Source organism: Apis florea, unplaced genomic scaffold, assembly GCF_048593485.1.
Source record: "Apis florea isolate Af1SG1 unplaced genomic scaffold, ASM4859348v1 contig_3078_pilon, whole genome shotgun sequence".
NCBI classification, from domain to species: Eukaryota; Metazoa; Arthropoda; class Insecta; order Hymenoptera; family Apidae; genus Apis; species Apis florea.
This window is the reverse complement of record NW_028256702.1, coordinates 497,825-786,182: the sequence shown is the minus strand read 5'-3', so window position 1 is coordinate 786,182 and position 288,358 is coordinate 497,825. Positions and strand designations below refer to the sequence as shown.

Genomic DNA, 288,358 nt, shown 5'->3' with positions numbered 1-288,358 from the left:
TGCAAGATTTGTTTCTTTAGCTTTATTATATAGTGATGTATTCGATAAAGTTGATTAGTGTTTTCATGATTAATTTTTTTGTGTAATAATTATAAGTTGTTAATTAAAAATAAGAGTACAGTTTAAATATAAAATGTGTTACAAAATACACGTTTAAAAGCATATTATTTCGTTTAGATTAAATTATATTCCAGAGTTGTAAAAGTGCATGACGCACGCAGCAATAAAAGAATATGGAGTTTCCCGAATATCGATATATTATTGTCGTTTTGCTTTAATCCTAGCACAGGTCAATAATCCAAACAATTATACGGAGATTCAGTTAGAAAGTTGTTATATTACCTAGCAGTATTAAGAGTATTAACCTTGCTCATGTTTTCGTGTGCTTATATTGATAAATATAAAATATATGGCACCCTAAATATTAATGGTATAGATCATTAATATTACAGTTATTTTAAATATAAATCATATACAAATAAAAATCTTTCACTTTTAAATAACATGTTTGTAAATTTACATATATAAGAATATTAGAAATTAAAAGAAATCTGTGCAAATTAAAAATGATCATATGTTTACTTTTGAAAAAATTCAATTTCAATTTGACAAAATCGCTTTTTTTAATTCATTGAATTTTTCTCATACGTTTCTTTGATGTTTTCTAAGATCCAGAGATCATGTTCGTAAAAATTTCATATATATTTTTGTTTATATATTAACAATAATTCTTTTATAATTTTAGTTGTATCTTTTTTGTTTGAATTGAAAATTTCTTACATGATATTTCTTTAATTTATAAAAATATTGAAGTTGAAAATAAATGATTTTTATTTCTATATAACACAGTTTACAATAATTATATAATAATTAAATTATCCTACAGTAATTTTCAAGAATTCATAATTTTGTCCACGTTACTAGTATATGTGAACAGATGTCTAAGTGTACTTATAATAGGAAAAGAAACAAATAAACTTTTATTGTTATTAATACAATGTTAACGTGATGAAATATTTTAAGTGTAGTTAGTATTTCAATTATTATATTCTCATAATAACTAAATGTTAGAAGTAAATGTATAAACGATATTTAAAATGTATTTTAGTTTCACGAATTTAGAAATATATTTGTATTTTTGTATCGTAAACACAAATTTTCAGCTTTTAATTCTTTATCAAAATTCGATCGAAATTTCTCATATTTTTACGACAATGATATCAATTAATTATAATTTACTTTTATTATAATAATATGAAATAATTTGAATACGAGTTCAAAGTTTCGAATACATACGCATCTATTTGTTTCAATATAGAAATCTATTCTAAAAATTTAAGTAATTCCTCTTATTTATTTATTTATTTTTTTTTTTCACTAAAAATAACTTTGAATCGAATGTTTCCTAAAATTACAATATGAAATATGAATATGAAATATGAAATATTCGTTTATTGATTTCTTTATGATTAAATAATACTTTTATTATTTTCTTGTTGTACTTTCTTATTACACTATAAATTTTGCGTTATAAAGAAACCATGATAAAATATTTAAATAAGACAATATTTCTTAAGCGATCCCAATCCGACGGTATTTAATAATTCAGTTTCGATGTGAAATATTAAGAAAAGAAAGCAATAAATTATGAAATTAGGATAATTAATAATTTCACAATTTATTTACGAATATACATCAGTTGTTCGCCTCGAACAACTTTACACGAAGCGTTCAAATCACAAAATTCATTGGAACGATTTTCTATACCTAACACGTTATATCTTATCATAAATTGTATTCTTTTCACAATTTTTTTTACTAAAAAATTATATACCGTAAACCGAATTTATCGTAAATATTTATTAGAACAATATACTCAGAACAATATTCTCTTAGATGGATAGATTATCGTCCATTTTGAGAAATTCGAAATTTTTTAATTCAATATTATTTTCAGAATAAAATAAAGTCCAACAGAGATTAAACATTTATTTATATTTCTGTATTAAAATGGATACGAGATTTGTAAAATATAATACTTTTACATATCTTATTCTTTCAGTGATTTTGCAAGTTCGATCAGATATTGTATCATAATTATTTAACTTGTTAAATGTTTATGTATATGTGAAATTATTTCGCGAAGAATATTTCGTTATTTAACAGGTATGAAAAGCGGAATAATTTACATATGCTCAACGTGTAATTTCTTACGTATCTATAATTCACTTGAAATTGAAAGATATTGGATCCGGTTTAATATGGAAACCTTTTAACATGAAAGTCGAACGTTCTTGATTTTGATCCAACCAATTTAGACATTAAATAAATTATATAACCGATATCAAAACTTTCATGATCGAGAAAATTTAATAATTCTACTAAGAAAATTTATACAATTTGGAGAACATTGGCAAATTTTTTAACATTATCCTACGCAATGCTTATATAAATTAGAATGTTTACATTCGCTTTAAATATTTTGTTTCCTTATTTAATTACAAAAATGTATTATAAAATTATTGTTCTTTCTTTAGTTACGTTTAATATATTTTCTTTTTATTTTTATAAATTAATTTATCGGTACGGATTAAAAACGCAAGATGATTAATTATTGTAATCCAAGCTTTTATTTATGTATTTCTAGCTAAAAATTTACATTCCAGTTTGAATCAATATCATCTAGAGTCATCATTATTAATTTAATTATCTTTCTTTCGAGATAACGAATATCATATAGAAATCTTTTGTACGAACGTGTTATACACGTACGATATTTCGAAGAAATGTTGAATTATTTTAGTAATTTAAATATGCACGAGGCTGAATACGTTTCTGTAAATAAATTAATATCGATATCAATATAATAAAGATTTTATTATACAAAACAAATTTTATTTGGCATAATATCTTTTATAAATTTTGAAAACTTTGTCTTTATATAGATATCTTATATTATTAATACACCGGGAAAATAAATTTGGAAAAAAACAAAGCACTCAATGCATTCTAAAAATTATTATTATTATTATTTGTCTTATTTAGACTGATGTAAATATTTATCAACGTATTAAGAGTATTAACAACACGCAACAACATGTCAAGATTTTTTTTGGGAGGGGGAGCTGAAATATTAAAAAGATGATAAATAATACGTTTATGAATGAGTTCTTGTATAGAATCAAGTTTTCGTGAAATGTTTGGATATAAAGGATATTTCATTTTATAAAAAATATGAAATATCATATTTTATTAAATATGAAATGAAAGTAACAAATAAGATAAGATAATTTTTTTCAAATTTTTAATATATTTTTCTCATAATATGTTTATACAAATTTATTCTCTATTGTTACGATTTATGTACAGTATCACTTGAGAACAGAAATGAAGCTTTCTTACATTATTGGTTGATATTGATTAATCAATATTCCTTCAAAAAAATAAACATCTCGTTTAATCGTGTTAACTAATCGAAGAAATAATTTAACTTTTTTCCGAAGAAGAACTATCGTAATTTACTTGTCTGTATATACGTTCAATTCATCAATCACTTAGATCAACTTTTCCCTTATTTCCATAGCTCACAACATATTTGTTTTGAACATGCAGATATTTATCCAAAAAAACAAGCCTACCTAACATATCAATATAAAATCAATTTCTTCAAATTTCCTAGACACAGAGATATACAAATTCCTCGCCTTATCAGAAGAATAGAAATACACCTATACTAATCCTTCAAGAAACAAAGGAGTCCAAAATATTCTCAGATCGTCCACTTCGAAATAATAATAAAAAAAAAAAAAAAGAAAAAAAAAACCTTAACCCCTCCCCGAAAACTTCGATCGTCGAACCTGTTCTCCACAAATTAATTAGTATCGCGTTGATAATCGTGCTAATTGAAAAACTCGAGGGGAAAAAAGCTCGATACGCAAGTTTCGAAGCCTCGTGTGGAAAAAAAAACCAAAAAACCCCCCCAAAAAAATATATATATATATATATACACACACGTATATAGGTACAGGTGATTATTCCCTGGAAAGGGGGGCACCGAGGTAAGGTGGGGCAACACTCGAAGAAGAAGGAGGAAGGGGCGCTCGAGGTGGTCGGAGGAAGTACCTACTTCCCGTACCCATCCACTCGTCCTTGTGTCCCTGTTTAAGGGTCTCGCCAGTGCAGCCTGGTACCACTACACCCTCCTCCCTTCTCCCGCCCCCCCTCCTCCCCGCGAGCCAAGCTCAGTCACCCCCTGCCAGCACCGCCGCCGCCTCCCCAAACCCCCTTAGTCAACCCCCGTGCCACCCCATCACCACCACCCGCGAGGAAACGGCCCCCAGCGGTTCTCAGCCTCGCCGGTTGCCGCGTACAACGCTTATATACGTGTACAGATATATAGGGAGCGGCGGCGAGGCTGGTGGGGCGGGTGGTGCCGAGCACGCGTCACGAGGCGCTAGAAAAGCGAAGGTGGCCACGGATGTATTTTTTAATTATTGATTTTAATGACGAGGGGAGCCGCTGCCAACGCCATCTTGGATGCTGGGCGGAGTAAGAAGCGTCTCTCCCCCTCCCCGTCCCTCCCTGCCGGGCCTCTGTGCCGGGTACAATCTTTCCGTCTTTCTTCCAACCGCTGCTTTCCCGTCCGTCCGTCCGCCGCTTCTTCTAACGAGCGGGAGGGGGGAGGGGGACATGAGGGGAGGAGGGGGACACGACTCTTCCTTCCCTCTTTCGCTTCTTTCCTTCGCTCGCGCTCTCTGCACGCGTTCGCTCGCGCGCCTCCACCAGCCACCCCCTTCCTTCTTCTGTCTTTTCATCCTTTCTCTCGTCCACTACGTCATCCTTGTCCCTCTCTTCTGTTTCTCTCTCCTTCTTTCGCCTCCTTCTAACCCACCCACCCATCTACGTTTCCTTGCTCTTTGTACCCCGAACGAAGCCTCCTTGCCTTTCCTCCTGCCCGATGTCCCTCTATCTGTCCCTCCGTCTCCCTCGCACCCTCTACTACCCTTCTCTCTCTCTCTCTCTCTCTCTCTCTCTCTCTCTCTCTCTTTCGTCGGATCCTTCGCAGGTTACCAAGCATCGCTGCCCTCCTCCTCCTCCTCCTCCTCCTCCTCTTCTTCTTCTTCTTCTTCTTCTCCTCTCCTTCCTTTTCTTCTCCGACTAATGCCGAGAGATAGACAGATGATGATTAAGAAAGCGCCGCTACGTGTGAGGACAACGACGACGCTCCTCCACCCTCCTCCTCCACCACCCACAGCGCCCCCTGCCTCGAGTTTTCTACTACTCTCGATCTTCTTCCACACGCTTCCTCCGCGTCCGCATCCTACCCTTCCCTTTTTTTCCTTCCCTCGTCGCTTGATTTCCCTTCTAATTCCTTTGTCCCCTCCCCCCTTTCTTACTTTTTTCTTACGTTGTTTTTTTTTTCTCCTTCCCCTTCTTTCTTACGGGGGCGGCTTCATCCTTCCTGCTGCTGCGTTGCGGGTCGACGACTCCTGATGACGGTTTTGCTGCTGTAAAATATGCAAGGGGGATCGATGACGAGTGGCCGCAGCGCGACACGCGTTGCTGTACGTGTTATCGATAATGACTGTTTAGGTTGAAAGTGAATTACGCTGTTGGTAAGTATAATTATTATATTTGATTATCGATTGGTATCGATCGCGGTTGCACAGATCGCGGTTCGTAATAGTTGGTGAGACCTGAGGAAAATTGTTATCACGTTATTTTCGAGAGAAAGAAAATAATTTTGTGATGTAATATACGGAGGAAGTCTTTCTTCGATACGTTTCTCGATTTTTTGAGATTCGTCTAGATTCAACGGACAGTTATAACGGTGGGTATCTAGATGTAATAATTCGAAAGAAGAGAGAGGATGAAGAAAGAGTAAGAAGTAATGATCCATTATCCAATCTTTTTATATTTCAAATCATTTTATTGTTTATTTATAAAGCAGCATTACATAGATGGATCTTATTTATTTCATTGCATCTTTGTATCTTTCTTATTATAAAAGGATAATTAATTGTTCTCAATAATATTCTTGGATTTATTTGGATAGGGAAAAAAAATTTTGCTTCTAAATCCTTTCCTTTCCTTTCCTTGTTATTAAAAAGAATTTCTAAGAATTACAATATTCATTGAATAGAGATATTAGTATAAATACAACAGGAAAAACAGGAAAGAATTAGTGTTGTTAAAATCATATTATATAATATTACGTGTTAATCTATTTCAAATCTAATTCAATTTCTTGCGATGACGTGTCAATTCAAGATTTATAAATATACCGAAATATATTAATGAATTTTTCTTTCCTTCATCTAAATATTTATATTTTATATAAAATGTATAAGAATTAAAGTAAATAAAATTTACTGAATTTAATTTTAAAAAGTGATAATATATATCTTAATTAATGCTTGTTTTTAATATACGTAATATAATTTATTAACATTTTATTTGTCAATCGATATATCGGGAAAAAATATAAAATGACAAAAGATAAAAGAAACGTTCTTTTGAAAACATTTAAATACATCTATTAAAAAGTCTTATTCGAAACTTGTTATAGTGAAGTCTAACGATGAAACCTAAATCATGCTTTTGAAACTCGTGTATCTGCATAGCTGCTAAATGTACGAGTTCACTGCATGTGTATATCACGGCTGAAAATGGAGCCTAACACGTGATGAATATCATAAATTCCTCCTAAATACTTCATATAGATATTGTTATGAATATAATGATTTTATAACATTTTATTTATTGAAATAATATGATTTTAAAATTACTTTTATATATTTATTTATATAAGTATATATATATAATTATGCAAATGTAATAGAGTAATTGAACTTCTTTTTAGGAAAATAAATTCCAACTAGATATTACTAGATATTACTACTAGTTTCAGAAATACCAACTCTTTGACATCTTACAGTGAAAAATCATTGTTTCTTTCAATTTCAATTGAAAGTAAATAGTAAAATAAAAATTATACTGAATATTTATATATTTTATAATATTTTTAACGTAATTTTATAAATGTAACAATTTTAAATAAAATTTTTTATTATTTTTCATACTTTTTACGAGATTTTTTATTATATTCTATATTCGATATTGCTTTTGTTTGGATAGTGCTGATTTTAGCACTTTCAACATTGATATTTTATATAATTGTAAAATTCAATAATAACACGTATACCATAAATACATCTCGATGAATAAATATCGATATAATAACCTATCGATTCTAAAATACAAATGGATAACAATTTTTATATTTTATGTTTGAAACGATTTCTCATTTTCAAAGTACAAGATCATTTACCCTGAATAACTATGAATCATCTCGCCTTTCAATAGTTTCAATAATAATCCATTTGTGAAGTGTCCATTCATTATATGTAGAATGAATCATGGAATATTTTTTGCCAACCATAGTGTAAATATATTTAATAACTGTAAACGAAAATAATAATATAAAGATGGCGTTTCATGATTATTCAATTATTGTTTACCACGTTAATGCAATTTTTATTCATATTTATATAATTATATAAAATAAGTTTATTCTGTCTAAGAACACAAGAAAAAGAATTATAAAAATCATAATTTTGAGCTTCTTCTCTATTTCAAGTTTTAAAGATAATTCTAACAGAATAATTCAAGAAGAAGAATCTCATACCAGCATAAAAACTATGCAACAAATTTTCATTTATGAATATTATAGTATATTTTGAAGAAATGAATATAAACAAAAACACATAATTCTAGCTATACATCACGATGACACGTTCCAAGTCTCAATAATCGTCAACACGTATCACGAAAGAAACAACAAATTAATACCGAATAATCAAAGTTTAATTTTATACTTATTTTCTAATAGATATAATACTTTACACTTTTATCATATTTTATTTTATGGTCGTATAACTCAGACAGACTTCCATAAAAATATCGATCGAAGAATATATTTTCTTGAAAATGTTCTCAGACCAAGAGTCTCTTCCTTGCAGTAATTCTTTTCTGTTTACGCGTACACCGAACACAGGTATGCCTACCTGCGCGTACACCTGACCACACAACGTCCTCGTGTGCAACATATACATACACCAAGTTTTCTCGGAACGTGATCATTGAAAAGGTATTTTCGATCAGGTTGGATGCTCTTACGGATCGTAAATTACTTTTCTGGAAATCCATGGCACTTTCCCGCTGAGTGTAATTAGTCGCAGTGTCGAGATTTCTTCGAGGACGAGGACTATTGTTAACATAAACTGTTATTAAAATAATTGTTCAACATGAAATTTATATATCCTATCTTTTTTTCATTTTGTCGTTTTAATTTCATTCGGTTAACAATATTACATTTTGAAAGACGAATTATTTTAACGCTTGCCGTTACGTTTGTTATATAAAGAATAAATAATTTGTTATTGTTAAACGATATAGAAAATAATTTTTCCTACTTTGGAGAATTTGGAAAATAACACTTGGATATTTATTATTTGATTTTTCGGTTCTTTTTTCGTATGCATAAAATTTTATTTTTTTATGAAATAATCGAATATTTGTTGAATAAATCACTCGAAATTAATTAATGTTGGAACTATCAATTGTAATGTATAGATTAAATATGTATGATGCATTAAAATCATAATCATAAAAATAATTAGAATTAGCAATTAGTTTTCTGCGAGAATAAAGAGTAACTTTTTCAAATAAAGTTATATACAATTCATTTGCAAACATCTTTGTTAATTTGTTCTTGTTGAAAAAAATTTATCGAAACATATTGGCTCCAATCTCATCGATCGTCGAGTTTTGCCTGGTGAAATTTCCACTGTGAAATTTAATGTCACATCTTCCGGTGAAAAGAATGCGTTTTACGACTCCACGCGTGCATTTCCTGATGTTTTTGCACGGTCCAACACCGTCCCGGAGGAACGTTCTAAGGAAACGGTGAAATGTTGTGAAAATAATGCGCTCAAAAACGATTGTAACGTGTTTAACGTCCTCCTCCATTGCTTCGATCGCTCGAAATTTCTTAACTTCCGCGGAGGTATTAAATTAATATATTAATTTTATGTAAATTAAAACACCTCTTTCCACGTGATTATATATATTTAAGTAGACTATAAAAGATTTTGAATGAATTGGTTACGACGAATGAGGAAAATTTCTGTTACAATTGTTGAAATTATTATTATTTCTTAAAAATTAAAAGTATTTAAGTAATTTTTAGCTTTGTACTTGATTCAGTAATACTTTTATTTCTTTATAGGAATGACAGAAAATTATTAGAAAGTTGTTATTTTTATATTGAACGATAATTTAATTTTTTTTTTTTGATTTTCTTATAACATATTAAAAATTATTATTTTTATATTAAATTCGGATAATTAAGAATACATGGATTATTTTGTTTTGCATTGTTGTTAAGCAATTTGAAATTTGAAATTTGTTAAATCAAGAATTATTTAAATCAATGTATGAATAAAAATATCCTCCTGTCACATGTCATATAAATAAAGTTGTAACATCTTTCATTACGTTTTGAAACATGCGATTTAAAGAAAATATTTGTTTTATAACAATGAAATTTTTTTTTTTTAATAATATTTTAATCAATCAATCGACTAACATTTGAATATTTAAAATACACGTTCAACGAGAGAGATAAATAGAATGGTTTTAAATTTACATTAGTTAATTTGCATATCGGTTTTGTTCTAGATAGAAATATTAATTTGCAAAATATTAAGCTAACTAATCCAACGCCTTAACGCACAAAGCTGAGACTATAGAATTGGTATGATATCCTAACGGAAGTGTGACATTAAACGGCAAGATGTATGCAACGATACTTGCGATCGATAATGTTAATTAGAATGGAAAGCAGAAGTTTGCGGAGATCGTAGAAAATCATGGGAATACATGTAGTCGAAAACAGAAAATCTTATTATAAATTAATTACCCAAACTAAAACAGTAGTAGGTATGTTGCAATTTTTTATCACATTTTTTTGATTTATTAAAAATCAAATTTTAATTATAATTTTGTACAATTTTAATAAATTTTTAACAAGTTTTATTCAATTAAATAATTATATTTTAATTTCTCGTTGTTAATGTAAAAAAACATTATTAATAATAATAGAGAAAACTTGAAAGAGGTTGAAAAAAATTAATTTAAAAATATCATACTTGATGAGATTAAAAAGGATAATGTGATATTAAAATTTAATTTTTTATATTTTATTTTTCGTCAAATAAAAATTTAAAATTTCCTTTTCTAATTTATATATATATATATATTCCAATCTTTAAAATATATTTTTCTTTTACAATTAACAAGCATAACAATATTAATTTAATATTAAAAAAAATATCGTAATCTAATAATGCATTATCGAAATTTTATTGCAAAATTGTGCAAACGAAGATTATCATAAAGAATTATCAATCTCACTCATCGATTTGGTGGCGCAACCCCCGATACTCGTAATTTCGACTCGTATTCGAATTAAAAAACGCTGTTCCATCGCGATTTGCATGAAATTTCGCATAAAATTCGCGGTAGTGATCCTTCAATCCACTAAAACCTATTATGTATACGAATTGGCGGAGGAAAGTACTTAAACATATGCAGGATCGATAGTGGGGTGAAGACGAAGATTCATACGCTAGGTATGTGGAGAAAGCATGAGAATACAAGTTGGAGCGGTCGAACCCCATTGTGAATTAATTAACTAGAATTTGTAGGGGATGGTTTACTATATTCAGTTTATGCGTCAACATCGAGTCACCATTTTATTAATTTCAATTTGTTTTCATCACGAGTGACGTGTCGTGTTTAACGTTATTATTTTCTAATCATTTAATATCAAATGTAACGTTTCGTTTTTTTCGGAAAAGAAATATAATAAAAATTATGTTTTCCATTATATAAAAATGAAATGAAATGATTCGTAGGTAAAGATAAATTTGAATAAATTAGGATAAAGGAAATTAGGTTTTTGCTTTATATGATTTAGAAATTTGATTCAAACGTTTTAAAAGAAAAGTTAGAAAAATGTTGAAAGTGCTTGTGTGATATTTTAAACAGATATCTGTATATACCTATTTATATAGATTAAAAATCAGTTAAAAAGTTATAATATGCTAATATTATGTTAAATATTAGGTGAGATGTAATAGGTTTATGTATCAAGTACATTATGAAATATATTTTTATATATATTATGATAAAATATATGTATTTTTTATTTATAATGAATATAAAATATATTTTTTAATGCATAGAGCATATTTAATTAGCTTTGAAATTTTTTCTGAAATTTTTAATCTCATTTAAATATTTTTTAAGCTCAAAAAGAAAGAGTAGCACAGGTCGTTGAAATCTCCTTCACTCGGCATCAGATTATGATGGCAAAACCAAATTTATTTTATTATATTTAGAAAAAGGATTAATTTAATTTATAAATTTATGAACGATTGGAAACTAATCGTTCTTATTATTTGTTCTAAAAATTTCTTAATTTTTTTTTTTTTTTTTTTGATATTAAACAGTTCTTTTAAACAAAATATTTGTTTTACGCTTTTCTGTATTTACTCTTCTCTTTTCATCCAACTTGTTTCTTAAACAAATTGAAAAACTAAAAAGGAAAAAGAATTTTCATTAATTATTAGATTTAAAATTACTAAGGACAAAATTATCTTTTCACTGAAAATTCCAAATGGATATTAATTTAAAAAATATCATATATGTATTAAACAATATAACTTTTATATACATAATGATTTATATATTGCATATTTTTATGTACTTATAATAACTTTATACATATATATAACATATAAATTAAAAAAACTTCTATTTTTATTTGTCAATAAATTTGTCAAATATTAGAAATAAACCATCATATCTCAAATCTAGATACGAGCAGATATGTATCAAGAATTATTGCTATAAAAATTTAGAGATGGTCAAAATGTGATTTTTAAATGATTTTTCACAATGATTTCATCCTTTGGTTAATTGAAGTATATCATTGAGAGAGAAAGAGAGAGAGAGAGAGAAAGAGATTATCTCCACTGAGAAAGTTTGAGAGTTTGATAGCAACTTAACAGATGTCCAGCTCATAGCGCATTAATAATTCGCGAAGCGTTAAACAGAAAATTTGAAGGGTTAAACAGCAAGTTTCTTGGACATTGGATCGTGTTATGAAGAGAGATTAGATCAGAGGTCCAAGCATTTATCTGATCAAGTATCAAATTGTTGAAAAAAGTAAAGCGACACTTTTAGAATTTTATATGAAATATACCGGTATTGCATTACAATTCTACATTGATTTAAAAAAAAAAGATTGAATTAAAGATTTAAAGAAATTGGATTATTACATATGAAATTTTCAAATGAATTTTAATTCCTTTAAAAAATCCAGAAAAATAGCAGTTTTCCTTGAACACTAAAAAAATTCTATGTATCAACCTTTTACTAATTTACGTGGAAATCTTAGAAGACAGGAAACAAATTAATTGCATAATATTTAAAAAGTAAAAAAGTGTCTATGATAACGCGAAAGTGAGTGGAAGTGATGCCAGTTGCGGAAATTAATCAGAAGTTGAACATGGAAACTTAATCAAAACTCGTTTAAGAAGTGTCAATTGATTGGTCCTCCTTTAAGCAACTTATTCAGCAAAGTGTTCAGTGTATTATTTCAGAATATATACAGATTCATCATTTCCGTAAGATCCAAGTTCGTAATAAATTACAATTGAAACGTATAATTGCACGTAGAAAATTCATAAGAATTCTATAAATTCGTTCAGAGAACATTTTCAACTCAACGTGGAATGTTAAATCTCGATTTATTTTGACAAGATAAAATGCTCCAAAGCTTGATCTTTGGAAATTCGATTTTTCACAAATGTCTACAATTCATTCGTTCATTCGTATAAGAATGTAGAATTAATTCAACTATTTGTATTGCACTGGAAGATACAAATTTCTGTTCTTAAATTTGATTACCTAAAATTTTAACACAAAAAACATTGTACAGAAACAACTTCTTCTCTAAGAAAGAGGATAAAAAAATTGTTTCTCATCAAATTGATACATTAGATATATCCCAAAATTTCAAACATCCCATACAATTTCACATTTCACACTTAAGTGTACGCCTACTACTCCCCTTCGAATCGACACACGTTTTCATGGGGAGTGAATTTTTAAAAAGTCGCGAGAAAAACATACCGATCCGATTGAGCGTTACCTCCGGAATCGGGAAATCAAAGGGTCTCATCCTTTCGACCGGCTAAACGTTTTATTTTCTCGCTCGTTCCCCAACGATACAAGATAGAGAACTCATCGAGCGGAAAAAAAAAGAAGAGGAGGAGGAGGAGGAGGAGGAGGAGGAAGAAGAAGAAGAAGAAAAAGGGGGAAAAAAAGAAGCAGTCGTCGCGTGATGTGGTAAAGTAACGGGAAGTATGTCCGTGGGTGGCGTGGAGGGGGTCGGGGAGGCGGGGGTAGAGATTGCGCGGGGGGGAGAAAGAGATACAGGGGGATAAGAGAAGAAATAAGACGAAATCGGATCGCGGCGTGGGACTTCTCTCTCTCCAGTGTCCGAGGGAATTTCTAAGCAGTGTCAAGAAACTGATCGGCCGGCTTTCGGCCTCCCCCCCCTCCCCCCCTCCTTCTCACCTGTAGTATTTCGCTCGCGTACCAAACTTTCCGGGAAAATAACATCTCTCCGCTCACGCGGGCAGATTTACAGCGTAGGAGGAAGATGATAGGCGTTTTATTGCTGTGGGATTTTTCCCCCTCCCCCTCCTCCCCCCTTCCGATTATTATTGCAGTATAGTGATACAGCGTTGTACACATTTGTGTGTATATAATGGCGATGTGTGATGATTATGTGTAAAATTTTAAGATGAGGCTACGTGTTATTAAAAAAAGAAAAGAAAAAGGAAAGAAGAATTCTAGTGATTCTGAGTGTAGTATTCAATCAAGATGTTTGAAATATTGGAAGATGAGGATTTCAGGATTTCATTGGCTTATTTCTGACTCACAATTCTGTATTATCGTTTAACATGTTTGTTCTTTCCCTGAGAGATCATAAAGAGATATTACTCTTTATTGTAGGAAGGCAGTATATCAGCATGCATAGTTTCGGTTAAACTTTTAGTTTAATTTTGAAAAGGATTAGATCCATGTTAATATAATACTTTTGCAACATGATTTCGTTCTAATAAAAAAGATAAGGATGAAAAAAAAATTATTAATCCATATATTCGTTGATATATTAAATATATCAATATGATGATAGTATTATTGGATATAAAATAGTTTATTATGCGTTCAATATTTGTAGTCAAAAGAACAGTATGGTAATTTTTTGAAGATGATTTCAAAAAATAAGGAAGGAAGAATATAGTAATAGTGTATTAATTAGGCTGCAATTAGAATCTTTTTTAAAATCAAAAAATGGAGATCTGAATGAGTCATATAGGTATAATATTTTGCGAATGTACTTAATAATTTAAACGCTTATTAATCAGATGTTCAAAATTTACTCGACAATAAGAAAGATCATATAATAATGAAAATAATAAAGAACGGATGATTATGAATATTTTTATTTATAATCGTATCTATATCTATTTCCTGGAATCCACTATTTGAAGATTGTAGTTCGTTACTGTTATCATTCGACATTTTTTTTTTTGGAAAAATTCAAATCAGTTACAATTATTTTTAAATACTTGTCTAAAATATTCCATTATTAAGCTCGATTACTCCTCTTCTCAATCTAAAACTTTTCTTAAAAGTTGAATTTCAACTTTTCAACTTGAAATCATCCGAATATGCGTACGTGTACAACATTTGTACACAGCAAATTTCTTAGGTGAAAGATATTTTATTATCTACCTTAATAACTGTTTCCAGGCAAAGTATGTACTTAATAGAAAGGAAAACGTGTTAATTATCAAATGAATTATACTGCGGGGAATAATGTCCTCTTGATCTACCTGCACCCTTCTCGTTTCTATTAGCACGGTACGTAGTAGCTTGGCGAGTGTCCAGCAGGAAGATCCTCCCACTCCTAAGAGAAGCCAGTAAGAGCTGCGAAGATATTGGTAGTATAAGATTATAAATTGGGTGAACAAACGTTTATTACTTATTACAGTCAATTTCTTTCTTAAAATAATCCACTTAATACAATAAAACAATGGTTTTATTATCACTTGTTTAAACTAATCATTATGTTATAAATTATAATTACATAATTGTAAAACCAAGTGCATTTGTTCAAAAATTCAAATTATTATTCAAAACAATTACATTAGTAGTTTATTCATAAAAGTTTGTAGATATAAATACACTTGTTAAATTTATAATATTGCAACGATAATACGTAATTCATAAAATTATAAATTTTACGAAAGAACAATTTTGACTTGCTATCACGAATTGAAAGTAGACAACTTTAGAAGCTCACTTTCAGACTTTCTGTTTTTGAGAAATATAAGCAACGATTATTTTTCTTTTTATCTACACAGGCACTCCTAATATCACTGTCCCCCTAATATTGTTCCTGACAATTCAATTCTAACGTGTCTAATTACAACGAAAGCATTGCGTGAAGTATTTTCTCTCGAAAGCACAATATTGCTCAATGAATTGATTTTTTGCTTGTTTTATCGCGGATACAATACAAAGAAGTTTATTTAAATGAAGTGATTCTCTATAGTAGGCCAAATAATAAAAGCTAAGGAGGCTCACAGTTAGAGAGATAATCATGCGAGATTTCGTTCGTATAAACTGAATTCCACTTGCAGTATTCGATCATTGCGTATTATTAAATTAATAATAATTAATTTATTATTACACTGCGCGAAGATATTTGAAGCGCGTACAAAATAATCTTTTCCTCCCTTGTTATTATAAAAAAATGCGAAACGATCAACAAAACGTCGTCGAGTTGTTCTTCACCGTTGCCTCTCCGTTTCTATTCGATTTTCGATCGAAAACTCGGAGCAACTTAAACACCGGGAATACTTCGAATTGCTCTCTCCTCTTGCGAATCTACACCTATATCTTTACATCGTAAACGAACTATAAACGTTGCCACGGGGCAACGAAGGTGAGGAGACGAAGGAAGGAATCGAGGGAGGCCGACACGACGAGGGGAAGAAAACAGAAGTCGTGAGAAAACAGTGGAGGAGGTGGTCGAAGATAATTGTAAATCGCTCTTGTGCCCTGTCTGTTGATACTGTGCTGTGCCCTCGCAAGGTTAGATAAAGAGGATCCACGTTGACACGGATTACTGACTGAGAGAAGACGCAAACACGTGAAAAGAGCATGGGGAAAGAGGGGATGTGGCTAAGGCGGGATAAAATAACAGGGTAAACGAGGAAGCAGAAAATAGTGGAGGATTGTAGGGGAAACAACGAGTTCAAGAAGTTGAATTGATATGGAACGTTTAAAAGTGTGCAATATCTGCTTCTCAATTTTTTTTTTTTTTTTTTTTTTTTCGAATGCGATATTAGACAGAGGATGAGATTTTTTAATAATTTTCTTCTATTTACACAGGAATTAGTTATTTGCAAAAAATACTGTAATTGTTGTTATTGCGTACAAGTATGACCTGATTAAAAAATTATTTGAATTGTGATTTGAAATCTATTAATCTTCCAACTCTAATCCAATTTTTGTTGATGAAAAAGAAATTTTTGGCAATTTAGAAATAACTTATGCAATATTTATTTTTTTATTTTACTTCAGCAAACAATAATTATTGCTTTACCAACAGGAATTAAAGTTTTCAAATGACTTAGCATCTTATCATGAAACAATAATTAATCAATTAAATATCTGTTTTTTTTTTTACGATCATTTGCAATTAACTTTGATTAAATTTGACACATTTTGTAAAAGTTTGCTCCTATTCTTAAAAAAAAAAACGTAAATAATCTTACGTAATAATCGATAATTTGATTCGATTGTCTGTATTATTATTACCCCCGTATCTATACTTCTCTAATAACAAATACATATATATAAGAAATACTTTCGGCGACGCAACACAGCGGAGCAGACATCCGTCTTTTTCAGCTAAGGGGATATGGAGAATCAAAGCTTTACGACGAAACAGGACCCACGACGGACGGGTTTCGGGATGAGGCGGGCGAGGAAGGAGGGGGCGGGCGCGTCAGGTTTTCTTAAAACGCGCGTCCTCCGCCAGACCACGACGACGAAGAAGAAGAAGAAGACACCCTCGCGGGTAGCTAGAGGGTAGAGAAGAGGCACGCCAGATCGCCGAACTCTTCTCGTACCCTTCGTCGTATCCGGGGCTGCGTGCTGCTGCTCTCCTTCTCATAGGCGGCGAGCGTTGATGAGTCGAGGCAGGAAGACGCGCGGAGAGGGCGTGTAGGATAGAAAGAAGAAGGGGGAGAGGGGGAGGGGGGAAGGGAAGGGGGGAAGAAGAGGTGGATGTGGAGGAGTTGGAAACGAGGCTGGAAAAGAGAATGAGCCAGGGCTAAGGACACCACCAGGGTTCAGGAACGGAGCGAGACGGAAGAGACGAGGAGGAGGAGAGAGAGAGAGAGAGAGAGGGAGAGGGAGAGGGAGAGAGAGAGGAGGTGGCGGAGGTGGAATTAATGCACGCACCGGGCCACGCACCCAAACCCCTTACAGTCAGCCAGCCTACTTCGTTATACGACAAGTATAAGAGGAGAGCACAGAGACTTTTATTGATCGCCTGGCAAAAACTCAGGAACCCTCATTTCGTGCTCCGTACCCCCGACTCTTACCAACCGAGCTTCCTCCAACCATCCAGCCCCCCCCCTCCCCCCTCGTCCTCCTTCTTTCTCACACTCCTCCTCTAACCTAGAGGTTCCCCTTTTGAGGAAAAAGTGGGCTGCTGCTGCTGCTGTTGCCTACCACCGTCGTAGTCCTCCTCCTCGTCGTTGCTGCTGATACCAGGGTTCTCTCGATAATCTTTTACACTTAAGGCCTCCGTAACCCTTTCCCTTTCTAAGAATTCCAGCAACCCTCCTCCCTGTTTCGCCGTTCACTGCCCTCGTCGTCCACCCCTTTCTCTTTCTCCCGCCACGAAGGAACACCACAATCTTCAATCGGCCTCGACCTCGTCCTCTTTTCTCGCCTTTCATCCCTGATCTCCGTCGTCGCGCCTCCCTCGTGGCGCTTCCATTATCTATCCACCACCACCTGCGAGAAGAGGTGGTGAAGAAATCTCGGCCCCAAGGTGTAAATGCAAGGTATAAATGCATGTGGCGGAATTACTGTCCTCGGGACAGGCTGGAGGCCGAGAACACGAAAGATTTCTAGATTTCTCTCGTCGAGCAGATGCTATGCAAAGCTTCTTCTTCTTTTTCTCGACGCGATTCTTCTAGTAATTCTGTTTTGTTTCTTGTTGGGATCGGGGGATGGAACTTATGGAACGGCACGAGGATGATAATGCGAGGAGGGGATGGAAAGTTTTCGGATGGTCGGGCGGAGTTTGAAGTTTTATCGTGACCGATTTAGAGAGAAGCCTCGTAAAAGCGTCGAAGTTGTATTGAACGGATCGTAATTCGACAAATTTTCGGCTTGGTCATGATTGGTGATCAGAAAGAGTGATAATATGGATAATTTGATGGATTTTATTTTTTTTTTTTTCGAATCGAATTTTTAACGGGAGAACTCACGGTCACTTGCGTCTCTTTCTCGTTTGAAAGTGTATATAGATACTTGTCGAATGGTATTGAAAGCGTTTAAATGAAAAAATCAACAAGGAATTTTTAATTTGTATCTTTCATTAATATGCATACAATTATAATCGAGATATTTGTTTCTCTTGAACTTTTGTAACTTTTGTCTGAAATATTTCCATATCATATTTTGTCATAAGAGATGTTTGCTTTAGAAAATAAAAATAAGATACTTTGTATAATGCATTTGGCATTTCAATGATCTTCAAAACACTTTTTTTAATTCGTTACTTTTCAAAAGACCGCGAGACATTTCTCACTTGTGTGACGATGATAGTTGTTGCTCTAGTCCACGAATTTATCGTATAATCATGAAGATTCAACTAATAGAGAAACAATAGATTATCATTATTATCAATATTCTTTTTCGTTTACACTTTAACCCATGTGTTGCATAAACTGTCGTTTTTCCACCCTTTTTTTTTTTACTTTATCTCTTGATAATACGAATAAATATCTAAATATAAAATTTTGTCAGCAGTAAATTATGTGAAAAATCTCCTATTTCAAGATTTTTATTAAAAAAAAAAAAAAAAAAAAAAAAATACATTCCATGGGCTGCATTCGTTTCACGTTCAATTTCATTTAAAATTTTTACTGTAAATGGAAATCTTTGAAAAAAATTTTGTCCTAAAGTGTTTTTAATTAATATAAACAAATTTTTTTCTTTTTAAATTTTTCTCGATTTTGATTTTGATTTTTGCAATATTCTAAATATCATAATAGTTCAGAAGAATAGAAAAATCGAGAAAGTGTTAATACAAGTGCGAAATTGGAAAGACGATTATTAAAAATCTAGTAACCCCTAGACGTTAAGTTAATCTAGTAATCCCTAAACAATGTATGAAGAAACAATACATAAAGAGCGATGATTTAAAAAAAAAAATCACATATTCTATACGACGTATGGAGAATTCTATTGTTTAAAAAAAAGAAAAATCAAAAAATTAAAAAATTCAAAAAACGCCGAATACAGATCTAGTAATAACAAACAATGATGATATCTCCTATTTTAAAACGATTCATTCACGAGACTCGTTATTCCGTACGTGCGATATCGCGACAATTATAACATCTATCTTGAGCCCTCCATTTGTAATATCGATGAAGGTGCTCTGATTGTGTCGATCCGCTCGAAGAGAAAGAAAATGAGAATCGTTTCGCTGGTCTCGGCGATTTGAAGTAACCTCGTTGCCAAGCATCCCGATGGAAGGATATAATGTCAGATGTGCTTTCGATTTATGCTTCATCGGGGCCCTTTGTCGGCCGATGGATGTCGAACGATATTGTTCGTATCGCGATTTAAATTTCCAATGCATGTGCTTGCGCGTGCTTTCACGGCTCAATTATACGGAAATTTCCGTAATTTTCGATGAGATGAGATACGAGGTGTGGATTGGTGTACAGAGGATACATTGTTTAGAATAAAATTTCGTAAATGTGTATTGATGATACTAATATACATAATAATAATAATAATAAATATTCCAATAATAGATTAAAATTTAAATAATTTTTAAATATATCAAATTCGACGAAAGAAAACTTTTATTATCGTTTATCGTTTCAATAGCATTAAAATGGCTGAAGCTCTGTTTTGTTCGAAATTTGTATTTCATGAAGCGTCTTGTTTAATTAAGTCTTTTATCAAAGTAATCAGAGTCCTTTGTCTTCTTTTTTTCAAAGACAAGAAATCTATTGTTCTAATTGAAATTTCTATTTTCTTGAATTTACGTTAAGTTTTATCGTTTACCTATTCGATAATTTATTCCTCCTATTTTTATTTAAAATTTTTACTTCCTCTTATTAAAGATTGTTATTTTCCAATACTTTTGTACAAGTTCTCTCAATCTACCCAAAAGAAATAGCTATGACATTGCCAATTCAACGCTCGTTCTACTTAACGATCAAAAATATCTCTCACGATATTGCTATATATTCTTTAACCGTATCGTTCAAAAATAAAAGCACATTACATTTCTAATTTCACCTATCAAATTATTATTCACGCAATTTCAATATTTCTCGAATAGCTTGCTTATCTCGTATCGAATGTTAACAATTTCAAATTATCAAAATTCTATCACGTCGTTCGATAAAAATCCGTGCGAACTCGCGTCGCGTATCTTTAAAAAAAAAAAAAAAAAAAAAAAAGAAAGAAAGAAAGAAAGAAAAAGGTAAAAAAACGAACAATTATCGTTGAAGGCTCACGCAACCGCAAATCCCAGCCAAGGAATTCACGCATCTCTGGTTCAGATAGAAAAAATTATGGCGGATCATTGTCGTGAATACGGCAGAGCTCCTGTCCACCCTATTGTCCCTCGCTCGGTATATAGGAGAAGCAATAGAGCTTTTAAAGCTTAAAAACGTAAGTATGTGAAGGAGCTTCGAAACGATGGTTTGGCTTGTGCGCGAGGGGGACATCGGGTTGGGAGGGGGAGGAGGAGGGGAGGAGGGGGAGGATAAGAAACAGCGAGATGTGTTTGTTCCACACGAGCTATTGTCTGCCAAGACTACCTTTCCATTGTTTGTTACTGTCTCGCCCCTCTCTCTTTCAACAACACGTTCTCCCCTATCATTCGGTATCTTACATCACGCCAAGCTCTATACAACCGCCGCCTTCCGTGGCAAATATTTCGAGAATTTTCTGCTTCCTAAAAGTTCATGGTTTCGTTTAACGAACTTTCTGTTTTCTCTTTCTTGCTTTTCTCTCTTTTTCTCTCAGTCGTGGAGATTTATTATTATATATAGAGATCGATAAAACGCGGGAGTCGAACAACCAAGTTCGCGCGCTTTTTAAATTTCAATTAGTGGTTCCAGAATGTGCGGATTCTTAAATATAATCGTCACGGTAAAATCGAAATATCATACGATTCAAATATCGTTTCTCGGCGAATTTTGTTTGGAGTGTAAAGATTTTCGCATATGCTTTCACAATTTCAAAACACATATTCGTCTTGTACTTGGATTCGAGTAATTATGCTTCGACGATGAAATTTTTAGATATCGAAATAACAAGTGAAGATCTCGCGTTACATTACAATAACAAATTTTAATTTAAGGATTGTGAAATGTTTTAACATCGTCCAAAATTTTACTCATATTTGTACGAAAATATGGGTGTGTTTCGAAAATAGAAGATAGAATGCGATAAATTAATTAATATTCTTCTTAGCAATTCGACAGATTTAAATCTGTATTCAAAATTTTATAGATTCTGATATTTAAGACTTATTTTAAATATTATATTAAATAAGATAAAAAGATTAGACAAAATAGTTATCTGATCGAAAAAACTATACCTTCACTCTGTTGAATGTTAATTACGAAAAATTATATTATTTACTTGTTTAATTAAGTAAATTTGAGAAATAAATGTCAACCGTTCTATCATTAGAATATCAACAAGTGTCGAGACTCTAATCGCAAATTAAATACTGATTTATTATTCGATATATAACATAAATTATTTACTTTGTATCCAATGAATCCAATTAAATTCGTTCGTTTCACCATCAAAAAAGATTCATTTATTATTCAAACTTTCCGAATGATATTAAATATATACGTGGGCCAATAATTTAAAAAACGAGGTGATAACACAAACATCGATCAAACATCGGAAAGGAAACGGAGAGAATTTGCCGCGAGAAAGGAAGAGGAGGGGAGGGGAAAAAAATTCAATTTAACCCGCGACAAAAACTTTTCCTCCCCCCTCCCCATACTCTCTTTGTCCTCTCCGCGCGGCAAATGATCTAAGCCCGAACGCGTGGGGCGTGACGTCATCGCATGATCGCGGCGCGGGAAACTTTGAAAACGGCCACGCTCCTCCTTCGCGACCATCCAACTCGATCAATTTAACTCAATTTAAAATCGCGAATCTCAAAAAAAAAAAAAAAAAAAAAAAAAAAGAAAAGAGGAAAAAAAAAACGAATTTTACGTTTATTATCCGCGTAACGGATTTCCAGCGCGGAGGAAACGAAAACAGGTAAGCGGAAGAGGGAAGGAAAGCACAAAAGATTTCATCAATCCTTTCGTTCCTTTGCGTTACTTTCACGAGCGAGCACGCGTCGTCGTCGCAACTTGTAGCAAGCACCGGGCAAGCAAACCCCCCCTCCTCCTCCTCCTCCTTATTGTCGTACACACTCGGCCCCCTCAGCTATAATAATAATAATTAAATTCCGTGCACACAATCATAGTAATGGCCACCACCACCGAGCAGGCAGGTGAGCGGGCGGGCAGACGAGCGCGAGTAACCCGCTCCCCACGTCACACTCGAGTGCACGGGCTCGCTTTTGCCGCTACCGCACCCCTGCCCGGACGAGAAGCAGAATGAAACGACGAGGAAAGAACGGAAGAAGCGAGTCGAACCCGCGCGATAAAGAGGGAGTAGTGACGGACGGCGGACATGGACGGGGCGGGGGAGGATGTAGCGAGGAGGGGGAGGACACCTCCTGGAAATATTCTAATAAGCAAAATTTTCGCTTTTGTGTTTAAGAAAAGAGAAAGAAGTGGCGGGCAGGCTACCCTCCTCCACCCTCCCCTGAGTCGAGGCGGCGATAAGGAGGGAAGGCAGGCAGGGAGGGAGGGAGGGAGGGAGGGAGGGAGGGAGAAAGAAGGCTACGAAGGAATCCGACGAAGGCTCGGTGGTACACTCTTCTGGTAGTCGCGATGCTGATGGTAGGTGGGGGTGGCGATATACCGGTCTTCAAGGGGTTAGCAGCGAGGGAAAGGGGAGAGAAGAGAGGAGGGGGACGCGGATGTACGCGTAAGAGTTCGACGGATGAAGAGGTGGAGGAGGAGGAGGAGGAAGAAGAAGGCGAAGAAGACGGACCGAGGGTGGGGGAGGGGTGAGTTGGTCGTATTGTCTCAGCGGGGTGGTTGCTCGCGGGTTGCGCGGATCGAGGGGACATCGCGCGGAGAGAAGAAGGCGAGGGGGAGGGGGGAGGTGGTTGGTCGGGTTACCGTCGTCGTAGTCGTAGTCGTCGTCGGTGGGAGGGGGCAGAAGGTTAGGCAGCCGAAGGAACGAAGTGGGCGGAAGAAGAAGAAGAAGAAGAGGCGAGGAGGGCGGAAGAAAGAGAAAAGAAGAGGGCGTGCGGAGGGGGTGCGGCGGCGAAGGGGGTAAGACGTTGCATGAAGGGTTGGAAATGTAGATAGAATTTCTTCATTTCGCGTCCTTCGCCCCACACCTCCTCCCCCTCCCTCCCTCAGTCGACCGCCACCGCGATCTCCACCGTCCTCCCCGCCCTCCCTCCTCCTCCTCCTCCTCCACCTCCTCCTCCTTCTCCGTCTTTTCCTACGCTCCCTTTTCTCTTCTTTCCGCGCCATCCCTCTCTACCCACACCACCCTCGACACCCTCGCCAACCCCCGACCCTCTCCTCTCATTTCACCCATCCCCGCCATTCTTTCTCTTAAGACTCCGCGGCAGAGGAATCGTTAAAATCTGGCCGTACCCTCGGTACCCACCCTACCTACCTACTCTACCTACCTACCTATCTACCCTCTCTCTCTCTCTCTCTCTCTCTCTCTCTTCTTTCTCTCTCTCTCGCGCGCGCCCTCGTCGCTCCTTCCGATCCTTTCTTCTTTTCTCCTACCGCTGGAGCTACTGCCATCCCCCTGCCTCCCCCCTCGCAGTCACCAACCCTTGAATGCCGCTCACTCACTACTTACTTTCGCGGGTGGCTCAGAGGGGTGGCTCATGGGGGTGGTAGGAAGACCGGTGGGTCTCTCCTGGAGGATAGTGTTCCGGTATTAATCGGATGGGGAGGCTTGTATGGGGAGGGAGGATGGAATAATTTAGTTTGTAATTAATCGATGGCGATCAATTATTTGTTTCGAATTATTCTACGTATAATATTTTGTCTCATGTGATACGTGATAATGCCACGACGACTTTTTTTTTTTTATTTAGATTGGATTTCGATTTATTTTTTGGTTGGTTTTTCGACGGTTGTGCGACGGAATTCTTGGATAATTGCGACCCGATCCTGTTCGAATTGCATCCCTAAGAAATTAATCTCGAGCAAAATGCTTCGGTCGAGTAACTAACGAAGATCGAGATAGATATTCAAGATTATTAATAATAATAAAATGTCGTTAGAAGAAGGAAATTTTTTTTTTTTTTTTTTTTAATCACAAATTTTTACGATCGATCAAATTACGAATTTAATATCTTACCTGTGAAGCGACAAATCGGGGCGAATAGATCGAAAAGTTTACGTTACAATTAATAAAAATTACCCCCTTAAAAACCCCCTTCCTTCAGATCTTCAAATTTAACCGAGAAAAATATTGCCCCGCGTTCCCAACATTCGCACACGCAATTTTAAAAGCGCGATCAATTATTAAGCAAAGTTGCAAAGTTAGTTTAGATCGGGGACGAGTTTTCGAAAACTGTCAGCCGAGCTTCGACAAACGATGCAATACCATAATTTTAATTAAGCTGTTTGCCCGGTGAGGGCCTGCTGGCTTCGAGTTCAACGCGCTGCCTCCCGAAGTAGTAAATCAGTCTCTGAAGTTCACGAGGTAGCGCACGGATTTAGGGTCAAAGACGATCGCGACGTCGGCTCTTCTTCCTCTTTTGCTTCCCTCCCCGGAGCAAGCAAGGGGGTAACCGGAGTGTTTTCGAGCGACGCTCAAGGGTTATTGTTTCGGGCACTGGGAATTTACATTATTTCCTCCGACCGGTCTCATTGTTCGTCCATTTTTGAACATTGCATTCTCAGTCACGAATTCGTCGTTGTTCTCGCATCTCGCGATACATTTGTACAAGGGTAATTACCGGTGCGATGGTGCACCGCGTTTTTCATTATTAAAATCAGTCATCAGCCTCCCCCCCCCCCCCTCCCACTCTTCTCTTGTTCTTGTTCTTTTCTGCTGCGATGCATTATTACGAGGAGTGGAGCGTATCTTTATTCATTCGTGTTCGTTTATATTCTATAATCGAACCCTACGGATGTCGAGTTTCTTTCCCCATCTTTTTTTTTTTCCAAAACTAGGGATTTTTTCGAGAATTTGGAGAATGTTATTCCGAATACAACGTTGGAAATGATCGAAATGAGATTTTTTTCTCGATTGGTAGTGTAAGATGTCACACAGTTTCGAACGAAATTTTAGTTGTTATTATTTCAAATCTATAATATTCGTGCTACCAAATGTTTTGTTTTGCTAAATTCGGTATCGAGGATAGGAATATAATATTAATAACAGAAAAGGAGAGAAAAATGAATTTAAATCGAGTACTTAGCAGTTACTCCTTTAGTGATCTTTAAAAATGATCGACGAATTGTCTATACAGTATATGTAGAAAAAAATTTAGAAATTACTTTACTTCGTTCAAAAATTAATTTCCAAGAATTTTAAAATTATATACATATTCTTCCTTTCCTTTCCTTCTCACGCAAGAACATTCCACAACACGCGCGTGGATTATTCGATCGAATCTTATGCGCAAAATTATTATCAAACCGGTCTCGCCTGCCTAAATCGTTATCGAACAATTCCGCTAAAAAAATATCCGCGATAATAATCGAAACGTAAATTGCATTCAACCGACCCTCGTCGTTGCAAGAGTGGAGGCTCACGTTGGAACCGCCGTTGGATGACAAGATGTTTCGTATATACACGTTCAATTCTCACGCGTCTCGGCGGCCTTTGTTTAAACTTTAACAAAGTCAATTCGCGAGTAAAAAGCCCCCGGCGCCTGTAATTATTTGCATCCACGTGTTACACTCGACGTCTGCCGTATGAAAAGGGAAGAGAGGGAGGAGGGAGGGAGGAAGGAGGCCGGCCGGAAACTTGTACGGGATCCAGGGAAAACAACATCCCCCACCATCACGGCTCCACGTGAAAAATATGTAAAGTATTGATTGCATTTTATAATTACTTGGGAGCTCGGTCGTCTTAGCTACCCTATCCACTCTAGCTCTCCCTCTTCTCGCACCCTCCAAGCCACCATCCAACCCAGCCCTTCCTCTCCGCCTTCTTCGCGCTCTCTCTCATTTCCTTCGGCGTTCCTCCCTATCAGAACGTTTCCTTCTCCTGCGAGAAGGCAAGAAACACACGCGTCCATGTTTGTATTCTTATGCGTTTACACTCGAATAAGCGAGGAGGAGATAGTGGTGGGCACAGCCCCTCTTCTCCCTTTCCTCGCTTTCTTGCGCCGTTTCACGGTGCGTGCGTGTAGAATGGAAGTAAAATATCTTGCTTCGAAGAAAGTTTTTTTTTTTTTTAGAAAAGAATCTTGATTAGAATCGTGTAAAACGTATGGATTTTTGGTAATTAATATTTCGTGTGAACGAAAGATCTTAAGATAATTTAATTTTACATTTTCTGTGATTTGAATTTGAATTTTGAATAACCTGCTTGTACGTAAAACTTTCGAATATAGAAACTGATAAAATTTCCGTTGATTATATTACTTTTAAATAAGGATCTTATGTACAATTTTGTTATTCCATATAATCTAATAAAATCTCAAAAAGGTTATATTTCTCGAGTGGAATATTATTTTTTCTATGAACGATATTAATCATGACGCGTTTGGTCGTGGAATTGGTTCCTCTCGCAACGAGAGTTTGAAGCAGAAATTCGATCGAGTACTATCCTCGACGTGTTTTGTTTAAAACAAGAGACTTTCGTTCGTGCCGTTCGTGAAAGAGGCGGTGGGGCAGAGATGGGGAGGGCAGAGATTTCAGCACGAAGCAATTCGAAAGATACAATTAAGATTTATCTAACAGTGCAAAGCGGATTGATTAAAAGTTGGAATGGAGCTTTACAAACAATTTGTTAATAAACACGGTTTTAGAAGGATTGGCCGAGCAATTTGCGATTTGTTTTTCAAATTCGATTGTTTTGCTATCCACGCGTCAATCGTTCGCATCTCGTTCAATTATTTTCTCATTGAAATTTTAACGATGAACGCGATTATTTTGATAAGAGATGTTTTTGGCGAAACGAAAATATATATATATATTTGTGTAACGCACGTAAAATATACATCGTTCAATATTTTAATTGAACTGTTTCGACGTAAATAAAAAATAAATATTAATTTCATAATAACAATTATGAATATAATTTTTCACTGCTTAATTTCTATCGCGACAAATATAACATTTATATAGCATGAATTGACAAGATTATTTCAATGCATATTCGAAACAAACGGTATTAATCTTACTTAAATTCAGTAATGTATAATATATATATATAAAAGACAATATCGTTATTGTCCTCAAAACGTACTATAATATTCATTCGCTATCACTGATCAAACTTTCTGCCTGCTCCATTACCATCCAATTAAACTTATCCGAAGAACTGGAAGATCCAATGAAACGACATGGCGAACGACAGAGAATCAAAAATCATCGAATGTAATACAGTTAACACGTTCATTGCGCGTACATCGAATTCCACAGTAATCGAAGAAATTTTGAAAAAAGAAAATTCGTAAATAATTTGTGTAAAGCAAACAAATATAGAGTTTTTATATTGATAATTTATACTTATCTATAATTAATGATTAATAAAATTATTCCAATTGTCGTATAAAGTTCACGATGCTTCGTTGTTATTACTTAAAAATCCTCCTTATTGCGAAGGATCACAAGCCACACCATCATGCTCGATGGATATGCTCCCCCTATTTTCCATTCACCCATAGAAGGAAGCAATATCTATTAGAGAACCCATTCGTGACAAATCCACATAATCTCTGGCCACTTTACCCATTAACGTTTCAAGAAACAATACTTCATAACGCAATTACCTTTCTCGTATTCCTATTCGTTAATTTTTCCCACGACACGATAAGTACAGATCTTCTTAATAAACGAAACATTGCATTTTCACGACCAATCTACGAGAAAAAAAAAAAAAAAAAAAAAAAAAAAAGAATCATTTCCTTCCTCCATAATTGGACCAGCAATTCCCCCGATTCCAAGAATATCGAATATCGCGCGAAGCAAGCAGAAACCTATAACGCGCAATAACTCGTCTCCTTCTCCTCTCCTCTCTGGATTTAAGACGAATGAATCTTACGTTTACGCGCGAGACTGGCAGCAGGAATGGAAAATATCGGAAAGGTAAGGAAAAGAGGAGGCAGAATAAGAGAAACGGAGAAAAAGATAGACTGTAGTAGTAGTAGTACGGCGAGGGTCGGTGGAGAGAAACGGAGAGCAGCGAGGCGGGGGAAAGAATTGGAGGCGAGAGAGAGAGAGAGAAGCACAGAGAGTGGGAACGAAGGAAAGGGTAGGTAAAGAGGGCCACTGTTTTTACCAACCAGCCTGCGACTGCCGCGCACTCATTTACTCTCGGTAAACTAACACCGTCTCACTCGGCCGACGCACACTCGCCTCTATTCACTCCCATCCGCTCGCCACCACTCGTGCATACATACATACATACATAGGTACATATACACGCACAGTTACACTACGAGAGCGAGCCTCGCCGCTTCACGGGAGGAGAGGGACAAACGCACGCGCCAACACAAGGCAACAACGAGTGTAAGCGAGTATTATACGCGTAACGTATATATATATATATATACAAACGTGCGGGGTATAAAATTGAAAACGAAACTAAAGAACGAAAAAACGAAAACGAGCCGAGGCAAAGACTCGCGCTAAAGCCGACCACCACCACCACCACCACTCTTCCTCGCAGGCACGATGCATCCCGTGCAAAAAAGCAACGTACGACGACGAGGTCGAGGAGCAGAATATATATCGTATCATCATCATCCTCTCTCGTTAACGTTTTCTCGCTACGTGCTACGGCTACTACGCGTGATTACGCGTCGTGGACAGGAAAGGCAGAGGGGCAGTTTCAGACCCGCGATGCGCACACACACACACACACACACACTGCATGCCGAGCAACGGCGAGTGGCATCGCGACTGGGAGGCGGTTGGCAGGAGGAGGAGGAGGAGGAGGAGGAAGAAGGCAACGGGAACGCACGTAAGTAAGGGTTTTCTCGGTTTCTTACAGGAGGAAGGAGAGGGGGCTCGAGGTTGGAGCGCGTGGGGCCAACGGGTGAGTGGGAGGGGGGGGGGGGAGAGCAGCAGCTCTGCCTAGAAGTTGCGCCCAGCATTTTAATCGATTTCATTTGCGCGCATGTGAGTGAGAGTGAGCGGCACGCGGCCCGTTGGACGGAGAGGAATAGTCCGGGGAGGTTGCTTTCGAGGGAAAACGCGGGCGAGCGAGCGAGCGAGAAAGAATGGAGTAGGAGGGGGAGGGGGACGGATGGATGGATGGATGGAGCGCGGCGAAGAAAAGAGAAAGGGGGAGAGGGAATAACGGAAAGAGAGAGAGGAAGAGGAAACGAAGAGCGAATCGAAAGAGCGCGAGTATGGGCGGACGACGGCGACGACGACGACGACGACGACGACGACGGCGGCGACGGTGCCTGGGTGGGAGAGAGATGGGTAGAGCGCGCGCGCCTCTCCGGTGTATAAACCTTTCTTTGTTTTGCTTTGCTTGCGTCATTAGGGGGGTTGGGGATGGATGAGGCGAAGGCGGCAGCGGCGGTCGGGTGGCGGATGCATGGGAGGGGGAGGAGGGGGGGGGGAGGGAAGGCCTCGGCGGGAGAGGGCGTGGTTCTTCTGCAATCTACATATAGGCATCCGTGCAGACGACTTTGCTACGTGTGTAGTTACGTATGTGTATGTTTGCGGGGATGCACGTGTGTTTTCCACTGGTGGATGGGTGCACACGCTACGGAATTCCCTGTCCGTGAGAGTTGTCGTCGCCGCCGTCGTCGTCGTCGTCGTCGTCGTCGTCGTCGTCGTCGTCGTGTCTCTACTTATAATTCGCATGATGGGTCGACACACGCTCGAGTTAAAACTTTGCCATGTATCTCGTGGCAGGCAGGGGTGCGCCAAGCTCCCCTCCCCCCTTTGCTATTCCTTCTTAAAGGGCGGCAGCCATACGAGGGACCCGCTTTATATTCGCATTTCGCGTCGAAAAAGACTGCGAAAATACGGCCGGCGAAATAATATCTGTGATAGGGAGGGGGGGCATTTGGAATTTTATGCCAACTTTTTAATACCATCCTTCAGATCTTCGGGGATTCTGTGATTTTTATTTTTCTTCCTTTCATTCGCTTATTCTCTTTCTCTCGGAGATCGGTGACAATCGAAAGGGAAGAATTGATTCGAGTGACAAAGTTGTCGGGTAGTGTATCCTTCTTCCTCGAGGATCGAAGATTTTTTTCGCTTCGTTTTTCGAAACACGGTGTGAAAAGAAACGTTATCTCGTTGGCCTCGCATAAATAGATCGACATTCGGGGTGGGGGGTGTTGGTAATATTGGCGAGATCCAATTGCGCGGGAAGATTGTAGGTAAGTTGGAGCAACTTGTTCCGTATTGGATGTCGAGGTCGATAGTCCTGGTAAATAGACTTTAAACATTAACCTTAATGCCTGGAGGATGATAGTCGCGTCTCGTAACTTACGTAACATGCGTGTCGGCGAGCAATTTAAAATCTCTAAATTCTTCGAAATTACCCGAGCTTCGTTGGCATCTCGTCGAATTTTTTTTTCGATCGAAAATTCTATAATTGTGATTTTCGTCGAACAAACGTAATGCGTGAAAAATGTTTCAACGTTTCCACGTTTTACATCGTATAATTTTATCGAGAGTAAGAAATTGTTTGGAAATTTACGAGAATCTAAGATTTCGTTAAAACTTTGCCGCGTTTTTTCTCTTGCCCTCGAGAGCAGAGGCTCCAACTTTTTCCGTGCCACCACCTCCTTCGTGTATTTCCCTCGCAACACACGCCCAACAATCACGTTCGTCGAATGATAGTGTGGGTAAAGACTTACGTTACCTCTGTGTAAATCCGATATCGAAGGTCAACGGCACGGGGACTTAAGACGGAAGCAAAATACTTATGTAGGTGAGTTGTACTCTTACTCCGATCGATAACGATTTCTGCACTCGAGAATGTAGAGCAAAGTCAATTGCTTCTTGTTTCTTTGAATCTGGTAACACCTACGTACACGGAAAATTTGATCTTTGCATTTTTCGAGTTTAACAAACGTAATAAGTTAATTATACAGAAATCGTGTTGGTTGAAAATAATTGGATATTAAAGATGGGAACACGGAATTGCAATTATATTTCATCGTACATATCATTAGAAAAATGTTATACAAAAAAAAAATGATAAGATAGCAATGTTGTACAAACAGAAAAACCTTTCGATCACTTATTGCATCATAAGAAAAGTTTCATTCCATTTCTTCACATAACTGTTATACAACCTGTTAACCCACTGTTAGCTACTGTTGTGTGACAAGTACACCCAGTCAGAGATCTTTCCCAATACGAATCAATACATTCGAGTTTAAGAAATCAACTATATCCTACTTTCGCAAAACTACTATTTTCCCTCTATTCGCACGATACAATTAATCCATTCACATACTCGTCTTCATTTAACACTAAACCTATCGACATTTCATGCATATTCCTATTCCTATTCCATTTGTATCTTAACATGGAAAGAGATTTTAGCTAATTGGATATTAAACAAAATATTTTTCTGATGCTACAATAATGTGTGATCTACACCGAATTTTGTGCTATTGTAAAGTCACATCGCGATACAATAACTTTGTATATACAAGAAATTCTAAAGGAAATTTCAAAAACGGTCGTTTGACCGCGCGTGGTAGGTTTAGTGTTAAAAAAAAAAAAAAAAAAAAAAAAAAGAAGAAAAAACTCTACTCTTACATCCTCCTCGATCCACCGCACCAAATCCTATCTATCCTAACGACAATCATTCCCCTTCGATCGGCGGCAATAGCCGGAAGGCGGGAGAAAAAGAAAGACGACAAAGTAAAAAAAAAAAAAAAAAAAAGAAAGAAGGAGGAGGAAGTCGGGCAAACAGGTAGATAGCGGTCAGCTGATGGGGTGGCACGGGCCAGTAGTCACGTGTCGTGTGGCCGGCCGGCCGACTGGCCTGCCCACGTGGCGGCGGCAAAAACGAGGAAAAGGAAGAAAGGCTTTCGAAGCGGGCGTGTGGCGTGGCAGGTTGTCGAGGGGGTGGGAGCGAGGCGGGAGAGTAACGCAGAGATTTTATTGGCGTCGGTACGCGGATGGTCCACTGCGTGGTCAGCTGGCGTCGGCGCGGCTTTACGCGCGCGAGTCTCCTCTGACAGAGGTGGAGTGGCCGTGAGAGGGGGTGGGTTGAGAGGGTGCGAGCAGCCGAAGGGTGGGGCTCGGTCACCACGTGGCTGAGCACGTGGTCTTTACCCTCCTATTCCTCTCTCTCTCTCTCTCCCTCCTCCTTCTCTCGCGCTTCCTTCCCCATCCACCGATGTCACTCTTTGATACCGCGCTTCTTTGTCGGATCAACCACACCGTGTACATACACCTGCTCAGTACCTATGTATCCCACGCACGTTTCCCTGCTCGGCTGCTCCTTTGTGCGCTTTCTTTCGCCGCTGCTCGTGATTGAGAGGCGCGGAGAACCTCACCCTCCTCCACTATACACACGCGTGTTCTTCTTTCGAAGCCACGCGACGGTACAAAGAGGCGATCTCGTTTAAAGAGCTCGCGTATATAATTGCGAGATCGAGATACGCGCGATTTGATGATGAATCAAGCCTTATACTCGAATACTCAACGGTGAGAGTTGCGAGGGAAGGTAAAGAGAGGTGGAGGAAGAAGCGTTGAAAAAACTTGGAACGCAGATCGGGGATGCGGATAAACCAGCGATCCATCCATTGATGATGATCCATCATCGTGGAAAATTGGAAAACGCGATCGTGAATTGAATCGTGATCGCGGGGTAACACGGGAACGATCCCAGATGCCGGCGGTAACCGAGGAGGCTTGTTCGTTCATTAACCATGAGGAAAGCTGCGCGTCTGCCAAAATTTTCCCTAAAACCTGGCGACTCCCCAGTGTCGACTTCGCGGATACGACGCGCTCACACACACACACACCTCGATACCTAAGAGTCTGGCGAATAAGCGCGGCGCGCGTCAGCTTATTAGGAGGAGCGGGGGGGGGGAGGAGGAGGAGGGAGAAGGGTGTATATTTCACGCGTGTACGTATTTCACACATGCACCTCGCGTGAGACACGTGTGAGCAGAAGCAAGAGAGCAGGCAAGAGTACGAAGAAAGAGGGTGACGAAGGGGAAGGAGGGGGAGGGGGGCGGCGTACATGACATGTCACGCCGTGCCTGGCTCGCCTCCACCTTCTTCCCAAGCCACCTCCGCTCAGCCCAAGCGTTCGCCAGCGTTTCACCCACCCTTCCAACCCCCTTAGGAGGCAGCCTCATCCCCTTGGCGCCGCATCCACTGCCACATCGATCCGCCTTAATGAGTGGAAAGAATAAGACAGCCTCCCCTACTGCGAGAACGGAGTTTCACCCTCCCCTACTACGACGACGACGTGGTGTATAGGAAAGAAGGGGTCGCGGGAATCGGAGACGGGTGAAGGAAAACGGGCGTCGAGGAAGTAAGGGGCGGCGAGGAGGGAAAAAGAAGGAGAAAGAGAGGAGTTGGGGAAAAAGGGAAGGAGAGAGAGAGAGAGGGAGAAGGTTGAGTTTCAAGAGGTGAGGAGGTGATGGAGTTGGTTGGAGGGGTGGTGGTGGTGGTAATGCTCCCGTTGTTTCGCGAGCGAGGGAGGCACGCACGAGGAGCACCCCCTTTTCGTCCGACCGACCCCTTCCTTCCTTCCTTCCTTCGCAGGCCCCCTCACGGCTCCGAGGAATGTTAATTCCCGCCGCTTTAATTCTTACGAATATTTCCCCCTTGCCTGGGGACGATGGCGGAAAAGACTGGAAAGTGAAGAAGAAGAAGAAGAAGAAGAAGAAGGAGGAGGAGGAAGGAAAGACGAGTAATCTCTGGCGTTGGCGAGAGGAGGAGAAAGGATGTATAGAGGTGGAGAATCCGCGCGAAGAAGAAGACGAAGGAGCACAGAACCCCTGAAGGCTCGTCGTTCTCCTCACCACCTTGGCGTCAGCTTCGTCTCTCCTCGTTGTCCCTCTTTCTCCCTTTGTTCTCCCGCTTCTCCTCCCCCTACTTTCCTCTTTCCACACTCTCTGCAGTTCGTATACAACGAACGGCCTCGCGGATTTTAAGCCTCACGGTAGTTTTCGGGCGCCTCGTGGGATTGTAAGCTTGAACGTTTTTCAGAGGGGAGGGGGTTGAACTCGTGTGACTCGCGATGGAGAAACGGCGATACGTTTCGCGTATTAGATGAGATTCGTTGATTCGTTCTTCTGTTCATAGTGGGTCAGGAAGTGGATCAGGAATTTTTACGCGTTCGTTCGATTCGAAAAAGATTCCGTATTTTTTTCCAGGCTCGTTGGCAGAATGATCGAAAAAATGATGAGCCTCGCGAAGGTCTTCTACAATTAAAAAGCTAGATAGGCAGTTGGTAGTATGGCCTCCTCTTTCGAAATTAACTTGGACAACTTTTTTCATTTTCTGTTTTCTCTCGTGAACTAAATGAATCTTGGGATGGTAATTTGATCAGAAATTATTTTGTACGGAATAAAGTAAATGAAATCTCGAGTCTGTCTTAATTGCTGTCAATGTTATTGTATTCCTCTTAAAACGTGGACAAAAACACGGATACTAAATTTATTATTAGTGTGGAAATTATTATATATAGCGTGATGATCGGTATCGTCCCTTGTTTTTCTATGATCTTAATTCTACCCTATGTTGCCAAAATTGTTAAGGGAAAAATAAAGTAAGGCTGGTATTCTTGGAATAACAATTCGTATCAAATGTCATCTTTACGTTATATTTGTATACTTGATAAATTTTATTTCGTTAAATTTATTAAAAAATCATTGGAAAATAAAACGCCATAATTTCTTTGATTGGAATATTTTGATTCTCTCATAAATTATCAATTAATAAATTATCAAATAAAAATTAGTAAAGATCATTTATTTTGCTCATAATTTTAACATAATTTTATTCTATTTGATACATAATGATTAATTGAGCATCGCTGTTACATTTTGTTAGAATAAGAAAACAAGATGAATTATCGATCAACAATTTTAAACAATGCAAATAAAACTATAAAAGTCACAATTTTTGGAAAATGAATAATAAAAATTAATAATAATTTTTATTTTAAAATTTAATATTTTTAAACAACAATTTGATTATTGAAATTTTGACATTTATCTCGTTACTTTTTATTCGCGATTTTTTTTATTATAGCGTATGAAAAATATATTCTATTATAAAATTTTGTACGTTATCTTTAGATTTTATGGCCTGTCGATTTTCATTACGATATCAAAATTCGTTTTTATTTTTATCATTAGTTTACACAGTGTTTTAATAATGATGAAAGAAAAAATAAAATGAAAATGGTACGTTAAAGATATTTTCTCTTAAACTTTGTCCATAAAAATCAAATAGACTCTGATTTAACGTTTCAATTTTTATGGAAATGACTCTTTATTAAAAAAAAAAAAAAAGATTTTTCGAAAGTATCGAAATGTCTCATAGAACAAAATAAAGTTTATACTTAAAATTAGAAGATATTGTTTGCATTTTTTAAATTCGCACATATGAAAAGTGACGTGTAAAGTTTTATAACTTTGTTATAAAACTAATACGAGAAAAATGAAATTAAATTTCTTTAATTCCTTAAGTTGATTTTCTTTCGATCAACAGATCAACAGATTTTAACAGAGCTACGAAACTTTGAGTTTCAACAATTTTTCACTATTATTCGACGATCAGAGATTATAATGTTGGCATATTGGACCGCATATCGCACTTTTTAAGTTGATTAAAAAAAAAAAAAATGATTTCCCTCTTTATCTGCCTACTTTCACCCTACTTTCCCTATCTATATAAAATCACTGTGTTTATATTCACTGTAGAGTAAGAATGATTGTTGACGACCATCAACGAGATAAATAATAAAAATTTAGATTTGATAATCAATTGATCATTAAAAAAGAAAAAATTGTGAATATATCCCAATTTGCACGTGAAAAACTATTACTAAATAAAATATTACTAAAGAAAAGCTCAAATTGTATTGTTACAATAAATATAAAACTATATTTTTGTTAATAAAGTTTTTATAATTGAATTCAAAAAAAAAAAAAAAAAAAATTAATTCTTTGCCTAAATTCTTATTAATTCCAAAATTAGATTAGATATTAAATAATTAAATAATTACGTACAAAATATTCAATTCACGTTATAACATTACTGTTCGTACAAGTCAATCAAACAAAAACCATAATTATATATATTTATATATCTATATATAATCCCATCTCATAAAATAGTTCATCGCTCTCACAGCTCGTCACTTTAATAAAAATTCTATTTCGATAACATTATATTCATTGCAATATAATTAAACGAAATAATTGACTTCGGTTTTAAATGAAAACGACGGAGCACGGAATTATTATCAATTTCCAAGAATGTGACGCGGATAACAACGCGTAGGCGGCTACGTAACTCAAGATGAATGCATACAGCGCTTTTTTCTCAACAGCACGAAGAAACGATGAAAGATCGAACTGGATTAATGGGAAAGAGAGAGACAGAGAGAGAGGGGGCAAAAACGAGGGAGGGAGAGAGAGGGTGAGGGAGAGAGAGGGGACATTCGCAAATTATCGAGTGTAACGGAGAAGGCTGCGACGAGCGAACAAAGATGAATTTGCCCAGGAAGAAGCAAATGGAGAGTCAAAGAGAAAAGCGTAACTACTGCGGTTTTTGCGAGGCCGTCATATCCGGTCATCTGTCTATTGTAGCACTTATCCCCCTGGCTGAGAGTCATGGCTGAGAGAGTGTTTATTCGAATAAATCATCGATATACTTCGATGCTTTTATATTACCTCTAATTTTCTTCTCTTCGGATTATCGTTGGAACGTTAAAATGTATTAAAACGTGGATGGGAAAACACGTTTGGCGCACAATATTTATATAAAACGATTTTATTTTTCGAAATTTTTTTAAACGAATCGTTTTCCCACGAGATTATTAAATTAATTCCATTGAAACGTTTTGTTCCATTTTCTATTCGTCTGATCTAAATTTTTGTTTATCTATTTCGCGAAGTGGAATCTTTCATTTGCGTGAAAAATCGTGGTATATTATAAGAATATGAAAAAAATAACGGTGATTTAAATGAAATGTTCACGAGCGTATGAAAAATATTAAACAAAAATTATTCGGATCAAATAATACGTGGCGCAAGTACGGGAGAAAGGGTCTACTACTCCATTTGGAGTATGCAAACCTATTAAATTAGGTTGAAGCATTTCACCAGGAATTTCTTCATATTAACATGATTTCCAATGTGTCTTGTTTCTGCTCGGTTTCCCTTACGGCCGACATTCTCTCGTTCCCCTTTATCTTACTCAATTCCACGTCTCGATACATATACTCTTACCAGACGAACCAGGCCCGCAGTTTTGTGCGATATTAAATTATCAAGGGAAAGCATCCCCGCCTATTTCACCCTCCAGGCTTGAATCACATATTACATAATCCTTAGTTCGTAATTTCCGTAGGAAAGAATTCGAAATCAAAATATACATCGTCCCGTCATATTTTCGTGCTAATTTCAAGATTTTCATCCGTGTGTGTAATCTAATCTCACATAATATTTTCGAACTACGTCGAATTTGAAAATATTTCTCGATTTATTATGCGATTCTAACAATTGTTGTTGTTGCTTGAACTTTTGGTATTTAAATTTTTCTTAATGAGAATGCGTGGATGGAAATGTGAAATGAATGAATAAATGAAATGAATTACGTTTCGTTAGGAAAAATTATTACCTGTACAGAGAATAGTTGAATTTAATTTTATTTTCTTACATGTGTTCTGCACAAGATTCGTGTATATTTGAATTATAATTTCTTAAGAAATATAGATGTGACTGTGAAATTTTGCACGTGTAACACCTCAACAACTACTTACATAAGAAGTTATTGAACGTGGAAGAAGTTTTGGAACTGCAAGTAAGTGTTGGTATCAAAATAATGGAGAAGTAAAATATTTTAGTATATATTCTGTCACATTTGACACTATTTAAGATATAAGTATTACTGTGTTTACCAAATTTTAATATTTAACAGATTATTAAAAGTTTTTAAAAATTACATAAGTGCCAATTTCCCCATCCTGAAATTACTCTATTTACATTCTATTTACATTCGTTATAAAATTTTACATATTAAATTTTAAAAATTAATAAATGTATTATTAACTTACACAAAGAAATATTAAGCTAAATATTAATACTTTGAAAAATCATTTTTGTTTAAAGCTACAATATGTCTCCTGTTAACCCACTTATTAAAAATCTTCATTTACTTCTGACTTGCACAAGAATAAAAAAGACCTTATTATACAAAAAAAAAAAATAACACTTAATCCTTCCCAACATTAAATAAAATAAAGAGTAGATATCAAGTTTTTAATCAAACAACATCATTAACAAATCAAGAATAACATAATGCCTCCATTCCTGCAAAAATTTAATCTCAACTTTTATGCCTGAACGGTCAACAACAGCTCAACTGTGCCACCGACCCTGTTACAATCCATATACCATTATAACACACACTGCCAAGACAAAAATTCCTGTGAAAAGCATTAAAACGGAACTTGGTGCACGACGTTGCATTAAGCGCGACAATATGAACGTCGTTCTGGCACTCCACCAACCTCGAGCCGTGTGTATCCCGCTGACAAACTGGCGTAAAATACCGGGCAACGATTCGCGTCAGTGTTGAACAGCATCTTAATCTCCACAGTGCAATCTGTACTATAAACAACGTGGCTCGATAGTTGCGCCGCGTGTATACTATATATATATATACACGGACACACGTATATCGAGGCATGCCGTGGCTTGATCTAAACTCACCACGGACGATAAATTCAGCCGTGGAATAAAATAGATCTCGGCTAATTGTGAGAGATGCACGACTCACTTACTTGCACGCTCGAACCGCTCGCCCCATCCTTGTCCGTCCCACGGCCACCCACCTTGTCGCCGTCCTCCTCTCGCCACTTCGGCTCGCTCCGTCTCCTTCTTTCGTTCACACGTCCTAAGAATATACCCTCCCCACCCCGGTCTCTTCATGATCCGAGGAGGCTTTACGTGCACTCCTTTAAACTACGGTTGTCCTGTGTGTGGGGGTGATAGTGGAGGGGAAATAGGTGGAGAGGCAAGGCTTCGATGCCTGGTTAAACTGCTTCTAGGAGATCGGGTTATGCACACGGGCAAGTTCGTCCGCGGATTTAACGAGTGATGGCTACGAGTGATGGATTAACTGTTTTACATACCGCGGGTAATGATTTTATTGGGGGATAAATTGTTGTTCGGGGTGAAATTTGAAAAGTAGTTGAGACGAACGAGCAAAATAATTCTATTGTTTAATTAAAATAGTGAAGATAAATTGAATTTTTTACTTGTATATATATACAATTCGATATATGTTGTATCACACGTTATTATAATTAATAACCTCTTTCCTCCAATGAAAATTCGAAGCATAATTTAATACGTTAAATATCTTGTAAATAATGTCTTGCAAATATTCGATGCAAATACTCTTTGCAGTTTATCGAGGCATCGAGAGAGAGAGAGAGAGAGAGAGAGAGAGAGAGAGAGAGAGAGAGAGAGAGAGAGAGAGAGAGAGAGAGAGAGAGAGTTCTGACAGGCTGAAGGGAAAGCGGATGCTCCAGGAACTGACCATTCTCACTTCTCTTCGACTTGTTCCTCCCCTAAAGCGCGACAGAAACTGGAGGAAGACACTACTTAGAGCGAGCGAGGCTACATTTAGACGCTCGATTCAATGTTAGAAAGAGATAGAAATAAAATCGGAAACGAAGATAAAGGAAGAATTTGAATAACGTAATGTTCGTATTATTTTTTAATAATCTTTCAATATATAAGAAAGTGATTTATAATCTATTATTTAATTAAATCTCGAAACACTTATGATCGATCCATTTGAAACAACATTATTGAATTTATATGTAATATTATATCTTCGATATTTGTAACGATAATACAATGTAATTTGATATAATTTATTAAAATTTGTTTTATTAAAACTTGATAAGTAAAAGTGCATAATCAAATCATTAACAATTAACCTCTTCTTCATCTTTTTTCACGATATAATAATATATTTAATCCTTTCGCTTGCGGTAAACACTCTTGAACGAACGATAAAAGCATCAATCATCCTATATGCACGTTCGAATACGATTCTTCTTCGTATATATTCTTTCATCGAGGCAAAAATCGAACCGAGTCGAGGAACGAAAGAAACGTGTGTCGAGCACGAACAAGACCGTAATCGGGGCGACGTTCGTAGCCCTCGGTAGGTCTCGTGAGGAACGAGAGATCGCACGAGCGCAAAGATCAAGCAGGATCGTGCGACCCGGACCCCTTCGACCTGTGCGCCTCGAACCGAACAGGAACGAAAGAAACGGGAGAAAGAGCGAGAGAGCAGCCCCCTTCTTCTGTCCATGGCGATACCCGCGCCATCTCCTCTTCCTCCACACGATCCGCGCCAACTCTCTTTGGCCACCTCCTCCCCCACCCTCCTCCTCCTCCTCCTCACGTGGCAGAGATGTGATCCACGCCTGTGATGCAACAACTTGGATTGTGTTACTTCACCGTGGAGTCGAATTATGTCGGATACGGTCGCGGCCTCGTATATACATTTGTTGTACGATCACGTGTCCGCCGAACAGGCGAATCCCCGTTACGGGATTGGACGGACGGATCGTGGGGGATCGTCGATAGCGAATCTCGTAAGTAACCGGGGCGGCCAACCGCGGTTTCCCTCCGCTTTTATTATTGCGCCGGGTTTATTAATCATGCCTTGACATTTTTCCTCACCGGTGTGTCCGGGATATCGGCGACCGGGCGCGCAGCACGGGTCAGGAGAGCAGCAGCACCATCATCCGATCGTTTTCTTTTCTCCCCTCGAGGATTCGATAGCCTCTCTTTCGCGCTTCGAGTCGGATTCTAATCGTTTTCGATCGCATTTCGGATCGGAGAATCGGTGGGAGGAATTAGGGGGAAAGTTGTTATGGTGGAATTATCTATCTATTTTGGATTGTATTTTTTAAAATTCCGGTTAGAATACGAAGTATTGTTACCTCGGTTTTTCTTGTGTGTATATAGCTGCTTTCTTGATTCGGTCAAATATCGTATCTCTTTTTTATTGAATACGTATTCGAGCATACGTATGGAGGGTTCAGGGAAAGTTCGAGCTTTGTATAAAGTGCTAGTTATTTATTTATTTTTTTGAGATTGAGATGGAATTATTTATCTGGATTCTATTTTGGATTGTACTTTTTAATATTAAACTAGTAGTCGACAAAATAACTCGTAGCCAATAATTCGTTCGAATCGATTTGTTCGAATTGAAACTTGAACAAGAAATCTCGTTTCATTTTATTATCCGATATGTTATGAATAACAGAAAGTTCGATATGAAATTTTACGAGGTCTTGTAATTAAAGTTGAAAGAATTTTTATTATCGTTCAACTTTGGCAAGTTTCGTAGAAATAATGGTAGTTACGTGGAATATCTCTTAAGATATTTATAGAAAGATTTATAAATTGTAACAAGAGTATTGAAATATTCATCAGTTCTTTACCGCTCTTCAAATACCTACATACTTACCTACCTAGCACAGGCAGGATTCTTATCATCTTACCTAATGCGGACCATATTATTCGAGACAGATACGAGAAAGAATTCTTTATTGATCTTTATGGTAACGTATTCATTCTTTTTAAAGATTTTTTTTTTTTTTTTTTTTGAAACTCAACAGAGATTTATTCCATATAAATAATATTAGAGCGTCCTTCGATCAATCATTGCTTTCTTTTTTTTTTTTTTAACTATAATTATAATTTATGCAAGTAAATGCCAAATAACAATATGATTGGAAAAATAGTAACGATACTTGATACTCCATTTCTAAAATTGTACATTGACAAGCGTTAGTTCCCAATAGTTTAAAAGTAGTTTTAATAATAAAACAGCTTTACCATCGAGCCATAAAAAAAACTGCCCAAATGTCGGCCACACTCATCGGCCGACCCGTCCAACCACCAACCACCACCACCCCCCTCCCCCTCCCCACTAGGAAACCGATAGAGAGAGGGAGAGACCAATAATGCAATTCATTTTCATCGAATTGGCCGGCGACGGGATGGTTAAGTTAAAAACAGAGTAGCACGAAGGAAGAGAGAGAGAGAGAGATAGAAAAAAGCGAACTCGGTCATGCAATCTTGGGGCCGGTGTTTCAATTCCACGGTTGGAAACTTGAGTCGTCGTGCAAGTCGTAGCCCGGGGGCCGTCGCCCACCATCTCGCGAATGGCATTAATGCGCTGCAAATATAATCGCTTTTGCAATCTCTCGAGGAAGAGGAGGATGGTTGAAGGAGGGAGAGGGAGGGAGGGAAAAAAAGCGCGGTTCGCGCCTCGCAACCCCCTATTTGGAGAGCCAGGTATATCTTACCAATGGCGACAGTCGACACGAAGGGAACGACGACGACGACGATGTCGAGGACGTGGGTGAAGGCGAAGAGGAGGGGGTGGAATGCCGGTAGTAGCGGAAGCTAAGATGGCGTCGTGTTTACTTCGTTAAGGAGTTAATTACTCCTGGAGTCCCGGGTCCTGCCGGCACGGAGGAGGACGACGATGGACGTGGGAGTGGCGGATGGTGGAATTTGATGTAGATGCAGCAGAGAGAACGTAGGTAGGAAGGAGGAGAAATCTTTCTCTCTTATTCCTCATCCTCCTCTCGGCGGCGTCGCGGCTTAAGTGCCCCGCCGCCGCTCGGCAAATCCGATCGAGGCTTTTCCACGGAATCTATTTATCTATTTATCCCGGCCTAGAGGTAATAAGCTGATATTAAAATGAGTAGATAGGGCGTTCGGGTTAACTTAGCTAGCCGCCACGATTTGCGGACGTACGGTGCCAATGAGATTTACGAGGGGGAAATGGTCGATCGCGACAGCTCCTTCGACACGTCTCTTTAACCATAATTTGAAAGGGGAGAGCTAAAAGAAACGTACGTATTAATTTATCTTTCCAAACGGAATCCAAAACGCGGAAAATTGCACCTACTCCGTTCGAATGATTTTTTCTTTTTTTTTTTTTTTTTTTTGAGGCAGTACTATTGAAAGAAATATTCAAGGAACAAGAGGATTCCTCCTAATCGATATGACATTGAACGAAATACCTATTTGAAAGTATTTTGAAATAAGGAGGCGAAATGCAGCGCCTCGTTCACGGACGGGGTGAATGCGGAGAGGGAGCAAAAGCAGGAGGGAGTCTAGAGGAGGGGGGGGGGAGGGGTGTGGAGCGCGCAGCACTAGGCACTTCTAGCTTCCATCAGCAAAGTAATTAATTTTTAATGTACTTTGCCTGCTTATTTCTTTCGTATCATGGGTTTTTTCCCTGTGCCTCGGGGAAGGGCGGAGGGGGCGACAGTGGCACGGGGCGGGGGAGGCGACGGTTATGAATTTCTAATGAGATTCCGTGGGAGATCTGCGAGAGATTAGCGTAGCTGGAAGGTGGCGGGTAAAAGTGTGTACCTTGCATGTCTAAGACTTGCGGCGGCCAAGACTAAAGGGAGTGTTTCGCGAGCGAAAACAAGATACCGATGATAACGAGAAGGTATCGAGGGGTGGTAATATCGTCTAATCGTAACGAGTCGTTACGAACGTTGTAGGAGGAGAAGGGATGATATTATTTGTGGATCTTCTCGAGGCGATCGATTCGTTTTATCGTTAAGGAGATCGATTTTAAGGAGGCTTTGTTATTAAATTGAATATAGGGAAGAATTATAATTATTAGAATTAACGAGAAAAAGGGAATTTTAAAAAATTCTGAAATTTAATCGAGGAGAAAACTTTTGGGCCAAATGAAGATGCAGAGGTTTCTTATTCTTATACATTCGTTATTTTCTAAAGTCAAGAGTCTGTATATTATAATTAATATTTTTGAAATTTTAATTCTCTTAATAAATAATACAAAGATCACTGAGAGGAGAATCGTTTATCGAGTTTCGAAAAAAATCGCCACCTTTTGCTTGTTTTTCCTTTTTTTCTTTCATTTTAAATGACTTTGTAATTTTAATTTTTATTACTTCTGCTGTCAATGGAATGTCGATGGAGAAAGTTGTGTGCTCCATAAAAAAAGAAGAAAATTAAATATTATTTAGATCATCATTTATCTTGAGCATATTTTTTACTTTCTAAAAGTGTTTTTTTTTCTTTTTAAAGACGATTCCGATACCTAAAACGGAACACGACACTTCTTCAAGGGAAGATAAAAGGAACTTACAGGATACTTCGACGGAATTTTTATGAAAGTTTGCAAGTTTGTGGAGTAGTCGAAGATATGAGGCATGTATTTTCCTTTTTTAACGACAGAGATTGAAGTTTAAAGGATGAAATCGTGTCTCGAAAATTAACACCTTTCGAACAACAAAACTTAACAGGTTTCCAGATAAAAACAGAGTGCAAATTTTTCTCAAAGATAATTAATAATAATGACACTTTGACCTCAATGATTCGGAAAATTATACACCGAAACGAAGCAAATATTTTTCGTAAAGAAAACTATTCTTTCTATGCTTTTACAACATTAATTTTTCACGTAACAATCGACTTAATAAACATATATCCGGCAGTATGAAATGTCTCGTGATCATAATAACCACTTCATTATATTACACAATCGTTGTATTCAAGTCGTGGCTCAAAGTATTGGGCTCAGGATACAAAAATCGAGACAACTGTCGGCAAGCGTACAACCAATACCAGAGAACAACGGTGGAAAGAAAGGAAAATACCTAATAATCTTCGACCAATTACTTTCAGTTGTGGAAGAATTGACGACATACCTGCGAAGATAAATTTCCACTTGCGGGGAATCTCGTGGAAACGGAAGAAAATTATCGATATATTCGTTTCTATCCTAGCACAAAATGCACACAACAAGAAGAAACGAAACGAAACGGTTTTCGAGGCAAGTTGAAACCAAGACGAGTAGAATTCTCGAAGGGCAAATTAGTTCCTAATAGACGAGTCATTCTAACGATGTTGCGCTAACAACATCGTGTCAGGTAGTGGAAGAGAAAAAGTGCTGGACAAGGATCCTGTCGAGGGAGCGCCCGTCAGGGTGCCTTCACACACACCTGACCAACGGTGGTAATCCTCAAAGCATCGTTATTCGAATACCCGGCGAGGCTAACTCTCGCCTCTTATCCCGGGCGCAAATGTGCGTGCGGATGGACGTGCGAGTACATGCGTTATTTCGAAGGACGGAGTACCGTAAATGCACGCCTGCCTCTACCTGTTTCCCTTAGAAACGAACCGGGACCGTACCTGGCCCTCACTTCAATGAGCAAATTTATGAAAATACCAAACTCTCTGCGTCTCGTCGTATTTCTAACACACAGTGGACACACAGTTATTTACACACTCGGGTAACGATGTGCACGGGACGAAGAGATAATCATACGGTTGCTGGAGAAAAAAAAAAAGAAAAAAAAGAAATAACCGGTTAAAAATCTCGAATAAAGATTACTCTCAAGTTAATCGCTTACGAGTAAAATGCTTGAATGGCATTTATACTCGTGGCTTCGAATCGTAAATTATCGAGAATTAATAAAAAAAACTTCTATATATCCTGTATACTCTTTCCATCTTCCCCGTAACCTCTTACTCTTGATATAATTAATACGATTAATTAGAAGGAATTATTTCGAACTCGATTCCAATTCCAGTTCTTTAAAACAATTAAAGAAGATCGATATCAGGCCTATACCAATTTTTGTAATTCCACTTATGGTTCACCATTAACGAGGAATCTGTCCCGCCACGGGAAGAAGAAGCTGTGTTGTCTCAGCTCAATGTCTCCGCTTGTCAAGCGTAGGCGACGGGGAGCAGCACAGGTGATCAGGTGTATACAAGTACAAACAATCCGAATAGGTGCACTCGACCTTTCGTGAGCGCTATTGAGAGGCTGCTTCGTCCCTTTACCTGTCCCATTGTTAACGCCGTTACTACGACTCATGCATTAGGCACTAATTTTATAATCCCTGTGTACCGTCCAGGCGTCCCTCTTGTCCTCTCATTGTACGAGGTATGTACACACACACACACACACGCACGCACGCACGCACGCACGCACGCACGCACACACACATATATATATATATATATATATATCGGGTTCGAAAGCCAGTCGAAGGTCTCTTTAATGCCTGGCATTATTTAAAGTCTCCATTATCCTCATCCTCCCCCCGCCCCTGGCTTTCTTTTCAAACTCGTGGACCATCTCCACGCACGAATAAGTCATCCGTGAGCTGTCTCCATGCAAATTGTACATCGAAGTGTGCACACGCGTATTATAATTACACGCGTGTCTGTACGAATAAAAATCTCTCGAGGCGAATTACGAGATAACGAAGCTAGGCCAGGTGGGTGGTCGACACGTGATGCGGGAGAGTTGTTCGCTTCGCGAGAACGTAGCATCGAAAGTGTACGCTGCAAGAGGTCAATTTGTATCGTGTATTGTACGACGATCGTGGTTTGTTGTTATCGTAAGTTTATCGAACACGTTGAGATCGTAAACGCACGATTTCGGTTGTTCACAGGGCGAGGAATAAGGGAGAGATGTGATTAATAAACGAAATGTTTCTTGGCGAAAAACAGTTTGGTCGAGAAAGAAGATGTCGAAGGAATTTTTTTTTTTTTTACGGACAGTTTCCATTGCTTTGATTACTAAGAGATTACTTTAATCAAATTATCTCGGTGTTAATTATAGTTGATTATAGTAATGGATAGTATAATAGTTGTTGCAGTTGTTTGTCTAAATCCGTTTAATTTAAGAAAGAATAAATTTTTACACGATCTCTCATCCCGATTCAAAAAATGTATCAAACTTGCGATATATATTTTTACACTCATTTGTATCAATTATGATATAAATGAAAAATTGTAGGGAGAGCTGAGAATACATAACCGTGTCCAATCAATAAAGAATGAAAAGCATCGCTCTAATTTCACATTTTATTTTAAGAACACTTGGCTATCCCTCAACGTATCAGTTTACGAATTAATTTATAAATTCCCGCCGTACTTGTTAAACATCGTGAAACAACAAATTCAAAAAATAATAGGCATCTTTCTTGAAACTTCAATACCCCTTCGAAGCAGACGCGACAAACTATCTAAAAAGGAGAATCATTTATTTCGTTCGGACAGACGAACGAATTTCCACAATATTCGTCATTCAAATATTTACCAAATACTTGTCCGTATTACCGGATGCAATTATCCGGCGAAGATCTGGAAGAAAAGCGCGTATCACGGTTCTTGTTCATCGAACACGGCTCATCCTCCTCCTCCACCCTCCTCCGTTGTTTTCCACGATTCAGCAGTTCCAATCTTGGCCTTGCCGATCGGTCAGTCTTCGGGGAACACGTAAACCCTTTCTTTCGTGAGCATTATGTGTTTATCCTTTATCCACTTTCCTTTTATTCTCCACCCTTGGCTTCGCCTTCGAGCGCGTTTCTTTCTCTCCGGACGTTCCATCACCGGCGAGCAGGTAGTAAACGCGGTTCGTAAGTAGGCACAGGTGCAAGGTGCACCCACACATTGTACCCTGCCCCCCCATGGAAGTAGCGTAACCGGGGTTTTGTTCGATTTTTTCTTTTTTCTCTCTCTCTCTCTTTCCTCGCGAGGGACACGAATCGCCGCCGTTTTACGAGCGAACGATGTTCTTCTGGCTTGTTGGCAGTTTGCAAGGGTACCTGCCTGCCTGGCCTGCCAGCCGTGAATCGAGGAATGACAGTGCAAGTGCGAGTGCAATTGACGCATGGTGGATAAATGGCACGTTGTTGCTCGAGAGTTTTTTTTTTTTTTTTTTTAAAGGGGGGAGAGAAAGAAAGATTCTTTCGATGTGAATTAGAAGATTTTTGGATTCGTATTTTTTTTTTTTTTTTTCACGAAGGAATGGTTAATTTTCAATTTCTATGGATAAGTAATTTTGTATCGTTATATAGGAAATTAAATTATTAAGAGTTAACGTTAGTTTTAAAAAGAATTATTATATAGAATATTTATCGTTTCCTGTTTACTGATTGAATTATTGAGGGTGAAATGGATTAATGTAATTTATCAATTCAAATTAGAATATATAAGATAATAATAGGTTAAAAATATTAATACGTATAAGTATTTATCCCGTAAATTAAAGTTATTTGGAACATTTTTATAATTGACACGATTGATTATTCGATTTTATATTTGTTTCTCCTTTTTCATCCATACTTCCTTCGATATATATTTGAATTTTTATTATTAGCGTATATATAACCTTTATAAAATATTTAAACAATATATGCTGTATTTAATTAAACTCAATGATCAATTTGTGCAAAAGAAGTTTCTCCAATTTCATTTTATTTATCACAGCTCATCAAATGATATCCCGTTATTCAAATCTTTCTTCAATCATAATCATTCAAAAAGATTCAGTCAAAGTTTGTTAATTTACAAATAATAACATTGTCTTTTTCAAATATTATCTTTCACTATCCGAAAATAATTTTGAACAAAGAAATTCGGACTAAATAAATTGATTAATTAAAAGCAATGAAATTACAGATTAAAAAAAATCAAGAATCACTTGTTAAGAAACACTCTTTAAAATCCGAATCTCAAAGTCTACATCTGGAAGATTAGAAGAAGCGAATCGATTAGAAAATAATCGTGGCAATTTTGATACGTTCGTTCCACACTAAGATAAATATCTTAGCTCCAGAGAAGAGACAAATAGATCCAAAATAAGACCAACAAATATGCAATAATATAATTAAAAAAAAAGTCAAGAAATATTATTCACAAAAGTGAAAAACAACTTTCCCAACTCTGATTAATTCCAACTCAACGTCTAGAAGATTAGAAAAAGTCGCTTCCACGATCGGGAAACGATCGACCAATTTTGATACGTTCGTTCCACTCTCCAAGATAAATATCTCAACTCCAGGAAAGATGAAGAAATTCAAACTAGATTCGAAATAAAACCAACAAATGTGCAATAACATAATTAAAAAAACTCAAAGAAATATTATTTACAGAAATTTCATCCCACAAAATTAGTGAAGAAAAACAACTTTCCCAACGATTTTAGCAACGATCGATTCCAACGCTAAATCCAAAAAAATTAGAAGATTAGAAAAACGATAGGAAAACAATCGGCAACAATTTTGATATACGTTCGTTCCGCTCTGCAAGATAAATATCTCAGCTCTGGACAGGGTGGAGAGAGAGAGAGAGAGAGAGAGAGAGAGAGAGAGAGAGAGAGAGAGAGAGAGAGAGGGAGGGAGGGAGCGCGCCGCGGAGGGGGTATAGGGCAAAATAGGTGGAAGGGAGGAGAAGGCGGGCAATAATTATGAGACATAAAGTGACGAGCGCGAGCGGATCGTTCAGGGAATAAGGCTGGGCCGCGAGAACGGTGGAAAGATGGAGGACGTACACGCAGAAATTCCGGGAAAAGAGGGGCTGCTGCTTGGCCAAGACAATGTTGCGCGCTTCTCTGAAGGTCCAAGAGAGGCCGAGCCATTAGCGCGAGAGTTCCATACCGGTGGCCGAATGCCAAGTGCCCTTCGTTTCAGTAAGCCCCGCGTGGAGAGACACGTAGCGAGTCGAGTTGGGTAAAAACCGAGTCGTTGGACGAAAGGAGACGGCACAACTGGCGAGAAGGAACGGAAGAAGCTGGCAGAAGACACGGTGGTATCGGCGGTGAGGGGTGGTGAACAGGGAGAGGGAGGGAGAGAGACGGAAAGTGCTTAAGGATGGCCCCAAGGCCTCTCGCCTTAACCTTACTCGTCGGAGGTGCAATGCCTCGCTTCTTCTTTCTCCCTCCTTGCTTCTTTCCTCCCCCCTCCTTTCCCTTTCGAACCGGAGGACTTAAGGTTGTGCGCGCAAGGCTTTGAACCCTTTCACGCACTGTTCCGCCACGGAAGTCGAGTGGACCGTTCCGATTCCCCAGAGTTTTTCGAATTCAGATCGTGGGTACGTTAAGTGGAGGAGAAGTTAATTGTGTATTTAAGTATGCATAATTGCCGAGCTTGCACAGTGAATGGGGATGGCTAATTACCAGCCCTTTCCACTCTTCAAGAATTATATGCATATTATATAATGCCTTTAAAAGCCGACCGTGTAGTATCCGTGTGCAACTTTTCTGCCCCTCTTAATCACTTTTTATTTACATCTTTCGCGGATTGAATCGACATCATTCAGGTGCCCCGTGTTAAATAATTATAATTATGATTATGGAGGCGAATGAATAGAAAAATTGAACGTCGCGCATCCGATTTTTGGGAAGAGATTTGTTGAGATAATTTAAAAATTTCACCATCACTTAACTATTGTTGTATTACGATACGTAGATTCGAGTAATTTTAAAAACGGAAAGTAATAAAAAATGTTTCATTTTATCTTTCAAGTTTGACATCGGTAAATTATTTCTACGACAAAATTACGTAACACTAAAATCGTAGATTATTGATCGAGATATATCTTCGTTTAAATTTTTTTTTATTAACAACTTATGTTATGTTATGGTAAATAAAACGTTGAAAATATTCTACAATTAATAACGAATATTTTTCAGATTTAGCATATGCAAATAGTCAAGCAATAATTAATACAAATGTCAATACTAATTTTACCGGTGACTACTACTACTACTACTACTACTCTACTACTGGATTATCAGTTGGTTTAATAACCCAGCATAAAATCAATACAATGCCTCGATTCTCATAATGTTCCTACTTCTCTCTTTCTCCCTTTCTATCTCTGTCTCTCTCATCGGCAATAAGATTTCGCCAAAATCACGAGAAATTTTGAATGTAACTGATCGGATTACAGGCAAATTGTATAAAATATCATTTACAAGAATATAAGAATGTATTCTTAAAACACAAGTAGAGGTGATACTCAATACGCTTTCAAGCTCTATGGTTTATTTTGGCATTCACAAGGTACTTCTCGAAACAGGTAACGCTGTAAACCAATATACCGTTTCTTAGACAGCTGCCTGTCGCGTGAAAGAATTATATTTTCGTAGGTATATGACTGGCAGCTTGGTGGAATATTCACGAAAGAGCGAAAGTGAAAATTTTATGCTTGGTAATATTTTCGGTGATTCAAGGTTTTACGTGTCTATCTTGTCAGTGATACGCCATAAAGTAAACCTAAGCTTTATTGTTTACAGACGCTTATTCTTATCCCTTCTTCGGAAAATATTATTTACGATGCCCCCATATTTATTACGCCAAACCGATATCTCTATCTTATCCATATCTATTGAGCTCTCTACCGTGTTCTCAAGCGTTCACAAGCGTTGCACTATCCCGCATATTACGGAACAAAAATGTTCTTCGATCGAACCTCAACATCAAACTTTTCCACCGTTTAAATTCTATTCGACGAAAATATCATTGTTCAATATGCGTTTTCAATATTCATCTTGATGAGGAAATAATTAATTAACTTTTGATATCGTGAACGTCAAAATATGACAGATAATCAGAGCGGGATAAGTTTAATTTTTTAAAGAATTTCGTTAATAAAACAGGAGCGGAAGTATAAAATTTAAAGCGAAATATAATTTTTTAAACGTTTTCGTTTAATCAATCGTATCTATTTTTCAAATTTTATTCAACTACTAAATACTTTTTTTCTTTTTTATGGTATACTTGAGTAAAAATTATTGTTTACAAGATGTAATTTAAAATGATCAAATAATATTGAGAAATTAAAAGTGTTAATTAATACATATCATTGTACAAGAAATATATTACATTTTAAGAAATTCATCTAATTGTCTAGAGCATAATGGGTTGTACTTACAATTTGGAATGGAAGGGAGTGAAATCAATCAACCTTCAAGTTTCATATATTTGAATACAATTTTTCTCACAACAGGATAATTGGAGCACTAAAATCTGAACATTTTGTAAATTAGAGTTTTGTTTTATCTCACAAAAAAAAAAAAGAAAAATATTTGAAACTTTAATAATATTGATTTCAAATCGTTCTTAAAGTGATATTTTGCTGCATATATCATCCATTGTGCTCTAGACATTCGTATTAAAAAATCTCTTTGAAGATATATACAATTTTTTTTTTTACTTTTTATGAAAATTTTTAATCATAAAATGTTCAGATTTTAGAGTTCCATTATCTCGTTTTAAAAAAAATTCTTAGCTAAAATTCAAAATATGGAAACTGAAACTTTGGGAGTTGATTTCACCCTCTCAAAAAAAATTTCGTTCGCAAAAAATTGCTTCATCTACAAACCTTTATATTTTACACAAACTTTCATTAAAGTTAAAAATTTTCGAATTAGAATTTTAATATAACATTTATAGCATTTAATATTTCTGAGGACCAATTACACGTAGCATCATATATATATATATATAACATACAAATAATTAAAATTTTTCCTTTCTATTTTTTTGAAACGCAATCTCATCTCTACAGATAATTGAACAATGAAATCGCATTTGTAAAACTTATCCAAATATATATTTTCACATATATTGCATCTCATATAGAGACAAGGGGAAACATGCGAATTAACATTCTCGTTAACACACTGTCACACTTCTCCCGTTGTTTATCTCCGTAGCTAGAGATACGTACGTAACTGCTAGGCGACTAAGTAGAAGAGGTTTGAGGGAAAATATAGGTAGATCATGAATGAACCTTGACACGACTTCGCGAACTCGACGCCAATCCTTGAATGAATCCAACTATTCCTACGCAGCGTTTCACAGGAGGCGGAGGAGAATCTCCTAGCCTTCCTATGTATGAATGAGCGCAGAAATAGCTGCGCCAGGAAGTGGTGCCATAATAAATACTTCGTTTACCGACTTCCCGATTCGACTGCTCGCCTTCCTCTCGCTCTTGTCTCTCACCGTGAATTAGGGATCCTTAATAATGATAATGAGGACACCCGTTTCACCTTTCTACCTAACCTAATCGCCCGATTATCCACAGACGGATCTCATCCTTCACCGTTCTTCCGATATATTTCTGTATGCACATTTACGACACGGCCCATTCCCATGGTTCGAGTTGGAAATAGTGTTCGCGGCTCCAGATATAACCTAGCTAACGGATGCTCGTACATCGAAATAGATTCCAAACGACGAGTTCCTCCTTCCCAGGAAATGCGGTTTTTAAGTATTCATGGACCGCTGTCACTTCGCCTACATGAATGCGTTTAACGCGTGAACTATTATTTATCTCGTCCATCCTCGCGTACGATGAACTTTCTTTTTCTCAGATTTTGATATCATCGTTTTTCCTTTTTTTTTTTTCTAGATCTTGTATTGGTATTACGCAGTTACGTAGTTATTTGTTAGCGGAATATTATTCGTATAATACATTGTATTGGGATGTAATTTTGGAAGGAATTAATTTTTGCAGGTGTTGAAAAATTGCATCGCATAGTTGTAATTAAATACAATTGTACGATTAAATTTTCTTGCATCGAAATTAAGTGCCACTTAATTTCTCGTAATATTTTTACGCGTCTGATTGCAACTATATATTCTTATTTCATTAATTTAATCAATATATGGATTTTTTCTCAAAAATAAAATGAAAATTGAATATTATACGTCTTATTAATTTCAAGTATTTTGTTACATGCATTTAAATTATAAGTTGAAAAAATTAATAGAATGAATATATTTATAAATTCTGAATTTATGTAATAATTCAGAAATTATTACATTTGTAATAAAATTTGTATATAACAATCTTGCGTATCTATTTATTTATAGATTTTAGATTTATTATCGAGTTATCGAAACTAAGTACTTCCCTTTATAATAAGGGGAAGCATAATAAAATTAACCCAGGTAACGTAATTTTTATCAAATCATGAAGTTATATTTTAATAATCACGATTACGAGAAACATAAATTACTTTTTTTTTTTTCTAATTCATGCCCACATTTCATTATAATTTTAATTCTCTTTTATATTCAAAATGATTGGTATAATACTTTACTTTATATTCATTTTTTTCTTACTTTCTTATAATTTGCGAGCGTTTATGTCCTTTGTTTTCTGTTCGATCATAGACTAGTAACATTTCTGATAAATTTTTTCCAATTTAATGAAATTATTATAGATTGATATTATGATGCACACATGTAAATCTTCTTTTCTTCTTCTGTATAAGATCACGTAGAATTATCTATTAACAGAGAAACCCAATTACTTTAAACATCCGTCTCATTAAATATACCAAGAAATCTTTCTCTTTCTCTATTATTCTCATCCCATATCACAAATCAAAACCTAGCAAAATTCTCGAAATCTTTTCGAAACGATACATCTCAATTAATAATTCATCCAAACTTATATGTTTACTCAATTTTATAATAATATTTAATAATTTACACAATTTTATAATTGTGCACGTTCAAAACATTCGCCTCAACCCAATTACCACTCTTCGTTAGCTTCTCGAATTCAATCGTTGAATAATTTATCCTTCAATACTCTCCTCCTCCGCTCCGTTTCTCCTTCTCCTCTCCATGAGAAGAAAAAAAAAAAAGAAAAAAAAAAAAGAAAAAAAAGAAAAAAAAAAAAGAAAAAAAAAATTCTTCGCCCCCAAATCTTTCACCACCTCGTCGGACCTGCTCTCTCCTCTCGTCACCTCGAACGGTTCCGCTCGGAAAGGTGTTCGATGACTCGAGTCAGCACAGCCCCCGCCCCCAGTTGCCAAGCGAATTTATATCGTTCGCAGGACGCGGCGCGCGGCGGAAGGTCGGCGGGTTTCTGGGGTATAGTTCCATCGTTAAGGAGTCGGAGTGGCTGTGGGCTAGGGGGAGAAGAGATGGTTTAGGGTCCATACATAGAAGGAGCAGCAGCACCAACCAGCACGTATAAGGAAGGAACGTGTGGGGTATTGACTAGCCGGCTGGTCCCGGCAAGGGTTGCGGCTAAGACGGAGCAGAAGAGGGACGAAGAGAAGGAGCCACCTGAACGGAGAGGCGATGGAAGGAGGTGGATGGAAAGCAAGATAGGAATGGACGCGAAAGTGAGAAAGGAGGAGGAGCGGATAGGAGGGGGATGATACCCCGGGTGGAAATAAGGAGAGAGAGACGTGTAAGGGGGTTGAAGTGTGAGCGAGAGGGAGAGGTCTCTCATTGCTGAAGGTGGTTGTGTGGGAGGAGGGGGACGCGTAGGGTGGACTACTACCTAAGACTGATATGGATTGTAGATTATTCTGGACCTCGGGGTGCGGCTTGGCCAAGGGTTAGTATCTCAGAACCCTTGGCGTTCACCTCCACCTCCTCCCGCTTCTTCTGCCTCTGCCTCGACCCGCGTTACCAAACCTCTCTCGGTGTCCACCCACACCCCCCTCGCCATCCACCGATCTCTTCCTGCCAACCCACCACCGCGCGCGTTGCCGCCACCGCCACCACCCATCTCGCGGCTCCTTCTCTTCGAGAAGAGAAGTTCGTCTGTTCCGACGTGGCTAGGCCTGCGGCCGATTACATGCCTTCCCCGTAATCCGATGTTGCGCGAATCTCGCGTTTCAGGTCAATTCCCTGTGTTCTCAAAACCTATGGAATTCCACTCCCGATATCATCCTCCAACGGTCTATCGCCCTTTTCAACGAATTTCGCGCAACATCTGGCCAAAACGCTCGTTTCGTTGTTCTACTTTCGTTATTTGATATTTCTAAATAAGATTCGAGAGTGAGGATCCTTTCGATTCGGATTGCAATCATTCAAATGAGGGGATTGGATGATTTCGATTGTTGTTGTTATCATTCGATTAAGAGACGATATGTATATGTTTAATTTGTTGAGGCAAGTTTTTCTAGTCTCGTCTTAATTTTCTCCTTCCAAGTCCCCCTCCTGTTGGCACAAGTTTATCCAGTTCGAGGGACCGGCAAACTGCAACCGTTTATGCGTTCTTCCCTTTAATCCTATGTTGCGAGAGTACTCTCCGTTTCAGGCTATTCCCCCCCCTAGTCTCGCCTCACCTCGCCTCGCGCTAAACGCTTCCACCGCAATTTCCACCTTCTATTCCCCATCGAACTTATTCTATTATTTTAATCTTCGATTTCGTCCAATTCGTTCCCAAACTATATGATATATATAACTTAAAGATAGTGCAAGATCAATTTCATTATTTATAATAAAAAGTGTATAAGTTTGTTCTTACATCGAACGATACTCTTCTATTTTCGTTCGAACTTCTTCTTCTTACGAAAAGAGTAATAATAACAATGTACAATGGAACGTCGATTATCCAAACGAGGATGCTTTAATTTGAATTAATTATACGCTCTTTTTTACACGCATAATATTCATATCATTGAAAATTGACTTCGTCGTTCTTCGATTGGCAAGCGAATTATTGTCATTCGTATTCAGAGATCCCACGTTGAAACTCGAACAATCATCGAGGCGATAATAATCATGCGAATTTCCTACACGTATCCCGTCCCCCCTCTCCTATTTTTATCTTTTTTTTTTTTTTTTTTTTCTTTTTTACGACAGGTTCGCGAAGTAGCGGTGCGTTGTTAATGACGGTTAATGACAGTTGTTACAGCTTAGTTGGCGACTATTAGTTTCTCGTGTACCTGGCACACCGCGGCACACGCTCGGTAATTACCTGTACGTTCAAGCACCGTTCTGGAACGTAAGGTTGCCACGCTGGGAGCGCTGTGTGTTCGGGATAAGGCAAGCGCGTTTATGTGTGTCAAACGGGATTTAAAAACCGTTTACGCAACTTTCGTGTATTTTTAATATCGTGAAACACTGTTCGATTCTCCCTTCCTTCCTTCCTTTTCCAATGTTGCTGGAACAACAAATGTTATCAGATCGATATCGTGCAACGGTTTCCTTCGATCAGCATACGAGGATCATTAACCCGTCCCGATCTCGCACGAGTCACGCCTTTTCTTTCCTTAGTTAAGTGAAATCCATTCTCCTGGGAGGCACGCGCCTATATGCGCCGGAAGAAATTCCGTTGCTACATGCATGCGTTACAGTTTCAATCTTCTTTCGAAAAATTGAATTTTTACGGAGAACTGGTGAAATTTGTAATTAGCTACCGTTGACTGGTTGTGGCTTGATTTCTAATGGAAGGATACAGATATATCTGAAGTGATCGGATATTGAATTGTTTAAGAATCCTGGATATAAATGGGATTTGTATGTGTATTCGATATTATGATAAAAGTAAATTGCTATAATTTATATAAATGATTTTGTATTAAAGTAATATCTATCTTCTGTCTTTGATCGTAGCTTTACTTAAACTGATACGTGACAAATATTAATAGAACGTTATAAATATAACGTGACAAAAATTGATTCTTTTCCGATTTCATTTCTCGCGTGAATTTGTTCAAACAATTACAGAGGGAACAAATCAATTTTATGTGTAATTTCTTATACTTATCGGTATGTTATCAGTCAACGAACAAACCGTTCCATAAACGTGGTATTAAAAACAATTGGTACCGAAAAATGTTCGACGTACGTACTTTCGTTTACGTTATCGCTCGATCGATCTCGTTTCTCGTGGAATGAATTAACGTAATCGCCACATCATACGATCGTTATTGGCTCGCACAGTTATGCACATCGAGTATAATTGAGCATTACATGGTAATCGCGAGCCTGAATCGGCGCACAAGCGTATCAGTTGGAAGCACTTAAATCCATAAAAATCGTTATTACTTATCGTGAAATCGTTTACCTTAAATGATTCGTTCCGCCAATATAATCCTCCCTCCATCTGCCATCACCGAATAACAATTACGTGGAAACAAAATGACTCATCGAGTCTATGCGAGTTGATTGTGCAAGTGTACACTGAGAAACGAAAGAAACGGCTATTCTTTTCTCGTGTCTTACGAGATATTATGTGCCAATTTCACGTAATAATAACAAGAAATCGCCAGCTTTTGAAAATATTTTCCTCTCTTTGTATCTCGAGAGAGAGAGGGAGAGAGAGAGAGAGCATTGCTGAATTAGTTGAAAACAAGAATTTTCTCAAGAACAGTACTCATTTCCATGAAGATAAGCTCTTGGTTTTTTTTTTATCATCGATTTGAGAATAAAAATTTTTGAAAAATTGTTATGAAACGCACGCATTCTTGGATTAGATCACGAATTTAATTAGGGTTTCTGATTAAAAGTATTATCTGTTCGTATTTAATACAATAACGCGTTACAATAAATTATCTTTTCATCTTAGATGATAATAATTAACGGTAAGATGAAATGCATTGAATAGCATTGGTCTGTTAAATTTGTACTTTGATATTTCGTATGCGTCGACACAATAGTTGTTGCTCTCATTGTTTGAAAAATTGCAGATTTTATTTTTTCTGATATAGATACATACCATTTTTTACATTTTGTATTATTTTTCTTTACTTATGATTTATTATGACTGATGAGCAAAAAATAATTACGTCAAGTTCGAATTGTATCATTTCAATGGAAACGTAGGCTGGAATATATAATTCCATTTAAATAAAATTTACTATTTTTCTGTCTTTAAAAAGTCTTCGCGAGATTGATTTATTTATTACGAAGAATTTATAAATTTATCGATTTCATATTTTGCGAACAATGGATCGAAAAATCGAATGCCTTGCATTTCAACATTTTTCCACGTTTATTGACAATCGTATTATTATAGACATGTCTAAAATTGGCAACGCCAACACGAATCATCATACATGTGAAATTCAACAAGTATCTACTATCCAAATTTCTCAATCGTACGACTGGACGTGGTTCAATGAAAACTTCATTGCTAATTCATTCACCACATCTGTGATATTTCCTCTGAAGATGTTAAATAGTGAAAACGTTTATATCGTAAATAAACGATGAAATTCTCAATAAATATTGGGGATATTTTTAAATATTTTTATTATTTTGAAATTTATATTATTGAAATTCCTTCCTTTTAATTTTCGTCGTCGAAGAATACATAAAAACAAATGGATAAATTTAAAATCTCTGTTAACCGACTGATCACCAAAAGAACGAAATTTGTCACGAAATTAACAACACCCTAATTATTACCTATCTATTCTTGTATATCATTATCGTCAATTCTTTTTTCACTAGCCTTAACCTGTTCAACCGTGTTTATTCTATCTTATTTAAACAAACGAATTAATCAATAAAAATCCATCAACTCCATCCTAAAAAACAAATTTACCATCCCTCCACCTGCAGAAATCGTCGAAAATATCTTGAACCCACCTAACTAACGTCGCCTCGATGAGTCGTCACGTGACGTCACGAGCACCAATCCCCCCCTCCCCTCCCCTCCCCTCCCCCACCCACCCGCCCAAATCGGAGTCGAAAAAGGTGTGGTTGTGGCGCAAGGAGGGATCGTCGCTTAAAAACGTGCTCGATCCATTGTCGAGCACGTTTCTCACTCTCACGGGGCAATCTTTCACATTCTACGCATACTTTGCGCCCACCCAAGCCTATTCTGGCAGATAGGTGGTATAACCTCCACACAGTGCCGAGTCGGTACGCCTGGCCTTAGGAGCCTTGGCAGTTTCGCGGAAGCAACAAGCTGTTTATGGCTGCTCCTCTCTCGTATCCCACCCCCCTCCTGCTCCTCCTCCTCCCCGCCCCTTTATCCCTCCTCCTTGCTCTCCTCCACGCTCGGCTCGGCACGAGGTTGTTGCTGCTGTTGCTTCTCGCGCGTTACGTCTCGTCGGTATCGGTACCCTTCACTCTCTCTCTCTCTCTCTCTCCCTCTCTCTCCTCTTCCTACAAAAGGATAGGTTATGGAGAAAGAGAGCGAGGGAGAAAGTAACCGTAAGGAGGAATAGAGAGAGAGAGAGAGAGAGAGAGAGAGAAGTAGAGCATGGGGGAACCCTCGAGGGAGTAACCTTCGGCGCGAACAGCGTGCCAAGTGGCTGTTTACATCAATTTTATCGCCGATTTCTGAACCCCGATGTCGGGACAGATTTCACGCGATCGCGTCTCTCCTTGCATCGAGTGGAATATCTTTGGCGCACGAGTTAAGAAACGGTGTGGGCAGGGTAAACGTGTCGGTTCGGAATCGAAGGAATTCGTATATTATTCTCGCGTTATTTTTTCGTGAAACGAATCCGATGGAGTTCAAGTGTGGTACAAGTGTGTAACGTTTCAGTGCAAGGATTTGCACTGAATGGTACGATATTGGAAAAGTGATAAGGGATCATAAAATTAATCGAATTTTCAAACGTATATAATAATTACGACGAGGTTGAATAAATATGAATGAAAAATAATTCACGATGAAATCAATTTATAATCAAACGCCTCGACAGCATGAAATATTCTATTGCGAACAATCGTCGATAAATTTTTCGTTCCAATTTGCCAAACTGTCGAAATAAAACGAAATAAATTTATCGATTCATCGCTGTTCGGGAAAAAGCGAGAAACGGAATTTAGAATCTCTTCGTAGACGCGAACAACAACAATTCCCTCCCGGTGCAAAGTTCTCAATCGTGGACGAGAAAGAAACACGTGTTCAACGGGGGATGGAATGATAATTGTAATTAAATGCAACGTTCTAAATCCTCCTCCTTTTTTTCGGCCGCGTCTTAATTAAAGCTTTTGTTCTAAACTCGGGCCGAGTAGCCGGGGAAACGTCCGTTTCGCCTGTGGTAACTGGAGCAAGGTGTAATAAATACTTGGCCGGCGTGCTAGCCGGGTTAGCCCAACTCGACTGTATAAAGAACACTCGAGGCTCGAGCGTGTGATGCGCATTAATTAAAATCTTCTTCGTCGCGCGAGACGAATTCTTTTTCCTTCTTCCTTTCTCTCTCTCTCTCTCTCTCTCTCTCCTTTCTCCACCCTAAGAGTCTATTTGTCAAAGGAAGGGAAAGAGAGAGAGAGAGGGAGAAACTAGTCGGTCGGTCGGTCGGTCGGAAGAAGGAAAAACGAGGGATTATCGGGGGTTGTATCTTCCCTTTGGAGGAATTTATCCTCGCAAAGCCGCGGGAGACACGACAATCAAAATCCTTGGCTGAAACTTTATCGATCGCCGCGCGCCTCGCGTGATTCATGTACTCGACATGCAATTCCTGATCACCCTACGGAGTGTCCAGATAACAGAGGGGGGGGGAAGGAGGAGGAGGACGTGTCCACGGCCGGAGAAGCGTGCACAGATGACCGGGAAGGAAAGGCGATAAAGGGAGACGAAGGAGAAGAGAAACGAAGAGAGAGAGAGAGAGAGTCGTGTGTACACGCTCGCTCGCAACCCGTTGCATCCATCCCACTATCCAACGCTCTCTTCTCTCCCTCTCTCATCCCCCTGTGTGCCCCTCCCCCCCCTCCCCCCGCTGTACACACCAGCGTACGGATAGAGGGTTGCTCGGCAGCCGATCTGGGACGTGTGCTGGGCAGAGGCGAATACGAAGGTGGCCGGGGGTAAGTCGTAAGACGGCGAGCGAGAGCCACCACCTTTTCTCTCTCTCTCTCTCTCCTTCCCTCCCTGGAGAAAGACGGAAAGATACACGTACGTATATATATATATATATATATATATATGCGCGCACACACACGCGTAACAGAGAGACGGAGAAACGGCGAGAAACGGGATAGTAATAAGTGAGTCTCTCTCTTCCCCCCGAGCGGGACAGAGATACAGGGGGATACAGAAAGACGAAGGTTGGGAGGGGAGGGGTTCAGCGAGGAAGAAGGGCAAGGAGGAATACGAGGAGGCGGAAGGAAGAAGGAGGGGGGGGGGGTGGTAGGTAGGAGGCGGTGGAAGGAGGAGGTGAGGGAGCGAGAGGAGGGGGAGTACCGTTAATTCCCCGATACAATGCTCATATCACCTTCCCCTCTCCCTGACCACCCACCGCCGCCACCTTCGAATCGTCCCTCCCACCTTGCACAGGTTCGCCTCGCGGACGTTCCTTGTCTTACTGGCAAACTTAATCGATATTTCACAGTTTCTTACCCCCTCCGCTACCCTACCCTCGCCCCGTCCCTTTCTTTCTCCCCGTCCTCAAGGCCTTCTCTCCTTCCATCTCCTCGTGTCCGGCCGCAGAACAAGAGCGAGAGGGAGAGGCGGCGCGGTCGGTGGCCCGTTGATCGGACAGAGAGGAGGAGAGGCATCTTCCTTCCCTCCAATCGCACTTCCGAGAGCAGCAGCAGCAGCAGCAGCATGGGGCAGCGCCGGAGCGCGCCGCGCCGCTCTGCCTGCCTGCGGGAACTCTGTGTGCGAGTTGCAAATATCTATCTGCATATTGTATTACACGTCACGATAATGTACGCCCCCGGCTAAGACTTTCTCTCCCTGCCGCCCCTCCCCCTCCTCCTCCTCTTTATCGCGGGTAAAATCTCTCTGTCTCTCTCTCTCTCCTCTTCAATTTTTCCTCCTTCCTCGTTCGAGCAATTACTTTTATCCCACGGAAATAATGTCCTCATCGAGTAGATTCTTGGTACGGGCTGAGTGTCTTCCTTCTTCTCCGCTTTCGGTCACTTTCGTAGCTTCGTAGGTTGTAGGTTCGTTTCTTGACACTTGTTGGTGGTGACGAGTGACCAGTTGTTGGTCATCGAGCGATACGAATGTGAAAATTATTTAAGAATGTTGTTTGATGCATTTATTATTGGTCTCTCTTTATTACTTATCGGTTTCATTTCTTGGATGATGTTTTAATTATCTTTCTTTCTTTTTCTTTTCTTTGGTGCTTATGGAAATCGATCCTCCTCCGTAAGGATAATTAAATTAAATATTCTTATGCACTTAAAATACCAAATATTTTATAAATCAACTGAATTTGGCCTCTATCTTTCAAATAATTTCTACCATTAATTTCAATTTCATTTTTGTACGTGACGAAAATTCAATAAATCTTTTCAATAAAAAATTTCCATTATTATATCGTTTATCATAAAAATTATTCGCATCTTGGCTTTCTAAAAATCTATCATTCTATTTAAAACTGCACGAGATCGATATTCAAACAAATGATTTGTTCTCTGTTGTATTGAAATCGTGTTAAACGAAACCGAGAGGAATGTCAACAGAAAAACACTGTGATGGAAACATTCGAGGGTTATCTAATTGTAAGTTTATTAACACATTCGCTGCCACTGTTTCAAGCATCGTCGATTTAACATGTGATACATCCCATCCGTCCGTCGATAGTTTTTCGACAGTACGTCGATAAGGATCGACGAATTACATTACTCACTCACTGCTTTGTCGACAATTGCAACGAATGTTGTAATTCAATATCACGTTACACTCTGATTATTAATCGAATAATTTATCTTACTAAAAAATTAGGAATAAATGACAGGGCAACAACGTCTCGTTCTACCGAAACTTAGACCTGACGTAAGTCAGAGAAATGAAGAAAAAGCGTAATGGAAACATTCGTAATGATAAATCCATATTATACACGGAATCGATACACTTCGAACAAAAAACTTACTTCCCTTCGCCCTGCTTCTTCCACTTCCGGCACACTCTCCTATATTTGGCCATCGTGGAATACGACGATCGCAACGTTGCATCCGTTGTTCATCCAAGCGTCAAGGACGATCCGCTTCATTCTTTACCGTGAAACGACACGACGACGATGCCTCATTATCGTAATTGGACAACGCGCCTCCATCGAGAATCGGTATAGCGGGGTGCCGATTGCCCGCTCCTCCACCTGCTGCTACGTGCCATCTGTTAACAAAAAGATGGGATTACGCGTTCTCTAAAGTAGGAGCAGGGGGAGGATGAAGCATTTCGAAACTTGGCCCTCGCGAGATGAATTCTTCGGATGAGGAGGGAAACGATGGTACCACGGTCGCATGTATATTATCGCGTGCACCACCGATGATGATTTAAGAAAGCAAGCAAGCAAGCAAGCGCTGGTTTCCGTTCCGTTCTTTATTATCCTTGATACGTATCGTGCGCGCCCAACAACACGAACTTGCGAAACTGCAGTTTTCTTTATTTTCGTTCGTATAATAAGATGGAACGAATCGTGAGGTGGTGAGCTCTCTTTTATTATCGCTTATTCCGTAACTGCTAATAAGCTGGAAGCTATATGTAATTATCTTCTTCTAATATTTTATGACGTTAAGGTTGGAATTCGATAAAGTGTCGTGTAATTGTGTTTAAATGTTATTATCATTATTTATAGAATATAAATGTAATTTTGTTTGTCACAAATAAATTTGAAGGAGATTATCATTAATCAACAAATTGTTCATCGATAGTGAATATAGTATTTCAAAATTATTATGTGTAATAAAAAAGTTGCAAGCAGAATAATCTGTTGGAACGATAAAGATATAATTAGAAATAAGGAAAAGGTCAAAACTTTGCTGTGTGTCAAAAATCAATCTCTACTTCGAACTATTTCTTCCTCTATCGGATCTAAAAGATTTGAAGAGCAAAATTACGATCGAACAATAACATATCGTGCAATTTCTCGTGCAACTTCTTCACTCCGTGTATATCGTGGAAGCGAACAAACTTCCGGGAAGATTATTTTTAAGAAAATTGAATTTGCGAATCGTGTCACACTTTCCTTACGCGATGAACCTACAATCAAATTATATTATTCCCGATGTGTATCTATATCCCACCTTTCCTATCTTCGAATAACCAATTCACAGGCAGGGATAATTCCATGAAATCGATGAATTATTTTATCGAGATCGTTCCACATCCGACACGATGTATCATCGGCGCACAAATGGAGATAAATTATTTTTCTATAAATACACGTGTATATTAACTTGGCTGGATTGTTAACGGGGGACAGTTATTTGACATCTTCGAGGATCGATAAAAATGTAATCCCAATCCAAGTAGGTAGCGGCCAAGAGCGAACGAGAAGTAAGATGTTTCGCTCGGCCCGCGATTCAAGAGTACCAAAATGGGGTGATGACTTCGAGGGGTTGAACGGCCGATATTCGCGCCACGCATTTAATGCACCATTTATGGTATTAGCGTATCTTTCCTCGACGCAACTCGACGCCACTTTAAAGTTGATCCATCCAAGAATGTTTGAAAGGAAATTTATTTCTTTCGTACATCCCTAGAGAACTCGAATTTGAAATTTGAAATAAGTTGAAATAAATAAATATTGGAAACAGTATTTTTACAAGTATAAAACATAGAAGGATATAGGAGTTTTTTGCTTCATATTATTATTGTTTCATATTGAATAGTTATTAGATCAGATTTTGTTGAATCGATATCAACATTTTATATAATGTAATGTTTTAAATAAAAGTAAACTATATCTAAATTTTTTATTGATTCGATTCTTTTTGCTAATATTTAAATCAGCATCGTCGAGCATCGTTGCGTTAATTGTTTGATCGATTCTAATTAAAAAAAAAAAAATTCAACTTGATATATATGGACAACGAATTTTTTTCAACAATCTCATCTTTACTTAGCTAGTTTACCTTGTTATAAATCAAATAGAATAAACTTTTATTACTTCGATAATGCAACTAATTTCTGTGTGCACGTAGGCATGCAACGAAGAGAGAGCGATTCATTGGTTGAAATGCTGGAGACGTCATTGCCATTTATGTTCAAATATCATGCGCATATAGATCAATAACATAAACTATCCACGTTCGCGTGTTTCTAAGTCGCTATATGGAAATATTTGTGCGATTTTATATGTAATACGTTAACGTCGATTGCTAAAATTTAAGACCGGCTGAAGCGTTGAAATCGCGATGTAATACACATTTTTTCAACATCATTCCTCCATTTGGTAATTAAATATCGATTAAAAATATCATTTTTCAACCTAATCTAAAGTGATACTTTAGTATCTTATTTTATATCATTATTAACATAAATGTGTAAATAACACAGCGACGCTAAAAATCATCAGATGAGAATAAGTTTAAAAATATCCTCAAAAATTGAATAATGAATAAAAGCATTCACATCGTCCCGTTTCAATCCCCTTCAAATTTCACGTGTGTCTGACATCCACGATCCGCTTCTACTTCGAACTCTCGATTCATCCTAATTCGTTCGCCTAATTTTATCCAGATTGCCATCCGATATATTATATCAAATTACACATGAAACACGGGTCGATAGATGAAAATTAAATTTTGCAAATATCACAGAAACACGTTCCAAACAAATCTGTCACCCGAATATACATACAATCCGTATCGATCCCCGAGAGAGCCAATGGCTCTGTGTATCGGCAAAGAAGGGCGGAAAGTTTTCGGGGCCTCGGCTCGAAAAGTCAAAGTGTCGGCGGCCCCGATTCGAATTCCTCGCGAACACTTAACTGCGGTTCCTGTCCATCCCTATACTTTTCGAGAAAGTCCTCGATTCGAGGGACGCAAAGTACAAGGGGCTCGATACTTGCATTCGTCTATGTACACCGTGTCTTGGCTGGCTGCGCGAGAGGAAGGAAAGATAACCGATGACAGAGAGAGAGAGAGAGAGAGAAGAGGGAGGGAGAAAGCGACAAGAGAGGAGATCCGTTACTGTCAAACAGTGGCTGCTGCCGTCGGTGCCGCTTCTACCCAAGCACCTTGTGCACGTGAATCAATAGCATTAACCCATTCCATCGTATCAAAGGGGGTGGGGTGGGTGGGCCGAGGGAGAGGGAGGGGGAGGGGGAGGCGAAAAGGGGTGGCAATAGTAACAATCCTGAGGTATTTAGCCGCTCGCCCCCAGGACAGCGAGGGAGCCAAGATACCGCTAAGACCGTCCGCGTACTGTGTTGTAGCATCCATCCCATCGCGCAGACCCCTTTCCTCCTCCTTCTTCCTTTATCCCTCTATCGGTATCTGCCTCTATCTGCTCGTTCCTCCTTTCATCCTCCTCCCCCTCTCGTATCGTGGTGGTGTATTCTCATACGAACTACCGCTCGCTTGCCTCTCCACCATCCTCTCTCCTCCTCCTCCTCCTCCTCCTCCTCCTCCTCCTTGTGCCTCTTGAACTCGTGTGTTGGATGCACGTAAGTGTGTCCATACACCGGGTGATCAGCCGGAAAGCCTCGCCCCGGGGTGGGTGGTACGGGACGCTCTCCATATTCGTAAGCGTAAGACAGAGGGAGGAGAAGCTCTCTCTCTCTCTCTGTCTCTCTATTATCAAAATCCTGGACAAGACTTACAAGGATTGTTTCGCGTAATTTTCTGGAACCGGAGAAGCTCGAGACGTTCCGCACGATGAAAATCTGCCGGACCCTGGCCTGGCTAGGCTATGCTAACAATGGGAAGAGGGAGGGATCCTTGTTCGGATGGAATGGAATTGGAGGACGGGGCTTTGGTAATTCGGTAGTTGGATTATCGATGGGGATGGAGGGAGGATGCAAGCTTTGTCGCGTTTCGTTTTTGACGCGTTGTTGATATAGCAAGTGAGTGGCGATACGTTGTCGGGTGTGGTTGAGATTTGGCGTTAAAATGGATACGGATTAAGAAGATTTTAGGAAGATGGAAAAAAAGAAAATGGAGAGAATGGGTTTAGGAGGAAATTGAAAGGAAGATAGATAATATGTAGCGTGAAGTATTCGTAATTGTATAAGCTATACTTGATGATTGTTTTGTATATTAGTACAAAAGTGTATGGTAACACAATTAAAAGAAATATATAAATCATTTAAAATTAGATAAAGGAATGAGAATTATAGTTAAGAATAATTTAATAAAAATTTTCAACGTTAGTTTTTTATTATAATAAAGATATAAAAATGAAATTATTACTTTGAGTAATCTTGGTTTTGTTATTACACATTTAATTTGTTCGATGAATTTTATTAAGAATCGTGGGGATTGTAGATTCTATAAATATCCTCTTCGTTCACCCGCTAACGTAAAGTCAGAGAATTTAGGTCAGAAGAGGATCGTACAACTGGACTTCTTATGTTGTTTTTTTTTCTGCTAAAAGTTGATTTGACAATGAATGAGTAAGAAAGTTGATACAATGTATAAATAAAAAATGGTATTAAATATGTTTATGTAATTACAAATTTCTCTTATAAAATTCAATAAAGATTTTATTTTTTTAATCTAACTATGTATAAACAGATATTTATAAGAGGAATATAAATATATCTTTTTTTCAAAATAGTATATATATATATATATAATATTGTTATATCATAAATAAATAATACAAGTTCATTTGAAAACTTTTATATAGAAACATATGAAATATCATTACCAAACAATTACAAACTTAATATTCTCTCAGTAAATTAAATTTCCTGTATGTTTAACTATACTTCTATGCATCTTTTCTTCGTTTTATTTCAAATACGAAATCTAACGAATCATTCTAAGATATCGAAAAGTATAGATAGAAACCGATTAATGCGCGCCACTTTCTACTTTCATAATCGAATAAAAAATTTAAGAAATTTTAATCTATTTATTTGTACACTTTCTATGATAAATTTAATAGGACTTTATTTACATATTCGATTTATTTCGATTAAGAGAACTTTAGCTATGTTCTTATTAAATAAATGAATTCGTTTAAGAACGAATATGTACGAATGTAAGTAAGCTAACGCATTATATAATTTGAAAAACAAACTATTGAATTCATTTATAAGACATCGAATTATAGACATCGACGTACGAACGAGAATGATTCTTTATAAAGAAATAAGGAAAAAGAAATATAATAATATTTTTCGTTTTTGACAAAAAGTAATTTGAGTTTGATGAAAACAAATGATTTTTGTTGAAAGTTCATTCGTATCCAATGGAAAATTAGCCAATTTCAATTGTATAATAAAATATTTTCTAACTTCTCTTCTTCTCAGACGAAAAAATTTTATTCTATTTTTAATTCACTCTTCATATTCGCTTCTACATGTTACTTCATATCCAAACGATTGATTTGAACAGAAAAATTGAAAGTGATATATCACATATCGTCCATGTAAATGCATTTACATTTATATCCGTATTTTGTAAATAATTGCATATTTACGTACATTCCAAAACAAGATAAGAAGAAACCTAAATTATTTCCAAGAACGAGAAGAATACATTTACACGTGCACGCATTTCATGGTAAATCGAATTCTCGTCCGACGAAACGAGCGCAAACGAAACGATCGTTCAGAGCCAATGAACGAAAAACACAAAATCCTGAAAAATCAAGGCGATCGTGCAGAAACCCCGTCGATAATCCCTCTGATCTTTTCATTAGCACAACGTCGTATCGCCCTTTCATTATCGTATCGATATTGCGCGTAATTTTTCGTATTATCTTCGATTCGCAATAAAAAAAAAACCAAAAAAAAAAAAAAAAAAAAGAAGAGAAGTAAAAAGAAAGAAAGAAAGAAAGACACGAGCAGAGAGAGAGAGAGAGAGAGAGAGGGAAACGAAGAGAAATGGGAAACAAAACGAAAAATGGAAGAAAGAAAGGAAGCAAGGAAAAATATGAACAAGGCTCGAAAGAATGGCATTAATGCAGCGATCTGTGCAGTCTGGCAGAGCGGCGTTTCTGACTGTTGGTGGCGCAATACGCTCGCTTTGGTGCGGCCAGTAGAAGCGTGCTAGTCGCTTTTGGATTTAACCAAGACCTTCCTTGTTCTGGCGAAGTGGAGCCAACCGGAGCCCAGTAGAGCGCGGTAAAACGCGCCGAGCATTCGGCTCGAGCAAACCACTCGAGTATGACATGAATTTTTTTGGCCCTCCTCCCCCTCCACCTCCGCCGCGCTGCACCGAAAGTATCGCCTGGGCCAACGTTTTCCTTCCTTCCTTCCTTCCTTCCTTCCTTTCTTTCTCTCCCTTCCTCGAAACAACTTCTCACCCTCTCTACGCGTAACTAAACGGTGAAAATTAGTGCAATCGTAGAAAGAAATCGTACTCGAATTAGCTTCTATCGTTTTCGTATAGTTTTGACAGCGATCGAAATTTAATTTATACCAGCTTCCTATATACATTCCTTTCGTACAATTTCTTGTGGAAAGAAAAAAATCGATTTTGAAACGGAATGACACAGCCATAACATATTTTTAATATGTTTAATAAAAATGCAATAAAATTCCAGCATATAAATAATTGATATATTCGATTACAGTTTAATAAAAAAGGAAACTGCCGATTAAAAATAAATAAAAAAAAAAAGAAAAAAAAGGAATAACAACAAAATAAGTTCGAAAGGATTCAGGAGTTATGTATCCGGGGGAATCAAAACATCCTTGGCTGGGGCAACGTTCGAAAACTGTACGGGTTGATAATCCAAGGAAGCTGGGAAGGCAGACGATCTGAATTTGCAGGAGTCGGTCGATGATGCCGGATGTGGACTGCGGTCTGTGTCATGCATCAGCAATTCACATCTCTTTCACAGCTTCGTTGTTTGTGTCAAGGATTGCGATCCTGGAATCCCACGTCTACGAGATCCATCGCCGCTAGACAAAGAATACCTCTCTCTCTCTCTCTCGACATTCGTCCCATTCCGGAAACGCGTTTTTACGCGATTCTGCACGTGAACCATCGTTTTTTCATCGTTTCCCGTAACACTTTGTACCCTTCATCATCTCTTCCTCCGCGAGTTTTATCGTCCAACACAGTTTTTTTGCCACCTCGCCTGTAATCAGCCGATCGAACGAACGATCGAAATTCACGCACAGCTGGGAACGGTAACTCACACTCCAGATATATAAAGCAGCGATTTTCAATCCATCTCAAGCGATTCGCCACGATTGGTTTATTGTTAAAATTTTACCGAGGAATATATATCCGTTCGCCTGTTTGGCGAAAAAAGGTAATAATAATGTATATTATTTTTCAATTCAATATATGTGCAATATTCAATCAAATGCGAATTTTTCTCGTCCAATTTCTTTCTTTGAACAATCTTTTTAAAATTTTATTTGATATATTTTGTAGATAAAATAACATTATTTTAAGTGTTTAGAAGTGTTCTTTTTATTTTTCCAAAAATTATTTGTGTTTCTTATATGTATAATCTTTATCTATAATTTATAAACATTAGAAGTAATTGAAATTTGTTTATCCAAATTCTTGATGATTATTGAAGTTTTTGAAGTTATAGAACAGCCTGGTTGATAATATTTAATTTAATTATCATCAACTTTTTTTCGTTTCTAATCGTTTGTAAAATGTGTTTCACAATTGAGACCGATATAAGTATCATACACATCGCTATAAAGAAATTAAAGTTGAACCAGTTATCCGCCATACTTCGTTTCATTTTACTATAAACAATTTTGAATTCAAAATCGATCGATATTTTAGTAAACAAGAATAAAGAGACATGCGTGGAGAGAAATTTATATTTCTAAATATAAACTATGTTGAAAAACAAACAATTCTAATGAATTTTACTTTCATTTCTACTTTCTAATCGATTCTCGCGTGTATTCGTGCAATAAAACAAAATCTATTCGAAAGATCAGATTTATATCCAAGAAATTTGTTTAATTCGATTAATTCGTTCGAATCGCGGGACACGAAACAAATAAAAAAAATTCAACAATGCATTAAATTTAACAAAAAAAATCAATCCGAAATAAATTAACTTTTCATTCCACCGATCATCGAAATAAGAATAACGAGATGCGAGGAAATCACGGCGGGCTAAACGGGGCTGAGCAGTGAAATCGAAGTCGACTCGAGGAGGTCGAGAAGGTTAATGGCGTACGCATACGTTAAATGTGTAATGGTTAGCACGTAACCCTACGGGCTGCCAGCATTGAGTCCACGCCGGGGGTGAAATTACACGCGAGGCGTCGGGTCAGGCACGCGAGGAAACGCTTCATTCTTCGCACATGTACGAATTAAAAAATCCAGGCCACTCTTTTTTAACATCCTTAGAAGTCCTTTTCACGTTGTCCAACTCTTTCCTCGTCCGATTGAAAATGATCATCGATCGATATAATTGCTTCGTTCTTCGCTTTATTACTATTCTACTTTTCTTTTTTTTTTTTTTTAATATAATAATATCTCTGATAATTCTGACCATTTCTGATGAAAGAAGAGCATTGTATAGGTCGATCGATTAGACGAAAATTGATCAATTCGAAAAGTTTTTAAAAAGTGTAATAATAATTCGAAGAAAATTTTATTCTTTCACCTGCGGTGAAATAATAAAATAATGGTGTGTGGATGGATCAATATATTCTGAACAAATATAATCATGAAAATTTTAGAAAAATACGAAAGATTTGTATAATTAAAAAAAAAAAGGGGGAGGGGGGAAAAGAGAAATTTAATATCTTCTTCTCTATGTAATGAAAAGACAGTGCTTCTAATTATAATTAACGTCGATGAGTGTCATCGAAGTGTAGATCCAAGATGTATATTGCAAAATATCTCGCAATAAATGAGGAAAGGTATTATTACATTTGCCTCCTGTTCCGAGATTTACTTTACTTTGCAAACCGAATCCAGTGTTACGTGGACAACTCGAACGCGTGTAGAGGACAGGTAAGACTCGTTACATGCTCAGGCAAGAAGGTTACCTAAGAGATAGCTCTGACGAGCGTGTAAAACGATGGAACAAAATCTCGATTATCTCGCGAATAAAATTTTGCATTCTTTAATAGATATATCGTTGAAAAATAAAGTTTAAAAAATAAATAGTTCGAGGGATCTGAGAAAAAGATAACGTGAGTGTATAATTTTTGTAATTTTGTTGATGTGTATAACGAAGGAAATCTGTACAAAACCGTGTAGCATGCTTATTTTTTAATTAAACTAATTCGAAAAATCTCACCAATGTTGTTTTCCAATTGTTTTGTGCTACATTTATCATACAGTATTTTGTTATAAATTTTACTATATCAATAAGATTTAGTAAATCTTCATATATCATATGTATTTTATTATGGGATATCGTGTGATAAAGAAATTTGAAATTTAGAAAAAGTTCAAAATGAGATTAAATATTATTATTTGGTATTTTAAGTTTATAAAGAATTTCGTTAAATAAATCGCAAATTTACTGTAATTCAATATGTATTATATAAACATTCTTCAATGAAGAAAAAAAAATAGCTAATTTAATACTCATATCGATAATCTGTCACGATATTTATATATTTGTGTTCCTATTTTAATAAAATCAATCATTATCTTTCATATATTCGAACAGATTTTAAACAAAGATTGATGCTATGGCACAAATATTTATAGTCATTATAAATTCCACAAGATTAAAAAAAGCATGAAATTTAATTTAAATTTTCACACGTGTAAAGTAAATATTGAGAATTATTTTGAACAACAAATACGCATGATCGTTGTATTCTTCATACGTGTTATTCAAAATCATTCACAGATTGCTGTGTTCATTTTTCATTGGAAAAAAGAAAACAATGTATTCGTGCACATATGAAGTCACTCGTGTGTTCAATTCATCGTCTAAATTCACGAAAGTGTTTCACGTGTATGCCGTTAGCAAAAGTGTTAGGTTTTTGTCATCCGCTTGCTTTCAATTAGAGAATATATACATACACTTCCACAAGTATATGATCACCTCTTTATAAAAATCTAAAACAAATTTTATAAAATCACTAATGAATTTATTTTATATTACTTTAAAGCCTAAATATATTTTATCAATAATAAATTTTGAATACCTGATTAATAGTAATGAAAAATAATTAAATTTTCTTTTCATCGATACATCTATCTTTCAGTAATTATTTCTCAAAACTAATCGTAGCATACAAAATATTAAATATTGCACGTATTATTTGAATAATTAGATGTTACAAATTAATGATGCAACCCTTCTCGATTATACAATAAAGTAATTATAGAAAAAAAATAAAAGTAATAATAATTTATTAATCTGGTATTAATATTAATAATTATATCCTCACATCCCAACATCAATAAATTACATCATCAATTTTATTTATTTCGAAACTTTGTACTCAAATAACAAAGTTTGAAAATTTCGAAAGTTCATATTAACATTTAAAACATTCGATATCTCGAAAGATGGAAAAGGGATTATTAAATAGCTGCATCAAAGAAACAGAAAACAAGATTTAAACCTAACTTAACTAACACCTAACTTTACTACTAATAATAATCATTCAATAAAATCGATAATTGTTCGCACATTTATGGCCAAGATTACACAAAGATACACACCTAACTCAACCTAACCCATATAAAACTAACAAACACCAACAACTATATTGCATTACGTCAACAATAATTTGCGTTAATAGTCCGTTAAAATCTATCACACTTATGTACCAAGATTGCACAAGGCTACATGTACCCTACGTATGTATGTATCGACCAGGAAATTAAGACGGAAGATACGAAAGGCTCGACGCATTTTCTATCCTCTATTTACGCAATACTCACGTGTAAGCGCCATAAGTGTTCGTAACAAGCATTGTACAACCGGCCCATATTGCGATGCGAGAAAAGGTAAATGGCGAAAGAGAGAGCGCAAACCTGCACGTGATGCGTCGCACACTTATGAAATAACCCGCTACTTTTGTCACCCCTCACCCCGCCCCGCCAACGTTTCGACCCATCTCGCAACAAGAAAACGCGAAGGGTGAACCGGCTCACGTGCACGCAGTTGGCTACGTATGCGTGCGTGAGTTTCAACCGGGGGTTGAAGAGGCGCCGCGAAGGGGGGCAGGGGTTGGAATCGGGTTGGAGGAGGGAGAGCCGGTGGGAGGACTGGAGAGGAGGCAGGCTGCTTGGCATGAGAAGCGTTCATCAGCCCCGAGGTTTTAAATACGAAGCGAGGAAGGGAACTAAGGAAGAAACCACCCCCCGCCCGTCTCTCTACCCTACCAGTGACGGATTGATTAAAAATCTAAGGGGCGAAAATAACATCGGGCGCCTCTCCCCACGCTCTCTTTCCTTCTTACCGATCTTTGAATCTTGTCTTTGCCAAATGTTTTCCCCTTTCTTTCTTTCTTTCTTTCTTTCTTTCTTTTTTTTTTCGAGCACGCGTCGCGGCCATTTCGATTAAAGGGGGAGAAGAGAGAGAAAGAGTTTCTTGCTTATTATTATTAGAGACAGCGAATTAAAGATTCGTGGCATCGAGCGATTTCAAGATAAAGAATACGAATATGGTTATATCTGATATCTCGATCCCGATATCCCAAGGTTTCATTAAAATTTCCCGAAACAACGAGGAGAAGATTTAATCGCGATGAGGAATATTGAATTTCGACGAATCGATGATGTTTTTAATCTTTCCTCCTTTAACCGCGGTTAATAACGCGCCCGATACGAAGATTATCGTATCTTATCGTCCTCGCAGAAAGACGAGGAAATCTTCAATCATCCTCGCGATTCGAATCTCTCGAAGAATGATCGCATATTTGGAACACTGGAGACCATTAACTCTCTCTCTCTCTGTCTTGTGTCACAACGTGACACAACAGACTCGAGGAAAATAATTATACCGTGATATCAAGGAAGGGAAGAAGTTATTACGACTTCCTAAATTGCGAACTCTCGAAATGCGTAGATTTTAATCGAAATGCATAAAAAAAAAAAAAGAAAAAGAAAAAGAAAAAAAAAAAAAAAAAAAAAGATCGGCCCTCCGGGCAACTCATTGGCTTACGTACGCTGCTACGTGCAGTTTTAAATAGTCCGCGAAGGGTGGGTGGACCGGCCAAGGTGGTGGTGCACCCCACGCTTTCTGGGAATAGGGGTTGATGTGGGTAAGTTGGATGAGGTGGGCGAAGACTAGCAAAGGAACGGGTCTGGCGCACGAGGGAAATAGGGAGAAAAAGGGCGAAAGAGATAGAGAGGCCGAGGAGAGTAGACGACGAGGGCTGTCGGAGATAAGACGCAAACGAACCTCCCTTTCGCGTGTCTCGATCGATAGCTCCACGCGGAAAATTCGAAAGTAAGATGCAATTAAACAGCGAGCGAGGGTAAGCAAGAAAAGGGGTGAGTTTTCCAGCCCCGTAGGCCCTGTCCTCCCCCCTCCCTCTCCCACCCACCCACCACCCCAGCCTTGCCAGCCGCCTTCCTCCGGTGGTTCTCTCTCTCTCTGTCTCTCTCTCCCTGCCAGCCCTCCGACTACTACTACTACTACTACTCCTTCGCCACCCCCCCCTGTACACCCTTGACACTCCCCCTCCCCCCCCGCAAATCCACCACCTATCCTGCCAAGCTTTCCATCCTTCTTACCTTTCTTCTTCCACGATCCACACCGCCGTCCCACTCTGTTCGATGGTCCTTGCACCACTTGCCGTCTCTCTTTCGTGCTCTCCTTGAGCGTACACGCTCCGGCCGGCGTCGTCGGCCCGAAGGGAAGCAACCCTTTTTCTCAACCCCCTCTAGTATTTATATTGAGCGTCTTAAAGCATCTCTCCCTGTCCCCCCCCCTCCCCCTCTCCTTCGCCCGCTTTTTCTCTCTTTCCCTCTTCCTTGTTGCCCCCGAACAACCCCTCCCTCCTCCTCCTCCTCCTCCTCCTCCTCCTGCTGTTCTTCTTCTTCTTCCTCTTCTTCCTCTTCTTCCTTCCTCCCATGACGTCACTTTAAATACTCTTTTCGAGGGTGGTGGGTTGGCGGGTATAAGGGAATTGGTAGTCGTTGCCTCTCCCGAGTAGAGGGAAATCATTCTGTCTCATTTCTCTCCTCCGTGCTCTTCTCTCTGCCCGCTCTCTACACGATGTCTTCTACCACCAATTCTTTTTTCTCCTCTCGCGTACGCCATCCGGCTCTCTCTCTCTCTTTTTTGTATCTTACTGTTTTCTGTATATATATATATATATATATATATATATATATCGTTGTTTCATCTCTTTCCCTTCTTCTTTTCTCTTCCATTTCTTTCTGGACCTGTTCCTTTCTGGCCATCTCCTTTCTTCCAGCCCGTCCTACGAATCTTCTTCTTCTTCTTCTTCTTCTTTCTCCTCCTCCTCCTCCTTCAACGTTATCTCACTACGCAACGGGAATTAGTAAATATTCTTGAGGTCGGTCGCAATGTAATGCAGGCAGTACGTGGTGCATCCCTTTTACCACAGGAAGCCCGTCTTTCCTTGCTTGTCGGAGTGCATGTCGTTAGAGGCACACGGCTTCATTTAGGTGCTTGGTCCTATCGCGAGTTCCTCTGACTGAATTGCGGGAAATTATGGACGGAGAGCGTTCAAGTTGATGTGACCAGTCCCGGACGTGGTTTGCACGCTTGTGTCTTATTGATTGGTTTCTTGTTGGTCGAAATCGAAACTGAGTTATTTTTATTTCTTGGATAATTCAATTCGTAATAATTCATTGGATTAATGGCAGTTTACGATTACTTAAGATTATACTTGAGATTTCAATTTTATAATTCGATCAGTATGATTTATTGGATTATTGGATTATTGTAATAATAACGATTTGTTGATAAAAATATTTATAATGTAGAATATAAAAAGAGTAATATATCTATATGTAAAAAAAAAAAAATATGGCAAATGATGAAATTTGTGAGATATCTTCATAATCATGGCAGATTTTTTCGTATGTTAGACTATTAGATGTAATTTTTTTATAGATATATTTATTCTATCAATATTTGTGTATTTATTTGTTTGTATATTATATATATATTTTTTGTATAAATCTTATTAATAATTTATTTATAAATAAAATATTATAATAATTAAATTAATCAATATTAATAAATATGTATTAGTAAAATTATATTTCATATTTTCTTTACTACTTTTCTAAATGCATTTGATACTATATTCTTGATGGTAATATATTATTAATAATAATCTAAAATAAAATTTGAACATGATATAATATGGCCTCGAACATTTTTGTGTTCCAGAAATTGGAATAATTGCATTCATTCCTTTTGATTTGCATTATGTGAAATATTCTTCCTTCTTAACATTCTCTCAAAATTAATATTTTTTAGGTTATATGACTGTAATACATGAAAAATGGTATATTCTTTTTAGCAATAAATTTTTTGCAAAATAATGCACATTACTGTTCAATATACTTTATTTTGGTCCTTGATAAAGATTATTCTTTAACTTAAACTTTTATAATATTTTTCTTTGAAAGTTAATAACATCTAAACTCTTCAATATCTATCTTGATCTTAAATAAACTTTTAAAAATAAAAGTATCATATTTTTTTAATTATTATTTTTTTCGTTTCTGTATTTTCTATTATTTTTCATTCAATTAATAATACAATCTATCATTCATGGCATTTAGAATGACAAAATTTGATATTTTTGAAGTGCATTTAAATTTTTTATATCGTATTATAAAAAATCACAATGTCCTCAAAAGTTACTCGTTAAATTAATTTTTATTTTAAAAAAGTTCTTTTACTTTTTTAAAAAGTTAATAATGTTTAATTACCTCATTTAATAGTGTACAATATAAACTTTTTTCAATTTTTGTGAGTTCTCTGACATACATAAGTTTTACTATTTTAATTTTTTACTTAATATTTAGTAAGTATTTGCAGATTGCAATGTAATTTCTGATATTATTTCTTATTACTAACTTTTTTATTTATACTTTTCAATTATTACTTACTTATACGTATAAATTAAATTACTTAAATTCTCAAAAAGAAATAGAAATTTAAATAAAAAAATCACTTCACGAAAACCAAAATACATCTATATGTCATTTGATCTTATTTCCATTAAAAATAAATTTATAAAAGATAAAAAAGACAACGATATGATCTAATATTATAAATTATTATTTTTCTTCTTTTTTAAATTATACGAATTGAAAATGAAAATACCATTTTCTTTTACAAACATCTAAAAATTATTTACAATATAAGGAAAAGTATTTTGAATATTTTGAATGAAAAGGATATAACAGATTTTGTCTAATCTAATCACAAAATTCATAATTGAAACAAAACGATTACGAAAAGAATAGAAAGAAAATATTTTTATCGTTAAAATCTTGGCCACTGGTGGCTAGTGGCGACAGAGAATGTGCGCTTTATACTTCTATTACAAGTGGAAGTCTAGGAGACTTTGCTCGGCGAACTGCATGTCGTTAAAGACACACGGTTTCATTTAAATACCTAACTCTATTCAGTCTTGATTTCTCTTCCTTAAATTGCTGCATAAAAGCTCCTTTCTTTAGAAAGCTCATAATAACTTATATTATTGTCTATATAAAGTTTATATTTATTTTTATATTTATGCCACTTGGATACTATTAATATTTAAATTTAAAGAAAATAAATTACTCATTTTGTTTCATCATTTTTATATATATATATCAATTGTTCAAGATGATTCAAATAAATGTTGATCTAGAAATGATTCTAGTAAATGATTTATTTATTTATTGGTTTTTAGTATTTTGGTATAAAGTATTTAAATATTAAGAATAAAGTAAAAATTTATTACACTTTAATTAATTAATAATAATTAATGATAGAAATAATAAACTTGCGAAAACTGTGTGTATTTTTCATTAATTGAAAAAATATTACAATTGTTAATATGCATGTACAATAAATTTAGTAAAATAATATGATTTCTATACTCGTTATATTATAAGTAAAGTACGAATCTTCAGAATAAATTACACATAACTTTGAAGATGTGAAATATACAGAAGTAGTTCTGTAGTTTCACTAAGTGTAAACACCATTTACATAACTTACAGAAATTATTCCTTTAAACACTATTTTACACTATAAAACTATCGATTCAATCGTATCAATATAACTTCATATTAAGTTCAAATATTTTCTTACATTACATATTATTTTATTTATGTAACTAATATCATAAGATTCGAAAGTGATCATCTTTTCATCTTTTATTAATGAAATGACAAATCGTGTTTTATCATTTCTCTTGAATTTTTATTTCATAAAAATTGAAATAAAGATCGACACAATAATCAACAATCAATATACATCTTTTCCATCGATCTTCTTTTCTCAAAACAGTTAACTTCTTGCTCCACCAATTACGAAGTAAAACTATATATACCAACGAATTACAATAGCGATAATCATTGTTCGCGGCCAAGAATAGAATTATTTCATACAATCGAAATACTTACCCCCTTCTTTCTGATGGTTACAAATTTAATGAAATACGAATACCCTTATGACTTATTCATCATTTGCCAGCGACACGACAAACAAAACGTGATAAGATTGCCGTGGCTCTGTTCAGTTCATAAAGTTTGATATATAAAAGCGGTTTCTTCATTTTCCGTTGCCATTCGTAAAACTTCTCACGTAAGAGCGTCTCTCTCTCTCTCTCTCTCTCTCTCTCTCTCTCTCCTCTCTCTCTCTCTCTCTCTCTTCAAGGATGTTACGAAAGTTTCGCGATGCCATGGATAGAAAGATACTGGTCGGCTTTTGGACCGACAATCCACAATGTTTGTTCCACTTTTGGTTCGATAACACGTTCGGTATGCGCTCGCCTCCACCAGAGTCGAGAGGTAAGGTATATCGATACACGAGAAAGAAACAAAGTATGACAATGAATCATACATCAGGAGAGAGATTTATCATGCGAATATTCCTTGTTCTTGTCTCACATTTGTCATTTAAAGTGATTCGCAATGTTTCGTCGCTGTAACGTGCTTCTTCATGTCATTAATCTTCGTGGCTAAGAGCGAATCGTTGTTACTATACGTATTTGTTTAAATTGATACGAGTCTGTAATCGTCGTTTTCAATTATATAATTTCACGCTCGATGTTGTACGTGACATTTTAATTGTAGTTATTAAGCGATTATAGTAGTAAATACATCTCTCCTCGAAACAGGTTTCGAATTTTTAATGATTCTGATCACAAAAACGTACACCATTTCTTTCAGATTTCTCTTAAGAGAGTTATAATAATTGCAACGCGGAGGAACGAAGATACCAGTTAAGGCATGATATTCAATTGCACACATTCTATCTATCACTCAATGTATATATATATAGAGACACTCGAATAATCTCGAATATTAATTAATTTATAGGAAAAAATTCTTAATAAACGAATTAAAATCGTCGAAAGGAATCGAAATCCCCTTAAATAAATTTCCAAATCGAATTGTCGTCGTTGAAAATTAACGCAAACTCCGTCTCCACGAGGACGAATTGGGCCGAGACGACGCTTTCTAAAGAAGAGGAGGAAAGTATCGACGAGGGATCGAGACAATGCGATGGATCGTTGGCCGAGGGATCGACAGGTTCTCCTTGATCCGTGAAAGTGAGCACAAAAGGCAGGGCCGTAAAGGCCCCGCGAGCACACGTATGATTGATGTAGGAAGCGAGGGGAACGAGCGAATTTTACGATCTGGGGAATTTTTGATCGGTTGCACGAACACGATGATTCCTCGCTACACGTGCTACCAGCGTGGAATTCCTCCATACCCGGTAAAGTGACCACCAATGCTCTCCTCTTTCCGGAAGACAGCGTGGTATGCGCGAACGTGGCAGCCGCTACTCGTGATTTATTCATTCCACATACATAATCGTTCACCCATAAACCAAAGATACTCTCTTCTCTTCCTTGGCTGCGTACATCCAACGGCCAATATCTTCGGCGAATCTCCATTTTCTCGGCCGTTTATCTTCGCTATATATATAGGAAACGATTTTCTCATTTTTAACATACGCTTGCTTCTCCTTTCTTCTTCTCTTTTTCATTTTCTTCCCGTTTCATGAACGAGGCTGATATTTTCATCCTCGGATAAAATCGTTTAACCAACGTTTATCGTACGAAACGAATATTTTTTAACAGTCAATTTCACGTTTCGAAACACGAGGTATAATTTCAAGTCCAAACACATGACGAATCAAACTTCGTTTCATCGATGTATCCAGGGAGGGAGAGTGGTACCGACCCCCTTGGAATCGGCGCGAAGAGAAACGAGACGAAACGAAAGAGAACCGCTCCCACATCAATCATCTTTCGCAGTTTCGTGGTAGAAAGGATCGGTTGCGGAGCAAATCGTTCCATTGGGGGTCAGTCGTGGGTTGCGCAACGAGTCAACTTCGGGTTCTGTGTTCTGTGAGACGGGAGATCTCCGTGGTACCAAGACAAGGAATACACCTCGATATAACTGGTCTTGTTGACTTAACGGATCAATTTGATGCAAATCACTCGTTTGCGATATACTAGGCTGGATTACAGTGCCCTCGGATTTCTCTATTCGATGCCGGCGTAAGCGGCGCGCTCTCCTCGTCCTTTTTCCTATCCCTAACACGCTTTACGTCGACGTGGTTTTATCGTGGTATGCTGGGGAGCATTTGGAAATTAGCGAATGGGCCAATTATCGGATCGTGGGGACTGAGGTGGTGGGGAGGAGGATTGCGCGATTCGACTGATCGTCTCGTGGAACGCGAGAGGACTGCGGGTCACGGGGTGACTGTGGGAATCCTCGTGACGAGTCATTATCATTTAACCTACGTGTCTTATCGTTTCTTTTCAGAGAGAGAGAGAGAGAGTTGGAATTCGTGTGAATTTTGTATCACGCGAATTTGTTGTGTATCGTTAAACGATAATGTAAGACAATCTGATATATTTAGATTTTAATTATCCGTTGAGATAATTCAAAAAAAAGGAAAAATGATTGAGTTATGTTAATGGTGTCGTGAACGTTACTGTGAAAGTTGGTATGGAATATTTAGTTGATAATGAATATTATTCGAGATATATTTGAGATTTTATGTATGAATATTGCTACTCACAGTAATTATTTGCGAAACTTGTGATATTTTCACCGTTTAATAATTCAATAGCTGGTTGTTCTGTTGATATCTTAGCTATATTAAAGCATTGTATGTTATATATTTAGCCATGCTCAGTTTTCAAGCAACGAAATCTAAACTTATAATCGTAATAAATTTATCGTAATATCGGTGATTTATTGTGGATATATTGTATATCTATTTTTTGAAATTTGAGTTTTTACTCGCAATAAATAATTCTCGACTATTTCTTTATGAGGATCAATAAATATTATTTATATATAAATTTGTGTCTGCGAATCCCTATTTATTTTTAATTACATAAATGTTTTATGTGCATGCACGAAAAGAAGACTTTTTATTGGAATGAAAAAAGATTTTTCATATCTTCTAAATAATAACGTATAATTAATTATTTTTGCAAATTTCTTTTTATTTATACTTTGTTAATTTCAAGAGATTTTTCTTCCCTTTTTGTAGAAATATGTTTAAATTTCATATTGTTACATTATATTATTTCACAAATAGAATTAAATTATTAAATAATTTAATCGTACAAATACGTAGTTAGAAATTATTATATTTCAGATAATAAGCGAAACGGTTACCAATTTATCGCTTTAAATTATTCCACTTTGGGATGTTTTTAATGATTATTTTCTATTTTTTATAAATATATAATAACGTTGATGTAATTTCATCGTCTAACAACGATTCAAATCTTTCCATAAATCATTTTCGAAGAAGAAAATATAAAGTTTCGAAAAATTGAAAAAAATAGTAAAAAATAAATCTACGTTTGAAATTTCGTTATATACATAAATTCCTAGATATCTGATTATGAAACCAATTTAAAAATTCATCAATTCGTGTTCACAAAGAATAACATCACGACAAACTCGTTACAAAACTCGTATTATACAAGATATCTCATTTAAAGTATTACACATCACTATCTGTTAAAGATATCTGTTATAGATTTCTTAAGCAAATATATTACAATTCGCGATTTTTTACACGATTTATAAAAAATATTTGATCTCAGACATAGAAATAATAAACGTTTCAACTTTCAACCGAAGGATATTAACGATACCGATAATATAAAAATGAAACGTTTATTCCTCTTCTTATTACTTATTCATTAATACAGATACTCTATGATTAGAAAGACATGTATAAATAAATTCTTCCTTCTTCATAAAATCATCGAGCTACATCTTCAAGTCAAGAGATTATTAGTAACCAATCACAATTCAATATCACGTCCCATCGATTTCTTTCCGAAGGAAACCGGCATGCAACACTGAACAGGTCTCGCATTGATCTTTGATCCCTTTCATGTTTATTAATTAATCGTTACCCGACCAACTTACTTAACCCATTCTCCGTTCACAATCGTTATCCTTCCTTAAAAAACCTCTCTCTTTCTCTCTCTCTCTCTCTCGTTGAAAACACCACGATTGCTCGATACATCGATATAATGACCGGTATAACGTGCCAAACGGCGAAAAACTCGATGTTGCGGAAAACGAACGAACGAAGGGGCAGAACGCGGTTGTGAAGAAGAATGGGGGAGGCATAAAAGATGGTCGAAAAGTCGGTCGCGTGTGATACGAATCCAAAGGCAGGCAGAAGAGGTCTTCTACGAGCCGATCTCGAGTGGCCGTGGCGCGGAACAGCGCTCGATGGAGCGGAACTACCAGTCACCTGCTCGCTTCCGGCACGTCGCTGCGGTCGTCCTCTCCCCCTCTCCCGCCCCTCTGCTGCTGCCTCGCCCGCGAAACACTCGTCGGACAGTCCGCTGAATGTCTCCTGCTATTTCCCTTCTTGCCCACCCCTCCTCTTCCATCCGTCTATTCTCCTTAATCCTGTCCCATCTTTTATGCGTTCCCCGCGAGGTGGCACGCAACCACGAGAGCGTGTAACGTATTCGTGGATGAGGATAAAGTTGGAGCGCGATAATTGTATTGTGTTGATATTCGAAATTTGAATCTCAATGAAAATGAAAAATTTTGAAGGGAGTCGAAGTTTTTTCCAAATGATTCGAAGAAAATATTCAATTATAGATTTAGTATTTCTTTTCGTGCTCAATCTATCGCATTATTAAACTTGCTTTTTCATACTCCTCGATAAACAATTCTTGTTTGTTGCAATTACTCCTAATGTTTTTCAATTTGAATCACAAATTTTCTCGAATAAAACGCATATAAATATTAAAATTACGTTAAAGGAAGGATCAGATACTCAGGTACGGAATAATAAATCTAACGCTATGAAAAGTTGAAATGTAAGTCTTCGATTCGTATCGTCACAGTAAAAATACATATTGATACAGTTTACGAAAAAATTATTTCAACAAGATATCAAATATCAAATGAAATATCTCAATATTACTTTATCATCCTTTCCTAAATTTCTAATATCATCTAAGTACATGCTTGATTCCATCTTAACGACACGACATCGAAGGAGTAAACGATAAACCTATTTGCAACAATTACAGAGAAAGAAAAATTTCACGTGTATAAATTCCTTTATGGTCCTCTGTGGCCTTATACAAGTTCTTACGTGACTACAAAGCTTTACAAGCTATAGGTATATATATATATTTATATATACATATACATGTACTATGTATAGAAGTCTCGGCCACACCGCTTGAAGCGTTCCACGCCTGGGAACGTCGAGCATGACTAAGCGTTCCGGTTGCTTCGGATCTGGACTGGACAAGCAGATCGAACGATCGACCGATGGCCGCTCGTTTAATCGGGGCACATTCAAACTCGAGGCACTGGAACTTGTAGTAGGCGACGAATACCATGATTTCGGGAGGGTCCGTTTATTGTATTCATTGTTCCCCTTCCCCCGCCAACGTGTTCTATATATGTTCTTGGGGAATACTCGTTAAATTAACTGAACTTTAACGCAATTAAGAACGTATTGTTGGGTGTTAATTGGAAAGTAGATGATCGAGTGTTATTATTACGGTTATTTAAATTAATCTGTCTCCAATCGGTGGTTTCTTCCGTTGATTAGTTTTTTTTTTTTTTTGAAATAGAAGTAGTTAAGCATTTTGGTATAAACGATTTTTGATTTTTACTGTACGTATGTAAGGATGGGAATAATTTTTTATTATTCTTCAAATTACGAAGTGAAATGGTATGATGCAAAATCGAATTACTTGAATTTTTGCGTTTGTCTTAAAATCGAATCTTAAGTTTTCTTTCTATTTCATGCAAACATATAAATGTGCACGTATAATAAAGACTTTCATATATTATATATTATATAAGAATAAGAATAGTTATATATATATATATATATATATTAATACGATTAGAGGAATGAAGTATGAAAATTGCTTTATTTTATGTATATTATTAGTATTAATATTTTATAAATTATATTCATTTTTATTCTTCGATATACAGTTAAAAATATGATATGAAGATTATTTAAACAGTGAAAACAATTGCTTTTTATTTTTATTAAGCAATTGAATTCCAAGAATTATGTAAATAACGATAAAAAAAAATAGTTATTCCAAAATTTAACATCATTATTATGCTTGCGTGTTTGAAATTACGAATTATATTTCTTTTTATAAATTATTACTTAAAACTGAAATTGAAACAGAAATAGAATCTTGATTTGTAATCGTACCGTCGGAAGAATATTTTATCGATTAATATTAAAATACACGGATAAGTGAATGGTATTATTAAAAATCAAATAATTCGAATAATTCGATTCAATTCACCTTTTAATCGAATAATCAATCCTTATTATACGCTTATATTTATAGTATGGAAATCTCGTTATTCCATTTATTAAACGATATGCAAAAAATAATTCCACGTATCGAACGTGTTATGCATTTATCACATTATCGTCATATTTCAATTCTTCTCAGAAATTTTCTTCGTTCAAATATACCGCATCGTCGGCTATCATCGTCACGCGATTTAAATGAAATTTTCTATTGGACCTCGTCTCGTTTCTACATCGCGTTCGTTCACGTTCGTGTCAAATTATCATAGTACAATAAGAATCCGCGGTGTTTCGGCCGACCTTCAATTAGCGGATTTAAATCGAGGATTTAAGAGGATTTGCGCTAAGAAATGATCTCGTTTAAAGTTTCGGCCTCGACGACACTAATCTTTAACTAAGGCTTAACGGCTAACCTCCGACTTCCTCTCGCCATCCGTCCATGATTATGTTCATAAGCGGACGCAAATATCGGTCGTCGGGACAGTTATTTTCGTTGTACACGCGTTGCCAGATATCGATTGTTAGAATTGGAAATAGTCTTCACTTACTTCTTCACAGATGTTAAAGAAACTACTCGTTTATATTTCTCATTCTATTCTGAAATGAATTAATCTATGCGAGAGATAAAGATAAGATTTTTTCGAATATTCTTTTGCGTAAAGACAAAAAGAATTGAGTTACGATTATTTTGAAAAAGGATGAGTAGCAGTTTCCAAGTTGTAAGTTACTTCAATGTACTTACGATTAATTACGGCGTAACTTCGAATAATCGAATAAGAAAACTTTTGGACGATAAAACTAGTTACTTTCTCGATATTCATAGTAATGAGAAACGTGTATATAATGGAATAAAGTACGATTTGAGTTATGTGAATTTAAAAGTAGCAAATCTTCTCGATTATTTAATTCAGAGAAATTGTTAAATTTGATTCGATAAAGTTGCACGTAATTCATTCGAATATCAAATTCACAACTTTCATTTATATTTAAATTAGCAAATGTTATATTAATTATTTCACTTATACTTGATCCATAACATAGCAAGAAAGCAACTCAATATATCTCTTGTTACAAATTCTATCGATACTAATATTAGAACGCACAACTTTACCTATCAATAGACTTACTATACTTAAAAATTTATATTAAATATCAATTAAAACAAGATGAACACTGATTACAATAAACTACAATTTTCAATCACCAACTAATTGCAAATCTTAAACGCGCATCGAAGCAATCGTTTGCGAGAAAATTGTTGTTCCAAACTCAGCATATAATATTCTCTTAGGGCGACATTAGCCGATGACGACTGGAAATCGAATTCGATCATCGAATTGGGTAATAAGATCGAACTTTCGAACCTTCTGTTTCTCCCATTCACCGCGGAATGCTTCGAAACTCTTAAGATTATTATTATTCCAGGAAACTGATCTAGCGAATATGCGCTTTCACGACGACTACTATTACCACCTCGCATGGGTGGCTAATTTTTAGAACACGGCGTGGAGAAACTCATGCAGGCTCACTAACAATAATGGTTGCAGTTGTATAACAGCGAAGATGTAATAATTAATATGGAAAATGTCGGTCGAGGTCGCTTTATCCATTAAATGATTTTCCTGTATCAACTTTTATTTTTTGGAATTGACTCTTTGGAAGATATTCACACGAACAATAGCACAACGTTGATTGATTATTTGAATGAGAAATAGCACATGTTTAAATAATCTTCTAACAATTCGTACATCAAACTAAACTGGATATCGTTCTCGTATATAAAATAATAATTTCCTCCCATCTATTCACAAATCTTTCAACTATGAAAAGCAACTTTTCAGGACCAACGAAAGACAGGAAAAAGAAAAAAAGGAAAAACTTTCACCGTTCGACCGAAATAGGGAATAACTTTGCTCGCTCAATAACCCGTATGTGTAGAAACGTAGAAAACCGCGGAGGATATCGGGCCCGTATTTCTGCTGGAGGAGAGAGGCTAAGGGGCCCATTACGCGGTCATAAAACCGTAGGCTAGGCCTCATGCGCTGTTATACGCATCCTGGTGCAACCTTCGCGAAAAAGAAGGAACGAAAAGAAGAGGGGAGAAAAAAAAGAAGAAAAGAAAAGAAAAACCACATTGTTTTACCCACGACACTCGCGTATACTCGGAACACGGGGCTATTCGGCAAGGTATATTAAGTATAAAAAAATAAAAAAAAGAAAAAAAAAAAAAAAAAAGGCCGTTACAGGCATCCATCCGCGGGAGAGCCGCCTCGAGCGTGGTTGATAACTTGGAGGATTTCTGGAAATCGTGAATCGCTTTGCTTTGTATCCGTTCGCGTGCTCCGGAAGAATTATTTCGGATGTAAAAAAAAAAAAAAAAAAAAAAAAAAACAAGAAGAAAAAAAAAGAGAGGCCTATACCTAGCAGGCTCGTTCCGCGTACTAACGTAGAAGGCCCGTGAAAGAGCGAATTCCCGCGAAATATTGCTTCTGAAGTATTTACCGTTTTGGTAAAAACGAGGAGGAGAAAAAAAAAAAAAGAAAAAATATTAAACGAGACGAGGAGCGGAACAAGAAGAACGGTTTGGGGAATTTTTTGGAAAATCGTTATTATTATTATTATTATTATTATTATTATTATTGTTGTTGTTGTTGTTGTTGTTGTTGTAGAGACGAGCAGCAACGGTGTTTTTATCGTGGCTTATTGTAAAACGTCGTCTGTCTCGTCGTCTGCGGCGGGTTATCCCCCGAAAATCGCGTTCTTGTTCACCTGTCGTCATTATCAAACGGTTCCAGAAGGGGAGAGAGTGACACGCGTGTGCTGTGGCCGCGATGCGCCATTTTTTCGGCAAACGTGCCGTGTATGAGCTCTTCCCGTATGAATGACGGGAAGAATGCATGGCAGTTTGGAAAGTCAAGCGAGCTTGGGGAAGGCTAAATGCGAAGAATGCTTCTTTTTTCTTTTTTGAAAACAATATCATAGATTCGAGACTCGTGATGATTACTTTAGGAGATATTATTTCTCGTAAATGGGATATTAATATCCCATTACGAGTAATTGAAAAATTATTTAGATTAGGAGAAAAGGAATGAAAAAGAAAAGATTTGTACATGTTTTGAAATACAATATGTGGAAAGGAAACATTGTTATAGAAATTACATTGATTCTATCCTAAGTTAATAAACGTAACTAATGACGTTAAGAATTGTCTATCAGACATTCCAACGAATACCATCATGCGTGATAACGTAGGCTCATCAACCGACACTGAACCATAAATGCGCAGCCATAAAGAGCTCTTGAAGCGAATCAAAGACACGTGCCCTCCATACCCTCTCGCCAGCGTAATCGAAACTAATTGTAATATCAAAGTAACATCGAAGAGAAATCGCAAGATCAGATAGCAAATGATCAGATAATAAAGGGAAGAAAATATATAAAATATAAACCACACAAATATACATTCGTGGAAACATATTAATAACATCACATCTCGAAGTACAATCGAACGAGAACAAGACGTACATCAACGAGTGTTTAGATAGTATCAAGTATCGCCGGTTTCTTTTTCCATTACGATAAATCCAACGCGAGGAAACAATGCGTAGAGAGAGCGACGATCGCAAGCTTGGATTAACAGGAAAAAAATTATTTTCGTTCTCCTCTCCTAACGTTGGCCGAGTTGAAAAAAATTATGCACCGCTCCTCAAAAACAAAGGGAGGGAATGCCTTAACATCCGAAACCTACGACGTTATGCCACGTTAACTCGGGCTATCTCTCGAATAAAATGATTCCCCTCCCCGCCTCTCCTCGACGAGAGAAGGGCAGAGGGTGGGGAATGGCGAGGAGGGGAAGAAGGGGAGGCGAAGCAGGCGCGAGAAAATCGCGGTGCCAGGTATCGCGTTACTAATTCACCAACCCCTGAAATACATCCATTCATCGGCGCACACCAGGTACGCGGATGTATACAGGAGAGAAACCGAGGCCTCCTACTCGGATCTCTATTCTATCTCATCGTCGTCAGCCATGGGGTTCTGGAAACAGAACCGACTCGGTGTGCAACCGGGATTCACGGGGGAAAAAAAAGGAAGGAAGGAAAGGAAAAAAAAAAAAAAAAGAAAGAAAAAAGAGAAAGGAGAGTTCAGTTCGTAACGTTGGTCGAAGGCAAGACGGAGACAAAGTTTAGCGCGGAGCGAAGGAAGAAGAGAGACGAGAAAGCGAGGGAAAGCTAGGGAGGAAAGGAAGAGAGAAAGGGGAAAAAATGGGGAAAAGAGGAATGAGAAGAAAAAAAAATTATACATACGTATATATACATCTATACGTATAATACAGTTAATTCCAAAAGTATTCTCTGTCCCTCCAGAGTATCCTCTCTCTACTTCTCTAATTCTTAATCCTGTAATTTTTCATCCTTCATTTCCTTTTCTCTCTCACAAAATTAAACTATACATCTTTTAACGAGTGCAATATAAATATAACGTGTTAACACGTGTATGAAACACAAGAAAATAGAAGAATAGACGTACAAATGAAATTTATTAATTGTAGGTATACAAATACGTGTCGAATGTTCAGAGTGAGTGGATAGTTTTGCAACTAACTGTAGATTTATGAAAAAAGAGAGAAAGAGATGAGAAACGAAGGGATGAATAGAAGAGCGGAGGAGAAAGACAGACGAACTTGAAAGAAGAGGTTGGGACGAGGAAGGTGAATCGTCAGAGATAATACAATGCGAGCAACAGAGAATCGAACCGGAAACAGAGTCTCAATGACTGGAGCTTCGAGGTGATAAGATGGTACGTGCGTAGGTTGGACGTGAGAGGTTCACGCACAAATTTCACCCAATTAGCCACGAGAATGGATTGTTCTAAGTTTGAAAAGGCAGGAAATTTAATAAGTTGTAATTCGTAAGTTGTTGCCTGTATATAATATGTATCTTTGAGGGAAAGTTGCGCCAGATTTATAATTTTTTAATAATTAAAACACGATATGATGGAAATATGATTCGAAAATCCGCTTGTTTCGATAATATTTGTTTTCTATATCTTTTGGAAAATTCTTTTACCTGAAGTTGTACACATTTACGTTGTTATCAGGTAATCAGGTGAAATAAGCTGAAACTCTTTCTCTTTGTTATAATTACATATTTTTATTATTAATTTGATTATTTGAATTTATCATAAACAAGAATGTGTTTTAATATATTATATAAATTAAAAAATATATAATATTCAAATAATAGATTAAAATTTTCCCAAAAATACAAAATTTTCAAAGATTTTCAAATGGAATTATATAAATGTGATAAAAAAAAAAGAAAAATAAAATTAAATATCGATTGATTAAATAAGTGAATTAACGATTAAGAATAAATAAATATCGAGTTAATAAAGTTTGAGGAAAGAACGAGCAAGTTATATTCGATGTGAATCTGGTACGTGTTGATAAAATATTCTGTCATGAATGAAATCGCGAATACAAGGTCGTGAACGTGAATCAATTTTCTTCTTCGGCAAGAAAATCCACGTTCAGGCCCGCAATCGTTTTTGCTGGTAAAAAACGCGACGCAAATTGTGAGACGTGAATGCAAAAAGGATAGCATGCTTCGAAAACGAAAAAAATCACAAAATTATACGCATTAACGGTACCATAATTCGTAGATAATTTGGATAAAAAGAAGAAAAGAATACGATTTCTATTTCGCAAAACATTTAAATGAAATAAAAATGAAAATAAATTAATGCCTATTGTTATTTCTGTTAATTAATTAATTGACAAAATTTCATATTGATGAAAATAGGATGAAGTTACTTAAAAAATTCTTGTGAAGACAACTTTTCTTGAAAAATACTCATCATTTTTTATCCAAATATTAATTTAATAATTTAATTTAGCATATATTTTTTATCACGTAAAAATAATTTTGGATAAAGAAATTTAATTCTAAATTAGAAATTAGAGACTGAAGAAAATTATAATTTAAATTCATTTTCATATTCAAGAAAGCAAAATATAACACGTACGTTTTGAAAACACCAATTAATAAATTTATAATCATACAAAACTAAATAGAAAAAAAATACTAACAATATAAAACCTCCTTAAAAGAATCGAAACTTAAACTATCTTCTACGATACCTTCTAAAAAATTAATTTAGAATACAAAATCTATCTCACCGATTATAATAATAATAATAATATAAATCTGATTAGAAACAAAATCCATCCAAAATAATCGTATTCTCTCGTTCCATCCTGATGGACACATCAGATTTCTCTGATCGCAATTTAACACGTTCGCACAAAGCAATCTTTCGGTAACATCAAAGCTCCTATATTTCATCCTCGAGAAGGGAAAGAAAGAAAGAAAGAAAGAAAAAAAAAAAAACCGTCCGACGACGACCGTCGAACGTGTATCGCAACAATAAAACACCTTCCACACGTACGTCGCGCGATGACTATCGCTTTATTCCGCCACGGTTTTTCGGCGAGTACATTTTTTTTTTCCACGATCTCAGTCGATCAAACAGAAGCACGGCTGTATCGGTATAGTTAGCTTCCCACACTTGACTCGCACGACCCCACATTAAACTTCATTCGTACCTCGATCCTGGCAAAGATGCGAGACTGATGCATGTCCGACAGTTGCAGAAGAAAGAGAGAGGAGAGAAGAGTTAACTATACCGGAGTGTATTACGAGAATCGATCGGCATCCTTCTTCTTGCTCTTGTTCTTCCCCTTCCACCTCCCTCCTCCCTCCCCCATTCTGTTCCACGACCGAACGCGGTGGTAGTTACTTCTTCTGACCGACGACGTCTCCTGAATGAATGCTGCTGCTTCTTCTCATCGAAACTTTTTGTCCCGTTTGTTTTCTCTTAGCCGTCGACGCTTTGTGCAAATTTTTCCTTCGATCGGCAACTATATATATATATATATAACATATACTATCTTATTCTCTCTTTTCCCGGTATCGAAATATTGGAAAGAACTGTGATTAATTAATTCCGTGGGACACGTTTGTCAATTTTTGATTTTACAGCTAAGACGAGAGTCGAGTTCGAAATACGTTATATTTTTTGCATATTCTTTCGTATTTTTCTCGAATATTTTACTATTGATTATTTCATCAAGTTAGAATTATTATCAAATATCTATATATCATGTGATTACATTTATATAACGATTCCACAAATGCTTGTAATCACAGATGATTTATTGAACGTGACAAATGTCAATGCACGATATTCACGTAACATCGATGTAATTATATTAATTTTAATTTATAGAAATTTTTTCGCAGACTAACGAAATTCCACTCTAATGGTGTCAGATATCGTCGATAAAACGAGAAAACGGACTTCTCATCCGTGTCTTGGATCGCTTCGCTCCTTTGGTGAGGGAAACAACGCGAACCGTTCTTCCCCACCCCGCTTTTGACCAACTTCGGAAACGCGGGTTCTTTCCACGACTTGTGGACGGCACGAGACTCGAATTTTCTGAGCCTTTAACTCCATAATGTGGAAAGCTCTGATTTCCTTATTCCTTTGATCTTAAGCCAGCCACTTACCTAACCCGTGAATCCAACTCGAACATTTTACATCAATAACCTCCGGCGACCGATAGTCCCGAGGTTTTGAATTCAATCTATGGAAAGAGATCTTATCAGAGGATCCTGTGTATCGTGATGACTGGTGAGAAAAACAGAATTAAAGAAATCCAAGGAACGTCCTCGTTTTTTTTTTTTTTTCCTTTTATCGTAGTTCCAATTTAAATAAGATTAGATTTATATTACTTTAATGCAATTCTCGATTCAACCTTTTTGGATGTTGCAACAGATTTTGAAAATAAGCGAGGCTAGTTACAACTAGTTAGAATTTTTGTTTAATTGAAATTAGAGATTGTTATGGCTTGTCTCGTTTATTTGGAAAGAAATAAATATTCGAAAACAGGGAAATCTTTAACAATGATTAATTTTGTTCTTTTAATAATAGGAATTTAATACATAATAATTTGTATTATTTTGTCCATGGATAGGCAAGATATTTTTTTGCCCCTTTAATAAGATTGTTCACTTTAAAATTGCACGATTTACAATTAGTTGCGAAAAAAATATTAAAAAAAAATACATATTATAACTGGAATGTTAAAACAAAATACAATTAACGTATAATTATCCCGATTATAGTTTAAGTTTCAAGTTTAAAATCAGCAACTTATTTTTATATCCGTTCAAGCGGTTTATTACACAACAAAATGTACAAGAAGTTTAATATTTTCAATAACGCTCGACGTTTGCTCAATCGTTAACCAAAAATATTATTCTCACTTCAAAGTACTTCAATCTCCAACATTCTTATCCCAAACTATTCCAAATTTTCCCCGCCCCTATTTTCGACCACCTATAATTCTCTATCAATAGAATTCGAGAGATCTTCCTCTCGATCGAGAAACACGACAAAACTATTCCATCCTCGTGATCCGTTGGAAGTTCACATATCCACAGGTGTGAAATTACCCGCTTTCGACTCGCTCCTCCTTTTTCTTCCCCACCCCTTCTTCCCCACGATTTCACAGTTCGGCGTTTGTGCGTGTCCTGCACGGGTGTGTAAGTAACGTAATCGTGACGGATAAAATCCACGGATTCGGCTCGCCATTGCTGCCTGTTAGCTCGTGAGAATGAGGGGGTAAAAAAAACTGGCGCGTATGGAGGACAGGGGATGCGGGGGGAGGACCGGACAATCTGTTTCTTGTCTTTCGTTCGACGAATCCGCCTACGTTTCACCGGCCGTGCACCTGTTTCGCTGTGCACATACCGGAACAGACCGCATCGTTTCGTGTTACACGAAATATGTGAGCTAATTACGCGTCGCGGACGTTTAATCGCATCGATGCCCTCCCTCCTCTCGACAACATTCTTGGAACTAATGAGAAGATGGACGGCCGTATGATACGAATCCTGTTCGTATGGATATTAATTCACAAGTGAAGCGAGAAATACACGGTCGAACCGTACAAAGATTTTTTAGATATTTATTTTTTGATCGATCGAATTGTATGTAAAGTAAAAAAAGTATGGAAAGATGTTTTGCTTTCATTCTTTGTATTTAGTTATTTTTTGGTGTATGGCGGCATCGAGTTATATGAGTTTCCAAATTATAAAAAAAATGACACTAGTAACGTCAAGTATTAAACTATGAATTATGAATGAAAATTTACGAATATTTGTCATATAATTCGATTAAAGAAATGTCACATTTAATGGAATTAGGATATTTATTTATTCGAAAATTTTCAATTGAAGAAACATTTATCTTTCCTCAAAAATGTTTCGAAATAAAAAATTTATTTAAATTTCATTTTCAAGTTTATAACTTTTTTATAAGTTGTTTTACTATTAAATGTTATATTTTACATAAAATATTTGTTAACAATACCCTTTTCGGTAATTCCAATATTTTCTTTTCAAAATTCTCGAACGTTCTGTTCGACTGAGTTTAAATTACGTCTTGCGACGCAGGTCCTAAAATTTTTTGATCAGTTTAGTGACTCTTTTAGATTTTGTGCCAACGAGTTTTCCACGGTTGACCGATCGGTTTCTCTCTGTCGATTGTTCGATATAAATGGTACGTGGTACTCGTCGACACGATAAATGATCGTGTTAAAAGAAAGTGGTCTAAATGCTAAGTATAATAAGATCTCTTCGATATTTAAATCGATATAAAATTTAAAAAAAAAAAAAAAAGAAAGGGTATAAAAGAAGACAAAAATATTCGACATGTATTAGTTATTTTTATCTATTATTATATCTATTATTATATTATACTATCTAAAAATTTCTTTGAATTTTTATATGAAAATACCTACTATTCGATTGAAATCATATATAAATCATATACATCAATTTTTTAATTTCTTCCTTTTCTAAGATGGAAGATCTTATCTTATGCAAAAAATGTTTCTTTTTGCCCGATAGAAGAAGTACGAAGAATCGATTCAAGCAGCACTTTCACTTCTGTTCCAATTTACTTCACGTTATCTTATCTATTATTCTTCATTTTACTTTAGTAATTAGTATATTTACGAATAAGCTTTTAATGCATATAATATATCATATAATATTATAAAGAAGACATGCTTCTGATAATTCGAAAAAAGTTTGGATGGAGAAAAATGGAGAATACGTATTATATGAAATATTATATGAAAACTTCATAGATAATTGCAATGTATTACGCTTTCTACCAATTCAATTATAAATCCAACACTTTCGATTTGAGTTTGCGCTATTTAAATAGAATAAAAAAGATGTTAATACAATTTCCATTTTACTTCGAGTTAACGGTCATTAACTCTTTCTCTCAATTTCCATTACTCGACACAACTTTTTCTTATTCAATTTTTTTTTTTTTATTTTCTTCTTGAAATCAATAGTTATCATCTGGAGATGTGTACAGATTATATTTGATGCATAGATAAAATTGAATAGCGTACCCTTTTCTGCAATTAAATTAAAACAGTAAATATATATGCTATATATATATATAGCAAACAATTGTTAGAAAATGTTCAAAAAATCTTTTAATACAAATGATTTCTATTACTTTGCAACCACAAGTGCTTGTCTAAATAAAGATCATCCAACTCGTCTCGCCTAACCAACTATATTGCCGATTGTCAAGAATATTAATGATAGTATAGCATATAATCAGATAAATGACAAAAGTGTGAAATAATCGCGTATATTCCTTGACATCGATAAATCTTTTTATTAATCAACATTATTAATTAAAATTAATAAATTTTGATCATTTTTTCGTAAATCGATATAATGATGTACGAATTTGCGTCTTTCGATCATCTTATTATCGCTTCGTGATCAATCATCAGATCCAATGTAAACGCCTGTTTCCATTCAACTCGAAAAAGACACGCGAAAAACTGTACGTACTCGACATATCAATCCAATTACAATATCATAATTGACCGACCTATAAATTGAAAACTTGCTACAAACACCGGATCCCTGTTTCTAATTGGACGTCTCCGTCGAAAAATCAACAATCCAAGTACGTCTCTCTCGCCAGGGTCGAAGGGATCGACCTCGAAGGAGGGAATGAAATACGGCCGCTTCGAAATTTACGAAGGATACTCTCGATCCGCGTTCCAAGAAGTCGCGATTGCAAAGCTCGATGCGGGTAAGTTCGAGGCGTTCATAGCTCGATCTGCACGACCCGTCATCGGCGCAGAAAATTGCGCTCACGTGACGTGGGTTGGATAGCGTAACTGCACCGTGGCGGAAGAGGGAACGAGACGAGGATACGCGGGAGTTGCGGTGGAGAGAATGGAAAAGAAACGGGGGAACGAAACAAAGCCAGGGGGCCGAGCTCTGAGAAAAGTCTTAAATCCCTGAATGAACTGGTCAAATGGTAACCACGGCCGAGCCGAGGAATGAATGGTTTCCACAGCCAGGTTCAACTCGATCCCCGAGTTGTTCGACTTTTACCCTCCTTCTTTCACCCCCCCCCCCTCCTCCTCCTCCCTGGTCCTCCCCCTATCGACCCTAATTATGTCATAACAATTTAACTGTACGGCTCTCGTCCCTTCTGCCTCTCTCCCAATGCCTCCATGTCAGGGAATCTTCGGGTGACTGCTTGGCTACGAACTTCTTCATTTTTGTGGTTTCTTTCAATGATGGAGCGCGAGAGGCGATGATTCCGCTTCGTTGTCTCTGAGAATGTTATTCTTGTACAAAGGAGGCAGAGAGTTTTGCCAGGCAACGATGCATTTGGTGAAAGCTAATCGGAGATTGTTTGACAAAATGAATTTGTATTTGGAGAGTAATGAGCGGTTAAGCATGATGAAGAGAGAAAAGCGAGTTTATAAATCGAATTTAATTCCTCCTGGTTGTTTGTCAATGTTTATATTTATATTTTTTATTACCTTTTTTGAGAAATTGCTTCTAATCGAGGCTCGAGAAGTTTTTATAGGAAAGTTCTCTCTATGCGAATTTCATGTTGATACAAGTTTATTAAGATTTGGAATACCGTGTTGTTGTTCAATATGTTTAATATCTGATAAAAATGAATTTACAGGAAAACGATCATTTCTCGTTTTGTACATCATGGATAGTAGACGTATAGAAAATAATAGAACAAGATGGAACTGTTATCTACCTGTTTAAATTTTTAACGTGTTGAACTCTTGATTAACAAAAAAAAATTGCAGACAAATCTGTTAAAGCGATATAATGTATCCTACAGATATATTAGAATCGTCTCTTTCTCTTTATTCAGAATTCAATTTAGAATTCAATTTACCATGAAGTACTATTAAATATTATAAATACTAAGATATTATTCATTACAGACGTCGAGAGAGAGATTGGAGACTGCATCAACAACATAATGATCTTAAATATCGATCAATTTTGATACTCGTTGACAATAATACAGTTTAAGCAGTTCATTTAATTCAGAATCCTTGAAAGTTGTGCAAATTTTAAACTGACCACTTCCTCGACATAAACCTCGTCAAATATTCGTGAGATGAATTAGAGCATCGAGTGGGGAGGACTCGATGTATTTAAATAAGGGCCAATTATTTCCACGTTTTAAAAATAAATGTAATCGTATTCCAAATGACCTGATTAATCGATCGATCGATCGATCGAGTCTGTGCTTTCGATACGCGAAATATGCTACTCTTACCACAAGAAAGAAACTTATAAGAAACTTATATTAACGTAAGAAATTCTATTGGATTTCTGTATTATATACAATTGTTTATTCCTCTATTTTAATATTTTAAATGAACACGATCTCGTTATTCGTAGTGCAACTCGAATAAAGTACGATTCGAAAAAAAGAAAGAATAAAATTTTCTAAACATGAATGAAAAAAGAATCGAAACTCGAATCGAATGAAAAAGTTTTATTTCTTCTTTTCGTATTTTAGCATATTGCACATATTAATTGCGACAATATTTCCTCGCTTCCATTTTCGTAAACCGTTGAACGAGCACGTATGAATAGAATTTTTAAAATTTGTTTTTTACGGATTCTGAAAACGATTCCATAAATCTCGATTGCCTACTAATAAATCAAATTAGAAGTCGACAGCTTGATTTCATCGAACTCGAAACTTCTTTCGAGTTAATATTGCATTTATGTAACATTTAATGCTACATAATATTCTTCGATTCGAAAGAGATGACTTGCGCAATACTAAATCCCCTCGATGACTCGTAATATGATCGATTGATCGATTGCTGTCATCGTGCATATGTTATAGCGCAATTGTCAAATCTCTTTTCATTTCATTCTCGTTTCACACACGTATAAAAATTCGATCGAAAAGTGAAACGTCGAGTAGTAATCGAGTTTTTAATTGAAATAATGCTACTCGACGCGATCAACAATTTTCTCCCTAGTCACGATCGTGCCATCTTCCTCTCCTGAGATCGAACACACGTTCTCACACGAGCCAGACGAATTAAGATCAGAATATGATAATAGTTACAGTCTTGTTGCTCAGTCATTGACTTCATCTCGGAAGCGACGTTTGTGGACTAGCCTCGTGTAACACAGTACTGTATACAATAAATATCGTTTGCTCGTTTCATCTCACGGTTCATGTATGTAACATGATTCTACGAATCTGTGGACGCCAGGAAAAACTATGTTTTTCCATCACAAATTTTAAATATTAATTTTTATTTCGTTCCACTTGGTATAAATTTCTTAGAACTTATATTTTCCAATAAAGTTTCTGCGACAACTTTCCCTTTTTTATATAAATCACTATTCATTTTTATGGAAAAGCTCGATAAAATAATAAAAAATGAGTTAATACACAACGTGAAATTTATTTCTATATTACTTTCGTTATTCCCAAGTAGCAAATATTATTTATTCTGCTCAAATATCATTAATCGCAAAAAAAAAAAAAAAAAAGATCACACAATTGTGAAAAATATTTCGACGTTTCTCATCTTCAACTTCATTAAAATTAGAATTCAATGTATCCTATTCATTATTCAATTTAAAGGCAATGCGCTTCGAATATCCGATCGTGCGTTCCATTAATTATGGGATATCCCACTCCAAAGTTTCGCCTCAACAATCGAATTTAATTCCAACGTCGTTCGAAAGTTCCGCCATACTTCTTTTTTCTCGTTTCATTCCCTAAACCCATGCATTCGCCCTTCGTAAACGGGCGAATCAACATCATACGAGAGTCAGTTTCGAGGGTGGAAAGTCAGCGTTTTCAGTGTCGACGGAGCAGCCTAACAGCGTGGTACTTTGTAAACTTACACGCTGCCTAAGCTCTGCCATCGCTAAGCCATCTGCAGGGACCTCTGGCATGTAATCACATCGTGAACAGCATTGTACGACAAATCGAATCAGATCCAAGGAGAGGGAGGGAGAGACAAGGAGAGAGAGAGAAATACTTCATGGTTGGAGAGGGTTGGCTCGATGAATGGATAGAGGAGGAGGAATGGGAGAAAAAGAGGAGGTAGAAAGAGATCGATGGAAGGAGATAGAGCAGAGTTCTATTTATTATATATCGATGGATTAAACTATCTGAATTCTGTGTGTTAAAAATGATGAAGGGAATCAGGCTCGTTTTTATGGAAATGTAGGAAACGTAACTCGAATTGAACAATTTTTATAAATATGAGATAATAAAGCCAATCAATTTTTTAGAAAATAATGGACAGAATTATGTGAAACTTTGATTAACTATTTTGTGCATCCAATGTTTCGAAGAGAGATTAAATGAATCACGTATAATTAATTTGTAAATAGATAAATAAGCACGATATTTATCAAAAATAGATAAGATTAGATAAGATGGAATTTTGCATCGAATTTCAAAGATTAGTCAAATATTCAATGATAGATGGATTTTCCTATAATATAACGACAAGTTAGTTTCTATCTGTCATTTCAATTATTTTATTTTAACTTGTTTCAATTATTTTAAGCTACGAAAAATCCCCGAATTTCATTTTCATCCCGGTTTACAGTATATTTTCTGATGTATTCTGTGTTTTTTGAACTCTTGAATATATTTAACTCCTAAATCAAAATATATTAGATTTGCATTATCCAGAAATAAATAAATCTTATAATTCAGATCGATAAAATATTCACGATGACATATTAAAGATGAAGCGGTTCGTTTCAAACAAGAGTGACAATAGGCTCTAATAATAAGGAAATATTACTTCAAAGTTAATCCAAACTTATCAATAGCAACTTATAATCCGGTAAACGAATTGGATTGCCGTCTATTCTTGGGAGGAATTGGAAGAAAATAAATTTGTTCTTCTATCAGCACAGATTCTAAGCACCCGCTAAGAATCATTTTGAGGCATTTCGTAGATCTTGTTTATCGTTTTAAAATATCATGAATATTTATACAAATATCTTCAATATCTTTCGTCTATTTCATTCTATTTATATCTTTTGCATTTAAACATACAGAGAATCAATTTAATGATACACAACCAAGATAAAATTGAAACTAAATTTATTCCTCTCCATTCTCGTAATGTTACATTCTTACATTCCTCTTCAACATAATTCAACATAATTACATAATGTTCCTCTCTTACATTCTCGTTTGTAATGTATCTCATTTCAAATTCACACTCATATCGATCATATCGATATAATCTTTTCCATTGTAACGAAATAAGAAACACGCTATGATATTATCTTCTGTATGTAGACAATTTCATCCAGAAATTGAACACTAAATAAATCTGAATAAATCTTTTAAAATTTTCTTCAAAAAAAAAAAAAGAAAAAACTAATTACAAAAACTTCAAGAATTGGTCACACGCCTTCGATATTCCACCAATGAGAAAATAATTCGTGTTATACCTAATCAACACGTTTCGCGTAACCGAGTGTGATACCTTAAAAAAATGTATCATTACAACTACTTTTCCAATCATTTAACATGTTACTTTCGGCTGTGCCTCGCAATACAATCAGTAGTACACGACTTTAATATTGTGTACACCGAGGGGGACCGTGGAATCTGAATACATGCACATACACAGAGGGGCCCCTCCGTGGGGGTCTTTATCGCTATAATTCGTTTAAAAGGAACTACACGGGCGGGCCGTGAATGCCCTCCTAAGTCACGGTACGCGAGTGAATGTGGTTTACCTGTGCGCGATACTCACACGCGGCCGAGTATAATTGTACGGCTCACGAGCGGTTCGTGACGAGGTTAAATACATTTTTCGGGCCGGATGATCGATGAAGCCCGATAACCGTGTTCAATTAGCGTAGCGCCTTTGTACACGAGGGCGACTCACCGAATTTATTTATCACGATGATGCACCACCGCCGATCGGAACAGTTGTACGGATACGTTTGATACGTCTGTTTAACGATTATTAGGCCGCCATTGTTTCTTTTCTTATCCTTTTCCTTCTTCCTCGATTCCCTCCTTTTTTCTCTCATTCTCAGTTATTTCGTTCGTCTCCAACAAGAGTTACCGATCGAGCAACTTAGACTTCTTTTGAAGGGAGAATTTAATTTAATTTATAAAGTTGGTGAGGCCAATTGTTTGGAAAAATTTTCCCGTACACTTTTTTTCTTCTTACTTAAAATTAAAGGAAGAAATGGCCAGCAATTTCGTGAATTACGATATTCAGAGAAATGTAAACGCTTTTAATTATTTCAATTAGAACATTCAATAAACGTCGTCTTTGCAGCTAGCCTTTTTTTCTATAGAATTCAAACGTGTCTGACCTTGAAGGATAATTATTTAAATGTACACACGCGTCGACTCGAGGAATCGTAAATTCGATTCGTCTAACTTACAGTTCCCCGATTTTTATTTGACTCGTCGCCGGATTTCATTTACTTTCTCTCTCCCTGGTCAACGGATCGCAACACAAGTTGCGCGGGCCGAAGAAAAACTTTTCCTTGGATTTTTCCCTGCGAAAATAAATATTCGCCGCTTCCCCCAAACTGATTTATTCCGTTGCAGAATGCGTACGGACTACCAACGAAAACGGGCAGGCGTTAACCTACTTTCCCGACTTTCCGCCCCCTCCACCCTTGCAACGTAAATTCCGCTATCCTCCTCGGTTAACACTTGTTAAATCTATCAAAAACGGGAACAAGTGGGGCCAGTAATTTTTGAAATTGATCACCCGTGTTGGATCGTCAAGAAGCAAGAAACTTTTCAAACATGTCTAGCGTGTATTTTATAGAAATATGAGGATTTTTTGATAAAAAATATTGTGTCAATTAATAGAGGAGTATACTTAATTTTGAAAGTTTATACATAAATTTGTATTGATTACTGTTTGTACACACATTCTTCGTATTATTATAAATTAAAAGTATATATGCACTAGTAACTTTTATCACATTGTACATATTCCATACATAAGTTAACATGTATTTTACATAATTTCGATATTATCTATATGTTGATTGAATATTTGAACACGTTTTAATGTTATAAAAATCTTTTATATTTCTTTGCACTCTCTTATTATTCCTCCTCTAACTTATCAGAATTTAAGATAACGTAATTGACTACAGATTGAATGGTAACTAACCGAAGTATAATATTATTATCGTAACATTGAAACAGATCTCTCAATTAAACTGTTTTTCCCTTAAATTATCTTCTTCTAAATTCTCTCGTAAGTATCTCTCGATCCTTTCCTAATCGCGAAAGAAAACGATTTAACGATCGAACAAATCGGCTGTCAAGTAAATCATTTCTTAATAGATGTTCAAAGCGCCGTTAAAAACATTGCTCAACGATAGGACTTTCGAAATCCCGGATTGAGTTGTCTTCGAGCATCGTTGCACGAGCAACAGTTTTGATCACTCGTTAATCATTATGGACAGCAGGTGTTATTAACCGTGGTAATCGGTGCGTAGGCGCGATCCATGCAGTTAAACATGTTTTGCTCAGGCTTACATATCGATGTGATAGATACTCTTTCGATCCTCCATGTATTTCGCTTTTAATAAGGCGATCGTACCTTTTCACTTGAAAAGTCGGGTTAATTGGAGTGCAATTTGAATTTTATGAACTTTTCATTCATAATGATCCATAAATGAGAAATAATTTGGTTTGGTAACTAGTGGCAAACGTCAATTTCGTTCTGACAATTTCGTTGTTATCGTGAGAACAAGAGATACGTGTTATTTTCGTTTTCGCCAAACTTTTATAATTATCATTGATGATACACAAATCAGCGTTATAATAAACGAAACAGCGTACAAATACTACTACAACCATGATACGCTTGATATAAAACAGAAATACATCGATATATATATTTACGTAACTAAATTGTAGAAATAAATTATAGAAACATGTTAAAACTAGATAGACACACGCAACATTAAATAGACAATATTCTCGAGCGTCGCCTGTAAAAAGATTCGTCCTGAAAAAACATTCAAAATGGACGGTCATCTTGGATGAAAGCACACGATGGTATCGATGACTCTTCTCTCTCTTTCAAATATCGTTTTTCTTTTTTTCTTTTTTTCTTTTTTCACTTTTCAGTAGATCCACTAGGACGACGAGCAAAGGGCAGAGAGCGTGGCAGAGAAGGAGAAACAGGAGCTCGGCTGTTTCTGATGCGTTAAATTAAAGTTTAACTCTGAAGCAGCTGATGGCGGGGCTGCCGATGGGTTTAGAGATGAAATTCGTGACCTCCACCTCTCTCCTCCATCCGCGCACACGGGTTTTCAAACGAATTCGTTTGACGAGGCGGGGGAGGCAGGCCTCCTGCCAACAGTGGCAGATGCAAGTATTTCATGTTTAACTTCGTTCATTTTTCTTCGCTCTTCGTTCGACCGCGAAACTTCCACCGCGAAAACGTTTATTTTAATTATTGTTCCAAACGAAGGAACTTTTCGAATTGTTATTGTTCTGAAATTGTTGTTTCCTCCGTGGGGAGGGGAGGGTTTTTTTTTTTTCTTTTTTCACGAGCCTGGACATCGAGGAAATCGTTTCTGTTCCGAGCGTTGCTCTTCTAGGTTTATCTAGCAGATTTCACCGCGCTCCAACGGTCACGGAACTTTTTTTCCCCTCCCCCTCCCCCTCCATCGTATACACGCCGTGTCATACCTCTTTTTGATACGGTGAAACGGGGGAATCGCGAATTAAGAGAGTTTCTCAAGTTTTGCTTGTTTGCGGAACGGAATATCTATTCCGATTTAATATCGCGCGTTCGAGCCTGAATATTCATCCGTTTACACGAGATTAAATTGCGACGAATTGAAAGTTGCAACTTTTAGAAATCGTCGAATTATCGATCGAGCCTTTATCATCAATCTCTTCGATTAGAGAGAGAGAGAGAGAGAGAGAGAGAGTTTTAAACGAATTAATTGTTGATAAATGTGATATTTTGGAAAGTCGAGTCCAAGGATGGCCTTGGACGAGAAGGAACAAGTGAGAATTGTAATATTTTATTTCGAATTTACAGTTGAATTACGCTGTGATTATTAACGATCACCGAAGTCGAAAACGAAATAATAATATTCACTTTTATTCTATCAAAAATTAACTTGTAAAGTTATTATAATTTTTTGAATTAATTGTTCAAACATAAAACCTATCTTTATTAAATCTATATTAATATTAGCAGAGTGTTTCAGTATGAAAAATATTTAATTCATCGAAATAATAAAAAGTTTCAAGTATCATTAGTTTCCAAGTTTTTTTAGCAAGTCCTTCATATCAACGAACCATTATATAAACACGTAATACTACTTTCTTATTCCACCAGATAAATCGTAAATGAACACAATAATAATAAAGCCTCTAAAAACTTTTCATCAATCTCTTCGACACATCCTGTACATCACAAGTGTAAATCAATATTAGAGGATAAAGGATAAATTTTTCACGCGCGTTTCTCCTCCGATTAATTACCAACTATCTATTCCAAAGAATAAAGAATAACAGATAAATACACCCGGACTTTTCATCGAATATCTTTCAAAATAAACGTGGCCGGATATTTTTGGCGGATCGGGTGTATCTCCTAGAATCGGTGAATATTTCGAAGGACGTCTACGTCCTCTGAAGGCGCCTCTGCTTAAATGAAAAGTATTAAAACCGGCAGGATCGTCGACAACCACAAACGGACATCGTTGCTGGTAACCGCAGAGGAGCATCGCTTCCGTATTAATCCGCTACTTTGATCATAAAATTTACATTCACGTAGCTCGGGCTGGCCTCTTCGGTATGCGCCACGCCATCGTGAAATCTCCCTTCCCCCACAGTTGGCCCCGAATCCGACACATCTTACAACCCTTTTCCTTACTTAAATCCAAATAAAGGTTCAGATTCTCACAGTCTCTCCCTCTCCATATCTTCTCCCCTCTCGATCCAACGTAGGCGGCGTTCCACGAACCCTTCTGGATCGGAACTACATCTCTGTCTCCGTTCGTCGCGTTTGCTTTATAGCCCTTTTCCTCTCTCCCCTTCCCTCAACAATTCTTCTCCTCGTCTTACACCCACTGCCCACCTTCTTCTTCCCTCCGCCTTCCCCTCTCTCTCTCGCGCCAACCTCCTCCTCCTCGAGTCCTGTATCCATCTTCCTTCGACTTTCGACCCCGTCCTTTTCCCCATCTTTCATCCCTGTCCCGCACAGCCCCTCGCGTTTTCTCGCTCTCCGGTAACGAGAGGAGAAACACCCTCGCTACTTTTAATCGACCCGCGCTTTCTTCTGCTTATACATACCTACCTAGCCAGCCAGCCAGCCCTGCCTCCCCCCCCATACTCATCTCCATCCCCCTCGTTCCACCTTCGAGCACCACCCCTCGCTTCTTACGTCTCATCTTTATACCACCAACATCGTATATAAGTACCTAAGGGCGTTGTCTTTGGTCTTTCGCGTATTTTGCGCTCCGCTCCACTACGAAACACGCGGGGGTAGTTTCCAGGATTAAATGCGAAATGAAGGCCGCCGGGAGAGGGGCGTTTTTCGAAGGACTCGATTTTATCCTCGTCTTTTATCGGGCTTCTGCATAATTTGTACGCAGAGAGAGAGAGAGAGAGAGCGGTGATTTTCGTAGCGAAATTGAAAAATAGGATTTTAAAGCAGCGGATCGTTTTAATGGATCGATTATACAGCGAGAAGTCCAAGCTCGAATTATCGAAGTGAAATTTTGAAATTTAATTTTGATGAGGGTCGAACACGATCCCTTCTTCGTTCTTGAATCTGTTTCCTCGAGGGTTCGAATATTTCAATATGTTGAAATACTTACGTATCGTCGAACATTATATTCGCGTTTCGATTTATTATTTGAATAGTATTGTGATTAATCGAAGAGATTTCATCGCATCGGAGCTAATCTATCTAACGTATTTATATTTTCATCATTTTCTCAATTATTTCGTGTTTCGTCGTTCGTTCAAATGAATAATTATTATCGTATCATATTTGGATTAAAAAACAATTATTAATAAAATTAAGAATAACTTTGGATCACATGATTTGAACTGTGAAGCAAAGTTCCTATGAAAAATTTAATTTTAAGTTCGCGTTTATTTAAATTGTTAAATTTGCGGTTAATCAACGGGCAAAGTATCGAATGGATACCTTCTTTCCAGCCACTCTCTTAAATAAACAAACATTTCTTCTGCGCAATTGTGCGATTCGAGCCGTTATTTCTTTCAAATTATACGGTTTCCCCGCCCACAAACGCTTAGATTCCTAAGAATTTCAACTCCCACCGAATAGAAAACGAGCGGAACGACGGTAGCAATCAAAATTTCTAACCCGCGAATCCGACTTTCAATTTCAACAATCCTCGACTTGAAAAACAAATTTAGACTTATTCGTCATCACGGTGAAAAGACTTCCTTCCATCTCCGCATTTCATCCAAAATGAACACAACAGAGTTTTCATTTTTGACGAATAGCAGCAGGTGACGAGTCCAATAAAACTTGTCCAATAAACATCTGTTCAAGAAAAGGATAAGAAAGAAACCAGAAAATTGTCACCAAACAAAGAAGAATATAAAAACAAAAAATAATATAAAAATCAAAACAGAAACATTTTGAGAATTTCGGGTCGAAAGGAAAGTGTATAAGAGTGCAAAATTTAACACGAGAGACAATGGAACGTCTTCTTTCTGTTCCAGGAAGCGGCGCGACTCCTTTCTCGCTCGTTTCTCCGCTTCCTTTCTAGCAGAGAAAACACAACGATTCCAATAAACAAAGATTGAGTGCAGGTGCAGGACGGGGTGGAAGCATCTCGACGCGTGTGTAAGGATAGTTTCGCGGTTTATGGACGATTACCATGGTGGTCGTAACCCTCGTATGTACATAGGTACGTACACTCCCGTTCATAAGTTTTGGAACTTACGCTAAGTATGCGGTGTAAAACGTATACAATCGATCCGGATTATAAGAGGAATTATTAACATCTTGATACATCGTGTACTTCGCAATATAGTTACAGCGTGAAATTAAATTTTATTCTTTGAAAAGACAAGTGCATTTATTAACATGACGATTTGTATATTTAATAATAAAAAAAAAAAGGGAAAATATTCCATGATACACGAATAATTTGTTATTGCAATTAACAATTCACCTTTCCTTGAAATCAATTAAAGAAGACCCAAGTAACAAAAATAAGTAAATTGATATATCTATACAAAAACAATAATAATTTAAAATAAATTTTCATAATCCTCATAATAGTTATCCTAATTTCTTCGAATCAAATTCCACTATGAAAAATCTCAAGTTCAGAGAAATTCAAGGAAACCAGGGATAACGAAAAAAAGAAGAAAAAAAAAAATATCCAGGATAAAAAGAAACGCACTAATTTTAAACAGCCTTCTTCACAATTTAGAAGAAGGTTCGAATGTTCTTCCACTACACAAAACAGTTGTTCATCTACACAAAAACAATAATAATTTAAAATAAATTTTCATAATCCTCATAATAGTTATCCTAATTTCTTCGAATCAAATTCCACTATGAAAAATCTCAAGTTCAGAGAAATTCAAGGAAACCAGGGATAACGAAAAAAAGAAAGAAAAAAAAAAGAATCCAGGATAAAAAGAAACGCACTAATTTTAAACAGCCTCCTTCACAATTTAGAAGGAGGTTCGAATGTTCTTCCACTTGTGGAGCGGAGTGTATGTAACGAGTGCATGTAAAATGCACGCTGGAATGGGACCAAGGCGCAAAGTTTTCGAGACGTGTGTGCGTGTGCGTGCGTTGCGCTCGCCCTGCAAGAGAGTCGGTTAGAGATACATCACCTTGCGCGGGCAAGCTACACTTCAAATACACTGCAAGTCAGTCAGTTAACTCCAAGTCAGACCTTTCACTTCGTGGTCCAGAGAGCACGGCATGGTGCACGATGGTTCCCACAAGTGGGAGCCTTCACTGTCCGATGCTACAGTTTGTTCCTTGTTTCCAAGGAGGGGGCAGGGATGGGAATCGGGCAGAAGTCCATGGACACCCATGGACCCATCCCCGATACGGAAGATCTACGCGGCTCTTTATTTATTTTTAATATCGACAACTTGGATCACGCGGTGAGATATTCGATGTAACGCGTTATCGATATAGCGTATCTCTTATACAAGCTGTACTTACGAATCAATCAGGCGATACAACGATATCGAACAGTTTGCTCGAACTTGTTTTGTACGTAGAAATATGCAATTATATTATTATATCTTTTAAACCTTGTGGATTAAGAGAATTAATTATTTAGAAGAAGAAGAAGAAGAAGAAGAAGAAGGAAGTGTGTTATGATGAATTGGAAAGTTCTAAAAATCCATAAAATGAATTGAAATGTAACTTAAAAATCGCAGAGGGGAGGGGGAAAGAGAGAGAATAAAAATAAAAATTATTGACAAGCACATAATAGAACGGATAGATAGATATTCATTTTCCTTAATTATATTTCTTCGAATATCGTTCTCGATCTAAAAATCGTAAAGAACGACGCGTTGAACGACGATGACTCGACGTCGCAAATTACAATCGCGCTAATCATCGCGAACAGAGTAGTTCAGCGCAACGTTAAGCGCAATTAATTTCTCTCCCGGCTTCCTTATTTTCTTCTTCCCGAGAAGCAGAGTCCTAGTTACATTTCTGGAATGTCGATTGGTCGTCGAACGTTTTTATATGGGTCGAGATATATATAATGTGTGTGTGTGTGTGTGTGTGTGTATAGACACACACGTCCAATCTCTCGTTATGTACGTACATTGTTATTTACCGTCGAGTACGTAATGAGGCCGTGGAATGGAATTTAAAAAATGATATTTGCATGAATAAGGATCGCATGGCGATGGGCTGTCTATGAAAGGGGCGCATTCCAATCGATTATTAGTCTCATAATTCAGTCCATAGAGTAAGATATGGCTAAGCCTTTTGTTTCGAATATTTTAAAGGAATCGAATATTTCGATTGTTCGCCGATATTCTCGATGTAAATGTTCGAGAACTGAAAGAGAATAAAGGCGTCTCTTATACTTTGTTTTTATATCCAATCAAACGGAAGTACGCCGATACATGTTTGTATCAAAGATGAAGTATCGCCTTTGTGGTCACTTCGATATCTCTTCGATACAGTGGTTACACGTAATAAATGAGAGAAAAAAAAAAAAGAAAGAAAAGAAAAGAAGCGAGAAGGAAGAGAAAAAGATGAAAAAGAGAAAAAAAGAAGTATCGTTCGAAATTATTACCTTTGATGAAAAATTCCAGCGTCAATTATACGGACGAACGTGATAGGCAAGATAAAGAAGAAGAATTGTTGTCTTGTTCTCTGATACTGATATTACACCAACGACAAACATCGTCGGTCTATTAATTAGTAAAGTTAACTCGTTTCGTTTGACACTTGATCTAAGAAATTAATTCATTTTTTTTTTTTCGAGACATAAAAATTATTATTTTGTATTTATTTTTAATCCTTTGAAAATTACATATTTTTATTTATACCGATGAAAATATTATTAATCAGCGTAAAAATAATAAGTTTATACATTATAAAAAATTAAAAAAGATACCTCGATTAATTTTTCAAAAAATCTGTTCGCAAAAATAACGAGCTAATACGCAAATCTCAATGTAAAGATACGATTGAATATTGTTATAAAATTTAATGGCATCAAATATAATATTATATTTAATTATATTTCAGGTAAAATTGAATAAAAAGATTTTCATTAGAAAAAGATCTCTATAATAATTATCAGACATCCATAATGAAAGTAACTTTTTCCCCAACCACTTTTTCCCCAAAGCTAAACGAAAGCGTGTAAATCCTGATCAAGATTGAACAGCGTGTCAAAGAAGAATCAAGAACTGTGGACGGCGATGATTGCATCGGTCCGGCAAAGAACAAACATCCACCGATACTTTGTACTTACACGACTTTATGAGCAATCAGCTGGTGCTGCCCAGCGCAAATTGTTTGTTCCTCAAACCCATTTAGCTCCATTCCGTGAAATTCTACTCGAATAATCACAGCTTCACTGCCTACCAATTACGTTTTTGCGAGCCACGCCGTATACGCGTTGTTGCTCGTTTCAAAGAAGCCTATGCCCCGGATGTGAATACAATACAGTTCGTGCTCCAATTCGTCGAACTTTACTACCTAACATTCCGCCGTTGTATTATCTTAGACGTTATTGTTCTTCTCCACGTTATCTCGTCGATATGTCATTCATAATACGCGTCACACGGTTTCATCTGTCAAAGAAGCATTGCACAACCTTGCTCTTTCTCGCAATCAATAAAATGTCTCTCTCGTGTAATTGTCGATACAAATTTTATTTCAAGTACAAGAGTACAAATTATTTTATTCCGTTGTTGCAATTTGATCATGAATACGATCGTGTTTTGAAATTGTTTCTCTAGTTTTACGTATGTAAAAAAATATAATTATTCTAATGCTATATATTTTTGTTTCTCTGAGAAATGTATAATAACTTCTGAGAAATTAATTCAGAATATTATTAAATGCCAATATGACGAGTAAGATATGATTTGATGATTTTCAAGCGTTGTAATAAGGATTAATATTCGATAAGAAGATATGTATATTTTATATAACCATAGAACCATTCGAGGAAGAAGGAAGAAATAAAGAATCGTTCGTACTAAACGTTCGAGCGTAGTGGGAGAGCCACAAAGTGCCTCCAATTAGACATTAGCCGAGCTATAAAAACCATCGTTCATTCGATGGAAATAATTGAGACATCAACAAAGTAAATCGTAGCATCTTGTTCCGTGCACGTCCATCTTCAACGAAATCGTTAACTTCGTATATAATTCGGTATATAACGAAACAGCCATTAAATACGATCTCAAATATCTCGAAATCAATTTACTCAATTTTACATATTGCGTTTTATCTTTAAACGCTAAAACTTAAATTTGTTATCTTCTCTTCGAAAATAAAAAAAAAACAAATTAAAACTATCGTAATGTATCATCTTATTTACAATCACCAAAAATACAAAAATATCCATTATTTGAAACCGAACATTAATCCAAACAATAATTTTTCATTTCCTTCTCTCAAACTTGACGAAAGGAAACAACCATTATCATCGCAATAATATCAAACAGAAATTATTATATCTTTATTTTTCCAGACTAAATGATTTCAAGGATTTTCAGATCGTACAAATCAAGAATATTCGAACATTTGCCACGGAATCTTTCCATTCTCGATCGAGCAACACATCACTTTCGACATTCTTACGCGCGCATCCGCACGATATCACTGGGGCAAGGCATTGTACGCGCACGCGGCAGCCACGTCATATATACATACGTATATACGGGAAGAAAAGCGGCGGAAAAATACCTGTTGGCCAGGGAAATACGTGGCCGAGGAAAAGGGGAAGGCACGAGCTCGGCGAAAGAGTAGGCAGGAGGTGATCTGGTGGGGAGGAGGAATGGGGAAGCGAAGAGGTGCCAGAGAGGAGAGAGAGGAGAGTCGAGAAAAGAGGAACTGTCGCGCATTGAAGTCTCCGAAACGGCAGGGTGCTCTCGCCGAGAGTAACACGAACGAACGAACAAACGAACGAACGAACGAACGAACGAGTTACAGCCAAGGCATCGTGTGTGGAGGAGGAGACGATGCTCTGTGGAGGAGGGTACAAAGGATGAAGGAAAAGAGGTGGTACGAAGCAGAGCGGAGCGAAGCAGATCGAGGCATTGACCCGTGGAACGAGGGGGTAAGCTGTGGATACACTGGGAATCCATGCAAGGATATATAACACCAACACACGGACGGTGTCCATGCGTGTAAGATGCACACGTATGTAAAGGACGTGTACCGATATTACAGATAGATCGGCAACGATTAAGAAATCCGGGCGACGGCCATTGTGTTTGTTCGTAACGCCTGTGTGCATATAACGCGTGTACACGTTGCTCGACTTACACCACGTTCACCACATCGTGTCTTCGAGAGGTCGATCGAGGGGATTACTCGACGTGCTCTCGAGGATACGCATGGGCCCACGTGTTGGCCATTGGCATAGTGGCTATTAGCTGCACGAAAGAACAGCTTAGTTTCGTCATCTTGACATTTGCGTCTATTTTCTGAGAGTCGAACTCTTACGATAGAAGATCTGCACTTTGCGCATATTGATTTCGGTAATTCTTTTGGTAGAGATTTAATAGGGTATTTAGTAGATGTGATAAATAATCCATTTGAACGTGTTTTGTTGAAATAATTAAATTTAAATAAAAAAAGCTGGTTGAGTATTAACGTGTTCAGGTTTTCTACAATCGATCAAAATGAAGCGTTTGTAAATTTTGTTTGTTTCTAAGTTAATACTTTCTTTGTTTGATAATACAACTAGCGTTAAAATTGTATCGTAAATTAAATTTTTCGAATTTCGATAAAGTTTTTAACGCAATAAATGTAATAAGCTAATATATTATGCAATTCGGGAAAGGAATTAAATTCAATCCGCTTTTAATTGTTTAAATGATAAATATCGAATAAAATAATAAAAGAAATCAGTAAAAAAAAAAAAATATGATCAAAATATAATATTTGATGGATGAATATTTCTTGGTTATCAAAATTCGTCTTTAAATAGAAAATACCCCTTTTAAATAAGTTAACCCATAAATGTCGATTAAAACGAAAGGAAATAATTTTCAATTAGACACAAGATGATTGATTTTCTTAAGATATCTCGAGATTGATAGAAACGTGATTGATTTGATCCATGTTTTTTGAATGATTCGCGTCAAGATTAGTTTAAAAGAAGAAGATTTTCAAGAATAATGATTATCAATCATTATTCAACGAGTCTCAATTTCGACTGCAATTGATGCTACGATAGATTTAAATCTCTTTATTTAATTTGTTATGTATAATTACGTCTCAATTTACAGAGATATCGATATAATTTTATAGAGATACGAACGAATTCGTGTTACTCGTCTACTGCAATAAATTAAATAATTTAAAATTTGCACTTTGTCGACATATAAACTTTTCAACATAAAATTTCTATCCTCCCCCCTCCCCCTCCAATTTTCATATCGATATCTTAAATTAGTCACAGATACCGACGACGAAAATCAAAGCGAAGCAAAACCGTTTGTAAAACCTATTCAAATTCTCTAAATTCGAAAGATATATAATTCACAAAAATAAAATCTTCGACCAGACAAAAATGCCGAAACAAAAATTCAAAACTTTCCAACTTTCCACGCCATTGCGTGGAAAATATCCCCCAATTTCACCCTATAAAAATCTCCGTCTAAGGAATACAAGCGAAAGAGGAAAGGGCATATCGAGGCGAGCAAGCAGGTGGGGAGGAAGGCAGGAAGAGAGCGAAGAAGAAGAAGAAGAAGAGGAACGATAGAAGGACAAGCGCACGGCCGATCACGGGACCTCTGCGAAAGGGCAGAGGGGCTGACGGGTAGAAAAAGCGAAGCGCCCACGGAGAGATACCAGAGCACACACGGCGAGCAAGATTATTGTGTAGCGCGAGAGGGTAGGGCATGACCCTGGGCGGCCACGAAGATCGGTACCACGGCAGCCTCGCCATCCACGCTCGTCTACACACGTGCAACGCACACGTGCTCAACAACCGCCGATCCTCGAAACACAGCGTAAACCGAGCACACTCGTGAGAGCACAATGCGCCGTCACGGTTTTCTTAATCGTTTTCGATCTACGCTACGTCCGTCAATGGTCCACTTCAACTTTGACAGCTTTCACGAATGCGCGAGAATTTTGATTATTTATGATTTTGATTTGTTTAATTTTAATTTAGTTAGTTGAAAGTTTCTTGTTTGGAAACACTTGATAAGACGGAATTTCTGTAGATTGAGGATCTTCTGGTTTTCTCTTCTAAGATTACAATTATCGAAATGCAGCTATATGATTCAAACTTATTCTTAAGAATTATCATCTTTCTTCTTTTTCATATTGTTTCCATATCTTTTATCAGCTCATCTCGACAACGTGGAAACTTTTTCTTTTTAAAAGAGATTGTAATAAATTTGTATAATATTGAATATAATTATAATTATATAGTTCTATGTAAAAAGCATCTACGTGTGATGTATCTTTTAACGGGTCATATATTTTTGCACGTAATTAATGCAATTAATGCAAGAGATATTTTAGAATTTTGTAAATAAAAAATTCCTTGTGTTTTTTTTTTAGGAAATTTTTTTAAAATTCAAATTATAAGCATCTTTCAAAATAATGACTTTTCACTATACTATATTTTAATATACAAGGAGGAACGATGCATCAATTATTGCATCAAAAAATATAATTCCGATTGAAAAATACTTCGCATACACTGTTCACAGAGCTGGCCATACAAGTTATTTTCGTTTATTTCTTTTATCCTATTCTTCTTTTTTCAACGAAGAACGATGAAATGAATTTCTCATTGTATTATACACGAAACATCGCAAGCTGGTTCACAACACGTTTCAATAATTTTCTCGCGGACAAATTAGATCGTGTTTAAACAGTTTTGTTTTTTGTTCCACGTGTAGAAAGATCTACGTTGCAACTTTATGACTTCGATCGATAATGCATGCCGAGATTTGCAACATGACATTATAAATAACTTCACGCGTGTTGCGGTCTCTCCTTTTGCAAATCTCGCTCGATGATCGACATTGCGGCGGTACACTTGCCCTCTTTTCATCCTTTCCATTTGCTCCATTTCTTTCTTCTCTCCCGTCCTTCTTGTTTTACAGCCTTGTCTCGATTTTTTGTCCGTACCGGCAATTTTGTACGGCAATTCGAACAGTACGTGAGGACGCAATCAGTGGTAAGACGAGTGGCTCGATTTTTTCAATCCGCCTGTATCAATGTGTTAATTTAACTTTCGCTCTTTTTTCCGCCCATTTATATCTCACAATAGTGGATGTGCATCGAGTTTCACATTTTCCTTTCACAATTCGAGCATGAATCATATTTTTGTACAACATTATTATTATCGATTTAACGCTGTAAATGATTTGTTTACATGTCCTGATTCCTTCACGCAAAATAACGGAGAATTGTGATTTATTTAAAAGAAGTTTGGGAAACAATAAATGTGCATGTACCAGGTGAAACGTGTATAATAAGGCAAGGATATAATTACCATTGTTTTTGTTTGATCGAATTCATTTCTTTAATCCTTACCTTTCCTTCTTTCTTTCTATTTAAAAACTTAATTACGATTATCACGCGATTTTATAATTACAAGATCAAATAAATAATAGAATAATCCGTCATTTTTGATATATAATAATTTTTGAAAACGTTTAAAATCAAGAATACTACCAATAGATGTTTATTATGTTAAAAGTATACTATTGTCTGTTTTCGTTAAGAATTCAATTTTAAAAACTCTTGGAAATATCATCGTGTATTTTTCAAGCTTTCAATTCACTTTTTCACGATAAAAAGAACACACACAAAAAAAAAATATGTCTGCAGATTTAATTGAATGGAATGGGAAAGATATATATTCTTCTACTTTTTTTATCGGAGCCTCGTTATAGCAAAGGTTCTTCTTTGTTATAACAATACAAGAAAAACTGCTCACGGTATACGCCTTTACTTCGTAAGTTTTCCTCCTCATCTAATTTCTCCTTTTTTGAAACAATCGGACGAAACGTTTGAAAACCATCTACTTACGAAATATCTCTCTTCTTTCTCTGCTTTGGCAACTTTTCTTTTGTTGCATCTTTAATGTTTTTCTTCACAAATATCTTGCAGCACAGGACGATGCTTCTAAATATTCTTTAATTGTTATTCATTTTTCTCCTCTTTCTTCCTTCCCTTCTTTCACATGTATTCTTACTTCTTTACTTTATTTTACTTTACTCCCTACTTTATCCTCGTTTAATACTTACAATGGAGCATATCGCAGACAGTAACAGTCGGTATTATGACTTACGTTTTCTTCGGGAAGGCGCCTCATTGATCAACCAGTTCATTAGTAGAATAGCACCGCTTATAACTTATACATTGAAGCTATATCTTCACGTTAAATCTTAACCTTTTGGTATTCCTCCAGCTTCTTATTACACCAGCATAAATCAGTAAAGTAAGTAAAGCAAACATCGTGTAAAAATATTACTATACTTTATACTGCAACAAATCTTAGTGGATACATAAAAGTAATGGCTATTTAGCATTTACTTCGAAAAATCTTTATTCATACTTATTGCTGTTTGAGATTGACACGATATCGATAAGCCAAAGTAGTTTTTATAGATTCTGTTTTTTCGAAACAATAAACAAGCTATCCTTTTCACACTTTGATATTACAAAACGAATAGAATAAAAGAATACCTCTCTAAACGATGATCGAACATTTTCTTTCTATCCTATCTGATTTATCGTACGAAATTCTAAAAAAACCATATATATCCAAAAGCAAGAAAAAAAAAAAGGGAAGATATCCAGGAAGAAAAGAAGAAATCTCGAACGAAACGTGAAAAACGAATCGTGTATCGTTTTCGAGAAATCGCGGCTGCTGCTGCCAGAAGGGAGAGGAAAGAGCTCCGTAGACACCCGTAGGAGAGCTCACCGGTTAACTTTGAGGTCTCAAACGAAAAGCAGTTAGGTCGTCACGCGTTGCGGTTTTGCAGATTCGCCGGCGTTGTCGCGGAAATTGAGCGGATTCAAGCTTGAACCCGGTGATGGAATGGAGTTGACAGAGGCTAAGGACAGTGGGGAGGGGGTAGGAGGCCCCACGGTGGCGGAAAAGGAGGGGGGGGAAGCGAAGAAAAAGAGAAAAGAGAGGACGAGCGAGGACGGATAGTCGAGAGACGGAGAGAGAGAGAGAGAGAGAGAGAGAGAGGAGCGAGGGCGGTGAACGGATTGTTTGGTCGGCGCAAAGGAAAAAAGAGAGAGAGAGAGATAGGCAGCAAACGGCAGAAGCTACAAGAACCGTCGGTGAAGCGAAAGGAGACACGACGGGCGCCAGCCCAAGAGACACACAGGTGGGCGTGGCGCCTATCCCTACGCGGGTCGCCACGATATGAAATTATATACGTTGGCTAAGGGTATATCTCCTTCTCTTTGTTCCCTTTCCTTCTCCTTTCCACGAGCGCTGTGTTGCGCCGTCCCGCTCCTTCGCAGCTCCCTGCGTCCGCATTTGGTTGCGGGCCCCGTATCCCGGTTGCAGTCGCAAAAGCGAAGCGCGGCCGCGAAGCACAACACGAATAAATAAGAAAAGCCTTGTGCGCGCTTGTTCCGTCACGAGCTGTGGTCGACAGCACGGACGCCGCCGTCTCATCTCGCGGCGGCCAATCAGCCTCGTAATCACTGAGCTCTCTGAACGTTCGTTGTTGCCGGTGACTTAGGCTCTACCTACTGGCTTAACGCCGCTGCGACCACGCTGGCTCTCCTCCTCTCTCTTGTATTTATCCTCCGTGACTTTGCTCCGCGGATTCCTTGTGCACTAGGGCGATCATTTTTTTTTTTTTTTTTTTTTTTACGTATCGCGACAGGCGTTGTTAATTCGTTCCTTTTTCGAAAAATCAAGAGTGTCTTGGTTTATTATGGAAAATAATTGCAAATAATTTGAACTGAAGGGAACGTTATGATATGATAGGATAGGAAATATTGGTGTAGTTTAATGAATTCAATCGAAGGTTTTATATTCATAAATATATTCGTATAAATACGAACGAGGTTTATATCGAGAGACGATCTTCTAAATATTTTTATGAGGATAAAATTAATATTAATTACGAATGGAGAAGAGTTTATTCTTGTATGAAAGAAGGAGATGTTTCAGAAATGGTTTAGGAAACGTAACTGGGCTATGTCTTGTACGTAATACTTGACTCTACTCTTCTGTGAGTACTCACGTGCACGTTCGTTGCTCACAATCGAGCTCCACCCTCTTTTCCTGTTCAACGATCGAGGAAATGAAAGGAACACCTTGTAATTCTCTGACATAGCTTTTATGGTAGCCATGGATCGACGAAAGAACGACGTGTTTTCTATATATAAATAAATAAGTATATATAAATAATTGTAGCAATTCTTTGAAATTCACATCGCACGATTTACAGGTTGAGAAACACTATTTCAGCGACTTAGAAATTTTATCGCTTTTAATGGAATAGGTATGTATGTATGTTGAAAGAAGTCGCAAGTAGGATGCTTCAAACTACACGCATGTGATCCGAAGAACGAGATGAAAATGCTTGCCAAACATGGGACGGTAAATCAGCTTTGCAAAAGCAAACAACAATTTTTCATTTGAACTGCTTACTTGTTTATGTACTTCTCTTGATGAAAGAAATATGTATACAACTTCAGCTTCAGCACAGGTATATTATATCCTTCTTTCAAGAAAAATTAATTATAAATCTGTTTTCTAGAATCATAGATTAATATCATTATTTTTCTCTTTACCATGAAGGAAGAACAGATATTAATTATATATAATATTTTACAAAGAAACAAGAATGTCGAATATTTATTAATATTTATAAGTAATATTGAGAAATGCGATTATATATGATATATGGTAAATATATTCTCCCTTTTTAAATAAATAATAATTAATAATTATTTATAACAAATTATATAATAAGAGACGACATATACTGTTGTTATTTTTAATTTATTTTTTTGAATAAAAATTTTACGAGAGTCTAAATGATCTTTAAAAATCACTTAGAAATAACTTAAGGATTGATCTAAATAGCATCAGCAATTTGAACATCGAGTTATATGTAATTAATTATGTAAATAAAAATAATATAACACACTTGATATCATAATATAATATTATACTATTTTTATTTATAATTAATTAATTTAAAGAAATCTCAACAAATTCTCATTACTTACTTACTTGTCTGACATACACAATCCACTTCCACTTTGAATTCACATATTTATCATACGGAATGAGTAATAGTTTTTCTCAATCACGTTTAAACAATTATTCGTATATAGTTTGTAAAAGACGCGCGGATTATTTAATAAATTGTTTGTTATATAAATATGATAAATAAAAAAAAAATTCTTTTATAATAGAATTTTTTCCCTTAAACTATTTCTTGGATTTTACTTATAAACAGATTACATCGGAAGTCTATATCGTTCTAATTAATCCGAAATAACAACGTTGATGGAAATTTTCAATCACTGATCGCATTTTCTTATGTCGGATTACATCTTTTCTACTCGATACTCTTTCTTTCATCTTTACTTAAATTAATAAATTATTAAAAGCTCCTTAAAGCCTTCTAATTTGATCGTACTTTCCTTCCATCGTTGTTGGAAGCTGACATTATTTATATAACACAAAGTTTATAGATAAGTTTTTATACGCTGGAAATATGTTAGAAAATATAGGGACAAATTGTATTACGGTTCATAAAAATAAGATTTTCAAACTTTTTCCTCGATTTTACGTCAATAATTATTTTAATCATTAAATTGTCTCTAAAGTTATCAGAAGCCGCGTCTTTTGTCCTTTGGGAGGAGAACGATCATTTCTTCAATCGACAGGCAACTTCTATGTCAGAAAGGAAAATAAAAATTCAATATTCAAGAGAACGATATACACAACGTTATCTAATACAATCTTTCAAAGAAGACAACAAACAAAGTTTCTTAATAAATAATCAATTTCATTATATAAATTAAATAAAACACACCAAAATTGCTTGTTTATTACACACGTTATAAAATTAAATAGAAAATTCTCTATTATCCTTGATTTTTTAATTTAAAAAACACGTGTAAACACATATGTATATATAGATTAATACGTGGAATATATAATCAACCAACAAATTATTTTTTATAAAAATATTTTGTTTTTCTTATTGACTACATAGCTTTTAACATTTTTAAAATTTCTCGAATTATATACTTCAATTATACACGCATATAACAGCAAATCAAAAGAAATAATAAATCGTAATACAATTAAAATTTTAAAAATCGAAATATTTATCGAACTAAACGTCCCCTCCGTCCAATAGTTTTCCTCGAATTAACATTTAAATAAGAATAAACAAAAAGAAAAGCGTAGAGATTATAACATCTTGTTACGAAAAAAAAAAAATATTAATTGCACATCGTCACTATAGACGCAAGCGTTTCACGTTACTTAGGTAGTTTTCATACGAGCAAGCATTGCTTCATGCTTGGTATGCCGTACAATCTCGAAGAGGAAGGCGACAATTAAGGCACTGCGCCCGTTCTGCCTGCCTGTTTCGCTGCTACGAATGTTTACCGCGTCCCCAATTAACGGTGTTACCTTTTGAAAGGTGCACCTATTGTACCGTATATGCATGTGACACAGGAAGAAAGAGCACGAGTTCTGCACGATGATAGGCTGTGGGTGGGTGCGGAGGGGAAAAAAAACAATGGACGAAGAAGAAGACGAGTCGCGGGTTCCAGGTGTAATCTCTCTGCGTGTGCGTGTGCGTGTGGACGCAGCCCAACCCTTGCTCCACGAACCGAAGCACACCTGCTAAATAGTCTGAATGCAATCTCGATGACCAACCCGTGTGCAGAAATTCGCAGCTGCGCCTGCGGATGAATTCCAGTTTTTGCTGGTTCGAGTCGATAGACAGGTTAAATTACATTTCCATTCTGTCGACGGAGACGACGACTCTATTTCGCTTTTGATTCTCTCAATCCCTCTTTCCTCTTTTATTTATTATGTGTTACAAATCGCATTACGAGTGACGCATTTTCTATCGTCGTTTTGCGATCATCGCGTTTCCCATGGAATAGATAATTTATTCTGTTTGCGAAAATACAATGGCGAGATGTATTTCATATTCGATGAATCCCGGGGATTGGTGTCTACGTAGAACCGCAGGCGGACTGATATTGAAATAGAATCACGCCCTCGACAGATCGGACTACCTTCCATCCCAACGATCTTGCACGCTTCAAGGTAGCTCTGCGTGGTACATATTACGTACCTCAACCATCAACGGATTCTTCTATCCGTTATCTTGCGCGACATTTATTATTTAATCCAAGCTTTACGTAATGATGTTTGTAGAACGGTCGTAGTGACGATGAAAATTCACCGTATTTTTGCGTTAGAATATGTAGAAGATTTGGAGGACACTTTGTTTGATCTTTTCTAATGTTTCGCGACGCGATAAAAAATCATTTAAAAGAATAAACACACATACCACGTTACGTTCAGTTTAACATAATTCGATTTAATCATAATATCCAATGTTTATCCAATCGTGATGATGGAATTATTCGTTTGACTAAGTTGAAATAACGAGTGCAAATCTTGTGGGAGAAAATCGAATGCAACTTAAATATGAGTTTTCAATACGAGTTTGACGATTAACCCCCCGAATTATATTTTTAAATCATTAATTGTAGTATCGTTAATTACATTCGTCAATTGTTTTCGATGACAAGTGAACCGTGACATTTATATCGTTCACTGTACGTAAAAGACACAAGTGAATATCGTATCCCGCTTGCAAACTTTCACTTTCGCAAACCTGTTGTAGTAATATTTAGATTCTCCATTTAACGATGGAACAATTGTTTTGCAAGGGTTTATATAAACTCCACAGGCGTCCACAGTTATTTACATAGACGTTGGTATAGCGGGGAATACTTTGGCGGGGCGACTTGTAAATTGCAGAAAGCCCGCCAGTTCCGAGTAATTTAAATCAGGGGATACGTGTATTACCATCGATACCGCGCAGATGTGCACCGAGATATGCATTCATTTGCGGTGGAAGCTCGTGGTCGCAGCAAATCCTCGTTCAATTTGCGATGTTACAGATGAAGATCTTCTGTTACCCTTACCCCCATATTGCTACCATCCCCCCCTTCCCTTCCTCTTCCGCCTATTATCTACAACCTTTCCAATCCCTCGCCTCGCTTCATTCTCCCGGCCGCGTGAGAAAACGCATCGAAGGTAATACGTGACACGTGATTTCGAATCGGTTCTAGCGCCAAGAATGCAATTCGATCAAGAGTTACAAGGGGGAGCATTGTCATGGTCGTGGAGGATACAATTTCGAGAGTTTCAACTCGTCACGTCCACCGGCTGGGATTCTTACGAATATTTAGAGAAAAAATGTAGGAGAAAGACTTTGCTCTTTCTTTCGTGAGGATTATTATCATTTTGACAAGAAGAGTCTCATTGATTTTTTTATTCAAGTTATTTTAAGAAAGAAATTTCAATCTCAAATAATTTTTACATACCTTTCTTTACGCCGAGGCGTTTAAGAATCGATTAAATTTTTATAGTACCTGTTTTGCCAGAATATTACAGAGCGAACGACGACGATAACAAATCTTTCGCAATCAAGGCAACGTTAGTATTATGGAGAGCAAAAAATTGTAACATTATATTTAAGACCACCAACAAAAGTAACCGCGAGATTCACGTAATAAAATTTATACAAGTGTAATGTATATGAATGTATGTTTATATCACAAAGAATAAATATTCACTCGTAACATGTACAAAAATTCTTCTACTAAAACAGGCACAACTACCCGATATTTATCTAATCTTTATAACAAAACTACTATAAAAAGAATTCGAAAAATTCTCGATCACAGCGTGAAGTGAAAGATGCCACGGTTAAGCAACAGTTAAAATTACATTGAAATCATATCCCCGGATATCAATCACGAAACGCGCAATTTCTCAAGGTAACACCTTCCCATCACGATCGATAATTTGCGAAACGAAACCGGTACGAAGCACGAGGAGAGTTTACCTAACATCCACGGTTATCGAAGAGGCGATAACTTTTTTTTGTAACAAGCCGCAGACGCATGCACACACTTGTTGAACACGCGAAAAGACGGCGATGAGGGGGGCCGATAATAATTTTTATCGTCACCGTCGCGGCTAAATTTGTTTGCTCGGCTGGCGTGGATGATGATCGCTGGTAGTGTGATCATCGGGGTAACCGAATGCCGCGCGGAAAGTCTTATGGCAGGCCCCGGGGAGAGATGTATGCATAACGTGAGCGTGTATGTCACGGCCAGTCACGACCGCAGACACGGCCTCATCTTTCCTCTCCGTGCATCTCTTTTCTTCTCCGATTCACCAACGTTCGGATGTATCTCGCGAGATGGCTCCCCTCTCTCTCCCGCTTTGGTCAGTTTCGCCGCATCCTGCACACGGTGAATCCCTTATACGCACATATACGAACGGTTTGAAGTGTTAGGTTACACGTGCCGGGCCCCTTGATAACCTTTATGGCGGGTGAAAAAGGTTTTGCTCCTTATACAGCCAATGTACATCTGTGGATAAGGGTTTTGCCTGACTTTTTAACCCTCGCCTCTGAACCGAGGTACATCTTTTTACGAAGTGGTTTTGTTCATTTGAATGAAAAAGTAAATGGAAGAGATCGACGAATTTTGTACGATTGGTGTATTTTGGAAAATAATCCGTGGTTTATTGGATTATCAGATGGAAAATTCTGAGGTTTTAGTTAGATTTTAAAGAATGATCATTTATCTATTCGATTATAAATGTTGCACGAATAAAATTGTTAGTAGAAATCAAATATCAAATAAATAATAATTATTATTAATAATTTATCTATAGTATCTAAAAAATTTGATTTTGGCGATAGAGAAAAATAATATCAAAAAAACGTCTACGATGAATATAATACAACGAATAATATAAACATAATCAAGTAAAGATTACGATTATTTCATGAAAATGATTTGGATTATTGAAATTTCACCTTATATAGTCATAAATACTATATTTAATTTATCATTTTTCAAATATTTTACTTAAATACCCAATAAAATTATTTAAGGTACTTGAACAATGTTAATTGTGCGATTAATTGTGTCCATACGTAATGTTCATACGCGTAACATGATGGTATAATCCAGACGTATCTTATTCGTACGAGCATATGAGTTTAAGGTGTTACGTTACACGTGCCAGAGTCCGTTTTATCGTAGATAAAATGTTTTAGCGTTGCTGCTGTTTGCCGTGATGAATGCTCCCGGAGCTACAACTCATTATTTACACATGTGATATGCCCACACAACCACTCTGAATTCATTTCTTCCAAAATGTACATATACCGGTCGTATACAAATTAATATAATATATTCTCATAAAATTTCATAAGTACAACAAGAACATCTAGTTTCATTCGTTCCTGTTCGTTAAAAACGAAAACAAAGCATTCCTCTATTACTTTTTCTTTTTATTACCAGCAAATATTATTAAAATTTGTAAATATATTATCAAAGTTTGTTTATGAAGTAAAGTGAAATTTCAGTGTTAAATTTTTAATTGATTTCTCTCTGATATATACCTAAATCTCATAAATTCTTTATATCAATTCAATAATATTTCGCTTCGGTAAATAAACATCCGGTGATGTAATATTTAATTAAAAAGTACAAAAGTTTCTTTAAAAATATTCCTCATTTTCCACAAAAGTTTGCGCGCGTAGAGTATAACGAATTATTTATAAAAAAAACGTTCAGAATTTAATCAAAAAAATTCTCAAAATTATATAAAAACATACTGAAATTTTAATCATTCATTTCAAAAAGAATTATCCCCCTCCACCCTTTCGTTCAAATTTTCTACGTAACTAAATTTCGAGCAGGGAGGCCAAGTTGATCCCAATTTCCAAACGATTGATTTCGAATTCGAGTCCCGGCAAGATGACCAGCGAGACGATTTGTACGATGAATTAACATCGAGTAAATGCTATACGCGTAAGGGAGCACGCACCCATCCTCAGGTGTTAAGTTACCCCTGCTGGGTCCGGCTCGGTATCGCAGATAAAAGGCCCGTGGCTGCCGCGGCGATCCCCGACGCGTAAACGTGCGTAACGGCTCGATGAGATACGCCGACCGTTAAACGCGCACACGATATCCAAATAAAATCAGAGGCGAGCCTATCCGAAATAAATATTAGGTAGACGATCGTTGGGGATAAGAGTGGCACGAAGGAGAGGCGGGCTGGGTGCGAGAGGGCTTCAGGTCGTGGCCGCGGGAGATACAAATGATATCAGCTCGAAAACCTGCTCGGAGCCACCTTGCCTCCTGGATAGATATACGCGATTCGTGCCTCCTTTTGATTCGTCGGTGCTCGTTCGTGCAAACGGATTATTGGGGTGTTTGAAAAATCGCGGGAAAATTGGTGGTCGATTTTCGACGCTTCGACAATAATCTTCGAGGAGTATTGTTATATGCGTGACAGAGGGAACGATTCTTTGAAATTTCTTTACGGATCGAATTCCGGGTCACGAATTAATCTCTTTCTCTTTCTCTTTCTCGATGACAAGCTTCGTTGGGTAAATAATATTGCCGAGTAAACTTTAAATTCTGAATGTTTGATTGTAGTAGAAAGAGTAGATTCGTTTAATCGGTTTGTTTAAGTTGTTTTTAGAGAAACTTTTTCTTCGATATACTTTTTTGTGTATTTAATTAAACCAAGATGGAAAAATAATCTTTCTGTTTGAAATGAAAATAACAAGTCGAATAATTAATGGAACGAGAGATATGTTTGTTGGAGAAACAATAATGTAAATTTTTAAATATTATTTTATAATAAATTATTTTCAATTATTAAATTATCCCAATTGTTCTATTTAATAATTAGTGTATTCCTATGAAATCAGATCTCAACGTGATCTCCTATCATACTTATCTACTTCTAATCTTTTCAAACCCTTAAAACTTGATATTTTCCATAACCATATTCTATTTCCATTTTTAAAAATCAATTTATATAACATTTAATATACTTTCTAAAGAAGGAATATTCTAATATTAAAAAAAAAAAAAAAAAAGTCGAAAAAGCCAATTCCAAATTGCTTACCTCACACTGTATCAGAAATATTACGTTGATAAAACGAGCAAATACCTATGATTAAATTTAATGCGGCCGATGTTATCGCATCCTGTCCACCCGTCATTACGTATCAAAAATGTAATTGAAGTAATTTAAACGTCGTCAAGTATCATTAAACCGGCCACGTATCGTCGCCACTATCATTGATGACCATCATTAACTTGGTAACCCATATGTTCAATTAGCACGTGAAACGTTAATTACGACTGATGGAGGATGGATCCGCTTTAACGACTCTAATTAATAATTTCTGCAACACACAGATTGTTTATGCACGCGCGAGTGCTTGGTTAAATCCAAAGTGTCCGGGTTCCTCTGAAGCGTGCATAAGCCCGGACCCCACGCTGGCCTGGCATCAACATTTTTTACCCCGTCCCGGGGAATAGGTACGGCGCTCCACAGTAATGATGGATTCGAACCAGCGTTCATTTCGTTCGATCAAACTGTTCGTCTTCGATCGATTTCATTTATCCCGAAATCGGGGAAAATAAAATTGTAAAATGTCCTCTTCTTCTTGGTTATTATATAACTCGTCGATTATTTAATTTAAAGAGTCGCGAAATTATTTAAGATCGAGAAAAATTAAGAAAACAAATTAGTCGTATGCAAATTTCGTATACTTTTTTTTTATATACGTTTTCGATTTTTATACAAATATAGTATAAATATATATCGATGATATTTGAGAAATGGCACGCGTCTCCATTTTTTTAATCATTTCCAATCTATTTATATACAATTTATTCACATTAAAAGATGAGAAATATAAATAAATTCGCAAACGATTATTTCGTTTCTCAACTCTCAATAACGATAAGAAAAATGAAGTTTACGTGGAGATTTGCTTCGTTTCAGTAATTAAAAGAAATAAAATTTCAATAATTAATTTTAATCGTAAAAAAAATACGTTTTCACGTCTCGAAGAAACAACGCTTTCGAATTGTTGAACATAGCTCGATAATGGTTTTTTCGTCGAATCTGATTTCAAGCTTGAGAGCGTTAAAACCAAAGTTTATCGATCCCGTTACGATGAAAAAGGTGGTACGTGTGCCGGGTGTAATATACACGATATACCTTTCGGTCGCGATCGTGTGACGGTACGTGCACACAGAGGGAAGGGTATACACCAGAGATCGATGTAACAGAAGAGTATATACCTAGCGGCGAGTAGATATATACCTGCAGCCTCCAAATACACTTTATGAAATTCCATTTTATGGTATCTTGTCGGGTGCCGGGGCCTTCGATTTGGTGCTAAGAACTTGAAGCAACAGGTGTGACGCTCTAGCCTTTGCGCCGTTGCCCCCAGAAGCTCAGGTAATACGTACGTTGTCGAGGCAAATCATTTTAAGAAATCTTTTATTCACCTTGCTCCCTCCGATCTATAGAACGTGTATCTATTCTATATACGTATATACGTGTCCCGTGCAATGATCGTATTTATATGTAACAATCCCCGGCGTGCATAGAATTTCAAATCATCAAGGGAATCATCTCTTCTAAAGAATCTACGAATGTCTAAATTAATGTATATTACGAAAAATTATATGATATTTCATCATTTAAATTAATCGTGATTTATTCCTCTATCGATTTGAAATAATTAATCTCGAAAATACAATTCAACTTGTTGCGCCGTGTGGTTATTGCATTTGGTTAAAATATCGAATAAAGTGTGGAATGAAGCGGATTGAAGAGTTGAAGCGAAGTTTGTTATGGATCGTATTGTTTGGATATGCGCGATGCCATGGAGCCATCGCTATTGGCCACGTCTCGGGTCTTTTAAGCGGCGGGCAAACCACTCACGCGGCGCAGCGGACCGCGAAATCGACGCTCACATATGAACTGGGAACGAGAGAGTTTCCTCTTCTTCTTCTCTTTTGCTTCTTTATCCCCACGTGGAAACGAAAGAAGAACGAAAGGATCGTGCGGTCTTTACTGCCAGCTTTCCGTGACCTTTTCTGCGCCTTTTCACCATTCCTCCCGCGTGTCTTTCTAAAAACTGTTTCTCTTCCTCTTGCCTTTCGTAAATGCAATTTCTTTTCCTTTTCTTTTTTTTTTTTTTTCGAATATAGTGCTTGTTTTATTATTTTTATCGTTTCTTTCTCAAAGAAAGAAGCAATTTATGGAAAGTTTCAATCTTAATTGACGATTCTCGAGACGTTTAAAAGTAAATCGTTTAATTTTATCGATAATTAAGACTTAAGATTTATTTTGCTATTTATATCTTCCAATTATTATTAACGTATAAGAAATATATTGTTTTTATTTAAAAAAATCTGTATATAAGTAGTTGATAGATTAGATATGACAATAACAGGGAACATCCCAGTATGTTTGAAGAGGTGAAAAATTCATTGGGGGAGAAATTTTATCTGATCGCAACACGCCACAGTACTCGTGACACCCTTCTGGGGTTGTTCCGAACAAATTGCTTTCCCTCGGACCAATATGATTAATTAACATGGAAACTAAATCGATATAGAGGCGTATATCGTGAAAGTAATCCAAGGAGGAACGTCGAAATTGAACATTCGTTTAATTTTCTTCGTTCGAAGATCATGTGGAAAAAAAATTAGCGATATCCTTTACTCAAATATTCTTTACTTTGATAATCTGTGATATTTTATTTTATTTTACTTAAACTAAATATATTTTGTATTCAATTTATATTTTATATTATTGGGTTGGGTTGTAATATTTCTTCCAAATTTTTATTTATTATCTACGTCATTATTTTTAATGGATCAGATACGTATGTAAAATTGTTGCACAAAATTTTTTGTTATAAACGTTATAGGTTTTCATGTATTACACTCCAGTTCAAATATCATGTTAGTCTATCATCTCTCTATATAAACACTTATGCTTTATTCGAATTAATAAATACAAAGTTCTCTTTTATCCATTTTTTAATTTTCATTTCCTTTCATTTCCAATTCATTTCAATCTCAAATTTCTAATACAAAATTAAAATGCATCGCATATATACTTATTACCTTTCAATAAAGATAACCGATTTAAATATTCATCGCTACATACCGTTCATTTCTTACAATAACAACACAACACAAACAAAAAAAGACCTCCTACATAAAATTAAATATCAAGAATTTAAAAACTCGCTTGAAAAAAACGACCTCACCACTCCAAGATCCGGTCAAGAATTTACCTTGATTATCGAACGAAATGGTCGAATCGATCCCACGTATAAAAAAAAAAAAAAAAAAAAAAGTATTATCCACGCGAAAACACGAGCTCGTGATCGAAGAGGAGCAGCCCCGTACCAAAGACACGTATGCGAACGTTTCGTTCGAGAAAGGTAGGGGAAGATAGATTTATGCTGGATCGCCAGGCACCGCCGTGTTCGTGTCACCCCTGCAGGGAAGGGTGACTAAGAAGAAGGGGTGGAAAGCGAGCCCGGGGAGGGAGACAAAGGGAGGGAGTTTTAATGTATGCCTACCGAGAGAGGCTATAAAAATCAATACCTCAAATTACCAGGCAGTACTTAATTTTCTTGGAGCAACCAAGCCCCGGCACGCTGCCTCCTCTGTGACTCCCTTCCCCCTCCACCGCCATCCTCCTCCTCCTCCTCCTCCTCCTCCTCTTTTCGCGAAACTCCGTTCCGTCGGCGGCGGATCGACCAACGAGACGGATTTCCCTGCATTCACGTGCATTTTACTTCCAGCAGGTCCTGCAATTACGCGACGCGGAAGTATTTTTAAATTTTAAAGGGGAGAATGCGGTATTAAAAATGCAGCAACGACGACAAGAGAAGGGAGCCACACTCTCTCTCTCTCTCTCCTCTCTCGTTCTTCTTCTTCTTCTTCTTCTTCTTCTTCTTCTTCTTTTCTTTTTTCTCCCTTCTACCTATCCTCGTCTTAATCGTTAAACCACAGGGAAGGAGAGAGGGGCAGGGCAGAGACGGATCTGAATTACTTACAAATAAGTGGCGATCTCGGATGTTCTTAAACTGGTATTGAAAGCCGGAGAGTTATCGGGGGGATACGAAGAGTGGAGAGCGCTCTCGTGGCTTATTGAATTACAGAAATTAAAGTTCATTTGCGCCGGAGGAATGATATAACTTTTGATACTCGTTGGGAACCGATTCATGTATAAACCACCTGAAAACCGTTTCCGTAGTACTTTCTATATAACCAGCCACCACAACCAGCCCATCGCTCGTTTCCCCTCGATCGATAGAATCTTGGTCGTAATTCAACACCCTCCTCCTCCCCCCGCGGATAGAAAATTTTGGTGGAACGACGCGGTGTATAAGAAGACAAAAAAAAAAAAAAAAAAAGAAAAGAAAAGAAGGGAAAAATGTAAATTAAAGTACAAAGGGCACAGAGCGTGTATCGCGATTGGCCGTCGTTTAATCGTGTATAGGACACGCGACACGTACGTCGCGTGATTTAACAGTGTAATGCTAATTAATTACCCTGGCGGAAAAGAAAATGGGATCTCGTAGTAGGCCTCGACCCTCGAGCGATTACGACTCAACTCCAGCGGAAGGGTTGGAACCCTTGATTTTATTGTCCGCCCACCACTCTCTCTCTCTCTCTCTCTCCCCCCCTTAACTACTCTGCCCGCCGTCGTCCTCCATTCCTTCCTCTCCTCGAGCCGTCGTGGCCTCTCGTCGTTTCTTTTTCTCCTTCCTTTCCCTTTCGTCGAGTGTTACCGGTTGTTACCCGCCGCTAGAAAAGTTTCTTCCTTCGTATATATTCGGTTATGTCTCTTCGTGTGTGTGTGTGTGTGGCGCGCGCGCTCGCGCGATCGACTGACCCGCGCAACAACACTGACCAGAAGAAGAAAGAAAGTGTTTCCGTGGGCCGGAGGTCAAGGCATCAGGTCAACCCACTTGAAAGTTGATGCTAAGCTGCTTTCTCTTGTCGAGCCTTGTTTAATACACGTTTATGCATATTATTCGTAGTCGTATAATGGAAGCTAATTGGAGATCCACAGACGAATATTATAATTGTATTATGACTAATTAATCATTTGTGGATTATAGGAATGTATCACGTTGCGCCTAGCAATAAGAATAAAATCGTAAAATCATAATTGGAAAATGTATCAAAAGTAGAAGATGAATCAAAGTAATAAATAGTTTTTTTTACAATTGAACGGAAATCGAAAAAGGTATTAAAGAAAAAATTCACAAATTAATGCTAATCATTAGTAGGTTAATAAACATATGTTCAAATATTGTATTGTAACAATTATGAGATTATTATCATTTAATCACTAACGAAACTCTTTCCTTTATCGAATATGTTATTGTAAAATTCTCACGAATGCTTTCAATCTCAAATAACAAAATATCAATGTTAAATATAATTTGTTCTAAATTGTAATTTAAAATCGAAACACGATTATACGATCCTCACTGTCGACAATATTCTCAGATCGTAGATAGATTTCGAATCATTTGTATTCAATTATCTATATTATCTCGAAAGAAAGAAAACGAAAAACTTTCTTATCTCCCTTCAATTATTCGCATACCTCAGAACAGATTTGCTTTATGCATAATACAAACAGTTCTTTTCCCCGTCAAACGCGCGTGTAAATGCACGTGTCCCGATAACAGAGGGTCCTCCTCTCGTTGCGCAACGAGTCGAAAAGCAAACGGATGAGTAATACATACACAAGCCGTGAACTGACCACCGCTAGATTGTGCTGGTCATGGTTGTTTCGACTCCTCCCCCTCACACTCTCTCCTTCTTTCTTACTTGCTATCCTGCCTTCTTTCTCTTATTTTATCACGACCTTCCCTCGCTCTCACTCTCTCTCTTTCTCTCTCTCTCTCTCTCTCCTTGACAGAGTGTAACCCCCTTTGTCCCCCCTCCTTTCAGAGAACGGTCCTTCCTTTCGTGGATCGAAAAAGGAGGAAAGAAAGAGAGATGGGGGAGAGAGATAGCGAGCGAGGGGTCAAGGGAGAGGGTGGACGACCCGAGAAAAGAGGGAAAACGAGAACGAAGAGTCCGAGAGGGAAAGTTGCGAGGGTGGGTGATAAATTGATAGTGGACGTGCGCCACGCGCCCCTTCTCCCCAGGCCAACAGACCGACAGACCAGCAGACCGAATGACACCCTCACCCCGATCAACTGCCCCCGACTGTTGATACTCTTCCTCGACTGGAATTAAATGATCAACGCGGTCGTTCGGTCGCATAAGTTATCGCGTCGTTACACAACCGTGTATGCATTTGACGAATCTGAGAATTATATTCTTCCGCTTAGTTAGCGATCTCGATACACTTGAGTGGAATTTTAGACACGTTTGTTGACAATTTTTCTCTCTCTGTCTCGTTCATACCACGAGTGTAATAATACACTCGTGCATAGAACGTGTACAGAGTGGAAGAAGGTATAAGATATATCGTTTATCGTCAAGCTGTTGCGCGATCTGACTTTTTAAAGACTTCAACTAATTTGTGTGTTGAAAATAATTAATCGAACGAGCAGTTCTTCCTATGCAGTAGTACTAAATGCGATACAATGAAAATAGACATATCAATTGCGTTGCTGGAGATATCATATGATCTGTTCAAGAGGTACACTTTGACATCAGTTAAAAAGACTAAATGGATAGTCTATCTGATTTCTGGGAATTTAACTTGAAAGAAAGGGAGAAATGAATGTAAATTAGATAAGGGATTGAACAAATTTCTTTCAACAATTTATCTGATTATATTGAGGTTTCAAAGATTGGTGGAGATAATGGGTATATATATATATATATGCATATAATTTTAATGAGATTATGATTACGAAGAATATAGATCATTATTTCTCACACGAGATTTTCGCAATGATCAAGATATAATCGAGATGTAATATTCTATTACATTGTACAATAAATTGAACAAGATAATTACAAGAATTTTTTCCAATCTATGGATAACAAATTTCATTACTGGTTAAAATATTAAGAATCATTAACAATTTTCTGACAAAAGTCATACCTAAAAGTTGCGTTATACCTAAAAGCTAAAGTTTATAAGAGGAAAGGATGAGGTTGAACGGGACCAGAGAGAGAGAGAGAAAGAGAGAGAAAGTGGTTGGCAAATCTGAAACCCAAGTTTCTGACCTTCTTTGACTTATTTACATAATGTATCCCCGAATATAAACGTATCATACATAAGAAAATCATTATATGTCTAAACACGTTTCACACCTCGTTAATTTAATGAAAATTCCAATTATTATATTATAACATTGAAATATTGAATGATTCTTCTAACAGAGGAATTAGAAAATAGAATCGAACAATCGTTATAAAGTTATCTCTAACTATCCCTCTATAATTATTATTTCCTTTTAAAATTTAAATATTTCCTCGACGTAATCTAAAATTCTCTTACTTTTTCTTTTTTTTATTCAATCCCTTCGATCGTATTCTACTTTATTACAACAACAAGTATTAAATCTTTCATCCTGCAAACACAAAGATATCAGAGTTAATATCACCGAACAAGATTGCACAGGATTCCATACGATTTCATATACACAATCAACGACTAGCCTCCTACCTAGGGAAGGCTAATTAATCTCAAATAATTGCATAACTAAATAAATTTCAACCACGTATTTCACTTTTCTCCCATCTTTTCCCAATCTGGCCGCCCCCTCCCTTCAAAAGGAAAAGGAATACGGATTAAAAAGGAATAAATACACAGAGGCAAAATATTGGACTTACCCGCCAAGTAGTAACCAGAGACTGGTCGGTGAAATGTCGGATGCGACCTCCGTTTTAATCAGTACGAATCCGAGTTATTAAAATTCCTGCAGAATTTTCGCGGTTGAATAGAACGGGCGCAGTCGAGGAGCGGCGCGAAGGATCGCTTCGAAGCAGCCAGGAAGCAGCGATGTCTGAAAGAAAAAGAAGTTCATTCATTCCAGTGGACGAAATATATATATATATATAAAGTGAAAGATCGGCCACGTCGAACAAGAATATCGAAAAACTAAAAAAAGAGAGAGAGAAAAAAAGAAAACGTTAATTTATTCAATAGCAAAGAAGCATGAAGACACGAGGAGAAGAAGAGTACTGCACCCTAAGAGATGAGGCCGTGAAACGAGGAAGAACAGAGAGTGGAACTCCGACTCGAGGAAGGCCGACTGAGCAAGGACTTTCGTTAGGGTCTGCTCGAGCAGGGGGCGGGGAGGGTGGTGGTTTCAACCGAGAGGAGAGAGGATACCGATGATGAAGGGGGTGAAGGGACTTTGGAGTCAAACGAAAGCCTCCGGCAGTTTTTCCACCGGTTCTCCAACTCTTGAGTTTCTCGCAAGTTTTTTCTTTCTGATTTTTCTAATTAATTATCGGTATTGATTGGTTCTCGATTTGACTGAGGAACGCCTTTGGCTACACAGAGAGGAGATGGAAATGACCGCATAGAATAACCGTGAAAGAGAGGAGAAGCCAAGCGAATTAACTGTCCATAATTTGCCCGGGAGTCGTGATTAAAGAGTGGCTTTTACACCGAAAAGTCGGACGATTTTTTTCGATATCTATTCTTCCATACTTTGTGAAGAGGATCATAACCTCCTCGCTTTCTGCCAAACCTTTTCGCGACTTGCACCATTCCATTTCCGTATCGTGATCGATACACGTCGATTCCAATGTAACGTGGAGATTGTGATATTTAAATAAACTGGTTACGATATTGGCGTAGGTGTTGCTGTAGATACAAGTTTCGAAATGTTTACGCAGAGCGATCAATTACGTTGCGATTTTCGTGTCCATACTGAAATTCTCCTTACTGTTTCCTTTTAAATCGAGTCAAAAAGTTAAAAGTTCTTGCGAATTCATCTTGCGAAAAAGAAGATAGATTACCTTCGAACGACTCCACTCTAAAATGAATTGGAAAAATGCAACAATCATTGGAAACAAAAATACGTATCTTAGAAACATACCATGTATATTTCTTATAAATACTCTATTTTAGAATCAAATCGACCAATTATCCTCCCACGTTTTATTTGTCGATTACAATTTCGATTACGAAAAAAGATTTACGTAAAAGACGACGCCAAGGAATCCAGAATTCAACCGAAAGTAGAACGATTATTTCGATCCTCCTTGGAAGCTCTCCCTCCCTCACCCGTTTCATCACTCCCATAGCCGGGACAATGGGAAATAAAGCAAAATCCAGTGCAGAGCGGGCTGTCCGCAGAACCGACGATTAACCATTCACGACTTTTTCCTCAAATCCATCTAGCCGCGAGTGGAAGTTTCTCGGAAGGTGGTCAGTACGTTGTAAGACGGAGGATTGATTGCCTCCGAGGTTTCACGATGAAGCGGCGGCAAGAGAGAGAGAGAGAGAGAGAGAGGATGGAAGAAGGAAGCGGGAGAGACGGCGACGGAAGAGTGGAGAAGCGGGGGTAAAACGACGAAAGGGGGTGAGTCAAGGGTGAACCGTAAGGGCTGAGAATGCGGCCAAAGTACGTGAGCGGGGCGGGATGACTTGTGGTTGTGTGTCGCAAGATAGGGTTGCTATATACCACGCGCTCTGTCCTGCGTCCGTCGGTCCGTTTCTCGTCCGTTCCTAACCACTTCCCTCCTATCCTCTTCCTTGAAGGTCCTTTCCAAGACTGCCCTAGGACGGAGAGGATGGACGAGGCGGTGGTCGAGGGTGGGTTGCGGGGGAGGATGTTCTTGCACTTCGAACCCGTTAGTTGTGTGTGCACTACCGGTGAAATTGTGTGTGAACCCGCACGTGGCTTCACCTACGGTGTCGCGGACCCTGTGTGCGCCAAATGCTGGCCAAGGAATTACGCACACCCTCGCCATTTATTTCGAATAAGAGCGTTAACGCCGCTTGATCTATCAGGTGTTGCTGTTTCGAACGCGCGACTTGCTTCCATCAACTTGCTCGTTCCACGCTGTGTGTGTGGAATTTCGCGAAATTTTGTTTCGATCTAATAAAGCTTCGCGTGCCGACTTATGTAAATGGAATGGTTTGAAGCGTGCCCCGCCGCTCCATGATCGAATGATTTAAGAGGATTCATGAAACCATTCGATGGTATCGGATGTGCAAGTAAATAAATCGGTCCACGAAAAGATTCTCTCGAACAATATTTGTACGTTCAAGCGAAAAATTATATCTTACGTATACAATATATGTATAAACATTGCAAAGCAGTTATTCGATGTTCAGTGATTCATATACCTTCGTCGACGAAGAAATAAGAATTTTCGGTGTACGATGAAGAGGGTCGTATAAGATTCTCGCATGGGCTGTTACGAACGAATGGAAGTTCACTTTACAGGATGACACCCGTTAAATGCCGTAGCTCGCTATAGGGACCATCGGACAAGGCATGTAAGGAACTTGGATATACACGTACAAGGCCTTTTGAGAAGGTGTGTGCGAGCACACCCGCACGCATACCACGCTGCGCGAAATCTCACGACAAATACACACATGTGAGAAGCACAATAATTACTATAGGTAGTATAAGGAGGAGGGGTGCCCCGCGGGGTGGGTTGGCCAGCAATCGATATATACACACACGCATAGGGGACACGCGTACACACACATAGAGGTGGCGGTGTGAACACACGCAGGAGGCGAGTGCGCACACCGTTACACGGTTTACATAAGTGAAGTTCCTTGGCCACCACCCTCAGTCACCACCTCTTATATACCCCCTTCCAGTCAAAGCCACCCTCTCTATCCTCCCACGCTACCCTGGCCCTCTTCCTCCTGCTTTCTGCCCAAGCGTTTCTAATTTGCATTCCCCTCCGTTTGCACTCCTCACCCCTTCACGCGCTCTCTCTCCTTCGCTCGCGCCGACCTCTCTCGCTCCCTCCTCCTCCACTTTCTCTCCTTCCGTCCTTCTCTCTCTCCCCCCTCTTCCTCCTCCTCTCGCGCCTCTCTCTCTCTCTCTCTCTCTCTCTCTCTCTCGCGCGCGCATCGCTTGCTCGATCCCCCGTTTCAACCACCTCCGCCTTCTTCTCATCCTACACCTTCAAGCCATCCACCCAACAACCCCGTTGTCCGTCTTGCGAGGTTTCACGCACACGCGTGTCTTTCGTCCGTGTAGCACGCATACGGATGGGAAAGAGGGAGGGTGAAGGGGCGAGACAAAGAGACCACCCTTAACTTGGGGCCAGGGAGTAAGACGGCCACGGGGTGTGGGAGGATGAGGATCGGTCCAGGGTTGCTGCAGTTAGGTTAGGGCTTGCCTGTACCTTCTTAATACCTTTCGTCGGGCTGGCTTGTATACCTATACGCTTTGGATCTTGATCGTTAAAGGTAGCGGGGCGATCTGTCTCTTATATAACTTCCACGGACATCCTTGATCTGTTCTAATCATATTTTCCGTTGGAAAGATGCTTTTACCCATGGGACACGGGTTTTGATTAGTCTGCGGGAAACGAAGATTGTATCGATAATTCTATACCGATGCGTGATGCGTCTCGAATTTGATTCGATCGTTGCGCCTCGTAATATTCGTTTGCAGAACGGCGAAGTCACTCGAGTTCGAATTTACAACAATTTGTTGTTTCTTCCTTTCTTCTTCTTCTTCTTCTTCTTTTTTTCACGCCAAGTCGTCCAGTATTATAAATGTATTAGCCGGCAAGTTTAGTGGCAAAAGTTTGCTCTCTACACTATAGAACACTCTGTCCTATATAGCGATCCGTTCGATCCTTTCCACCTTAACTTGAGATTTATGTTTGCATAAATTAGACATGCTGGTAATCTGAATTATCGTGAAACAACTTGTTACAATTTTTCGAATCGAACTGTTGCTCCTGACGTATCGTCCATTGCCGATTTATACCCTTTGCGAGAAACGAAACCTCGGGGTTGAACGAACGTGAGAAATAAAATTGCCGAAAAATTTTTCCTCGAGAAGCAGGTAATCCTATTAACAAGACCAATAATTGACGCGTGTCCAAGTGGAAAAAGAAAAAAGTAGAGAGAGCCGACCACGAAGAGGATCTCTATCTAATTAAAGCAACCGATACGAGCGGCAACATCGACCGAAACTACGAAGCCTTGAACAATGGTAGCAATGGAGATAAAGAAGGGTCGTGGTGGGCATAATTCCAAAGTGTGTTAAGAGATCCGACTGACTGACGTATCTGTCAGGGATGGATGGCAGTAAGGGTTACGAGCATCACTCATCAGTAGCGGCCATATTGCCTGCCTGTACCCCCAACCCTTCGCGAGGAGCGCGAGCCTTGATAATTCCCCGACCCCCTTCGCTTTCCATCTCCCTTTCTTTTCCCTCTTCTTCCCTCGCTTTCGCTCGCCTGCTCACCCTTGGTGCCTTAGTCTTACCGGTTTCTTCTCCTTTTCTCCCTTCTTCTTCCAGCAACGCTTCTTCTTCTTATTTAAACCCCCAGCGCGCGGTGCCCGGGCTGCTTAATGAGAACCTCCACCTCTTCGTACCACCACCACCATCGCCGCCACCACCACCGCCGCCGCCTCCACCACTCTCGCCCCCCTCTGGTCGCCTGCCCGTTCTCCACCACCCTCCCCCGGTTTCAACCAGTAACGTGGGGTTCACCCAACTCCCAGCGTCGAGCTATGACCCCTACACGCGGCCATCCTGCCACACACGCGAGACACATTTTAAGACTTTTAATATTGATTACACGCCGTCGAGATGAACGCCTTTGTCTTGGCAACAATGATGATCAACACGCGCCTCGGATCTTCCGGTTCTCGCCCTTCCTCGAGGCGTTAAGGAGAGAGAGAGAGAGAGAGAGAGAGAGAGAGAGAGAGAGAGAGAGAGAGAGAGAGAGAGAGAGAGAGAGAGAGAGAGAGAGAGAGTGGCCCACGAAACTGGATGGACGCTGGATCGAAAGATTCAACGCGTATGAATAACGTTTTTTAATTGGGTTATTGTTCGTTTTATCTTCGTTCCTCGTTGTCAATTAATGTATTTTTGTACTCGTAAATATATTTGTTAACTTCTTGTCGAGTCGAGTATTGTAATTCATTCTTAATGTTCAGATAGTTGAATATTTATTATTGTTATTGTGTATGTATTTTCTTTTTTATTATTGGTGTGAAGATTGAGACTCACTTGTCCATTCAACTTAATTTAACATAAGTTTAAATCATTCAAATATTTTTGTATAATATCTATTGCGTTTGTTTTAGCATCTTGATTGTTCAAAGGTATCCCAGGGATATAATTAATATCTTGTACACGAGAAGAGATTAAAGAATTCTTGTAATATTGTTGTGATGACTTTAATGTTTATTTCAATGATTAAGGATCAAGAAGTCGTATGGTAAATTAAAAGAATTAAATCTTTTGCTCATCTTCTGTTTTCTCGTTTAAACAATTTTGAAATATTGTATAATTATAGATTAGATGAAAAATAAGATTCTTCAAGTAGTGCGGATCAATCATTCGCATTGCTGTGGGGTAAAAATTTACTTGATAATAAAAATAATAGGAAGTATAATCTTTCTTAACAAAGTGATCCAAATTTGTAATAAAAATTTGTATTTCGTTTACCCATAAAAAAACATTGTTTCTATTAATTTCAAATCTATTAAGAATCAAAAGTTTTAACGTCAAATCAAGTTGAAATATTTGTCAATGGTGACCCGATTACCGTGTACTGCAGGGTGACGCATATTTAAAAGAAACACGATCGTTGACTTTCGTGATCAATACAATCCCCTGTACCTTAAATTTGGCTTAGCAGGGGTTATTACCGTTTCGTGTGTAGTTAACCAAATCAGAGTTCCAATCTGATTTCTATGTCCTGGTCATTGATTACATTCGGGCGAATTAGGTCACATGTAAATGAAACTCATAAATCTTTCGTTTCCCTTCCTCTTTTCGTATTTGTTTGTACGCAATTAACGATGAACACGGCAGAAATCATTTATCTTCAACGATGAGTTGTTATTAAAAGTAGCTGATAAACGTTGTAAATGATCGAAATTTATCCGGTTTATATTTAAATTATATTTAAACACGGTATACATACAAATCGATTAAGCAATCAATTTCTAAAGATTCTTTTAGAAAAATTTTGCACAAAATTGCATTCGTATTGAATAATTATAATAATTTTTCTCTTCGAATCGTTTTCTTACTTTTCAAGATTGTTCGATAAAAAGTACGAGGCAGGAAGGAATATTAATTTCTAAAACTTCGGCACAAGTCTACAGATGTAAGAGTCACGAGGAATATCTTTCTCTGTCCACCTACTTGCATAGTACAATACATCTAAGACATATTTACGACTGTTTTCTCCGTTGGCAATTGATCAGCAGTCTAACGGTTCATTCCATAGCGTACCAATAAATAAGTGACATTTTTCCTTGACATGGGATCTACATATATTCATACACACGTGCCCTACGAGTACGAGTAGTGATAATAACTCGGGTACAATTTAGATATAAGATCGATAACGTCGAGATAGGTATAATATACAGTATCAGAAATAGAAGATCTTTCCGAAAAATTATTATGAATACTAAAATAGCCAACAATCGATAATTTCATATATATTTCACGCATAAAGATCAATTACGAATTGTTTTCTCTCCAAATTTTCTTATTTTCACAACAATGAATTAACGATTAATTAATCGCTTAGAAGTTTTCACGCTATGTGTATGTAAATTACAAGATGATTTCATATCTTACATCTTAACGTGGAGACGAATGATTATCGTAAAGCAATATCGATCGATTTAAATAAAACAGAAATAGATGCAACTTCCAAAGAATGAATCAATTACCATATTAGACATAATGGTAAACAAGAAAATGGTCCTCGAGCCTTTGCGTTGCATAAAGATGACTCGGAGAATGGCCTGGGACGAGCTAGAAGCCTATCCAGAGCCGATCTATGAATCGATTATGGGATCGACGACGATCAGATCGAGGGGAAAAAAGGGAGGAGAGGAAACCCGTAAGTCGAGGACTTTCCGCGAAAGTCCGGTAACGAGAGCTCGTTGATCGGATCAACATGCCGAAACTTCCAACTTCGAAGTTACAAGCGTACGCGTGACACGAGAGGAACCGAGCCATTTATCGTATTAAAATCTACACAACGGTATCATTTCCAGCGTCTTCTCGTTCTAATCGCGGTCTATCGAGGCGCTCCCCTCCCCCCTTGGAGGCGAGAGTCTCCGGTTTGCACGTATATATATATATATATATACACATCATACATTCGCAGGCTATTACAGGAAGCGGCATTTGTATTTCTTTGTGCCGGGAAAAGCGAATAATAGCCGGGGACGTGGATTAAGACTGTACGGATAAGATCGTTTCAAGGATCCACTCGAGAGAGCCAGGACCATTGTCCCGATCGAAACGATCTACTAACCGATCGTCTCCTCCTCCGAGCCGGCTCTCGTCAACCCTCTCCCGTTTCCCTCCTCCCCCCCCCCGCCGCCGCCGCCTTTCCTCCCCCTTTCTCTGTCCCTCCACAGGCCGCCCTTCCTTCCTCTCTTTCGCTCTCTTTCTCTGGAACAACCGACCACCACCAAAGCGCGGCGTATCCCTCTGCCTATGGGTCTCATCTCAGCCTTGCAGTCACGTCTTCTCTCGGGGAGAGAAGCAGAGGGACGGATAAAGACGGAGAGAATCTCGGCCGAGGAGGTGAAGAGGAAGGAGAGGCGGCGAAAAGTTTAAAGTACTACTACGGGAAGAAAGAGAGAGAAAAGAAGAAAACGGAGGGATAGGCAGAGGGATAGTGGACGGGAGTGGCGAGGGGGGGGAGGGGGCGGATGAGGGGGAGGGAGGGAGAAAGAAGCGTGTAAGGAAGCGGGGCGGTGGATGAAGAAGGAGAGAGAGAAGGAGAGAGAGTGCTCTGCCGGTGGGTCGTTATTTTTGTGCCTGCTTCGTCTTTAATTTCTCCCCTCCTTTTGCGCCACGGCGCGGACGCCGCGACGCCGAGCAGAGAGGAGCCGTGGCTGGTTGGTGTGCGGTTGTCTTAGTTCGTATGCATATCTCAGTGCCTCACATATTGATTCAGGGCGTCATTACGCGTCTTAGCTCGGCCCACTCCCACCACCGTCTAAACCACCCTCCACCCCCTCCCCCACCGCCCGCCCCCCTCCTTCCTCCACCCCCTGATCCTCATCCACCTACTCCACCTCTTCGCCTCTTCCTCCTTCTTCACCACCAGTCCTCCTGTGGCTCTCCTTCGCCGACACAACCACCCACCATACTACCCCAACCTTTACTACCCGCAACTGGAAGAATCTTCTTGCAGACCGCTTCTTCCCTCTCTCTTTCATTTACACTTAACGACACGCAACTTTCTCTCTTTCTCCCGGTATACGCTCCATCCTTCGCCTACTCGATGATCTTTTAATTTTCCCGTCTTCTTTTCAGTAAGTAAGTAAGCACGTTACCACGTGTTGCGAGAAAGACGAAATTTGAGTGTCGTCTGAAATCGATATATACTCCGATTAATCCTTCGTATTGTTTGATTCAAGATCGTTTGATTTCGATACATCGTGTACGATTTTAATTTCCGTTCGAGTTTGTTGTCTTTGTTTCTATTTCTAGTTCTCTTGGCAAGTGTGAAATTGTTATTGTACATTGATATTAGATTATCATTAACGAGTTTAGATTTTTAGAAGTATTGTATCGTGTCAAAGGTATATTTCTCTTATTGGAAATTCCACAATTTCTATTTTTCCATCCACGATTTCGCGTAAAAATAATGATCGAATGATTTTAGATTCTATTCGAAAAAATATTTTAAAGATAGAAATAAATAATAATAAAATAGATTTCTTGTCAATCTTCGTTATTCAAGCACACGGAAAATATAAAATATAAATCAATTCTTCTTTTTTTCATTAAAAATTCAACAAATATTTTTAAAGCAATGTAATATAAATTGATATGTGATTAGAAAGGATTATTTAAAAAAAAAAAAAAAAAAGAAATATCGAGAAATTGTAGCACGCTTTTAATACGCAAGAACGATGATGAGAAGGTGAAACAGACTTCTCGATAAGGATCCAGAGCTTTGAAATTAAAGAATAAAAGGAAAACTTACATTTTTATGATGCGGATCAGAGATTCTCTTCTATTTCAAGACCTTCGTAGCGACCACCGTTGTACGATTGAGAAATGAAAATCTCAGACCGCCTTCACGGACTTTGCCGAAGTAGTTCGAACCTGTAGCTAATCAGACCACCACTGTCCTCACAGTTTTGCTTCCACTACTACTACTACTACTACTACTCTTTCGGCTACAATGATTTTCAATACTAGATAATTACGTATTTGCACATATAGTAAATAAATAAGAAACACGTTTTATTATGAATATAATTAAATTTGAAATTAATTGAAATTATATCATTGGCATTATTATTACAACAATATCTATACATTATATTAAATAATAATAATTCTTATAAATTAAGTAGATTTTTATAAATGATCAAATTATGTATTGTTGTTCGTGATAAATATTAATTAATTAATCTTCTTTAATTATTTTTAATCACGAACAATTTTTGTATGGAATATCGAAACATTAATTCATGTTTTTTTCATTGATTATTTAATTAAAAAAATATAACTTTTGCATCTCAATCTGATCATTATTTTATAATGATGACATATTTGTTAAATGAAAATGAAATTAATCATTCTTTAAATTATTATTTCAATATATTAATATATAATAAAGATTATATATGAACATATTATACATATATCGTGTACTATTATAATCATTCGTACTTTTAATATGCCTATGGAGCCATCTATCAGAAGTTACCTTAATGAAAAGATACTCAAGAAACATGTTAAATTTAAAAATTATTTAACGAAGCTGTTTATTTTCATTATTGATTATTTTTATAAATAAATATATATATATAGATTCGTTTAAAAAATATATATTGTTTTTTGTATTATTTTGTATTGGAATACATTTTTAAATATATTTAAAATAAAATATAATAAAAAAAAAAAGATTATTGTTATAAAGATAATAAAGATTAAAAATTAAATATTCTAAATATATTGATATAGACGAAATACAGAATAAACCTAACATTCAATGCATTTTTTGCCTCGAGGACAAAAGAATCCGCTTATCATTTTAATATCATTCTCAACGTTACCGATTTCGCTCAGAATAAGATTACAACGTTAATAATGATCGGAATTGAAATTAAATTTTAATATAACGCAACAAATAAAAAATTGAACAAAATATTTTTTCGGAATATTTTATAGGCATATATGAAATACTGCTTTTTGTAACTATAAAAACTGAACTGGCAATTCCATACTATTACGTACATAATTTAATTACAAAAATCTACTTTTATTATTAATACAATTAATATTATCACGTAAATAAAAATTTCTGTGCAAAAAAAGCACAAGATTACCTGCACAAAAATATTTTCAGATAAAAAAATAAAATCTCCTCCGATTAAACTTTTTTTTTATTTAAAATTTTTAAATGCAAAAGTGAACGTACGAGGATTAAATTAAATCCAAATTTAAGTCATTTAAACCACCACTCATTCCTCTATTATTTATAATATGATAATCATTCTCATTAAGAAGGAATTATTTATACCGATAATACAGATAATTGCATGATCTCGTTCACTAGCAAAAGTCTCAACTTCGAAACACCTTGTTGCATTCTCATTAACCGGAACCGTGGATCACTTTTCGGTCAAGTTTTTTTCCAAGCACGTGACAAGGAGGGAACGAGTATCAGAGAAAAGACACCGTCAATGACTCTTCTTCTCTCGAGCTGTCTCGACGTATGATGAGCCACTAATTTAACCAAAAGAAGACACGAGCCGAGGAGAAAACGAGACAACCTTTCTCGAGAGAGAATTTCGTCGGTACGCTCGATTGAGTCTGGCGTTTCGCGATCGACGGACAAAGGAAGGGGATGTCAATATTTTTGCGAACGGAAAGAGATAGACAATAGAAATGAAACATAGAAAAGAAACACAGAAAAGATAGCTAAAGAATATATGGTGACAAAAATAATGACGGTTCGTAAGTGTTGGACAAAGATGGAATGTCCATCGAGTTTTTACTATGAATGGTGTCATAATCAGTCTTGTGTGAGAACAATTTTGCGGAAAAATCATGCACTAGAATTTCGATTTTGTTCGATTTTGATGTACATACTAAATTGGTATTTGTCGATAAATTATTACAAAATTATCACTAAAAAGGATTCAAAAATTAAATGAATGAAAAATTAAAAAATCAAAAATCAAAAAAGATATAATAATTTTTAGATGTTAAATTTATCGAATCTTGCTTCATCCATCTTACGAACTTGAAATATATTTTATAAAGAGTTTCATTATGGACAACATATTCCTTCATACATGATCATTGATAATCGGTTTTCGAGTTATATATAAAAATTTTTTAATATTGTTAAAATGAATTCTATCTACATATACAAATTAAGATCGAACAAACTTCAACATATTAGAAAAAAATTGCCATAATCTCTACAGACACTACTATACAAGAAAATTAGATTTTCTTGGATGAGGAATAAGGAAAGGCTATTACAAAAATATTTCTTATATAAATCAATAAAACATCAATTATTTTCTATTTGTAATATTTTTTTATACATCTTTTACATAATTTTGCACTGATTTATCAAAAAAGAAAAGTTGTATTATTTATGCCGAACCTTTATTTCAGAACACAACGTTATAGAAATAAAAATTAAGAGATAAAATTCATAAAACAAATCATACATCAATTACATTAAGAATTAAGATAATAAATTTAAAACAGAAATGATAAAAAATATATTCAATTAACATCCATATCATATTATGAGATCATAGACCAAGAAGAAATATAATCAAATAAAAAAAACAATAAGAGGATAAGTAAAAATAGGAAAACTAGCGCCATCTCTACAATACCATACACAACATAAATAACGTACAAACTACCTGACAGCGCCATCGCTACAATATCTTACACAACATAAATAACGTACAAACTACCTGACAGCGCCATCTCTACAATACCTTACACAACATAAATAACGTACAAACTACCTGACAGCGCCATCTCTACAATACCTTACACAATATAAATAACGTACAAACTACCTGACAGCGCCATCTCTACAATACCTTACACAACATAAATAACGTAAAAACTACCTGCCAGCGCCATCTCCAGAATATCTCTTATAAAATAAGAGAAAAACTAACTATCAGCGCCATCTCTACAAAACCGTAAATAAAATAAATAACTAATTACAAGTGCCATCTATTGAATGCTAAAAGTATTTCTGCAAATCTAGGATAATATAGAATAGAGATCGATATACCGACATAATCGAGAAATTAAAGAGAAGTGACATCTTGTGATACATTGCGTCAAATATTCTACAATATCAACTTCAAGAAAGAATTTCTTGTGCCATCTAACACATTATAGTCGAAATACGTAAACAAAATTAAATCACAAAATGAAAATCTGAATTCATATCACACTGAAACAAGAAAATTATCTGCACCTCAATTTTTTAACTACAAAAAAATATCGCTTACCTTACAAATCGATTACCTATATATCCAAAAACATATAATATATAATTTTACATTATTTATAATGTAAATATCAATATGAATCTTATACATTCATTGTTTTGAAAATATAAAATATATTATAAAATTATTTACAAGTGTAATTTCATTACAATTATACTTACTTCATTGGCCACCATCACTTCAATGCAAACACTATTACCACTACTTATCATTTTTACACAACACTTTAAAAATTTCACTTGAAAAAATTTTACGAATTCTTAAATTTAAACTAAATTTAGAGATCTTATGTTAAGTGTGATTTCATACAATTATTTTTTAACCAAGATTTTCAAAAGGTTATGCAAAATAGTTTTTTCATTTAATAATAAATTCTCGTACTTTTTTTTTTGTAATCCATATTTATATTAATTAAAGATTTCTTTTTAATCTCTGCTTAGCATATAAACCTAAAAATAGTATAGATCTAAAATATCTTCATACATAACAATTTGAAGATTTGTTTAAAAATCCTAATTGCAAAAAAATCATTAAAAAAAGTTACCTTTAACATCGATTTCACATCGATTTCTGAAACAAATGAAACAACGAAAAATTAATAAAATTCATAGATATAATTATTTATTAAATCATGATAAATTCAAATACCACATGCTGCATTTTCCTGAAATATGTAACTGATGTTACTTGAGTAATATTTTCTCAAAGAAATTTATTCAGAGCAATAGTATAATCAGGAGGGAAAAAAAAGCAATTGAAGTATTATAATCTTATACAATATAAAAAATACGTTTTATAATGAACATTTACTAATGCTACTTTAAAAAAATTTAATAAATGGAAATTAAATTGAGTATTTTGAAAGATCTGAAAAAGTTCTCATTAATGACAAAAACAAACATAACATCATTGTAACAATATTTTCTGTAATAAATGCAGAATATGATAAGGGATGGTGAAAAAGAATAAAATTTAATAGCCAGAAGAGCTATTAATATAAAAATATTTTTAACTCGATATAAATTCAACAATCCGCGAATGGAATACTCATTTTGTGAAATACTAATAAATTAATTTTTTTTATAAAACAGACATTTTTTAAAGTCAATTACAAGTGAGTGCTTTATTATATTTGCAATATTAATTAATTTACAATTGATAAAAACTGATAAAAAAACATAAAAAAAGAACTGAAAAATTTTCGAAAACAATTTACGAAATACTACTTTATGCACTCAAATTTAAATAACGTAACAATAATGATATTACTTAAGAGAATCCAATGCAGTCTCTTCTTGCATGACTGCTGCTGTCGTACAATCACCTTTGCAGCTTTTTCAGCCGCTTAAAGTGATTCAGGAACAGGAGTGTGAATATTTTCACACTCTCCATGGAAGATATTTGGGCATTTAATATTCGCAACACTACTTAAAAGAACGCGATAATTTGGAAATGTAACACTATTATTTAATATCAAATGTAAAAAATAAAATAAAAAAAATCATTTATTATTATGATTGGAAAACTATTATTAATTGAAAGTAAAGAATTTTTTCGAGAAATGATACAACTTTTAATACAATATAAGAATTTATAACAAAGAAAAAAAAATATCTTATAATTCGCAACACTAATTCAAACGCGATTCTCATTTTAACGCAACACTAATTCAAACGCGATTCTCGTTTTAACGCAACACTAATGCAAACTCGATTCTCATTTTTAACGCAACACTAATTCAACCCGTTCTTAATCAATCATCGCAACACTAATAAAAAATCGCGATGCCCATGATGACTGGATCTGGATGATGGGCCGGCATGCAAATCGGCCAGACGATACAATAACAATTACTACGTATTACTAAACGAGCACAGTGACAAAGTAATAACAATGATTTCCCATTCTTTGGGTCCAAGCAAGATCCAAAAAATGAGAAACCATTCGTTGCAGCCCTCTTCGTGACAGTTTGTCGGGCCTCTTCGGTCTTCCTCCTTCGGGCGCGATGCCCGCTGAAACTTAAATCTAGGCCCGAGATTCGCTAATCGCAAATCAAAGAAAAAAAGAAAAAAAAAGGACTAAATCGCGAAAACTTAGTACATGGACGACCAACGATCGCAATGATCATTCTCCGTACATGCACAGAATCTCGAGCGCAACGTTCGTTTCGAAAGCAAATCGCGATCGCGAACACGAAATTCGAAAAATTGATAAGTGAAGCCGGAGATGAATAGCATTGTCCATTCGTCTCAGCTTTACTCTCGATTATTCAAATTTTATTTCCTGAAACAGGTTGCCAACAACGAAAACGCGCCTACCCGATCAGAGACTGTGACAACCTGCCCGGCCCTACCTACTTATAATTAACAAACACACAGAAGTATACTACCTATCCTACCTAACCCTATATTTAAAAAATGGCAAAACAGGCATACCAACACATTCATTCCACGATATTCTCACACATAACACTCGGGCGCAAAAGCCTACACTAGGGAAAACGTCCCGGGACGCCTCCGACACCCGAGCTTGGCACACTACTCGCATACTCTAACTGTACGTACCATTTTCCTGAAATCGACTGACGATGGCTAGTGACCATTGCGTTATATGTATATCTTAATTATCTTTAATTATAAATATTTATTATCAATAAAAAAATATGTCTTTTAAGATAATTAAATCATAAGAATAATACAGAATTTGATAAATTCAAAGTAAGAATTATAATATTGCATATAAATTATTGTTAGAAATTATAACGGAATTAATCGTAAATATTCTAAACATCTTAAGTTAATAATGTATGCAATTATAAACGAACCGACGCAATTCCACAGCCTAATCACACACACATAATGTGGAAAGTCACATCGTGCACGATACACTAACGCATCGTCAGTCGCTAAAAAATTGTTAATAAACTTATCAACTATGATCATCATATCCATCACCTCTCTCTCATCCAAGTAGCACCTGGGCACGTGAATGAGATCCTGGCAATGGACATGGAAGGGGTTAAACCTGAAAATCCTGAGCTAAAAAGAATATTAGTGTATCTAACGGACTAATGTTCGGTAATTCAAAATTTGTTTATTTTATTTTAAACTTTAATCAATTTTGATAAATTTACTTTACAAATATAATTAATTGTTATTAATTTTAGAAAGAAAAAATGAAGGAACAATAAATATGAAATTTATTAATAATGAATTTTTATATCGTAATTTATATATGTAATTAATAATAAGAAATTGATTCTAAATGAAATATTAATAATAAGAATTCAAAAAAGACCTCAGGCGATCTCTTCATCAAAGTATATTTTCGAAAATGCAAAATCAATGTGCAAAACTTGTTACCTTGATTTAGAAATCTACCTGTCGCGAAATATCTTCTTGCACATAATTTTTCATACATTTTTTTTATGAAAAAATAAGATATTTTCATATTACAAATCATGCTTAACATTATAACAGAAAGTCAAATAATATTATGAAACAAAAGATAAAATTAAGAGTTCATTATATTCAAAACAAAAGATTATTATATTATATATTATATTATATATTATTATATAATAATTGATGTTTTTATTGTAACGAAATCAGAGGATATCTGGTTTCTTCACTAAAAGAAATTTAATTCAAGTTATTTCAATATTTCTCATTTATTCGAATATTCATTTTTATTCATAAATATATTTATAAATTTATATATTTATTTAATTTTGATTTTAAAAATAATTATAACGAAACTATTTTCAATTATAACCAAACTAATTATTTATATTATATTATATTAAAACATTATTAATATAGAATTAATTATCAATATTATTTTTTCAAAAACGAGATATGCAAGAAGCCCTATCCTGATCTAATAAATAAAACACACAAAAAAAGAAATGTTATTACTCACGGGTATAATAAATACCCGCGGTCACTGTGCTCGTGCAAAAATCTACGTATACAACCAATCACCCGTGTCGATTCGGACCTTTCATCCTACGACATGATTGAGTGATTGGAGGAACATAAATGCATGCGACTCACCAAACGATGCGAAGAATCTGCAATGTTATCCATGATCCAGGGCACGTCATCGCGAAGTAGTCGTCAGGTACAAGAAACTGTAACGAAAAGTACAAAATCATAATTTAAACATAATACTGATTATTTGAAAAAGTTTAAATAAACGAAAAATGTATAAAAATAATTACCTCTTCGCGTGATGGATGATCGCCTTATTCTCTTGAAAAACACTGATTTTACTTTGTACCGAAAACGAATATTTATACAAACACACAGAAAAAAAAAAAAAGAAAACAAAAATTACTATCCCGTCCGTATAATTTTCAATCGGCGAACAAACACTGACTCTACTTTGTACCGAAAACGAATATTTATACACACGCATACACAAAAAAAAAAGAAAAAAAAAATTACTATCCCGTCCGTATAATTCTCAATCGGCGAACAAGCACTGACTCTAATTTCGCGATTGTAATAAATAAATTTAATTAGAGCTTTTATGCTCTAGAATATCAAAAAACTGTTACGCAGCAAACACTGAATCTATCGACCGCATTGCACGCGATCACAAAAAAAAATTTCTGAAAATAAATGTGTATTAGTGGGGGCGAGGGAAATCTATAGAAAAAGAAAATATTTTTTCCATAATTTCTTTCTTTTTTCTACTGAATATATTAATTTCAGAAAATATTACTACTTATTAAAATTATGGACTGATTATTATCAAATATATTATCAAATTTTTTAACAAATAAAAAATTTTATATATAAGGAGTTAGAATAAATATTTGTAAATTATTTAAAGAAAAGTATTAATATTTATAGAAAATGTTCATTATAAAAACGATTCAATAGAAAGAAAATAAATATATATAATACAGAAATAAAATATCAAACTTCTCTTTGACAAAGTACGATGAAGTCCATGTTGGAATTTTTACCGCTCGTGAAGTTGGACGAAACCATTTTATCCTTTTGGACGAGTCCATTTTATCCTTTTGGACGAGTCCATTTTTCCTTTTGGATGATACCATGTAGAACGGATAATCTGTAAAATTGAAATAAAAACGAATAAATATATAAAATATATATAATTAATCGATCATATTAAAATAAAATAATAATTAAACACAAATTCTTTAGATTATGTTTAACATAAGCTAGCTCAAAGTTATTAATTTCGAATCGTTGTGCTATGCTTATACTATAAATTATTTTTTCTTCGAGCTATATTGACAATCGAATGATAATTTACCCAAAGAAAATTAAAATCGTAAAACAGAGACATAAAAAATTTAAAATGAAGCAACGAGCGAAATTGAATCTCAATTCAACGAAGTACGAAATATCGGTACGAAAAATCTCAACGGTCGAAATATACGATCGATGAAAAATGCACAAAAAAACGAAAAATATTAGATAATTTTGTTATATAATAGTAAATGAATAATTAAATAAACGAAATTGATAATAATTTATAATATTTATAATAAAATATGAACAAAATTACTTACTGCGCAGTTGAATCACCAAAGCCGGTTACAATCGACACACGTCCTGCCACTATGACTTTCCACAGAAGACTGACACTGCGCGCCAAAATTCTCCCTGACGCGTTCTGATTGGTTGGCATCTTAAGCAAATTCGATAATCGAAATCGCATCGAAAATTAAGATGATATATTTTAATTATATTAATTAACAATATATTAAAAACAAATTTTAATATATTTATGTATTATTAATTTTTAATTTATTAATTATTTATTTAATTTCTATATTTGTACATTTTTTTATTATTTAATTATTTTATTAATTTATTTATCGATTATCGATTTATCGACTGATATTTATTTCTTTGCACACTTTCTTATTTTATATGTGTATATATATAAATATACACACATATACATATATATGCATTTATTTATTTATTTTATTATTTATTTATTTATTTACACATTTCTTTATTTATTAATTAATTTTTTTTATCCATATAACTATTTATCCATTTGATTTATTTATCCAATGATTTATTTATAGAATTATTGATAAATTTTTTTTAAATTTGTCCTATTCACTCATCAATTTGCATCAATTTATTTATTTCCTTATTTCTTTCTTCATTTATTTATTTATATATTATCCATCGTATATTATATTATTTATTTAATTCATTTATCTATTGATTTATTTATAAATAATAATAATAAGTATTTTTAAAACTTTTGCATTTATACATACATCAATTTATTTATTTATTTAGTTAGTTATTCATTTTTTTTAATGAAATACTTGTATATTGTATTGTTGCAAACTTCATTCTTTTGCACATTTATTTATATTATCAATTTATTTATTGATTTATATAATTATTCATATTTTAAATAAAATATTTATACATATTATGGCGAATTTTATTCTTTACTATACATATATATACATCAGTTTATTTATTTATTTATATAATTATTCATTTCTTAAATAAAATATTTACATATATAATAGCAAATTTTATTCTTTTCCACACCTATACATACATCAGTTTATTTATTTATTTAGTCATTCACTTTTTAAATAATTTAATTAAAAACATTGTTGCATTTTTTCTTCATTTATGTATGCATCAATTTGATTTATTTCTTTGTTTCAACTTTTTAATGATTTAGTTGTAAACATTTTAGCAAACTTTATTCTTTTGCACAATTATATATACATCAATGTATTTATTTATTTGTTTAGTTACACATTTTTTAAATGATTTAATTATAAACATTATGGCAACATCATACTCTTGTTCATTTATTTATCAACAAATTTATTCATTTATTTGTTTATTCAACATTCTCATGACTTAATTACAAATATTGTTGCAAACTTTATTCTTTTGCATGTCTATATACATATCAGTTTATTTATTCATTTATTTAGTTATTCATTTTTTAAATGATTTAATTTTAAACATTGTTGCAAACTTTATTCCTTTATTCATTCATTTATCATTTAATTTATTTATTTATTTGTTTATTCAACATTCTTATGACTAGTTACAAACATTGTTACAAACTTTATTCTTTTATTCATTCATTTATTTTTCAATTTATTCATTTTTTTATACAATTATTTTTTTTTTAATGAAATACTCATTTATATTGTAACAAATTTCATTTTTTTGCACATTTATTTATACACCAATTTATTTATTGATTTATTTAGATATTCCTTCTTTTAATGATTTACTTATAAACATTGTTACAAACATGATTTTCCTCTCCATTTATTTATCAATTAATTTATTTATTCTTTTTGTTCAACTTTCTAATGATTTAGTTAAAAATATTGTAGCAAACATTATTCCTTTATTTATTCACTTATCATTTAATTTATTTATTTATTTGTTTATTCAACATTCTCATGACTCAATTACAAATATTGTTGCAAACTTTATTCTTTTGCATATTTATATACATATCAGTTTATTTATTCATTTATTTAGTTATTCATTTTTTAAATGATTTAATTTTAAACATTGTTGCAAACATTATTCCTTTATTCATTCATTTATCATTTAATTTATTTATTTATTTGTTTATTCAACATTCTTATGACTAGTTACAAACATTGTTACAAACTTTATTCTTTTATTCATTCATTTATTTTTCAATTTATTCAATTTTTTATACAATTATTTTTTTTTAATGAAATACTCATTCATATTGTAACAAATTTCATTTTTTTGCACATTTATTTATACACCAATTTATTTATTGATTTATTTAGATATTCATTTCTTTAATGATTTACTTATAAACATTGTTACAAACATGATTTTCCTCTCCATTTATTTATCAATTAATTTATTTATTCTTTTTGTTCAACTTTCTAATGATTTAGTTAAAAATATTGTAGCAAACATCATTCTTTTGCACAATTCTAAATTCATTTATTATTTTATTCACCTTTTTAGTGATTTAGTTATAAGCATTGTATCAAATATAATTCTCTTGTTCATTTATTTCTCAATTTTTTTATTTATTTATTTATAATTGCTTATTTGAAAAGGTAATTTGTTCATCGATATCATTAATGTTTTCTTTCCAAATAATTCAATTTTTATTTTATCAATATTATATCTGCTTCAAAATTATTTATAGATTTGTTTATTTGTTTATATATATATTAATTTGTGAAAATAATTTATTTATAGATTGTTGTGCAATTTTATATTTTGCTTTTTTATTTATATTTTTATAAATTCTCATATTTATTTACATAAATATTTTTGTTCTTATTTATTCACTTATTTGGTAATACAATTACTTATTTAGACTTTTATTTAAATAATTTAATATAAGTAATGTTAAAAAGTTATAAACAATTATTTGAATAATTGTTGTTATATTATTTAGGATTATTTATATTAGAGAAATGAAAATGTTGATATCATTTAATAAAGATCATATATAAAAATAAAAATAAAACAGAAAATGAAAAATTAAATTAATACATACATAAGTTACAAAAAAAGGAGATTCAATCATTATCAATATAAATTAATAAAGAAATTAATTATTTAATTAATAAACAAATGTATAAAACAATAAACTTTACAATAATGTATATAAATTATTATTTAAAAAAGTATATAAACAAATAAATAAATTAAATGATAAATAATTGGGAAGAAGTATGATGTGTTTATAATTAAGTCATTAAGAAATTGAATAATTGAATAAATCAATAAGTAAATTCATACAGGTATAATTGTGCAAAAAAATTAAGTTGGATATAATAAATTGTTAATCAGAAATGTGTGTAAATAAATGAATAAATTAAATGATTAATAAATGAACAAAACAATGATGTTTACAACAAGATTTATAATTAAGTCATATAAAAAGTAAATAACTAAATAATTAAATAAATAATTAAATTAACTGATGTATGTATAGATATACAAAAAAGTAAAGTTTTTTAGAATTTATTTTTTATTTTTTAGAATTTCACTAAAAAAATAAATAATTATATAAAGAAATGAATAAATTAAATGATAAATGAATGAATAAAAGAATATAATTTGAACATTTGTAACTAAGTCATTAGATACTTGAATAATCAAATGAATAAATTAAGTGATAAAAGAATGAACAAAAGAATTTGCAACAAAATTTATAAATTATTCATTAAAAAGTATACATAAATGAATAAATTAATTCATAAATAAAGAGGAAAGTCATGTTTGTAACAATATCTATAAATAACTCATTAAGAAAAATTAATTAAATAAATCAATAAATAAATTGATGTATAAATACATGTGCAATAAATGTGCAAATATATGAAAGATGCTACAACTTTATTATTAATTCATTAAAAAAATGAATAACTAATAAAAATATCAAAAAATAAGTTGATATACAAATAAATGTACAAAAAAATGAAATTTGTTACAATATAAAAGTATTTCATTAAAAAAAAAATTGAATAATAAATAAATGAATAAAAGAATAAAGTTTGCTAAAATGTTTAGAACTAAATCATTAAAAAGTTGAAACAAAGAAATAAATCAAATTGATGCATATATAAATGAAACAAATAATTTATTTGCAACAATGTTTATAATTAAATCACCTAAAAAGTAAACAACTAAATAAGGGAATAAATAAACTGATATATATAGATATAGATATATATATATAGATGTGCAAAAGAATAAAGTTTGCAACAATGTTTATAACTAGTTATAAGAAAGTTGAATAAACAAATAAATAAATAAATTAAATAATAAGTGAATAAATAAAGGAATAATGTTTGCTACAATATTTTTAACTAAATCATTAGAAAGTTGAACAAAAAAAATAAATAAATTAATTGATAAATAAATGGAGAGGAGAATCATGTTTGTAACAATGTTTATAAGTAAATCATTAAAGAAATGAATATCTAAATAAATCAATAAATAAATTGGTGTATAAATAAATGTGCAAAAAAATGAAATTTGTTACAATATGAATGAGTATTTCATTAAAAAAAAATAATTGTATAAAAAATTGAATAAATTGAAAAATAAATGAATGAATAAAAGAATAAAGTTTGTAACAATGTTTGTAACTAGTCATAAGAATGTTGAATAAACAAATAAATAAATAAATTAAATGATAAATGAATGAATAAAGGAATAATGTTTGCAACAATGTTTAAAATTAAATCATTTAAAAAATGAATAACTAAATAAATGAATAAATAAACTGATATGTATATAAATATGCAAAAGAATAAAGTTTGCAACAATAATTGTAATTGAGTCATGAGAATGTTGAATAAACAAATAAATAAATAAATTAAATGATAAGTGAATAAATAAAGGAATAATGTTTGCTACAATATTTTTAACTAAATCATTAGAAAGTTGAACAAAAAGAATAAATAAATTAATTGATAAATAAATGGAGAGGAAAATCATGTTTGTAACAATGTTTATAAGTAAATCATTAAAAGAAGGAATATCTAAATAAATCAATAAATAAATTGGTGTATAAATAAATGTGCAAAAAAATGAAATTTGTTACAATATGAATGAGTATTTCATTAAAAAAAAATAATTGTATAAAAAATTGAATAAATTGAAAAATAAATGAATGAATAAAAGAATAAAGTTTGTAACAATGTTTGTAACTAGTCATAAGAATGTTGAATAAACAAATAAATAAATAAATTAAATGATAAATGAATGAATAAAGGAATAAAGTTTGCAACAATGTTTAAAATTAAATCATTTAAAAAATGAATAACTAAATATATGAATAAATAAACTGATATGTATATAGACATGCAAAAGAATAAAGTTTGCAACAATATTTGTAATTAAGTCATGAGAATGTTGAATAAACAAATAAATGAATAAATTTGTTGATAAATAAATGAACAAGAGTATGATGTTGCCATAATGTTTATAATTAAGTCATTTAAAAAATGAATAACTAAACAAATAAATAAATACATTGATATATGTATAATTGTGCAAAAGAATAAAGTTTGCTACAATGTTTACAACTGAATCATTAGAAAGTTGAAACAAAGAAATAAATCAAATTGATGCATACATAAATGAAACAAATGATTTGTTTGCAACAATGTTTAAAATTAAATCATTTAAAAAATGAATAACTAAATAAATGAATAAATAAACTGATATGTATATAGACATGCAAAATAATAAAACTTGCTACAATATTTGTAGCTGAGTCATTAGAAAGTTGAATAAACAAATAAATAAATAAATTTATTGATGAATAAATGAACAAGAGTATGATGTTTGCCATAATGTTTATAATTAAATCATTTAAAAAGTGAATAACTAAATATATAATAAATAAATTGATGTATGTATAAATGTGGAAAAAAATAAAATTTGCCATAATATGTATAAATATTTTATTGAAAAAAGGAATAATTATATAAATAAGTAAATAGATTGATTTATATGTAATTGTGCAAAAAAATAAAGTCTATCACAATGTTTATAGATTATTCATTAAAAAAGCGAATAATTAAATAAATTAATAAATAAATTGATAATATAAATAAATGTGCAAAAGAATGAAGTTTGAAGAAAGAATATGTACAAGTATATTATTTAGAAGAATGAATAAGTAAATAAATAAATAAATAAATTGATGTATGTATAAGTGCAAAAGAGTAAAGTTTTAAAAATACTGTTATTATTATTTTTTTCTAAATAAATCGGTAGATAAATAAATTACATAAATAATATAATATACGATGGATAATATATAAATATATAAATAAATAAATGAAGAAAGAAAGAAGGAAATAAATAAATTGATGCAAATTGATGAGTGAATAGGACAAATTTAAAAAAAATTTATTAATAATTCTATAAATAAATCATTGGACAAATGGATAAATAATTATATGGATAAAAAAAATTAATTAATAAATAAATAAATGTGTAAATAAATAAATAATTAAATAAATAAATAAATGCATATATATGTATATGTATATATATATGTATAAAATAAGAAAGTGTGCAAAGAAATGTACAAATAAATTAATCGATAAATCGATAATCGATAAATAAATTAATAAATAAATTAATTAATAAAAAAATGTACAAATATAGAAATTAAATAAATAATTAATAAATTAAAAATTAATAATATATAAATAATATTAAAATTTGTTTTTAATATATTGTTAATTAATATAATTAAAATATATCATGGAATATCTTAATTTTCGATTCGATTTCGATTATCGAATTTACTTAGGATGCCAACCAATCAGAGAGCGCCAAGGAGAAATTTGGCGCGCGGTGTCAGTCTTCTGTGGAAAGTCATAGTGATAAGACGTGTGTCGATCGTAACCGGCTTTGGTGATTCAACTACGCAGTAAGTAATTTTGTTCATATTTTATTATAAAATTATTATCAATTTCGTTTAATTAATAATCCATTTACTATTGTATAACAAAATTATCTAATATTTTTCGCTTTTTTGTACATTTTTCGTCGATCATATATTTCGACCGTTGAGATTACCGATATTTCGTATTTCGTTGAATTGAGATTTGCTTCATCCTTATATAATTTTTTTATATCTCTGTTTTACGGTTTTAATTTTTATTTCGGTAAATTATTGTTCGATTGTCGGTATAGCTCGAAGAAAAAATTTATAGCATTTTATAGCATAAGCATAGCACGACGATTCGGAATTATTAACTTTGAGCTAGTTTATGTTAAACATAATCTAAAGAATTTGTGCTCAATTATTATTTTATTTTAATATGATCGATTAATTATATATATTTTATATATTTATTCGTAAATTTTTATTTTAATTTTACAGATTATCTGTTCTACATGGCATCATCCAAAAGGAAAAATGGACTCGTCCAAAAGGAAAAATGGACTCGCCCAAAGGAATAAAATAGACTCGTTCAATTCTCGTTTCAAAGAGAAGTTTGATATTTTATTTTTATATTATATATATTTACTTTGTTTTTATTGGATCGTTTTTATAATGAACATTTACTATGAATATTAATACATTTCTTTAAATAATTTACAAATATTTATTCTAGCTCGTATAGCTATCATATCTAGCTTACGTAAAAAATTTTTTATTCGTGAAAAATTGATAATAATCGGTTCATAGTTTTAATAAGTAATAATATTTTCTGAAATAAATATATTCGATAGAAAGAAGAAAGAAACTATCGAAAAAATATTTTCTTTAGTAGCTTCTTTTTCTATAGATTTCCCCTAATAATACAGATTTATTTTCAGAAATTTTTTTTTGTGATCGCGCGCAATGCGGTCGGTAGATTCAGTGTTTGTTGCGTAACAGTTTTTTGATATTCTAGAGCATGAGAGCTCTAATTAAATTTATTTATTATAATCGCGAAATTAGAATCAGTGCTTGTTCGCCGATTAAAAATTAAACGGACGGGGTAGTAATTTTTTTTTCTTTCCTTTTTTTTGTGCGTGTGTGTGTATAAATATTCGTTTTCGGTACAAAGTAGAGTCAGTGCTTGTTCGCCGATTGAAAATTATACGGACGGGATAGTAATTTTTTTTTTCTCTCTTTTTTTTGTGCGTGTGTGTGTATAAAAATTCGTTTTCGGTACAAAATAGAGTCAGTGCTTTTCAAGAGAATAAGGCGATCATCCATCACGCGAAGAGGTAATTATTTTTATACATTTTTCGTTTATTTAAACCTTTTCAAATAATCAGTATTGTGTTTCAATTATGGTTTTTTGTTACAGTTTCTTGTACCTAATGACTACTTCGCGATGACATGTCCTAGGTCATGGATAGCATTGCAGATTCTTCGCATCGTTTGGTGAGTCGCATGCATTTATGTTCCTCCAATCACTCAATCATGTCGTAGGATGAAAAGTCCGAATCGACACGGGTGATCGGTTGTATACGTAGATTTTTGCACGAGCACAGTGACCGCGGGTATTTATTATACCCGTGAGTAATAACATTTCTTTTTTTGTGTGTTTTATTTATTAGATCAGGATAGGGCTTCTTGCACATCGCGTTTTTGAAAAAATAATATTGATAGTTAATTCTACATTAATAATGTTTTAATATAATATAATATAAATAATTAGTTTGGTTATAATTGAAAATAGTTAGGTTATAATTATTTGTAAAATCAAAATTAAATACGTATATACATTTATGAATATATATTTATGAGTAAAAATGTATATTCGAATGAGAAATATTGAAATAACTTGAATTAAGTTTCTTTTAATGAAGAAATCAGATATCCTCTGATTTCATTATAATAAAAATATCAATTATTATATAATAGTATATAATATATAATATAATAATGAGTATAATTCATATTGAATATAATGAACTCTTAATTTTAACTTTTGTTTCATAATGTTATTTGATTTTCTGTTATAAAGTTGAGCATGATTTGTAATATGAAAATATTTTATTTTTTCCGTAAAAAAATGTATGAAAAATTATGTGCAAGAAGATATTTCGCGACAGGTAGATTTCTAAATCAGGGTAACGTTTTGCACATTGACTTTGCATTTTCGAAAATATACCTTGATGAAGAGATCGCCTGAGGTTATTCTTATTAATATTTCATTTAGAGTCAATTTCTTATTTATTAATTATATATATAAATTACAATATACAAATTTATTATTAATAAATTTCATATTTATTGTTTATTCTTTTTAAAATTAATGACAATTGATTAAATTTGTAAAGTAAATTTATGAAAATTGATTAAAGTTTAAAATAAAATTAATAAATTTTGAATTATCGAACATTAGTCCGTTAGATATATTAATATTCTTTTTAGCCCAGGATTTTCAGGTTTAACCCCTTCCATGTCCATTGCCAGGATCTCGCTCACGTGCCCAGGTGCTACTTGGGTGAGAGAGAGGTGATGGATATGATGATCATAGTTGATAAGTTTATTAACAATTTTTTAGCGACTGACGATGCGTTAGTGTATCGTGCACGATGTGACTTTCCACATTATGTGTGTGTGATTAGGCTGTGGAATTGCGTCGGTTCGTTTATAATTGCATACATTATTAACTTAAGATGTTTAGAATATTTACGATTAATTCCATTATAATTTCTAACAATAATTTATATGCGATATTATAATTCTTACTTTGAATTTATCAAATTCTGTATTATTCTTATGATTTAATTATCTTAAAAGACATATTTTTTTATTGATAATAAATATTTATAATTAAAGATAATTAAGATATACATATAACGCAATGGTCACTAGCCATCGTCAGTCGATTTCAGGAAAATGGTACGTACAGTTAGAGTATGCGAGTAGTGTGCCAAGCTCGGGTGTCGGAGGCGTCCCGGGACGTTTTCCCTAGTGTAGGCTTTTGCGCCCGAGTGTTATGTGTGAGAATATCGTGGAATGAATGTGTTGGTATGCCTGTTTTGCCATTTTTTAAATATAGGGTTAGGTAGGATAGGTAGTATACTTCTGTGTGTTTGTTAATTATAAGTAGGTAGGGCCGGGCAGGTTGTCACAGTCTCTGATCGGGTAGGCGCGTTTTCGTTGTTGGCAACCTGTTTCAGGAAATAAAATTTGAATAATCGAGAGTAAAGCTGAGACGAATGGACAATGCTATTCATCTCCGGCTTCACTTATCAATTTTTCGAATTTCGTGTTCGCGATCGCGATTTGCTTTCGAAACGAACGTTGCGCTCGAGATTCTGTGCATGTACGGAGAATGATCATTGCGATCGTTGGTCGTCCATGTACTAAGTTTTCGCGATTTAGTCCTTTTTTTTTCTTTTTTTCTTTGATTTGCGATTAGCGAATCTCGGGCCTAGATTTAAGTTTCAGCGGGCATCGCGCCCGAAGGAGGAAGACCGAAGAGGCCCGACAAACTGTCACGAAGAGGGCTGCAACGAATGGTTTCTCATTTTTTGGATCTTGCTTGGACCCAAAGAATGGGAAATCATTGTTATTACTTTGTCACTGTGCTCGTTTAGTAATACGTAGTAATTGTTATTGTATCGTCTGGCCGATTTGCATGCCGGCCCATCATCCAGATCCAGTCATCATGGGCATCGCGATTTTTTATTAGTGTTGCGATGATTGATTAAGAACGGGTTGAATTAGTGTTGCGTTAAAAATGAGAATCGAGTTTGCATTAGTGTTGCGTTAAAACGAGAATCGCGTTTGAATTAGTGTTGCGTTAAAATGAGAATCGCGTTTGAATTAGTGTTGCGAATTATAAGATATTTTTTTTTTCTTTGTTATAAATTCTTATATTGTATTAAAAGTTGTATCATTTCTCGAAAAAATTCTTTACTTTCAATTAATAATAGCTTTCCAATCATAATAATAAATGATTTTTTTTATTTTATTTTTTACATTTGATATTAAATAATAGTGTTACATTTCCAAATTATCGCGTTCTTTTAAGTAGTGTTGCGAATATTAAATGCCCAAATATCTTCCATGGAGAGTGTGAAAATATTCACACTCCTGTTCCTGAATCACTTTAAGCGGCTGAAAAAGCTGCAAAGGTGATTGTACGACAGCAGCAGTCATGCAAGAAGAGACTGCATTGGATTCTCTTAAGTAATATCATTATTGTTACGTTATTTAAATTTGAGTGCATAAAGTAGTATTTCGTAAATTGTTTTCGGAAATTTTTCAGTTCTTTTTTTATGTTTTTTTATCAGTTTTTATCAATTGTAAATTAATTAATATTGCAAATATAATAAAGCACTCACTTGTAATTGACTTTAAAAAATGTCTGTTTTATAAAAAAATATTAATTTATTAGTATTTCACAAAATGAGTATTCCATTCGCGGATTGTTGAATTTATATCGAGTTAAAAATATTTTTATATTAATAGCTCTTCTGGCTATTAAATTTTATTCTTTTTCACCATCCCTTATCATATTCTGCATTTATTACAGAAAATATTGTTACAATGATGTTATGTTTGTTTTTGTCATTAATGAGAACTTTTTCAGATCTTTCAAAATACTAAATTTAATTTCCATTTACTAAATTTTTTTAAAGTAGCATTAGTGAATGTTCATTATAAAACGTATTTTTTATATTGTATAAGATTATAATACTTCAATTGCTTTTTTTCCCTCCTGATTATATTATTGCTCTGAATAAATTTCTTTGAGAAAATATTACTCAAGTAACATCAGTTACATATTTCAGGAAAATGCAGCATGTGGTATTTGAATTTATCATGATTTAATAAATAATTATATCTATGAATTTTATTAATTTTTCGTTGTTTCATTTGTTTCAGAAATCGATGTGAAATCGATGTTAAAGGTAACTTTTTTTAATGATTTTTTTGCAATTAGGATTTTTAAACAAATCTTCAAATTGTTATGTATGAAGATATTTTAGATCTATACTATTTTTAGGTTTATATGCTAAGCAGAGATTAAAAAGAAATCTTTAATTAATTAATTATAAATATGGATTACAAAAAAAAAGTACGAGAATTTATTATTAAATGAAAAAACTATTTTGCATAACCTTTTGAATATCTTGGTTAAAAAATAATTGTATGAAATCACATTTAACATAAGATCTCTAAATTTAGTTTAAATTTAAGAATTCGTAAAATTTTTTCAACTGAAATTTTTAAAGTGTTGTGTAAAAATGATAAGTAGTGGTAATAGTGTTGGCATTGAAGTGATGGTGGCCAATGAAGTAAGTATAATTGTAATGAAATTACACTTGTAAATAATTTTATAATATATTTTATATTTTCAAAACAATGAATGTATAAGATTCGTATTGGTATTTACATTATAAATAATGTAAAATTATATATTATATGTTTTTGGGTATATAGGTAATCGATTTGTAAGGTAAGCGATATTTTTTTGTAGTTAAAAAATTGAGGTGCAGATAATTTTCTTGTTTCAGTGTGATATGAATTCAGATTTTCATTTTGTGATTTAATTTTGTTTACGTATTTCGACTATAATGTGTTAGATGGCACAAGAAATTCTTTCTTGAAGTTGATATTGTAGAATATTTGACGCAATGTATCACAAGATGTCACTTCTCTTTAATTTCTCGATTATGTCGGTATCTCGATCTCTATTCTGTATTATCCTAGATTTGCAGAAATACTTTTAGCATTCAATAGATGGCACTTGTAATTAGTTATTTATTTTATTTACGGTTTTGTAGAGATGGCGCTGATAGTTAGTTTTTCTCTTATTTTATAAGAGATATTCTGGAGATGGCGCTGGCAGGTAGTTTTTACGTTATTTATGTTGTGTAAGGTATTGTAGAGATGGCGCTGTCAGGTAGTTTGTACGTTATTTATGTTGTGTAAGGTATTGTAGAGATGGCGTTAGTTTTTTAATTTTTACTTATTCTCTTATTATTTCTTCTATTTGATTATATTTCTTTTTGGTCTATGATGTCATAAAGTGATATGGTGGTACGGGATATTAATTGAATGTATTTTTTATCATTTTTTTCTATATTAATTTTGTTATCTTTATTGTTAATATAATAATGTGTGATATGTAAATATTATCTCTTGTTTTTCATTTCTTCTTTTCATTATATCCTAAATCCTAAATCTAGATTCTATAATCTGTATATATCAGTCAGTTATAATTGATTAAGTCGTTATATTTCTCTTGTTTCAATAATATTCTTGAGTGCTAAGTATTTTTTATAATTTATAAATATATATATATATTTTTTAAATCATTGCAACATAATATTTTTATTTAAATCTTATTCAGTGTATAAAATAGTATAGAATCTAAATTCATTAATTCAATTAAGATTAATTATTTAAATTCTTTATGCATTAATATTTTTTTTTTTTTTAGTTCTAAAATTAAAAAAAAAAGATTTTTTTATGAATTGAACTTTGGAACTTTTGTATGTAACATATTCCATGTTGAATGATATAATAAATTTAATATTGTTATTTATGGTTAAATGTAATTATTGATTAAAATTCATGTAAATTTCCAATTTTCATAAAAAAGGATATAACATTATAAAAAATTTCATATAAATTTTATTCAAAATTTATAAAATTATAATTCAAAATTACATTTAGAATGTAAATTTATATTTATATCTGTTTATGTTAAATTTATTCTTACTTGTTTCGATTTTCATCTGAATAATTTTTATTGATATGAAATATATTCAATGAACATAATGAATTTCTATTGTTTATATTCATATATATATATATATATATATATATTCATGCCAATCAATTGTTTTATTTATGTTTTAAAAAATAATAATAAATAACAGATAAATATGTGCATGCATGTATATGTATATATATGTTCAATATAATTTACAATATAATTTATGTAATTTAACTTTTATATGTATATGTTTCATTCTTAATATTTTAATTGTTGAAATTATTATTCAATAAATAATATGAATGTAGGAGATTTTTTTTCATGGAAATATTAAATATTAATTGATAGTAAATATAAGATTATTAATAATTCTTATTCTTTTTGAATCTAATTTTTATGTATTTTTTTAAATAAAAAATTATAATGTATTAATAACAAAAATACATTAATATTTAGATTAATGCTAAAGTATGAAAATTTTAATTTTTTTAATCTATCGATTTTTATCTTTTTTTCTGCCATAAAGAAGAAACTAGATTATGCTGATGATAGCATCTCATTAAATTGAATTAGCATAAGATTCTTCGTATTTTTAAGTAATAATATTGATTATTCATAGAATTTAAATTGTTAAAATAATATTTGTAGAGTTGTAGAATGTTTTTACGTTGATAACATATTTTAGTTTATTTTATGTTTAACGTTACGTAGTGAAGGTTTTTTGTAACATATATTAACGAACATGGAATGTTTCGATGATTTCCGTGATTGCTCGAATAATTGCGTAAACAGTTTCGATTTCGTTTTTATATTGATGAATATATTTGAGAATTTTCTGAATATTTTTTTTTTTTTTTAAGCATTTAATTTGATTCTCTAAATGGAATTTATTGTTAATAACTTGTTAAATTGTTAATTATAAAATATTATTTATTTTATTTTATTTATTTTTTTTTTTATATAAAAGATTATGAGCATTTACAAATATTTTCAGCCAAAAGTGAATACTAACAGGAAATTCAAATTATAAAATCATTGTGCTAAAAATTACTTAATAAGTTAACTACTTAATAAATTTTATATTTAATAATCATAGAATTTTAGTATAATAATATATAACTAATAAAAACAGTTGAATTTTTCGAAGTTTCTTATGGTATTTTAAATTAACACTTGCAATAAGATATTATACATAACTAATAATAACACATAACTAACATAATTAATAATAAACATTAATTTATTGATGCCTTCATATTTATTGAAGAAACTAGTTTTGATCAGATTATTTTCTCAAAAGGAAACCTTAATTATAAGAAAATGCTTTCAAAAAATCTCACTAAATTAAAAAATAGCATATTGATTTTTTATGAATTTGACTGATTTATTGAATCGAAGGAAATTGAAGAAATAGGCAGAACTCGTATTTTTTTAACTCGTAACTTCTATTATTATTAATCTAAACGATTTTTATGAAAAATTTTATTGAAAAAATTATCAGTATTAATTTATATATTTAAATATGATATGATAGTGATATTTATGTAAAAATTAAGATAGAAAGCTTAAAATTTGCTTGATCATTAAAAAAAAAATTGAAAAACATCTAGGGAGTTAGTATTCTTAATAATATTTTTAAATTAGTCACCAATGATTTAATTCATTGAGTTTAAGAAAATGTATAAAGTGATTCAGATATTAATCTCGATTTTCATCATTGTTATCTATAACAAAAAAAATGTTTTTTTTTTTTTTTATAAAGTTAAATAATTTCACATTCTGATAACTTATTAGTTCTTTTGTAGTTAGATCCGTAAAAGATATTTCAGTCATATTTTTTTTATTGTATCTAAAAATCATTAATTTAAAAGATTATTAACTTGAAAATTTATCATATGAAAGACACGAATAGTAAAATATTGCTTCGCTTCATATTCTTTGTCTATAAAAAAATTAATAATATCAAAATATTCTTAAAATCATTCGACTTGATTTGAAAAATTTTTTATTATTAATAACAACACTAATAAAATGAGATATTATCTGAGAATCACTTTGTATAAGCTTAAATATTGTTTGTTTAAGTTCAAATAACTTTCTTAAACTTGTGTTACAACATAGTCATTATTAATTGGTATAATTGATAATGCAATATTTAACTAATTAGGAATATCTTTGAGTTTATTTCGACTTTATAAGGAAAGTTATACGATCTTACTAATTTTATTTAGGCATTAAAACAGTAGTTCTTTGTTAATTATGACTCATATAATGTTGTCATTTTTAGCACTATTTATAATATATATATATATAATTACATTATAGAGATATCAAAATAAAATTGCTATTTAATCTAAATAATGCTACTAATCATTCTTTGAAAAAATCGGTTTTTAATCATTTTTTATTTTAAATTTATTTTTTTATTTCCTAATAATTTTATTTCCTATTAACTTAACGGTTTTCATTTTTCGAGTTAAAGGACAATTTTTCGTAAACGCGGAAATGTGTTTTCTTCTTTTTATTTTACAATTTTTAAATACAATAACCAATAGGCTATGAATCGTAGTAACATGAATTTGGCTGTTGACATTTTACAATCATCATTCGTAATAGATATTAAAAAAAGTAATCATTTTAACATTTATCGTAGTATTTATATAGTATTTATACATTCCGAACAAACGATGTAATTATAATAAGAAATATGATAAAAAGAAAATATAAATTGATATTACTTAGATACTTAGATATAAGTGATTGCATATCTATATCCAATTATAAATAAATTATATATTTATTTATGTATATAAATTATATATGTATGAAAGAAAAACACGTGAAATTATTGGTTATATTTTAGATTATCATTGTGATCCAGCTATGGCCGATCACAATATCATTTGAATAGAACTGCAATTAATTTGGATTTGTAAGTATCAAGATGATCAAAATAACATACCTGTATCTATTAACCAAACAAACCTATAAAATCTTCATTCCTTTTTCTTGCCACTTTTTCTTTAAATTATTGACGATTATTGTTATTTTTCTATATTAAACAACGCGAAAATATTTAATTTATAACAATATAGCTTTATGTAAAGCTATATCGAATGCATTAGTGGAAATAATTAATGCAAATAATTTTATTTCCAATAATATTGAAATAGAAACACTTCTTTAAAAACATTTTTTATAGTTTATAATAAATTAAAAAACGATAGCGTTCAAGTTTATGAGAATATAGACTTTTTATACTTTTTTTTTTTTCTTTGTAATTCTTTCCATTGTCTGAATATTCTTTATATTTACAATTATATGTATGTCACGAGAAAGCGTTTTAAAAACAACTTTATCAAAATCAATGATGAAGCAGTTTTTCGAGAACTTTATTCAAAATAAAGTCAATATTTATTCACTTGATTTATTATTACATATACGTACATTAATATTTTTACATTTATTATTATTATAGATATTACTATTATATATATAGAATATCACGCATATATGTATAGTTATGCATGTATATTATAGAGAAATTAGAAATTAACACAAAACTCTCTTTTTCTTTTCTATTTTTATAATTTCAGTAAATTTTACATAAGTTTTAGATATAAATTATATAGACTTAAGTTTATGGTAAACGGTATATCATAAAATATATTTTTTTATACATATTTGTTACATACAGTAACATTTTATCATATTTTTATGTTTGTAAATTAAATTTTTCATTGATACAAACTTAAAAATATCCATATTCATTTTCGTCAATCGACAAATGGCAAAACTAAGTGAGTATTTTATTATTATTTACAAATTGTTAGCAATAATGAACAATTAGGAATTCGATTATAATTTAAATTAAATTCGATGCCATATTATTTAAATGCATTTTCAAATATTGAATTTTTTAGAATTTAATAATTTTAAATTCTTTTTCCAAGAAATTATTGCACACAATAAACACAGTTACGGCAACCATCTATTTAAAATTCTTGACTTCTCGAAAAACTCACACTTTTGTATATATAAAATTCTTGCGTTAATGTGTCACTTTATCTATGATATTTACTTTCAGATAATTTATTACAAGTAACTTTTATATTATTTATACATCATTATAATTAAAAATTAAATATAAATTATAAATAAAAATATAAATTAAAAATATAAAAAAAATATAAATTATTGATTCAAGCGATTATAGTTGTTAGTAATATGAAATATCGTTAAAATCGAATTGCAAATTTTGTATATGTATTATATGTTTATTAACATATTATATAGTTATATTACAATATTAATATAAACTATATATTTAATGTATATGTAATGTATATGTAATTATTTACATAAATTACAATAATTATTTACATAATTATTTTTTTTTTATGTATTATTTTTATATGTTTTGATATTTTCAATAATAAAAACAATCACAATGCATTTAAATGCATATCGTAACGTAATAAAAAAATTATAAATAAATATACATATAATATAAATATATAATATATAAATGATTAATTCATGATACAAGATTTTTAATTATTTAATTTTCAATATTTTTTTTTTCTTTTTCTTGAGATTTCTTGAAAAAATAATTCCAAGAAAAATTATTTTTAATTTCTAATGCGTATCTGCAAATATCACAATTTTATTCTTCACAAATTTAAAAATACGTATTTGAGAATAAAGCTATCGCTAATAATTTTTCAAAATATTTCTTACAAGTTGATAATACTGAGAAATTTTCAAATAATAATCAATAAATAGTGACGTACTTTAAGAATTTATTAATCATATATTTTATATATCATCACTTATCAAGCAATTAATAAGCTACAAAGAGAAAATTTAAAAATAGAATATAGATATATACATATATAAGAATATTAATATATTCTTGAGATATTTTGTTAGAATCAAAATTAAAATAAAATTTGATGTGCAAAAATGTCGGTTATTTATTAAATCAACAAATAATAATTTATGTTATGAAACAGATATAATAAGATAGTCTATCTCTATCGTTTTAATTTATTTCTGTCTCTTCGCTTAAACAACTTATAACTTAAAATAAATTAAATAAGCCTCGATCGACATTTTTATATATTAATTTTTACGTTTGTTTTGACTTCTAGAATTGATAATTCAGAAATGAAGAATATATTAATATTTTGTATATGTAAAATAAGATATATAAAAGAAGACAAGTAAAAAATTTTGTTTGAAATTATTGAAAAAAATAGAGATAAATATTTAAACACATATTTATCTATTATTATTAAGCATAAATATGTGCATAAAAAAATATTTAGAAAATTTATATAAATTGATGATTTCAGACATCACTTTTTTAGCGTTTGAATTTTTTTATTCTATTATAAATGAAATAGATATTTAAATATCTATTATATAAGAATTAAAAATGATTGCATACATTAAGTTCTTTACATATTTACAAACTAGATAATTTATGATCATAAATAAATTCAAAATATCTTTTATCATATACAGAACGCAATCATTAATCACAATAATTAATGAAAATTTATCTCATTAATTATTAAATGAAATTTAAAAATTAAATTATTTAATTAATTTTACAAACAAATATGATATAAATATATTATAAATATTGTTAAAGAAAATTTTTATAAAATCGATATATATATATTTAATTTAATCGATATTTAATCTTTCCTCTTCCTCATCAAGCAAAGTTAGCATAATTTTCACTTAAGCGAGTAAACATACATTTTCCATTGCGTTAAAAAATAAAAATAAAATTTTTTGTTTGCTCGATAATTATAATCATCAGCTCATTTTCATTTTTGCATGAAATAAAGCGACAAAACTTGTTGCAATAGTGAAATACTAGGGGCAATACTTGCTCCTACCATCACCTGTTGTCCGTGCTATTGGCTTTTTTCTTCTTTTTTTTTTTTCTTAAGCGAAAAAAGAAACGGTGTGATTGGGAGGAACGAAGGGAAAGTGCCGGACAGTCACCGCCAACCAGCTCGCAAGATTCAACGCGGGATGCTCGCTACTCGAAACAAGGTGAACGGGTTTACGAGCGTATTGTGTGTGTGCACTTTGCTGTCGTGAGTCGAAACTTCTTTCCGGCAGTCATATTAAATCGCGCTTCTTTCTAATCACGTCGGCTATATGAAATATCATTTAGCTCGTCGCATATTTTGCTAGATCAGCAACTGTTCATCGACGTTATCACATTTCGGATTCGTTTAAGTTCCATTGATAGTGAACGGATATGATATTTATTTCGATGCATGTGAATTAAAAATCATCCCTCGTTAAAATATATCAAGAATTTGTCGTATGAATAGTTGAAAAAGTCTCTGCATCCTGTTTTTTAAATATATTTGAAAAACCGCGGATTGTGCATATGAGAAACTGGCATTTTTGTGAATGATTCAAAATTCTACAGTGAAACGCTTTGTTCCAGAGGTGAATATATATTTAGAAATTTAAATGTTTCCATTTGATTTAATGTTTTTTCTCGTAATATGTCGATTAGTATAATGAATAAATCGAAAGTATACAGACATAGAAATTCTCTGTCTTGGGAAGAAAATATTATTTATAGAAAAACTAGTTTAGAAAATGAACACACATAAATAGAAAAATTTCGAAAACGAAATATGAAATATACGATACGTATGTGTCATATTTATGTAGACGAATTTCGAATTTGTTGTAAACTTTTTAAATAAATATATGTGCATTATATTTATAATATTTAATATATAAAAAATATTATTTATTAAACTTTAAATTTAAAAAGAGAGTTAATAACTGAATAAAAAATAGAATTAAACTTTGGATATTAGTATATTAGCTTATTAGCATTTAATTACTATTTATAATATTGTATATAACGATAAGAATTATAAATTATTTTAATGTATTCTAATGTAAATTATTTCTTACAGTTATATTCTTACAGTTATATTACAAAAGGAAAAATATTTTCGTATATTTAATAGAAATATTGTTATTTTATGTAATTTTTATATTTTATTAAACATCAAATATGTTTAAGTAATTTTTGAAAATTTATGATCTAAGTAAAAAAAAATATTTGTGCATTTCTTGTCACAAAAAAATCTTATTTTTATCTTAATTTAAATAAGAGAACCAAACATTTTGTACATATAAAAAAAAAAATATATATATATATATATATATATATATATATATATATATATATATATATATATATATATAATAGTAAGATAGAATATAGAATAATAGAAATTTCATGCTTTGTTTAAAATTTTAACACTTCTGAGTTGTGATTGCAAAAAGATATTAAATATTCTTTACAAATGAAGTTAAATTTAAATGCATAAATTACAAAAAAATTATATTTAAATGTATAATTATTAAATATTCGTGTACAATTCTTGGAAATATGGATCATTCATAATTCTCAACATTTTTTTTGTATTTTTAGTATTCGATATTCAATAATAATTCAATAATAATAATAATTAACTATTATTTTTATTAATTATATTAAATACACACATGTTATTAATTTTGTTTTCTTTTTTTACTTTGATTATAGCATATACATTTTTTTATCTGTATATTCTTTATTGTTTGATTTTACCAAATATCCAGATTTTTTTTTTTTTTTAAATCAGCTAATACGATTGCCTGGGAATATAAAATAAAATAATAATAAATTATTAATATAAATTATTAAATTATAATATGTATATGAAATAATAATTAATAAAATTCGCAATTACATTGCATTCAGGTCTTTAAATTTCGTTAATAACACGAAAAATGTTAAAAATTGTGAGTGGTTTTAATTTTCAAAACAATTTTTTCCTTTGCAAATATTTTCGTTTTTGCTTTGTTAACGAATAATTAATGGAACACACTAGCCAATCACAAAGCGCGTAAAATTATCGCGCCACAATTATAGTGTTAGGTATATGTCGTCGATGAGTCTTGAACAAACTTGAACAAAAAGTTGAAACAAAATATGTCGAGTTTTGTCGTGATGGTAATAAATGATAAAGTTGTTTGAAATCACTAAGAATCAGTTATATAACTCATGCATAAAAGAATAATTCAAATAACTGATCATAAATATAAAAAAACTGTTTTCTACACTAATTAGAATGATGAGAATATTTATCTTAATTAAAGAAAATAGTTTTCCTTATATAATAGAAATATTATTAGTATAAAACAATATTAATTATATCATTGGTATTGAAAGAAAATGGAATGTTTTCGAGCAAAAGAGACATCTTTGCGCCTGAAATTATTTCTAGAATTTTAAGATGTAAAATTGATCTTTATTTTAGGGTCAGGGTCCAGTTATGAATACCGTAAAGTTATGTCAATATTCTCAGATGTAGGATAGACAAAGACTTTCTCTCAACGCTTTCTCTAGTTTGTAATTTACTATTAAGAAAAATAAATATATTTGCCGTAATGTATACAAAAGATTATCAAATTCTTGAGAAAATTTATAATCATAAAATATCGTTGCTTATTTTTACATGTTTCTCCAATTTTTGAATCTTTTACAAATATTGTAAATATCTGTTGATCTGATTTTAATATACAAATCTTTTCTTTTTGTCATTTGTTCCTTCTTCATGTATATAAACATTAAATTCTAAAGAACGCTACCCATGCAAGACTTAAAGTATGAATACGTACATTTGAGAGTAAAACTCTGGAGAATTGCTCTCATGAATATCTCTCGCAAGTATACACTGCATTGAAAGTAACTATCCGACAGTAACTTTCATTAATAGTAAGTTTATTTCCAACTAGAATTCTTGATTGATGAATTGTCATCTGGAGATCTCAATAAAAATCTGAAAACGAAAAAGAGAAAAGAGTTATATTAATAAAATTTTATAGTAATGAAATATGTGTTTAATTAACAACAAAATATTCTGAAAAAATTTTTCGATCGGTGATTTTAATAAAAAGAGTTGATAAAATTTTATATCGATGAAATATGTGTTTAATTAATAACAAAATATTCTTAAATTCGTTCATTAAAAAAAAGTTTAATAGTTAAAGCTAAGTAACCTCATTTTTATTATAAATTTATTTCATATATTTTTGCTATTATAAACTAATAGAATTTATTATATATATTCATAGTTAAGAATTTTTTCTATTTTAATCTTTTCAAATATTTTCATACAAATCGAAACTTGAAAATTTACGATAAAATCAAGGCCACAACTGAAAAAAATGATAATCTTGTTTCATCTTGCGAGAAATATTCTTGAAAGTATCTCAATCTCTGTAAAGAAAATAATCTTATATATCGCTGTATTCTCCACAGAGAAATGCCGGCTATAAAACTTTTCGGCAGAAAATGGTTGACTGCAAGCGACGACTGTGTTTATCCAGGTCTCTTTGAAGTTTTCATTCGAATCGCTTGGTAAGTAATAAGTTGATTAATTGAATTTATTTTTATTTTAAATATAAGTAATATAGTAATAAAATTAACTATTAATAATAGAATTAAAATAAATCTAAAAAACAATCTTCAGACATTGTAAAACCGATACGATTATAATTCCAATTCAAACAAGCAAAATTTAATGTAAAAGTTTATGGATTGTATTCGTTAAATAAAAATAATTTAAGATGAAAAAAGTAAAAAATGATACATCAAAATGAAATTTCGGATTAACGAGATAAAAATTATTTTAATATTAATAATTACAGAAATTACAGGTTGTCAATTTGATTTTTTTAATTCTATAATTCAAAATAAGAAAAAAAAAAAAAAAAAAAAAAGAAAAGAAAAGAAAATTAACGTGAAACTAAAGAGGAAAATTCGACATTGTTTTTTTTCATTTACTATTTGTAATACAAATTTATTATTAACTATGATCAAATTTATTATCATTTTTATTTAAATTTGTAAAAATATAAAAATTTTATTTTTCTTATTTTAATGACTCATTATTAATTAAAAATTAAACATGAACGTATAAGTCATTCACTCCATCCAAAATAATTGCAGGAATTGATAAGAATAATTCTATGATACTAACAAAAATAAAAAATGTATTAGCAAGATATTATTACTTACATCATGAGCTTTTAAATCAAAAACATTCACAAGCTTTGAATCAATTTTTAAATGAGTAAAGTGAGTAAAATGAGTTAATTTATGAAGTGATAAAATGTTATTGAATATTTTAAAAATTCCATTAAAATTGATGATTTTAATTCTTATGCTTTCTTTTTATTAATTTTATGTAATTTTATTGTAAGCAGAAATAAGCAGAAATAAACAAAACTATTACAAATGTTTTTTATCCTCTTCATTTTTCATACTACCTGTCTATGATTGAATTTGAGAAGAAGATTGCGATATAGAAATAGAAATTAAAAAAAAATATTAAAAGCTTGCTATATAATTAATATTTTTAAAATTATTTTTAAAATATATGTTACAATAGACATTAAATTTCTTTCTTTAACTTATTCAAATAATATTATCCATTATTTGTCTAAAGTCAGAAATTAAATGTTAAAATATCACATTGATAATAATAAATAAATCTTAAAAATCTCTCTTTATTTATATTTTGCAATTTAAAATTTTTTAAAATAATCGCAAAATAATTGCAATAATTCTTCAGAAAATTGTATGAACTCTATACCAAATTAAAAATATCCATAAATTATTGATTTTTTTACTTTATTAAAAATGAATTTAAATTTATCATTTTCAAATTTTTTTTGCCATGTTTTTCACTCTAGATGGGAAATCATTATTTTGTGTATAACTTAAAATCATTATATGATTATCATATAATCAAATGATATTTATGTATATGGAAAACGATAAAAAATATATTAATTTAAAAACTATTAAAATCGATGAAGTTTCTTATTTTAAATAATTATCAATAAATTTTTTTCACGAATTATTAAAGGATATTATAAATATTTTATTAATTATATTGTCCGTTGTGAGAATATCTTGTTGTTTTATTTAATGAAAAATGATTCCAATATGATATCATTTTTATCTTTATTCATCATTTCATCTTTATTCATCATTTCATCTTTATTCATCATTTCATTAAATATTATTATGACTCTTCATACTAAATTTTAAAAAAACTTGTAAACTAAAACTTGTAAAAAGAAAAATTATCTTTTATAAGTAGTACAATAATATAAATTTTTTATGCGATATCTTTCAAAAAACGAAGATGTTCTTGTTTTTAATTGGAATATTAAAGATATGAAAATAAATTATATAATAAAATATATAATGTGTTAAAATAAATAATTCAATCGTATATGATATGCAGTGATTTTCAATGCGAAAATAATATAAATATAGTAAAAATTCAATAAATTAGTAGAATTAGATATATATATATATATATATATATATATATTATAAAAATACGAGTCTCTAAATCTTTTCTATTTTTCTAACATTATAAATAAGAACAGTAAATAATAGAGAAAAAGAGAGAGAAATTTTTTTATTCTTGCAATGAATAAAATATGATGCAATAAAAAAAATTTCATCTTGAAATTCAACATCAAGATCATTTTTACACGCTCTTTTATTTGCAGATTTTTACCGTTTCAAAATCATGTTATAATGCTCTTTATACTTATTACTTTATATTCATGCAATTATTATTAATATTCGGAAAATATTATTGAATAAATTCTAGATCATTTGAATTTTTATACAATTAATTCTAATTGTTTATAGGTTAGTTCCAATTGTAATAACGTGCATCAAATATTACGAATATACATGGAATTGCCAATCAGGTGGAGTATTAGTTCGTGTGTATCTTCTGGGAGAAGGTTCATTTCTTATTATATCTATACTTCTTCTACTTATTATCATAAAATTGAGCTCAAGAGGATCTATCATGGAAACGCAGGCTCGTAAATACGTTGAACCATTTTTGGCAATTAAGTAAGTAAATGTGTAAAAATTATATAGCAATTTATGTATCATTAATGAATTATTCATTATTATTAATAAAGTTATTTATTATAAAATATTTAAAATAAAACAATATTTTGTTTTATTCCGATATGTTTTTTTTATGTTATAATATATTAATTTATGATTTAATCGAATATATTATTTGTAATATTATCTTCTTTTAAATATAATTTTTTTAACAATATTAAAATTAGGCAGTTTAATATAATTGAAATAAAAAATTTTCTTCATATCTAAGATTTATTGGATAAAATTATTTTCATGATATTGATATTTCATACATATTTCATATGCAATTAATGTATACAATAAAAAAGACATGATTTTTCATATAAGTAATTTTTTATATCAAAAAACATGACATGACATGACATGTTATGCATGATATAAAATTATTTTTTATAGTTTCATTAACTAATTAAAGTTACTTAAAGAAAACTCGATATTAATATAGAGATATATTTGCAATTATTATAAGAATTATGAAAGAAATTTCATATCTAATTTTATACTAATATTGCATTAAAAATTATTGTCTTTTCAATAGGTAGAGCATGTTTATTACATTAAATATTTTTAATAATTGCTAAATTATATAACGAAAAATATTCTATACATTCAATTACTTAAACATTTATTCTTAAATTAAAAAAAAAAAAAAAAAAAAGAATACATTTTCAGGTTTCATTTTCGAAAAAAATTAATTTCACTTGCTTAGAGATCTTTTTTTTTTTTTATTAAAATTTTTTTTTTAAATTGTCAAATTAATTTGTCAAAATTATCAATTCTTTTAGAGGCTATTTTTAAAATAAAATACAAGAACTTTAAACATTCGATCAATCAAATTTCATAAGATTTAAATCACAATGCAAAATATATTAAAAAATGTATCTTTTGCTTTTACAGGATATTATTAATTTTACCCGAAATAGGATGGAATGTTTTAGGAACATTCTGGATATATGGATCAAATATCAAATGTAGTTACGAACATTATACGATGTCGGTTGTTCAAACATTGGTGTTCTTCGATTGGGTTCTTATTGCTCTTACTATTGGCGGTTTAGCATTAATTTTCGATCCGATAGGCTCATTAAATAAGAGATATTTAGAAAATTCAATGGAACATGCCAAAATCTCAAAGACTTGGTTACGAAGATTGAAGTATTGCTGGTGGATGAAGAAAGATGAGAATGCAAAAGACATTCTTCAACATGCTGCTGGTGAGACATAGGTACGACTGGCCTAGAAAAAGTCCTGCTGTAATTGGAATTAAAATATCTATTTATATCATATGTTTTTTATTTTCAATACCGAGAAAAAAAGTCATTTGAAATTACACATCGTTTTTCGATAATTAAATAAGTAACAAATTTAATGCTAATTAGATATATAGATAACTTTTTATCAAAGAGAAATTTAATTCATTTATCTGTTTTATAATTATAATCAAAGTTATTTATATTTCAAAGTTATATATAGAAGAAGATAAAATTTCATTACTATTATCATAATATCATATAATTAAATGAAAACTTTTTATATGTGTTGTTATTATTTTTAATAAATGAATAATTTTTTGACAATAAATTTATGATATTATTCTTGTGAATAGATATTTTTAATTCGATTTTGAGTTATATTCTAATGATCCTTTACAAAATTGATACATTATGTAATAGAATATCACACAATAAATATGCATAGAAATAATAATTATAGAAATAATATAACATTTCTTTAAAATTCACGGTATTGATCTTTTCTATTCTCTTTTTCTATTTATTCTTAATTTTTTTAAAACACAGGACTTTTTTCCGAAAAATTATGTATGCATGAAAATCAAAATTTTCTCTTTTGATATTAATAATAACGTGTATTATTGTATATTAAGGAAAGAAAAATTATATATATATATATATATATATATATATATATATATATATAATATAGTAAAATCTAATTAAATTGTAAATTAATAATAATATAAAATAATAATATAATTTGTAAGTCATTCTTTTTTTTATTTTCTTTTATTATGATAAAATTAATGATAAAATTATAAACATTTAAAAAAATTTCAACTTAATTTTGGTAAATTAAGAAAATTTTTGTTTAAATACATAAGATGAGATATATTTGTCAAAAAAAAAAATTATCACACGGAAAAATATTAAGATTATATTGTTCAAAGTTTTAGAATGAAAAGGATTATTTGCATTTGATTCTAAACAAAAAAAAAAAAAAAAATGAAAGTAATTTACAACTAACTAAAATTTTTTCAAATTGAAGTTTATTAAAATTATTATGTTATTATTAAAATTTGTTATTATTAAGTTTGTTGTTATTAAAATTTTATTTAATAAATTATAATATTTATATTTTATCACATACTAAAATATATTACATATTATAAGAAGTAATATAATATAATAATATCATAATTTTAATATCATAAAATTATTTTCTAGCTTTGTTATCCGCTTTAAGCCGTGGGACGGATTTAATTCCTTCGGATGTAATCGCAGGACTCATCTTGTTAAGAGTTCAAGAAAAGCGAGAGCGTCATGAATTACATCGAATAAATTTATCCCCTACTCCAGTACGCACTTCCGGTATGTATTTTATTCTTCTTATTATGATTTTAATTATTATCAATTTAATTTTAATTTTATTTCAAAATTTTAGTCTACAAAAATTTATGACATATATGTACAGAATATTCTATACAAGTAAATTAAATAAAGACAAAATTTTATTGTTTCGTGAATATTTGATTTTGAATCAAATATTATAGTTGTTTACGTATCATGAAAAATCTCATCTCAGATTTTAATCTTTTGCGGTTATGAAATATTTATTATATTCATTTTCACTAATATTTTCAAAATCTATTCGTTCTAGAATATAATAATTTTTTCAAAAATATATAAAAATAATTTTATTCGAAAATATTTATTTAATAATATATAAAAATAATTTATTTAAAAATAGAATATAATATAATGAAAACCACACTCTTAATTGTAGAATAAAAGCTATATTTATCTTAAATATTATAATTTATCAAATCTATTTTTATATTCTTTTTAATAAAAGTTTTATTTTTTATCACAAATATAACACTATTCAAATTTATTGTATGATTTATTTTAAAAATTCTGAAATAAAATAATATTATTATGATATATATGATATTTTTTAAATACTTTATAAAAACTATTAATGTTAGATGTAATCAAATTACATTTTCTTTAGAGTTTTAGTTAATTTTAAAGGATATTGTATATTCTACAATTGAATGATTTGATGAATGTATTAAAAAAATATAAATCTTAAATTAAAGATGTAAAAACAATTTTAAAAATGACGTATAAATTGTTATTCTAGACGCAGCTGTAATTTTTAAAAATATGCCAAAATGGATGTCCTTGGAAAATGCAATTCACTACATGATGCTTTCAGAAGCCATTTACGGATGGTTATTTATGTTATATTTACATAAATGTTCTGGATGTTTTTATCTTATGAAAAATTTGACTTGTTGCGCTTGTTTTCGGTAAGTATACAAATCTTATACAACTTTATTATTGTTATTAAGCAATATAATTAATAAGTAAAAAAAATTATAATTAATATTATAAAATATTTTTAAAAAGAGATAAATATCTATACTGTAAAGAATTTAAATGTAATTACATTTTTTTGTCGTATATTACATAATACATTTCTTAATATAAAAATCATTTCAATTCTCATGTTTAATTTATTCATTTCTTGATTTGAAAAATTTTTATGTATTATATATCTATTATAAAATATAATAAACTTTATTATTGTTTTTTATATTATATTACAAGTACAATTTTATAATAATTTTTTAAATCATTTTTAAATAATTAAATGTGTGAAAGATATGTAATGATATAATAAACATTTGTAATCTTCTGTAATGAAATTAAAACTTTTATTAGATTTATAAAAAATATAAAAAGTAAATTAAATAATATGATTTCAATTAATAATAATAATAATAATAATAATAATAGTAATAAAATAATTATTATTATTATTATTATTATTATTATTATAAGAATTAAAATATTATATAGTAATATTGTAATCTTTAAAGAAAAAGCGTAAATTTTTTTTATATTATTTTGATTTAATTTATTTATAAATTATTAATATTATATAATTAATTATATATTAATAGCAATTATAATTTAAATGAATAAATCAAGTATATATGTTGCTTAATTATAGAAGAAAACGTATTCCAATTAAGGGTGACAATTGTTGTTATTGTTACTTAACTGGAGTGAAATATTTATCAAAATTATCCACTGATGATATTCTATTTGCGTCATTTAAAAACAATTTGTGTGAGGTTGGTATTTAAATGATTTACATGTTTATATGCATGGTTCATATATTCAATAGAAACGAAATTTGTATTAAATACTTTCAGATACCATTTTTTGTAATAGCAGATGAGAAAACGAATAAAATTGTTATAATTTTACGAGGCTCTCTCTCGTTGCGTGACGTGATAACCGATATTACTGCAGATTCTGTTATTTTCGAATGTGAAGGTGTTCCACCAGGTGCTCAGGTAAATATCAAGGTTTAAACATAAGATTTTTTTGATATTATTTAGCAAATTTGTACGCTGTATTTGTTAAATTATTCATAAAAATGTAATAATCAAGATAATAATTATATATAATTACATAGGCACATAGAGGCATGATACAAGGAGCTAAACTGATATTGAGGGAGTTAGATAATCACAAAGTTCTAGAACGAGCATTCAATATGTATCCTCATTATGATTTATTGATTACAGGTAAATAAAAATGTTAAATAAATCTTGGAATTCAGTGTCATATACTTATATATAAAATATTTCATATTTCATTTTTCATATTTTTTTAAATATTTTTATTAATTTTTATTTTTAAGATATTCGTTATAATATTATATTGTATGATGATGAATTGTTTGATGATGACTGAAGATAATTGAAAATAATAATGAAAATATTTATGTATAGTATAAAAAATGATTAATTATATTTTATTATATTATTTTTTTTTTTTATTCTTTTCATATTGTATATTTTCTGTTTCGAGAAGTAACAAATATATAGAATATTTATTCAAATATTTTAGTTTTTGCTTAATGAATAAAAAAAAATATAAACAAGACAAACAAGAAATACATGCAAATAATATATTAAAAATGCTAATGAAATTTAAAATTTTTTTGAAGTTTAATGTTAAAATTTTTAATTTTTTACTTAAATAAAAAAATAAAATAATAATATAAAAAATAATAATAAAATAATAATAATAAGAAAAATAATAATAAGAAAAATAATAATAAGAAAATTGCATTATATAGCAAAATTATATAGCATTAAACTATGTATGCATCTAAAAATAAAAATATATATGTATATAGAAAAGTATATGTATGTATATTAAATGTTTTATTTTTAAAAAATTTAATATTTAATACTTCAAATTTCTTCTATTATTATTTTTGAAAACGTATATGTATTTAATGTTATAATTATTATTTATATTTTATTTATATATTTCAATTTATTTAAATTATGATTTATGTATTTTAAGATATGTATATCTTTATTATGTTAAAAAAATATAATTTAAAAATATTATTTATTAAAAAAAATTTTATATTAAATAGTGAAAAATTTTATATTTAAAAAAAATTATATATATATAAAATTTGACGAATTTATATTTATGTTTTACTGTTACTGAAGTTTTATGCTTCTTTTCTATAATTTCTTATAAAAATGTTTTATTTTTAGGTCACAGTTTAGGTGCCGGTGTAGCTACACTGTTAGGATTTTTATTACGTCAACGATATCCATCTTTGAAAGTTTATGCATTTGCTACGCCAGGTACATATTTTTTAAATATGAAGTTTGTGAGTTTTGTGAAGTTTTATTTACATAATTTATGTTGTAATTTTTTTGTTATGATGCATTAATTAAAAAATAAATGTCCTATTTAGCGGGCCTGGTTTCGAGAGAACTTGCCAGAATATCGGAAGAATTCATTTTTACAATAGGAATTGGAGATGATTTCGTGATGAGATTGAGCGTTGATAGCATAGAAAATTTACGAACACGTTTACTTATGGTACTTCGTGCTTGTCATTTGCCAAAGGTATGATCATCATCATATCATTAAAATATTTCAATTATCAGAGCAATTAAATTTTGTATAGAGAATATCATATTTTAATTTCATAAAACATAGATTTTTAGAAAACATACAAGTATTAATTTACATATAAAAAAACAATTAATGAAATATTGAAATTTATTTAATTGACATTTATTTATTTAAATTTATTTCAAATTTTTCTTATATTTTTCATATTTTCTGAGATATTTGATAAGATTAAAATCTAATATATATATATATATATATATATTAGATTTTACTATTATTAAATCTATTATATATATATATTAGATTTTTACTATAAAATAATTGCTTTGATTAACTGATTAATTGATTTAATTAAATGATTTTATAATATAATAATTAATGAAATCTTTGTACTTGAATATTCAAATATTTTCTTGATATTAAATATATTAAATACGATATCATTTAAATTTCAATTTTTTAAAATAGAAAACTAAATTGTTATAAAATCTTTCATAATTTATCCAAATTCAAATATGCTTATTTATGTTTATTTATATTTACAAAAATATTCAAAATTCTATAGATATAAAATATTTGAATGTAAATGAAGTTTAGAAATGATATCAATAATTTAATTTATTATAATTTTATAATATTTTAAATTCTATTTTATTTCTAATTTTATATTTCAAATTATCACAATAAATATATACTGCATATGAATTTTTCAGTATAGAATAGTATTAAATGGACTAGGTTATGTTTTATTTGGTATTCCTGAAAAAGATCTTGAAAAAATGTGGAAGCCCAATAGTATAAAAACTATATCAGGAAAATCGCCTTTACTCAACGATCGAAATATAAATAGACTAGAGGTATATATATATATTTTTTATTAATTTTTTTTTAATAAAAAATAGTTTTTAAAAATTAAAACATAAGATATGAAAAAAGTTGAGCAAAACGGAATACTAAAAATTAGATATTTGATTGTTTTAATAAGTAAATATAATTTAATATTTTTATTTTTAATTATGTTGAAAATTTTAATTTTTGAATTTTATGCGGTTTTCATAAATTTTCTCCTGTTTATAAAATTTATATATATAATAATAAAAAAATTATATTACAGGAAAATAGAATATATGAACCTGATTTTACGAAAAGGAGGTTTTCTCAAGTGAAATTATATACGAGCGGTAAAATACTCCATATAACTGAACGCAATATTGATAAATCAGACATCAAAAAGTATATAAAATTTATTTTATATATAAAATTATGCGAAATTGAGCAATATTTTGAAAATTTAATGATAAATTATATGTAGTATTTTTTTTTGTAGGAAAAAATTAAAAATAAAAGAAAAGACATTCGAAATGCGGTGGGCACAACCAGAAGAATTTACAGAATTGATTGTAATGCCGCGAATGTTATTGGATCATTTACCAGAAAATTTAGGAAAAGTTCTTAATAGATTGGCAGAACAACAAAAAAATCTATCACAAAATATTGATCTTTGATCTTTATGACAAAATATGTATACAATGAAAAGCAAATCATACTATTGTATATTATATTTTTGAAACCATACAAATTTTTATTAATGATTTTTTTGTTTTTTGTTTTTGTTTTTTTTTTTTAAGGAAAAGATATATATATTTTTATTTTGTAATATTGTTTTGAATTCTACTATCAAGTAAGAATATTATCACTTGTACAAATCTCAGGGTAATGTTAATAATATTTTATATAATAATAATATATTATAATAATAATATAAAAATGAAAATTAGAAATAATAAAAATAATTAAAAAAATAAATAAATAAATAGATATAAGTTTCACGAAGATACTTTTTCTATTATCATTTCTATTACTTTTCATAGAAGTTTGTTTTTATGTATTGACATTAATTCTATGTCCAACTAAATTTTTTTTCTTTTTTTTTTTTTTTTAAGAACTATATTCATTTTCATAATAAAAAAGAATTATATTTTTTTTGTATTTATTTTGTATTTATCTCATATTAAAAACCAATTCAATATTTCTATACATTTGATAAAAATGATTCGATATTTATAATATAATAATAGTATTTTATATCAGAAAAATTACAATTTCATATATTGTAATATTGATATTTGATTAAAAACTTTTTTCAAAGAATTATATTTCTCATGGTATTGGGTTAATAATTTAAAAATGAATATATAAATGCAATGAAAAATAAAAGAACAAAGAAATCCAAAATTGTTGATTCATATTGAACACTTATACAAAAAAAAAAATTAGATATAAAAATTGGATAAAAATTCTTTCTTATCTTTCATATTTCTAATAAAATATTAAATAATACATATTAAATAAAATATAATACGATTGTACATATCAATTATTGTAGGAAAGAAAATTCTTATGATTTGCCATTCACTTTCAGTGTATTTGGTTGTTCAACAATAAAATAGGAAGTCGTAAAATAAATGTATAAAATTTAAATTATATAAAAATATAAAAATAAAATAAAAAGCATAATTCAATTCCTGATTGAAAGATTTAAAACATAAATAGTAATATTTAAATAAACAATCAATATAAAACAACAAAAAAGTTCACAAATAATATATAATAAATAATTAAAAATGCTTTTAATAATCTAATCTAATAGATATTTATTTTTGTCGATGTAATATGTTCTGTTATCTTAATTTTCAATGAGTAATATTATAAACGGTGATTCATTTAGTGGCTTTTTAATTGGTTAGTGTAGCAAAGTTCATCTATTTACGCGAAAATTATTGCATAAATTGTGTATTTTTATTATTCAACTTTTTTAATATTCTATATATAAAAATATAATATATAAATATATAAAATAATAATATATAAAATAAATATATAAAAAATATAACAAAAATTAATTATTAAAATTTAATAAAAAAATTTTAAAGATTGAGTTAAAAAAAAGCATTAACATAAAAATTAATTAAATAAGACAAAAATTTAAAAATAAAAAAAGAAATTTGAACATATATATATATACACACACAATATATTATATTATACTATATATTATATTATACTATATATTACATTATACTATATATTATATTATACTATATATTACATTATACTATATATTATATTATACTATATTACATTATATATATATATATATATATATATATATATATATATTATATTACATATATACTATATTATATATACTATATTACATTATACTATATATTATATTAATATATTATACATATAATATATACTTAGTAAAAAACAATAATAGTAAAAAAAAATATAAGAAATAAAGCAAAATATAGCAATATAGCAAATATAGCAAATATAGCATAATGTTCAAATTAAATTAATATAATCTGTCACCAAAATTGTTACAGCAAGATTCAATTTAATTCAATTTAATATGTTTGCAAATAAAAAAATTTGTATTATTTTTTATATTCAAATTGTTAATAAATTAGTGGAACAATACTACACAAAATGATTTGGCTAAATGTGTTTGATAATAATGCAATGGAAGAAACTTTATGTATAAATGCATTATATATATATTTTTATTACAATATATAAAATTAATATTCTGTAAAATTTGAGAATTGTTAAATTTTTGAAAACTATTTAATATTTTATCAATATAATTTTATTTGGAAAATTTTCTGAAATATTACTTTGATTTAAATGTCATTACATAAATAATACATATTTATAATATATAATATAAATATATATTTAATTGTATGTTATATTTATTTTTAACTTCATATAAGTAATAAAAAAAAATGAAAACTAAAAACATTTTTACAAAATTCAAATCATATTAAATAAATATGTCAGAGTCATAACAATTTTTTTTTTTTATAAAACTAAATATTATATAAAAAAGTTAGTTTTTATAAAACTATATAACATATATAATATATATTTTACTAATTATTATTAATGTATATTTTATTAATTATAATATAATATATATAAAAATAAAAAAACTTTTTAAAATAATACCAACTTCAAAATGTAAAATTTTTCTTGTTTATAATGTTATTATATTTAATTATAGTATAGAATTTTTAATTGACAACCTAATGAATTAGCAAAGTACAAAACTGTATACAAGTAATATACGAATAATCAAAATTTTTTAAATTTTTTTTATATATTTTTTTTTTTTTTTTTTTTTTTTTTTGAATTTTTCCGTTACAAGAATTTTATATTCTACATAATTTATTTTGTATTTGTGATATATATAAGTAAATATACAATATTAAAATTTTTTTCAATTTAAAAATATGGATTTCAGAAAGAATTTCATAATATTTATATTTATATTTCAAGAATTTCAAAAATTTTGTGATATGTAATTTTGAAATAAATTTTTAAATTTTTATTCTCATTTAAAGATAATTTTATATTTTACTTGAAATGTTTTTTTATTATTATTTTTTTATTATATTTTTAACAATATTAAAAGTTAAAATATTTCAGAAATTTTAAATTTATCGATTTATCTATAGTATAAATCGATAATGTAGAACCTACATCATTATGAAACTATATATATTCGGTAGCGGTTATCCGGCCACATGTAAGAAAGTATATGTAGAAATATTAAGAGCTATTTAATCAGTAATATAAATTCAAAATGTAAACAGATATATAAGTTGAAATTATTAAAAATATTATCGTATTAAAAAGTTATAAATATAATTTTAAAAGTAAGTAGTTACTTAGATATTTATTATTTTATATCATAACCTTCTTATTTATCTTTTTGCACACGTGTGCTTGACAGTATTAATAAATATTAGATGTATTATAAGATGTATTTTAATTATTTTAATAGTAACTACAAATATGCATAATTTTATTATATTAAAATAAAGTTTTATAAAAAATTATTTCAAATAATAGATACATAATATTATTTTTTAACAGATGTCAGTTGTATCTTCAAGAGTTAGCAGTGTTTCATCAATTTTAAAAACTCCTGGAATAAGATCACAACTTATAAGACAATCTAATAGAGTATATTTCAAACTTCCAAAAAATCTTAAAAGTATTATCTATAATTTTGAAACTGGTAATGGAACAAAAGATTACGAAGATTTAATATGTACTTTACGAGATTCAAATATAAAGGTATATATTATTGTAATTGTTATTAAAATAGAAAGCTATTATTATACTATATACTAATTAGTATATATTAATTTTATTTAGTTTAAAATATTTTGGTATTTTTGATTTGTTTCTATTATTTTTTATATTTTAGGATACAGATTTAATAGAATTTTTATCAAATGTAAGACAATGTATATCATTACTTAGTCCTATTCATAAAGTATTTGTAGAAACACTTTTACAAATAAAATGGACAAATCGTTCTTCAGATATGACATCTGCTTATAAAGCATTTATTGAAGATTTAATTTGTATGCAAATTCATTATGCAAAAAATGTAATAGACAATTTAGTTGAACAATTTAAACCAGGTATATTTTAAAATAATTATAATTATAATAAAATAAATATAATTATACAAATAATCTTAATAAATATTTTTAATTGAAAATTTTATCTTATGTAGATGAAAATGATAATATTGAATGGAAAAATGGAGAATGCAGAGAAGAAGACATTCAAAAGTTGAATCATATACATGATATTCTTCAAAAAATTTTAGAAGTTGTACCAATGTAAGGATTTGTTGACAAAAATTATATATGTAATAATATATAGAATAATATGTTTCATATATAGTATATGAAAAATAAATAAAACTTAAAATAATAATTATTTATATGAAATTTGTTTTAGGTCTAGTAAAGTTCTACTACAATCCCTTAGAGCAAGATTCCCATATATTGTTCATGAAACTCATACACATGAAGTTTATGTATATGCATTAATTCAAATAATAGAATATGCACCACAATTACGATCTGATATTCTATCTCTAATTATTAATAGGTAAATTATTATTTAAATTTATATTTAAATTTTATTAATTTAGAATAAAAACACTTTATGATGAATTATTTCTGTTTGTAATAGATTGATGGTATTAGATGTAAACATACCACGTTTAGAGATAGATAATGAAGAAGAAGACTTAATGGATGATAGTAGTGAGTGTGACAGTACACTTGATACTGAGAACAATATTGAAGAAAATAATATAACAGAAACAGAAAAAATACATCCAATAGCTCATAAATTGGATGTATGCATGGAACTGATTCTGAAATACATGCATAACTCTTGTTTTATTAACAAAGTTTTGCAAATAGAATGTTTAAAAAGTCTCTATTTTGACGTGTTACGAATATTCGAAACAGTAATATTACCTACTCATGCGAGTCAATACGTACAGTATATTATGTTCTATATTTGTAGTTTTAAAGCAGCTGTTGTGGAAGCTTTTATAGATTGGTTGTGGCGAAAAGCATCTGATCCTAATGAACCTTCAATTATACGACAATCATCTGTAGCTTATATTGCTAGTTTGGTGGTTACAGCAACATTTATTACAACTGGGTATGTTTTTAATAATATGAAATTTATAATGTAAATGTTCATATATTTTATATATTTTTTATTTTCATTAGATTAGTGAAAGTAGTGCAATTTAAAATATCCAAATGGATACATAATTATATCAATATGCAAGACCATTCAAATTATATGGAAGGCGAAAATAAAGAACACAATGTATTTTATTCTATTTGCCAGGCATTATTTCTTATAATTACTAAAAGACATAATGACTATCCTGATTCAAGAAAGTGTAAGTAAATAATTTATATTAAATGATATATATCTTTTCAATATACTTTTTATAAATATTATTTATTTCTTTTCAGATATGTTATATTTACAAGAGTTAGATTTAGCAAAAATTATAACATGTAAATTAAATCCATTGAAAGTTTGCCATCCTGAAATTATGCATAATTTTGCAGAAATTACCAGAATATATCAATTGGCATATTGTTATACTATAATTGAAAATAATACTCGAAATCAACTTCCTCTTTTTGATAGTAAAAAAGGAACAACATCTACAATAGAAAATTTTTTCCCATTTAGTTTTTATATGTTACAACGAAGTGGACAAAGAATGATTCCCATATTACGTGATAATGTTAATAGTAGAGAACATAGAACAACTATAAAATATAGAGAAGATATTTGATAGAATTTAGCAGTTTAATTTGTATTTAATATATTCATAATAAATTAAAATAAAAATACAAAATAAATTAATGTATACGGAATGAACATACGAATATAAAACAGACAAAAACGTATGATTTCACAAATAATTCATGTTATAATCTTTATTCATAGTAGTCTATAAAATTTAAAATATTTGTTCAAATACAATACTCTCTATAAAAATATTTGGAAATTCAAAAATTTTGAAAAATATGTTTAAATATTAAATAATTAGTTAAAAATTTTAATTTTTCAATTTCACAATTTTTATTTATTCTATAACTACTTAATAGTTTTATTTAATGTATCTTTCCTTTGTGTCTTATTTTTATATCTTTTCATTCCAACTATTATCTTTGGAAAATAATATTTTATATCAATATGTTAGTTTTAATTATAATATAAATTATTTTTGTTTAATTGAATTCGATTATCATAATAAATCATCAGAGTTTTTTTAAATCTCATGATTTTTACTTTTTAACTTTTTCTTTATATTTGTTTTGTTTTGTATGTTCAGAAAGTTTTTTTTAAATAAATATTTTCCTTTATTATTATATTTAATAATGCTAAATATTTCATTATGGATAAATCAACGAATTTTGCTTTTTAGTCTTCTAAATTAAATTAATTTGTAGAAATTTCTATATCTCCCGTACAAAATTTTCTATCATCTATGTCTTTAGTTCAATTTAAATCAATATAAAATATAATTAATTAATAATTTTTTATTTTATTAAAAATTATTCTATAATTTTTTATACTTTGTAAATATTGGAACTTTTTTAAAATTTTTTAATTTAGAATTAATACATATTATTACAAAAAAAAAATTATAAAAAATAATACATATTATCAAAAGAATTAGCATTTACTAAGTAAAACAAACCAACTTTTAGGATAGTTTATTTTATTAATTTTAAAAATCTATTTATAAATATAAAATGAATTTTTTTCTCCTTTAAATCCTGTCAAATCTCATGTATTGTTAATATTTTCATTAAATTCTTATATTCTTTTTCTCTTTTAATCAAAAATATTTATTTTCTCGATTAAGTATCCGTTTTAATAAATATAGCATCCGCTTAAATTATATAATTATTATATCTGTTTTCAATTATTATTAATTGATAAATTTTTTTGTTCATTCAAATTTTGCTTTTTCACATCTATGCATTATATGACATCTATTATATGTTTTATATATACATTTTATGATTCTTTTGAATTTTTTTCAAATTTTAGATTATTTTTGTCATCTTATATATTTCTTTTATATATTTTCTTCGAATTTTTTCCTGATGATTTTTTGAAATGTCTTTAATAAATTTAATGATGTTTCAAATATTGTTCTTTTTTTACTATTACCATCTTTTTTTCAAATTTTAGATTCATATAACAATAATTAAAATGAGGAAAAATTATTGAATTTAATGTATAATATACAGAAACAGAAAAGATAAAATAAATAATACAAGGTAATGCAAATAATGTAAAAATGCAATTCATATTGGAACCTTCATTCATAATAGTCTATGAAATTCATGGCGCGTTTATTCAAATCCAAATATATAATGTACAACTGATTTATATAGAGTATACAAACAAATTTAATATAGAGTATATTTTAATATATAATGAATTTATTTGCAATCATGTTCTTAAATGAATTAAATATTTATAAAAATAACAATACTGTAAAATAAGTAGAGTAATTATAAATAATTGACTACAATTTTAATTCAATAAAAAAATATATATATGATAATATATGATTCACACAAATTTGTTATTTATATATGTCTTTAAATTTTATATGTATAATTAAATTATAAACATATAAATATTTAAATATTTATAATAATTATAATAAATTATAATTTTATTATTTATTAAATTTCTAACTATATTTGAATGTTATAATACATATTGAAGACATATTAATTTTTATACATATTTATAAATTTTATTTTTTAATTTTTTTTCGTATAAATATATATATATATATATATATATATATATATATATATATAGAAAATTAATGTATCTTATAATGTTTTATATAAAAATGTTACAGTTTAATATTAAATTGTACTATCATAACATGAATTTATTTAAAAAAAATTTAAGTTATTTTTATTACAAGAACCTGAGCTATGTTCATTATTAACATTATTCATATGTATGAATTGAATAAGATTCTAACAATAAAATGTCTATATCATAAATAATAAATACAAATATATATTATATTATTATATAAAAACTGTAATTGTCATGATATATCAAATTTCGCGCCATTAGTGTCTTAGAAAACCGGAGCCGGAAATTCTACTTCAGTGACGCAGTGGCGTAATCTTTTGCGGTCTATCGGTTGCTTTGCGATTCTTTCACGTAAACGGTAACGTAAAATGGCGAATTGGACGTGTTATTTACTTACGCGAAGTATAACGAAATAACTAGATTACAATATAAAGAATATTTGTTACTGCTAAATTTGGAATTGTGTATTTACTTCTCCTTACACAAACGACTGTAAGTATCATAGTTGTCAATTTAATAAAAAATTTATAACGTGTGCACTAGACGTCGGTTCATATTCAAGTCGGTAATTCCGCATGTTTTTCATATGAAATTGACAATAAAATTGCTTTATAGTATAGCAAAATGTAAATGTTTGTATTATTATTTCATTATAATTTTTGTTTAAGATAGTTCAAATTTTGAAATAAGGTTATGATAAAATTCTTAAACAATTTTACTATCATATATCTTGCACGTTTCGAAGTTAAATTACATATATATTTTATAATACATTATAATATTTACATCGCTAATGCATGTATTTTTATTTTTATTTGTAATTTTAATTCTTTAATGGATATATAAAATCCAGATCGATTTCTTCATCTTCTAGGTTATGATTCTGTAAAATTTAAATATTGTTCATATTCAAGTTGTTTTAATTTCTCATTTTATATATTTATAAATGCTAAAAGTAATAATATTAGAAACTATAAAAAAAATAATCACCACATGTTCAAGTTTATTTTATATTCACATATATTATAATAAGTATTGTACTTTATTTATCAATTTATATCACATGTGTTACAAAATCTCAACAAATCATTAAAAAGATTTCCTTATATTTTTTATAAAATATTCTTTATATTTAAATTAAATTTTCAAACTGGTATAATTGTAAAATATGTATATTTAATTTATATATTATTTTATTAAATTAAAAGTTAATATAATTATTATTTACAAACAAATAATAAAATATTATTAAATATACATTTTTATTATAATATATTTTACTAATCATTTTTTTTCTTTTATCTTTATTTTCTATAATTTTTATAATATTTATTATTAAGAATATATATAATTATATATTCTATAGATTATTAAAATATATTAATTAAAAATTACTTTTAATGCTAAGATAAAATTGTAATTTAAAAGGAATCTTATTTTTGTTATTAATGTAATATTTCAATTATTTATATTATTAAATGTAAAATATTATATTTTTAAAATTAATTAATAGATATTTGTACATTAATATTTTTATTGAGAGAAATTAAAAAAAAAATAATATAAGTAAAATATTAATGTTATAAGTTAAAATATTAAAAAGATCCAGTTATTCGATAGTTATTTAATAAATATTAAATTTATTATATTTATTAAATATATAATGAATTTATTGCATAATATACGTTCTAATAATATGTTTTTTATATTATATGAATTGATTATAAATATCTTTAATGTTTGACAATTTTTAATAATTTATTCTATTTTCAATTAGCTATTGCTATTTATGCTAGTTATATGTGAATACGTATTAGATATTTAATAATGGAACGTATCTCACAATTTGAAATAAAATAAAGAAAAATATAATATTAAATTTTTTGAAAATAATATTAATACAATATTAATACAATATATAATTTTAATGAATCTTTTAATATGCTATTTTAATAATTTTAAAATTATAAAAATTCTCTTGTTTAAAATTTTGCATGTTAGGTATAAATTAAAGAAATGCTTTTGTTTAAAATTCACAAAAATATTATTATTATTATTGTTATTATTATTATTATTATTATTAATTATTCTATAGTTTTCATAAAATTATTTATTAATAAATTTTTGTCTAAATTATAAATCTTTGAAGCACATATTGTACAATAATTTTTAAATATTTTCATTTTACATAAAGTGCAACAGAAATTCATATTTAGATTTAATTTTCAATTATAACATGATATGGGATGGTTTTATGCAATTTTTAAAAAATTATTTGTAGGAGACTACTTAAGAAGTTTAACTTTTTACTTTATGTCCATTTATAAATAAAATAAAATATTTTTTATGCTTTTTCTATTTATTAATGTTATATTTTGTAATTTAATAAGATATATCTTTAAAAATATATTCACTTAAAACATTTATCATAATATACATGAAATATAATTAAAAATAAAAATTGTATATAGTAAATATAAAGCATAATTTAATATAAAAAAATTATTACTATTTAATTTAGGAATAAATCATGTTTTACGATTTTTTTATCTTTAATTAATATACATCATTTAATATATATGATCTTTTATTATTGAAATATTTAATATTTTTATATATTTTTGTTCTTTTGTTTTAGATTTAAAAAAAATATTTAATTCAAATTAAATATGATATACATTTTAATATGATTATGAAAAAATATTAAGCAGTGTTAATTTGAACTATTTTAATAAAGAGAGAGAGAGAGAGAGAGAGAAGCTCAATATATTTTAACTTAAAAAAATTTTTGCATATACTTTTGTCTTCTCTTTTTCTAAATAATAATAATTTATATAAGCATATATTTAAAAAAACACAAGTAACTTTAAATTACTTTTAATAGGTTTTATTGTGCAGATACTAATTCATCGTTCTACAGATATGATATTGATGGACTGGTGTAATTCAGTGTAGTACTGACATTGATCGATTTTATCTAAATAAGTTGACGAAAGATCATATTTGCAAGCATTTAAGTCTTGAATACTATGGCACAATATTATAATTTTGTGACCAATGCCAGTGGTACATTAACACTTGAAGAAGTACAGAGAATTTGCTCTGTAGAGGGACAAAGTGTACAATTAGTTGTTGAAGACATAAATAATGGTGGTAATGGTTCTCAACAATTTTTGACTTATACTACTGCACCACAAAACACTGGGCAAGCAATATTTTCACAGCAAATTAATTTAGGGAGTCAAATTTCTACAACACAATTGGATCAAGGGTAATTTGTGCGCATGTATTTTAATTATTCAAATATTGAAGTAGCAGTGTGATATCTTTTTGCTTTTTTATCTTATTGATATGTATATATTGATATACATACAGAAATATAAAAAATATTAGATATTCGAGGAAAATAAAGGGGTATTGGTATATGGTTCTGATCATGAAAACTAAATACCAATTATTTGGCATGTTATTAGAGTATAAAAAATATTTTTTTATTTTTGCATTGTAGAAATATATTTTATAGTGTGTTATATGTGATTATATAGTATTTAAATTCTTTAATTTTATAGACAGATCTATATAATTTCATGTATATAATGTGTTTTATATATACAGAATACAATTAAAATTTTGTCAATGTTTAAAATTATGATTATAATAAACGATTATATTTGCTTTGATATGTATTAGAAATGTAACAGATTAATAAAACTTCTTAAGGTAGTCTTCTAATTATATATATAGAAATAAAATATATAAAAAGTTTAAAACCTACTTTTATTAATTTTTATAATATTTTTAAGGATAATAATTAAGAATAAGAATAATGCGTTATTTATTTTCTATAGTGAAAATTTTCTATAGAAATTTGAATATTATTTTAATATATTATTTTAATATATTGTACATGTGTGCCTCAAAGAATTCTTTTATAATTAATAAATTTTTATTTAATAATGAAATATTATATTTAGGTGATTTAAATCATTATAGTAAATTTATGTGAAATATTTGAAATCCATGCATATTGTGTAAGTTTCATTATTCACATTATAAAATAAATCATAAATATAAATGTAATTATTCATTCATTGAATGAGAATCAAATATATGAATAACTTACTTAAAATTATAAAATTATTCATTTATTATTATATAATATAATTAAATATATTATTATAATATAATAGAATAAATAGTTTATAAAAAATGAACTACTTTTAAATGTGAAATATAATATACACTAATAAATCAAATATCTTTAAATATGACATAATATCATTATGACTTAAATACAAAATTTATATAACATATATTTGTAACATAATTATAACATATACATTATACATTATAATGTTTTTGAGAATTTATATTTATATATATTAAATTTTTAATTTTAATATTTATATATATATTAAATTTTCTATATTAATTTTTTTTTAATTATAATTATTTTAATAATTTTATATAATTTATTATATTATATCTTTTATTTTTATTTTTTTTAATAATTAATTATTCATAAAATAATATTTTTAAACTAAAATCTTAGGAAATTTATATATATAAATTATAACAAATATATATTGTACTTATATTTACATAATTCATATAAAAGCACTTAGATTAAAATTTTATGGTGCAATTTTTATTATTATAATTTTATTTTATATTATATTATTATAATATTTTATTTGCAATTTAAATGTACATAAAATGAATATTTCTTTCAGTTATATTCTATACAATAAAATTAGAGATGTACCAATGCACCCTTTTTTTTCCTCGTGCTTTTCACATATAAATTAAATTAAACTGTTACATATGTAATTGATATATTATAATTTCCATAAATAAAAACAAATTTTCATAGAAGATTTTTGTATTACGTATTGATAAGATATGTTTTCAATTTATTTAAATGTAAACTAAAAATTGTAGAAAGGAAGTATTTAATTGATTTATAAATGTATATTAATGAATCAAAAAAAGTAGTTTGCATTGTTTTATTAAAATATTTGTTATTTCAAATTTTTAATATGATATATTATTATTTTCAGACAAAATGTATTTATAATCAAAACAAATACAAATGAATTAACTTCACCTCAAAGTGTATTAAAAACTACAACAGTGAATGATAATACTATAGGAGGAAATATTGTAAACATTGTGGATAATAAAGGTAAATTTGCAATTATATAACATTTTTTTAAATAAATACAATAAAGAATGAAATTATTATTTAAAAAAATATAATTATTATTAAAAAATATAAAATAAAAAATTATTATAAATTATTATAAATAAAATATTATTATAAAATAAAAAAATTTTATAATATTAAAAAGCAATTTATAAAAACACTTTCTTATTTAGGTTCTAAAACATTTATAGGTTGTAATAATGATGGACAACAGATACAATGGATAAAAATGCAAGAAAATAGTATTAGTGTAAATGCAGTTTCAAAACAGGGTGCATTGATATCAGAAAAAACTCAAACTGCCAATTTAAATGAAAATCAAAATAATACTTCTTCACAAGTAAGTGTAAAAAGCCAAAATAATTTTATCTTGCAAATTGTTAAGTGCAATATTAGTTATATATAATTTTAGAGTCTACTACATGGATCTTGTGAATTATCATCACAGAATAGTGAGCTTGTAAAAAGGAAACCACTTAGATCATACCAAAACAGAAATCGACCAGTATCAAACAGTGTACAAACAGGAATCTCAACTATTGATAGGGTGAATGTAACAAATAATATTGGAACTCAAATATCAAACGCTAATGCGTCTAATATCAGATTATCTACACCTTCATTTTGTAATAAAACAATTAGTCCTACTGGACAGAATGTGACACAAATTTCTACACAGATACATTCTCCTTTGAGTACAGTTCATACTAGACCTCAAGCTTCTACTTTACCAAAAAATTCCTTAAAAATGCAACAGCCTAAAATGGAACAAACAAGATTAAAACAAATGCAAAATCAAAGACAAATACAAAATGATAAAAGATTGCAAGGAAATAATATGCAACGATTATCAAATATTGCTTCACATTCAATGCAAACTTCATTAAATAATCCTACACGACAACAAACAACTACAAATTCAATACAACAAAAACAAATGTCATCTTCATTACAGTTACAATTTCAAAAACAAACAACAACACAAAAATCTCAATTTGAACAATCATCACTTTCATCTCCATCTGAAAATGTTCATAATGCTATGAATGTTGAACCATTAGAATCTTCATCAATTTGTGAAAAAGGTCCAACAAATCAACAAAGCTTTTCTTCACAAACTGATTCAGAAAATAATTTATCTGAAAGTGTTGCCTTTCTTGAAAAAATTATTCATAATCCAACAAATACTAAAGTTCAACATCAAATACAAGGAAATACTGCAAAAATGTTAGTTAAACTTTCTAATGGCGAACAGAGATTAATTACATTTGATATACCTCATGAAGATTGTACAGTTCAAGATTTATTGGAACAGGTATTTCGATAATTATAATAATAAATTTTATAAAAATGTTTAATAAAAAGTATATATCAATAATAATATATCAATAAAAAAAATTATTTGTATTTTTAGGCAAAAATCGTACTTCGTGGAAAAACAAGCGTTTCATTAATTTTTGATCCTACTTTGGGTATAAATTATATTGTAGAAGCTGGACCTGGTGCAGTTGTATCACTTGATATGGATGAAAATGATGGTTCTCAAGATAATACAAATAGTAGTTTAGATAATTCTCATAGGTGAGCTTTTCAATATATTCTTAATTAAATATTTAAATTATTAGATATTATAATTTAAATATATTATTAAATATATAATTAATATAAATAATTTTTATATTATAATTTAATATAAATTATTAAATTATTAGATATTAAATCTACATATGAATATAAAGCATTTTAAATATCATATAAATGATTTCAGTTCACCTGATGAGAATAGTAATCCTGTACAACAAAATGAGGTGAGTTCTAATTTTTTTTTAATTTCATATTGATTTTTGCAATAACATTCATAATGATTTTAATGAAAATTTATTTAATTTATTATATCATTTTTTTTATTTTTTTATATATATTTAATAATGTTGTAAGATTTATAATTTTATTAGGATATTAACATATTCGTAAAATATCTTTAGAAATTTGATTCTAGACTAAAATAAATATAAAAGTTGTTAATTAAAAATTTCAATCAAGATTTATTTATTAACTTATAAACAATTTAAATTTGTGTTAGACAAAGTAAAATGAATATAGAACATATTTATTTCCTTTACATTGTTATCTAATTATGTTTCCATTTTGTTTCATCTAACATGAATTTTAATTGTAACTGAATAAATAAATCTTAATTGATTTTTCTATATCAACTTTCGTTTTTAGAATAAATATTCATAAAATATTCTTCAAAATTAACATATAATATATTAATATAATGTATTAATATATTAATTTTCTATAAAATATAAAAATATTTTAAATATATTATTATAAAAGAAGTATTAATATGAAGTATCAGTGAAGTTATTGACAATATAAGATTAACAAATTATTCATGTAATAAAATGGAAAATCAAGAATCTTTTAAAAAATTATTTTTCAAGAATATATTTATATATTCAACATATAATTTTTATAAAATATTTATGCGAAATTTTAAAATTTATAAAAATAATTAAATTTATTTATATGACACGAAGTTTTTAAAAAATATATCAGAATTATTACATATATTATATAAAATATATTAATGAAATTTTGATTAAAATATATAATTATTTATATAATAAACATTATAATGAATACTAAAAATATTTGTTTACTTTAACATTCATTTGAATTTATTGCTATATAATATTGAAAAAGTAATAAAATATTGTATTTACTATTATAATACTATTACTATTACTATTGCTATTACTATTACTATTATAATAGTAAATAATAGTAACAATAGTAAATACAAAATGCACTTCTATCTAAGATTCTATATTTGAAAACATAAAATAACTTTTTCTTATCAGTAACATTTTAATAACATAATAATATTTTAATTTAAATAAAAATTTAAATTTTTGTTTATGTAAATGATGAAAATTTTAATTTAAAATTTATTTAATTTTATTTTTAAAATGTATTTTCAAATATAATATTTTTTGGCTTATTAACTATATTTTTTCTTTAAATGTGTAATATTAAATAGTTGAAATATATTTAGAAAGTATATAGTAAGTCAAATATTTTTGCAATCTCATGCATGTATGCACATTTATAATTGTATTGCTATTAAAAATTTATTGTTAAAAATTTAAATAATTATACTTTTAATTCTGATTTCTAATTTTTTTTTTTTAAATATATTAGAATTAATAAATGTTTCTTGAAAAAGTTTATAAATTTGTAATAATAACTAAACTAAATGAAATAATAAATAAAAATAAAAAGATAATAGAACAAAAGAAACAAAAGAATTTTGTTGTGTAATGTTATTACTGTATATTTTAAATAAATAAATATTTTAGACAAAAATTTGTGTTAAATAAATAAATATTTTAGATAAAATTTATGTTAAAATACAAATATGTTTAATTTAAAAAAAAATAATATAAAAATTTTGAAAAAATAATTGAATGAATCTGTTATATGATTGCTTCAAAAGTACTTATGTAAAAATAAGTATACATATAAAAAATGAAATCTATATATATCGAATAAATATTTGAATTTTATTAAATAATAAAAAAAATTGAATTTATTACTTAATAGTAATAAAATTAAATTATTAAATATAAATTAAATAAAATTATTAAATATTAAATTATAAATTAATAAAAAATTGATATATTTATTGATATATATACACACATTTTTTAAAATATATTTTGTAATTTTTAAAAAAAAACTTTTTAACATTTTATTAGAAGTAATTATTAAATTTTATATAAAGCTGCATTTAAAACTAAAAAACAAAATATTATAATAATAATAAATTTTATATGTAATTTATAATTATATATAAAACTTTAATCTAATTTATTAATTTAATTATAATATTATTATATTAATAAATATGTATATAATATAAATAATTCAAAAAAATATTCAAATATTTTATTAGAAAATTCACTAACTATTTATTATTATTATTTAATTTGAAAATTCTAATTTTAATAAAAATTTATGTATATATAGAGCACAATGATTTATATATGAGTTTATTATACAGCAGTTTTTTTTACAATGCAAAATATTTTTAAAAGAATCCATTTTAAAAATGTCAACATTTGTTCATATTTATTGAAAAGAAGCTTGAGAAGAATATCTTGAAATATTTTTATATAGAATAGAATCTTAGAGAGTATTAAAATTCATTAAAACATTAAAACATTTTATATATTTAAGGTTTTTTTTACCTCAAATTAAAAAGTACCAAAAAAAAAAAAAAAAAAAAATGAAATTTTAAGAATTTCATCTTCTCAAGATAATAGTTAAAAAAAAAAAAAATCTCGATATTCGTATTTTATAATAATTATTATAATATTTTTAAAATCCATCTAATATGTATATTTTTATTATTTTATTTATAGCAAGATTTTGAATATTTTCATGAGCTATTTATATAATGTTATATACTCACTGATAAAATGTTAAATTTTTAAATTAAATAAATTAAATTAAATAAAATGTTATGATTTTTTGTAATATGAATTAGATATATAATTTTTCCATTTCCATCAAAAAAGTTTTTTTGCATGAAATATAAATTTTCATTGTTTCATTAATAACTTATAAATTTTCACTAGATTATATTAAATAAATTATAAAATTTTTATAGAATTATTCTTAATACAAAAATATTTCTTAATTAGAAATATCTTTTGTAGATATTAAAATTTTATGACTGAAATTATCAAGGATATAAAATAAAATATTAAAATGATTAATGCACACATTAAATGATTTATACATTTTTTCCAATTTTAATAATATTATAATTACCTTCTCTATAGTATAGCAAATATTTTTATAAATAATTTATTTTATGTGTAACGAAAAAGTACAATATATTTTTTATATTTATATTATTTTTAATATATCTTATTTTTAATTATTTTACAGGAACCTATATATATAGAAGGAATGTTGGCTGTTTGTTCTCATTGTGGCATTAGCTCTATTGACTTTAATCGATGCCTAAGATGTAAAAGAAAATTACCAAAAGATGTAAAATCCATACCAATGACAATGGGTATGCAAGAAAAGAAAGAAACAATGATATCTGTTGATGTAAGTTATGAAACTATATAAAACTATTATATTATTATAAAACAATGAAATTTTTAAAAAATTTTTAAACTATTTGTAACATTATTTTATCATTTTCGTATAAATTTTCGTATAAATTTAAAGAAAGTTTTTAATATGTATTATTAAAATATGATCATTATATAAATTTTTAAATTAAATGATTAATTTATTTAATCTTTTTCAGACTTTTTACAAAAAAAACAATGAACGTAATTCATCAGCAAAATTAGAAAAGTTAGAGCGAGATGGATCTGTGTATAAACGTGGAAGAGGAAGAGGAAGAGGTGTTTCAAGATCAAGGCCTATTCATAAAGAGCCAGGTAAACAAAAAAAAAAAAAGAAAAGAAAAAAAAAGGGGGGGGGGGAAGAAAAAAAAAGAAAAAAATATTTTATGATTTTATTTTAAAGTATAATACTATTTTGTGTAAGTTTAAATAATAGATATATAGGATGCGAGATATATAAAAGAATATTCCTAAATATTTTCATTGCATTTGAATACAAGAGAAAATAAGAGTAACAAAATTCTAATCAATTTTCCAAAAGAAAATATGATAATGGAAGGATTATTTTCCTCAAAGTCATCAGTATTTTCTTAAATGGAACATATGTTTTGTTTAATACTTGAACTAAAGAGAAATAAAACGCAAAATTAATAGTACGTATTTACGTTCTGTTTGTCTTACACATTATAAGATGTTTAATGTGAAAGATATATAAAAATAAATGTTTAAGCAGTGATAGTCTGGATTTATGTTCTAACTTTTTTCTTCACTTGTTATTTGAAACGTTATTCAGATAATATTTCTAATAGAATTATGCAATTGATACAAAAAATTATATAAAAAATTCAACAATATTATAAATGGTAATTATAAATTTGTGTGATATTATAAATGTGAAATAATAACATTTATTTTCAATTATTAAATAATCAATTTAACGTAATAATCAATTTAAATAATCAATTTAAATAATCAATTTAAATAATAATTTTTTTATTAATAATAACACAATTCATAAGTATATATAATAATTATAATATATATTTTTTTATTTTTTATTATAAATTAGTCTTTATAAAATTATTTTTAAAAATTTTTAACAACAAAATCTAAAAATAAAAAATTAATAAATTTGCATTTTTCATTTGTTCAATTTCCAAAATTTCATTATATTATTTTTTAAACTTCTTGAATTATAAATCAGATCTAATTTAGATCTTTCTTCTATACTTTATAAATATTGATTTCATTTTTAATTTATATCCTAAAGATACATATAATAAGTAAAACATTTATAATATAAATAAATGAAAAAATGAATGATCTTAAAAAAAAAATATTTCTATTATCATATTTTTCCTTTAAAACTATAATATTTAGAATAATTTTCATGGTTGTAATTTAAAAGTTCATATGCGATGGAGATTTTTAAATAAATTGTCTTATAGAATCTAAAATACTTCAAATGTGATATTTTTTATTCAGAATGTTTGACAATATCATCTGATGAAGAAGAAGAAGGCAAAAAAAGATCGGATTCTAGTAACAATATATTTTCAAATGATATGAGTAATAATTATAGTGATGAAATGGATACCATTCTTGAGAAAGAACCAATAATTACGAATAATTCTGTTTCTGATACAAATCCGGATTATATTATGGAGAGTGAAGATATTAAAGGTAATTTTTGAATATATATTTAAATGATGTATGATTTCTTCATAGTATATACATATATTGATATATTCCTATTTATTCCTATATATTAAATATTGAATGATAAATATTAATTATATATTGAAAGAAAAAAAAAATAAAAATAATTATTTTTCAGATAATACTATGCAATCTCCACATACTTCTTTATTGTGTAGAACGGTAAGGATAGGTTCTTATAAATATATTCCTCGGGATAGAGTCTTAATCTCGCAAAATGGAGTAAGATTTGGTGTACCTTTATTGGAAGATGGTATTTATTTTATTAATTACTATATATTTATAATATAAAATAGCGTATATTATTATAATTATTTTGATAAATATTTATTCTTTACAATTATTTACATATATTGCAGAAAAAACCTTTGTAACATTAGATGTTAAGGTTCGAGATATAGTAAAAGTACTAATTCATTTTGGTAAATCAATGCCAGTGCTTTTCTTTTATACATCTATTACTACTGGAGCTATGATTCGTGAATTATTAGGAATGCAGGATCCGAAAGGACCATACTATGATCCTGCTGGAAAAGGTATCAATTTTAAGCATATTTAATTATAATATAATTATAATATATTATATTATATTATATTATATTATATTATATTATATTATATTATATTATATTATATTTTATAATATTATAAATAAAATAAAAATATGAATATTTTATAGATCATACACATAAACGAATAACTTTACTGCCAGAAAAATTATCAGAAGAATCAAAAGTTGTATTAAAAACATTGTTTACGCGAAGAAACTTATTAGAAGAATTAAATGCAAAAGAAGCAAATGATATTCTTATACGAGCATCACCGAAAGATGTATGTATATTCCTTAAATATACAAAGTTATTATTTAAAGAAATAATTTTAAATAAAATTTTAAATAAAAATTATAGTAGAATATTTATTACATGAATTAATTTGCATAATTAGTTTTAAAATTTGGATATCTTTATTTTTTTGAGTTTTATTTACATAAAATTATGTAAATAATTGCTAGTCCAAAATCTTGATCATTAAAAATATATTTGCTATTTCCCATAAATAAGATTTTCTTTTTTTTTTATATTATATTAATCATATTTTATAATATATTTTTATTAACTTCGTTGCATATTTTCCATGTTTAAATTTTTTGGTTACATTATATTTTTTTTAATTACTAGTATATTTTTTTTTGGTTGATAATAGTAAAATATATTATACATATATATTAATTTCATATTGAATCATCAATAAATAGAATTCACTTTATAGAAAAAAATAAACATACATATATACATGTTTACATATACTGTTTTAATAAAAATATTAAAATATTAAAAATCTTTTAAAATATTAAAAAATATTAAAAACAATATTATTATATAATGTTTAAATATATATATTAAAAATTATTATAAAACACAACATTAATATAAAGTTATATAATTTTAATAATATAGGTTCTACTTCAGTATTCGTGAAAAAACTTAAAATATAATAAACTTTTTCTAGAGTCTACAAATGCAAAGTTTGTCAAGAAGAGAACTTCAAATGGGAACAGCAGCTAATTTGAATATAAATGGTGGTATACAAACGTAAGTAATAAAATTAATTATAAAATAAAAATTATTAATTATATTTGTATGTATATGTAATATATATATATCAAATATTAGTATATATAGAAAATACTACTTATACTTATAGTATATTTATGCAGTGAATCTATTATATCTATATACCTATATATCTTTTATAATTTTCGGAGTATTTTAAGAATTGATTAAATAGATGCCATTTTAATATTTTACAAAATTTCTTAGTATTTTCCATATAAATATTTTATTAATATATATATTTAAATATTTTCATATAAATCATAAACATAATATAATATATTTGTTGTTTATAGAATAACTGTATACCCACCACCACCTGCCAAAGGTGGTATAGCTATTAATACTGAGGATTATTTATGTCTTGGAGAGGATCAATTTTTAAATGATGTAATTATAGACTTCTATCTAAAATATTTGACATTGGAAGTTCTATCAGAATCTGATCAACAGAGAACTCATGTATTTAGTTCGTATTTTTATAAGCGATTGACAAGTCCACACACTCAAGCAGTTGAAAGCAATGTGCCTCTTACACCCGCTGCTAAGAGACATGCAAGAGTTCAAAAGTGGACGAAAAATGTCAACATATTTGAAAAAGATTTTATTATAATTCCTATAAATGAACAGTAAGTTTGTTTATTGCACATTTTTTTCTGTTTTTCCTTAAATTAAAGTATTAAATAACAATTCTTATAAAATGTTAACGTATAAAAATGTTACAGTGCTCATTGGTTTTTGGCTATTATTTGTTTTCCTGGATTAGTGGGTAAAGTTTTTGCACAAAGTAAACGATCTGATGAAAATGATATTCGTAAAACTGTACAAAAAAGTAAAAAATTAAAAGAAGTAAAACTTCAAACTGTTACTATTGGAAGTACAACACTCAAACCAGTGACAACTACTGTAACTATAGATCAGGGTGATGATGGTTCAGAAAGAGATGAAGCTGAAGGCGATGATGAAGAAATGGAAATGGATAGCGAAGATGACGTAAGTAAATTAATATTTTTTTTTACAGGATGTTGAATACATGAGTATATTTATGAAATACTTTTCAAATATCAATTTTAAAGAAAAAAATATAAAATATATCAAAAATTGATAAAAAAAAGTATTGTTGAGATTTATAACGTAATAAATAAGTTTATGTTAGATGAAAGAAATAGATTAAAATGGTTCCAATTTTTTATCTTACATAAATTTAGATTTTATAATTTAATAAAAAAGATTCAATTAATATTTTTATTAATTAGAATATTAATTAGAAAATTATATTATGATCATATGATTTATATCAATTTTTGGTCTTTAGAATCAATTTTAAAATTTTATGAATATATTAAAAATATATAAATTAAATATTAATAAAATTAATACTTAATTTATAAATTTAGTAATTAAAACTTAGTAATACGAATATGAATGACTTTTAATATAGGATGAATTAGAAACAACAGAAAATAAAAATTTATCGCCAAAAACGGAACAAAATGTATCACAGGAAAAAGATACTGTAAAAATGTAAGTATTTTTAAAAATAATTGTTAAGTCCCAAATAAAATACATGATTCATTTTTTTTTTTTTTTTATAGACCCTGCATATTAATATTTGACTCCCTTGCGGGAGCAAGTAGAGCACGTGTAGTAGCTACATTAAGAGATTATTTAAGTTGTGAGTATGTAGCAAAAATGGGATGTGAAAAAGTATTTTCAAAAGATACTATTAAAGGAGCATCGTTAAAAGTTCCTCAGCAATCAAATTTCACTGATTGCGGATTATATGTATTACAATATGTGGAGAGCTTCTTTAAGGTAAATTTATTTTTTGAATTCATATTTATATGTTTATATACAATTATCTCTTGAATTATTTATTATTCAAATAAAATATTTCAGAACTTTTATTAGACTAATAAATATTTCATAAGATAATTGTATACAATATTTAAATAGGTAAATAAAATAAGAATTATAGAATATATAATATATAATAAATTTTTATTTCAGAATCCCATTAAAGATTATACTTTGCCGATAAAAACATTGAAGAATTGGTTTGAGGAAATAGTAGTAACAAGAAAAAGGGAAGAATTATCAAAATTATTAATTAAATTGATGAATGCAAAAAAAGGAGACAAAAATATAACAATACCTGCTGTAAACTTTCCTACTCAAGATGGTAAACTAAAAATTAAGGCTGAAAATCATGTTGATGCGAAATCTGTAAAAACTGATGTTGAAGATAAAAAAAAGCCTACTTTAGATGGAGAAAATCGTAGTAGTAATAATATACCAAATCAAACGGAAAGTACTGAACCAAGTACTGAAGTAGTTAATAGAACTACATACCAGATCATTCCGTGTTCTCCATGTACAAGTTCTAGTTCGTCTGAAAGTAATTCGACAGAAATGCTGACTGAGACTAAAGCTCCTCATTCGAGGTAATTTTATAATTTTATAATTAAAAAGCTAAATATTCTGCAATAAAATCGATATTGTATTTAATGATTTATTCTAAACTAAAATTATTTTATAAATTATAAATCAATTCCAAATTCGATTTTCAAATATTGCATTTTTATTAATATAATAGAATAGAATATAAACTCATAGAAAAATGCAGTATTTAAGATTGAATACATAACATTAAATATTCAATTTTATAATATATTTTTGCAATATATATATTTTGTAGTATTTTGATAGGTATTAATAAGTATATTTTATTGAATTGAATTGATTTTTTTATAAAATTTTATTAACTTTGAATTATTCTTCAGACATGCGAAAATAATAAGCAATTCTTATTAATATCATTATTTTACATATTAATATTTTATCTCTAAAATTTTTAGTATAAAAATGAATATTAAATCAAAATAAATAACATTTTAGATAATAAACATTTTTGTTTTTGATATTATTGATATTATTGATATTATTTAATATTGTAATTTATATAAATATATATCTTTTTTTTCTTAAAATAATTTTTTGATTTTTAATGTTTTCCAAATTTTTCGATTTCATTGCAGAACATATTATGTAATATAATTATTATATAAATGTAATATAATTATATAATAATATAATATACATAATAATTTATATTTTTAAATTTTCGTTTTTAAATTTATTTAATAGTATTAATTTTCATTTTAGATCATCAAGCGAAACAATGTCCTACTTAAAATCGAAACGGATTTCCAGGTTAATGTTGAAAACAGAGAATCAAGGTGACTCTCAAATGGCCAAGAAGCACAAAGGAGAGTCTTTTGATTCTTGTAAATAAATGTTACTTTCTTTTTTATAATGCTAAAGTTATCCCACATTCATAAACAAACATGAAATCATTTATCTATGTAATAAATGTAGTTAATACTTCATAAAACGAATAAAAACATCCAATCATAACTGTATACGTTGTAATTAAAATTTTTGCCACTATCAACAAAACGAAAAGATTATATTATAAAATTGATATATTATTTGTATTTAGAGGTATTTTTGAATTGATTTTTGAATCATAATGTATTTTTAATATAACTATTTGATTGGTTAACATTTAATATGTATTTCTAGGATATCGTTTTATTTCATTCAAGTTAATTAACTCTATCAAGAATTGTTGGCGCGTTAGTTTTATTCAACCATTCCAAATCGTCTCGAAACAGAAAAATATAAAATTAAAAAAATATGTAAATTTTATTTTATTATTAAAAATAGATGATTATTAAAAGATTATAATACAAAATAATTATTGTAAGTATAAATTAAACATTTATTTTGTGTTTTTTGATTTTTTAAAACGTAAAACAAAAAAGTAATAATATAAAAAAAAAAAATAAATTGAACAAGATGTTTTTAAATAATTCCAAAGTAATAATTATATTATACTTGTGATACATTATTATTAATATTATATATTTATAAAAATGCTACTAAATATTTTATGTTTTATGATTGTACTGAAAAATAGTTGATAACCATCATAATGTGAATGTTCAATCAGATAATTTGGGAGACTAGCTATTTAAAGCCACGCGACATATTCACACAGATATATTCAATTACATTCGTTCGTTTTAAATAACAGCTAAGTAAAATCTTGGTGTGTGCAAAATAAAGAAAAAGATCAAGAAATAGATATTGTGCGAATATTTGATTTGAAAGAAATGGTAAAAGTGAATAAAATTCGATGATAAATATGTAAGTTAACGTTTCGTCATATATTTTTTGAGCATCACTTAAAATATTATCATAAATTTGAATAATGTTTTGCATAATGTTTGTTATTGCATAATGTTCTTCTTTTAGTTTCCTGTTACTTGTATATTATACATATATACATGTGACATTTATCTGTAATAATTTATAAGTTTAAAATTAATTGTATTTTGATGTGTTATTTTATATTTTTTTTAGATTAATATTTGTAATATGTATGTATACATACATGTACATTTTGCTATTATAGTATAAAATGCAAAATAAAAATAAATTTTTAATAGAAAACAATATTACAGATTACTAAATTAAATTAGATTAGATTATAGATTATATAAAGAAAGAGATGTTATAAATATAATTGCATTATAATTTCTAATTTCATGATTTTGTTACTTTTATAGTTTCTATCTTATAACATTAAATTTATATATAATATATATATATCAACACCATGGCTGCAACAATAATTGCCCTAGCAGTTTCTACACTGTACATTATACTTACAACTCTCATAGCTTATTGGATGAGAAGATATACTGACTATTATATACATGATCCGTTCGTAAGATCCCTATTTTTAGAAGGCATTGCTACCGGTGAACTTTGTGGAGCATGTTTCGAATTGATAATAAGTAAGTTTACCGAAGACATGATTTTTAATTATCGATAACAATTAAGATTAATCTCAAATAGAATCTGTATTTATATACGATATAACTTATCTTTCACATACTTTCATTATGGATTTAAAATTAGTGAGAACTGATCTTTAGTGTGCAAAGACATGATTTTTGGATTTAATAAATTTAAATATTATTTTTTTTATTTATCACGTATAACTCGATTTAATTTATTCATTAAAAATAATAAATTATCCAAAAATAATAGATTAATTAAAAAAATCAATATATAATTATATTAAAAATGTTAATATTTATTATAAAAAGATTTATTCAGCTAATTATTTTTTACGATATATATATATATAAAAAAATAAGAATAAAATTAATTAAATTGTAAAGATGTTACATTTTTGTAATATATGTGTGCTTTTTGTTATTTTAATTATATTATACCTTAGTTGCGGACAACTGGGGTGTTTCTATGTATGGCGTATATTTATTTGTACTGACGATTTGGTGGTCCCTAAATTGGGGTGACGCTACCGCTTGTCCATATACACACATCGAAGAAGTTGTCGAAGGAACGAAATCGGTACGCGATGCTTTCCTTTTAATATGGGCCGAACTTGTAGGTGGTCTTGCCGTTTTTAGATACATCCAATTGCTTTGGGCGCTTGAAATCGTTTCGACGCATAAAAACAAAGCATTCGAAGATTGTACTACTGATTTACAAGTAAGCGAGATGATAAATTATAAATTTATGTAAATAAAAAAATGATTATACAATAATAATACAAAAAAAGATATTAAATTAAATATACAAAAATATAAATTTTTATATTTAAGAATGTATAGTAAAATTCTTATAATTAGACGTATTAGAAAATGCTAAATTTTTATATTACATATATCTTTAATATCATAAAGTAGAAATGGTCATAAATATAATATAATAATATAATTTGTTGACAAGAATAAAAAAAAAATATGTATCATAAAATATACAAAGAATTATATAAATATGTTCATTTAATATTCGAAATTATATGTTATGAATTATGATTATTGAATTATTGAATATCGAAATATTATTCGAATTTTACTATAGTATTTTGATAATATTAGAAATTAGAAAATATGAAATTAATAAGGCAGAATATATTATCCTGAATAATAATGAATCTTTTTTTTTTTTTTTTTTTTTTATTTTTTTTTTTATTTTTAAGGTACCCGTAATATTTGGAGCATTTATCGAATGTGTGGCAACTTGTATATACAGAGTAGTTTCACGTGGTTTAAGCGAGATAAATTCAAGGATTAATGTTATTATCGATTCCTTTATTGGAACTACTTTAGTTATTGCAGGTTTGGTTAATTGCCTATATAATCTTAAAATTATATCTATTTATTTTATTCATTTTTATATTGTTTAAATTTTTGTATCTAAAATAGCTAAAGAAATGAGAAAAAGTTTTATGAAATTAGTAATTAGTAATAGATAGATATTAGATATTTCACACGCTTTCAACAAATAAATAATTATATCACATATAGAACATTTAATATTTCTATTAAAATAATGGATAACATTTGAATGAATTCTTTTTCAACTAAACGTATCCTTTTGCTTATCTATTCTTCTTTTAATATTAATAACATTATATTATATGTCACATGTCAAATTTTCTTTGAAAGAGAGGTGCAATTAAAATATTAAATTTATATTTAGAAATTATTTAAATAAATATTTTCTTATTAAAAAATTTTTAATTAAATTTACAATTATATTTACTCCTCACTTTTCTCGATTCAAGAAAATTTCTATAAATAAATATTCAAATATTAAATTTGTCGTAAGTATTCGATATTCAATATAATATTGTATTCATAAATCGGATCTTTTATATACTATTTTCTGAATACTTATCAATGTATTCATCGATAGTTGTTCCATTTTCATTCATTGATTTCAGCTTTCGATTATTCCGGCGGTTACTTCAATCCTGCACTGGCCACCTCCTTGAAGTACGGATGTTTGGGAACTTCCTTCATGGAGCACGTGATAGTTTATTGGGTCGGTGCGTGTGCCGGTTCCATTGCCTCTTTACGAGTTTATAAATCACCGTTCGTTCAGCAATACGTGGAACAGTATAAGGAAAAAACGCTTTAAGTTAGACAAAGATACAGTGGATCATTGCTCAAGTTTGTTGATTTTGTGTTATTTGATTTTTCTGTTGTTTATTTAACTTAAATGCGTTTTCTGTCTGTTATCATTTTACAAAATAGCGTATATATTTATAATACGATTGAAATAGAATAGTTATTATAAGGAATACATTTCTGCACAAAATTAGTCATTTTTATCGTACGTTTGTAAAATAGAAACGTTTTTTGGATTTACAGGGTGATAATTATACGATTTGAGTTCAAATTAATATAAATTTGATCCTGTATATAACGATGTTTGTAATGAATTAAAATTGTACAAAGAAATAAAATTATTTTGAATAATTTGTGTTTATTATGTAGATATAATTTGATTATTTCAAACAGATTGTTACTTTTAAACAATTAATAAAGATTTTATTAATTTATGTTCTTAGAAATGTTATATATGTATATATATATATATATATATATATAAATATTTATAAAAATATAATAATATAGTTTTAAATAAAAAAGTTTAAAAAACAATTAAATAAAATTTGAAAACAATAACAAGATATATCAAATAAATATTTATTGAAAGTGTATTTTTAAATTAATTTTCAAATAGAAAAACAATTTAATATTTTACACAAAAAATTCTGTTTTAGATATATGCATTCTTGTCCGTTTCAATAATCTGCAATAAAGATTAGATATTTCTTATAATTTTGTAAATTTTATGATAGAATTCGAATTGATTTATCATTTACAATATTTAAAATAAACATTTTTTGTTTCAAATAAATCTCTTAATATATTGATATGAAATTTATCGATTTCATTATAGAATAACTATTTATTATTTAATTAAAAAATTAGAAATTTATCTCCAAAGAGTTTTAGAATTAATCAATCTCTATCGAATTATTTTCAGATGAATAAAAATGAAATGCATGCAATCTGAATTTGTAGTTATATTTACCATTTCAATAATTGATTCAGAATTATGATTTGATATATTATTATTATTACGATTTTCTCCATCTAAAGTAGGCTTTTTTTTATCTTCAACATCAGTTTTTACAGATTTCGCATCAACATGATTTTCAGCCTTAATTTTTAGTTTACCATCTTGAGTAGGAAAGTTTACAGCAGGTATTGTTATATTTTTGTCTCCTTTTTTTGCATTCATCAATTTAATTAATAATTTTGATAATTCTTCCCTTTTTCTTGTTACTACTATTTCCTCAAACCAATTCTTCAATGTTTTTATCGGCAAAGTATAATCTTTAATGGGATTCTGAAATAAAAATTTATTATATATTATATATTCTATAATTCTTATTTTATTTACCTATTTAAATATTGTATACAATTATCTTGTGAAATATTTATTAGTCTAATAAAAGTTCTGAAATATTTTATTTGAATAATAAATAGTTCAAGAGATAATTGTATATAAACATATAAATATGAATTCAAAAAATAAATTTACCTTAAAGAAGCTCTCCACATATTGTAATACGTATAATCCGCAATCAGTGAAATTTGATTGCTGAGGAACTTTTAACAATGCTCCTTTAATAGTATCTTTTGAAAATACTTTTTCACATCCCATTTTTGCTACATACTCACAACTTAAGTAATCTCTTAATGTAGTTACTATATGTATTCTATTTGTTCCAGCAAGAGAATCAAATATTAATATGCAGGGTCTAAAATGAATGTATTTTGTATTTTATTTGGAAAATAATAATTCTTTTAATTTTTTAATTTTAATTCTTTAGAAATACTTACATTTTTACAGTATCATTTTCTTGTAATACATTTTGTTTCATTTTTGCCGATAAATTTTTATTTTCTATTATTTCTAATTCATCCTATTGTAAATTATTCGTAAGATATGCTCTAATAGCTTATCCGACTTAAATTATATATATAAAAAAAAAAAAATAATTTATGAAACTTAGTTTAAAAAACTCACGTCATCTTTGCTAGTCATTTCCATTTCTTCAGTATCACCTTCAGCTTTATCTCGTTCTGAATCATCATCATCCTGATCTATAGTCACAATGGTCGTTATTGGTTTGAGTGTTGTGCTTCCGATAGTAACAGTTTGAAGTTCTACTTCTTTTAATTTTTTACTTTTTTGTACAATTTTATGAATACTATTTTCATCAGATTGTTTATTTTGTGCAAAAACTTTACCCACTAATCCGGGAAAACAAATAATAGCCAAAAACCAATGAGCACTGTAACATTTTTATACATAAGAATTGTTATTTAATATTTTAATTTAAGGAAAAATAGAAAAAAATGTGCAATAAACAAACTTACTGTTCATTTATAGGAATTATAATAAAATCTTTTTCAAATATGTTGACATTTTTCGTCCACTTTTGAACTCTTGCATGCCTCTTAGCAGCGGGTGTAAGAGACACATTGCTTTCAATTGCTTGAGTGTGTGGACTTGTCAATCGTTTATAAAAATACGAACTAAATACATGAGTTCTCTGTTGATCAAATTCTGATAGAACTTCCAATGTTAAATATTTTAGATAGAAATCTATAATTACATCATTTAAAAATTGATCCTCTCCAAGACATAAATAATCCTCGGTACTAATGGTTATACCACCTTTAGCAGGTGGTGGGGGATATATAATTATTCTGTAAAGAACAATTTAAAATTATATTATCTCTATGGTTTATATGAAAACATTTAAATATATATTAAAAAAATATTTATACGAAAAAAGCTTGTATAATAATTAAGTTTTAGAGAATTTTTTTACAGAATATTTAAAAAATTGTGCGAGAAATATATTGCATATATGTATAGTTACTGTAATGTATAAGAAAGAATTTGACGAATATAATGAATAATTGTTTGTTTTTTTATATATTTTATTACGTTTCCTTACGTTTGTATACTACTATCATTTGAATTAGCTGTTATTTGTGTTTGGATTTTTCTCTTCGATAGATTTTTCATTTGTACATTCTAGAAAAAATTGAATTATATTTAAAATTTTTTTAACTAATTATATTTAAGATTCTTTCAAGTGGTAATTTTTCATATCTATCGAAAATATAAAATATATACATTTTTCGGCGATGATCCTTCAAAAATATCATGTGCTTCTTTCGCATCTACTTCTTCTAATAAGTTTTTTCGCGAGAATAATGTTTTTAATACAATTTTTGATTCTTCTGATAATTTCTCTGTTAATAAAGTTATTCGTTTATGTGTATGATCTATAAAATATTCATATTTTTATTTCACATTATGATATAATATAATATAATATATTATAATTAAATGTGGTTAAAAAATTGATACTTTTTCCAACAGGATCATAGTATGGTCCTTTCGGATCTTGCATTCCTAATAATTCACGAATCATAGCTGCAGTAGTAATAGATGTATAAAAGAAAAGCACTGGCATTGATTTACCAAAATGAATTAGTACTTTTACTATATCTCGAACCTTAATGTCTAATTTTACAAAGGTTTTTTCTGCAATATATGTAAATAATTATATATTATAAACATTTTATGTTATAAACATATAGTAATTAATAAAATAAATACCATCTTTCAATAAAGGTACATTAAATCTTATTCCATTTTGCGAGATTAAGACTCTATCCCGAGGAATATATTTATAAGAGCCTATTCTTACCATTCTACATAACAAAGAAGTATGTGGAGATTGCATAATGTTATCTAAAAGATATTTATCTTTATTATTTTTCTTTCAATATATAATAATTAACCAATATTTATCATTTAAAATTTAATAAATAGAATGTATATATTGTGAAGTAATTATATATATGAAATATATTTAAAAATTACCTGGAATATTTTCTATTTCCGTGCATCCTGCATAATCGAGAATTCTATCGGAAATAGAATTGTTCGTGATTATGGGTTTCTTCTCAAGAATTATATCTATTTCATTACTATAATTATTCGTATCGTTTGAAGATGTATTATTAGGATTTAATCTTTCCTTGCTTTTTTCCTCTTCATCGGATGATATTGTTAAACATTCTAAATAAGAAATGTTAATTTAAAGTATATTTTTACATTCCATTTTATATTTCACAGCATACAAACTTTTAAATCACGGTCATTAAATTAAATTATTCGGTTTTATAGGAAAAATACGATAATAGAAATATTATTTTTTCTAAGATTATTGATTCATGTTTTTCAATATCTTGAATTGAAAAAAAAAAAGAATACAAAGCCAATTTTATTTTTATTATTACATATTTATATAATGCAATATGTAATGCAAATGAAATTAATTTATATATAATAAATATTTTATAAATATGTGATATATCAACATATTCTTCTATCTTCTATATTTAATATTTAAATTGAAGATTAAAATGTATTTTTATAATTATTTTAAAAAATACATTTTAATCTTCAATTTAAATATTAAGATCATAAAGTTTTTTTTTTTACCTGGTTCTTTATGGCTAGGCCTTGATTTTGAAATAATTCTTTTTTTTCTTTTATGTTTATGCATAGACGCATCGTGTTCCAATTTTTCTGATTTTGTTGATGAATTATGCTCATTGTTTGTCTTGTAAAATAATATGGAGAATTAACATGATAATTCAAACTTAAAAATATATTTAATGAATATATTTTAACAATATGTTAACATTAACATTTTTTTTTAAATTTACGTTAAAATAATGTAGCAATTCCACAAAAATTTTATATTTTAATTGTATTATTCATTTCATTTTTAAAAAAAAATTAAAATTTACCTTATTTTGTTGTATAGAATCAATATTTTTATCTGGTGATCTGAAGTGATTAATTTTATTATTATAATATTTGAGATATTTTATATAATTAAAAATATATTGAAAAACTTACCTATTAGAATCATTTGAACTATTATTTATGTTATTTTGAAAACTATCATTTTTATCTATGTCAAGTGATGTAATTGTATCAGATCCAATTTTTACTAAATAGTTTATATCTAAAGTAGGATTAGAAATTAATGAAACACTTGATTTTTCAGAAAGTATGATATTTGCCTAAAAACACAAGTAATTTTTTTATTAATCTTTGATTAAGCATTTTTATAACTATTATAATAATTATATTTTGATAAATATTAAAATACCTGTTTCAATAAATCTTGAACTGTACAATCTTCGTGAGGTATCTCAAATGTAATTAATCTCTGTTCACCATTAACAAATATAACTAACATTTTTGCAATATTTCCTTTTATTTGATGTTGAACCTTATTATTTATCAAATTTTTAAGAAAAACATCATTTTCAGAAAACTTATATTCTGAATCACTTTGTGAAGAAGAACATTGTTGATTTACTGAAATTTTCTCATAAATCGATGAAGATTTCAAAGGTTTAGCATTCATTATATTATGTTTATTTTTAGATGAAGATTTTTCTTTCGAAATTTCTTTTTGAAATTGTAACTGTGACGAGGGTAATATTTGCTTTTCGTGTGTTGGATTTGTAATTGTTTTCTGTCTTGTTTTCAAAGATTCGACATTAACAACACTATGCACATTTTTAGATGAAGATTTTTGTTTTGTAATCTTTTTTTGAAATTGTGACGAAGATGACAATTGTTTTTGTTTTTGCACGGGATTTGTAATTATTTTTCGTTGTGTTTCCAAAGATTTAACGCTATGCACATTTTTAGGTGAAAATTTTTGTTTCGTAATTTTTTTTTGAAATTGTGACGAAGACAAGAACTTCAATTTTTGTTGCACCGGATTTGTAATTGTTTTTCGTCGCCTTTTCAAAAAATCAATATTCATAACACTAAGCACATTTTTAGACAAAGATTTTTGTTTAGTAGCTTGTTTTTGAACTTGTAACTGCGGCGAGGATATCAATTGTTTTTGCTGGACTGAATTTGCAGTTGTTTTCCGCCGTATATTCAAAGATTCGATATTCATAGCACTATACACATTTTTGGATGAAAATTTTTGTTTTATAATTTCTTTTTGAAATTGTGACAATTGTTTCTGTTGTATTGAATTTGTAATTGTTTGCCGTTGCGTATAATTATATAATGAATTTCGTATTTGTTGTAAAATAATATTTGATAGTCGTTGCAACTTATTTCCTTGCAGTCTTTTATCATTTTGTATCTCTTCTATTTTTGTTCGTAACATTGTGAGCTATTCAAGAATTTGTTGGTGAAATAAAAGCTTGAGATGTAGTGTGAGGAATAAGTAGAAGAATATTTGCCTAGCAATTTATATCATATTCTATCCAATAGGATTAATTGTTTTAATTTATACAATTTTCAAAATGAATACGTGTCTGATTAATAGATGTATTAGCGTTTCATCATTTGGATTCCAATATTATTTTTTATATTTATTCTATTTAATTGTATATTTTTGTTTTTACACTATTTATTGATAGTTGATTTTTGTTTTAACAATCTTTCATTTTTATAATTTAAATTTCGAAAATAATGTTGTAATTACTATAAGTCACAATTATCAAGACCATCATACATATCAAATTTGAAATGAAAATCGAATAATATTGATTCACTTAAAGGTGAAAGATGTTTGTATAGAGTTTTTGTAACGAATGTTATGATTGACAAGTTTATTCCATGATAAGACATCGTTCAGTGAATTTCAAGTTATAATCGTGGGCAATTAAAATGTAAAAATTATCCAAGTATTTGAATCAGAAGAGAATTGATATGGAAATTTTATAAACAAGTTTTATAAAGAAATTACTTAATCTTGCATTATTGATAGAAGAAAATTAATGTTTCATTAAGTTATTAAATTGAAATATGTGAAAAGTTATCAGAAAAAAAAAAAAAAGAAGAAATTAAATTTCTGAGAAGTAAACAGAATTGAAGAAATAAAGAAGACACAAGGTACGTTAATTTTGAAATTTTTAAAATACGAATTTAAAATACATTTGTATAATTTTCATGATGGCAGAAATAAAGCATATATTGATAAGATTAATTTGAAAAATAGACGAAATTTCTAAGATGGACATAATTATTTATATGGAAATCATTTTGATGCAAAAATACAAAGCATTCGAAAATTGCATTACCTATTTACAAGTAAGTAAATGATAAATTATCTATAAAATGTAAAATTAAAAAATATTTTCAATAAGCTACTTCTCTTCACTGGAATCGATTCTTTTCGAATCAATCATATTTCTTTGTTCAGGTATTCTAATTTTAAGAAACAATAAAAGTCTTGAATAAATGTTTTAACATCACGAGAAGAGGAAAAGAAACACAAAAATTGTATTTAATTGTAAAAATTCGTAAATTATAAATAAATTATAAAGTATTCTATTATCAAAAAATGATAAGTATAAACACATTAATATTTTAAAATTCTTTTGATCATCAAATTCACATTTTTATTATCATTAAGAAAACTTGGAAATTCCTAAATTTATAGTCTTCCTCTTATAACCTATTAAAAATTCGCATAAAATGTTTAAATATACCCAATTGTTTTCACCTTTCGTTGTATTCTCTCAACCATGAATTTTCCTTTGTTATTCCAGTTTTTCTCCCTCTTATTCCATTGAAAAGTTTCTTTACGACCTTACATCACTGCAATTCTTTTATCTTAATAAATCTCTTAAATAAAAAGATAACAAACGATTCAAGAAAATTTCTACGAATAAACGTTCAAATATTTAATCTACATTGTATTCGATATTCTAAATATCGCATTGTAACCATCTTAGATCGAATCATAGAAATCCTTATTCTGAATATTGAGCGATACTTGTTCTATTTTCACATTGATTTCAGCTTTCGATTATTCGGCCAGCTACTTCAATCGCGCCTCCTTGAAATACGAACTTGTTTGAGAACTTCCTTCATGGAGCACGTGATCCTCTATTGGATAGATACGCCTGATCGACAGCCTCTTTACGAGCTTACAAGCTATCGTTTATTCAATGCTATGTGAAACAGCATAAGGAGAGAACAGTTTAAATCATTGGCAAAGATACACCAGGTCGTTGCTCGAGTTTGTTAGTTTTGTATTCGTTTGTTTAACTTACTCCGTGTGCTCATGTTACCACTTTACAGAGTATAGTAGTTTTATAATGTTTCAGATTGCTTCAAAAGGCCACAAAAAAAAAAATACATAAGAAAAAATCTTTTATAGAATAATAATTATGACACAATGATTTGAGTTGAAATTAACGATATGTATAGTTATATTAGATAGAAATTAAATGATACATGATAATGTTTTATAATTATAATTCCAAGAAAGAAAAAAAGTTATTCTGGATTTAATTCGATACTCTTTAATTATAATTAAATACTTCAAGATTATTAGTTTTAGATTCTTAGAAATTTATTGAAATGTGATCTCACAAAAGTTTACAATTGTTAAGATAAAGTTTATTTAAAGTAGTAACAAGAAATATTTTAAATTTTGATTAATTTTAAATATTAGATATTATAAACGTTCGTATAAATCTTCTACACAATTTTAAATATGTAATTCGTATAAAGAAGTATCAAACGAATTATACGTGTATTATGTGTAAAGATTCATAAAAAATGATTAAAAGTGTTATCGTATGGAGCAATATATAAATAATACAGATAAAAAATAATCACATAATATCTAAAAACAATAAGATAAAAAGTAAGATCAAGTAAATATTCATTGAAAATATGTTTTTAAATTAACTTTCAAGTAGAAAGAAAAACTCGATTTCATAATTTAGACAAAAAATTCTGTCTTAGACGACAAATCCAAATGTATTACTTCGTTCTTGTACATTTCGATAGTCTGTAAAAATAAAAATACATTTTTATATATACCATATTCAAGCTAAATAATTTGAAAATATTGAAAAAAAAAAACAAATTTAATATATTTTACAATTAATGATATTTAAACGATTAGTATAATAATTGATTGTAAAATATATTTAGTCTATCATTTTTATTTCCTACATATTATTGATAAAAAATTAAAAAGAAATTATTTTTTAAAATGAAATTATGAAACTTTACCAAGTCAATATTGGTATCCAATTCTGCTACTTGTTTCTCGTGAATTTTTGTCAATTTTTCCTTCTCACGTCCTTGTTTGATCTGTACAGTTTTTCTTTCTTGCATGAATTTTTTTGTATTTTGTTCCTTTTTCTCACGAAGTCGACGATCCTTGTCTCCCTTAGTCTTTAATGCTTTATCGTTCATTACTTCTTTAGCTGTTTCCACGGATATTTTTGCTTGATTCGCGTTCATGTCTTTCATATCTCTGAAATTATATTATTAAGTTAAGGAAATAATATTATTAAGTTTTTATTAAATTTTAAATAATATCAGTCCAATATCATATAATAATAATAATTACATAAATAAATAACGAATAATAAAATTATGAAAAAAGATTAACTTCACAAGTTAATTAAGCAAAATTTTTTTTTAATTTTAATTTTACTCGAGCATTTGAAATTTCAAGAATTTCATATCTCAATTATATTCCCAAAAAATTTAGAAAATTTAATTTAAAATACGAACGAAAAAGTATTTGCAAATTTTGAATTTATAAAAATTTTATTAAAATTAAATAAAATTATAAAGATAGAGTCTTGCGTACTTGTCGTGTTTCGCTTGTAACTGTTTAACTTGATTAGCCTGTACAATGTCAATTAATCTTTTGAATTCGTCTCGACCAACTTCTGTATGACTTTTCAGCATTTCCCATTCTTCTTTCCGTTGTCGTTCCACCATGGCGGACCATTGCGCGGTTTGTTCACTTATAACTTTTTTCACGTTAGCGTCTTGGAGCAGCGCATTTTTGCTATAAATTCAAAATTCATCATGATCGGATTAGATAATTTTTAGTTAAAGAAATTCAAAGTTTTCGCTCGTTATCATACTCTTTTCCCTTCACCAATTTATCTATGGCACTGCAATGATTTTTCTGCATCGTTTGTCGCTCCTTCAAATGCTTTTTCCTCATTGTGTCCAATTCTTTTTGTTGCTTCTTACCGAATTTATACGTTTTTTCTTTCTTCAACGTTTCTATCGTAATCGGTTCTGGCTTGAATTCCTCTGAAAAATTATATAAATGAAAAATTTTGAAAGAAATAGATTAGAGATTAGATATTAGATTATTATTAGAATCTTGCAAGAATTATTTAAAGAATCAATCAAGCTTTTATTCATATTTCACAATATTTGCTTCACACAATCATCGTACAAAAATATTCTACTTTCGTAATAAAGATATTTTTAAATTTTCTGTGATAAATCCAAAACTATGAACAAATAATTTAATTAATAGTGACAATTATAAAAAATTTACAAGTTTTGAGACAATCTCGTTTCAATTTTTATGAACACAATTTATTAAAAGAAAAAAATATATGTATATACCCTTTTTAGCCTTCTCCTCTTCCTTCTTCTTCGCCTCTGCCTTCGCGTCGGTTTGCTCGATTCCTAATCCCTTCATAGTCTCGGCTTGTTTCTCTGCTCCCTTACTAAATGCACCCGGATCAGACAGAGCAGCCATGAAATCTGCAAGTCGAGAAAGCGTGCTCGAATCACAGTCATCGTGATATATTTCTATTTTTGTTCTTGCTCAAGGTATTACCTTCGAATCCATCGGGTACGTAAATCTTTAGCTCAATGTTGCAGAATAACATCGGCAGTGCCATGGGGAAATTCGCCTCGGTCTTCAACGAAATATGTCTATATCCGGCTTGAAGGCCATCCAGCGGCAAAATACGTTGACCCAACAGTTTCCCGCTCTCTTCGTATACACCTATACGAACAATAAATGTCAAGTAGAATGAAGAAATCAAAATTATACGATTATTTTCTGATAATGAAGAAACAAGTTGTTTCTTTAATCATTATTAAATTTAAGAGATAGTACACGATCTTTTGTTAGAATAAACGATCAATTTTTTTTTATGTATTGCAACAGCATTAATCCTAGAACAATAAAATTCTGAAAAAAGAATTCATTCAGAAGAAAGAGGTAATAGAGAGGTAATATTTAATGAATGTTAATATTAAGAAATGATACGAATGTAAAGTTTCATTTCAAAATTTTGCAAAAAAAATTTATTCAATATGGAAAAGTGTTGTTTGGATTAAAAATTGTTAAATTTAAAATATGACTAGATTAAATTTATAAATTTAAATAATATTTTATAATGATTAAGAATAAGTCTTTTATACTGTGGACTACATTTTATTGTATTTTAAGGAAAAGTATCTAGATATTTTACTTTATATTGCAATTTATTGGTTATAAATATTCCATAGCGTAAATCTTGTTAAAATTGTTACGTATTGAATATTGAAATTACCAAATCTGAGCACAGCCAGGTCGGGAAGTACAACTTTTCGGAATAGAAATGGTTCTTCGTTGTAAACTGGATTCAAACCATTTCCAGGCACCATTCGAGTTCTAAATTCTTTCTTTATCGTGTCTGCTGGCAAACCGTACATATCCACTTCAACGTAAGTGCCGACTTTTTTGTCAGACAAGAATTGTCCTGCTATAACCTATGATAAATAGAATATAGCGTATTAATACAATAGGTATTTACCATTCTTTTAATTATAAAATTTTTCCTTATATTTGTATAATATTATAAAAATAGAACTAATAAAAATATTGTTTGTAATATCAATTTATAATGAAATTAAATTTTCATTTGAAATTACCTGAACGGAACATTGGGCTGTGATAACTCCGTCTACGTCTTCTGAAAATGGATCGAAGCTTCTGTCCGGTCTCCTCATGAAGTCAGGCTTCAGTAAATATCCAGTTGTTGCATTATATTCGAATTTTCCTTGATTTAATTGCATAGGCAAGTCGGGTGTTTGAAAATTTAATGCTACCATCTGACAGCCTGCATTCCAGAATACCTAACAGATATATAAACGTTAGTATAATCTTTATTAACTTTATTAGATTCTTTGAAAAATTTATATTCGACGAAAGAATTAAAAGAAAAATAAAAAGTGATAGGAATTTATAGTATAATAATTATTCTTTACATTTTCAACTTTTCTTTTATTTCTTTTCGAGTTATGGTATTTATTTTGTATTTTATTATATTTTTCATATATATATTTATTGTGTATTTTAAGTTTATTTTAATATTATTTAATAATAATATCTCATATTTCAATAAGATAATATATCGAACTGTTTGCAATCTCCAATACTTGATAATTTTATTTTTTTTGTATAGTCTAATGCAAAATAAACTAAATACATTAAAATTATTTAAGTAAAAAATCACTTCTGTTTATTAATTTAATTAAAAATTTAAACTATTGTTCGAGTATATCATTTATTTTAATTCTTGCAAAATTATTTTTTTATAATAAGAATATTCGAAAAATTTGCAAATATTTTAAAATCACTTGTAATTTGTAAACATTTTTTCATAAAAAGCTACCAAATAAGTGGCAACAATCGAACGAAATAAATAATCATGTGATAAAAATATATCATTTGATAAAATATTTAATAATATTATAAAAATTTTGACTTAAATTTTTTTTTAAATTTTGTTACAAACATTTCAAATAACACGATATAAATAATGACTCACTTGTGGCATGTAGTTTGACGAATCAGCCCTAGTACCTTTTGGATAGATTCGACTCATTTGACGTTTATTATAATTAACAAATTCTATGGCATTTGTTTTCAGGTAGTTGAGTGCTGCGGTCTCCGAAAACGAGGACATGTTATGATGGATATTCTTTTCTGCAACAATAATGGGCGTTTTTTCCTTCATCATAGGTACGTTCAATTATTGAAATTATTATTTTATATATTAAGTATTACAATCGAAATTACATAAAATAATTATTAAAGATATTTTTAGTTCGTGATATTAAGAAGAAAAATATTTTTCATTAATTCGACTTCAAAAAATTTAATTTTTAGTTTTGTCAAATAATTTTTTATATTATTTAAAACCTTGTTTCAAATAAATCATTCAATTCTATTATTAACTAAGTAAACATCAACGTCTTGCTTTTAGAATATTTTCAGGAAATTTATTTTTAAGCAACTTTGAAATCTTGCTATTTTTAAAAAATTTTTCTTGTTCTTTTTTTTATTTTATTTTTTTTAATCTTTTCATTTAACAAGATCAATAACTATATATTTATATGTAAAATAAAAGAGAGAGATAATCAAATGAAATAATTTTTATTAATTAATTTTAATTTTCATTAAATTTTTTCTATTAAATTCTTTTCGTTAAATTTCCTTATTGTGTTCTTTACTTTATTATTATTTATTTGAAATTTCAGAATAATATATGACGGAATTGATTTTACTTCAAATTTTGTCGTATTTTCGTATAAAATAATAAATTGTAATAAATTTGATGAATTTAACAATCATAATGCGTTCAATTGCTCCTTGAATATTTGTAAAATCTCTGTGAAGAACACTTCTGTTAACATTGTTTTTTGGATAAAAATAATTATTTATTATATTTTTTATTCGTCTATTTTATTTTATCAATCGAAGAATTTGAAACAATCAACTATATTGCTTATAAAAATTAATAAAATTTTTTATTTTTATTATATTATTCTTATCATATAATATTTATGATTATAAAAAATAGATATTAATAATATCTATATTTCTAACAACATTCTATATTAATATTTTGCAAAAGAAAAAATTTAAAAAGAAATGATTATATCTAATAATGATATAGATTCAAATTTTTATTCGTGTATAAGAAATGAAGAAACTTATAGTAATAACTAAATAATAACTTCTAACAAATTATTAAGTGTTTTTAACATTAGTGTAAAGTGTAAATTTTAACATTATTTGTGAAGTTGTTTCTTTTTATCATATTAAATATAATAATAATAATATTATTATTATTACAGTATTATTATAAAAATATCAGAATATAGAATCAATTATATAGAAATAAGAATAGATCATTTGTACCTTAAGAATATTAATGAAAAAGAACATAATGAATACGATAATAGAAAATACAATTACAGACAAAAGTTTAAGGCTACTTTCTAAATATATTCATTTAATTAATAGTAATGTAAAAATAATTTTATTTTTATATAATTTTTTATTTATTTTAATATTGTAAAAATAAATTGTGAAAGCGTACACTAATAATCAAATCTCAGAAAATCATGTGTAAATAATAATATTTTTTCTTCAATATATCATACGATACAATTATATTTAATTCATTTATAATATAAAAAAAAATCATATTTGAAATAATATGTTTTGAAAATCATAAAAAGTCGATTATAAATAAAATATAAAAATATATGTGACAATAAAATAGAAAATAAATAGAACGATATGCGTATGGTTATAATTATAGATTATTTAATATTTGTTATATAATATAACAGTATATAAAAAAGGATGTATGTACGTGTATATAGTTGTCTTAAATTTTTGTTCGCTGTTATACATCATACTTTATCAAAAGATTGAAATATAATGCTTCTACGGAAAAAAAGAAAATATACTTTACATACTTTCTGCAGTTTCAAAGCTTTGAAATTTCACTGGCTGTGCATAATTAATCATAGAAGAAAGCCAAGGATGACAGGCCATCGTGCTACCAGTATATTGAACTGGAGGCGCTTCTCCTTCAGCACCTCCTTCACCTGGTGGTGCACCTTCGGCTGGCGCAGCTTCTTGCTGCAACGTTTGAAAGATATTTTCAAATAGAATGCATAAAAAAGTATAAAAAAAAACTATATAGATAGAAAAAATTAATTAAAAATGAAACTAATATATATATATATATATGTATTTCGAATTCACGAACTTGAAAATTTTTTACTTTTTTCGTGAAAAATAATTTGTAATTTACGAGAATTTTATGACGGTATGAATTTAATTTTATTTAAATAATAATGATTGTAGTAACATAATAGCACGAGGAAAATAAAATTTACATTATTTTCGTTATTCTTTCTTGCAAAATTTTTAAAACAAGTTTTTTAAACAAGAAATGAGTTTACTTCAAAACAGATTTCTATAAGTTTTAAGCAACTAGTCAGTCGAGTTTCTAAAACAAGTAAAATAAGATCCTTTGCTATGCAATCTAGTTCTATTAAGAAAGTTATACATCTAGTTAAAAACATTCTTAGATTAAAGCAGTTTACAAGGAATTCACTGTGAATCTGTTTACAAAATTAATAAGAGTTGTTCTTCCTTAACTATCATGTATAGGGAAGTTGTTTTGAAAGAAATATGAAATTGTAAAATCCTTTTAATAAAGTAAAAGACGAGATATAAGATCATAAATTGTAACATAGTAATTTAAACAAAGATTTGCATTTTTTTTATATAGTAAAAATAATTTTCGAAAACATTTCATTTTATATTTAAAAATTATAGAATAAAATATATTAGTATCAAAATGTATATTTTTTTAATAAATTAAAAAATTTAATTCGATTCTTATGTCGATATATTTAACAAATATTATTTGTCATTATTTGTCACTGAGTTTTTTTTTTTTCTATATAATTATTTCAATAATATAAATATCATTAATTTTTTTTTAATTCAATGTATTACTTAATAATATATTCGATATTAGTAACATAATAATATAACAATATTCCTTCCTTCAAACTTTATATCTTTTTTATAAGTTTTCAACAAAGCAATTTTTTCAAAAGCTATTTTTTATCAAAGCTTGACCAGAAAATTAATTACACTGAAAAATAAAAGTAAACCGCAGCTCGTTATATTCTTCCACTTGTACATGAAAACTATTTAAAAGAAAAATTATTCGTGGCAATAGAAATTAAAAGAAGTCGAAAGAATTTCCTATTCATCGTAATAAGCATATTAGTAAATCAAAAAAAAAAAAAAAAAAATCATTCTTTCAATTCAATTTACGTCGATTTAAAATTTTAGAATTAGTCTTATTTTATATTAATTAAAATCTCAAAAACTAAGAATTATTAATTATGAATATTTATACAGCATTGAATATTTATACATACATGGGGGTATATAAAATCCCAATTATTATACACAAATAGATATATTTATATTATTTTTTTTATATATTTTATATTACATATATTTTTTTTATTTTTGTTAACAAATATTTATATTAACTATGGTTTTTTCCATCTCATTAGAAATATAATCCAATAATCTGATATATTTAATAATTTGACATCATCGAAACCTTTGGTATAATATTGGATTATCAAAATTTCATTGTATTAATATTACAATATTATAAATATTAATAATCATCATATTATATTTATTTATAATATATTCATGTTCTAAAAAAAAAAAAAAATAAGAAAGATTTCTATAAAAATCATTTATAAGAATACTATTAATTATTGCTCATACTATTATGTATTTAATTAAACTATTCACATTTTAGAAAAAGATGAGGAAGATTTCTACATTTATAGTTTACATTTACATAGAAAATCTATTTATCGATAATTTTCATATTTCATATTATCAATCGTATTATAATTAAACTACTCATGCATCGAATTCTAGAAAGGTTTCTAGAAAAATGTATATCAAGCTCTAAATAATAAATATTATCATAGGATAAACCTTTGGAGGTTCAGCAGGAGGTGCAGCAGGTGCGCTGGCATCCTCGACAACTTCGTCCTTCGCCTCGAATTGCCCAGAGCGGAATAACTCGAGCTCGACCTTCTCCACCTCCGGCTTCAATCTTTTATTCTTGATTAATATCTTTCGCTTGAGCGCGCTCGGCGGTGGTAGTGGATGCCCGGGTTCAAGCTGCGCCATTTTATTTACGATTTACAAAATGAACGTATTTCTCGCGGGACATTCATCCACGCGATAAGCACACTCCTCATTTTTTCATTTGATCCGTTCACGTTGGATCCGGTGAACTCGTATTTTTTAACGGTCCTGTTAAAAATTTACAAAAATTCCCCCTAGCATCACCCCCTTTGCATCGGGGGCAAAACACGAGTTGCACGGAATACGGGCAAAATGAAATATTTCCGTGAATTGTTACTTTTAACGTCGATACAGTTTTAAGTAAATATCTTCTTATTTGATTTTGTCTTTTCGATAATATAATTGATTGATTATCTTTCGATTATTTTAAGTAATAGTAATAAATAATAGTAATTAATAACTTTTTATTCATCATTCTTATTGTTCTTTAAAATAGACTTGAGTGTTATTTAAATAAAATATTCGAAGAAAATGATTAAAAAAATTGATTGAAAAATAATATTTTGTTTATTTAAGCAATTATCAATTTGAAAGAAATATGAATAATTTAATTTGTTTAATTTAATTGTTGCTTTTGTTTATTGTGTTATTATGATTCGATTTTTTTTTAAATTATAACAAAATTCACTTTCACACACGTGATATCAATCATACTAAATTTTTTGTTTATCAAGATTCAATGAAAGAGAAAGTAGCACATACCGGATAATCTGGCAGAGCTTCCTTGAGCAACAGATCACCAAATATTTCGTCGCAGTATTTGGCCAATTTGTATTGCTGTTTCAAGCAGCAATGATTTTCGAAACTTAGAATTATAGGATATTCCGAGGTGACGAATGCTGTGTCTCTTATAGCGTATATCACATCTTTAAACAGGATATCAGTACACATGGCTTTGCCGTGAGTTATGATCGGTTCTTCGTCTTCCCCTTTTCCATCCCAGCAATCGAGCTCCACACATCTGATGGATCATTTTATTAACTTTCTTCAAATTATTTTTTTAATAAATTTATTAATCGATACAATAGTATATTAAGATTTCTCATAATCTCAATACTTATTTTCATTTTATTATATTGTTGCTATAATAACTATAATATAATATTTGCATACTTTCGTTTAGACATTTAAATATAGAGAGTTTTAATAAATTTGTGAGATATTTTCGACAATTCTAGATTCTAAAAATATCAATCAAAGTTCATTTATTATTATGGATATTATTTATTTTACAATTTGTTATTTTATTATAATTATAAATTAATTGCTAAAATTAATTTATGAATTAAGTTATTAGTTAATTTTACGTTGGATGTAGAGGCAGAGATATATAGTGTAACTAAAATCATCTTGCTTTATCTAATGCAAACTTAAATTGCTTGTAAATTAATAAATAATCTTCAACAGAATATATTAATTTTCGTATTTATTTTGATTTTTAGAATCATTTCTCTGAAGGATGATTCACAGAATATATAATATCCTGTGTATGATGCAAGCATACGATGAAAGTCACGCTACGTCATTCGACAGAATGCATTTATGTATGCAAAATAATTTAATTTTTAAATAAAAATATTGATATATATAAAATATGTAATTATACAATTTTTACAATTATACAATTATATATTTTTTATATTAAATTATTATTAACGATCAATTTATAATAAAATCAAGTAAGTGCAAAGTTCTTTGTAAATATGAAATAAAATAAAAAATATATAATAATTTAGTTCAATTTTAATTTATTAATGAAATAATATAATTGTGCAAATTTATAATTCTAATTGAAGAATTAATAAAAAAATTATATATGAAAATTTAAATCGGACTAAATTATTAATAAATAATAATCATATATACATACCTGCAGCCTGCTAATAATACTTGTCTATACATCTCAACAGTACTCTTACCACCTATTTGTCTGCCACTTAGGTAAGTATTATGACTGGAATTAATATAGTAATGAGCAAGGGGTTGATCCATGTCCATCCATTCCTCCAATTTGTCCAAAAACACGGGTGCATTTTCGTCCGACATTAAGTAACGAATAAACCCTTCTTTGGTTAAGGATTCTATATATAAAATATATTTTTACACATAGATTATTTTTTTTTTTTTTACTTTTAATATAATAAATAAATATTAATGAAAAAAAATAAGAATAATTAAAAGGATTAGAAGAAGTATAATACAAATGACAGTATTTTCAAATTTAAAAAACTCAGAAAGTTAAAGATTGAATTTAATCTATGAAAAATTAATCTGTCATAAAAGAAAACATGAAAAAACCTTTGTTGTCTTTAATTATTAGAAGATATTGGATATACAAATATCTAAATATATTTAAATAATATTTATCGTTTAACGTATTTTTAAAAAGAAACTTATACTATTCTTTTATAGAGATATTAAAAAAATTGTAATAAATAATATAACATCTTCTTTTTAAGTAATATGAATATATATATATATATTTCGTTTTTCTTTAGAATCGATCCACCAAAAAAATTTGACGAATATATTAACACGATATATTTGATAAAATGAAAAAAAAAAGTATATAATAACAATTCCATAATTTTTAAATATAATTTATCTCTGTTTAAAAATAAACTCACTGTTAGATTTTGCTTTTTCATCTTCTTCATAATCATTGATTATTTCAGTGCATCGTTTCTCATCATAAAGAGGATATAAAATTTCATTCAGCCTAGGATCTCTCTGTTTCTCATTCATAAATTGCACTAATTGTCCCAGACTGATCGTATCCGATTTTCCTTTCGTTCTGAAAGATAGCATTTGTAGCCATTATAATCATTATTCTGAAAGATTTATGACGCAATTCATAACGATGCAATTATTACTTACATCGATTGGAATAATTCTTCGATATCGTTTCGAGGACAAATTTTGAAGTATAAATTTTTAAATTTCTCGAACGTAAAATCGTTGGGCTCAATTTTATCGCTCTAAAAATAACAATATTTATGTGATTATTTTTCTTAATCTTTTCTTTCTGCATTTAATATTTCATTGCTACTTTTTTATAATTAGTTTTCTAATAGTTTTCTAACTTTCATCATGGATTAGCCTCTTTATATTCCATATAAATACATAACTAAAGCTATTTGAATAATTCATATTTTTAAAAATAAATTAAATTTTATTCAATTAATTATATATTATATTTTATTAAAAAAGGATAAAATATTATTAAAAATTAGGTTAGTAAGCACAAAATATTATTAATACAAGATTAATTAATACTATATCATTAATAAAAAAATTAAATTGAATAAATAAGGAAGTATAGATAATGCTAATAGATAAAGCATTACATGATTAATTAATGAAAATAATTTAAAATTTAAAAAATTCGTTAATTTACATTTAGAAAATTATTTTACTACTTAATATTTAATTAGAAATTCAAAAATTATGATCTAATTAACTTAATATAGTTTTTATTGTTAATTCTCAACGAGTATTAGTTGATTTAAAATTGTAAAAATTATAAAAATTTTAATTTTTAGGAAACGATACTGAACAAGATAAATACTTTTATATCTTTGTACAAATTTTTATAAATTTTTAGAAATTATAAAATCAAGTATAAAAGAAACTTTAAAAGTAATTAGTATTGTTTAAAATATGTAGCTTTGTAAGAATCAGATTGAATTGAAACTTACTTTTCCACTAGGTAAGCCCATGTCTGCTAATCCTTGATAAACAAGTTTTTCTGTTTTTCCAGAGGCAAACGTTTTCGATATAACTTTCACTGGCACTTTTCCTTTAGGATCCACTTGAAAACTTAATCTCATCCAACTGAATAATAAATATAAAAATTACAGTTTAAAGTTCATTAATATTACAATTCACATTATTTCCATGACTTGCAAAATTTTATTAAATCAGTTTTTACATTTCAATTTAAAATAGCATTTGAAAAATTAATATAATTAAATATTAGATATTTTCGTATAATTTAATATGTACTTATATTTAAATTTAAATTTAATTTTATTTGTAATTAATTATAATGATTAATTGTATTCAATATTGAATTTTACTTATTTATTACGAATTAAAAATATCTATAAAATATTATATACATAATATATAAAAGTATTTATAAAAATAATCTGATAAAAAAAATACAAAGAAATGACTTGTTTGACTAAAAAATCTATTAAGTGATGAATATATATCTTTTTATTAAATAATTAAATAATTAAATATGAAATTATAAAAAATTTAAAAAAAATAAAATTTAACGTAAGTTACATACTGTTTCATCAGTTGTATCGTTGGACAAACATTTGAAGCTTTCGTGTTGTGCGTGATTAAACGTAAACCTGCTTGCCAGTCCTAAATCAGAGATGAATGTTAATTAGAAAAAATATTATCCAAATATTCAATGATAAATTTTTTTTTTTGTTATTTCAATTACCTTAGCCGTTTGTGCATCCGAACATACAACATGTTGATAATGAATGTTAGTGTAATCAATACCCGAGCATATAGTTAAACTTTTCTGATCTATTTCCTCCATCGTCCCATGTTTACCTATTTTATTACACAATTTTGGATCCTAAAAAATTTTAAATCATTAAAATATTAAACTCTAAAACATTTTTTGCGAACGAATCTCTCGACTTTAATTCTCAATAGTATAATCTATGTGAAAATTATTATATTATAAATTTAAAAATTTGAATATTAGGAATAAAAAGAAATATATATTGTTTTATGAAAATTCTATTATTAATAATTGCTAGAACTTAATTTTTTATTATTATTTAACTATAACTTATGATGCCTGTGACAATTCTTCCGCAAAGGGTTAACATTTAAACTAAATGAAAAATGAATCGAATATTAAATGCATAATTGTTGCAAACAAACAATCAAAGTATTATTTACCTTAGGCGTGCCGCCATAACGGATATCGCTCACTTGAGCTAATTCTATTACATCGCCATCCTGCATAAAAATGTTTCTAATTAAATATTATTTAAATGAAACTTTAAATGAAATAAATATATTATTTAAATTTTCTTTTATCACTGTGACTTTTTATACATTTTTTTTGCCGTATTCATTTCGTCAAACAAATTCATAATCTTATAATTTCTTTTGATTGAACATATACTACAGCATTTTTTTTTTTTTTTTCAGGATATACCTTGCCGTCGCTCTTCCAATAGATGAAGAATCCATATTCATCAACTTTGAACAAACAATTGGGTTCGTATTCGGTCGTTTCCTTGTCTTCAAACCATCGATCGAACGTTGAACCATTTCTCAACAATTCTGGCACTTCGATTCGCCAATTAAACTCGAATTTCTTTGTCATGTTGCCGACTTTATGACCGGCGAGATGGTCCGATTTTTCTGGATACTTTGATGTGAACTTCGAATGGTATAAGACTCGAATGACTCGATTCTGCTGTGAAACAGTGCTCGAAGACTCATAATGGGATTAGAAAAATCCAATTTAACGTATGAGGATTAGCTCGAGATCGGGGAGAAATTGTCGGGTAACAGATTTTTGACTTACATAAGATGCATTAGTTTTTATTTAAAATATATATTATAATATTAATAAATAATTATTTTCTATTTCAGGGAAAAAAAGAAAAAAAAGGAAGTATCTTTTCATCGAATTATTAGCTTCGTGTTGATTATAAAATTATAAAAAATTTTATATAATTTTAAATATGAAGTTAGATAAAATTTATATATTTTTTATATATATGAAAATTGTTTTCTAATATATTTTGAAAATAAAATATTTTAGAAACAGCTTTGAGAAGAATCAAAGTTTAAATTTTTACAGGTATATGGTGTTAATAAGAAATATGTTTAAATAATAATAATTGTTACGTGACGAAATTAATTAAAAAACAAAGAAACTTAACAAATTTAAAACTCGAATTTATTCAATCTTGTGAAGATTAAATCGTTTTTGAATATGTTTACATCATATTTCTTGGAGATAAATTATGATGTCAAATTTTAAGGGAGAAGAAGATAGAAAGCTGAATAATTACGTGTTTTAATGTAATTTTGGTATTTTTTTCTATCTCTGTATTTCGTTTTTTTTTTGTAATACCAAAAGGTATTATCTTTATTAATTTAATTTTTTTTCATTAGTGCAATTATTGTAAAATCTAATTCATTTCTCTTTTTCTATTCTATTTATTTACAGTTTTCTAAAGAAGTTTTATAGTAAAAGGATTTTTAAATAATTAAAAGATGTCAGAAAGTACGTATACTATTAAATATTATTTATAATAAAAAAACACAAATAAATATATTATAGAATCAAATTATATAAAATTTCAAAAATTTAGCTAATTATAAAATTTTTCTAATTTGCACAATTATTTTATATTGTAAGATACTATTTAAATATTAATTTAAATTTTATGTTTGCTTTATATTTCTCTGTTAAAATTTCAGAAATATAATACATAATAATGAAAATAAGGAAAATCTAAGTTATAGATACATATTTAATATAACTTATATATGTGCTTGATAACAAATTTTGTATTACAGAATATAAGATTTCATGTTAAAATAAGAATGTAAGTATTTCAAGTGATCTTTAAAGAAACGTGTTTTGTTTTCATATTCCTTAATCGTGCTTACTATTATAAACACATTCAAATTATATTTAATATTAATATAAACTATAGTTTAATATACAAATTAAAAAATATATAACTCAATAACATTCTTTTTATTATTTTCACTTATAAATTATATTTTTTCAAATATCGTATCTCTATAGTAAAATAATAAGACATAATAGTAGAAGAATATATTTTAAATATATTTAAAAATAAGACAGGGAAGAAGTAATATGAGAATAAAATAATTTATTAAAATTCTGAATTAATTACAAATCTAAAATGCTCGATGCCATTTTCTAATTGACAATTTAATTTTTTACACTAACTTATTGTCTTTTATATTCGGCATACGACGTATATCACACTTGATATTTATTCTTATCACGTGTACAGTCACGTTGTTAACAAGCTTATGCAGCTACTTCTTGTTGCTTTTGCGTAACAATCGTTTTTATTTGTGCTACTTATCCAATAAAATGTAAAAGTACGGGAAATTAGCATTTGTACTCATTATTATATGACATATTCATCTAAATTTATATCGATCTTTAATCGCAATGTATCATTCTATTTCCATTCAATGAGTTTGCATTTTGATATCGTATCAATGTATGCATCTGTAATCAATTACAGAAGTATTCGTATCCTATACGTATCTTATAAAATTATCTTATCTTTAACTATTTAATTATTTTATTATCTTTTTATTAAAAAAAAGTTATTTTTTTTTTATTCTTAATGAAACTTTGTATTTAGAGGATAACGAATTATACATATATTATTACAACTTTTTTTTTAGTGGAATATTATTTTAACAATTAATTAATGCTCAATATTTCATTTTTTATTTTTTCAAATATAATTTTATAATGATATGAAATAAATTTTAAATCATAAAATAAATATTTTCAAGATTAAAAACCTTTGGTTGAAACTTTTGGTGATCTCATTAAAGAAATTTTTTCGATAAAAAAATTATTCCATATATAATTTATCATGATTTGAATACGTACACAATTTCAATAAAATCAAAATTCTCTTTGAATACGAAAATAATATAGGATACGAATATTTTTAACTGATTACATATTGTACATATTATGAACGATGTCTAGTCGAATGATGTCATTTTTCATACGTAACAAGTATAACAATGTATTGTTTCTATTTATTTTCAAACATATGCAAACTAATTATGAAGTACAATGAAATATCAAATGTTTTTATGTTTATAAAACAAGAAAGAATCATTGACTCGTTTCTATTTCGATAATGTAACTAATTTTTTTCTTATGAATGATTTCTATATTCTAACTTAACATTATATTATTTAATTTCTCTGTTCCTTAGATTTACTGTTAATTTAATCGAACTAACAAAACATTTTTTATTTTTTACAACGTCATGTAACAATTTAAAATGATTCTAAATATTACAAAGTACAGATTATTTTTTAAGTAAATAAAAGAACCAACAATAAGTAATATTATTAATTAATTGATAATCATATTTAACTTTTATTTTCTATTAACGTAATAACGTAAAATATTTATTGTTTCGTATATCTATTTTGACTTAACAATACTCGAATATATCAACTTCGATTAATTAAGTCGAATTTTGAAAAAAATTGTATACTATTTTGCATATATAAAATGTGTAAAAAAAAAAAATACAAAGTATAAGGAATAGTTGTAAAATATAAAAAATATAGGTTAAAATAAAAATTTAACCTTTTTTTTTTCTTTAGCAGTTTCCTTTAGTTAGTTTTACTTAAAAAAGAATCGTAACGTGTTTAGAATCATCTATTTACGAAGTATTCTTAAAGGTACGTATATGCATATACCGGAACACATGATTAAAGTATAAAATTGTTGATGCGCAACAGTTCTCACGATACGATTATGATTCATTTTTAATTATTCATGCGACAAATTTAAATGTGTGCGCAATGGTTATAAATATTTCTGGTTAATCATATCTTTCGTGGAATAAATTTTACGATCAACAGACATAATATCGATCTAGTTATGGGTACTTGAAAAAGAAAAAATTTTCATTTCAAAATGAAATGTTAAAATGTAAAAACGGAAAACATATGCAAGTGTTTTCGTACGCGTGAATTGTTTTAATTATATCCTCCAGCTTTGTAAAATATACCACATGTTTTACTTTTTTCATGCATAAAAAATTTATAATAAAATATATAAATATCGTAAGTCGATATCTCTTCTCGATTATTTATAAAATATAATTTTCAGAGTTACATTTTTAATTTGTTCTAATTTAAAAAAAGGGGAGGGGGGAAATTTCCATTAAGGTTCAATTTTGCATTAATATAGCATTTCATTTGTAATTTTTTTTTTTTTTTTTTTGGTTTAATAGTAATGTAATATAATATAATTGTATCATATTCTTTTAAAATTAGGAAAAGAATTATTAGATTTTAATAAATCGTTTATATTTATCTTTTTGGATTTTTATTTAGTATTTATATATCAAATTTTAAAAAAATTCTTATACTCAATGCATTAGAAAACGTTTCAAATATCCAAAATCATCTAATTATAATTACTGCAATAAAAATTTTTTTTAAATTTTTTTACTTATTTTTTCTCTCTATCTTAATAATTAATAAATAATCATAAAAATTTGCATTATTTTGTCCTTAATGGAGTAATCTTATTAAAATTTCAATTTTGTTTTTTATAATGTTGTCGTTAGTAGATTTGAGCAAAAATACTTTTCTACATAATCCATAAAGTTTGTTTTCCTCGTATCGGATCCTCGTATTGCCAAGTTTTTCAACAAATGTTCTGAAATTTTTTTTTATATACAATGATGGATATAGAATCAATTTTCTTTGAATTACCATTATTTCAAGTATTTGAAAATGTTCATAAATAATTGCGAGTATTTATATTTCGCAATGAAAAAAATATTATATTGAAGAATATTGCAAGATCATAAATTATATTATCTTTTATCTTAATCTCTAGAATTCCAAGTAGAATGATGCGAGCAACATCATAAATTAAATATTTATAATTTTCTTGTAAAAAATTTTTTGTATACTAAATTATTTATATTTTATTCAATATTAAAAAATATCCTCTGATCTAAATGATCTCTTGATATTAAAAGATTATCAGCATCGAAGGATAATACAATCATTTCATTATAATAATTAAATTTGTTTACTAAAATTGTTAAATATCGATCTTAATATTTAATTCTAAATACTTTTTATAGTTTTCGTGTAACAAATTTACAAAATTTGCGATTCCAAAACTTAATTTTTGACAAGTATATAACTAAACCACGATAAATTGTATACTAAATAACAAAGAGCAAGAAATCAAACATCAATTCTAGCTAACGTTTTCGATTAAACATTTTCATTTCCAGAAACGTATATATATATATATAGAAGATACCCGTGTTTTCGAACGATTAGCTTTATCCCTTTACGTTTGGGATTTCGACAGAGGGGTGCTGATGCTCAATTGTATCGGACTATTCGCGTCCTGTTGTTCCTTGATCACATCCTCCTCGAAATTGTGCATGGACTCGTTACAGTATTCTTGGCCGCAAATTTTACACGCTTCGAAATGCGGCTTAATAGAGTTCCGTAATTTCTGAAAGACAAAGTAGGGAAATTATGGTGGGGCGATGGCGCGTGGAATGAAATTTTAATTGGTGGATCGCGTTATCGTACCTCTGCACAAGTGTTCCCGTTGGCTCTGATGAACTCGTAGATAGCGAAAGCGGGAATGCAAATGAGCGAAAGAGAGGCTATTCCCCAGCCGATCGCCTCTGCCCACCACGGGTACTTGTACTCACCATTGTGGTAGGTCGGTGGTTCATAATCAATTAAACTGAATACCCACACAGCCTGAAACAGTGATTTATGTGGTGTACGGTCGATATCACGGTTAGTTTTCAACATAATGTTTTATTATCATATGTTAAGGAGATAATGATATGTGAATTGACTTGGTGGAGAAACGCGTGATATATAAATTCCAAATTGATTTTCGTAATTAATTAGATAGTGTAGTGTTCGTATTATTAGAAATATTATCAATTATTTTTTCGTAAATAATAAATTAAATAAAGAAAGTTGGTAGTTTTGCAGTTTCTTATGATTAATGTAATGGTAAATATAAATCTTTTATATTTGTAAATATTTTTTGAGAAAATGACTTTTTAATATTAGGTATCTATTATTATCTACATTATATATTTTACATATTTTGTTATGTCATGGAAAAATATGTGTCAAGGTGAATTCGTCGTCCATGTTATGTCAGTGTTTCTTAATATTTTTTAGGGCATGGTCCACTTTTATTATATATAGTCAAATAAACGTGGCTTGATTTTTTTTTCTCATAATTATAAAAGAATACTTTTAATAGGGTAAAATAAATTTAATATTTTTTTTCAAATAATAATAAATCACACATAAGAATCAATGAGAAATTGATAAAATAATAGTGTACATTGTAACAGATACAAAATATTTAATATTTAATAATCTTTCAGTATTCGTGATATAATTTATTCTATGATCAAATAATCATATTAAAATAAATAAATGCATGAAAATTTTCATGTTAAAATGATCTGTATTAATAATGTAGAAATAATCGTAGTGAATTCTTTAAAGATCGTGACTCATAGGTTAGGAAATATCTTAGGAATGACCTTCAAAATTCTACAAGGTTAGAAATGAAAGAAATATTTTGAATATTTTATCAATATGTTTACGAATATATTTATTCTTGAATAATATATTTAATATGATTTATTTATCTTTTGTTATTGTTCACGATCAAAACATATACTTTTGTTTTTTTCTATTATAAGACAATTTTAACATTAGCATGATGAGCAAAATATATAAGTAAAGACATTACTTTTTAATAATCATTTTTATATTTATATAATTTTTTTTTTTTGTAATAATATACTTTTCCTCAAATATTTAAATACGTATTTGTATTTAAGTATTTATGAATACAATTTAAACAATTTAAAATAATGAATTTAATAGTTACTTATTTAATTTAATTAGTTATTAGAATTTAATTTAATAATTATTAAACTTTGCTTTTTAAAGATCAAAATATTGACAAATAAAAATTTCTAATTTTAATATTTATAATATATATATAAACAAATATTGAGAACTTTGTATATTTTATTTATGTATGTCATAAAATATAATTTACGACTTTGTTTTTTAATTATTTTGAGAAAAGTGACCTCTAAAATATTATAAATTTATATATGTTTGTTCCAAAACACATAAAATTGTTTTCAAAATTTTGTCATAACTTATCAAAACTCAAATAATTTGTTATATTAATAGATAACACATAAGCATTGAAATATTAAATATTAATACAATGAAACATGAACTTGATTAATTTAATTTCGAGTGATAGTGATATTTTTATAATTATGTGATATACATTTTATTATGCTTTAATCTTTTAATATTTTTTTTTATTAAATATGAAATATATTCGACAACAGAATTTTGAATAACGTCAAAGGTAAAATGCAGAAAATTCATACGAATGTTATTCAATCGTTATAATCTAATTAATAATTATTTTAATAATCGTTAATATTTAATTTATTGCAATTCAGTTCTTTGTTTAGCTTTAATAAAATTGTAATTAACTTTACCATAATAAGAAAAGGTGCAGCGATGAGCCAACAAAATCGGAAATACGAGGACGGTACGCGTCCTGTCATTTCTTTCACATTATTGCACAATCTTCGTACGCCATAAAACCAAGATATCGCAATTACTTCAAAAAAGGCTAAAAACATTATCGATATCGAGGCAGCATAATGATCTATCAATTGGAAAAAATAAATCCCACCCTGTAAATAGAAATGATGCAAATTTTATTAATAGAAATATAAATAAAAAAAGAAGAATAAAAGACAGAGAGGGAGAGAGAAAGAGAGAGAGATTTTACATACTAAAATAATTTGCTATATAGAAAAAATTTGAATATTTTTTTATATGAATTTATTATTCATAATAATAATAAATTTAATATTTTTGTCTCCTTTCAGTATTATAATAAGAACCAATAAAGTTATATTATAGAAATAAAAATATTAAAACAACAATATTTGAAAAAAATATATAATTTTGAGAATAATCATGTTATACGGATTTCACATGTGATTGATTAACACAATATCGACAAATTTAAGAATTAAGTTTAAATTTAAATTGGAGAATAAAATTCATTCTATTAAAAAAATGTTTTACCTGCGAGATATTAGGTAGGCCAAACAAGAATGATATAACGCATACTAAAAGTACTAACATTTCATGACACGTTAAATGACGTTTTACCCATTTCGGGAAGCCATCTTGTATCGATGTTACAACAACTTCCACTATTGCAAACTGAAATTATCGTAAAAATTATAATATAAAAAGCAAACTTATTTATTCGTCGTTAATTTATCTATTCATTAATAATACTTTATTAATTATACAAGTGATATTAATTAAATAAGAGATCGTCACGTACCTGACTATTCAAAGAAAGACAGACTAGCATAAAGAAAAATAACACGGCCCATACTTGCGATGCTGGCATCTTGGCTAACGCTTGCGGGTAAAGAACGAATACGAGGCCAGGTCCTTGAACGGAAATTATGATTTGTCTATAAAATTGTAGGAGAAGTTAATCTGACATTGATTGGCACCAAGATAAAAAAGTTATTTTATTATATTTTATTAAATAATTATAAATTGCATTATAAGATAATATTTTATTTTTGTTAATAAAATATAATATTCAAGAAACATAGAATTTACTTTTTTCCATTAAATTTAATAAGATGAAAAAATACTATCATTATCATAATTCAATATTTATGAATATATAACTAACTACAATACGTTTTCTGTTCGATAATGTAATATTAAGATTGAAATTATAATTGCTAAATAAGAGATAATAACTTTTTACGTACCATCTGTTAAAACATCTTCGACAGACATATTTTGTTCGAGAGCAATGTTGCCGATAGTCGCAAATGAAAATATTCCAACAAGTAAGCTGCTAAAACCGTTTATGAGCGAAACAGCCATAGTGTCTATTAGGATGGTGTTATGGAATTTGTTGTAACTCGCAAAACATATCATCGAACCAAACGCTATGCCCACGGAATTGAAAATTTGAGCGGTTGCATAGATCCAAACCTATAATATATTTTAATATTTATTATATATAATTTTCGTGATATGTTACAATTGTTAATATAAAAATTTTTATTTAAAAAGAAACACGATATTATTATTTTTAAAAGATTACAAGCGAATTTTGAATTTTCTCATAACAATTTTTTAATTAAAGAAAGAAATTATTCAACATGATATGTAATAAAATATATTTTTATATTATATTACACTGATTACCTAATTAATCAGAAAGAATAAACTGATGCAAGAATATTTTGCTCGTTTTTAATAATATTGAAAAATGTTTCAAATAAATATCGAATGATGCAGAGAAGCACATAATTTGATTAATAACTTTTTTGCAGATATATAACATATAAACATATCGTATGAAAGAAATGAGAAAAAAAAATGATGTTTTTCTTGTTTTTCATACCAGTAATTTATAAAATAAAAATGTATCAAATTTAAAAATATTTTCTAAATTAAAAATTTTATTTCAAGAAAAAAAAAAAGATGACCATCACAATATCTAATTTTTACGTGTCAATATTTTTTTCTGTCGCTAAAACCAAAAGAGATGTTCAAGATGATCAAAAGTAATTTCGTTCGCTCTGTACTCGATACAGAGTTTCGCGTTTAAAATATCCCAGATCTTGAGTAATATTTTATCAAGTAACATAGTACGTATCTGTCATCAAAGAGCGAGGGGAAAATTCTTGGATTACCTTCGCGTCGGCGAGCAGCTCCCAACGAGGGTGGAAGAAAAATTGCAGACCCTTGTCAGCACCTTCAAGGGTAAGGGACCGCATGAGGAAGACGACGATTAAAAGAAATGGCAGAGTCGCGGTCAGGTATCTCACTTGTGCCGATGATTTGATGGACTTCCAAACGGAGAAATATACCATGATCCAAGCGGTGATCAGACAAGCAATCAGTTCCCATCTTAATGGCCCTGATTCTTCGATTCCATTACTAATTTGGAGTACTTTGTTGCTAAATTGACGAACAAGACAAGAAATAAATAAATTGATTCAAAATTGATTCTAAATGTCGAATTGTGATTAACTCTCGCATAGAATATTTATAATTGAATTAATATCGAAGAAGCTATTTTGACTCGTGAAAAATTTATTTTATTAAAGTCAGAATGATTTTCGACGAATGATTTTACAATTAAAGAAATTACTCGAAAAATTCTTCTGCCGGAGTTCTCGAAGCGTTTGGTCTTGTTCTATTATCGATGCCACTGTAAGTAGGTAACCAGCATGCCAATGTGTTCCATGAATTTTCGCAGTCGGACCATGGTTGCTTTGCTCTGAACGCCGTAAAGAAATAATATATAGCGTAGGCTATTATGACGTTATGGTAAGTCGACATCAAAAATGATATTACTACCGAAGACAAGCCAGCTCCTGTTTCGAAAGATAAAATTAATTCGTTTTTTATTTGCTTTATGAAGAAATTATAATATTATAATATAATGAATTATATAATATTACTAAAAAGAAAAAAAAAATTTCAATATATATTTGGATCATATATAGTTATATATTTTGTAATAGATACATATGTATGTTGATTTGAAAATCATATAGAAAATATTTAAAATTATATTTATTATTAAAATTTGTATGCTATACTTAATTATTTATATCTTTACATATATTTATATCTTATACATTTATATATTATTATAATATATTTTAGAAAAAATATAAATTAATTGAATACTATTATTATTTCATATTTTAAAATATCTTTTAGTTATCTTAAGTGAATGTATAATGTAATAATAGTAAATATATGATAAATGAGTCATGATTCTTACAAATTAGATAGATAGATAGATAGATAGATTCTTATTAAATTATTATGTTTGAAGCCATTAGTGCATGAACTTTTTTTTTAATTATAAAAATAGAATTAGAAACTAATACTCATCTTTGGTGCAATAAACTTTCTGAGAACACTTAGAATATATAAACTTTTCAGATTTTTATTATTCTTCATTATGTGAGATATTCATTTTCGTTATTATAAATTTAGAATTTATAAAGATTATTATTAATTAATATTCGTGGAATAAAATTTTTGATTGAGGTTTATTTATTAATTATAACTTATAAGCAATTTAAGTTTATATTAAGTGAAGACTACAGTGTAACAAAGATAGAACTGTCTCACTCTTTCAACTTCACTTCGTTTAACTTCAATTGCTTATAATTTAATAAATAAGCTTCAATCTTTCTATATGTATATCAACTTTAATGTTTTTAATCTCTAAAATTTGAAAAATAACTTATGAATATTTTAATGTCATATAATAATATTTTTCTTTTAATATTTAATTATAATCTAATTATAATCTAGAATATAGATATTTAAAAGTATATTAATGAATTTCTTCAAAATTCTTTATAATGTAAGTGCATAATAAATTTGAAGAAATAATTTTTTTATTCAAATATCTATACATATTTCTCTATAAAAGATATAATATTTCTATAATTTATAAAATTATAAAATACCTTTAAATAAAGGACAGATTTGACCGAGAGCACCGATCGGTCCTCTTCGTGTAAATTGTCCAATACTAAGTTCCATATATAATAATGGTACTCCACATACTATAAGTATTAAGAAGTAAGGTACCAAGAACACACCTGAAAAATTTTATAAAGTTCAAATTCAATGATTTATAGATTTTATTAGATTATCTGTTTTCTTAATTATTAAAAGCAAAATTAATATTAACTTTTAATTTAAGATTAAATTGTGATTATTAAAGAGAATAATTATAATATGTATACAAGTTACAAATTGAATATAATTTATAATATCTAGTAAATAGAATCTTCTAAAATAGAATTCTATATGAATATTTTCAAAATTGTTGATAGTGCAAAATATGCATGATTCAATATAAATAATTAATTTATAGCTGGATTTATAGAAAATTTATGAATTTTATTTCTTTAAACATGATCATATATTCCTGCTAAACAATTATTAGTTTAAGATGTGAATTCTCAATTTATAAATCATAATTCTCAAATAGATTGTAAAATGAAAAAATTATTTTTATTTATAATTATATAAAAAATTCTATAAATTTTCAGTATTTGTTTATTTCAATACAACTATCTATCATTAGGTAAAAAATATATTTTTATGTAATTATAAAAAGAGAGAAGGATCGGATTAAAAAATCTTTTCAATATTTTAATACGATTCATTATGATTCATCATAGTAAAGATTAAGCTATTACGTTTTAGTGTAACGTTTCATATATTTTCTCACAGAGGAGGAAATAACAACTTGGATCGTTTAATGCATCAAGAGATACATATATGATTCTATTTAAGAAGACATATTTGACCTTTGTAGATTTTTTACTCGTCCACTTACAAAAACATTAATAACAGCAAATTATATTTTTTTATCTGGAATATTTTTCTTTATCAACAACTTTGAAAATATCACTTAATTAAAACATTTTTTAATTATAGATACGATTCTTCGAATTGTGCACGTTCAATTATTTAATTTTTTGATAAATTTTTCAGTACCAAGATATTTATAAATTACGCACATTTTTTTATTGGATCTATTATATATATATATTTTGGATATGGATTATTTTTTCCTCGTATTTTTCTAATTATTGCAATTTTTCTAATTTTCTTATTTTAACCTTATTTTTTTCTTTATTTTTTACATTATCAATAAGACGTGTCATTTGAGTTTATTAAGTTTTTTTAATATTTTAAAATGACTTTTCAAAAAGTTTACAAAAAATTCCGCATTAGGTTTGAATATTATAAATATTAGATGTAAATATTACAATATATTAGTTCTCGAAAAACTATAAAATAGGAATAAAGCATACGTTTTAAAAGAAAAATTTTAATGAAGAGTTGTTTAATTAATATAATCAAATAAGTATAAACTTATTTCAATGTAAGAATGTAATCTATTCTCAATATTATATACATATATATAGTATAAAGAAGTATATAAAGCTCTCAACATTAGATTATTTTTATATATGAAATTTCTTATTATTATTTATACAAAAAAAAACAATTGCTCTACAATTTTTTATTTAAAATTTTTTTAAATATTTAAAAATTTACCTAATTATTAATTAAATATAATACATTTTACTACCATTTTCTACATTTTAATCCAATTTATAATTAAATTGAAAAATCGATTAAAAATTCGAAATTTATTTCATCGTCTTAAAAATAATGAAACTCTTATCCAACCGATAATATATTCCAACGTTATAAATAATTCATCATCTTATGATCCAATACTTATGCGATTAAACGCTTCCTTCTTTAATCTTTTTTATTCGTACATGAAATAAAAACGCTGTTACTAAATCTGCGTGTAATGTGGATTTATTAAAGGTTGCATTAAACACGACTCATACGTAATAGTACTCGTCGTTAATCGTCATTCTGTGGGCAGTAACAAGGTCACTGGATGTAACTCTTTATTCGTAATAAACGGTGATCACAGTCCCGTGGATTACGACTTAATTTGGGAACAAGCATTTAGTTCGACTAAATTGTTGAAATATGTTATTGTTTTTCATAACAGATCCTATACCCATAAATTTTTCCAAATCACAAATCATCATATCAATAGGTTTTCTATTGTCATATATAATATTAATTGGTGGTGTCGTAAGATTTAATCTGTTGAATTAGGAAAATTTATTCTCTTGACGAATGTACTTTAAACTTTTCTGTGTTAATGAAATCTTTCAAATAATGAGAAATTATTGTTGAAAAAAATCGAGTTGAAAATAAATAAACTTTGATTAAAAAGAATTAGAAATATTTTGTTAAAAATTATTTCTAATATTATTCTTCTTACTAACAAAATTATATTAATTATGATTATTTTCAGCAATATTTCAAATAATTAAATATCTATAATATAACATAACTAGAAATATTTTATTAAAAAGGTATTTTTTATATTCACAAGTAACAAAATTATTAAATTACTTATTTTGTTTTATTTTTATCCGAGCTTTTTCCATATAATTATTTATATAAAAATATCCTATGATAAACTCAATGTACTTATCGTAAAAATTTGCTTTCTGAATAATATAACCATTGTTTCCGGTTGTACCATTGAAATAATTCGTACCGCATCAGTGCGCCTCACGCATATGTAAATTAATTCCGCGAATGTTGTATCGTGCCAGTCGGACAAATCAGACAGCAGTCTCTGATCTGACTTTGTGATTCATGTTGCAATTTAATAAGATAACCATTTCGATGGACATTGTAAATTTACGTTGTAAACAGTGATATTTTCATTCTTTATTTCTTCGTTTGAACTTTGAAAGAATTTTTTTTTTTTCATCTATTATACTCGCAAATTCATAAATATCCACTTAGATGTAGTTAACTTTTTAATCGTGCGAGATAAAAAAAAGAAGCTTGAATTAAAGATTTGTAAAAAAAAAAAGATTTAGAAAAGGAAAAATTTTTACATCTAAAATGATTAGTTTATTTTGTGCAATTGAAAAAAAAAAAAAAAAAGAACAAGCAGATATCTGCAACGATTTCGAAGAAAATAGTTTTTAATACTTCACGTAAATCACTCTGTATATCTCTCCAAATAAAAGTGATAACGTTAATTTCCATGGAATTTTCGTTCCTTCCTTTCAGAACGATTTTCCCACGAGAACGTAAATGAACACAGGTCGTATAAATACACCACGAGCTTCATGCAAATCAGAGTACTCTATCTCGTGTTTTACAAATCTTCGTTTCATTTAACGCTCTTTCAAAAATATTCTTTATAATTCTTTTAGGAAAATAAAATATTTATATGATATTTATATGATGATATAATGATCTTTTGAGAATTAAAACCAATACAATTTTTCATCTTCATTAAAAATGTTATATTATAAACAAATTCTATATGTTATTTTTTTTTTAATTAATTTTGATACAGTATTCGTTTATTATTGTATTCTTATATTTTATTATCTAGAATATACCAGAGAAATAAATAATTTGCTTTTAATAATAAATTATTTTAATAATAAAATTATTATTTCTTAAGCTGTTATATATAAACTACATACAAAAATCATTGCATTAATTTAAAAAGAAATATTAATTGAAAAAATATATTTTTTATATAATTAATTAAGTTTTAATTTCAATTTTTGACAAAATTTCAAACTATCTTTGATTTATAATATTAAAAAAATTGTTTTTTAATAACGATAAAAAATAAAACTACACAATTCATTGATTTATAGCTATTTTATTGATAAAAAATATCATTTTCTATTAAATGCAATTCTGCATTCTTATTGCACAAAACAATCCAAAATCTAATATCACAATAAATCGCTTGTTTTTTTTTTTTTATATTTGCACCTAACCTTATACCATATACAATAGAACACTATTTATTAGCAGCAATTAATAAAATAAAAATATTTACTACAACCACTGCAATACAGAACATTTGGAGCAATATTCCCAAAAGAGATTTCACAACTTTATTTTACTTTACGTATTACCTAAACTAAAAAGTCACGTGCAATATCTTTACATTATACTCTTAAAAACGAATCCCCTCCCGTCCTCTCCCAACATCTTCAATTGTTTCGTTTCCAACTATTCGAATCGTTTCATTATCCCATTTAATTTCGTTTAATCAAAAACATAATATTTCAATTACTAATCACACATAACACTAACAGCCCGTTTCCGCTCGGCTTCCAGCCTCCATTTCCATTATACTTATATGACAATTAAGCCGAAAGTTTGAACCTAGCCTAACCACCATCACAGCTGGATCGCAGTTTGTTATTACGAAGGGAGCGTGTCAGTTGGCCATGCTGAAATCAAATCGTGCCACACGCTCTGGTTTTCCGGCCGTCCAATTTAAACGGTTGGTCGAAATGATACTTGACCGATTACTTCCACCGGTGTCATTGAAATCATTTGCTATGCTCGCCGGTTTAGCTGCGTTCCGCCAAGGTCATGTATCAAGTTCCGCGAGCGAATTGCCCCCATGTCCGGGCTCAGCTGAGATGCTCTCACAGACTTTGAAAATTACCGGTAACACGAGATACCGCAACTCGTGTTACGGTTTCCCGAACCGAGAGAATGCGTGCCCTTGCTTTGGATACACGTGCGCCATAATGGCGAGCAAAGAGGGATGTTGGGGAAAGAAAAAATGGCGGCGAATCGCCTTGAAATCAGACATTCCTTTCATATAGGAGGAATATTCTTCTTCGTTTCTTTGTTCCGCGTTTTGTAATTCTTTAATCTCGTTTTTTATACGTTGTTCAAGATTGTTTCGAGAAATCTTTTAATTGAGACTAATTTTAGAATTGTTTTGGAGATGAATAATAAATAAATAAATAAGAGTGATTTAAGTTTAATTTAATTTTTTTGTTTAACTGGTTCATAATGGAGTATACAAAAGATCTCGTGAAACATTGTTCAAAATTGTTCTGTATTATAGTAATCATTAAAATAAATGTTTTTATTTGTTAAATTTTCTTGCATAAAGTATCTTTTATAAAATAATTTTATAAAGATACAGAAGATACGTGCTCTTTCGTTCTATCATTTAAAAAATATTGAATTGTATTAGTGTAGTGAGAAATATAAAAAGTTTATTACAGTTTTAAAACGTAGAAGAATTTAGATTGGATAACACAAGAAAAATTATTATTCTACATTTATTTTTGATAAATTATCTAGTAATCTTATTCAATTACTAGTAATTTTTTTATAGTATCAGAATGTAAACATTTACTAGATACTTGTTTTATTGCGATAAATATTAAAACATTCAATACTACTTTTAAATCAAAGAATGTTTATCATCATAATATTAAGTATGTGTTATCTCGTGCAGTATTGCGTGCTAAAATTAGTAATGTTAATCAAATACTTCTTTTTTCTAAGCAGATTTTTTTCTTTATTATTCATGTTGATAAAAAAATATATAATATATTTTAATTTTTATCAAGAAAATGAGTAGGAAGGAATAATTATATTTAGGTAATTAATATCTGAATCTTTAGGTGATCAATTATTTGAACACTTGGGAATAACATTAAGACTTCGCATTGTACAATATTTGGCTTAGAACGATTTTCTATTTATTAGTCTATTTTTCACTTAAGTGACACGTTTCACACCGGCAATGTGAATAATAAACACGTATTCTTATCACTGGCACACTAATCGTAACAGACGTATGTATGTCACAACGACAATCTAGCTCGTACAAATTTGTTTTAAACTATCTGTTTGAAGTGCTGTCGTATATATTATGAGAAAAACGTTATATACAGTAGCTTTTACTGATTTTTTTTTTATTGCCATTCGCGTATTTCTATTTTTTACGTAGAAATTGAATAAATATTAAAATGATTTATTATAGGAAACAACGAAGATTTTATCTTGTGTAAAATTTGCATGAAGAATATTTGTTACCCTCTCAAGAGCATTTACAAGTGAAATTATGCAAACGCATGCAGATACTCACCACCGCCACTTTTGTAACACAGGTAAGGAAACCTCCAAATATTACCAAGGCCAACAGAGTAACCGATACAAGCAAGGACAAATTGCATTTTGTTGGCCCAATGTGGTCGTCTAGATTGTCTGTAGTCTCCTGGGTCCTGAGCGTCATCTTCAGCATCGTCGAAGCTGGTACACACGGACAAGTCATCTTCGAATGATCTGAAATCAGGTCGATATTACAGGTACATGAATTATCTAAAACAGAGAGTTATCAATTTTTATAAAAATTTATATTTTTCATAGAAACATATTCCGTAATATTTTGAAATAAAATTCAATGAAAAGTGTTACAAGTCAATATCTTCTTGAAATATAATCAGTCACGGGAATATTCTTATATTGCTTACACGAAAATATTCGATTTTTATTGAAATTTATTGAAAATTTGTGTATGTGTATAGAATAATGGATTATTTATGGTCGACAAGAAATCTTTTCGATATTTTTTACAACAAAGTATTAAAAACTAAACATTTTAACAACAAATTCAAATTTTGCCCCATTTTATTAAAAAAAAAAAAAAACGAAAAAAGCACTGAAGTTTTCAATTGAAAATAAAAAAGAAATGTAAATACAAAATTTAAGAGATTAAATTTTCTGTAACTGAGTGTACATATATTTGAATATTTCACGAATTCTATATAAATGAATAAATTAATTTATTTTTTAATTTTTCAGGAATATTCGTAGACTTGAATTATTATCAAAAAAGTAATTTAAAACATTTTTTATTTATTTTTTAATAACGCACATTCTATTTTGGATTAATTTCCTTTGAACTTTGTTAAAAGATAATAAATGAAATATATATCATTCAGATAAATTTTTTTTATAAAATCTATTATTCGATTTGCATGTAACAATTCATTCGATAAAAATTACATATATTGAAGGTAAATTGAATTTACATAGAATATATTATTGTAACGAATGATTGCATTTATCATAATATACACTCTGCTTTCGATCTGAGAACAACATGTTTTCCATTAAATGATAATAATATTCATCACATTTTACGATTGAATTTTCCTCAGGAAAAATAATTTGAAATTGATTATTTCCATTCAAATTATATTCACACAAATTCTTTCTATATATATATACACACACACACTACTGAAGAAAATTTTCGAATCCTATTTTCTTTATTTTCTGTTATCAGCAATGCTACACATAATCTTACGTATTTCAACAAATTTTATATTCAAAAAATTTTCTGCTCCAACAATATCCTATCCCCTTTTTTTCTATTTCATATTTTAAGCAATACACAATTCTAAATTGGACAAAATTCCAAACGTCTGATCGGTAGCGTAATCCCTTTTCTTACGAAACATTTTCTGGCAAACCGGTTACCTCGAAACACGGTTTCTCCTAGACGGAAAGAATCCTAAATCAACGGAAGTTTTTAGTATTTGATTTATCGTGATCGTTAAGAGGACGTGGAAAAAAAAAATTGATCACGTTGACGGACATCGACGGATAAAGAAAGAAGAAAATCGAGGCTGTGTAAGGGGCCCGTATTATGATTAACGATCGTGCGAAACAGGGGTATAACGGTAGCGATGAACGACCTTGATACCCCGGCTATTATATAACCGGTATGAAAGAATGAAGAAGAATTTTTACGAGTTTATCGCGTATCCACGTGTGTCTGTAGGGCATAGTGAATGCAGAAAATGCCGTTGTGACACGGCGAGAGTAATGGCAATTGGCAGACCTCGATAATAACAAATACGACACACCTGTGTAAATTCACCGGCCACTTCGCAATGTAAAAACAATACAATGTACGCGACCTATATGACAATAATAATAAGTTATTACATATACATATTTACGCGTCATAACTAATTGCAGAGACTGTAGTTTTCAAGCGTAGACGTAACACACTCATTGCACAATGTGGCGCGTTAACAGTTGTGAAAATATCCGTAAATATACTCTCCGTCTCTCTCTCTTTTTTTTTTTTTTTTTTTGAAAATACGTGAAATTTAATTTGCAATCTCAGACGTGATAATGAGTCGGTGTGCACAATTTTCGAAGAAGAGTGTAAACGTACGAATGTTTCAATTACAGAAGGAATATAGGAATTCGCATTTGTAGATGAATTTACTAAAATAATAATAATAGTGTTTATTTAATAAATAAAAAGCGCGTGCATCTGTGATTGTAAGAAGAAGTAACGATGATTCGAATTAATTTTGAAGAGGGTTACGAAGCTAAAGCATATAGTAAATTTTAACTGGAAACAAATCAAACAAAAAAAATATATATATATATATATTTGATTAACGTATCGGGGTAATAAAACCGCCGTTTGTTTAAGAATTGCGAATGACATGACCGAAATTGAAATCAATCAATTTATGATGTGTAAACTCATTTATCACGCGTTTAATTAAACATCTGGTTATTGATTTAATAAAATTTACTTTGAAGTTATATGCGGATATAAAGATAAATATTTCCATCTTACGATTTTATCCTATTTTTTACTTTCAAATATTTCGAACACTCTGGTCAAACTTAAGTTCTTTCGTTTCGAAACGAAAGTAATATTTCCTATAATTTGTCAGAAACGAAACGGTTCGTTTCTTACGTCTTTTCGAGACGATCTGCAATAAAGAAAGCTTGATAAAAATTCTACGTTCATGAGTACCCTAAACGCTACTAACGATAAGAACTGTCGATAGAGCAGTGAGATATTTCGATGTAAGTGTAAATTTCATTCTTAAAGAAGTATCCTCGAAATAAACAAATCGATGATAATTAGCTCCAATATTTAAACAAATAAGGAATATTTGTTTCTCAACCGCAAATAATCTCATTGAAAAGATTCTAAAACAACACAATAACGACAGGTAATTAGAAGAGTGATTTCACGTCGAATTCATTACCGCCTCCCATAGAAATTTCAAATGTGGAGCAGCAATTATGACCCTTTAAACGATCCACTCCGATTTCAATGGAGGAAGCGAGGCAGCTACAACAATATACCGCATGAACACCTACTTATAACAAAAGTATGGACTTACATTGTACACCTATTATCCACTTACGTCTCTGGGACAATACGCTGGAATTGCGGTGCCTGGATGACGAGACCACGCTTCACAAGCAGTTCGGATGTACGCGGCATCTCTTGCCACCGAAATCTTGGCTTAGACAGGCATAACAACTCGATTTGCACCGATACGGAGGAGAGGAACCACGTATCTCGCTTATATTATGTATATTCGTTCGTGAAAGAGCACTCGTTCCAACGCGAAATGCAATTGGCTAGGCACACTATTTTTCAATATTTGCTTTATGAAAAAGAGTTTAAGATAACTGGAACTGAGTTATCGGGAGAGAGATGGAAAGAGCGAGGCGCGTCTTTTGCGAATCGAACGAATGCACTGGTCTCACACTTTTATGAAATCAGATCACGGCGAGGAAGGGAAAATAACGTCGTATGTTGTTTGCTTTTATCGTTAGGTGGCGGATGCGAATCGTACTACGGGATCAACAAACATATTCGACTTCGACTCGTTCAACTCGAGATTATGATCACGCTTTAACGTGGAAATATTTTGACGATCTCATAACGATATCTATATTAATCTAATTAAATAAGTACGTCGATCGTGATTCGATGAAACGAGAAATTGAGATATTTTGTTCCTTTCGTCGATGAAAGATTATTCCAATCGGCCGTGATATATCAGAGTTATCTATAATAGAGCAACGATAACTTTCAACGTTCCATGCATTTTCGTTTAACTTAATAAGATTTTAATTGAACTCACTTCATTGCCACAGGCATTCCTCCTCTAATCGACCTCATTCAAATTGCTGTTGCACGAGCAGAAGGAACAAACAAACGATCAATGATCTTCAACTAACATCATCGTCAATTACCAATTATCACAACCATCACAACCAATTAGATAGATCCAACTGCCAAGATAACGCCTATCTTATCTAACGAGTCCCCTAGCCTTCCTAGCCTCTAGCCTCTAAGTCTCAGAGCCAAATCCTCTTCCGGAGTAATCCCCGGCCAGTATGGAAGCCTTAAAGGCATCGAAACCGCATGCGGAGGAAGTCGGGCAAGGAGGAACTACGGAACATGATTCATAGCCTTCCGACGTTTCTCGTGGCGAGACGTGGCGCGCACGTTAGATAATGTGGCTCACTTACGGCGGCGGATGTACCATGTTAAGCAGCTCCGACGGCGAAGTGAGAACTCTACGTATAGTGAGCTTCCGCCCGTTGGAAGAGCCCATGCCGATCGATGCTAGAGAGCGTATAGAGACGGAATCGGGAAGCGTGCGGACGTGGGTCTGCCCGTTTCCGTCCGAGAACACGATCGATGCCCAGCTGGCCGCCGGTGGATGATACTGGTGATGGTGTTCATCCATCGTCGGGTTAGATTTCACCGATCTCACGCTGGAGCAACGATACGAACGTCCGCCGTCGATCCCCCGAGCAGAGGACCTGAGTATACCCTGAGGATTGTCGCGATGCAGCCTCGCGGCCTCCGGTTGTTGACCGACCTGGTCCCCGGATCTCGATTGTTGGAGGCGGGAGTACGCCCTCTCGTGGATGCTGTTCCCGCTGTCGTTGCGGGGGATGGGCTTTCTCAAGCCGTTGCAGTGGTGGAGGTTGCTCGAGCTCGAAGGGGTGATGGCGATCTTTCGATGATGGGCGGCCGAGTCGGCGGTGCTCGACAACAGGCGGCCGCTCTCCTCGACAGGTGAATCCGAATCGGCGTCGTGATGATGGTGATAATGGTGGTGGTGCCCTATCCTTATCGCGTCAGGATCCATATCGTCCGAGGCATCCTCCTCCTCCGGCATCGTGCTCATCTTGCGCACGCAGCTGCTCTGCTTGCCGATCACGCTCTGCAGACGAGCACTGTTGCCGTGCGCGCCCGTCTTGGCCGCGATCGTGTTGTTGCTGTCGTTGCCGTTGACGCCGCTGTTGCTGTCCGTGGCATTCATCGTGGCATGGCGATCTAATGGCAGAAAGAGAGAGGAGGAGAAGAGCGAAAAGACAGAGACGCGCGGGAATAGCGATCGAGTCAGAGAGGCTGGCGAGGAGGGGGGGAGGGGGAGAAGAGACGAGGATAGAGAAGGAGGAAGAGAGGGAGGGAAAAGAATTTACACGGAATACTTGCACGAACTTCCGGTAATTTCATCGATGCAAGGAAACGCGAAAACGTTCACGTTTATGGTGGGGGCTCGTTAAGAGATTCGATTGAATTCTCTTACCTCGTTGAATCCCGATGGAAAACTGGTCGAAACTTTTGCGGTATTCGTAATTTTTATTTATTTATTATATACGTTCCAACGGACAATCGCTTGGAATTTCGAACGAATTATCAATTTCATACGATGATTTATTGCTATAAACTTTTATAATTGTGTCGTGATACAAGAGCTAATTATTCTTATCTCTATTCGATGGATCCCCGCATATTTGTATATATTTATATATATTTATAATATGCAACAAGTGCACGGAGATAAAGTAGCATTAAATACGTGTATAATCGCGTAGCATTGAGCATTTATCCGTGGTGTACCAGTCACAATAATAATGATCGAACGAAGAGAACCGAATCCTATCATCGTTTCACAACATTCATAAACGTCGAGCTGAATGAAAACGTTGAGTCTGAATCGTTGCAGCAATTTCATTCAAAAATAACTCGAACAAAATCTCTTTCTCGTTTCTTCTTTTCTTTCTTTCTTTCTTTTCTTTTTTTTCTTTTTTTTATGTGTAATATAAAAAGGACGCGTGTATAAACTTACGAAGATTAAGAAAGAACACATTCAACGAAATTAAAAATGATTACTGTGATGAATCGACGGAATATCGAGTCGGACGAAAATACCAAAGATACGTATATATCTGCAGCGAAGCGACAATGATCACGTGTTATCGAGCCAGTACCTGTCAGATCGAAGAGGGCCTCGACCGGGTCGATTGCATTCCTATGAAGTCACCGAGACCCATCGATGTACAGGAGAGGAGAGCTTGATAACAGGGGAACCGTCCACGTGGAAGCGTGACGTTTCCGATCGACAAAAGTTTCGTTGCCCGTTCGGGGAATTGAAACACGTCCCCGTAGAATAATCGCGAAAATCGGAACGATTTTTGTTGCTGCGGTTGCACGCGATTACGGTACGTCGACGTCGCGTCACGACGGTGTTGTGTATGCCGATCGTGCGTCAGCACCAGCGACGAACGCACACACGCACGCCTATCGCGTTTTCAATTGACAGTGCCTTCTCGTGGACATTGCGTGTACTAATGATACGAAACTTGGGACTCGGACCTGGCGCGCCCCGCTCGGAATTATTCGTGAATCTTCGCCAGGCCGATATCCCCACCACTCGATGATCCAACTTCACTACGATTTTCTAGTTAGTCGAATCGAGATTTACTCTTTGCACGATGTTTCCCGTTAGTAGATGTGATCGATGGATGCTTTGAGAGAGTTGCAACGAATGAGAGAAGAAAGTCAGATTGTGAAAGCGACTTGGTAGAAGATAGAGTGGTATTTGGAAACTTTGCTACGAGATGATTTTAAATAAGATAGCGAGTATGAGAATGATACGAGAGAATGCAAATAGAAGAGATGGATAAAGGAAACGAAAGTCTGTTGAAATTTTTGTCCTGATTAAAGCTTAATTAAATTAAATAAAAGATTCTTTAGAATCAAATATTTCGACGAGAGAACGTGGACATTCTCCTAAACGTATTTATAGATTTATGTTATAGAAATCGTTTACCAATTTGATTTCTTAAAAAATAAGATTAAGAAGTAAATTTGATGAATTTGAATTGTAGAAAGATTATTCCTTCACGGATTTGCGCAGAACATTTTTAACCGTTTCATTGTGATATATATTTATGAAAAAAATAAAAAAAAATAAGCATTCGAATTCTAATGATCTTGAGAAACGGAAAAAAAATTAAGTTTTAATCAAAGGATCGAAAGTGGAATAAATTCTAATTTTTAATTTATATAGAGCTAAACAAATTAATTATCATTTTAAGATTATTGGGATTTGTACTATATTCTGAACATACATACACATATGAAATGAAAAATATATTTAATGCAAAAAATAATATTATAGTTGGTGATCTTTAATTTTTTTTGAGATCGAATTGTTCATTTTTTATTTTTTCATTATATATTTAATTTGGTAATGATTAAAAAAAGTCTAATTTAAATGATGAAAGAATGATTATTTTTTTTATTTAGAATAAATATTTCTTTTTAATTAAAAAATATTTATTTTGTTTCTTATTGTTTGCAATAATGCAAATTAAAACAGCAATTATTTATCTATAATTTTTAGAAATAATAGAGAATACTATATGATATTTTTATATTATAAGAATTATACATATAAAAAATTATTTTATAATATGCATTATGATTTCAATGCTATTCTAAGAAATTTTTTTAATAAAAATATTGATAACTAATAATATATTATTTTGATTATTATCAGATTTATTATTATTGCACTATATACATTATTAAAAAAAAACTTAAATTATCGCACGTCGACTATATTAATGCCTGTAGATAGACAACCTATTCTACTTATTACAATGTTACTCGTATGTATGTCAGTAGAAACAGTCTCATAAGTCAAACATGGTTTAACGTTGAAATTGAACGACGCAAAATAGTAAATGCTAGGAAATTTTATATCATCAATACATATGTTATATAATAATTTATTTGAGAACTTCCATTTTCGTAATATAATTTTGTTTACATATAAGAATGTGATCATCGCATATGGTTATGCACATAGAATAGAAAAAAAAAAAAAAAAAAAAGAGTATTCACCAATATTATAATATACGTGTTAAATGATATTATAATATTGTATTAACTTAATAAATCAAGAGATAATAGGTATAGGCAGAATGTAATGTACACGTACAAAATTTTAATGATTCTATTTTATTATTGTTAAATCATAGAACAATATTTCTTCTTTACGTTTATTCGCTTATCTTATTTCATATATTTTTTCTTTGTTATATTTTATAACATATAACATAAAATTAAAAAAGAATTTATGTAAATTTAAAAAATAAATGATACGTGAAAAAAGAAATGTTTAAAACTCCTATTATATAATTTTGAAATGAAAATTGATTTAATAATTTTACTTTATAATGTTTATTAGATAATTATGTTCAAATATTTATAAATACTATTTACAATATATGTGTGTATATGATATAATTGATTACTTGAACAATATAAAATCGTAAATTTAAAAAACGGATTTCATGAATAATTACAATAAATTTTATGTCATGTTTAAATTATATAATTATATAATTTTATATTAATGATTGTAATAATATTTGATGAAATATGATAAAATCAGCAACATTCATAACATAAACTTAGTTTGCTACATAAATTAAAAATAACTGATGTATTCAATGAAAAGTAGTAAAATCAATAATGTTATTATTTATTCATTCCATGATATCTAATGACATACATAGATGTACATATGGATTTACGTACTTTCTCCTCTCTCCTCTCTATGAATAATATTTAAATCTTATTAATTTAAAAATATTATTATATTTTTAATAAAACTTTTTTTTTTCGTACACATTTCATATAATTTTTCGAATAAAAAGTATACACCTATCGTATCAATTTAAATTCTTTTACCTTTCAGTTATTTTTAAATCTTAAGTTTACTTGGTTTCGTCTAATGTAATTAGACGCATGTGTTTTACGCGTATCCTAAACAAGAATTTATTTACAGTTACCAACATAAGCTAATAGAAAAAAGACATACATAAATATGAAATTGTTATTAAAACAAAATTCGTGACGAATAAGTTTTTAAATTCATAAATATTTGTTCAACTCTTAAAATCAGTTTTTATCTCTTTTTATCAGAATACATAGAGATTTTGTCATTCATAGAAAATCTTTCTTTTACGAAGAGAAATATTGATTTGCATACATTAGGTAGCGGTTAATGCAATTATGTGAACGCTTGTTGCGTTCATAGCAGCACACCAAGGATCACTATGCCAAGGACTTGTATCCATAGAATTCAATTCTCACAGAAGTGTAAGTAACTGGTGTTTAAGATGTCGATGTCATTATCCTCATGATAAATAACGGGTACAATTGAATGTAACATTTCTTGCTTACTTGCAACTCGATAATGTGAGCTCAGCGTGTTTTACGATCGACTAAACAATCCGTTTTGTGCAGATTCTAGCACTTTTCGATCAAGATAAAACAATCGTAGCTATTTCTTCGTTCTTTATATCCTCTTATTCGAGGATATTGGATTAATTTGTAAAATTATTAATTAATAATTTTTTCTTGTTTTTATTTCTATCACAGTTATTGTTTATATTTATGAAATTTTTAACTTAATCGTGATTGATTTTATGTGATATTTTTTTTAATCTTGTTTTAGAAGATTGTTAGAAATTTTTATTTTTAATGAAAATTAATGTAACAAAAGTGATATAGGAAACTTATAATATTAGAAATTGAAATGATTTGTAAGTATAATTTAATTTCAATTTTTTCTTTTCTTCAAAATTATACTTGATAAAAAGCATGAAAATATTGAAAAATAAGAGATTATTTTTTATTTAAAAAAAATAACATGTAAAAACAATTTAAAAAAGGAATTAAACAGAATGATATCATTTATTAATATTTATTATTTGCTTCCATATAATAAAATAAAGAGTTTATTTCTATCAATCTAAAGAAAACGAAATTTAATTAATTTTGAATTTTTATTTTATACAAACATTTATATTTTATATATATTTATACAAACATATTAATTTATTGCAAATGAAATCTGTAGATTTTCAAAAAGAAGTAGAGTTATTAACTTTTTAACCATTAATGTCAATGAATTTTTTTTTCACAACTTAAAATTAAATTACGACATATAGAATTATAATTGTCTTTTTAATCATTTCTTTAGCTTTTGAATATATTTGATATTCTTAAGAATGTCAATAAATCACAATGAAATGTAAATTACATTAGAGAAGAAGAGAATTTAATGATGGTAAAACATAGCATTGACCTAGATTAGAAATTTGTTTGTTACGTCGTTCACGATAAACATCACTGCACCTTAGATTATAAGAAATAACGAGTTAAGATTCTCTCAAACTGCAGTTTAAAAGGTTCGTTTGCATTTGACATTAAAGCCCACATACAGATTTACGAAATTTCTTTTTTTTTTGAGTGCATTCGATCTTTATCTCCATCGGCATTCTTAAATGCTTCATGAATTTATTCATAAAAATTTTATTAAGGATATTGATGCTAATTCGAGGAATTGTCACGCCTGAATATATTTTTAGTTGACGCCAAGTTTACATAAAATCTGTTCATTGTATTAAAATATTAGCATCGACGATGCGTGTTTTATATAATGGAAAAAAGTTCTCTTTCTTTTCCATTATCTACGGTGACAGATTAAATAACCATAGATATTAACATCCGACTATTAACAATAGCTCGATCATTTTAAAATCACGTGAATTTTTTGCGTCGCAAGTGCCATTGGGCTGATATCATTTCTCGATGCATGCATTCCCATAAATTACTAGACATTTAATAATACGTCTAAGAATAAAAAAAAAATGAATATTTTTATAAAATTAATCGTTTATATCTATTTAATAATTAATTCGTTAAACAATATCTAATATTATTGAATAATTTATATTACATCAAATCAGAAACTGTCAAATTTAAAACAAATATTTTAATTTTATGAATTACAATTTACATTATTACTACAATAGTTTAATAAACTTTACGTACATACAGTAATTTATAGAGCGGAATTCCACCTGCGAGGTTGGATCAATAATTGATCCTCGAAATCAAAGATGCCAGTCTCATTTCAAAGGATCGATCGCGTTCATCCCAGTTGCATTGTTCGAATTCGCCGAAAAGGAGACGACATCGGTACCTACACATTCGCCATAATTACGCAAGTGAAAGATTACGCAAACTCCTCTCTCTCTCTCTCTCTCTCTCTCTCTCTCTCTTTCTCTTTCTCTCTCTCTCTCTCTTTCTCTATTGGATGTTGGATGGGGAAAAGCCGGGACGGACGACATCGGCGTGTCGTGGTCAGTGAAATCTCGTTATAAAGCTGCGCGCATGCACGATCGAAGGATCGATCATCTCTGCTCCTTTTTTCGTGTCGGGGGTGTGGATCGTCCGGCGGTTAGAAGTGCTCTAGAGCGAGACGTGGCTATCCCGAAATAAACTTTCTCGGGTTATGTAAAGGCTGGCAACTGGCTTGTGTAGACTCGCCGGTATAAAGGTCGGCTGTTCCTCCAACGGTCCAAGAGTTGCTCACGAACTTTACGCCAGCAACCATCGGCCGCTCTATATGTGACGTACGCCTTCTTTATCTCTTCACGCACGCACACGCACACACGTTATTTTCTCGTGTTGGGAGAGAGCACGTGTACACCGCTGTGTAGTTTTCGGCAATATGCGCTCCTTGGTAAGTAGTTCCTTCTCTTTTTGCACGTTTCGGCCATCTGCGCCCTTCCTCTTTCCTTCTCTTTTGATCTTAACACTTTGTCTGTTGGTAAGCTTATTGCTAATGCCTGTTGCTTATCGAACAATGGCCTATTAATCGATTTGATCGAGAGAGTGAGTGAGTAAGTCAGCGTGCGTGTAGATAAAGTGTTAACATGTTCAATCAATGTTTGTTTGTTGAAAATCAAATTGGTGGATGTTCTCTCGGTGATGGATGTTAATTTTAGGAGAACAGTTTAGTAGAATTGTGATATATCTCCCCCAAAAAATGGTTGTTATGAATATATTTATAGAAGGAAAAATCAGATGTGTGGAAAATGAAATTTTTTTTTTTTTTTTTTTTTGAAAAAATTTATGACGCGATCGTACAAGCCAATCGCCGTGGAATAGGAAATTTTCAATCACGCATGCGGTGAATTATTGGTATGTGTTTAATGGAAGATTTAGGATTTTTTTTTTTTTTTTAACTTTTGTCCTCTTTTGAAAAACACGATGATTTACGATCGAAATCTAAATAGGAATGATTAATTATGATGACGTGATAAGGGTAAGTCGGGTCAGTGGCATTGAATCAGTCGTTTAAACTTGATTTTCTGGTTTATTTTTGTAGTAATGGAAAATATTGCTCATTTGTATTTATAGTGATTTGTATTTTTATGATTGATAAAATTTCTTGATGTTTATTGGAAATGAAAGTAATTTGCAATAAATAACGTTAATTTAATTGATTATTTTTTTATTTGAATTATAATTATGATATGAAAACGAGAAAAATTATTATTTATAAGTTATTATCATTCGTATAATATCATATTATAATGGAAAATATTGATGTTATATATTTTTAATTATAATTTAAAATATAATTAATAGAATTCACTCAATTAAGTAATGTAAATTTTTATGAAATTCATTATTGAATTTGTTTAAAAAAATTTTCTACGTTACATTTTGATTATTATTAGAAGAAATTATTATAAAAAAAAAACATTGAAAAATATAATTTTGATCATAAAATATATAAAGAATTTTAAATTTATTAATTTTAATTTTTTAAAAGATATAAATTATATAAAATTCTCTAATTCAATATATATAAAATACACGGATTATTAATTTATCTTTTTTTCATTATTTAAATTATTTTATTAATTTTTTTTTTTTTTGATTTGCAACGATTTCCTATATTAACGATATGTATAATAAAAACTTATAAATATTTATTAGTATGTGCAATAATTATAATATCACTAAATTATTTAATACTTTGATCTAAAATATATATTATTCATCATATACGATTTAAAAATTTATGGAAACAGCTTTAATTGTGCATAAAAAAAATACATAAAAAAGTTGTAATGATAAATATAATAACATGAAATTTATAACAAAATTATTCAAATTAAATACACTTTCACGAGGAGAAAGTATTAAAATTTTTGTTTAACATAATTCTAATATAAAACTTGACCAATAAATTTTCGATCAATATGCATCATACATTAACAAATTTAATGAATTAACAAAAAATAAAACCATGAAAAAATATTAATAAAGTTTTTCAAGAAAAATAATGAATTCTAGAAAAAAATTACGTATTAATTATTAACTGCTTGGTTGGATATATTTTTATTGATTACATGGAACAACATTAGAGTCAGGTTTTTCCCCTTTATCCCTTTTACCGCTTGCAATCATAATGAGTATTCTGACCTACCTTCTAATACATTCGTCTTGCCCTGACCTTTCACGGGGAAAGGTATCTCAGCAGATTTACAGGACAGGCACGATGAAGATTAAAACATAGAAGTATTTATTTTTTTAAAACTAAATTTTAGTTAGAATCAATTTAAAAACGACGAAAAGATGATTGAAAAATTAATATATGTATATTAATTTGAAGAATTGAAGAAGTAGATTACAAGATTTTAAATAAATGAAGAATCTATTGATTAAAGCATTAATATAATATATATATGTATATTTTATTATAGACTTTCTAATGTTTTTATATAATATTTTGCAATAAAATAAGAATTATATATTTAATCTGAATTGTTTTTACTTGTTACTTAGAATTTTAATTAATTAGAATTTTAATGTTATTATAATATATAAATACTTATACACAAGATTTGATTAATTTGAAAAATCTTGTATCTGTAGTAATACCATTTATTTATTTTATATGAAAATATAAACTAACATTCCTGATTCAATTGTGAATGAAATAAACAATAGAAAGTAAAAATATATAATTTATATTCAGAATTTATATTTAAAAATTGATTATTTCATTGATCATAAAAGAATTCTAATAGCTAATATTAGAAACTAATTCTGAGGGAAATATTTATATTTAAAAAAATTTAGAAATCATTAACGTTCATTTCATCGTATAATGTAATCATAAACATCATCGTAAAAATATGAATAGATATGTTATACAACGAAAAAAATATTTTCGTGTATAATCGAAATTTTAAGTATTAAAAAAAAAAAAAAGAAAGAAAAAAATTATTATTTCACTGGTTTACTCCAATGGTTCGTCATATCGTATATTTTTCTTAAGAAGCCATTACGTATGATGTAAGTTACATTAGCTGCTTACATCAATCACTGACATGGTAATCATAACTCTCTCTAATCATACTATTAACTACCTACTTGTCTAGACAGTCCCTATCAAAATAACATTGGCATATTAGACATGTTTAACACGTTCTTTAACTAATCAAACGTTAATAAAATGGTACCAAATATAAAAAGCGTGCCGCAAAGGGTCATTTATAAAAAGAATATATGAAAAAAGATTTTTTTTTTGTTTATCTTTTATTGTTGTATGAAATAGCGTGCAGTTTTTGTTATTATTTTCAACAATATAGTTTATCAATTATTATTTCAAAGAAGTTTCATAAAGTTAAATAATTTGCACTATAGTATTATTTATGCAAAAATTATTAAAAATTATAAAAATAGCATTATATAAGCAAGTTGTAATTTCAAATGAAAATTAGTTTTTTTACTTTATATTAATTACAAGAATACAATAAATAAAAAGTAAAATAAAGATTAAAAATATGATTCTCTTTAGAGAAATATATAACTAATAAATTTTTAAAATTGATTAATTAATTAATTACAGAATTACCAATTTGAAAAATAAGATTTTGAAAAAATCACGTTTAAAGTTTAAATGAAGAGATTATAATTTAAATTTCTAAATTTGGTAAGTAAATTCCACTTAGAAATTCAATATACGTTGTTTCCTTTTCATTAATTAAAATAATCAATATAACGGCTTATATTCTTTTAATATAAACTTAAAATATTTTGTGAAATAAGTGGAATCTCCCTTGACATTCTAAATTAATTATTTGCAATTATCAATAAAAATATTTTACAACACATCTTACAAAATCGTCATTTCAATTAATAATTGAATCAATAATTTCAAATCAACATTTTCCACGAATACATAATTTATCACCACAGTATAAACATCATTTCATTATTTCTTTTATCTCTTGCCTACTTTTCAAATATCATCTCACCAAATTTATCTCAACGATTATTCCCCATATCTTTCGCTTGAAATACATCCAACATCGTCTTTCAGATCTTCCTCGTTCTTGTCGCAACGGCTCACTGCCAAGAATATTTCCGGCAACCGGAAAAGATCATAAGCGAGAACCGGAACCTAGGCGACAATCGTGGCCACTACTCGTTCACGTACGAGACCGAGGGTGGTATCGTGCAAACGGAGACCGGAAGTCGAAAGTATGCCGGCACGCCGTCCGAAACTCAGCTGATCCAAGGCTCCGTGCAGTACAACGCCCCAGATGGCACACCGATAGCGATTAGCTGGACGGCCGACGAATTCGGCACTCAAGTTGCCGGTACTCACGTGCCAACACCACCCCCAATACCGCCAGCCATTCAGAGGGCCCTCGACTGGATAGCGAAACAACCCTCGACCCCGGAACCCGAGGAGGCTGGCAAAGACTCGCCAAGCCAACAAAACGCTGTTCCAGCAAGCACTAATCGGCAATACAAACCGCCACGGACGAATCAACGAAACTGATTGCTCGTCGTGATCGTGACTCGTTAGAATACCTCCTTAGTCGTAATATCTTGTCTAACATTTCTATGTAATTGTAAGTTAATATTTCCGTCTCGAAATATCGCGAGGTTTTTAGGTTAAGTTTGCGAAAACTTTTAGGTTAGGTTGACTTATCTGACATATACGTGAGAATTATTAATAATTGCGTTGTGATGTGTTGTATTTGTTAGAAAACGTTGGTTAAAGCAAAAAAATAATTTTAAATCTTTACGAAATGTATATAAGGTTTTCTATATTTTGGTTAAATGAAAATATTTCGAACATTTGAATGTATGTTGAAAAATAAGGAAATGTTAGATGAAAAATTTTACTTAAGGAGGGAATATCTGTTAGATACAAGTTTTTATGTTAGTTTTTTTTTTTTTTTACAATGTACAAAATAAAATTTATATTTTCATAGAAAATTTATTTGGTACGAATTTGACTCGTTTGGTCGACGAACGTTCATATTGATTCTTTTTTATTCGAGAAAGTTAGAAGATATAATAATTGATATATTTTATTATGATCTCATAAATACATTTAGAAAAAAATTATTATATAATTTTGTATAATTTTTGTTTTTTTTTTTTTATTTTTATAATCGATTTTTCTGATTATTTTTTTTTTCTTCTCTCCTCTATTGTAATTTATAAAAAGCCAAATATTTATAATCGTTTTCCTTTCCTTATCAAATAATGTTTATTAATTGGCAAATATGCATTTAATATCAAGAAAAGGTTTCATTTTTTTTTCAAGTCAATTGTCGTAATGTAATAAAATAGAAATGAATACTTTCCCATTTCATAGAAAAGAATTTTTATATGCAAAAAACAATTCTTGGACATAGATAAATTAATTTTGCAAATAAATAATGATATATATCTTTGTATTAACATCGCGTGACTCGGACAGTATTTGAATGAATTACTATTTCTGTGATGTTTAATTGTTAATTACTTTTTTCTTAGTCATTTTATATATAAAAAAAGGAAAATGTTAATTATTCTTTTTTTAACTATTTTATGAATAAAAAGAAAGAGAAAAATTTAAAAAAATTTAATTTTATTAAATGTTTTTAATTATTTTAAAAATTAATCAACATTAATTACATTTTATCTTATAATTACTTATTGTATGTATTATAAATATATTCAAATTTTGTTGAAATTTCAATTCAAATAGTGAAAGAAAATATTGAGTAATATATTTGCATTAAAAAATTAAAATTAAACTTCAAATTATTTTTTTAAATAAATTGTTTTTTATTATTTTTGCTTAATTCTATTTTTTATGAAAAGATCAATTCATTAGAAGATATTTCAAGTTATATTTCTTATATAGATATTGTGTCATATACCAGAATTATGTTGATTTATTTCTATCTATTATATGAAATGAATCATTATATGAAATATATTGATAAATTGTAAAAGATATTATTATTTAAATTATATACGGTATTAAGGATAATGAAATTAAGATAAGAAATTTTAATTGTTTAGCATATATAAATTTATTTTAATACTTTCTTTAATCGAATTTTAAAAATAATTAATTTAAATACGTTTTAATTAATACGTTTAAAACACATTTAACTTTGCTTAAAAAAAATACTTCTTCTACAAAGTAATTACCAATTAAGTTTAAGTGTGATTTATTAAAGTAAAAACAAGAGTCAGTATTTTTTAAAAGTTTTAATTGCTTTAATTATAAATGCATAACGGTTTATGTACTTTAAATAATATAGTTTGATACATTAAAATAAATAATTTGATTTTTGTATAATAATAATTACATTCATGTAATATTTTATATAAAAATAGATAATGAAATAAGTATTGCTACTAATAAGTCATTTTATAAAAATGATCTGATTAGAGTCAAATTTATGTCCAGAATAAATATGCATTTTTAATACTATAATTTTAATAATTTAGAATATTAAAGCATTAGAATACAAAAACAGACCTTTAAATATTGTTAACATTTGCAAGTAAAATTATAAAAGATTAAAATATAATACAATTTAAAAGTATTTTCATATATAATTACTTATAAAATATACATCAATAACTTTTAAAACTTTTCATCTTGATAGAATAATAAATTATTTATTGTAAAGAAATATTATTTTAGTTTTAATTGTCGAATGAAGGAAAACAAATTTTGAGATATTAATATGAAGTACCTTTTATATTAAAATAAATATATTAATTTCATATATTAGAATAATTTTCATAATTAATCGAATAGTCTTTCTATGCATTTTGCTAATTAATTAATTAATTTGATAAATATAATAATCATTTAAATAATTTTTTATTTTATATTCGCAAAGAATTTTTTAACTTATGGCTTACACGAAGGAAAAGAGATATTTTATATCATCATTCCGAAAGAATAATGAGTTTATGTTATGGTAAATGCGTTTTCTAACGAACAAAAAATTAAACAAACAAATTATTGCATATATACATTTTCTTTATACGTGTTTTTCTATAAACATTTCTAAATTATTCGTTAGAAAAATTTTCATTTATTATAATCTCAGTTTAAGCAAAATTGTAAATTTTTAATTAAATATTGATCTCAGAAATACTTTCAATATAATAACTTTTTCTTTACTTCATTTTAACAAATTATTTTTTTGTTTTTTAATTTAATGATATTTTAATTATGATATCATAATAACAATTTAATGTATTGTCGGAAATAATTAAATTATGATTAGAATTACTTTGCTTTCAACAATTATATATTTTATATTATTATGTTTACTTAATTAAGTTTAAACTACAACAATAAGTAAAATTGATTTTTTTTTCATTCCGTGAAATATTTTTTTATTGCAATTTTGCCATTATTCTTTCAGTGATATATTATCAAATAATTACTCATAAGAATAAATATTTATGTAAGAAACTTTTACACGGCTATTTAAAATAACTCAAGAATTGAACAAAATTTCAAAAATTATTTCTTGATTCTACAAAACTAATTATAATGACAATAATATAGTACATTACAATATTATTATTATATTAAGCTTCTTGTATTAATTCAATTCGAAAAACGTTCTATCTTTTATCGATCGATATTTCATAAATATTCATATCCGTAGCATTCAGGATATCTACACTAAAGCTATATCTTCAAATAATCCTTGCGCACATCGGCAATTCGATCAATTAAAAATTAAAACTTAGTTTAACTTAACTGTTAACAAAAATTAGATTCACGCATATGTCGAAACATTTCTTAATAATTCTTCAACAAAGCAAGTGATAAAAGTTCGAATGTACAATTTATTTACAATAATTCTCTGCGTTGTTTCACAATTTCTCCATGTAAAAAAATAAGAAATCTAAGGAACATAATATAATAAGTCGTAGATTAAAAAAAAAGAAAAAGAATAGCGTGGGGATCGAGTCTCAAATCTCCTCGAATTCCTCTTCTTTTCAGGAGGGCGCGCAATCGAGCAAATCCTTTCGAAACGTTCGATTTCCCTTTTTCCCAAACTTTGGTTCAAATATTGCAGCAATCGTCGAGGAGCCTCGAGACCGATCCTATTCACCCGCTCGTCTCGTTTCATTGCGCGCCGTAGTTATTCTGCTCTGGGTGAGCTGCGTTGTACTCGAGCGCCTTGAGGATGGCCGGTGGTGTTTGGGGGATGTGACTACCCTGGGGTTGGAATCCGTTCTCGTTAGCCACGTAGTTCACTTGGACAACTTCACCGTTCGGCGCGGTGAAGGTGTAACTACCCTGGGCCTGTTGGACCGCACGTGCCTCAGTCTGGGTGCCCACATAGTTAACGTATCCGATTTCCTGCGCCTGGATGCCATTCGCCGTCTCGTAGCTGTAACTGTAACTTCCATCTGGATTTGGACCGTCCAAGCTCTGTCTCAGAATGGGAATGGGGGTGGTGTATCCGGCTAAGGAGGCGGCGGTTGTCATGGAAGCGAGGGCGCAGAGTACGATAATCTGTAACACGAGTGTTTGTTTATTATTTTTTTGTTAAAGGGTAGGTTAGATAGGTGAAATTGTTTCTAGAAAATTAGGAGATATTTATAAAGCTTTTTTTGGGGGTTAGTCGCAAAAGATATATTTGGTAATTTTTAAAAAGTATTAAAAGTTTTCGATATCTGAGAATCGTTTGATAGACGGCAATTACGTTTCGTTATTTATTGATGGTGATTGTAATCAAAAGTTATATTTATTTTTATATACTTTTTATATAAACGTAATTATGAATTATTACATATTGAATTCAATATGTTTTTTTTCATACTTAAGTATGTGTAGAAAGATATATTGAAATTGCAGTATCGTATAATTAAGAATTAGATCATTAAATTTTGATCGAAAAATTTATATTTAAATTTTTGCAACTTCGAGGAAAAATATTGCATGACAATTGATTTGAATGTTCATTTTTAAAAATGAATTATTCAAAGAATTTTTTATATTGAAAAACAAAGTAATTAAAGATAGTTTCTTTCTACAAACAATTTTTGGAAACTTAAATTATTCTGATAAGGAGTCAAATAAACTTAAAATAGTAAAATTTATAAAAATTTTTGAATCATATCAAATGATTGAAATTATATCAAATTTTATTAATTAGTATAATTTTTTTAATTACAAATATAAAACATTGAAATGAAAAAAAAAAGGTATTTTTAGCATTTTACTTGACGTTTAAGTTTTTGAAAAAAAAAAAGAAAATTAAAATATTATTATAATAAATAGAAAATTGTTTTCTAAAAACTTTTTAATTTTTCAAAATATCGAGCAATATAGTTACTAGAATGCCAAAAGTTATTTAACTAGAGGAATATGTATGAATTTCAGAGTTTTAGATTTTAAAGAACCTGTGGGCTACATTCCGAATAATACATAATATTGCTTGAAAGTTTCTTCCAAGAAAAATGAAAATAATTTATAATTTTTGGATTAAATATATCATATATATTTTGATTAGAATAATGATAATTAAATTTTTAATTTTACACTGAAAAAAATAATTTTAATTAAACTTCTGTATACGTGTTAATTAAAAAACTAATTTACAAAATATCTTTAATTTTTATGAATTAAATTTTTATATAAAATAGATTGAATTATATGCATATAAATTTTATAATAGAAAATAATTAATTTTATGTCAAATATTAAAAATATAAATAATACTAAAATATATTTTTAAAAATGAATACAATTCACAAACTTTATATATTTTTTTTAAATCATAAAAAATTAATTTATTAATTAGGTTTCTTTGAAAAATAAATTTTATCATATATTTCCTTGAATAAAGAAAAAATCAAATATTTTTATATTCCACTTACGAGATTAATAAAATTCTGAACGAAAAATTTCAGAGAAATATTCTATTACAATAGAAGCAAATATAAAGATTAAAATTCATTTACAAATAAAAATTATCTTAAATAATAATATTTGAACTATTAAAGTATAAATTTTATCAAGTTTATGTTTATGATTCAGCAAATCGTTTAAAAATTACTTTCATTCATTTCATAATTTTATAAATTTATATGCAGTAATATAATTTCTCAATAAATCTTTTTATTATTACACAGACAATTTTGGATGAAGAAATTCCAACTAGATTATTGATTACTACTTCCTTAATAAATTTATAAAACTAAATAAATTAAAAGTAATCGTATAATTTAAACAATTAATATATTTTCACTTTATACGATCATTATTTCTTCAATATTTTTGAATCAATATCTTGAATCCAATCATCTTATATTACACAATCATCTTACATTACCAATATGTCGTGTTACGACATAATATCGATTTTTAAATTCCCATATATCCCCATTGAGAAATATATATATATTCAATATCCCAAAATATATCGAACATCATGCACCGACACTGTTACAACTCACCAGCTTGTTCATCTTGATTCTTTATCTATAAAGTCTGAAAAAGGAATTGTGATTCTTCCGCAAGAGGTCCTCGCTACACTGACTTGTATGATGGGACACAGGATCCCTTTATATATCCATCAGCCGAACATTCGGCGAATTTCTGCCAAGCTGTTGCCTTATTTAATCCCCCTCCATCCCTTTATCTCCCACTCTGTGAACAGGACACCTTCAAATTTTGCAGATGATCGAGACACATGGAATGACAAAGTGCTCGAAAGTTGTGAGATACATCTTCTATCCTTTGCATTTTTTCAATGTCTTCTTGTTTAGGATATGCATAATAGACGATGACAAATATCTTAATATATTAATTTGGAAAGGTCGATAAGGAAAGGTGAGTCCTCGATGTGTATTCCGACTGAAATTTTAAATCGAATTTCATATCGGGCTAGCGAGAGGAGAATTTTAAAAAATGATCGAAATTTGAATAACCTTTGGCACGTAAAATAAATCATTATTCGTTATAAATTTAAAAGGAATTGTAATAATTAAATTCTATTGTACGAATTGTTATATAAAGTAATAATTCCAAGGAAATATAATAATTATTTATTAATGTGATGAAAAAGTTGTTAAAAAAAGAATGGATAATGTAGTAGAAAGTGTATAATTAGGGGTCATTTATTTGAAATGGTCATAATTTTAAAACAAGTGTATGAAATACAAAAAAGAAATACGTTGTTTTATAGATAAGAATCAAAATTTATGTTGCACGTAAAAAAAGGAAGTGATAAAAATATTAATGAACACCCGTAAAAAGCGATAAAGATTACGTTATACATGTATAAATAAATTATAATACAAATTACCTTTATTTCCCACGAGTGTTGTTATTCAATTTCATTTTTATTAATAATTCTTTTAAAATATAAAATGATACAAATAATCAATTTTTTTTATCTATAAAGTGATGTTTCGTCCCAACAATTTTTTTTCACTTTCTACTTCATTCTCTTTTTAATAAATAACTTTCTCATCACATTTATCACACGTATTTGTGACTTTTACAACTAATTGCCTCATCGATATTTTAATTGTCAAGAGCTACCAAAATTATAATCATATTTTTTTTTTCTTTTTTTTTTTTTTTTAACATCCTCCTTTCCTTGTGTCAAACGTGTTATTATTATGATTAATCGGCGAGAGTGAAATCAATTTATAAATTAAAAGTTGTTATAAAATCAATTTGATCTCGTAAATTCTCCGACACGCATCTTCGTTTACGGGCAAATGTCATCCCGCAGGTGTAAAATCCGGTATACATTCGCGTACTTGCGTAACGTTATATAAGAGATCTGAGAGCGTAATGTTCCGATATTTTAAAGCACGTAACGCGTAAGAATTTGTAACACGGGAAACTTTTAATCTCGAAGATGTTCGCAATATATTTAAACTGCCAAATTCAATTGGTGTGTGTATATGCGAATTGCAGCTTGATCGTTTGAATTTGAATGAAAGAGAATTCTCGTCATTTTTTTTTTTTTTTTTTTACATTCTCTGTACAACTGATTTTTATCAATTTCAATTTTTTATCAATTTTAGTTTTAAACTCTTGACGGAAATATTGATAATTTATTAAGGGAATTATCGAGTATTCAAAAATTAAACGATTATCATTGATAAATGATTATTGTAGTGTATTTTCGAATTTAAACTAAAATTGGTATGAATTTAGTTTAATCGAATATATGTAAAAAAAAAAAAAAAAAAAAAAAAAAGTAGAAATTTTAGAAATAATTACAAGATAAAAATAATTTTTGTTTAAAATAAGAAAATTATTGCAAATTATCGCAAATCGTGAAAGTGTTTTACTTGTTTGTTTTACTTTTTCTGAAAGATTCTGCTTTTTAAATTAAGTTAACAATTAACGTTTAATATAATTCATTTTAATTTATATTTTTTAAAGTAAGATCATTTTTTTTTTATTTGAATTATAATATGGAATTTGGACTTGTCATTTAGTATGATAATCTTTTCAATATTTGGCGAGCTTCATTAATATAATAAAAAAGAATATAAATTTTGTAATCAAATTACAATATTTTATTATAATTATGTTTCAGAAAACAAATGACATATCTATTTAAATTTTATTACCAAAAGACAAGATAAGTATTATATTTTTTGCTTCATCTTTAATATTCATTTCTATATTTTTAAAAGTAAACGATACATCTTTACTTTTAATTTTATACAAAAGCCAGCATATTTAATATATTATATGTATATTTTTGTACGTGATTCTGTTATTATTATATCTTTATAAGAATTAAATTTTTATAACGATAAAACTTTGATTGAAATTTAATTTTAATAATTCAATTTTTTAAAGTAAAAAATTTATAAACTTATATTTTATAAAATTTTATGTCACATTTATCGATTTAATAACTTAAACTTATCAATATTATAAAGCTTATTATACAATCTTATTTACATAAATTGGGAACAGAAAGAATTTTATTACACTTAATGTGAGTGAATATTATATTTTATGTATTTGCAATTAAATATAAAAACATATTTAACATAAAATTTATGGTATATAATTACACAATTATCACAATGTAATATTATATCATTTATAATTTTATTATTACAAAATTCAGACAAAAAAAAATAAAAACTAATAAATTCACAAGTTTCTCTAAAATTTTTATTACTTAAAAGCATAATGGTAAATAGTTTTTTCACAAAAAATTTAAAATTATCATGGATTTGATATTATATTATTTTATGGAGTTCAGTAATTATTCATATTTCGTACAATAATTTTTTTATATATAATTTTATTTTTAAATATTAATATTAAATGATTTATTTTTCAGCTGTCTCTTTCGAGAACACTTAACCTTACTTTCTAACCTTCGACCACGCACGAATATTCGCATCTTTCCTGGGAATCATCCATACGAACTTGAGAAAAAAAAAAAATCACAGAGAATATCCATAAGCATGATCTTATATATGATCATTGGAATAGTGGCGTAATTCGTAGCCTGTGGTCCTTGACGTAGAAACAGAAACCGGAAAGTTAGTGAATAAAAATACGTAGTTGCTTTTAATATTGTAAAAAATATTGTAAAAATTTCATTTATCAGCATTCCAGTGATTTATTTAATTGTTATTTTTAACTTTTACTCAAATTGTAGAATTATTTGTAATATGATAAAAAAAAAATTCTTTATATAAATATGTGAAATTTTTATGAAATTAATAATTTATTGATTGCAGTTTTTCTTAATATTTTAAGGCAATTCTGTTTGCATTTATTTATTAATTCTTTTTACAATCTTACGTTGAAATAATATAATTTTCACAATACTCGATTTTTTCTTTTTTCAATCTATTAAATTATTTAACGAAAAATATATATAAAACTTTCAATATTCAATGTTTTCTGACTCGTGTCAAATATAAATATCGATATATTCGAGTATTTCACGCAGAAAAATCATATTTTAAATTTGCAAATGTTTACACATAATTTAAAAAGAAACGTACAGGCCCATAAAAATTGTTTTACATCCTATTGTTTCAAAAAACATTTTTTTTATTTTGTGTAATATAATATTTTCTTATATAAAATATATAATAATAAAATAGATCTTAATCGTTGTCAAAATGGAATGCTAATTTCCTATTGAAAAATGTTGCAGAATTTTAATAAAATGGTCTTAAATTAAATTTTATGAGGGACTGTATGCATATAATATTTTAATCAAAAAAATATTCGATATTTAAATCTATTTGTTATACCATGTTATTGATACGTTATTGATAAATTGATCAAATTTACAATAACATAAAGATAATTTTTTTAAGATTCAAGTATATTTGATAAAAATATCAAGAAACTAAATTAAGTAAAAATTAAATAATTATTGCAAATAAAATAGTTAAGTTAGTTAATAAATCAATAAAATCATTCAAAAATATAATTAAATCTATCGTTGAATAATATTTGTTATATATTTTTATTATAAAAAAATAAATTATACTTTAACTCGAATGGTTTCTTATATAAATTTAAAATTATAAAAGTTAAAATTACGAATAAAAAAATTACTATCAACTCATTGATAAAATTTTTGAGAAAAAAAAGAAACAATCTTCCATTGGTGTTACAAAAATTAAAATTGATAAATATAATCGTAAAAACAGCCAATTAAAATAAACAAATCAATTGATTATAATATTTTTTATTCTTGCTTATCGATTTATTGAATTTGTTGAAATCATTTTGATTGAATTTTATTTTCAGTAAAATTGTAAACATTAATAATCCTATTAAGAATTTGGCCATTTCATTTGCAGCAATCTAATATTTTCTTCTCTATCTCTTTATCAGTTAATTGTGTCAGCGATAATTAAAAATACTCGAAGATAAAAAAACTGCTGCAACTATGATGTCAGAAGAAATATCAGTAATTTGATCTGATTCACGATCATAAAATTTCGTTTACTCGTTGTAGAAGATAATTTTTGCGAGATGATTAATAAATCTGAATTACAAATCGATTATTCAACCAGAAAATTTATTATTGACTCGTAATAAATTTATAACACGATATTGTAATTAAAATATAATTAGAAATCATCTACCTCATGATTACCATTTTATTCAAGGCTAAGGTTTGTGTAATAAAATTTCGTCATGGTTCGAGATGATTATCAATAGAAGACCAATTTTTATGAATTTACGGAAAATTTAAATGTTCAAAAATATACAAAATATAAAATATTTAAAATAAAATACGTATTGTAATATTACAAAATGAATATGTGGAAAAGATGGAGGTTAATTTTACGTGAAAAAATAAATCGAAAATATAGAATAAAATTTTTTCATTTGAGATTTCATCATAAAATGAAATCAAGTTTGAAATTTTTTTCAAATATAATATACGATACGAATAAACTATTAATAGATAGATATTCTACATATGAAAATAAACAAAAAATATAGAATAAATAAATATAGAATATTTCTAAAAATTGATGAATATAATTAAGAAATCTATGCTCTACAATTCTTAAATTCGCTTTTCTGTTTTTCAAAAACTATTTTTTGAACAAAATAAGATTAATTTTTTGCTTTTTTTTCGCATGTAGAATAATCTCCTATCGATAAATCATTCGTATCCAATCGAGAATTAATCAAATTTCACTTATATTCGGAAACTTTTCAAATTCAAAAATTTTTTCGAAAAAATTATATATTTTTTTTCATAAGCTATCGCTTATGTATATTATTCGACTGAATCGTGTAGGTAAATGAATTTAATTACATCTTTCACGAATTTTAATTTTCTCGAACAAATCTAATTTCTAAATGAAAAAAAAAAAAAGGAATTTTACATTTTTTCCTTTTTTTCATCAGGTAAAATCAACCTGACACTTTGTATAAGGGTGAAATAAATCCCTATTTAAGTTTCATTTCTTTGATTATGTTGATAAAAATTTTCAATCTGCATAAATATTCATAATCCAATTGTCATGTTGTATAATACCGTTGTAATTATTCACGATAAAATTTCCACGTGAGATTTATGCAGATTTCCGAAAAACGAGACGTATACGAGGTTCATTTAGAAACGAGATTTTGATGCCGCAAAAGTATTTATTGCCTCATCGCGACAGATCGTCGTAATAGAATTTTATGACTACTACTGCAATTACTACTTTTAAAAACCTTCGAACACGAAAAGAAAGATAGTTCCCACGAAGGACAAAATCTGCATAACCAAAAGAGGAGTCGTTAATCGATCGTGTATTAGATTTGTAGAGTCTTGTAGAGAAATTAAAATTTCGATATTCTTGTTGATGCAAAATGTTTACAGGTGTTTGAAAAGTGTTATTCAAATAAGAATTGATTGATTTATACGAAACGTTTTCTTTTTTTTTTTTTATTTGTTCAAAAATAAATGTAATTTTATTATCTAAACTATTTATTCTTGAAAGTTCTAAAATTCAAAAATTCTATCGTTTCGAAATAATTTATTTGAAAAGATACGAAAGATGAGTGTTATTTTTGCATTTTTCATCTTTCCATTTTCCAATAGAAAATTAATACGATCTCGAAGAATAATTTTAAAAGAATCTTAATTTATAACGTTATTTACGAGTTTTTATTTTTAACAATTTCTTTCGCACTTTTTTTTAAAAAGGTCATCCGAATATTTTATGATTATTCATGACAGTTGATAAGGAAATTCTAACATTTCTATTATAAATCTTCGTGAAACATTCGATACACGTGTACTACATAAAATTTCTTCTTCCTTAATGTGATCGATATCACTCGACGATACGATGAAATTTAATGGATGGTACTGGCTTCATTAAATTCAAGCTCCGCATTTCATTTAGATATAATACGATATTTACGAATATTTGATTAGTTATTTCTCGAAAAAAATAAAAATCATTCTAACAAATGAATACAGCAAATAATAAATAATAACAAATAACGAGATATCTTTTAGAAAATCAAATTTATATCGGAGAACGAACGGATACATCAACTTTTATGTTATCTATTAAACGAATAACTTGGTTACATTTTTGCAAATTGCGATAAAACGAACTTGTAATTTTAATTTACGATTGCTATTACAAGGAAGCAATAACGTAGTGATAATATCGTCATTATGAGAGATGAATCTGCAATTCGATGAAGTTTACAGAGAGAATTTATACATTTGTGGCATAACTCCTTTGGCATAAACGAAACGATATTTCATTTCATTCAATTAAAAAATGAATGAATGATTGTAAATAATTGATGTGAAAAAAAAAAATCTGTATTTGTATGTTTCGTTGATTCGTGGACCAATCAATTTTCATTTATTCACAAATTTTTATTATTCGAATTTTTTTTTCGAAATTTTATCATTAAATAACATCACTTATTGTGATCAACTTATGTATTGAAAAAAATTTATGAATGAATTTATCATTCATCACGGTTTTCTAGAATGATATTCATTACATTGGTACGAGTTAAACGTGTTCGTTTGCCGCAGATAAAAATTTGATGATTCTAAATCATTTGACCGTGTTGGAATATTAAGTAGCGCATAATTAAAGATTTCAACAGAAATACATAATTCAAACAAGTTCCTTCTCGCAAATACACGAGATAATAATTGAAATAATTAATTAAAATTCAATATGGATTAACATTATAAATGTCACAACATTATAAACATGACTTGACAAAAAATTTCATTTGCAAAAGTATTAATAACATTCTTCTAATCGTATTTATAAATACATATATTTACAAGTAATGTCTTATGGACGTTTTCTCATAGAATAATTGATCTTTTATTCCATTTCGTGGATGTCTCCAATTTATTTTATTTTTTTCAATTTCTTTCTTTCTTTTTTACATGGAAACCAAAATTTGAACTTTATCTACGTGTTTTTCGAAACAAATTCATCAGAATAATTTGAATCTGGTTCTTTAAATTTTATTTAAACAATATTAAATTAATCACTTAACTATAAACGCGATACAAGAAAGAAAAAATTCTTTTATCAAAATTACACATCACTTTCCAACTAGTTTTCCCTCCTCGATTCAATGAACACAAAATTAACAAAATTCCCAATACCTTAAGGAAAAAATTTCACCCTCTTTTCATTATCGTCTTTCTTAAAAAAAAAAAAAAAAAATGCAAACGATACTTCTTACTTCCCACGGACCCCAGACACCCCCATTCCTCGAACCGATTGTATTAAAACATCTCCCGTTGCATCTCTTGTTATTAATTATCCCGGTGAAAGCAAGCTTACGTCGTAAGATTTAACAAACGTACGATTATCATGGGAACGTTATATCGAGGGAGCAAGAATATTATTGAACAGAGTGAATTATATCGGGCGAATTACAGAATTATTAAAAAAAACATGCGTGCAGCTCGATTCATCAATAAATAAGCTCATCGAGACAATTTACGACACCCGATAATTAAACTGCCCTCGGGCCACCTCGCACTTTGATCCTTCCCGGCTTTACTTACTTACTTACTTACTTACGTAGAAGAAGAAGGGCCCTGCACGCGATGGAAGGCACGAAGAAGACACCATAACTCGTCGCGCGGTGGCCATCTTCGCTAACCTAAATACTGCACAGTATTTTTACTTTCACGAGGTGGATGAGCCCGAACTCTCCCTTCAGCCGGTCCAACGAAAGTTACGTGGTATCGGACGATTAAGGAGCCGCATACGACGAGTTATGATAATTTATCACCACGATTCAAGGGGATCCACCTTCGGCCTCCGCCTTTATTACGGCTTAACGGGTATGAGAAATTGTGCTCCTCGATTCTCTTATCAATTTTCACCCGTACGCGTTAATTCTGGGAACGAAGTCTGCGATATAATCTGTGGAAGAGGATGATTGTCTCTTCGTGGAATTGTACGATGTATCATATGTTGTGCCGGCGCGTGTTGTGTGCGAAATTCGCCGAAATTTATGTAAATTTTCCACTTTGACGAGTTCATTTTTTTTTTTATATATATCGTCGCGTGGTGTTGGAAATGTTTCAGAAGGGATACTCGAGTGGTAATAAAGATATTATTTTTGTATATAAGTAATATTCAAAATGGTGTCCCAAAATTATTATTATCTATCAAGTTATGATCTTATTATAATAAGTTAACGAAAGAAATTATTCGTAGAGGATTAATTCATTGATTTTTATAATTTAAATTATCAGCACAATTTTATTATTGTGCACAAGATATACGAAGATGTTGGTGGAAAAATATGATAAATAGAGAGATAGAGATATAATTTTAAAAAGAAAGGTGGAAGAAAAATTCGCATAGTGTTATATTGCCTCTTATGCAAGTATCCAATAAATAGTTTTTTAGAAATTAAATAGATAATAACAGTATATCATAATATTGGTAATACTAATAGTGATACAAATATGGAAAAGAGGAAAATATTATTGTCACAAGGCATCGAGCAATTATCCTTTTTGCATGTCAAATATGTACAGTTAGTTACAAAAGTATTCGTAATTTTACCCTAAAATTCTGATTTTAATGAAAAAAATTTATACATATATAAAATATAATATATCTGAAGCAACGCTTTTGTCGACGAGATATCTATTTGAGGGAATGAAATCAATCCCAAAAATTCCAAAATTTTTTCAATTTTGGATATAATTTTATCTACAAAATATATTTAACACCACAAAATTATATTTAAAAACGAAAAATTATACAACTAATTTCATCTGTTTAAAATGATATTTTGCTAAAAATATCAATATGCTCTACATATACGTATAAAAGTTTAATTTGTTTCTAATTATTGTAACGTATAATATTATTTTCAATTGAAATTAAGAATCAGATAGGCTTTATTCTCAAGGAAGTCAGAGTCAGAAGAATTTTCACAAAAGTTTAAGTATTGAGGAATGAGAATAATATAAATTGAGATCCATTCACTGTTTCTTTAAAAATTACGTTCCTGTTTTCGAATCGAGATAATTTATGACATATTTATTGTGAAAAAAAATTTGAAAGTTTCAAGAACTATGAACATTGAAATAAAATTTGACAGAAATGGATTTATTGTTCTTTTAATAACACTAAAAAAACTAAGAGGCAGATGTTAAAATTTAATAGATTCATATTGTCATAATGTAAACTTCTTATTCTGAAATTTTTGTTGATATCGTGAAATTATTTTTTATGTTTTTTTTTTTTTTTTTTTAATCAGAAAGTAAGATTTTCTATTTTAGATATTGAATGTTATTAACAAGCAAGTTATTTCTATAATAATATGATAATAAAAAAATTATAACAATTTTCATTTACTTGATTTATAAACTTTTTCATTTTTTTATTTTTCACTTCAAAAAATGTTTTTAAGATTCCAATTATGTAATAACTTGTCTTCTGAAAAATATTGAAATATCTTCAACTTATTATTAATTGTTATTAGAATATGTAATTTATTATTTTAATACCAATAAATGTGTAAAAAAAAAAAATTAATTTCAACTGATCAATAATTTTTAATCTTTTCTCAAATAATGTCAAATAAAACTAAAGGAACTAAAACTTCTTTATAAATTTTAATATTTTAGAAAATACAAGTCTTATAATTTGAAATAGGAATTTACAAAAAATTCCTACATTAAATTTTTCAAAACCTCTTTATTATTTGCGACCAAAATACAACTGTCTGTCTTACCGACAGTAAAAGATTGGCTAACAATCATACGCAGAAACTGGTAGATGACTCAAAAGGATATTTCTCAGCATCCACTCGAGCCCAAACGTTCACCAACCAATCGTCTTACAACGCTTCTTTTTTTCACAAAGAAGCGTTGATCAAATAAGAATCGACGATGACTAGTTTCTTAAAAAGACGATATTTTATATATAGAGTAATATATAAAGTAGAAAAAAATAATAGATTAGAATCAATACATCTACGTGCAATAATAGATAACAAAAAAAAAAAAAAAAAACATCGAGTTTATCATGATGAGAGCAATCAAATTTTAAAATTCGACAAAATGACGAAACACGGCAGGAGAGGATGACCTATTACCAAATTCGATTCGTCAAAATACCGCGTTTACCGGTTTCTTGGACGTTTCGTTTTCGCGTAACCTTAGAAAAAGAAATCCAATAGCCGTGGGTTATAAAGGACATCATCATGGCTTACATCTGTTGCACGTGATCCTTTGACTCTCTCCACTCCTTTTTTCCCGGGCCAAGAAGGAAGATTTATTGCCAAATTACAG

General features: G+C 30.3%; 9 protein-coding genes and 2 long non-coding RNA genes across 20 annotated transcripts; 6 read left to right on the top strand and 5 right to left on the bottom strand.

Annotated features, from left to right (window-relative positions):
- Positions 1–174,432: 174,432 nt before the first annotated feature.
- LOC100872979 (diacylglycerol lipase-beta) lies at positions 174,433–188,473 on the top strand. Of its 5 annotated transcripts, none has more exons than XM_086908362.1 (14): positions 174,433–174,475; positions 177,768–177,866; positions 180,183–180,395; positions 181,335–181,651; positions 182,900–183,043; positions 183,819–183,987; positions 184,695–184,818; positions 184,900–185,043; positions 185,166–185,277; positions 186,271–186,363; positions 186,477–186,631; positions 187,354–187,497; positions 187,755–187,873; positions 187,953–188,473. In XM_086908362.1, exons 2-14 carry the CDS (start codon positions 177,772–177,774, stop codon positions 188,143–188,145), a joined length of 2,022 nt encoding a protein of 673 aa, XP_086764488.1. In that variant the 5' UTR covers positions 174,433–174,475; positions 177,768–177,771; the 3' UTR covers positions 188,146–188,473. The 5 variants fall into 5 exon arrangements, 3 of the variants coding, with proteins under 3 accessions (XP_086764488.1, XP_086764489.1, XP_086764487.1); XR_015292158.1 differs by lacking the exon at positions 174,433–174,475 and adding an exon at positions 174,507–174,883 and having other exon boundaries at positions 187,359–187,497; positions 187,968–188,473; XR_015292159.1 differs by lacking the exon at positions 174,433–174,475 and adding an exon at positions 174,507–174,883 and having other exon boundaries at positions 187,359–187,497; positions 187,953–188,228.
- Positions 188,474–191,137: 2,664 nt separating this feature from the next.
- Tif-IA (RNA polymerase I-specific transcription initiation factor RRN3 homolog Tif-IA) lies at positions 191,138–193,914 on the top strand. Its single transcript, XM_003697083.4, has 8 exons — positions 191,138–191,367; positions 191,588–191,791; positions 191,925–192,144; positions 192,240–192,348; positions 192,470–192,622; positions 192,707–193,189; positions 193,261–193,439; positions 193,516–193,914. Exons 2-8 carry the CDS (start codon positions 191,588–191,590, stop codon positions 193,845–193,847), a joined length of 1,680 nt encoding a protein of 559 aa, XP_003697131.1. The 5' UTR covers positions 191,138–191,367; the 3' UTR covers positions 193,848–193,914.
- Positions 193,915–196,194: 2,280 nt separating this feature from the next.
- On the top strand, positions 196,195–213,032 carry LOC100866704 (uncharacterized). 3 transcript variants are annotated; one of them, XM_086908355.1, is made up of 20 exons: positions 196,209–196,405; positions 198,798–199,184; positions 200,974–201,098; positions 201,311–201,459; positions 201,532–202,434; positions 202,534–202,700; positions 202,888–202,927; positions 206,085–206,252; positions 206,458–206,593; positions 207,764–207,961; positions 208,116–208,250; positions 208,357–208,533; positions 208,677–208,828; positions 209,507–209,589; positions 209,907–210,239; positions 210,336–210,603; positions 211,052–211,134; positions 211,206–211,425; positions 211,621–212,054; positions 212,776–213,032. In XM_086908355.1, the coding sequence occupies exons 2-20, from the start codon at positions 198,943–198,945 to the stop codon at positions 212,903–212,905; spliced, it is 4,143 nt and encodes a 1,380-aa protein (XP_086764481.1). In that variant the 5' UTR covers positions 196,209–196,405; positions 198,798–198,942; the 3' UTR covers positions 212,906–213,032. The 3 variants fall into 3 exon arrangements, with proteins under 3 accessions (XP_086764483.1, XP_086764481.1, XP_086764480.1); XM_086908354.1 differs by having other exon boundaries at positions 201,293–201,459; XM_086908357.1 differs by lacking the exon at positions 198,798–199,184 and having other exon boundaries at positions 196,195–196,405; positions 201,293–201,459.
- Positions 213,033–213,224: 192 nt separating this feature from the next.
- Positions 213,225–216,977, top strand: AQP (aquaporin). 3 transcript variants are annotated; one of them, XM_086908359.1, is made up of 6 exons: positions 213,225–213,375; positions 213,593–213,822; positions 214,245–214,475; positions 214,925–215,199; positions 215,693–215,831; positions 216,440–216,977. In XM_086908359.1, the coding sequence occupies exons 3-6, from the start codon at positions 214,295–214,297 to the stop codon at positions 216,634–216,636; spliced, it is 792 nt and encodes a 263-aa protein (XP_086764485.1). In that variant the 5' UTR covers positions 213,225–213,375; positions 213,593–213,822; positions 214,245–214,294; the 3' UTR covers positions 216,637–216,977. The 3 variants fall into 3 exon arrangements, with proteins under 3 accessions (XP_086764485.1, XP_086764486.1, XP_086764484.1); XM_086908360.1 differs by lacking the exon at positions 213,225–213,375 and adding an exon at positions 213,450–213,492; XM_086908358.1 differs by lacking the exon at positions 213,225–213,375 and having other exon boundaries at positions 213,450–213,822.
- LOC147657559 (uncharacterized) lies at positions 213,475–214,347 on the bottom strand. Its single transcript, XR_015292157.1, has 2 exons — positions 214,070–214,347; positions 213,475–213,975 (listed from the first exon to the last, which is right to left on the bottom strand). It is a non-coding gene; the product is annotated as an uncharacterized LOC147657559 (long non-coding RNA).
- Positions 216,978–217,281: 304 nt separating the features above from the next.
- LOC105736495 (uncharacterized) lies at positions 217,282–222,811 on the bottom strand. Its single transcript, XM_086908516.1, has 15 exons — positions 221,783–222,811; positions 221,527–221,693; positions 221,415–221,454; positions 221,104–221,224; positions 220,480–220,677; positions 220,213–220,347; positions 219,961–220,137; positions 219,724–219,875; positions 219,542–219,621; positions 218,955–219,287; positions 218,602–218,869; positions 218,415–218,497; positions 218,113–218,332; positions 217,600–217,917; positions 217,282–217,314 (listed from the first exon to the last, which is right to left on the bottom strand). The coding sequence occupies exons 1-15, from the start codon at positions 222,809–222,811 to the stop codon at positions 217,282–217,284; spliced, it is 3,354 nt and encodes a 1,117-aa protein (XP_086764642.1).
- A 2,177-nt stretch (positions 222,812–224,988) lies between these two features.
- On the bottom strand, positions 224,989–238,866 carry LOC100866822 (1-phosphatidylinositol 4,5-bisphosphate phosphodiesterase). The gene is made up of 20 exons (XM_003697085.4): positions 238,620–238,866; positions 238,358–238,417; positions 237,885–238,025; positions 237,723–237,802; positions 237,124–237,259; positions 236,303–236,403; positions 236,053–236,219; positions 235,296–235,506; positions 234,128–234,386; positions 233,270–233,458; positions 231,196–231,361; positions 229,254–229,411; positions 228,355–228,558; positions 227,994–228,192; positions 227,270–227,440; positions 227,053–227,193; positions 226,554–226,728; positions 226,271–226,474; positions 225,682–225,928; positions 224,989–225,454 (listed from the first exon to the last, which is right to left on the bottom strand). Exons 1-20 carry the CDS (start codon positions 238,788–238,790, stop codon positions 225,386–225,388), a joined length of 3,249 nt encoding a protein of 1,082 aa, XP_003697133.1. The 5' UTR covers positions 238,791–238,866; the 3' UTR covers positions 224,989–225,385.
- A 3,558-nt stretch (positions 238,867–242,424) lies between these two features.
- ine (solute carrier family 6 member inebriated) lies at positions 242,425–262,141 on the bottom strand. 2 transcript variants are annotated; one of them, XM_086908353.1, is made up of 13 exons: positions 261,842–262,141; positions 260,084–260,900; positions 255,861–256,057; positions 249,829–249,963; positions 248,487–248,712; positions 248,026–248,293; positions 247,090–247,318; positions 246,642–246,754; positions 246,374–246,514; positions 245,773–245,973; positions 243,794–243,970; positions 243,513–243,713; positions 242,425–242,891 (listed from the first exon to the last, which is right to left on the bottom strand). In XM_086908353.1, exons 2-12 carry the CDS (start codon positions 260,884–260,886, stop codon positions 243,543–243,545), a joined length of 2,661 nt encoding a protein of 886 aa, XP_086764479.1. In that variant the 5' UTR covers positions 260,887–260,900; positions 261,842–262,141; the 3' UTR covers positions 242,425–242,891; positions 243,513–243,542. The 2 variants fall into 2 exon arrangements, with proteins under 2 accessions (XP_086764479.1, XP_031774652.2); XM_031918792.2 differs by having other exon boundaries at positions 242,425–243,713; positions 261,842–262,139.
- Positions 262,142–267,070: 4,929 nt separating this feature from the next.
- On the top strand, positions 267,071–272,027 carry CPR17 (cuticular protein 17). The gene is made up of 2 exons (XM_012491320.3): positions 267,071–267,459; positions 271,120–272,027. Exons 1-2 carry the CDS (start codon positions 267,448–267,450, stop codon positions 271,582–271,584), a joined length of 477 nt encoding a protein of 158 aa, XP_012346774.1. The 5' UTR covers positions 267,071–267,447; the 3' UTR covers positions 271,585–272,027.
- Positions 272,028–273,704: 1,677 nt separating this feature from the next.
- Positions 273,705–276,673, bottom strand: CPR18 (cuticular protein 18). The gene has a single exon (XM_086908352.1). The coding sequence runs from the start codon at positions 275,557–275,559 to the stop codon at positions 275,194–275,196; it is 366 nt and encodes a 121-aa protein (XP_086764478.1). The 5' UTR covers positions 275,560–276,673; the 3' UTR covers positions 273,705–275,193.
- Positions 276,674–280,186: 3,513 nt separating this feature from the next.
- On the top strand, positions 280,187–280,791 carry LOC147657558 (uncharacterized). Its single transcript, XR_015292206.1, has 2 exons — positions 280,187–280,315; positions 280,403–280,791. It is a non-coding gene; the product is annotated as an uncharacterized LOC147657558 (long non-coding RNA).
- The last annotated feature ends 7,567 nt before the right edge of the window (positions 280,792–288,358 follow it).

What these genes read in the sequence shown, in the direction of transcription:
- LOC105736495 (XM_086908516.1), bottom strand. Translation starts at nt 222,811, where the DNA reads ATGTTACGAACAAAAATAGAAGAGATACAAAATGATAAAAGACTGCAA. An exon ending in ATAATTCCTATAAATGAACA is followed by an intron (nt 218,870 to 218,954) that starts GTAAGTTTGTTT and finishes AAAATGTTACAG; the next exon opens with TGCTCATTGGTTTTTGGCTA. An exon ending in CTGAATCAATTATTGAAATG is followed by an intron (nt 217,315 to 217,599) that starts GTAAATATAACT and finishes TCTTTATTGCAG; the next exon opens with ATTATTGAAACGGACAAGAA.
- ine (XM_086908353.1), bottom strand. Translation starts at nt 260,886, where the DNA reads ATGAATGCCACGGACAGCAACAGCGGCGTCAACGGCAACGACAGCAAC. An exon ending in AATCTGTCCTTTATTTAAAG is followed by an intron (nt 248,713 to 249,828) that starts GTATTTTATAAT and finishes CTTTCGAAACAG; the next exon opens with GAGCTGGCTTGTCTTCGGTA. An exon ending in CGAAGATGTTTTAACAGATG is followed by an intron (nt 246,755 to 247,089) that starts GTACGTAAAAAG and finishes TTTCCGTTCAAG; the next exon opens with GACCTGGCCTCGTATTCGTT.
- Tif-IA (XM_003697083.4), top strand. Translation starts at nt 191,588, where the DNA reads ATGTCAGTTGTATCTTCAAGAGTTAGCAGTGTTTCATCAATTTTAAAA. An exon ending in CTATCTCTAATTATTAATAG is followed by an intron (nt 192,623 to 192,706) that starts GTAAATTATTAT and finishes TGTTTGTAATAG; the next exon opens with ATTGATGGTATTAGATGTAA. An exon ending in CTATCCTGATTCAAGAAAGT is followed by an intron (nt 193,440 to 193,515) that starts GTAAGTAAATAA and finishes ATTTCTTTTCAG; the next exon opens with ATATGTTATATTTACAAGAG.
- CPR18 (XM_086908352.1), bottom strand. Translation starts at nt 275,559, where the DNA reads ATGACAACCGCCGCCTCCTTAGCCGGATACACCACCCCCATTCCCATT.
- LOC100866822 (XM_003697085.4), bottom strand. Translation starts at nt 238,790, where the DNA reads ATGACAAAGAAATTCGAGTTTAATTGGCGAATCGAAGTGCCAGAATTG. An exon ending in CTCCTGCTGAACCTCCAAAG is followed by an intron (nt 231,362 to 233,269) that starts GTTTATCCTATG and finishes CAAACGTTGCAG; the next exon opens with CAAGAAGCTGCGCCAGCCGA. An exon ending in CCTGGCTGTGCTCAGATTTG is followed by an intron (nt 227,441 to 227,993) that starts GTAATTTCAATA and finishes TTGTTCGTATAG; the next exon opens with GTGTATACGAAGAGAGCGGG.
- LOC100866704 (XM_086908354.1), top strand. Translation starts at nt 198,943, where the DNA reads ATGGCACAATATTATAATTTTGTGACCAATGCCAGTGGTACATTAACA. An exon ending in TACGAGCATCACCGAAAGAT is followed by an intron (nt 208,829 to 209,506) that starts GTATGTATATTC and finishes AACTTTTTCTAG; the next exon opens with AGTCTACAAATGCAAAGTTT. An exon ending in GAAAAAGATACTGTAAAAAT is followed by an intron (nt 211,135 to 211,205) that starts GTAAGTATTTTT and finishes TTTTTTTTATAG; the next exon opens with ACCCTGCATATTAATATTTG.
- LOC100872979 (XM_086908362.1), top strand. Translation starts at nt 177,772, where the DNA reads ATGCCGGCTATAAAACTTTTCGGCAGAAAATGGTTGACTGCAAGCGAC. An exon ending in ACTTGTTGCGCTTGTTTTCG is followed by an intron (nt 183,988 to 184,694) that starts GTAAGTATACAA and finishes GCTTAATTATAG; the next exon opens with AAGAAAACGTATTCCAATTA. An exon ending in TTATGATTTATTGATTACAG is followed by an intron (nt 185,278 to 186,270) that starts GTAAATAAAAAT and finishes TTTTATTTTTAG; the next exon opens with GTCACAGTTTAGGTGCCGGT.
- AQP (XM_086908359.1), top strand. Translation starts at nt 214,295, where the DNA reads ATGGCTGCAACAATAATTGCCCTAGCAGTTTCTACACTGTACATTATA. An exon ending in ATGTTTCGAATTGATAATAA is followed by an intron (nt 214,476 to 214,924) that starts GTAAGTTTACCG and finishes ATTATACCTTAG; the next exon opens with TTGCGGACAACTGGGGTGTT. An exon ending in ATTGTACTACTGATTTACAA is followed by an intron (nt 215,200 to 215,692) that starts GTAAGCGAGATG and finishes TTTATTTTTAAG; the next exon opens with GTACCCGTAATATTTGGAGC.